Source organism: Spea bombifrons, chromosome 6 (genome assembly GCF_027358695.1).
Source record: "Spea bombifrons isolate aSpeBom1 chromosome 6, aSpeBom1.2.pri, whole genome shotgun sequence".
NCBI classification, from domain to species: domain Eukaryota; kingdom Metazoa; phylum Chordata; class Amphibia; order Anura; family Pelobatidae; genus Spea; species Spea bombifrons.
Window position 1 is genome coordinate 46111572 of NC_071092.1, and position 263498 is coordinate 46375069.

The window sequence follows — 263498 nt, forward strand, 5'->3', positions numbered from 1 at the left end:
ATGTCGGCCTCAATAGATTTCCGTAAATACCACAAGATCATCATTCAGATGACCAACCTGGGCAAGAAACCAACCCAACAACCTAGGTCAACCTCCTAGTTAAAAAAAAAAAAACATACCAAAGGCTTTTCACCAAACAAAAGATACGTTTGTGTACAAGGATACCCATGACGCTGGTTAATTTAACTAACATACCCGCCATTTTATTTTTATTCAAAACCCTATGTAATAATTCAAAATAATTAATAAATGATTTAATAAATAAATACACATTTTCTGAAATGTTTTGAGAATGTTCAACACAATTTTTTGCAAGGGCACGGAGGGAAATATCTGCTAAGTAGTGAAGAAGGGTGTGAAATACGAGTGAAGTTGATTAACTAATCTTCTTAACCCCATGTTGTTTTGTCCAATGCATTCATAGGACGCATAAGCCGAAAGCCCTCTGTGATTCTTAGCTCGGGTCTTCAATGAGCTTTAATATGAGGGGTCAGGGTTCCCCAGGGGCTCTTTGAGAGATTACAAGGTATCGGTGAGTTGTTTTTCCTCATCTGAACTGAGATTGTTTGAAATCATCCTGTTTTTTTTTATTTAATTTTCTGTCTTTGGCCTGACAACAACCCAGTACGCAAAGGTCGAAACGTGCGTCGGCTTTCATGGCTTTCATGCCGTAGCTCCTTGGGCAGACTGGATGGGCCTAATGGTTCTAATGGTTCTTATCTGCCCTCGCTTTCTATGTTTCCTTTCGAGTTGATATGGTAACTTTTGCTGTTAGTTCGTTTTTCTATTTTTCCCATCGAAGAGGGGTTTTTTTTAGGCCTCCAACATAGACCTCCGTTGATTTTAACAGCAGGACAGTGAGAGAGTGCCTGAAACATTGGGACTGTTGGTTGGTATAATTCCTTACTTTTGCTTTCATATCAATGTCAAAGAAAAGGATAATTTATATTTTCTCCACTGTGGATGAAGTTGGCTTAAGGAGCTCGAAATAGTCCCAACACGTCACCCACTTAGTACCCCTGGAATCCACTACAAGTAATAGTTGTACCAATTTTTAAGGTCAGTAGCATACCTGGGACTTTCTAAATCAGCTGACCCTGAGACTCTTGAAATATTCACCTATAAAAGCCCATCCTGAAGATCCTATGTAGTGACTCGCCAAATGGCTCCAATACCGGTCGTCATGGAAACCTTGACTTGTCATTATTTAAAGACACATTTAATTGAGTCACCTGCATTCAAGCAGGGGTATCAACCATAACCTAGCGGGGGAGACTAGGAAGGAGTCAGATCCAGACTCAGTGACCCCAAGAATCTGCCCCCCTTCACCCTGAGATTGGGGCAAAAACCCTGAGATTCAGAGTCAATCCCTAAGAGTTTCCAGTAATGCTCCGCAGCCATCATAAAGAAGACGCGTTAGATCACAGCCGTTATCAACAATGGCAACAAATGCATAATTGAATTTTAATTAAATATTAATAACAATAACACTTCATCAGGATGATCATTGTGTCCAAGCTGTTTCCATCGTAGCGTAACTGTGCGATTCATCCATTTTTTTGTTATTTTAACTTGTTTCTAAATAATAATTCCTGAAACAGCGAAGCATTTTTTTTTTATTTGTTTGCTTAAAACTGATTTGTGATTAAAAAAAAATGAGCATAAAAACCCCATCTTGAGAGATTTACCGTGCTTAATAAAACATACTTTATCTCCCCCTTGAAGACTGTAATTAAATTCACAAGCAGGGCTCTTTTCTGTAACTTTAACAAAGGATCTATGATTTTTTTTATTTATTTTTTAATTATTTTTTTATTTTTTTTAGGTCTTGTTCCGTAAGGATTATAGCACCCCCACTGCCTCGGAAAGATAATTTCACTTGTAACGCTAATAAATTGTGCAGTAGCCGGGTTGCAGACCGAACGGCGTGCACTCCACTGCACATCTTGGCTCGGCTAGAAATCAGAAAACAGATGGTCCTTGCGGCTGGCTTCCCACTTGGGTACATTCTGTGCCAGCCTGCGGTGGTCGGCTGGTTACTGCTGGCACTAAGTGACTTGAACATAGTAGGACAGTGGCAGAATAAATCAAATCTTCCTCATTGAGCACCCGGCTGTAATCCGATTTGACAGATATGACATTCTATACCTAACATCTACTTAGAATATATTAACCTTTTGGTTTTCTTACGTTTTTTTGTTTTTTTTCTTTGCTTGTGCCTTATTTTATTTCACGGTAATAGAATTGTAGGAGACGGAACTGTGATAAATATATGGGATTTTTTATTTGTTTTTGGAGATTTGGTAAAAAAAAACACATTTAATTTTTAATTTTTAATTTAATTTTATTTTTTTTGCAGGTGCGTAACGCACACACGTACACAAACACACGTGTATATCAGACAACTGAGAGTATTTCTAGATATATGGAGAAGAGGATGACTGGCACCTTCTGGCCCAGGGGGTAGGTAAAGCTGAGTGGCCTCATCAGCCCCTTGCCGTCCCACATGCACTCACACTTACACAAACTTACACACTCACATTAACACACATGCTGAAACATCCACAAACATACTTATTACACACATACACTCACGCTAACACACTCACTCTCACACTAATACACATAGCCCCTCTAACACACAGTTACACATTAATACTAGCACACACAATTACACCTCCCGATAACATATACAAACACATACATTCATACATACATACACCCTACCTTTCTAACTCCCTCCTTCAACCCCTTTTAACCCTTTGCCCGGAGCTTTCTCAAAGCAGCTTCAGTTTTAATGGGGGGTCACATAACCAAGCAATAAACTTGTTTATATTATTGTATGGTATTAGTGTTACCAGTATTTACTAGTATATAACTGGTAGTCTTGCACATTCAGATTCCTACGAATTGCATATTTACTAAATTTGGCTATTTGTACGAAGCCCCGAAAACAAGCCCCCCGAAGAATTGGCCGAAAACAAAGCAAAAAGCTCAGAATTTTTGTCCCAGATTCACTCTCATTCCTTCTCATGCTCTCGTTCACTCTCACGCTCTCTTAACGTTTTCTTACCTTTATGTCGACCACTTCTGCTTCTTCCAACCACTTCTTCTCCCTTCTCTTCTCTCTTTTATCTTCTCCCTTCTGTCTTCTCTTTTTCTCTTCTATCTTTAATCTGCTATCTTCGTCCGCATCTCAGCGGACATAACCCATAACCCAAAATGGTGGTTTTTGTGGTGATCGGGGAGAGGACGTCACCGCAAGCGCCATCATTTTGCCCTAATTTGGACTCGGGCAATATGGTGTTGCTTGCAGCAACGTCATCAGGGACCTCCATATTTTTTTTTCTTTCTGCATAATACACAGGTTAAAAATTCTTAATTTGGGTCAACTTCTGTATTTTTATTTTTATTTAACAAATAACTGGATTTATTACCCAAATTTCTTATTTAAACATTCAGAAAGACAGAAAAAAATCTCAGAAACTGGCGTTTATCTCAGAGTCAAGCGAATGATGAGCACAACAGATGCAGGCTCCATTTCATATACAAAATCCAAAGCCTTTTTTATCACCTTTGATTTTTTTTTGTGGGGCAAGTGTGAATTATGCTTTTTGCATTTGTGCATTTTTAATGAACACGAACATATTTTATCTGATAGAATCTCATCACTAAAAGCTAGTCCTTAAATTTGTGTAATTTTTTTTTAACGAAACTACAGGATACTTTTAATTTTTCATAAAAAAAATAAAGAAATTCAGGAAAGTACATGAGGGCCATTTATATCAGACGAAAATAAATGTTACAGCAAGAGGCCATAATCTAAAAATAGGGGCTTAGATGGAACGTAAAGGAAGTTTTACTTTACTGAGAGGGCGGTAGATCAGTGGAACAGCCTCCCAGCAGAAGTGGCAGAGGCTAATACAGTGAGGGGATTTAGATGACTTGGTCAGTATGCAGGCTTATTTGCATATGGGGGCGCATGATGACAGTATTACGTATTCTAATACTCCTTTTTTTCTTGTTCTTTATGTTTATTTTTTTTATGCACACCATTTCTATAATTTCCGTTGACCTACATACCATCTCGGAGACGCCATCCCTCTGACCGAGGGACCCGAGACCTCTTTTTATAGGTAACTCTGTTATTTGCGAAGGAATGACCGCATTCTTTCACATTGTCTGTTTCTACCACTTAGATTTGTTATTCAATGCGGAAACACTTCTTGATACATTTGTAACACATTACATAGCATACCTTACATTGCATTTATTTATATAGCGCCAGCAGATTCCATAGCGCTGGACACCCACATTTTTTATTAAATTGGAGCCATGTATGGCCGCTCTGCATGCGCAGCCGCCTACGCTTTAGCTAATGTTTAGTATGTTACTTGGTACTATTCTCCAGAAGGTAGCAACCGGCAAATTCATTCATTTGTTGCTTAAGGCTAAAAACAAATAATTTCTCGTTTCACAAGAAAAATTATCCAAATTTCTGCAGATAATTTGCCTTTTCGTGATTCGTCTTTCCCCAGATGCAGAAATCTTTTTTTTTTTTTAAAGCATGAAGAACAGAGGATTTCCGTTCGGTTTTAATCCATCGAGGTGCAATTCGGCTACAATGAGGCCATTGTCCAGTGGCAAAAGTTTTGTTCATCGTAATGGCGAAGCGGCCTTCAGCATCTACTTCCAAAGTAAAAAAATATATATTTGGTCATATTATTCTCAGTAAAGCAGCTGCCAGATGTACAGCGCTGCGGAATATGATGGTGCCATATAACACAATAAATAATAAATAAATATAATAATAATAATAATCAAAGCAATATTTAGAAGTCCCTTTATTAAAGTGTTTTTCAGCCACGAGTGTTAACAATAGGCATAACAATTCATTATTTTAAAGTAATTCATCTGAGTGTTTGGAAAATGGCAAATGGGGTAAAAAAAAATCTATTCATCTAAAAATTTCCGACTGGAATTGGTAAAAAGGCTTTTTAATTTTGTTCATTGCCTTAGAGCAGAAAAAGCCAACTTACGGCATGGAGTCATTAGTTTATATAACGTTATTACCATAATGAATTTGTAAAGAGACAACATGTTCTAAAGATCTGTACAAACCGTTATACAGTAAGATAGCATTTGTCGGCAGATCGGCCCCGTTCGGCCCCCGTCTAGTCGCCCGTTTCTCCTGCTGTAAAGACTCAAACCTTAATCAGTCGTTGGTCTCGTCTTAGATTCAGGAGCCGTATGCCTCTCCCATATCCCATATGCATGTCTAAACTCCCATCACTAGATTAGCCTCTACCACTTCTGCTGGGAGGCTGTTCCACCTATCTACCACCCTCTCAGGTGAACGTAATATTTATATAATATATAAAAGACAACAGTTCTCTAATCATTCCAACTGCTCGAAAATATGTGCCGCCAATATTAAGTTGGATGGATTTTTATCTTATTAATAATGGAACTCCTGTTCTTCTGTCGTTTTGGAAATTTCGGGTTCTGAACTATTTCTAGTGCCATAGATACCCCTTTAACCCTCTAGGTGCCGGAGGGCATAGGGATACACAAGCAATATTTAGACAAGAATTTTGGCACTCAGAAGGTTAAAGATATGAGAACTAAATTTTTTGATACGGAACGTAGTCAAGAATAATTTAATGGCAAAAAAATCTAACATTTTTAATTTTGTAATTATATATTTGGAGAACTGGAAGCTAGGACCAGGAGGACGTAGGTCTGATTATACCAACGGCGCTAAGGTTCTATTACCAATCGCAAAGTCCAGAAACTGTGTAATTTTACTTTCGAAATGTTAAATATAATAACTTCTGTTAACGTCTCAGAAAAGAACTGTACGATGCGACACCAGAATGAACCGAGGGGTATACTTGAAGCAATAAGTACAACAATCCAATAAAGGGTTAAAAGAATCGAATATTTATCCAAATGCATATTAAAATCTCCCTTAAAAATGTTTTAGAATATTCCGAATTCTTCTGAATTCCAGGTATTTAAACAACGTTTGGACTAAAATTCCCATAAAATGTTACGAAGTCAGGGAAACAATGTTTAATATGAAAAGTGTGCGACTCCTTATGTCATCTCGCCTTTTTTCTACTTTATTCTGCTAGGTAGACCTGATTTAAAGCAAAGCATATATATAAAGCATGACAATTAATGTTTTTGCTGGCCAGCATAGTGGTATTTCTGGCAAAGGTCACTCTTTTCTTGGCTAATCCTTAAAATTTAACCCTCGGCTCACTGGGCAGTAATGAATTTTAAGGGTACCAAAAGCTGGCAATGTAAAACGATCCCATCAAGTGTTCTTTTAACACGTTCTGAAAGGGCCATTTTATTTGCTATTATTTTTATGATTTGGAAATTTGAAGGAAATTTCTACACTGAATTTCAATTTATATTCGGAATATTGAATAGCTAGCCAATAGAAAGAAATAAGGCATAATTACATATTTAAATTTACATTTAAAAATATATATAATACAATAAATATCCATAAATATACATATTTACCAACACTTCCATACATTAATATTTTAAAATATATTTAAAAAGGGAAACTATAAAAAATACTTTCACTGATAAATAAATATTTCCATTCAGTGTCAATTTTTTTTTTTTTTTTTAAAGTGGATAACATTAAGTCATTAGAAAAATTTGCCCGCTGTCGTCAAAAATCACTTTAAAAAATAATTTTTTTATTATTTTTTAATTACATGCCTGAAAAGTGAATGAAAAAAAAACTGCATCAGATTGAAAGTCGGAAAAGAAAAAAAAAAAAATCTAAACATTGCATGATAGTCTCTAAGCAGTTCCATCTGTCAAGCAGAAATTTTAGGCTAATAGCCTGTGGCAATCTCTCTTTTTCTCTCTCTCTCTCTCTCTCTCCCTGCCGTCCACTACCTGCTTCTTTGTCCTATAAAATCTTCTCATTCTAAAAAAAAAAAAAAAAAAAAACCCCAAAAAAACAGAGAAGAAAAAGGAAAGAGAGAACCTTACAGACTAAAATCATCTGAGAGATGAAGTCCTAATTTTAACCGCCTCGCTTTGATGTTGAGCAGTGGGTTCTTATTTAAAAAAAAAAAAAAAGCCGAACGGGTGGTGGTGAGGGGGGGTCGAACAGAAGACATAGCTGTAAAGCAGATGACTTTTCTACACTTCACCTTGCCACTGGGTCTCTGAGAGATTGGTTCATTATCAAGGAGAATTTTTTTTTTTTTTTTTTTACCCATGATTCCATATGGTATGGACCGGGCTACATGTTGCCCAACATGCCAGTGCAAATGTTTTCTCAATTAGGTGTCTTATCTCCCGTGAGTTAGCATCAGATGAAGCTTGCTGACAGCATAATGGCAGGAAAAACTTCTGACGGCTCCATCAAATGGCAGCTTTGCTACGACATCTCGGCCAGAACTTGGTGGATGGTGAGTTGGCAGAAGGACTGTATTTTTTTTTTTTTTTCCCTTTTCTACTTTCCCTCCCTCTTTGACAAAATGTCCCAGACCTCACATTTATCAAATTAACATTTGATTTTTTTTTTCTCACTCTTCAATGAATCCGCCTCGCACTTGCCCTATTTGATTTCCTCTGTGCCACTCAGTAACAAGGGACTATTGAGGGTTTGCTGTTTTTTTTTGCTCTGTCCTGCTGTTTCTATAGAATGAAATTTGTGCGCGAGAACCCAAAAAAAAAATTGTGGATTTATCTGTATTTTTTTTGCAAAAAATTAATTCAGTATGAATTTTTTAAATTTTTTTTATATTTTTTTATCTCCGATTAACCTATTTAAATAGAATTTACATTATTAAAATAATAATAATAATAATGTTTTGGATAATGTCCAAGATTTTCTCACTAAAACTCAAACTGTGAGAAATCTTCTATTTTTTGTAAATTAATTATGCCTCCGGAGTTGCTGTTCTCTTTCATCGTTACTTCACCGCGAGTTTGTTTACATTTTAGCAGGTTATTGTGCTCTAATTTGCCGGATCTGTGCGTTTTTAAAGACCCCTCATAATCTAGCTCTCCGCGGTGTTTGGCTTAATTAAAAGTTTTTACTAAAGTCTCAGCGTTCCGTAGAGCGTTAAGTCACATACTGTGGTCATTCAGGACCGGCAACCTTTGACACGGTAAATTTCTAAGGGGGTACAAGCAATTGAAGGGGATTCACAATGATCCATTGTAACTGGAGATACGACTCTTCTTCTAAAGACGAGAGTCTTCCAATCATTACTGGCCATTTTAGTCGTTAGGTTGTTGTCCGTTAGGGATTAATTCGTTAGCGGTGCTTTTCGAGTTTGCCATAATTATTATTCTTGTGGCAAGCGTGAATTCTTCCAGCGAGAGAGAAAGTTTGCTGCCAAGACAATGAATGTATTATTCACTTCTAAGTCGACCGTGAACTTCAGGCCATTTCACATAGATATGAGTTAGAAATAGGACCGGCGTTTGGAATTGCTAAACAAGACTCGATCGGTTTCATTGTATCGTCCACTTCAACTTTTTTATTCTTCTCTACTGTTTTTATTTTTTTATTATTATTATTATTTTTTTTTTTATCTTCGTTTCAAGTGCTTTTGAATTTCCGAGGATAAAGACGTTTCTAAGGGAGATACGGAGATTGTCTTCTGTTTTTGTTTTTTTTTAACTGTAGTACTAAAGCATGTCGTTGTCTTTTGTGCTCGTCTGATGTGATATATCTTTAAAGATTACTCTGGCATGGCGTTCTTTTATTCATTCATCCGTTTCTCATTCATTCGTCGTTTAAAGGTTTGTCAATCTGTAGATTTTACAAGGGTCTTGCTGTTATGGGACATTGTGAAATTAGATTACCCCATGCGGTACCTGCTAAAAACTGGACTTTTTTTATATCCATAACCATTTACAGGGACAATTTAGTTTAATGGATTTATGTTCATTCATTTAACTCTGACGCTGTGTTTTATATGTTTTAGCTGTTAATTTGGTTAACTCTATAAGTTCCAAAACGCTTGTTCTTTGATACTTGATGGGTTGATGGCGGATTTTGTGTAACGCCAGACAGTTAACCCATCTCAAGGCTGGACTAGAAGAGTTCGATGTCTTGTCAACCTAAATTATATTACAGATGTTTAACTGTCATAATTGCAAATTGTGAATAGAATGGAAATTTTTAGTAAGGCTTTCGTCTAAAAATAAACCGCCTTTTTTAACCACATATGCTGCTGTTTACGTTAAAACCTCCAGAAAAGCTTTCTGTTTTGTGTTTTTTTTTTATAAACTTTCATATCGTACTCCCCCCCCCCATTAAACTAAAACATGGAGAACTTTTATATCTATTTCAATTGAAATTGTTCCAATTGCATAGGACAAGTGGTCATGTCTAAGGGCTATACTGTATTTTACATTTTCATTAATAGTATATTTTTAGCAAGTTTGGGCAAAAAGTGAATACAGGTGAATGTTTACTTTTAGGTGGAAAAAATATTTGGAAATTTCTTGACTTTTGTCCACCTTTCTACACATGCATAAGTGAGTGGTCTACTATCATTTGTATTTCCAATTAATAGTCTAGCTTTTAAAGGTCATGAGTGCATATTATATATAATATAAAAATACATATATTGTGCATTGCTTAGGTATACAACAATCTTATATAAAGCTTTTAGGTTCTAAAAAAACTTTTAGGTGTATGTAGAAAGCACTGTTTTGCTTAACTGCAAGCCCACCGGAATGTAAGAGGTTAAAAAGTTTCATCTCAACCTGCCCTTCAGGGCTTGCAAAGGGTGGTATTTAAAGAGACAGTGATAGGGAACCAGATTTGGAAGTCAGAAAGTTTAAGAAAGCGACTATGATTTCCTTCTTCGGACAGCTAAGGGTTAATAGACCTTAAGTGATTTGTGGTCAAAGCGATTTATTTAGTGCATCCACAGGTATAGTCAAATGTATAGTTCAAATACATGAGTGACCTCTACAAGCTGATTCAATGAGTTGCACACTCTGAAAGACAAGATAATGCCTGGTAGGGTCTGGTGAGAACATACTTTTTTTTTCATTATCATTTTTCTCTCTTTTCTCACTATTTTATGTATCCTGTGATTCGGTTCTTTCTTCCATCATTGTCAAAGTCTTAGCGTTCTCCTTAAAAAAACATTCATGGAATGTAAATATGCAAATTTCACCAATGATGCTAAAACGTCCATAAAATGCTCTGCAAATAACGAGACAACTTATAGCATTGTAAAGATGATAGGTTGAATTCTACGGGTTAAAAAAAAAAGGGAATTTTATTCGTAATCTAGATCGTGGGAACCAAAATACATAAATATTAAGATATTCACAAATCTCCAGTACAAGGTTTCAGTTATGAGTTTTATAAGAAGGAGGGGGGAAAAAAATCCAAGTTGCGGATCTTTCTTTAGTTTAACAATGTTATGACAACCCCCAGTGATGGCTTCCGGAACAAAAGGAGTTTTACATCTGATTCTTGATTCATTCCAATTCAACCATGATGTTAAATATAGAGAGTGCTGAAAAATTCTATAAACATCTTCTCAAATATATATATTTTTTTATCAGTGGAACTTTTTTTCTTTTTTTGGGTGAAATAGAATACCTTCATAAAGCTAGAGTAATCTCAATCAAGCCTCAGACCTGCTGGTCTCCGGTCTTCTATTAAAAACTAAAGATAAGTACAGCTGTGTTTTTCTTCTAAACATTCTGTTATCTGGTTCATATTAGAACTTAGTTTTTTTCCACTGAAATCCTATGAAGACCAATCATGAGAACCCACTTTGTCACAGAGGAGAAGTTCCGTAAATGTATTTATTTATGTGAACGAAGCGTTTCTAGGTGAAAATAAGTTTAACCAAAAGGTTGTGTAAAACTGTTTAGAGAGGGGACATGAAGTATGAGTAATAGGATGGATACCCGTATATCATCTGAAGAAAAGACATCTGAGGTCCCAAAAACCTATATAACTTAGATAACATCTCATCTGTTTCGATGTTGACCCAAGGTATCTTCGACTAAAGACTACAAAAAAGTATCAGGTAGATATGGAGGAAAACCAAAGGAAGAGATGGTGTAGAGTTAACAATATTACTAGTTAAACACTGGTCTGGCTACTTAGAGATCAGTTTTCCACCTGTGGTTAAGTTAGAGATGTCAATAACTAGTTGTCTGGTGATAGCCCTGGAGCTCCCCGTTGCTTTAGGTCTGATGCGGTAAGAACAGGATGATGGTGGCTCAGTTGGCTACTGGGATACCTGTGTAATGGTCCATAAATGAAAGAATGTCCTGTGGCCAAAGGCCCAGTGCACGTCCACATTCAGTGATTCATGTGGAACACACGATATGGTTTCGGGAGAAATGCCCAGTAGGTGGAAAGGTCTCTCTCCAAGTGGCCTCTGTCCAGACCAACCAGGGTCATAATACTGCTGGTGGTAGCCCAACGGTCTCCTCAATTAGCCTTTATTTCTTAGTTCATTTCATCATAACCACCCTGAAAAATACATCTCACCTGGGTCCTTGACTGCCCCGCCGCCTCTTGATCATCTCAACCACTGTTGGCCCATAGTCTTCAGCCATGGACCTTACTGACCCATTAACTCTCATAAACTTTACTGAATGCTAGCATTTAAAAGAACGTTAGAAATATCTGCTGATGGCTTCGCTTGCAAAATTAATGGCAGCCGTTAACATTGCCTACGGTTTTGCAGGTGTTACCCTGGGGTAGATCTGTTTTGAGCCCACCAGTAGGCACGAGATTTGGCGTTCTCCCCTATAAACATTTCATTATGCCTCACATTCATTATTCAAAAAGCTCTGGACAAATGGGAAATCAATTTGGTTCTTTGACACGCAGACGTTGGGCTTTTGGTGGAATAGACAACCACTGGAAAAGGTTGTCTATACCTCCTGGTGGGTCTATGCAAATCCACAGAATGGAAACAATTCAGAGGAAAATTGATTCAATCTTTACTTTTAGAAGCGGCAGCTGCTGGTAGCCAGAAATGTCCTGATGCCGTCGGCGTGTGCTTGTCTTGAGTAATGAAAAACACTAATTTAAAAGCTATGTTCGAGAAAACCTGGAGTTTAAAGGAACCCGGAAACTTGGTAATTCTTTGATAAGATTCGCTCGTCCTATGAATACACGGCCGTGAAAAAAGACCACTTTCTTTTTTTAAAAAAATAATACAAATACATGATCCTTTAACACAGGTGTTCCAACCACCCCCCCTCAAAAAAAACCTATTTCTTGAAACATTATATTGGATAAAAAAGCGTCAATATGGAACCAAGTCAATCGGATCCAGGGCATCAGAACTGAAGCTAGTTTTTTTTATAAGGTAGCAACCTATAAGACACCCAAAGCAGGTCCATTAGGGATTTTTTGGGTAGGAAAGAGATATTAGAGAGAGAGATGGGTAGGTCAACTAAGATTTCATTGCCAGTTGGGCAACAAAGCCAAAAACCACTCAATGACTATTAGCTAAGTTATGCAGTAACTCATTATTGTTGAGTGGGTTTCAGTGCTGGAGGATAGGACATTGTGAGTCTCCTGTTTTTTTTATGAATAAATTAATTCTTAAGTTTTCATATTTTTTTTCTCATTTAAATTGTGATGGAGTTGAATGTTGGGTTTATTTTGTGAATAGAGCGATGGCTCACTTTTAGCAAGTCACGTGACTCATATCCTCTTCAAAACTATGATTAATAATAAAGAGATCGGACTTTGTTCCAGTAAGATTATATTCTAACTGTGTAAGGAAGGGTTTGTACTTTCGACATATGCCTATGTCCTTATCATATGAATCAAATACTGGTAAAACCGTTAAAATATTAGCCCTGTACCCAACACATCTCAAAGCTTTGTGAATAGACGCTAGCGAATTGCTGGAAGACCCATTTGGCCCCCATCTAGTTGTCTCATTTCTCCTGCTGTAAAGACTCAAACCTTAATCAGTCGTTGGTCTCGTCTTAGATTCAGGAGCCGTATGTCTATCCCATGCATGTTTAATACCCTCACTGTATTACCCTCTACCACTTCTGCTGGGAGGCTGTTCCACTTATCTACCACCCTCTCAGGTGAACGTAATATTTATATAATGTATAAAAGACAACAGTTCTCTAATCATTCCAACTGCTCGCAAATATGTGCCGCCAATATTAAGTTGGATGGATTTTTATCTTATTAATAAGTAAAACTTCCTTAAAATCTAATGCTCTGATCCTCTAGTTTTACATTATGGCCTCTAATATTTATCCTCTTTTTTTTATATTTTGTTTTAACGAAACTCCCCTCTTGCACTTTGTTAAATCCTTTTATATATTTAAGTGTCCTCTCTGATAATTTTATACAGTGAACTGTTCACCGTTTTAGTCGTCCTCCTCTTATCTCTCCCCAATGTCTATATCCTTCCGGAGATGAGGGTCTCCAAAACTGTGCCCAGTACAAAAAAAAGATCAAGAAGAACAAAAACCGATGAAAATTTCTCTCGTTTCCAGTTACTGGCTAATGCAAACTTAAAAACAAAAAAGTACAAACACCCCCAAAAATACGGAATTTTATGCAAATCTCAAACTTGGACAAAACCAAATACTTAAACTAATAAAGTAGTTTTTAATCTAGCTGTAAAATTTCGTTTTACAGAACGATTGAAAATAACACTTTTTTCTTTCCTGCTCGTTTTATTTATTTTATTTCTGAAATAAGGCATATGTTTTCCCTTTTCGTTTGATTTAAACTTCCCTTCACCTGTCCCGCGCATGGTAAAGAGTATGTTTCTAATTTAAGGCCTAAGTCACGGCCTGATTAGAGAGCAGGAAATGAGAGGATTTAACTGTCTGGTTGAACTTCCTTGGGTTATCAGTTCACGCTAACGTCTACAGGATTAGTAAATCGACAGTTTTACCATAATTTCTTTTGTAATTCATTTCATTATAAAAAAAAAAAAGTCAGTTTGAGACGAGACAAGGGCAGAGACATATTTGGTCTAAACCATCTCAGTGTCAGAGGGGTGTAAACTTCATTGTAAAAACTTTATTGTTCGTGTCTTTGCACTCAAAGGGTGAACTATTGTAAGAAAATGCCTTCCTTCCACAGTAATCATCCTTTAATTAGAATTTAAACTCACTGGGATTATTATTATTATTATTATTATGTATTATTAGACATAGTTTTAGGATATGAGTCACATGACGCATCATGAAATCTCACGTGACCTTTTGGTTTTCATGTCCATAAATTGGTAAAAATTACACACATTTCTTTATCAAAGCATTTTGGGACAGAAAGGATTATGTATTAATTGGAGGCTCTGTTTCTTTTCGATGCTTTGTTATAACATAGCTGCCAACAGTCCTGAATGTATCTCTATATGTCCTGGTGACCATGTGAGTCCCGGTTCCGTAGGTATGTAGCTTTACATTATGTCCTACATTGACCCAAAATAAAGGTTCAAACTTCGACTAAAGACCGCAGCGTTACTTTATGGGAACTTTGCATTTGTGGTTAATTCAGAGAGAAAAATGACAAAAACAAAAAAATATACTTAAGTTGAATGTTCAAAAATCAGCGACATTGTTTAATTGCATTAAAATGAGAAGTTTTTATATGTAACGTTATTCATGATTGAAGGAGAATCAGATTTTAAAACGGTTACTTGGAGCAGCCATATTGCCTTTTGCCTGTCCGCTCCCGTTAAAAAGTAAAAACCCCCTCAAAAAAATATTCTCACAATTCTGCCTTTTCCTTCTCTAATTTAGAATCCTGTATTTTAAATATATCTTAAATACCTTAAAATTTAATGGCGTAAGTTTCCGAGCTTCTGGAGTACAAACCCACTGTGACGTTTGGAAAATCGCAACAGTAACGCGGCCATGAAATAGAAACATATTTTCTCATTATTCCTGAGAGTCGATCCATCTGGGATTGAGTTAACCCTTTCCGCTGAGAATATCTAGCACCGGTAGTTAGTGGTATAACTAGGTAGTAGACGGTGCCAATGTTGCAGGACTTTTGTCCTCATCGCTGTGGGTTTCATGGTTATAACCACGTTTCATCTGCATCGGGAATCACTAAAATACAGCATTTTCCGTAATGTTATGTTTATGATATATAATAATTATCTCCATACCATATCTTCAGTCAAATAGCTGACAGCTCAAGAGTGCAAATAACTCCTTTTCTGAGTAAAGGCAGGATTTATTCCAAATTATCAAGTTTTAAACATCAACGTATGGTTTCTGTTGTTCTAAACGATACTCTGTATCCCAAATTACTTGAGGATATTTCCTTCTTACGTTATTCTGAATAATCTTCACGATACGTATAGTCTGGGACCCCCCCCCAAAAAGTAAAGAGTGGTACTTTCTTAGAACCCATGGGAGGTAATGTGGGCGTGGCTAAGGATTAACAGCATTGGGTTTATAGCTGGCTCCGCCCAGTTTATGACATATGTGCCCATACTCGTGTACAGTTTAACATCATACCTCGGCCCTCTCCGGGTTTGATCGCCAGTCTCGAGGTTCTGCTTCCTTGGGCCTTGCGGTCAATTTCTTCTTTCTTCAGGCAGGTGGGCGGTGTTTGGTCACTCCCCTCCTACTTAAGGCCCCACCCCTTCACAAAGCCACTCCCCCAGACAAGGGAGAACTCTCCAAGCAAGTTCCCAGTTCCAAAGAGAATATTATTAAGAAAAAAAAAGATTGAGATACTGAATTTTGAATAATCACTCTCCATTATTTTTATTTTATTTTTTTGTAAATCTACCAAGTTTTTCATGTTTTTGGTACATTTACTAAAATTCCACAATTTACCAAACCGATACAAAGTTTTGATAAACACATACACCACAATATTTTTTTCTACGTTGATAACATAAAATATAAATTCATACTAAAATGCTGTCACTGAAATGTACGGCATACACATTTTTTCAAAAAATAGAAGGGTTTTTCTGAAACCAGAAATCTCAGTATTTGGCTGGAATCCTAGATTCAGTGCAGGAATAATTAGCATTCACTTGGGGTCCCGGACAATTAAAATAAGTGATTAGTCTTATTCTAGGGATTTGCAGCTTATACACTAATGCAGGAAATATTAATGTGATGTGTTCGGTTCTTGACCCCATGCCAAATGCATTGCACGTAATCCGTCGAGGTATACACATTGCAGGGTTCCTCTAGTCTAGGACTAAACACAGCTTTCCCTGTCTTTTCATGTATTTTGAGACCTCCGATGACCCCCTTTATCTCTGGGCTAGGGGGTGAGAGAGGCAGTAATGGAAGAACGCGAGCCTAGCCAGGGCTGAACTAGATGTCAGGACTGCGTAGACAAGCCATAGAGAAGCCAAGCTCCATGATCCCACGAGATATGGGGGGTCATGGATAGTAATGTTGGAAAACGACCAACCAGCCAATGGCAGGTCGAAGCCCGTCATCCCCTCCAAAAAACACCCAACAATGGAGGGGATGATAGGTTTTAGCTTGCTTGCCTCCCCTCCTGAAAGCCAAGACTACCTTGGTGCTCAATCCCACCCAAGGTCATCCAGTTCTGCAGACTGCCCCCCCAATGGACCTTTAAAACGCATATGAGAAGCGTCCCTTTAAATACATTTCAAAACCACATTCTCTTTATGGTTCTATTTGTAACTATGTATCTCAATCTATCCACCAAAACATACCCAGGGAATCCGGTGGGTCCACGAGCTCTCCACATGTCTACCCGACGCTAATACAAATCTGTCCATCTTGGCCAAGTATGTTTCCAGTTACCCATTAATAATATACGATGATTTAAAAGCCATAAGAATGCAAATGTCAGATTTTACGGTCCAAGCGTACCATATGGGGAGGACGGCAGTCATAAAACGCTCTCAGCGATGTTTGTGGTTTGCGAAGTGACAAGGAAAACACGCGCACGTGGCCTTTATTTCCAATAAAACGCCTGTATGTAACATATGTTTTAACAAGCGACTTATTATTATGTCACCTACTGTTACGTTAAAGCTGAATCCAAAAGGCAATCGCTTTGGGTTTATTTCAATATTTTCCCGACGTGGTAACTCATTACAGTTCCTAGAATTTATCTCAAGGAGACCGGCCACGTTTCCCCCTTCCCAGCTATAATCACCTTTTTAAACTTTTATTGCATTTTTTCACTTGGTAGGGGTTTTTAAAAAATATATATATTTTGGAATCTTTAAAGACCCAACAGCGATCGGTGGATTAACCCTGTATAGGACCTTCACGTTGTGGTTCCTGGATACTTTAAAGAGAAGAATGATTTTCTGGCTCTTCTAGAATCAATTCTTTTGGTGACTTCTATTAATACCCCTTATTAGTAATTTTATGGGGCAAAAAAAAGGTACAAATTGGAGAACACAGAAATTGTATTATTCAACGTTCAATCAATAATAATAGTGCAACTTTTTTAACGAGGTCCCAAGGATGTCGAATAGACATAGAAACCTAGAATCTGCCGGCAGATCGGCCCCATTCGGCCCTTCTAATCTGCTCGTTTTCCCTGCTATAAAGACTCAAACCTTAATCAGTCATTAAACTCGTCTTAGATTCAGGAGCCATATGCCTATCCCATGCATGTTTTTATTCCCCCCACCCTCTACCACTTCTGCCGGGAGGCTGTGCCATCTAGCCACCTCTCTCTCTCTGTAAATTAAAACTTCCTTACCTAAATGGGTTGCCACATTTTCCAAGCTGCATTTACTTGGTAACTAGGCATGTTATACATCGTAATACAGGGGTGTCCAACCTGCGGCCCTCCAGCTGCTGCAGGACTACATCTCCCATACTCCTCTGCCAAGTCCTTAGCTGAAAGAGCATTATGGGAGATGTAGTGCTGCAGCAGCTGAAGGGCCGCAGGTTGGACACCATAGGCCACTCTACCTCGACAGGAAACAGACGTTGGGGAGGCTTGAAGACCCTCATGCCTACGATTCGATACTATATTGGGTTGCCATATCTGCAGCTTTCTGGGGAAATCTATAGGATTCTAGGTATCTTATCTTTGATAGCAAAGGTAGTCACCAGGTAACTCTCCAGCTCTCCCTGAAAGATGTTGAGTCCCAACCAACCTCTGCACACCTCATTGTTGAAATTTAAATGTACAGGGTTTGATTATGATGTGTCTCATCAGATAAGTGGAACAGCCTCCCAGCAGAAGTGGTAGAGGGTAATACAACGAGGGGATTAAACATGCATGGGATAGACATATGGCTCCTAAATCTAAGACGGACGTCCCCAATATCAAGCAAAACTGGGAGACTCTGGGTCATGCTTTCTATTCTATTAGACCTATTTTAGTTCATCTATAAAAAAAACATATTCTGGGGCACAGTTTTTAAATGTGGATTTATCACCATAGCAATGCTATGGCGATAAGACCGCATTTCACATCTTTAACCAGAATCATTTCTCCTATTATTTGCGCCCATTTTCAGCACATACGATAATTAATACATTCATACATTATAATATAGTAGCCTAAAGTTGAAAGTTTCGTTAAAAAAACATTAACTTGTTCATTTAAAGATGCTGTCCCACCTTCGCCACTGAATTCAACACTTTTATGAGAAAATGCATCATTAGGAAACATCATTCCAAATACTGTTAAATACCCAAACCTTTCCCAAAATAATTCTTTAACCATCTAAAATCTTTGCTGGGAACACTTAATTATCATGCGAAAAAAATAAAACATTGTCAATGGAACAACCGCTTGACTTATATTTTTTAATCGTTGCGAATGTATAAGAAAGAGAATCATCCTTTGCACTGCTTACTGACTTCCAAAGTTAATGACTATTTTTGCCAATGAATACGGCCTTTAAGCCACGGTTTAATCAGCATTATTGTTCTGCATCCCGAACGGATGAAATTCCACGCAGTAAAAAGTATTTTCTGTGAGATCGATGCAATGTCTACTACCTTTTATTAAAGGGGATCACCCACCGTTATTTTCTTCATACTATCAGAATAAAAATACATTTCAAAAATATTTCCCATAATATAAAGTTTTCAGGCAGCTGCATATCAGCCGTTTGTATGATTCTCGCTCTGTTATCTGATCCCCGATCTACCAAACACCCCGACTCCTTATCATACTGCCTGTGGGGGACAATAGAATGGCTCTGTCTTAATCATCCAGCCAGACACTCTGACTAATGAAAGTCTATGGAGGAAGTCTATGTCATAAAGCATCAGCCTAGTAAAGTCACCCCAAATATCACATGACTAATAACAATGGCAGCCTCCATTTATGCAGATAAAGGGGGTTTATTGGAACCCAAATGAGAGGTTTTTGTCAATACTGACAGCGCTGGGGGGTTATATTACTGTATACAGCGCTGGGGGTTATTACTGTATACAGCGCCGGGGGTTATATTACTGTATACAGTGCTGGGGGGGGGTTCCTGGATCTCTGGGTTTATTCTCTGAACCCATAATAACAGGAGGTGGGAGAACCCAATCAACGTCCATTAAGGTCCATCAACGTTTTCTGAAAAACCTTATATAGAAAAATATTAATATGATGATTGCCCCTTTAATAAATCAATGCCATGGATCTTGTCCTCGTAATTTCGAACTTTGTTATTACCTCGTTTAATATTCTGGTATCCATGGTGTTCATTTCTGTTGTGTTTTTTTTTAGCCGTGCTAATTAGCAAATCCATCCCCGGCGCATTCAAAGACCCCTCTAATCATTACATTTTGACGGGCGCGATCATCACAATATGGAACGGAGGGTAAATGTGAATAAAATATTGTCATCCTCCGAAGAAAGGGCGAACTGACCGGTTTCCCTGAGAAATGTAAACTAAGCGACGCGGCCACAGACGTCTCCTTTCTAATCATTGTTTGTGCCGGAATGAAAGATGTGATTGTGTAGTATCGGTGAATATAGAATCCATGCTGGCTTTGGGTTCAGAGGTCTCTCTGTTCAAAGCTCTCTTTTTTTCCCTCTGGCACGGCACCCTTTGTATAGAATAATTTGGCAGCTATCTCCTTCATTTTTCGGCTACCTGCCAGAGCAGCTGGTAATATGGAACCGTCTGGTGTAGACTACAAAGCATCAATCGACGGCCAGCTACTCCGCGAGAGGCCTCTTTTATGGGCTTACAGAAAAGGATGGCCCATACGTTCTGCCGTCCATCCCATTCAGAACTCTAAAGTTGCAATAGAACATGCCTCGTTATTAATAATGTATCGGTCATTCGATCGGTGGGATCTAGGAGAGCTGTCCCTCTTATAATCTGTCTCTCTTATAACCAAGACAGTCCTTGGTTACCATAGAGGAGACTCGTTAGATGCCTTCAAGCTTGTTAGGTTCTAGGTCTCTAAGACGAGACCAACGACTGATTAAGGTTTGAGTCTTCACAGCAGGAGAAACGGGCAGACTAGATGGACCCGAACTGGTTCTATCTTCCGACCAAGGAACTTTGGAGGATATCAGGTTCCAGGAGATGCCGCCATGTTTGGTTGTACCCTTGTTCTGGACCGACACTTGGATTGAACTTGAATAACTTTTATCAACCTTAACATCTATGTAATCATCCAAATAGGAAGCTGGGGGGGGCAGTTTTTCCTTCGTTACAAAAAATTCTGTGCTTAGTGAACATATAGAGAATTAGGACTTAGGTGGACATTCAATCAACAAACCCCCCCCCCCTCACCAGAAAACAGCCAACTGTATCAAGAGCTACAGACTTAATTTAGATAATTACACATCTATCAGCTGCAACCACCAATTGGTATATTTTACCAACATAAAATGACCTAATATTACATTAACAAAAAAACAAAGAAAGCCTTCTTTGGGCTTCTTTTTTTCTTATCCCGTTCCCCAATTTCATCTCTTTGTCTCCCACCTCTATGCAGCCTTCACATTTACCTTGCAGAAGTTGGCATTAACAAAAACTTGCTTTTATCTTATTTTGTTCCAATAAACTCCCTTTATCTGCAGACCTGGAGCCACCGTTGCTGTCAGTCATGTGATGTTTAGGGTGACTTTCCCGGCTCAAACACCACACTGAGCTGATGCTTTATGGCGATGCTAATGAAGTCCTTCCCTCCATAGACTTTCATTAATCAGAGTGTCCAGCTGGGTGATTAAGACTGAGCTATTCTATTGTTCCCCACAGGCAGTATGATAAGAAGTCGGAGTGTTTGGGTTTAGATAACAGAGCGAGAATCATACAAATGGCTGATATGCAGCTGCCTAAAACCATTATATTATGCAGAAAAAAGATGTATTTTAATCTGATACTAATAATAAAATCATTGGTAGGAGATCTACCTTAAGAAACACAGACCGGAAACACTGAGGATTTTTTTTCGGGAGAAATTCTTTTGATTCTGCCTCCGCCAACCTCGTTGTCCTAAATGTACCCATTGCAACTAAAAAAAATGAAGAAACTTAATTTGCCGTTCTTTCATTTCTATAAAAATTGTCCAAAATTTGGACGCAGCAATCGTCGTATCGCCTCTGATTTATAATGATGAAAATCACATGTACTCTGTTGTAACGGCAGAGAGAATATCTCCATAACTCAGAAGTGCTTCTCCATTCCGGCGACTCGCGATTATCCCCCAATTCACATTTTTCATGTAACGGTGGTTTGGGGTAAATCATTTCTGGCTTAACTAGACATCTCAGCCCAACAATATTTAGCATGTTTTCTTCTAATTATCTACAACGTCACATAAATCACTGTGACAAACCGGCTATTCTGAAGCTGCCGAGGGAGACGAGCAACAAGTTAAAAGAAGATTCTGTACAGAGAATATTCTTCCTCCAAGACCTTAAGACTCTGGTTTTAATATACATTTTTGAAACTCTTTTTTTAAGATTTAGCAGCGTTTAGGTAAAAGCTCTGAAGAAGATTTTCACGAAGCTCCGACTTGCACTATGCGATACGTCGGTCATGTCCAGGAGCTATGAGGTTAAAATGTGTGGTTGATTGTATTAATGGACCAAATATTTTTATTCTGAGATGTTGTGGAGTTTATATCTATATATCTCACAAATTAGTATAATAATATTAATAATAAATTATTATTATGATATTTTATTTATTATAAAAATAAAATATAATAAATAAATAAAATATAATACATTATTATTTTTTGTTATTATTATTATTATATTTTATTTATTATAAAAATAAAATATAATAAATAAATAAAAAAATAATACATTATTATTATTATTATATTTTATTTATTATAAATATATATATAATTAAATTATTATTAATAATTATTATATTTTGTTTATTATTATATTTTATTTATATTGCCCCAACAATTCCCACGGGGGTTCTTACAGTCCCTACGTTCAAAGGATCTGAAACTGACAGACTAAAAGGAACTGATACATTAGGTAAAAGAGGGCCCGGCTCACAAGAGCTTACAATCTAGAGGGAATGATATTTTACAATCTATAGGGAATGGGGTGTAAAGAAAAGAAACACCATTGTTTAAAAATGTACTTAACTGTAGTGGATCTTTCGATTAAAGACAATGAAACAACAAAACGCCAGATATAGATAAATACTTAAGGTTAGCATTTCCAGTGTACCTCTGGCACTCACGGGGTTAAATTTCGCGTTCTAGTCCGCAAAGCATGATCTTCCTCCCCGTACCCATACGTGTTATTTTCCATGAGTTTACTCATGTCGCAGCCTATTAAAATGGAAATGTATTATTTACCAATATACGAAAGTATTGTCATATCACACGTCGTGAAATAGATTCCGAAAGCGCCATCTGGCATTTGGGGAGATGGCGGAGCAGGGAACGTGAGAAGAGATATTTTTTACCACTTTGCCTGGGACTTCTCGACTAAGTGAATTCATTGCCAAGAAAAAAGGTGAGAGCCCTCATGCTTGATTGGGGAAATTTTTTATTTATTTATTTATTTTTAACTACGCGTATTCCTGGACGAAGGGAAAGAAATGGAGATTGAGAATCGAGAAGAATTAAAAATGAACCCAAATTAAAAGAAGCCTTGTAAATGACCTCCTTATAAAGTGAAAGTAGGCTTATCGGGTAAAAAAATCAATCAATCAAGATACTTAGGCTTTAAAGAAGTCCCCCTTAAGAGAGGATTTGTTGTGATTATATAAGGACCTGCGTCGCTTTATCCAAAAACTCATTAGTTTCTGTTAATGCGCGTTAAATTCCAAAGCCTCATCGAGACATCTAGCTGACTCTTGTTAAAAGTATTTATTTTAAAAGATCCTTAATCCCAGAACAGGAAAAATATACTTGGGAATTCTTTTAGTTAATTTGGGGGGGGGGGTTGTCGTGTTATCTTTTAACTGTTTGTTGACTTAAACATCGCTGTGTTCGATCCCATCTGGATTGTAAAAGGTTAATTTGTACCATACGCTCGCTATGCCGAAAAGGGAAACGTGATATTTCGCAACAATGGAGATCAAACAATTAAAGGGGATGAAGGGGCTACAATACATATATATGAAAGAGAAAAGGTATCAGATCCCGCCGGGTGGAAGACTCTGCGTTAATTTCCGTGTACGGTACAAAAACCGGAACAGTGAATAGCACTACGTAAGGCTATGCAGGTTATTGCACCCAGAATTACCTTGTTTTACCCCAAAAATTAAATTGTATATATATATATATATATATATATATATATATTGTTGCAAATCTCTTTTATGTGCACTTTAATACATACTATAGCTGCGGGGTCCCTTTCTCAAAGGCATGGGGGGGCTCTGTAGAATCCCCTCCATATACTTTAGCCCCTTTGCAGACCCCCAGCTACTCGGGTTGCAGTAGATGTTTTCGGCAGAACGTGTCTTCTTGCACGTGATACTCTCACCTGCGTCAAATCCAGCGATGGCTCGGGGAAAGCTGAGAGTGGGGGTCTGTTCAGACCCCTGGACACAAGTCTGGAAAGTGCTTCCATTGATTTCAAGGGGTGCAGTTTGCTGCCACTGATTGGCTGTTTCAAGCCCATGGAGGACCATGGAGGATGAGGAGGGCAGCTGCTGCTGCAGGGAAGCATCGTCTGTGTCCAGTATGCCCTTTTTTTTAGTTTTTTCATTTTGGAAGAATGGATATTAAAATACTCACAGAGGATCGGGGTTACTCACAGAAAGTATTTTAATATGCATTCTACTATAGTGAGGGTGCCAGGGACATTAAACTGTCCCTTTAAATGCACACAGCTATGCATGCGCAGTTAAACTGATCAGTAGCATTAAGGCCTGTGAGTTCGTCAAGTGGTCCTTTGGATATTGCAACTGTAACTGTTAATTTTTTTTTTAGTTTTTAATTTTTTTTTAAAGAAATCTGAACAGTCTTGAACCCGACGCCACACAAACAAACAAACAGAAGTTTCATTTGTATTTGATTTGATTTTTGTTTGTATTTTATATCTATTTTCTGCATTTTTTTCCACAAAATTTTTCTAACTTGAGCGTCACAACGTAACAAATGATATAAATAATATACGGACCCGCTACATAAGATAGAAAAGCTGCTGAATTAGTAATAGCAGCTTTGTCTGACTGCTCCGGAGTTAGAGTAAACACGTGTGTCGTACAAAACAGAGGTGTTAGAGCCGCCGACAGCCTGGGAGAGCTGGAGAGGTTAAGCCTTAACTTCAAAGCCCATACGGCTCCCTTAAATAGCGAAGAGGTTTTTGACCTATATGTTGTGCAGGCAGGTTGAATACTAGCGTATAGATCAAATCCTATGCGCTGCGGGACCTCCACTGCTGAATTTAACCCTTTCACAACTAAATGCAGCATTAGAAACATCACTCTTATTATTCTTGAATGTCCCACGCTTTTTCAGAAAACTAGAAAAAGCTCATAGGTTGTTGCCATAGACGCGGAAAAAGTTTCTTAAACCGTTCTACATTATTTCCATGTGATTGAGCCTTGGAGAGGAAATAATAATACCATATAGCATAACCAGAGGAAAGAAATTGCTGACTAGGTCCTATGACCCAGACGAGCAGGTTGTGAGTCTTAACTCCCATCATCCTTAACCGACCGGTGATGAAAGGTGCTTTAACGTCAACCCAGACGGTGTCCTCACACAGCCCAGAGTTGGGTAATTTTCGAAGTAATTCTGCCAGCAAGTTATTTGGGATCCAAGCCACGTTTCCCCGTGACCTGCTGATTTGGGGAGGCCAACTCAACCCTTTTAGAGGCTATCAGGGCAATGAGGCTGAGAGAAACAGGTGGCAGCGCAGTGTGAAGCAAGAGCCGAAACTCCAGGTCTGGAACTGGCGGGATTACTCGCGGTTAAAGCAAATCTAATTAAAACCCAGCATGCCTAAATAAGCTTTATGTAACCGGCACCTCTTAAACGGACTGTATTTAGCAAATAATATTTGACATCTGATATTCCTGCAAACTTCAAGGTCTGCCGGCCGTGGATACGTTACCGGCGCTGACTCCTTGTGATCAGTTGCGCAATACAACCCCCCCCCCCGCCCCCCGCCAAGCTGCATCCAGGGGCCCCTGAATCCTGTTTTGGCTCTAAATATTCCAAATAAATGCAATTTTGGTCAACATGTTAGTGCTCAGTAATAATTGGTTAAGAGGAGATTAGAACCCAGTTTTAGAGTCTTGGGGGGTCCACCTAAAACCTAGGGACCCCTGGCACCGAGGGGGGGGTTGTCTTACGCCCCAGCTGGTGTAATATACTTTGTAATGTCAGACAGTGGAAATACATATTTTTTTTAGAATTGGCTTTACGCCCTCGCCAACTGTGCCGGTTATACGGATCGCCTCCTTTGGGCACAGGTGGCTCATTCGGCAGCACAGGTGGAGCTGTCAAGATCATCGAACCTCCAATGAATCCATCTATGTTTTTTATGAGAATATCCTTAAAAATACCCCCCCCCCGTGGGTGGTCTTGGACTGATCCTGAGAAGCTCTGGGGGTAGATAATGCAAAACAGCTCCGTTACAATTCTGCCTCCCCATTTAACCAAACAATTTAGAATATGATCCAAGCAATTTTGCTATTGTGTAAATAAAAGCACCGGCAAAATAAAATGATCCTCCGAGCACAGAGCAGCCCCTGAAAAACAAAGCTAACGCAGTGCATCCTGGGATCTGTGGCCCCATTGCAGAACGGCCCCATCCGGCCCCCGTCTAGTTTGCCCGTTTCTGCTGCTGTAAAGACTCAAACCTTAATCAATCGTTGGTCTCTTCTTAGATTCAGGAGCCGTATGTCTATCCCATGCATGTTTAATACCCTCACTGTATTACCCTCTACCACTTCTGCTGGGAGGCTGTTCCACTTATCTACCACCCTCCCTGTTAGTAGGAATTGTTCAGTGTTTTAGATCCAACCATAGACCCATCATCGCGCTTTTTAAGGTCTGCTCTTTATTCCACACGATTGATGATTATTAAGGCGTCAGCTCATTTTCTCAATGGATTGGGGTCTATTTTTGGGCCATGTTTCCTTAAATATCCATTTTAATGACGTACAAAACATTTATAATCTAAGACACCGGTGTAATTCTAGTCTAATTTCAGATTACGTATAGGAAACAGAAAACGTTAGTGGTTTTCCTCTTCATATGATATCTTCCACATCCACGGAGCAATCTGTTTCCAATCTATCTTCATGTGTGGTCAGAAGCTGATGTGACAGCAGAGAATACACCGACCGGACCCTATTCCTCTCCCTACTCACAACTTTCAAGATTAAAGACACTTTGAGTCGGTCAAAGATGTATCGAGACAAGCGGCTTTTATTCAAATCGGAAAAAGAATGGATACATTATGGTCAAAAGTATCGGGACGCCTGACCGTTACACCAACAGGGACTTTGATGACATCACATTCTAAATACATAGACATTAATATGAAGTTGGTCCCCCCCTTTGCAGCTATGACGACTTCCGCTCTTCTGGGAAGGATTTCCACGAGATTTGGGGGAGTTTCTGTGGGAATTATTGCTCATTCATCCAGTAGAGCGTTTGTGAGGTCAGGCACTGATGTTGGACGAGACGCCCGGCTCACAATCTCCGTTCCAGTTCTTCCACCCCAAACTCATCCAACCATGTCTTTACGGAGCTTGTTTGTGCGCTGGGGTGCAGTCATGCTGGAATAGAAAAGGTTCTTACCCAAACTGGGGCCACAATGTTGGAAGCAGAGCATTGTCCAAAATGTCTTGGGATGTCCCCTTCAGCACACCGTACAGAGCCCTGACCTCAACCCCATGGAACACGTTTGGGATAGATAAATAGATCAACCTTTAAAACAATTATCACAAAGGTGATAATTGCTAACCTTATTTGCATGCGCCTACCCAGAATCCCTTGTGGTTGTGGCAGCACCATGAGATTTCTGACGGAAAAACAGGTCTTCTGACTTGTCTGGTGTCTGTAGATGAGTGTGTAATAATACTTCTACTACCCCTTAAATTTTATTGGAAGGGTTATCCATCACCTTTACCCACCATAACTTATGTAATGGTATTTCTTAGCTACCCCAAGCCTCAACGATTATTGCAGTGTTGTAGCCTCATGCTGATGAGATCTATTAAGGACAAGCAGAGTGAGGTGGCCTTTTGGTTGAGGTCAGATGAGTCCCTGTGAGTGAGGGAATGCTTGGCTCTCTGGCTTTAGGACTGGGAATGGTGTCAGAGGGCCTTAAAGTCTCTGTCAAGTATTGGTGGGGAGAGTGTTGTGTGTGTGCCTAGAAGGTCTTTATGTATGGGAGGATGTGATGACTTTAGTGGATCTCCTTTTGAGAGATCCTAGAAGATCTGGCCCACCCATGGCTTTTGCCTGGGTGGGAAGGAAGGGGGTTCATATTCTTTTGGGGAGTGATCACCTCAGCACTCATCTTCGCTTATCTTCAAAAGCTGTCCATGAGTGGTGATCTGGCTACTGCACCTCCTACCCGACTTTTGTGTAAAGGCTGTCCTGTACAGCGGGCAATTACTTTCAAAGTGTATATATAGGCAATAGCTGATAATTGTTGACCTTATTTGCATGCGCCTACCCAGAATCCCTTGTGGTTGTAGCAGCACCATGAGATTTCTGAGGGAAAAACAAGCCGTGTGGTGTCTGTAGATGAGTGTTTAATAATACTTCTACTAACCTTTAAAAGAAAAAACAGCAACGTATGAAGGGCTCTGAAGTCATCAGGGAATTGCCCCTGCAGTCCTCATGACCTCTAAAGCCAGTGACATCATATATCAGTCTGTTGACTTAACACACAGAGACCAAGAGGGGGCACAGCCACCATCCTCACTGCGAAGCGATGGGATATGGTGTTGTGTCCTGGAGTTATGTGACTATATAGAGATTGGCCTATTATTGATGGACACCTAGGATGATCTGCCCCACCCCTGCAGTTTTGTGGAACTGCCACCCTATCCCAAAGTATGCCACCGCCTCTCACTCCATTTTAACTTTGTTGGGGTACAAATAGGCAGCTCTTGAGATCTCCCCAACAGGTCCCCTGAGGCTCCCCATGGATCACCCCATCTGCCCCTGTCTGTGACCATCCCCGTCTAGCAATGAAGACAACACTGATGGGAACAATTAAAGCTCTAAAGAGTTTAATTCCAAATTCCAATTGCTTATATTACTTAACGTATACAACTGTGTGATTCGATCCTTTTTAGCTCCGTCTCTGTATTTTAAGAGGAAACAGACTATGTAGGGTTGATTGTCCCCGTTCGGGGTAATGGGGGCAACTGATGGCTGATTAAAAGATATTTGAAACATTCCGTACCTTAGAACGTTCAACGCACTTTCGCTCTCCGTCACATTCTATCTGTACTGAAATCGTTATGGTTGGGCTCTGATCCAGGATATTTTATTTTCTAGTTTCCTGAACCCGTACAGAGACCATACGGGTCATGAAAGATCAGCGGAGCTTCTGGAAATAAAATAATTCGGTTATTTTTCACCAACGTGTCCCCTGGGATTGTGAAATAATATACAGATTCTGCCCAATTCTAAGGGGAAATGATTGTTCAAAAAAAGCGGTAGCCTCAAGGCTGAGGGATGCGCGACGCATACCACTGGGAAAATTAAAATTACTACTGTAGATGTGATGTAAGGAAGTTTTACACGGCTGGGAAGGTAGTAGATAAGTGGAACGGTCTTCCAGCAGAAGTGGTAAGGGTGAAAAAATCCAGAATACGGATTGATGCTCTTTTGAAATACTATAAATATTCTATAAAGCAGACTGATTTATATAACTGGCACGGGGTATTGTGATATCTCTGCCCAAGAGCTTGCAATCAAGAGTACCCCGTCTCCTATTAACCATAATAATTTTATTTACTGGACCGGTCGCAAAGGAATTGATTAACTGTAAATGTAATGAGGGCTTTTTGCAGAGCGATATCAAAATAAAATACCCGTAAATATACTTATGTCAATTAAATTTTATTAGTTTTGTCTGCGTTTATTTACAGAAATAAGAGATAAAATAGAAATTTTTATCTTCTCTTTTGGCACTTTTATAATCTTCTAAAGCCATGGAAAAAAAAAACTTCTTTCATTTATAAACCCTTTTTTTATACTAAGAATAAGAGTAATTTCAGAAAAAAAAAAAAAATATATATTTTCTGTAGAAAGATCAAGATTCCAGCCATGCATTTCTTTCTCTCTCTGTTGCTGAAAGGGTTAATGAAATGGCCAAATTTTTCTGCAATTTATGAAACACTGGGCAGAAATATTTAGTAGAATATATAGTATTTAGCACACATATTTTTACTGATAGAAATATATATATTTTTGTGCTACGTCCTGATGATTTGAAAAACGATCATCGCTCCTCTGGCATTTAACGATATTTTTTCTGCCAATTAATTCTTAGAAACTATTGAAGATGATTGCGGGGTAATTAAATAGAAGGGGGGGTGAGTGTGATTTTTTTTTAAGCAGGAAGCAGCATTCAAGCACTTTCTGAATTGCTTTTTTTATAGGGAACGCCAGCCGTTAGCTGATGGGACATTCTCCAGCCCTTAATCCTTTTCTGCTGATCTATTTATGTAGCAATAGAGACCCGGTGTGGCCTTTTCATATTCGTTTCCGCATCTGGATACACCGTAGCAGGAAACACAAATACCCCTCATTCATTGGCTCCGTCAGCGGCGCTCATACCTGGGAACATCCAGCTACCCGGAGCCCTCCTTTTTTCGGGATGCGGGTAGGGGGTCCCGCTGACGTCTGTGGGTGGTCCCGCTGATTCGCGGTACGGGCTAGTCCCACACAGAGAAAAAAATTGAGCGAGGAGTTGGCCTGTCCCACGACCCAGAGTTTCTCCGTGGTGACCCGAAGAAGTGGCGCTTCACCCACCGACGTAAGATACTTGGTGGCAATAATATGTTATAGTTTAATGGAAAAAATGTGTGGCTGAAACCAATCTCTAGCGCTAGAGGCTCTTGCGCGATCTACTGAAACAATGTAGCAAGAGTCCAGGAAGTGGGTTGCAACTTCCTGTTTGAGTTGAAAACAGGGTTCCAAAGAGAGTCACCATAGACGAGAGGAGGCAGAGCTTCACATCGAGACTCCAGGTCAATCCCAGAGTGTGATTATGGGTAACAAATGAGGATTTACATGTTTATGTCATCAGCGAAGGCAGATGTGATGTCAGAGATGAATAATAAAAAAAAAACTGAAATAAAATGGTGATTATGCAACTGAATTCAATTATGATTTTATGACAGATAAGCGAGTTCTCTTTGAGATATAAAATATGTTGGCTTTCCACCCATGAATGCGTCCGTTAAACGCGGTATCAGTCCGCTGATAACAATAATCACCGATGTCTGCGTTGTTTCAGTCATCCAGAATGATGCGATAACACGCGTATAGAATGTGCGGGTCTTCCAGGACATCGTAATGGCCTATTTCCTAAGATGTCAGAGCCTATTTGGAAATGGCCTTAAACGCAGGCATTCTTCCTTGTCTGATTTTAATAATTTATAAGGTTTGATACAGTCGCTAAAATCAATCACTCGTAGCTAATCCGAGCACTTTTGTTCAATTTAACATGTTGTCTCATCAGATAGAATTAAGCAAATGCAGACAAAAAAAAACAAAAACGTTTAATGCATTATTAACTATAATTGATATACGTTGATACATAACATTAAAACATCAAGAAGTAAACCAGGTTAATTTAATAATTTAATAATAATACAAATATGATTTTTTTTGTTCCCTAAAATTAAGTTATCGCTTATTGTTAAGTTGCTGATTGTTAATGATGACAGCCTTTGTTGGCGAGAGAAGATGAGAGAGAACATCGGGACAGTAACTTGATTAGATTTACAGGATTTGCCACCTCTTGCCATATATCTCGGTTTGTCCAACCCCTACAACCCTTACTAAGTCGGTTCCGAGGTGTGACACCTATTGCTTTACCTTGTGGTTATTTGAAGGAAACGGGTTATACTATCATTCCGGCGTTCTTGTTAGAGTACTCTTTGGAAACATGTCACAAACGCTTCTCTGTTGGTTGTTTTAGACAGCTGCTATATGTTTTGTCAACTGCGCGAGCCGCGTCCATGTGAATAAACAAAGCAAATAGCTGCTGGCACCGTAATAATGCAACGGATAAAAACCGACACTGGTAAAATGGTCCATATTTCCCAGTATAATATGGACACCAGTTGGTGTTCAGGAAATGTTTCATGAAATGCAACGTAATAGACGGACAAACCACAAACCTGTTCGCACAGGGCGGTAACGTATCACGTGGAGAACTGATTCTCAAACCACTAGTAGAACCTCAACCTGTACTGAGGTTTGGGCCAGCCTAGAAGACATTTAGAAATTAAAATAGAGATCTTCTAAACACCTGGAGGCTTAGTCCTTAAAGCCATTCTAGACTATTCACCTGCGGATGATGCACAATGCTGGGGATCTTCCAATAAAATTCAATATTAAAGTTATTATTCCATAAATAAAGGGTTTTGGAGGAGTTAGGACAGACTATGCTTTTCTGCAGCTCGAGTTGAACCAGGCAAGTTTAAGCTTCACGATTCTTTGATTCTTCATGATTGGGGAAAACCAGGAACACAATAGGTCCACCAGGTCTCTGTCACACAAGAGCAGCTTTTAGCTCTCCAAGGCATCTTTCAGCAACAAAAAAAAAAGACGAAACTCCTAAGCAGAAACCGGAGTCGGGTTTCTCCATCCAACTAATCATAACTCGCATGTTTCTCTGTGTAACAAAACATTGCGTCCATTGTGAAACTCAAAGCCCAGCTGGGCTTATCCACAGAACGCTCAACCAAAAAATACGAGGAAGCAAAATAGGCAGGAAATGAAGTCTCCTGGATCAGATTACACAGATTGACCGATACATGTGCGGTAAACAAGCACACGTATAATTCACTTACGGCCGTGATTCAATTATCATAACAGTCATATCGTTATCTACGCACGTGAAGCTAGAAGAAGCTGTACCTACATGTTAGTGTTCCAAATTAGAACACTCGGTAGCCAGTGGAAGAGCCACAGAGAGGTGCCATCTCCTTCTGGCTTTATGCCAATTCCTATGGGTGCCATTGAGTCGGACTTTCTAAGTCTCCCTTCAAGTTGCATTCAACAAATATCGATGATGCGATGAACTTGACAGTTGTTGAGTTGACTGTTGGGTCTGTCTGTTGAGTTGGTCATTTACGTCCACTATGGAGTCTGTCAACAATGCCGTCAAGTTGGACATTAAATCGATCGTCGAGTCAAACTGAGTTCTTGGTCAACTGACCTCCTTCTGAGGAGTTGAGCTGATTTTGCCAAACTCTTTTTTTTAACACAACTGCCATCTTGATTAAGGTCAGATTTCTGCAAGTAGGCGCAAGTTGGCTCTTGAGTAAACTTTGACTTAATCTGTGGTCAATTTTGCATTCAAGGTGACCTTTTCAGACAACTTAGTAGAGTTGATCAGAATAAGTTGAGTTGATGCTTGGTTAATAGACACCAAAAACCATATTTGACATCCATAAAATGTAATTCTCGTATAATGGTTGAAAAGAGGTCTTACAACAATAACCAATAGCGTAGTCCAATCACTGGGGACATTCCATTAGTTGCTATAGCGATAAGATTACTTTATGGACGTTTCTACCAGAATCAGGTCTGAATGGAGTGTTTTAAATCTGTTTTCTTATAGGTAATGGCTTTTTAGTTTGTTGATTATTGCAATCAACAAACTAAAAAGCCATTACCTATAAGAAAACAGATTTAAAACACTCCATTCAGACCTGATTCTGGTAGTAAATTAACCATGGAGTGTCTGGTTGTCCCGCAGTACATTGCGTACTGCGGGACAACCAGACACTCCATGGTTAATCCAGTAATGGCAGGAATCAGCTTCCAGTAATCTTGACCTTAAATCACTTGCTCCAATTTAGCAATTGACTCAAGTCAGGCAACTTAAATTCCCTCTCGTTCAATCATGATATTATTCTGACTGCAGTGCAGCGCCAGCTGACCCTGTCCAAAGAGAGCTACTCAGAAAGAATGCAGAGCGGAGTAATTAAATACAACCCTAGACGGACAATGCGGCACAGTATCCCCATGCGCGGGCTTTGCGACGGGCTGCATCCGCCAGCTGCTACACAGTCCGGGAAACATCTGAAGTCAACGTATTGTTGCCAGTGTAATTTTACAAGTGGCACGCTTCAAATACAAAGAGTTAAATGTCTAAAAGACGTGATATGGTTTAATACAGTAAAGGGGATTTAAACATGCGCGGGATAGACATACGGCTCCTGAATCTAAGACGAGACCAACGACTGATTAAGGTTTGAGGATTTTATCGCAGGAGAATATGGGCACGATCGTCCTTATCCTTATTGAAACAAAGGGTTTGTCGGGGTATCAGACCCATTCGGCCCCCGTTTAGTCGCCCGTTTCTCCTGCTGTAAAGACTCAAACCTTAATCGGTCGTCGGTCTCGTCTTAGATTCAGGAGCAGGATGTCTATCCCATGCATGTTTAAATCCCCTTATTGTATTACCCTCTACCACCTCTGCTGGGAGGCTGTTCCATTTAAAGTCCGTCCCAATCGGGACTTCCTCGATAACCAGTATATGGATATCATCTGCGTGACATTTAACATTAAGCAAGCGGAAATAACAAAGTTTCCGCAGTAACTCCCCCACGGGACATTTCTCCAGGTTCTAATGCCAAGCGTTCCTCACCGTCGTTGACCATAAAGACTGAAGCATAAAGAACCTGGTTCTTGCTGGTCTCCAGTTCTAGACTGCTCTTGTGATTGGATATAATCTAATCTAGCGATGGACTTTTCCCAAATATTTGAGACTCTAGAGAACGGGGACTCCTGCTAGGATCTACATAGCGTCGGACGTTCGCAATGTAGCAGCCCCTACGAAAAAATTACTGCAGTTTTTCTGAAGTAATACTGCAGTTTTTTGGACATGAAAAAACTGCAATACTGCACTTTTACTGGAGTATTACTGCACATTTACTGCATTTGTACTTCACTGTACTGCAGTTTTCCTGCAGTTGTTTTTGTACGGAAGTACAAATGCAATAAAGCTACAGTACTTTGAAGTACAACTGCAGGTTTGCAATATAAAAAAAAAGTGCGGGAAATGTGCAGTAATACTGCAGTACAGTGAAGTACAAATGCAGTAAAAGTGCAGTATTGCAGTTTTTTCATGTCCAAAAAACTGCAGTATTACTTCAGAAAAACTGCAGTAATTTTTCGTAAAGGGAGTTGTTTCCAGCTTCCTGGGTTATGGTAAAATATAAATGTATCGACCTTTGGGCCGAGGATCCAACGCGATACGAAGAGCCCTCGAAACTCGAATTCCTCAGGTTGTAAAATTGAAAGCATTTAGAGCAGCTTTAGGAGCCATGGCTAGCGTGATCGTTGCATGTTTCTCCTACCCTTTGGCCACTCATACACATGAACGCTTTTCCACTTAAACACAGTTGACTAATTAATTTCTACCATCTGTTCTTTTTTTTTTTTTTTTTTTTTAGAACGGCAACCATAGCATAAAAGTTTCCAAACGAGATCTGTTTATTTTTTAATTCTGATAATTCGCTCAAATAAAATACAAATTTAAAAGACTATTATTATTATTATTATTAATTATTGATTTATATATAGCGGTAACATATTCCACAGCGTTGTACAATGGATTATTATTTTTAAATAATGAATTTCACCAACGATATTACATAAAAATACATTTGCTCTGATGTTTAACTATTTAGGCGCTGTGGTAATGTAATACACATTTTTTATTTGTTGTTAATTTACTTTGGAGGATAAGATTAAACTGCCCAAGTGTTTTAGGGGCGACCAAATATGTCAATCATTTAAAGGGTTCCCAGTTACACAGCGGGGATAAGTCAACATCTTTCTTCATAATGAACCATCTCTTTTTTTTTTCGTATTTTTACATAATTCTCATATTTTAATTGTTTTTTGCTTACAATTTTACTCTCTTGTTACACATTTTAACAAGTATTAGGAGATAGCATTTTAAATTTCACAAAGGCACGTAAGGAATTATTGAGCTTAGGCGCTTCAAGCCCATCGGCGGCCATCTTTGGGACGTTGGCAGTAGAATGGGTCGTACCGAATAGCTCAGTGACTTTAAACATGGAGCTGTCATAGGATGCCACCTTTGTCACAAGTCAGGTTCTGAAAGTTCTGCCCTGCTAGATCTGCCCCCGGTCCACTCTGGGTGCTATAATTGTGATTTTTCACTGATCTCGCCAACCGGCCCATTAACACTATAGAGGACTGCGCCAAGTCGCCATAGTCTCCATAGTTCATTTCTGGCCAGCACTGAGGTCCTATCCTGGCGCTTAGCGCTATGGATGGTGGCTCGGAGGTGGGATGTGATGCCTTGGTTAGGCCTATGGCGGCGCCGAAGGTAAATTCACTGACAGCAACACAAGCTTTACCCGTAACACACCAAGCGGATGAAGGAAGCCAACAGCATAGTGGGGCCAACCTCTATGACAAAATGCTTCTTCGGTTGCCAACCAACACTGGACGCCCAACGCATTTTACAAGCTTGTCATCGAGCGTTTCCAAGACCTGGAAACGTATCATCCCATACAGCCATATTTATTTTCTTGGCCGACGTCCCTCATCATCTACCAGACCTTATATTTGTAACCCAGCTAAGCGATAGCGCTGTTCCCCGTAACGAATCCTCCGCACGTGTTCCAGAATGTAACCCATTTAGATAACCTTGACAACTCGCACAATGAACAGCGGGCATCATTTCATCGAAGATGGGTTTTATACGAAAGCGCCCCTGCCAAGCGAAACGCGCGCGTGCCAAACGCTTCCAGGTGTTTCATTGTGGTGTCAGATGCAACTAACGTTTCCCTTTCCATCCTGAGAAGGTTAGCGCCCCCCCCAAAAAAAATGTTCAAACTCCAGTAGTGGAAACATGACATAGCGGGAATCTATTATCTCGGCCCCCGATAGGTCTTAATAAGCTTTCGGCGTTTGTTGAGGTACTTATTCTATTAGGAGCTGTTCTTTCTGGGTCTGCACCTGCATATTAATGATCTCGGTTATTCCCAGAGTCCCGGGGTAGCAGCTGTACGGATAAATCCACGACAAATGTTCACGAAAGCGCCACAAATATAAACACACATCACGGCGGTCTATCTGGGAGTTACGCAGCTCGGGGGGGGCAGAAATAAAACATTTATGTGGAGTGATTTTTTTTTTTTTTTTGAGAGCTGCGATTATGAAGCTTAAATAGCTTATTGACATTTGGGACTACTTCACCGCGATGAGGCTCTCCCCCCACGGGAGAAACGATTTAACGTTCGAACATAATGTATTAAAACCGACGCATGCTTAACACAATCCCGCAATGCTGGATATAACTATAAAACGACAAAATTATCGTTTTTTTTCAACAACAACAAAATTGGGGGCCACACTTTTTGCATGATTGTGATCACGCGAGTGCCGAGCAATGAGGTTGCCATAGATGAAGCTTTCAATACAATAAGCTTTGCGTTGGAAAAAGCGTTTTGCCCCGAAACAGTCTTTGGCCCGGTGGGCTGGAGGCAACGAGAGCCGCAGATTTGTCTTCCAGCAGCAGGTCGGCTCCTGAATTCATCGTCGGTCCAGCCCTCGTTGCCCGGCACTTGTGGCAAAGCAGTTCTTCTGTTTAATAGAGTATTTGGAAGCAGTGGCAGAACTACCGGGGTCGCAGGGGTCGCGACTGGAGTTCTGCCAGTCAGGGGGGCCCAAGGGGTGCCGAGCGGTTGCTGAAAACGACCGCTCGGCAACTCTTGGGCCCCCCTGACTGACAGAAATCCAGGATGCCTCTGCTTCCCGCCACCGCCGTCGTCGTCGCCGCCGCCTGCCTCAGCGCTGCCCAGAGTGCAGTGTTGGGAGCGTGAGGCGTTTGTCTCGGGTGCCGGCGCTTCACACTGAGTTTTTAGCTATTCTTTATTACAGTCCATGAGGAGGGTTTGTATTCGGTTACTGTTTTATTCTAGCAGAAATCGGGGTGAAATCTAATGAGTTTGTCCAAAGCCTGAGATGCCTACACAGGCTTCAGATGCTTCTAATCTCTTGGCCTGGGCAATCGTCAGGCATAGCTGACCCCAAACCTATAAACCGTACTGTTTTGCGTAGGACAGTTAGGGAGAATGGGGATCACGGACTGTTGGGGAGATCAGAGGATCTCCCAAGAAAGGTCCACCAAGCTATACAATGAATCGAGGTTTGTGCTGTTGCAGAGGGTCTCACCCTGACGCTACTTCTATCCATGCCCCCCAATGAAGGTGCCCCGATTTGGACACCTTATACATTGGGGGGGTATATGAAATTAAATCCACTCCTTACCTTACCCCTACCATGATCTGCATTCAGAGGCTCTATCTAAAAGTGAATGGTTGGGGGGAAAAAAGCAGCCTTGTGTTATTCTGTAACCCTGAAGACTCATTTGCTAATCTAAAAGGGAAATTAATCTTAATCACATTATCTGCTTTAGGCACATTTCCAACTCCTACAATTAAAGATATTGCAAATATACTTACCCACTAAATCACCAAAGTCAATATACAATCACATTATCATAAGTTCAGCGAGAACAGAATGTCTCTAAATGCAAAGACTCGTGGCGACCATGAACATAATTGTTACAGAAATATTTTATATATATATATATATATATAATTTATATATTGTATGATTACTTGAATATTTATATATATATATATGTATTTTAAAATAATGAAAAAATAAATTAAAAGACATTGGAACGACACAGACAAGTGACAAGCCCACCACGATAATCAACAATAAAATAATTTATATTTAGTGCAAATATTTAAGGTGGACCAGCCGCACAAATGTATCCCAGCGTGTACAGTGTTTAAATTATTGATTAAAAGGAAAACTATTAGCTGCGATTCCCCATGGGACGGTTGGGACTGCTGCTATCCTGCTTGGTCTTTAGGAAACATTTCTCCCCGTGATCACAAACTTTTTTTTATAGTTTTGAGGTGGTGCATTATTTCTGACCCTAGAAGATTTTTTTATATATAAAATCTGTTACGCAATTTTAACGGCGGAATAGTTTTATGTGCAAAAAAATTATATTTTTTTTATTTTTAAAAAAAAGTATATGTTTACCATCCATAGCTGAGACCGTAAAAAAAAAAAAAAAATCTCTTTCTTTTACGAAGAAACATTAAAACATATGTTCATTTTAACTGCAGAAAAAAAAAGTCTCCTGTCGTCTCCGCATTAAACATATTTTCCAACCCAAGGCTACTATTTTCTTGGATTGGATCCATTGTACATAAAACACCATGTTTTGTCACCGAGTAACTTTCTTCAAACGCCGTTCCCAGCAGATCGCTTTGTAAACGGGCCGCGCATCTGTACTGACAAAAAAAATCATATGGAAATTTTGTATCTCCTCATTGTAGCTGACGTTCTGCGGGGAAACGATGATCCTGCGCGGCAGCCGCGAATTAGGAATAAAAGGGATATTCCGCTTGGTGGAGAAATGCAGATAGGTTCATGGCGAGAATAATGAAGCGCTTGGCCCGGCGTTCAAAGAATTAAAATTAGCTATTGATTTGTCAGTAAATGTTAGCTTCGGACGTTTTTTTTTATTATTATTATTATTATTTATTTGTTTCTGAGACAGAGAAACAGTAGGGGCTAAATCATGAAATTGACAAATGTTGCAGTAAAAAATAATTCATTAGGGATTTAAGTTGTATTTGGGACGAGTCTACTGGAGAGGTCGGGCAGTGACTTACTCTGACTTAACCCGCTTATGGCCGCAGGTCAAGGGGTGGCACTTGTGGCCCCACATCAGATCCAGGGGGCAGATCGGCTCCCCGTGTTGCGCTGCTCAATGGGCCAGTTACAATGGAAGTCTCCCCAACTGGCCCGTTTACGCTATAGCTAACACAGCCTACATAGACTGCTTTAAAAGGCGCTACGTGCCTTTAAAGCACAGTGCCCCACGGTATGACATCATATTCCGCCGCTTTGCTGCTAGAGAAGCAGCCGTGGAAAGGGTATATATGGCTTGGGTCAGGCCCAGGAGACCACCCAAGGTAAATGCGCCTCTAGAGGTGGGAGCCAGGTCCTATAGCTCTCGTACCGTAGGGCATTTGGATGAAGACCTGCCCCAAACTCAGGGCCGGCCCTACAATGGAGCCGAGTGGGGCAATTGCCCCAGGCGGCACTTTTGAAGGGGCGGCACTTTGCCACCCCAAGCGCTTTTTTTTTTAAGTGGAGGAGAGAGAGGGGCGCCGAGTGGTTTTCGCTTACCCGCTCGGCGCCCCTCTCTCCTCTGCAGCGAGTCTCCCTGTTCGGTCTCGGTGCCGGCTTGTAATGCTGACCGCCGGAAGTCGGCGGGGGGGGGGTAGGCTCGTACGTCGGCGCGGGGGGGTGTAATTTTAAACTTCGCCCCAGGCGAATATTATTCCTATTATTAACTACAACATAGAAAATAAAACAAAATGAATTAATCTTCAAAAATGAGATTAATCGGCCTTTTCCCCACTTTATCATATTTCCTTAAAACTAACTATAATGTCCCGTTTTTTGTGACATTTTATATATATATATATATTTTTTTTAAATCTATTATTTTTTTTAGCTATTTTCCATATTTTCATTAACATCTTATTTTAAAAAAAAACCGAGAGCATAAAAAAAATTGTACTTTTAATCAAATTCCCGTGTTATTGCTTAACTCTTTTTTTCTTTGGATATAATTGTTAAATTTGGGCTAGAATGTCGCTTTTTTTTTTCGAGGATGTCATGCAATAAAATATCATTAATAATAAAAAAAATTAAAAAATTCGGCGCTGTAAAAGTTAAAGAAGTTTCCAGTCTTTTCCACAGCGACATAAAATAAGTGATGGGCTATTGATTAAGAAAGTAAATCATCTTATTGATTCTCGCCCCGCAAACGCCGGAGCTTAACAAGGAACGTCGAGCTTAATAAGGAGAAGCCGAGATTTACAAGACTCTTATGCTTTTCATTAAAAAAAGAGGAGAAAGGAAATAAAAATGCCGGCCGGCGGAGTCATGCGCGGCTGTATCTTACACCGCGTCTGTACCGCCAGACAGGAAGGTGAATAAGTTGAAGTTACGGGAAGGAACGTGGTACTCATCAATTCTATTAACCCTTTAAGGGGTCGAAGATGGGAGAAGAACTATCTAAACCCCGATCCTATATTTTTACAGTTTAAATATTGAAATAATATTTTTGTTTGTTTTGTTTCCTGTTCTCAGGATTTTGGTCTTTTTTTCCACCCCATTAGGCTATCTCTCCACTATTTTGTAAGTTGCTGGTTGTTGTTGATTGGTTCAGGCAGCTTTTGGGACACCTTGGCCCCCTCTGAAGTCACAGCCCCATCGTGTCCCATAGTAGGACCTTCAAAGCATGTTCTTCCCAGTAAGAACTCTACAATTTCAAGTTTTCTTTAGTAAAATATGTATTTAGACCGCTGCACAAACCCCCCCCCCCCGTCTGAAACATATGTCACGTGTTTTCAGCCTGGAGACCAAAGTTTGGGGTGGTTTCCCAACAATATCTGTATGTGGCCCCCTACCCGGCCGGAGAGCGAGAATCGACGCGCTTTAATTTGGATTGGAGCCGCATGAAATGACTCCCGACCTTTACGATATTGTGACGCTTATTATGGGGGGATTAGCACCAGGTAACCCCCGTCTCACATTAAATGCTTCCTTGCGGAGGTATTTACCAGGCTTCTGGGTTCAATTAACCAAGAAGATAACAAAATGGTAAATTGCGGTTATGTATGATTCCAAATACCAATTATTTAACAACAGAGGTGGAGAGGTAGAGAGCCCAAAAAAAAACAGGACTGTCTTGCTAAATCCGAGACTGTTGGGAGGTGTGATATATCCTTAGAATAACAGGACAGGAGTATTGGACTGGCTCTCGCTAGAGCCAGTACTGTATTTAACCTCTACTGCTTCTGCTGGAAGGCAGTTACACTTACACACTACCACTTAACTAGCCATTTATATGTTAACTGATATAGTGTTCTGGTAAAGCCGCGTTTGCAAAGTGGAACAACTATTATAGTGTCATAATTTTGGAATGAACGAAGTGTCACATTTGTAGGTTACAGTTAGTTGTTAAGTCTGATTGGGAAAACAGATTTTAAAATTATTGTTTTTTCAGTAAAATGTATGACTTTATAGCTATGTTTTGATGTATGTAGTGGCTCATCAAATGTGTAACCTAATGGCTCCCATGGAAACTTGTCTTGACTTGTCATTATCTAAAGATACACTTAATTGAGTCACCTGCATTCAAGCAGGGATATCAACCATAACATGCAGGTTGCAAAAGCACCTATTGGGAGTCTTATATATGATCACAGCGGGGGAGAATTGGAAGGCATCAGCTCCAGACTGTGTGACCCTGAGACCCTTAGATTGGGGCAAAACTCTGAGAGATTCCAGGTATGGTCATATCTATCAACAGCCCTGGTTTTCCTGAGGCAGTCACTATTTTGCCGCACTGTCCTGGGTAGCTGTCCCACCTTTATGCTTTTGTGGGCAGTGGGGACCACGGACCAGTTGGAGAGATCTTCAATCACCCCTGACCGGCCCTGGGAGCTCAAAAATCAATGGAGATCTGTGCAGCCCCTACACAGCCACGTCACAATGCTCTGAAGCCGCGCTCCGGGAACAGGTTGCCCACTCTAGGGTGGTCACCCCCATTTGGACTCCTGAAAGGTTGTGGGGAAGCTTAGTGACAATCTGGAGTTAAAGCCACCAAGAATGCTGCCATAGAACCTTCTCAACGTTATTTAGATTTTAAATTCTTTAACATGCGTGTAAAATATTAACATGAACCATCAAAGCTGCAAATCCGATTGGAGGGTCGGGGAGAGGACGTCACCGGAGGAGCCGTCATATTGCCCTAAGTTCTCCTTTGGGCAAAATGTTGGTGGTTTTCGGTGACGTCCTCTCCCGTGATTTCGTGAAGTGACTTGTTGATAGTGGCAACAAATGGTTCTAATAACGGTCCTTTGTTCAGTGTTACTATACAATAAGCAGGGGGTACACATTATATATATAATTACCGGTAATTAATGTGCTGTGTGACCCCAGGAATCTACTCCGTTACCCTGAAACTGGGGTAAAAGCCCTGAGATGGATGAGAATCTTAGTTGCTGATGTCAATGCTGCAAGATGCTTGATACTATTTAAAAAAAATAAATTATTAATATTCATAATAATAAATAATTATAATATTAATAAATAATAATAATATAATAAAAAATTTATATTTTTGAATTTTGTGAAATGTAATAAAATAAACACTGAAGTGAATGAAGACAGAATGGCTCATGGGAAATATTATTTTTTAAGGAAAAAAAAGCACAATTTTGAACTGTTTTCGCCCCCTATTACCGCCTTTCTAAGAACCAATAGATTTCTCCGGATTCAGAGTCACCGTTACTTTAACCCCTTAAGGACAATAGGGGTTTTTACTCGTAGTATATTGTGGGACAATGGCTCTTTTAACGTTTTTCAGTGTTACTGTTTAGCTGTGATTTTCTTCTCTCTCATTTCATGCTCCCACACATATTATATATTGTTTTTTTCAGGACAAACAGGGCTTTCTTTAGATACCATTCATTTTATCATATCATCTAATTTACTATAAAAAAAAATGATAAAATATGGGGATTTTTTGTTAAAAAATTACTTTTTCTCACTTTTTAAACAGAAAACTTTTACTCATCTGCAAAAACTAATGAAAAAACCTACTAAATAGATTCTACTATTTGTCCTGAGTTTAGAAATACCCAATGTTTTTATGTTTTTTTGCTTTTTTCTGCACGTTATGGGGCAATAAGTACAGGTAGCGTTTTGCCATTTCAAAAACTTTTTTTCCAAATCTGGTAATTCTTCCCCCCATGTGCCATTTCGGGTATCTTTGAAGCCGGCCAATGCAATTTACCCCATCAAATCATATATTTTTAAAAACTAGACACCCCAAGGTATTTGAAATGCTGGTATTTTAACCCTTTCAATGCACTAATTTTACCACTACCCTTTGTGAAACTTTATGGTAGTAATTCTTTTTGTATTTTTTTCACACATGTTGTACTTCAGGTATAAATTTATCGCTCCTGGTGTATGTCCGTGTCACACAACACCCCAATATGTGTTCAGTAACATCTCCTGAGCGCAGCGATACCCCCCATGCATGGGTTTGTTGGGTTATTTGGGAGGTAAAAGGCCGCCTTTGTGAGGTGTGTATTTTTTTGCCATTTAGACATCTGCCCCATGTCCCATATTTGGGACATCTTTGAACCCGGCCAATTCAATTTACCCCATCAAATCATATATTTTTTAATACTAGACACCCTATGGGCATTTGTAATGCCAATATTTTAACTCTTTCCATAATGGAATTTTTGTAAAGATAAAAAATTTTAGGACTTGCTTATTAAAAACTTTTTTTTTTTTTTTTGGTGACAATGGGTATTTTTACATGTTACCATATTTTTGACATTTTTTTAATTTTTTTTTTTAATTTTTTTTTAATTTTTTTTTTTTTTTTTTTTTTTACTAGTCACTCTCGTTAGTGAGCTGGGCTCCATTGACCTTGCATGGTTGGATGCAGTACCTGCATTCAACCTGCAGGAGGAGCTCGAGAGTTCTCAAGAGGGTCTGGATTGACCCTCTGTGAACTCATATCTATTGTTAATGCCATCCTGTGAATGACGGCAACGTCATTCACAGGATGGCACTTGTGGTTGCTCCTCGGAGCAATCACAAGGCGATCGGGGGTCGGGGGGTTGTGTTGCTGACATGCCTCGATATCGAGGCATGTCAGTAACACAGTTTATGCTTAGGAAGCGATTCCGATCGCTTCCTAAGCAGCTTTAGCCGGGCGCCGCCGCGATCATTGATGATCGGTGCGGCGGCGGCCATTTTTCTTCCGGGGAGGGCTGCCGAGGGCTGCCCTCCCCGGATCCACGGTCAGCCTCACTTGTGAGGCTTCCGTGGATGCTGCAAAGCCGCCGATCGCGGCGAAAACGCCGCGATCGCGGCGATGCAGCTATTTAACGGCAGCCCGTACATGTACGGGCATTGTCGTTAACCCGTTGCACGGCAACCCCGTACATGTACGGGGATTGTCGTTAAGGGGTTAAAATGGTTCCTAGAATCTAAACAAAAACAAAGAAAACCCAAAGTTGATATTATTGCCTCCTCGAAATGACCGCTAATAAAAATACCCCAGCGCTTGTCCGTTTATTTTTCTTTAACATCTTATGTAGATTTGAATCTCTTTGCTTCGATGGCTGGCGGGTTTCCAGGGTGTGAGGTTTGCTGAAGTGTATAAATATACGCAGCTTACAATAACTACACATAAAGTATACAAAATAGGGGAGCGCACAACCTAAAAAAACTTTAAAAAGCATACACATTCAGATTCCAGGGTTGCTGCTAGAGTGATAATATATAATATATATGATGTATTATATATTATATATATTATATATATATATATATATATAATATATTATGTATAATATATAATATATATTATATATATAATACATAATATATATTATATATTATTCTAAAATATATATGATGTATCAGCCTATACCCAGCGAATACCATTCAAAGAACATGAAGGGATTCCGTCACACTATATGGCCATATATTGCTTTGCCCCTCCACTACGTCGAAGTACCCCAAGTTTGGCGAGTCCGATCTAATTTTTCTTGGCTATATTGCTTATCAAGGAGCTGAATCAGTGGGACTGCCCCTTAACCCACTGAGACTCTCAAGCAATTTAAAGCCCTCTCTGGACTCCATTAATGAGACTCCTGTGTGTCAGGAGGGGCCGCTCAACCCTATAGAGTTTGTTTTTAAAAAAAAAATGTATCTGAGATCACCGATGTGGAAAATATATTGGCTTTTACAGGAATAGGCGATATATCATTTAAAGCAAAAGAAGAAACTTTTTGAAAATAAATATTCTTTGTTTTTTAGGATTAACAAAAGTTATCAATAATGCCGTCACCTGAAAAAAATATATATATATTTAATAAAAAAAATGTATATATTTATATATATATATATATATATATATATAGACTCAATAATGCCATCTACTTAACAAAAAAAATGTATTTATATATATATATATATATATATATATTTAAAATATCTAAAAAAAAAAAAATTTCAGGTGACAGCATTATTGAGTCTTCTGCCCCCCCCCCAAATTATTTATTCTCCCTATTTATGCTTCTGGAGAAAAAAAATAAATATATATATATACTTACAGATGCCAGGGTCGTACATGGAGCTGAATTTTTAGGGGAAAAAATTAGTATTTGGTAATTAGAAAAAAAATCACATTTAATGGTCCTTGACAGAGGGACGTATAAAAAGTACATTTTGACTTTAATGCATCTTGAATACTCACTTGCCGATAATTTAAGAGTAAATCCTTCAAAGTGCAGAACAGCCGCTTATACAGTAGGTGGGGATCTTGCCTCGTCTTTATGCATGCGTTGCTAATTAAGAATCCCACAACCGCTGTTATTTTTTTTTCCCCCCTTAAAACATTTTAAAGTTTAATGTTCCACGGCAACAATCCTCATAAAACAATATTTTAAACATTGGCATTACCTAAGCATGCAGAAAAATGAGTTCATAAAACTTAAGAAATATGTTCCAGGCATTAAAAAAAAAGAAATATTTTATTAAAGAAGGAAATGGGGTCTTTTTTTTTTGTTCACGAGGTAATAAATAAACAGAGGGGAACGTTCTCTGCACATCGTTAAAACGTTGAAAGGGAAACGTGTCTGGGGTTTATGGTGATTTTACTTACAACTCCTCTTATATGTTATTCTAGATCTAGGCGGGGAGTAGAAGATATTAACTCTTTGTATGATGAAATATAGAAAAGCAGAAGCTCCCGGCAGATCGGCCCCATTCGGCCCCGGTCTAGTCGCCCGTTTCTCCTGCTGTAAAGACTCGAACCTTAATCAGCCGTTAGTCTCGTCTTAGATTCAGGATGCGTATGTCTATCCCATGCATGTTTAATACCCTCACTGTATTACCCTCTACCACCTCTGCTGGGAGGCTGTTCCACTTATCTCTCTCAGTAAAGAAAAGCTTCCTTCCATTCCATCTAAACCTCTGAGCCTCTAGTGTTAGATTCCGGTCTCTTGTTGTATAATTTCTCCTCATTTGAAATAAACTTTCCTCCTGTACTTTATTAAATCCCTTTATTATCTCTCCCCTGCCCTCTCGCTCTCTCTCTTCTCTCCCCCAAGCCAGACATATTGAGATCCCTTAGGTTTTAATGATTGTTATTGCCCTCCTCTAAATTCTCTCCAGAATGTCAATATCCATCTGAAGATGGGGGTCTCCAAAACTGTCCGCGATACTCTGTGAAGTGACAGAACCACCACTCTCTTTCTGCTACTTAATGCCTCTAACCATACCTGGGAACTCTCCCGGTTTGACCCGGAGTCTCCATGGGGGATCCCTGCTCCCTGGGTCTCCGGGTCGCTATTCTCGATGTTCCATCACGCCCACTGCCCACCCAATTCCCCTCCTACTCCTGAGACTTACTATCTGGGCCTGGCCCCACCCTTCTCAGTCTCGCCCTTATCACAGTTATCCACGCCTCTCACGTGGCTAGCCCCGCCCCCTCGCAGAGCCACTCCATTAGAAGAGGGAGAGCTCTGGTTAGCTCTTCGTGGAGCTTCTTCTGACTCTTTGCCGGCTCCGGTACTCAGAAATAATTAGCGGGAGCTCGCGTGAGGCGGTCCCACTAACGAAATGTCCACGTATCACATACATTGATTTGTATTGCGTGCTTGAAGTCAGATTTCCGGATAAATCATCGAAAGCTGCTTTTTTATGACCCTCACAATATGCCGTTTAGGAAAATAATATAGTGTCGTCCTGTCTTTGCTGAAAGCATTTTTATCCTTCGGTTGTGTTTGATTCGGCTGAGAGGGACACGGTCACAAAACATATTTATTGTCACTTTTACTTGAAAACACCGTTTGTGCCACATAGTCAATTTAGAAAGTGCTTTTTCCGCAGTCGTGTGTATTACGTAGTGGATCGGGTCAATACGATGCCGGCACAAAAACTTTAATGGCTGTTTAATGCTTTAATGCTTTTGGTGCGATGTATGACATTTGCAAATTTTATATTCTTTCAGTATAAATAAAAGTGGTCCCTTCTCCCCAAAATGCTTGCATTTCTTCCAATATTAATCCAACACCCATTATATTTTCCCAAAATCTCAAGCAAATTGGTGCTGGGGGTGTTATATTACTGTATACAGCGCTGGAGGTGTTATATTATTGTATACAGCGCTGGGGGTTATATTACTGTATACAGCGCTGGGGGTTATATAACTGTATACAGCGCTGGGGGGTTATATTACTGTATACAGCGCTGGGGGTTATATTACTGTATACAGCGCTGGGGGTTATATTACTGTATACAGCGCTGGGGGGTTATATTACTGTATACAGCGCTGGGGTTATATTACTGTATACAGTGCTGGGGGTTATATTACTGTATACAGCGCTGGGGTTATATTACTGTATACAGCGCTGGTGGTTATATTACTGTATACAGCGCTGGGGGTTATATTACTGTATACAGCGCTGGGGGTTATATAACTGTATACAGCACTGGGGGGTTATATTACTGTATACAGCGCTGGGGGTTATATTACTGTATACAGCGCTGGGGGTTATATTACTGTATACAGCGCTGGGGGGTTATATTACTGTATACAGCGCTGGGGTTATATTACTGTATACAGTGCTGGGGGTTATATTACTGTATACAGCGCTGGGGTTATATTACTGTATACAGCGCTGGTGGTTATATTACTGTATACAGCGCTGGTGGGTTATATTACTGTATACAGCGCTGGGGGTTATATTACTGTATACAGCACTGGGGGGTTATTACTGTATACAGCGCTGGGGGTTATATTACTGTATACAGCGCTGGGGGGTTATTACTGTATACAGCGCTGGGGGTTATATTACTGTATACAGCACTGGGGGGTTATTACTGTATACAGCGCTGGGGGGTTATATTACTGTATACAGCGCTGGGGGTTATATTACTGTATACAGCGCTGGGGGTTATATTACTGTATACAGCGCTGGGGGTTATAGTACCGTATACAGCGCTGGGGGTTATATTACTGTATACAGCGCTGGTGGGTTATATTACTGTATACAGCACTGGGGGGTTATTACTGTATACAGCGCTGGGGGTTATAGTACCGTATACAGCGCTGGGGGTTATATTACTGTATACAGCGCTGGTGGGTTATATTACTGTATACAGCGCTGGGGGTTATATTACTGTATACAGCACTGGGGGGTTATATTACTGTATACAGCGCTGGGGGTTATATTACTGTATACAGCGCTGGGGGTTATATTACTGTATACAGCGCTGGGGGGGCTTATATTACTGTATACAGCGCTGGGGGGTTATTACTGTATACAGCACTGGGTGTTATATTACTGTATACAGAGCTGGGGGGTTATTACTGTATACAGCACTGGGTGTTATATTACTGTATACAGAGCTGGGGTGGGTTATATTACTGTATGCAGCGCTGGGGGTTATTACTTTGTACAGCACTAGTTTTAAGCTCATGGCGCTTCTCCTTTAGTTTAGAAGCTAACCCGTATATATGGTCCGTTTACCTTCATCCTAATCGGCATACACACCCGCACATTCGATGCATATATGATATCGATACAGACCCTGCATGTTACATGGTATCTGCTTATTGTATGGTAACGTTATGAAGTCCTATCTGTATCAGAGTTTTCCTACCCCCTGGTAAAGTGTAAAGCCAGCCAGCCCCACTGGATGTGTGTATAGTTAAGCCCATTAATGTGATAATTCATTACACATGTGTTACTGCTTGAGTCACAGGAAAGCAAAATGATGAAGTTTTGGCCCAAGGGAACGATGAAAATGCTATAACTTTTATCATTGAGCCTGAAAGGTAAGAGCGCAATGCGAACAACAGATGCCTTTTTTTGGGACGATCTCTGATTTAATGTTGGGAGTTCCTCTGTTCTCACTAATTACTAAAAGGTTACCGTTCCAAAAAGGGCAAAGAATAATCGGAGTGCACATCGAGCTGGATCCAGCGTAATTCCGTAGGAATCTTCCTATAGATTGCAATGGGGAAAGTAAATTAAAAAGCGATACATTTAATCTCAGTTGGTGTATTTGGTGCGATATATCACTGGGTCTTTAAGGAGCTATTTTCTGATACACTTTATATAGCCTTGGTGTTACCCAAACATACACTCACACTCACCAAAGATAATGGACTGGATAAACCGGTATACAAGCTCAGGAAGCAGCCAATCATAGGATACATATGCTAAGCATTGCTTGATGCCCCTTATGTCAACTGCCCCCAGCTTGGATTCAAAGTAGTGGGGGGGTTGGGGCACAAATACCCTCCTGAACCCACCGGTGGCCTTCAAAGCATTGATCTGAAGTGAACAGTCCGGAATCCCAGCAATGGGACATGGGGCCTGGATCCAACCTGCTACACACACAGAGTATCTCTTCTCCTGGGACTGCAGGCTGCTGTCTGAAGGGCTCCGCCGCTAAATGACAGGCAGAAGCCGCACTTCTTCCCGTCCTACTGACCACAACATGCGATTCTAAAAGGAGCTTCTTACTGGATGGTCCTGTCACACGACAAGAAGTGAGAAGCTCCATTTACCATCACTGATTATGCTCCAAAAATGTCCCATCTACAAGAGAGAAGCTTCCAGCACAAAGGGGGTCCATTCCTCGCTCCCCACATCATCCAGCACAACAATCTTTGTGTTCCTGCTGGGCAAGCTAATATTGCCCCATTGATAACCCACCCCTGGATGGGGCTTCTTTTATGTATGGTGGTTATCTCCGCAAATATGCCATTAAGTGGGCTTACCTGTAGCTTTGCCAGTGCTGTCCATGGTGCTAAATGGGAGCAAATGGGGTGTTCCATGGATACAATGTTCCATATGGACCTCAACACAATGGAATGGAATTCACCGTTTTTTTTGTCTTGTTTCATCTAAAGGACGAGGTTGCAGAGAAGGTTAATGTTATGCAAGTTCCACTCTCTGTAATATTTAATTCATGCAATTATCGGGTTGTAAATCTTTCTAACAATGCAATGGTAATGGAAGATGTGATTTCTCAGCAGTCCAACAGCATTTTTAGTCAGCGTCTTACAATAAGTATTCAGTCCTCGAGAAGATGAAGTACTTTTTAAGGCAAACGATCAGAGGAACGCTTAACCTTTTTTTTTTTTTTTTTTTAAGGTATTTGACCAATATTATTTTTGCGCCGGTGGTTCTACTGCTCAATAAAGACCAGCGGGGTCATGTGCTTTCCTCGGCCAACTGAATCACGCCTGGAAATATTCAGAAAATGTAGAAAAAAAATTACGATAAAAAGGTCACGTTGAACGCGATCTATATTTCAGATAAAACATCTTTTTTTTTGCATCTCTCCAAAGCGGAATTCTGCACATTATCGGTTCTCGCTAAGTAGGAGAATCCATATTTCCGAATCGCCCTTTATGTAAGTGAAGTGTCGGCGTTTTTTTAAAATATTTTATCACTGTTGTCCAACTTTTTCATGAGTTGGAACCTAAATATTTAATACTCTGAGACTGGTGGCAAAGGTTGGACCATGATATTGTATAATACAGCATGTGAACTTTTCAGGAGGACCAAGTAAAGCTGTTCTGTGACATATTTACCGCTGGTTACGATGTAATTGTGCTCCGAGCCAATGAGCAGACGGGAGGTCCAGAGGGGGCTCCATAGTTTATCTCCACTTGGCGCTGCACAGGCTTAAAATGCAGAGCTCCAGTATATGACATCATATCCCGGTGCTCAGAAGACGGGGGGGGGGCGATTGGACTGGCCTACTCGCAGAGGGGGTCTCGTAAAGTATTGTTACATGACCCCATGGTAAGAGCATGACTGCTTGCCTAGTGTGTGCAAGCAGCTGGGAAGAAGACTGTAGGCAACATAAATGAGCAAAGGAGTAACTAAAAGTGTGAGAGGGCGAGCTGCTGAAAATGTATGTGTGTGTGTTAGAGTGAGTATGTGTAAGTGTGTGTTAGCATGTGAATGTGTACATGTTAGTGTGTGTTAGAGGGAGTGTATATTTAGCATTAATGTGTAAGTGTCTGTTAGAGGGAGTGTGTGTTTGTGTTAGTGTGTAAGTGTATGTTAGAGGGAGTGTGTGTTAGCATTAGTGTATTAGTGTGTGTGTTAGAGGGAGTGTGTGTTGGTGTTAGTGTGTAAGTGTATGTTAGAGGGAGTGTGTGTTAGCATTAGTGTGTAAGGGTGTGTTAGAGGGAGTGTGTGTTAGCATTAGTGTGTAAGGGTGTGTTAGAGGGAGTGTGTGTTAGCATTAGTGTATTAGTGTGTGTTAGAGGGAGTGTGTGTTAGCATTAGTGTATTAGTGTGTGTGTTAGAGGGAGTGTGTGTTAGAGGGAGTGTGTAAGTTTATGTTAGAGGGAGTGTGTGTTAGCGTTAGTGTGTAAGTGTCTGTTAGAGGGAGTGTGTGTTAGCATTAGTGTGTAAGTGTGTATTAGCATGAATGTGTGTGTTCTTTTGTGTAAGTGTGAGAGTGAGTTAATATGTGTGCCAGTGGGCTTGTTAGTTACTGGGGGTCAAGTGGCCAATGGGACTAGTTTCCCACAAAAAAAATAAAGTTTAGCATTCCACATTCCATGCGAGTTCGGTCGGAGAAATCCTTTCTTTAGGTCTGTAAGCATATGAAACGTGGAGGAGAAAAACAGTCAAGTGGGGTCTCTGTAGCGAGTTTCCTGTCTCCTTTAATTAAAACAACAGAACAATGGGGGATCCTGAGATGGAAGCCCAGCCCAGATAAAGAGAATGAACCAAGCTGGGTTCCTAATTCAGGATATCGCTTCCTTCATGCGTTACTTACAGATTAGCGAGTATCTGATCGCGCTCTCAGCCACGGACAGTCATTCTCACAAATGGCCACCTTAGAGCCCAGCCATTCCTTCCTTTAAATACCAGATGCCAACCTGGCTCATTTATTTATATAGCACCAGCAGACTCAGTAGCGCTGCACCTTACAGCTCATCTTTATTTTTCGGACTTGCATTGCGACGTCTTAGAAGTTGGAAAAGCAAATCCCGCCGATGCAGCCCTTTAAGCAAAAAATAGGATTTTTTTTTTGTTAGGAGGAAAAAAAATGGCAATTTAAAGTCTAGCATCTTATTAGGAAAATGGACTAATTAGAGTAAATGGTTTGATTTCCCTGCCAGTTTCTGCGTGAAAAGGCTCTGCATAATTAATATTAAAATTGGTAACTCCGGAGGGAATGCGGCATAATTGCATACCATCTATAAACCGAAGGAACAAGTTAACTCTTAAAGGGACCCTATCACCTTCTGTGAATTTATCGAATAAAAAAAAAAGAGTATAAAAAGGTGACTACATTTTGTCAGCATAATCAGGGGCAATTCCTGGTTTAGAGGGGCTCTGAGCAAAAACACTTAAGGGGTCCCCAAAGTAGCCGCTTAATCTTCTTCTAAGGCAGCCCCACCAACGGATCCAAAAAAAAAATTGGGTGTATGTTTAACTTTAAGGCTGTCGGCTGTCAAATGGCGAATGCGCAGCCGCCAGCTATAATGTGTTTTTATACTGGTGCAATCAGCCGCTCCAGTATGGGGTGCTGCCGGCCAGTGACCCTCCGACATGCGTAGGAACATCAGACAGTAGGCTACTCACAGCGCTACCTCTTCTAGGGGAGTGGCTTCATAAAGGGGTGGGGCTATACATGCACTGGGGCGGTCCTATCCACTTAAGGGGTGTGGATAGCCATAAGAGGGGATGGGCTTGCCGCAGACTAGGGCAGGGATAGCCAATAGGAGTGGTAGGATAATTATACGAGGAGTGGGGGTCCCTGCCCCGGAGAACGTGGAGAGGGACTCGGAGACCCAGAGAAGCAGCGCTTGACTCTGAGCTTCCGGGTCAAACTCAGACCTCTATAACATACATTTTTAACCTGAAAGTCTCCAAAATAATTACACCGATTGACAGACGAGTGAAACAAAGTTTTAATAAACAAATATAGTTGCCTTAAAAGCTGGGACAGGTGCCGCTGCCCTTTAAATCTTGGCACGCGGGGGTCTGCAACACGTAGGAATAGGAAAAACGCATATATTAGGTTAACGAGACCAGGGATGGCGTTTGTGTATCGTGTACGATTACAACATGCGCGATCATGCAACAATACCCCAGAGAAGAAATAAAGCGTGTAACGTGTCCGATATTGACTATGGCATCGCTCCAAAGAATAGGATTGGAAAAAAAAAACAACAAAGAATGGCAGCCTTGCAACCTCCCGCAGGTTCTTACGCCTTTTTTGTTTTTTAAAGTCGCGCTAAAACGTCACCGAGTGCCAGAAGCCGTGGTGTTTTGTTCGGCTTCCAAAACTTCAATAACTAATATTGACTTTAATTCCGAGTTTTGGATACCGTTTGTTCAGGGATGAAAGCTTCCTACCTTCCCGGCCTTAATCTGGCTTCTGTCTGCAATACGGCAAATACACTTATCTAGACAAACAGGCAAAATTACACTAAATGAACTTCAAATATGTCAACTTCGGATCAGGCAAGCCGTTTCCTTTCAAGGTTAGGGATATGTGAGGCTTGGGCGGGGGGGGGGGGGCAGAAACATTTAAATACATAAAGGGATTTAACAAAGTACAGGAGGAAAGTTTATTTCAAAGGAGGAGAAATGTTACAACAAGAGACCGTAATTTAAAACTAAACGGTTAAGGGGTAAAGAAGTTTTGTTCTAAGAGGGTAGTAGAACTGCCTACCAGCAGAAGCGGTAGAGGGTAATACAGTGAGGGGTATTAAACATGCATGGGATAGACATACGGCTCCTGAATCTAAGACGAGACCAACGACTGATTAAGGTTTGAGTCTTTACAGCAGGAGAAACGGGCGACTAGACGGGGGCCGAATGGGGCCACTATCTCTATTATGAATAACGGTCGTACACTATTTAGTTACCCAGCTGATTAATCACTAATGCTAGGAATACCAGACTACAGTATCGGCCACGACAACACAAACATAAAAATAGTTTCTATTAGGCTGTATATATTATTATTTTTTTCCGTATCATTCAGTGTTTTTTTGAAAAAAATAATAAATTTAAAATATAAAAGACATATTAAAAATTATTTATTGAAATAAAAAAAAGACAAAAAAAAAACCCTACCCTAACGCGCATCCTACCCGCATCCTACAACAGTTATCTCACTTTTAAGATCAAAAATGATCAGAAACTTAAACCGAATACCAGGAAATGTCAACGTTCTAAACACAAGAGATAAGTAAGATTGTGTTATTCATTTGGTTGCTCACGGTGACGGTTCTTAATATAACATATGTGAAACTTTAATGCTGATAAAAGCAGAAATTGGCTTCATCTAATCATTTCGCTTTTTTTAACGCCTGTCAGTGGATGTCAGGGGCTCGGGGGGGGGGGAGGGAATATATTTTAATTTGGATAGACAGGTTTAAGAGAATGAACGTGCGCGGAATTTGGCCTGCTTCTTTGCGTTGGCATTTTCTCCACCTTCTAAGAAGGATTGTCCACCTGGTGCCTCTTAAATTTGGAGGGGCAGGAAGCGGGCTTCGGGGGTATTTAGGACCTTGTGGGAATTGGACAACAGATTTGATCTCTCTCTGTAAGACCAGCTTCCTCATAGAAACATCTGGCATAAAAAAATGGAGTAAAAATGAACATTTTCCGTTTCAGCCGGCCGTATTTAATCTTGAATATCATTCTATGTATTTATGGTGATTGTTAGAGAAATAATCTCCTTTTATGTGTTTTTTACTTTGGATTTTCAAGCCATGAGTAAGCTAGAGAGCAGACCTTTGCCCAGACATCTAATGGAACCTCAGTCCAAGACTCATGGGAAGCTGCCAAATACCCATGACCTGGCCGGACTCATTAGGCAGTGTGGAATGGGGTGCTGGAACAGTGGGCTGGGGTGGTAAGGTGGGCCAGGGTAGTAAGGTGGGCTTGGGGTGGTCTGAAAGTCCGGTCGGGGTTGTTGGACTGGTCTGAAGCTTTGGGTTGGGGAGTTCTTGGGCACGGGACTTGTGCAGAGCTTTTGCCACAGGGGTCAGGGTTGGACATCATTTCCACTTATGGAGGGGACAGGGCATTGCCACCAAAGCTCAAGCGCCCCCCTCACCTTGTACCACCTGAGGTAGCTGCCCCTCTTGCCCCACGAAAGCCACCCAACCGAGCTGCATTATCTCGCCACCAGCTGGATATGCCCAGCCGCACGCCATGTGAGCATAAAAACATGATATCAGGTCGTTTGGTGGCTGCTGGCCTTAAAGTGACAGCGCCACCTCGCCATCCCCTAGTCCAGCCCTGGTCCAGTAGCAGAAATTACCCACCTCGTTGCCACCCTCCCCCCTTCACACCACATATTATTGGTTTAAATTAGAATAGTATAGTGGAATATCGTCTTAAATCCAGCACAATTAGATCTTCTGAGTTAAATGATTGTAAAAAACGCGCCAGTCCTCGGAGAACCGGAATCCGTCCTGATTAAACATGACTTACGATGACTAACGTTCTGCTCTCAAACGCATAACCAACAAACTTTTACAGATCATCTGTCAAAAACAGTCAGATCAAACACTTCCATTTGTTCTGTTACTCAGATTTGGCCGAATTGCATAATAATAATAACAGAAAAAAAAAATCAGAAAGCACAAGAGACCTGAAAATTGGATAATAATGAAGTCTTTTTTAGAGTCAACATTGTGTCAAACTCCGGATCCTGCCAAGATGTTTGAGATTTTCCGTCCAAAATTAATCATTTGTCTCCGGCTAAAAATATATGTGTGTTCTAGAATTATTTTCAAATTACATGATAACAGTGATGACAAATTCCAATTTCTTTTTTTTTTTTGGTTTAAAAAAAGCCAATCGCTCCAACAAAAAAAATCACGTTAACCCTTTGAGTCAATATTGTAATATTAATAACTCAATATTCATTCTTTAAACCTATTAAACTAAAAAAAAAACTTAGCTTTGGGTGAATCTGCAGCTCCAGAGCTCCGTTGCTATGCTGGCTCCTCGCGATCCCGTTTCAGTGCCGCTGATTGGCTACTCAAGGCAGCCAATCTCTGGGAGGAAAGAGCCCCTATCTAAATCAATGGGAGTACTTTCCACCTATCACGTCTCATTCCAGCTGCTCGCATGAATCATCAGCCCACATATAACCTTAACCCCTTAAGGACAATAACCCATTGAAAACAATGCATTTGGTGCCCGTACATGTACAGGCTTTGTCATTAAGGGGTTAATGCATACTATCAACCCCACAACAATGCATAGAGACTATATAGAAGCATGGGACTTGTTTTATATAGCGCCATCCTATTCCACAGCGTTGTTAAATAGTTAAACAGGAAGCAACAAGTAGTGCATCACATTATTCTTATTTATTGTTTTAAATAGCGCCAACAGACTCCGCAGCGCTGTACAAAGTCTAGACATAACAATTAGTATATAACGTAACAAGATGACAGACAGAAACAACAGCTGAGAAGGGCACACAATTTGGGCTTACAGAAGCAAAAGGCGAGGAGCTTGCAATCTAAAATCAATGTACTGCAGAAGTCGGTGGCTCAGGATCCTCAGGATGCTAGTGGTAGATAAGTGGAACAGCCTCCCAGCAGAAATGGTAGAGGGTAATACAGTGAGGGTATTAAACATGCATTGGATAGACATACGGCTCCTGAATCTAAGACGAGACCAACGACTGATTAAGGTTTAAGTCTTTACAGCAGGAGATACGGGCAGACTAGACGGGGGCCGAATGGGGGCCGATCTGACGGCAGATTCTGTGTTTCTATATAATTTTTAATGTACCTTCACACGTTGTGCATGAAGACATACTACCAATAAATGCAATAAATGCTGCAGAACAGCAGAGCTTTATATTAGGGCATTTGCGAGAATATTTTGTGCAATAGCCGGTTTTATTCCCCAATTATCAGTCCTATAAGGTTTTATGCAATTATCCATTTCAAATATCATTGTTTTTTGCCATCTGGATCGCAGGAGTTTATTCGCAGGAACAGTTCTAGATCGCGGAGAGAGTTGGACCTGCGTAAAACCTGCGTTCCATCCAAATTATCCCTATAATCAGTGACAGGTGCATTCTATCAGGGCGCATTTAAATAGAACTCGTCTGGGCTTTTAATGGCTGCATTTACATTGGATAATTAACGTTCCGTATATAATTAAGACAATAATACAAATATTCTACGAGAGGAGGGGCATTAACGCGTGTTATTTGATGTAAAATGCAATTTCTTCTTTAAAGAAAGAATATTTCACTTCTCTAGTTTTAACCCTGTAAGTATCCTTCTAAAACTAAAATATCTGTAAATATAAATAAATAAAATATACATAAAAATAAATTATATATATATCTAAAAATAAAAATAAATATATATATATTTATATATATATACCTAGAGCCACTTTGTAGGTTGATCTGTAGCATCGGCATCATATTAAAAATAGAGTTTATTTTGTTTGTTTGTTTTTTTTGTTTTGTTTTATATATTTAGATATTTATTTGATGCCCCCTGGTGGTCATAATGAGCAAAGGGTGTTTTTTTTTTTTTTTCATACGTCAATCTGGTGGGGCTGAGGATTTACTTGTGACCCCTCCGTGAGTATTATGTCCCATCATATGGTTTATATTTATCTGCAAGCTGGCGTTGGCGAGGAAATGATGCACTTTGTGGTTTATATGCATGCGAGGAATTATTATTATTTATTGATTTATATTGCCCCTCTGTCTCCAACTGGCCCGTTAACACTATGGAGGATGGTGCTGAGTCAACGCACCCTCCGTAGTTTGCTTCTTCCCAGCGACGCATGTCCTTAAAATGCGGAGTGCTGAGATATGACATCATATCCCGGCACCCAGAGGAAGGACACACTGCAGAGCGAGTGTTAGGCGAGGCTTAGGGCCACGCTGAAGATTAACACGTTTTTTAAGTAAGAGAAAGCTGTGCCATTGCATCTGAAGAAGAGACTTCTGAGGTCTCCCTATATTTATATATATATTCACTGTATGGTTCTGTACAGGTCCTCAGTACCATATATTTTTGTATGAGTATAAAATCAAACATGGGGCATTTTTTTTATACATTTACACAAGTGCGCTGCGCGGCGTTGTCGGAACAGAGCCGCTATTGAAATCTGACACTGATGAATGTGTAGGTCTGAGCCGGCTTTCTTGGAAAGGCTCGGTTCCCAGTAGTGTGAAATGTGTCATTTATTTTTTCTGGAAAGATCAATCACGTTCTCGTGTTTGTTGAAGTTTCAGTAAAATATAAGGGGATGTTTCACCCCATCCTAACCCCCCCCCCGCATACATCGGAAGAGCTGGATGTAAATGCTTGTTGTTGACTATAAGATAGAAGCCACTATGCAAAGCCGACAAAATTAGCTATCACTAAGGCCAGGGCTGGCCATCTGGCAAATGCCACGCACCTTCCCGATCGGCCACGTGACCATAAATACATAGCGTGGGGCTGCGCTTATCTTGTCATCGGCTGTGCTTACGTCATCGGGCAGCTGCTGGCCTTAAAGTGCCAGCGTCACCCCGTCATCACCTATCCGGCTCAATCCTTTGTTTTCAACCTTAAAAGGGATCTTTCATTTTAGTTATCTGAATACTCGCCTACCCATGATCCTTTGGCACTCTTTGGCCACGTAGCATACAAACATCATGCATGGAAGCCGAGTATAGCCAAGAAAGCCATATTTTCAGCAATATGCAACTTTATGCACGGGGTCTCTGATGTCATTTGCAGCAAATGGGGTCCAATGTTGCATATCGAAGTCACTTAGGGCGGCCATTTTTCTGTAGTACATGGTGGCACACAAGGGGTCTCTGATGTCATTGGCCGCCAACATTGGGGTCCAATGTTGCATGCGGAAGCTACTTAGGGCAGCCATTTTTCTGTAGTACGTGGTGGCATGACATCATCGGAGAAGGACACAGGCAGCAAGTGATGTCCTAAAAGTCAAAAAGCCAAGGGGAGGAAAAAAGGGTTAGGCGCGGCTAGAGTGTTCTATTAATGTTGATTTTGGTGCTTGGTTGTTGTTTCATGATGGTTCTTCATTTCAGATGGCTGTAATTATTTTGGATTATTCTGTCCCCGGTGCTTGGCAGCCCCGATCTGTCAGCCCCTCTTAAATCCGCACACACTTTCTAGAGTAAGGGACGTTCCCAGGCCTGGAAGATCCGCAGCTGCTCCCTCTCCCCGTGCGTCGCCGGAGTCTGCCAGCGGTAGTCTAGGTTGCCAGGCGGCTAATCCGGTTCTGATAGACATGACCACAATGTAGTATGTTCTGACTTTCCACCCCTGCTCCTTGAATTGAGTCCCCAGGGGTGGCCGGACCCTGTATTTGTGAATGTATTTCCTGCTGAACGAGATTTAGCAAATTATTTAGGTTGGGGTTTTTTTTTGCAAAGTATTCTGCTTGAACGCCTCGGAAGAAGGAATCTTGTAGGAATTTCTTCTTTGCTTTTGAGCTGAGAGAATGTAAACAGAAGGTCTTCCGGAGCACCGCGTTAAAGAAGACTTTTAAAATGAATGTATAGCATTTAGAATTATACAATCTTTCTTCTTTCCTCAATGTATATTTTTATATATATATATATTCATTATTTTGCTGGGATTAGGAACTGGCACAATTCCTCCTATGCTACTCGCAGTTACCTAATGCAATGTTAGGTGACCCCACTACGCTAGTAGGCCAGGTCTGTTTGAAGAATTTGGACCAACCCTGGGGGCAGTTGTCCTCCTGCCAGGGATGTATTTATCCTGTCCCAGGACAGCACCCCGAGCCCCCCCCCGCTCCACGGCCGCCGTCCTCACTGTGGAAAACCAAAGCTCCTTTTGAAATCATGTATGGAGGCCTCCATTGTATGAATGGGCCAGATAGGGAGATCAAAGATCTCCTTTGTAACCGGCCCATTGAGCAGCGGGGCATCATGGGGGCCTGATAACTGCCAACCTGGAACCTTTTTTTTTTTTACCAATGTGGCAAAGGGTGGCAAAACTAGCATATAAATGAATTTCCTTAAGTCTTAAAGACTTCTCCTGTTTCTTCCTCCCCTGAGCCAATCAGCACCCACCAAAGAAGGACAGGTGATGACCATGCAGATCCCGAGAAAAGGAAGTTAAAATTGCTGCTCCTATAGGAAAGGTCAGACTCAACTAATAAGCACTGATTGGTCTGCAATGATCATGTGACAAGTGCAACCACTAAGTATGAAAGGTATTCCGAGACTTGGTACTGAGCCCGCCGGTTGATATATTGAGTTTGGAGGATGGGGAAAGATTCCTAACAGGAAAAAATGAACACCTGTTGGCTCCATAAATTAACTGGGATTAAGTGGTTTTTTTTGAGCAGTACATGCGTTTTCATAACTATGTTTCATATCATGTTCTATCTGTATGTCTAAATGTATTTTTGTTATGTATTTGTTGACCAACCCATATTTAAATAAAAATATGCATGGGATACGGCTCCTGAATCTAAGACGAGACCAACGACTGATTAAGGTTTGAGTCTTTACAGCAGGAGAAACGAGCAGACTAGACGGGGGCCAAATGGGGCCGATCTGCCAGAAAATTCTATGTTTCTATGACCTTTTACATTTTGGAAATGCCAATACCCCATTTTCCCTTAGTTGTGACTGCAGAAAAGACCTTTGTCCGTCACTATCAGGTTCCAGTTTAAAAGCTCATGGCTATCCAACTAACAATATCCCTGCTTCCCTCTGTCTGGCGTAATGTCACTTTTTGCTCACTCATCCAAATCCCTTACAAACAGATGCCCAACCGGACTAATCATCTGTTCTACAAAAAATCTGCAAAATATCTACAAAATCAGAAATTTAAACAGAAAGGGATTTTTTCCAAATTAATCAACTATTTTAAATATTTTGCATTAAACAACCCCTATATTATAAGAAAAATTGACCTTTTTCCCAAAAAGCAATAACATTAAAACTAGCCATAGGGAAGGAGACATGGGCCCTGATTTTGAGAGCTTACACTCTATAAGGGGGTGATAATTAACTCAAAGGGAAATTAAAATATATAGAGGATCTGGGCTTTATAAGGTTTAACTTAAAGATATATTAATTTAAACACATTTCTTGGATAACTGAGCAGCACATTTGATTTGGCACTCAAAGAGTTACTTTAAAGCTACAAAGAAGCCAGTGAAAGTGTTAATGAATATAACATGGTATAAAAGTATAACATTCTAACTAGAATTTGTGTTCTATTCTAAAACCATCTCAAAAATCACCATATCAACAGAAATGTATAGAAAATTGTGGACAAAAGGGGATTTGCACATTATAAAAGTATAAATATATCCTGTCTTTGTTACAATCCATAAATTTGGATTTTATGACTAATTTTGAGTAACTACATTATTAATGTCAAAAACTACATTATTATTAACTACACCTATACATAGTTATGACTACATTTTTGTGAGACTAAAAAATCAAATATATATCTTCACATGCTTAGTTCAGAATAGATCTTTTAAAAAATGTGCTTTAAATAGTAAAATATTATATATTTTCATTAAAGCCCACTTCCCACTCATAAAAGGGACCTCATCTGTCACAGGGCAAGTTGCAAACTGGCATTCATGGGGTTAAATATAAGTGTTATTATTATAGACAAATTGTCCTAGGCAACCAAGCTCATAAAGTGCAAGATTTATCGTTTTGGGTTAATTTTAATACTGCTATGTGTGCTTTGCAAATTAAATATTGTGTTTATTATTATTGTATCACCCTATAATTCGGTTTTTTTATACCTTGGGTGAATATAAAAATACTAGTATAGTATTAAAAAAAAACAATAATATTAAAATAAATTCCTGAAAAATGTGCTTATAGTGAATTTACTTAAAATCTCATTTTAAAACAGCTAATTTCTAAAATTATTTCTAAATTCCTTCTAAAACTGGCTCAAATAATTTTTTTTTACAATAATTATTTTCCACTGAATTTTAAGCACTTGAAATAAAACTGATACAATATTTATGTATTTAGGAATTATTCCCCAGCTATCACAGCACCAAGACTGGATGATTGTTATTTAAATGTCCAAATCGATAGATCCAATAGATGGAATTATAAAAGTGAATATTAAATATTCTGACTGCATGAGAAATTTAAGGAAAATTAACAGTATTTATAAAATAACTGGTATTTGTTTGATAAAATTGAGGCTCTTGGTAAGGATGCTGCTTTGTAAAATATGGCACTATTATTATTGTTCTGTGTCTGAGACTAATTTTTTTTTTAAAAAAAAAAATAGTAAAAAATCATGGCCATTTGCCACTGAAGACATTGCTCCAATATTTTTTAAATAAAATTATTGGTGTTGAATCCACAGGTATTTTTGTTCCTAATAACTGAATGGAAGATTAGGGACTCTCTTCCCGACATCAGGTCCCCTTTCCACCACCACCAAATAAAAACGAAATTGTAAGGGAGACCATGAATATTGTGTAATCTAATTAATATGGCACATTTTTTTTGCTGATTTAACCTTCTTTTATAAATGCATTGGTTGCATAAAAATATTTTTTGAAAAATAAATGTAAAAATTATGAATATTTTTTGCCCATTTTCAAGGGAGAAAAAATCACTATTTTTCCAGTAAATTTGAGTATTGTGCAGAAAGTGTGCCTTGATGTTATTGTCTCTCAATTTCATTATTAAGAACATTTTAATATCACATTAAAATATAAACACTTTACACTTGGGAATGTTGTTTAAATAGTTATTCATTTGAATTTTGAGCTGATTCGTCCTCTACAGCTTGATGTGATTTAGATGTGATACAAACTATATAATGTCAACACTTTTTCACACATCTAAGAAAGGTTTTATTAATTGTATTTTTAAAAAAATGTATTTAAATAAATAATACAATATGTAAAAACAAATACAAATTCTCCTTAGGAAAAAGCTGAATTACAAACAAATAATAAGGAAAATGTAAATGTCTTATTATCTCCTTAATTACTGTTTCCAATAATCATTATATCAATAAAATACAAAATAATACATTAGTTTCCAAATGTATTAGTGTAAAATATATATTTTTTTAAAAAAAAACCATCAATCTGATACACATTATTCTAAGTTACACAACACAAAAAAAAACATACCTCGTGTTAACCATTTCGGTTCCAGAGTTGTGGATAACTCATTGATATCACCTCTTCTGGCACCAAAAGGGTTAACGCGTTAATATCAATAAGTAGTTCTATACAGGACAAGAATCAATCTCTAAAGTTTGCCTGCTTGCCCCCCCCCCCAAAAAAAATACTTGAAACTAAAAAAAAAAAATTCCAATGAATAATCAATTTATATATATATATTTCTAAATCTTCCAAAATCAAAAGTACAAAAATACAAAATGCGTGCGATATTTCATAGATTTTTTTATGATGTCCTTTAAGACAAATATATTTATCCCTTCGAAGCAAATAACTCTGCTCTACCCCCAGCTATGAATTTTTATATATTAAATGAAGTCATCCTGGCATGACACAAAACAGCAGTTAATAAGGGTATTTAAGTGACTTAGGGAAGTGTCACAAAAATATCACCCACAGCTTGACTTTACAGCCTTATTATGTCTGAGTCATCAAGTGTCAACCACAGCACAAGAGAAGCCACGTGTGGCTGTTGTGGGTTGGTTACCTTAACCCTTTCAGTGCTTAGGAGTGAGTGATGCACTGGTTTCTGACAACCTAATATTTGTATTCCTTACCTAATACCCTCCAATAGTTATTTAAGATTATATATATATATGATTTATATTCGGATTATTTATATGTAAATATACATTTCTATGTAAAAATAAATAAAATAAAGAGAAAAATGATCAGTGCTAGAATAAAAAAAACATATGCTACCTGGAAATAAATAATGTTTAATATGTATGTACCGGTATATATAATTTGGATACAAAATGTATTTTGCAATCCTCATTCAGGTCAGTCCTTGTTTTTTTATAGCACAGAGCATTTAAAAATATAACATTATAATATAATTGTGGTTAATAAAAATACTTTTAAAATACTTTTACAAACACAAAATGGAGCCAGTTGTTTAGCTGTATTCATTGCCACTGTTTACACAGAGACATTATTCACTAAAATTCCCAGAATGTTCATGAGACCCACTGTGAACAATTGTCAATATTTTTTTTTATAAACAGACATTTTAGATAGGAATGGCTTCAAATATCTGTTTTTCCTCTGGAAATATACCTAATATATTTTTATTTGATAAGTAGCATTTAATCAAACTGTTCTGCATGTATCTTCCAAACACTGCAAACTATTTTTCTTTTAAAAAAATGCAGTTTGAAATTATTTATTTTGCAGTTTCAAAAAAATAATTATAAATTCAAATGTAAAAAAAAAAACAGGATTTTTTTTTAAAAAAAATGTTGTTTGCTTAAAATCCCAGTGCATGGTTCTCCAAGTGCTGAATTTCCTTGAAGTATTTCCTTCCTGAGAAGGGGATGGAGGGCTCCCAGCCTCCCAGCTCTAGGCGTCCAGCAGGGGGTGGAGGCTCCAGTGCATTCCTGGGGCAGATGACTGCAGTGTGTGGAGATTGCAGTCTTTCTGCCCTTGGAAGCAGTCACTATCTGCTCTTGGATCTGCCTGTCTGCCCCCCCCCTCCTCCCCTGTCCACCAGTGACTCGCTGCAGAACCTTTAGCCTGTCTGATCCAGCTATGGACACGCTGAACTGGGAGCACTGGGAAGCAGGACCTGATTTAAGGTGCAGGCACCAAGCTCTGATATCTTCAGAGGCTCTGGACTCCAGCTGAAGACAGCACCAGCAGGGGTAATCCAGCCTTGGATCAGCCACCAGGGATTCATCCTGCCCCAGGCAGGGGGCATCTACCCCTGGACCTCTGGATTCTGATCTTGAGGGATCCCAATTCTTCTTTTCCTTCATTTTATTTTTGTGCATTTACAGCTTCAGGCCAAGAGACTTTAGCAAGCTGCAATATGTATCTGTTCATTTTCCCTTTGACTTCCAGCAGGGGGAAGAAACATCAGCTTCTCTGTTTTTTTCTTTAGATTTTGTCCAATTTTGGAATGGTTTTAAAAAAAAACCCTGAGAATATAGAATATTTTTTGTAAAAGGTGAGCAATAATATTAAATATTCATAGATCCACAGGGGTGCTGGAAATTGGGCAGGAAGGGGTATGATGCCTATATCAATTTACAAATTTTAGATTGATTTATTTTTTTCTTAACCACTTGACTTAATTGAAGTCGATATGCTAAATTGTTTTAATAGGAAAGATTAATCCAATAATTATGGTGACATATTGATGATTCAAGAAGTCACTTGTGTCTTAAGCTGTTATTGATTGGATGCAGACATACTAGTAGACACATGCATAAAATCAATGAGTCATTTAAAAGTCTTTGGACTTTGAAATATTACAATCCAGATTGATATCCAGAACAAATATAAACATTTTTTAATATTTAATGAAATATAAATATTACCTTTATTTTTTTTTGTTTGTTTTACATTGTGTTACATTTAAGGGCACAATTGCAATTGGATTTTTATTTAAATCGTATTAATATGCCCTAATATCACATATATTAAATATTTCCAATGACCTTGCCTGCAGGGCTAGTTATTGGTGGAAATATTATTATTTTTTTTTTTTTATTTTTTTTACATTTTTGTAAGACTTATATGTGCAGAAGGAAAGTTTATTTTGGAGCATTGGTAAATCAATACTTTCTAGGAATGATCAAAAGTGAGGTTAACTTTATTATATCATATCAAAGTGAGGTTAACTTTATTATAATTATTTATTAAAATAATTACAAATTTACATTGAAAGCTCTAAATGACAAGATGTCTTAAAGAAAAACTAATATATGACATGTTTACAAGCTTTACAAGTACTCTAACCAGGCTTATACATACGTATTTGCTTATGGGTATTTTAGGGGTTAATACTATTTTGAAGCAGTATGTAATTATGAGAATTATGAAAAGCATAAAGTTTTCACCATGATGTGTGGCTGAAAAAAAGTTTTATATAACACCAAAGGGATTTAACCCTTTTTGAGCTATAGTGTGCAAAGGCTGAATAAACGGACACAGTGATGGTATATTGAATGGATTGTAAGCTCTGTAGGTCAGACTAATTAGAAATATGTTTGATTTCTGTACTCAGTGCTCCTAAATCACACCATGATGGGGGGTTATTCTGCAGGGTGTTCAGCATATGAGTGGCTATATAAATTACTATATGGGGGGGTGCATGGTCTAATTCAATATATATATATATATATATATATATATATACAGTAAAAATTAACCATTAAACCAATAAACTATTATTTTCCCATCATTTTCAGCATATTTCCAATAAAATGAGTGCAAGTCAAAGTCACAATGTGTCTTATTTGATCTTTGTGGGATTTGGGGGGGTTAACAGCAGAATTTGCAACATTCAATAATTATACTTGGAAGGACAAAGTGATATTAAGTATCTAACAGTCTAAGTGGGCCTAAAAATTTTTACTTTTTGTAAACATAGTAGTGCATTACAGCCAAAGTGTGATTGAAATGCAAGGAAATCAGATTTAACCCTTTAAGTGTCAAGAGCTGTGAACAGCGGTTCCAATAGTGTGGTTGGTCTCTGGCAATCAAAGGGTTTAGTAAAGCACCTTCAGTAACAAGGACTGTGACAGTAGTACAAAGGAGGCCTATTTTTTGTTGGGGGCGATAGGCATTTACCTAAAATAATATTTTACCTAAACGTGATCAAAAATGGATGAGGACTTTTAACTCTCTAGGTGCCAGCGGTAAGTGACAAGGTGCTTATTTTTTTATATACTTTCTCAGGGAGAAAAAAATAATAAATAGAAATAATTATGTCCAATTAAGTGTTTGGTGTCCAGATAGGCCTCACATGGACCTGGAGAATAACTATATATATATATATATATATATATATATATAGTGTTCCAGTAACTGGTTTGTGTGTAAATAAGGAACTGGTGACATAGACTAACTCCAAGAAATGCTGATCTGACATTATCTGGCCTGTATGTAATTTTTCTTAGGTTTGTGGCACAAAAAGAGAATTAGAAAAAAACCCAGTAAATAAGTTCAGATGAACTTTACCCTGTACGGTGCATTTGAATACATTTACTCTTCAAAACAAAGTTTAATAACAGATAATAATTCTTTAAATTACATGTAAAATCACTATAAGAAGTCAGGATTATAAAACATGCGTGCCAACCCAACCTAAAGCCGGCACATGTAACAACTCACATACAAGAATTCAAAACTCTTCCAACATGAGGACTTCATATATGTCACTAAAATCTTAAATGTTTTTTTAGTAGGATCTTCACAGGCCCTGGCAATGAAATAGTGCTGTATTTAGGAAATTGCACTTAATTCTACAAGGTCTCCATTGCATTGAATAATTCTGACTACTATTATTAATTGATTTATATTGCGCCATCATATTCCGCAGCGCTGTACCACATGTTGCCCTACCAATATAGATAACTGTGATTTTTGTCACCTGTAAAAATGCGTCTGTTGCCCTTTTTGTGGTTATTAGTGGGTTAATAATCGTGTCATTGAAAATAAGAACATGTAAAAAAAATTATAATAAAAGGAATAATAATAAATCATGCTAACATTATTCTCAATGTTATTGTTTTACTTATTTATTATTGTCATTCATTTATTATTATTTATTTTATTATTACTATAATTAATGTTAATAATAGTAGTATTACTGATAAGCGCTGCGTAAATTGTTGGCACTTTATAAATAAAAGATAATAATAATAATACATTTTACTATTATTAAAACACATAACAAAATGAATGATCACCATAATAATAGTAATGATATAAAAAAAATATAAATAAAAAATAAAAATATAATAAAATAAATAATAATAAAATAATAATAGCAAAAAAGAATAATAATAGGGTAACCTAAGTAAAAAGTCAGCAGAGAGGCTCCCCTCCCCCGGCGCCGCCGCAGAGCCCGGTGGCCGTCCTGCCGGTGGCACTGCCTGCCTGCCTGCCTGCCTGCCTGCCCCGGCCGGAGCTGCCATCCCCGGGCTCCCATTGGCCGAGCCGCTGCCCCGTGCCGCCGCCTCGCGCTGCGTGCAAACCATGCAAATCGCGGCGATTGCGGAAATACACCCGGACGAGAAGAGATCGCAACTAATGCAAAGTGTCCTGGAGCTCACGGGACTTGCGAACCGAACCCAGGCCGGATCCCTCTGCCCGGACCTATAGAGCCCACCCTTTATATATACATCTATATATCACCCCAGAGAGGAAGGCACTGCCAGCCCTTCCCAGCCTTATTAACCCCCAGGAAGCTGCGCTCCAGCCTCTCTGCCTCCCCGGGGCGCAGCGATCCCCACTTTCTTTATGGGTGGAAAGCAGTGAAGCGATCCGAGCTGGCAGCCTAAAGCCCCCCATGTTCTGTGCCCCCCATGCATGACTATGGTATGTGTTGGCTCTCAGTCTTATCTTTGCATTAAGTGCGTGTGCAGGCATGGGCTGTGTGTCTGGGGCTGGAGGGGAGGGCGTGTGGGGGGGCTCCTTGTGTCTTTAACACTTTTGCTGTGTTTAGGGGAATAAAATCCTAATGCAATGTGTTTGTCATGGGAAGGGTGGCTCTGCTCTGCTAACCACCCCCTTTGGTGCAGTAAGGGTTAACCTGTGCTGCTGCAAGATAAGGGTGGGTTTCCTTTCTTTCCAGTGAATCTGGAGGAAAAGAGAGAGAGAGAGAGAAAGAAAAAAAAATAATAATGCTGATCTCAGCAGATTTTTGCTGGAACCAAGCCTTGGGGAGGAAAAAAAAAGTAAAAAAATAAATAAGTTGGGTCTCTCTGTACAAAGCTGCACTCCTCCTCCTCCACCTCCTCCTCTCTGCACACAAAGGAAATGTCTAAGCAGAGCAGGGTTCTGGCCAATCAGGACACAGGGAGCCTGTGATGGATGAGGCTCTTGTCCAATCAGATGGTGTGGGGGGTGGATCCTGAGGCATGCCAGGATTGTGTGGCAGTGGGGGTGGGGAGGGGTTATGGGGCAGTGTCCTTGTTCTCGGCATGGGGTAACAGATTTGCCTAAAAAGTTCTAGTTTGAGTGGAATCTGGAGCAGATTTGTGTTCTGTTTGGAGTTTGTGATAAGTTTTTGTTATAGAAAGTGGAGGGGTTTTTTTTTTGGGGGGGGGAGTGCTAAATGGGGAGGAATAAACAGAAACATTCCACAAGTTTCCATGGTGATAGCTTCACATTTAGAACTTTGCCCCAGGATAGTACTAAAGTTGCTGTGTGTGTGTGTGTGTGTGTGTGTGTGTGTGTGTGTGTACATTGTATCCAGTGTTTATTGTTATTGTATAATAATCTTAATTGTTTAGGATTTATGTTACATGCAGGGACAGGCGGCCTGTGGGGTTATTCCCACAGTGTAATAGAATTCTGGAATTCCGGGGCAAAGGGATGCAGTCACCATAGCAACCGGTGGAATGTTCCTGCTGATTGGTTCACTCTGATTACTTTGCACCAGAATCGCTCTGTATAGATACCCAGCTTATGTATGTAATATATTTTATCCATATTATCAGGAGGGAGTGTCAGGGATCTTTACATTAGTTATAGCCCCAAAGAGGGGCAGAAACTACCCCAATTAGGGGGCAGCCCAGGATCTTCATGCCCGATAATCATCATTTTTGCTATAGTGTTTTCTCCAGTTTATATTTACGCAGAAAAACAATAATATAATAATAATAATACATTTTAATATTCTAGTGTGTTATAAATTACTTTGTATCCCTGCAGAGCAAGGCTTTTAATTAACCCTTGCTTGGCAATACTTTATACAAGACCCATATGCAATTTGGGGAAATACCTTTACTTTGCCTTTATATTCGCCCATAAGCGAGTCCGCATTTCACGCGCCATGTGATGCATTTCATGCAGATTCCTGCTTGTATATATATTTTTTTTACCGTTCTTTACTTTTGGTGTATTCTCTTACATTATATTATTACATTTCCATAGTTGTGTTGTTGCTGACATTTTTATTGAATAATTGAATAATAACACACAATAATGAAATGTGATGTAGTCTATCTGTTCCATGGGGGGCCAAGAGACCCCCTTGATGTGGTTTGTTGGGTATAAAGCTAAACCAAACAAATAAGTAAATGATAAATATATAAATATATATATATATATATAGGGGTCAGGAGTGCGATGTGATATACTCGTGCATTCCAGAGGAAGTTTTGTGCATATGGTGGAGAGTAAATGCAGGTCTGGGCAGGGTGCCAGGGGCAGTATGTATAACACAGCCTGGGAAGGAGACATTTCCACCGGGCATTCAAGGCGAAACCTCCACATGACTCCTGGCTGATATAACTTTGTATTTCCACTTTAACAGCTCAATAAAATGCTACTCTTTGTAGATGGGGATTGATCAGTCCTCTCTCTCTCTCTGTTCTTCCTCCATTCCCACCAGGCAATTTGTTTTCTTTTAACTTTTATGTAACCCTACAACCCGGGCCGGGCAACCGAGACCCCTCCACATACAGCGGGACTCGAACGCTCAGGACTCTCAGCCAGCCACAGGTCGCTGTAGGGGCTATCACTTGCTGCACTACCTAGTGCTTACATTGTGATTTGCCCCTGTAGTCCCATCATTGTTACAAGTCACCCCCCCCTTTTCTTTCTTGGCTGAAACTACCCGTCTGGGGGGTAACAAACTACCCCCAAGTCCTTATCTATACCATTCTGCCCTAATTCATAAGGATTGGGGGGTCAGGGGTGCTACTGGTCTGGGCTAAATCCTCAGCAAATCCGTACATTTACACCTATAGGCAATTAGGAGTATACCCGGGAAAGCAAGTCTGGGCTAATAATCACCGCTGGTATATATGGATATATACAGTATATATAGTGTATTTATATATATATATATATATATATATATATATATATATGGAGGGAGGTATATTATCACGCTTATTTTCTTTTATACAAGCCCGAGGGTATATATCAAAAGTAAATAATTGCATATAAATTATTACTGCCCTTAAATTATTGAGATGTAATACAAGTGTATTTATATTTCATTGTACAGCGCTGCAGTATATGATGGTGCCATAAAAATCAATAAATAATAAAAATGTACTTAAAAAAAAAAAAGAATCAAACTGGATCCTCAATCAGTCCTCTAGTTCTATATCCGGACTCCATTAAGCGCATGTGATCTGGAAACCCATGTTCGTGTAATATATTACTGTTATGGATTGATTTATATAGCGCCATCATATTCCGCAGCGCTGTACAATGGTATACATATATTATGGGTATAGTTTGTGCTGTCGGGTGGGTGACGTTGGGCTTTTGTATATTTCAGGCCGTGATTTATGTGATAATTTTTTTTTGTGGTTTGGACAAAAGACAAAATTGAAGCCAAAAACAGTGTCTTGGAAACAAGGGGGGCTAAAGTTAAACAGGGGTTAATATATATATATATAATTTATATAGCGCCATTATATTCCGCAGTGATGTACAAAGTCATATACACATTATTTACAGATACTTCTGTTTTTTTGTGGATGGTTATAGCCATATGTTACGTTTACAAACAAAGCAAAAAACTCTCTTAATCAACTCAAAATGTTCGCACTGAATATTTTATTGCACATTTTAAAAAGACGTAGCTTTATTTCTGACTCTGTGCCTGGTTTGCAGTCCCCCAGCTGGGTGAATGATTTTTTTTTGTATTTTACCTGTTGTAACTAACTTTTTTTTTTTTTAACAAAAATACCGGTATATTTTTTAAATGTGAGAAAAAAAAAAAATATATTTTTTTAATTATTATTGTGAATTACCCAAGGGGCACATCTTAAATATTTATTTTATTATTATTGATAAGGGGGGGTATAACGATGATACTCTGGGCCCTGCTGATACATTATTATTATTATTATTTTTTTTTAGAACCTTACAAATGTAATTTGTTTGGGAACTTTTGAGGTGTTTATCGGGATATTTCATTAAATATTTTGAGAAAGCTAATGGCCTGTGCATGAATCCAATGACGGATGTGATAACAGCTGCTCCTTATCTCTTAGCTCTGACACTCTGGGGTATTTTGGGATACCATTACTAGGTGACAGACACCCTTTGTGAGCCAGAAGCCACTTTGAGCATTACCGCCCTCACCTTGGTGGCGGCGCAATGTTTAATATCAGAGGCAATGCACCAAAAATTCTGCACCCTAGGGACAGGCATTCGTGTCCCAACTAACGCCAGGGTGTTGCAAAATATTACATAGTCAGTGACTGGCGAAGTAATTTCCTTGTTAAAATAATAATAATAATAATAATAATAATAGCATTTCTGTACATTGCAAAAATAAACAAAACTACATATACATTTTGTTAGTTAATAATTACTATTATTATTAATATTACTTTTGCCAGACCTGTGGATAGGAGTGTGTGTCTGAATGTGTATGCGTGGGCTTTGTGTCTATAACAGTTTGCACACTTATGCCTTTTTAACCCTTGCAACCCCAGAGACATTCCCACCCTGGCACTGAGTTGGTTAAAGCTCCCTCTGCTCCATAGATAAAATCCCCCATGTCCCCCACACAGTCCTCTTGCCCCCTGATCCTCCCCTCTCCCCATATATACATACACATATACATACACACATATACATACACACACACATATATATATATACATTTATATATATATATCGTGAGTAATACAGGCTGTATTGATCAGTCCTTTTTGCATGATTAGGCTGGAAGAAGAGGAGGGCAGGGACAGGGTGGGTGAGAGGGAGGAGGAGGAGTGGGGGGGGGCAGTGGGTTGGATGGTGAGAGCCCCTTTGCAGGGATCTGGAAAGTTATTCGTGCCTATAGCCGGGGCAGAGCTCGGGGTGGCTGGCTGGCTGGCTGCGGAGCGCTGTAGGAGAGCCCCCGGAGCGCACACGGGACCCCCCCAGTGCATTGCGCAGTGTGGGGGGGCACTGGGCGGGGCTAAAGTTCAGCTCATGGAGCCGCACAGCGCTGGCTGCACTTTGCAGAGTTGGAAATGTAAAAGCCAGAAGCCAGCTTGACAGTTTTTTTTCCCTCTCTCTCTCCCTCTCTCTTTCTGTCTCTCTCCCTTTTTCCCTTTTTTTCCCCCCAAACACCTCCAAACCACCAAAAAATCCCCCCCTACAATTCTGCCCTCACATCCAGCAGGCATGTACTCTCCGCTCTGTCTGACCCAGGTAAGCAGCTGAGGGGGGGGGGTTGAATGGGGCACAGGAAGGGGGGTCTGTGGCTTTAAGAAGAAGAAGGGGGGAAAAGTAAGTTTGTTTCCTTTGGCTGAATTCTTGTTCTTGCTCTGAGACCCGCGGAAGGCACATGGCTAATGGCGTCTTCCTATTAGATCTTTAAGGCTTTTTCTTAAAGGGATTTTTGTGTCTTCCTGCCCTGTGCAGGGGTTGTTGTTGGTCGTGGTGGTGGTGGGGGGTTCATCTTTCTGCTTTCTCCCTATGCCTTGGGGTAACTGGTTAATGTTTGGGGGGGCAGGGGCTGTGTTTCTGGAGGGTGTCAGGGCTGAGATACAGAGCAGATACTCAACACAACTATACAGCTGTGACTTTACTGGCATGCTAGGCTTGAAGCCACTCAGTGCCTGTCTTCCTCCCTTCTGGCACCCAGGGGGTTAAAGAACGTTGCTGCTTCCTTGGCTGCATTGTTGTTACAAAGTAGATACATTTAGTTCTGTTTGTTGTTATTTGCCAGATCAGATGTTTAACCCCTTCCACGCCCCTAGAGATCTATACTGCACACATATCCAGACACAATGACATTGGCAGTGACACCTCATTGAGTGTCATAACTTGGCTAAGGCCAAGTTGAGTTGTGACAGTGGCTGGCTGTGGTGTGAATGCTTGTGTTGGCTGTATAGTGAGTGTGCATGTGTGTAGTTGTTTGCAGTTCTGTCTGTATAGTGAGTGGGTGCTGAGCAGCGTGTGTTCTGGGTGTTCAGTCGGCTGCGTTTTGTGTGTTGCTGACCGTTGTGTACTTGGGTGTTGTACAGTCAGTTTGTGTGCTTGCTGTCGTTCGTACTTTGTGCATGCTGTGTTACGGGTGTCGCACATAAGTGTGCAGCGTGTGTTGGGTTGTGGACGGTGCCTTTGTGGTGGTTATTGTGCAGTGTGTAGCAGTGCCTTTTAATATATAGCAGTAGTTTGTTGGCGTAGAGTGTGTCTGTGTGTGTGTGTGTGTGTGGAGGGGGGGCTGTCCTTGCTGTCTCTCTGTTCTCAGGGCAGTACAGAGCTGTCTCTCTCCCCCTCTGGTCGCCGACACTCACGCAGGGAATGACTGCTTCGTGCAACTTTTTTTACCAGGCTGATATCACACTTTGTGGCTCCAGATCCGTGGTACTTTGTTTTGTTTTTTTATGTCTTTGCGGCGGGCGCTGTGGGGTGACAACCAGGGTGTTGGAGGGGGAGCGGGGGTGGTAAGTGGCCATAGATCAGGGGCGAGATGGAAGCATTTTTGGCTAGATCACGAGAGTGCTTTCCTTCCCAATCCATGTGTCGGAATACAGTACTTATTGTGCTGCTTGCATTTCAGATTTCGCTGCATTTCCAGGCACCGAATGCATGCAGCGAAGTCACTTTTAAGCCACGTTTAGCCTTTACATGTTGCTTTACGTGGTTATCCGGCAAATTATCGTGTTCCCGTTAGGCAATAATTAATTAAAAAAAAAATATTTGCGGAGGACACGTTTGGGACTTTTATGCGGCTTGTCGGATTATGAAGAATACTGTAGGGGCTTTTATGCTGATCTTAAATATTACGATTATTAGGTGCAGTTTTTGATTTAACCGTTTGTGTTAAAATACGTATTATTGCCCGATGCATCTGCTTAGAATTGTATTTGTCTTAGAATTGCTGAGCCTAAAAACAAAAGGAATTAAAAAAAAAAAAGGTTTATAAACAGAGGGATTTTAGGCCCAAAACTGTAATGTGTGTGTATATGTATATATATATATATATATATATATATACCCCTGTTTTGCCCGGTAAAGTTACATCTGCTACTCGCTGCTTAAGATCATTACACATTTTTACCGTATTATGCGTTAAAAACGATATCCATAGTTTTTTACTTTTTTTCTGTATACTTTCTTTGTTACAAAGTTTTTATTTTCTTTAAATACTATAAGCTACTGCAGGAGGTTGAAAAATTGCTGGGTGTTGTTGAGCTTGGTGTGTATCGATCTCTCTCTCGGATTTCTGTCCAAGGGGGCTCGGGAAAAAAAAAAAAAAAAGTTATACCGACTTTGCTTTGTAATTGAACATGTGCTGGTCTAAAAATCTGTTCGCTCAAAGCCAGCTTTGTGTAAACAGAAAGTCAAAATGAAAATTCGGAGTCAGATGTTAACGTGTAACTTTGATTTTTAAAAAGCTCAGCTGGAATGACCGTAATTATGAAAAAAAAAATTAATAATAATAAAAAAATAATATATATATATATATAATAAATATAATATTCCGGATCTCTTATTTCTTTGTGAATCGGTAATGGAGTCTTGATCTTGCCGACACAGAAGGGGTTAAACTGATACGTCGTTTTCATTCCTGGAACCGCACGTATTGCATAGAAGGATTAATACGGTGTACAAAAGTACAAGAATGAGCCTTGTTCGCGAAGTAGGACTGGCTATTTAAAATATCGCCGGAACGTCCTCTAATGGAGGCCGAAATCAGACCACATTCCGGCCTTTGACATCCTTAAAAATGAGCTTTAGCAAATCCAGCTAAAGGTAACATTTCTGCCGAAAAGTGAGCGTGAGAGAACTATTGCAAAAAAAAAAAATTAAAAAAGAAAGTTTTTTCCCCGAGCGATTTATTTTTAATTTTATCGTTAAGCGCTCGGTATAACGTTATTAACAGTAACTTTCTATCGGGAGCCTGTAGTGGCGCATGTGACGTGTCTGTCTAACATGCTTATCAAACGCTCATGGTTTCGATAGTACAGATATTAAGGCCGCCTGAAAGTGAGCTCTGTGCAGGCGTCTAGCCTCTGCCTCTGAATAATTAATGTGTAAGTTAGAACGTATAGTTTTTTTTTTTAACGTCACTTGTAAGTATAAATATTCAACACGATTCCGTTGCTCAAGAGTTAGTCTCCTAGAGAGAGGCCCAACAATTAGAGTCAATCAGTGGTTAAAATGATAACGGGTACAAATCCTAATTGTTTTTTTTAATAATTTGTCATGTCGGTGTAAAAAAAAAAAAATATTAGTTTCTGGGCTAAGAAAACCCTAAATTCTAAGCTCAATATTTTTTTGTTGTAAAACACGTCAAATAATGTTTATTCCGCTAATACGCTAATAACGTAATCATACATCAATTAAAGGTATGCACCCCTCTACAAAAACAAAAATACCTCATATAATTAATATCGAGCGAACGTCCCCGATTCTACTACAGCCTCCGCCGCACTAACTTTTTTTTAATAGAAAGTTTGTTTTTTTTGCACCCAAATTCAGTACAGCGCATGTACTGCTACATGTGTCTTATGTATACGGCAGCGTACCGGTGCATATTATATTTATATATTTTTTTTATTATTTATTTGGAATTATAGAATTTTAATTGGTTGGGATTTTAAAGTTATAGGGAAAAACTTTTTGGAGTCCTCGGTTGAGGTCTTTTATATTAAAAACTTTTTTGGGGGGAAAGGTCTCCTTTTTATATATATACGACTTTTAAATGTTTGTTTTGGGGGATGGGCTTTAATAATCTTACTTTTTTTTATATTCCCTAAGAATTGAAATGAATCTACACCAGTCTAGGAATCTTAACTTTTTGACACTTCAATAATATTTAAAAAAAATCACAGATAATATTTTTTTTTACATTTTTTTTTTGTGATCACTTGGGTCACTCTGCAAAAGTTTTTTCGCAAATATATTGATTTTTTTTTTTAAAGTCTATAATTAGAGCCTGTATAGGAGAACGATCCTTATACTTTATATGCTTAAAGCATTTTTGTCTTATTTTAATTATTTATTATATTTTTTATAACTATTAAGTTCTATGTTCCCTGTTACCCAGAAAAAAAATATTAATAAATATTAAAATAATATATAAAAAAAGCAGCCCCTCTGATATTGTTGTCAGTGGCCCTCGATAAACTTTGAAAAGTGTCTTTCGCATTTGGGGCTGGGATCGTTTGTGTGCAAGCGATAGAAATATATATATAGGAGACGTTGTAATGATTCCCAGGATCCCCCTGTAATAAAGGTTAGCAGTAGCTTTTATAGCAATCGTGAAAGTTTTACTGCCCTATTGATTTGTGGGGATAAACTCATCTTCTATTGCATTTAGTCTGCTTCTGATTTCCATTTTTTAATATTGATTGTTGTGGAGTTGGCGAAAAACAAACAAAAAAAAACAAAAAAAACAAAACATGTGAATGACCAATAAAAGGGCAGATCAAGTACAAATTGAGATCCCCATTTCCGTTTAAAATCTTTGTTGATATTTTTTTTTTAAAAAAATCTTGAAATATTTCTGTTTTTTTAAGGGATATTTTTTACTTGGATTTTACAGAATTAATAATAAAAAAAATAAATTAAATATCTAATTTTTTTTCTATTTTTTTTTATTTGCTCTAGGATGAGTTCCATCCCTTCATTGAAGCACTTCTGCCGCATGTCCGAGCCTTTGCCTATACGTGGTTCAACCTGCAAGCCAGGAAGCGAAAATACTTCAAAAAACACGAAAAGCGCATGTCGAAGGAGGAAGAAAGGGCAGTGAAGGACGAGCTGCTGAGCGAAAAGCCGGAGGTCAAACAGAAATGGGCGTCCAGGCTCCTGGCGAAGCTGAGGAAAGATATCAGGCCCGAGTACCGAGAGGATTTTGTACTCACCGTTACAGGGAAAAAACCCGCGTGTTGCGTTTTGTCCAACCCCGACCAGAAAGGCAAGATGAGAAGAATCGACTGCCTCCGCCAGGCGGACAAAGTATGGAGGCTGGACCTTGTAATGGTGATTTTATTTAAAGGTATTCCACTCGAAAGTACTGATGGCGAACGACTCGTAAAGTCCCCTCAGTGCTCGAACCCCGGGCTTTGCGTTCAACCGCATCACATAGGAGTTTCCGTCAAGGAACTTGACCTGTATTTGGCATACTACGTGCACTCAGCAGGTAAGTGCACGCTCGCGCATACTTCAGCTTCAAGGCTTTATCTCTAGCGGTTTTCTTTTGTGTATAAGGATTTGTGTTTATATATATATATATATTTTTCCATTTCTTTGAACCAGAAAAAATAGTTTGGTGCCCAAACTTGGCCACTTGCCGCAGATATTTTGTCTACAAAAATTTCCGAAGCTCACTAGGGTTTATAGCGCCTTTTGCCACCATGACGCGTTCCGTGTCCCAGTTGGGTCGAAGCTGTTTGTTGATGGCGGTGACCGTTAGAAAACAAAGCGGATTTCCGAGGAGGCAAACTCTGCTTGTTGATCTTTTTGCAATTAGATGTCACCTTTAACAAAAATACGTCAAGAAGGACAGAGATTGTCGTAGACCGACCACGCGGTACTCGGTTTCCATTGGTGTATCTGTTCAAAGACGAAAGTCAGACCCCATAGGGTATAAATATATAACATATATATAATAGATATATCTTGAATGGTTATGAATGTTCTTAGAAGCTTAGAACCCCTCCAGAACCTTGAACCATAAGGGTTCCCCACCTGTGTAGACAAAGACGGGTCCTGTAAGAGCTTTGTGTTGTGATAAATAAGATGGAACATGGAACCCATACACATGAAGTAGCCGCGGTTTAATATTTACATGCACTTTTGCAAATTACAAGCAAATCTGTGTCCTTATTAGCGTTTTGTCATTGCGTAGAGGCCATATTCCCGCCAATTCACAGATTATGCCGTCCGGCGGAATTTTAAACCTCCTTAAATCCTTCCGTCCATCAATTGATTCCAAAATGTATTTCATTCCTGTTGTCCCCGTCCCCGAGCAGGTTTACGCGGCACTAGGGCCGGTTACAAAGGAATCGCGGGATGGATTTGGGGACGCGAGGGGCTGGGCCGGCTTCACGCGTTCTTTCTTTGGTCTCTCGTACTCTAGATTAAAGGACCGCGTTTTCTCGGCCTATTTATAACTCTGTTTTAACGTAAAATGCGCGCATATTATGTTTTTTTGTCCTCAAATCTCCTTCCGGAATCCCTTGTATACGTTCTAGAGCTGCATTCCATGATTAAGCGGAACGTTGGGTGCACGTGTGTGTGTATGTATGTTTGTATGTATATGTTATGTGTATGCGTTCCATGATCTAAAAAGCGTACAGGCCATCTTTAGTGAAACCTTTTATCTCCCCTGCCTTTGTGCATAATGTGTACTCATGTAGTTGTCAGTCTGGTTTTAAAAACTTTTTCAACGTTTACATTTCATAAGGAAAAAGTAAAATGCAAACTATGCGTCAGAAACCGATTAATCCGTTCTCAGATTTAACCCTTTGAGCCAAACAGGGCCTGGCACGTAGCTTCCTACTAGGCTCCAAAAAAAAAGGAATTTTACATTTTTGGCGTAAAAACCGTTATACGAGAGATTATTATATTCTGCGTTTGTGCGTATATTGTATTAAAAAAAGCTACTTATTTCATGAAATTGCTTTATTAAATATTTACGTGAGTTATAGCGTATATATTGTGATCTCTGTATTTTTGGGGGAGGATTCTAGAATTTTTTAGTGACTTATCTTTCTAGATTGTAAACTCGTTTGACCTGGGCCCGCCTTACCTTTTTTTTTCTTTCTGTAAATCCAATTTTTTTTACGGGACGCGCTTCTTATGTCCTGCGTACCCGTTGTACAGCGCTTTGGAAATGACGGCGCTATATAAGCCAACAGGCAATAATATAAATCAACAAATAATAATAATGTTACGTGGAGGCAGCCCAAAAAATAGTTGGGGAATACCGTTTGTCCACAAAGTCCGATGTGGAATTATCCAATTTTTTTTTTATTAACTTTTGCGTGTTTTTTTAAGAAATTCTTTTCTATCGCACGACACCTGGAAACCTTTTTAGCGTGGAATACTCTCTTTGCTTGTGCGAAGGGTTAAAAACAGGCACGTGGCGGGTCATGTTTAAGCTGTTAAGGTCTTGACTTCTTGACACCAGGCAGTTGACCTTTTAGATAAAGTTTAACCTTTGATCATTAGTAGTCAGTCAACCACAAACTTCTGGATTTTAGCAGCTGTGGTGTAACGTTTGGCTAATGCGGAGAGACTGTCGGGAGGACTCGCCATTAAAGTGGTTTCATTTTGTCTCTGATCAGATTTTGGAAGGCTGCTTGGATTAGCTGGCTGACAGATGGTTATATATTTCACGGAGTTGTGTATTCTGCCATCTAAATTATAAACCGAAAGCCCTGGTACAGCCTCCAATATACCGAAAGGGAATAAATCCACAGAAATCGCCAAATTCTGCACATTTTGGGATTTACAAATAAGTAGATTTTACCATATTGACTATATATATATATATATACCAGTGTATGTGTGTGTGTATATATATATATATATATATATATATATACATACAGTTTGTGCATGGTTTGTCTCTTGATACAATGTAACACATAAGCACAATATTTTTGTTGCTGATAAAACAATTCACTGGTTTTTGCCCCCAAATCAGTTGCAAACTAAAATGTAGCAATCGCAATGATTACAAGGATGACATCATTTTTTATTTTTTTTATTTAAACGGGTTTAAAAAAAAAAGTTTGATTTGCTTTCGAGTCTGCGTGAAGAAGACGCTAACGGTGCCGGAATAGAACACGTTTAAATATTTGCTTGGCGCGAGTAATCGTTGGACGCTCACGATCCCGATGCCCATGTTAACCAAAAAGCGTTTGATTTAAATTTTTTTTTTTACCCCCCCCCAGCAGAATATTCCTTTTGTCCTAATTAGAATTTTAGCCAAACAAATACCCCGTCGGCCGAGTCGTGCCGAATTTCGCGTTCTGTTAGTGCATCGCTTCTGCGTTTTCCTCTATATAATGATATTGCAAACGGCGATCGGGGATCGTCCAGATGGTCGTCCTGGCACAGGGTAGAGAAAATCCTGCTGCCGCCAAAGATCAGGTGGGATTTTAGTAATTTTTTATGAAATATCCTATTGCTATATTGATTGGACGTTGATTGGAATATTTCGATGGTCCGTGCAGCGCGGGCGAGCTAAGAAAATTACATTTTGATTCTAATAAAAAAAAAATAATTAAAAAAAGTATATTTTTCCAAGGCTATAAACAAGTACTCTCAGTTCGTGATTATATATTTTTGTCCTTTTCATTGTTTCTCTGAAATGATCAGAAAATTAGGAATTACCCCCAAAAAAAGAATGAACACGGGTGTGAATTGGTTTATTTGTGTTCTAGAACCAAGCCGTTCTAGCGCACAGAGATGTATTGGATTGTAACAGGTTTGGTGCAAACTTTATATAAACAGTTAGTTATTGGGGGTTTATTCACTAAGCAGTGAGGTGTGATGAAATGACCTGAAAGCAGACACAGAGAGTTTTTTCTTTCAAATAAAACACTCAATCTCAGTTAACGTTGTAGGTAGTTATCCTGTCGCTTCCCAGGGTATCCGCAAACCCTGTAACATGTATGAGCAGTACCGGTCTTATCGAATACGCCGGAGCGCTATACGTCGGGTGCTTTTTAACTCTTTTGAGTTTTCTATATAACGCGCAGCTTAGCAGTTGAACGCTCGGCTCCCCCTGGCACCGAAGGGGTAGAGACCAAATGGCTTAACCCTTTAGTTACTCTGCAGTCGAAGTGTTGGAATGCGTTCTTCTTGTTCCTTCTGGCGCTCTAGGGGTTAATAAATCCCGTGCATTTTACACGGTCCGGTCTCAGACGGACCTGAAACCTTTCCAGTTCTGCATCAAGGCCGCAGTGTCTTCTCTTTTGCTCGCGTGGATACGGCGGCGGTACTGTACGTGCGCGAGATAAACACACAACTTGATGATATTCAATGAAATTTAAAAATTTTGGTTAAAAAAAAATATATATACGGTTAGAACCTCTGTGCCGTCCATGTATTAAGAAACAGACGTTCCTTGTGATTTGGAGCTGACGGAATCTTAGTTTTTTCCTTTTTTATATCATCAGTTCAAGTTACCAAATCTGTTTTGCTCTCAATACCCACGAAATAGGAGGCACGTGCAAAAAAACCCCCACTTTTTGCCGGCGTTTATTCCCAAGCTATTCCGGGTGAATTCGGTAGATTTACCCCCGTTATGCCCCCAAATGTCTTTTCATCAGAGAATGTTTGTTTAACCAACACGGCGGCTTCGTAAATAATCTAAAAGCTGCGATAAAAAGTAACTGTAGCTTTTTGAAACTTAAACATGAACTTTTTTTATGGGATTTTTAGCTATATAGCATTTTTTATATTTCTAAATGATTGTATATGGAGCCGCGGTGTCTGTTAGACATCGATTTTTTTTCTTAAGCAAAGTATATCGCTGCAACTTTTATAAAAGACAAGATCCCTCTGAAATGTTTTTTAAAAAAACCTTTAAAATGTATACTATGCTATAGACAGAATGTCTGACCTATAATCTCCAATTTATTTACTATTATTATTATTGTGATTATTGTTATTCTGTATATATAGCTCCGCAGCGCTTCTTATTGTCCATGCATTAAAAGGGTCTGCCGAAACTAGAACTGACCGACTAAAAAAGATCCCGGCTCAAGAGCTTACAATCTATAGAGAATGGAGTATAGAAATACGTAGGGTATAGAGCTGCCAAGAAAGGCTAAATAGAATAGAATTTTAGTCTCTATCGTCTTACAAAAATACATGGAAACATAAAATTTTATGGTTTAATTTTTACAAAAAAATGAAAATAATTTTTTGTTTTTAAACCATTACCCAGAATAGCGTGCGGGGGGGGGGATATTATGGACAAAAAAATGAGAGATTTGTAGTCAATGAACAGGTGTAAACAGGTATTCCTCTAGTTGAGGGTCTCTTTACTATACATCGTCGATATGCGACACTCTGCTACTTACGACAACTGTTTCCTAAAGTATTTTTGACAATTCAGATTACTAAAATGAAGTTGAATCTCTTAATATATTTAAATTTGATGACCCAGCATAAACCTAAGCACCTCACGGGTTGTGTTGGGTTCGTGCATCTGGTCCCGACTTACGGCATAACGTTAGGACGAGTAGTAGACTGTCGGCCGTATCGTCTTCGATGCGTAATCGATCATCTAAGCGTTATTGTTAAGCTTCGTTTCTGAAACCCCACAGACGCGCTGTTGATGTTCCGAGTACGTCGTTGAATTAATCTCGCTTTCCGAATTTTCATTTTGCGCCTCATCGTTGCCTTTTAACGATCCGTTACATGATTATAGAGCGATTATAAACACAATAAAATCCACAGAGATTACGGACCCAGTGCCGTGGTGTTTGAGGGACACGTGGCGTTATGCGCGAAATGGTTTATAATACTTGGCGATCGATTATATCACATCTGCTGAACAGCTAGAACATGATTTTGTTCCTTGGTCCTTATTCACGTTTATACCTTCTGTTCCAAGATATTGGATACTTTTTGTTCGGACATTTTCTTTGTTTTGTCCTGATGGTCACGCTCAACAAGTATTTATTTAAAAAATGGCAAAATATGTAGCCAGGGGGCACAGTTCTTCCTAAATGTGACCTTCTCAGTTGGGTTGTCCATGGGATTGGAGAGAATTTTGTTTCTCGGTAGAGTTGTCCATAGGATCAGAGATCATTTCTTTTCTCAGTTGGGTTGTCCATAGGATCGAAGAGAATTTTTATTCTTGGTAGAGTTGTCCATAGGATCGAAAAAATTGTTGCCCATAGGGTTGGTGAGGGAATCTTCTTTTGGTGAAGTTACCCACAGACTTGGCCCCTAGCTCATTCTATACATAGATTTGATCATGAGGATTGGAGACATTTTATTTCAGTCAGGTTGACCTCAACAACCCGAGAGAGATCTTTTTGTCCGACTGAGTTGTCTTTGAGGTTCATAATAATGGCGTACATTTTTGTACAGTTCTTGTACAGGTTTTACGAAGCCGTTCTTCTTTCTGTAGAATTCTCCACAAAAAGTAGAATTTATTTTTTTTTCTGAGATTTGACCCTCGTATCTTGACCTTTCAAATACCGCCACACGTAAATTGTACACCTCTTCTCAAGGAAGGCCTAGAAAGCGAATAGCCCAAGAACAACCCCCATCTTGGAGTTCCCTTCCTTCTCCTCTTCCCACCATAATGTCTGCCAGAACCATCAATTAGCAGCGTAACAATAGAGAAGAAATTACATTTTAATGCCATAAATATATTTTAGCAGTTATAATATAAAAATTATTTATAGAATATGTTTTTTTGGCATAATCATTAACCTGTTATATATATCCCTATTAACCCTGCCTTTTATTTTACATTTTGGGGGTTAATTGTCCAAATACCAAACTATTGGACATTCCCTGAACTCAGCTAAGTTTGAAAGAGGACGGAGCTTGCATTTTGTTTCTGTAGATGGTTGCAAATTTTCTGTTGCAGAGAGGAGTTTCAAGTAACTTTTCGAGAAAGAGCCCTTTGTAGTCGGTTGCTTCCAAACAACACCACTATTGTTAGGCTTCTGCCGGTCAAAATGTCGTCACCGCAATGCAGTCATTGTGCAAAAAAAAAAAAAAAAAAAGGAAAATGTCATCCCAGAAAATTTTGTGTGCGTGACACTGTCCTCTTGTCCCGGCTATTTTAAAAAAGCTGGAGAATATATTTCTTGGGTGGTATCAACCTCTTTGAAGGCTTGATGGTCATAGGGTTGGTATCAGTGGGCCACCTCTTAATGGCCCATTTTTGTAATAATTTTTTTGTAATAAATACAAAGGAAAAAAATGGAAACAAATCTTTGAAAACTTGGTTATGCCCAAAAATGAACCTACATCCTAGAGACACCAACTCCAGAATGTTCCCAACTATTCATTCTTCTTACTACTTCCATGGTCGAAACACCAACGACCGATCTGTTTTTATAATAAACAAGATACGAGATCATGAAGTCATAGTAGATAACTTGGTTTTGTGCAGCGTGTTTTATATTTTGTTAGGGTCACAAGTTGTCTGAGGATGGTCGAGGTTGATTGCTAGGTGTTGGATTCCCCTACCTAATGGAGTAAAGGCCACCATAGATGTCTTCTAGGCTCAGTGTCCGGACATGAAATCCAGTATCGATGAAAAGGCTTATGGAGATGAGTAGGGCAGTTGGGTCTATAGGTTAAATACCCACCCCAAAACCTGTTGAAGCCCACCCCTCACCACAGCCGGGGTGGTAGTAATTTGGTTGAATATCCAAGAACCAAATGCTGGTGGAGCTTTTGGAAAATAAACATTTATCTTTTTTTCGGTGATGCACAAGATGAGTGCACCGGGGTTAGAAGAGTCGGTTGACATTATAGGACAAATTGCCAAATAATTGGCTTTTCATTGATTTCGTTTCATATTTGCCCAAGCGGTGGTGTTATCCATAGGTGGACAAGATGCTCAAAAACAACACATTTAGGCTTTTTTCTTTACCATTCAAAAAAAGGATATTGGGCTTTGTGTGAGTCGGGCAGTTTTGCGAGACAGTTGGAAGTCCAGTAAGAGAAGGGTGCGTATGCGTATGTGTGCGTTTGTGAGAGTGAAACAAGACAGCTGTGATGGTCTGTTGGGAATTTGAGTGCAGATGGCGGAACTGGGGGTCGAAGATAGAAATAGCGTTGCCGACTAAGTAAATAAATAAAAACAAATGATTGTAAACGTCTCAAAGTAATAATGCTGCGTGAGGCATGGGCAGGATACATGTGGCTCTTAAGCCGCTGTCCTTTACAACTCCCATTACCCTCAGCAGCCCTATAGGTAGCTGTCCATACCATTCAGTTTAAAAATAATCCTCTAGCTGTTATTTCCTCGGTTCATGGTTCGATATTTTGTAGCCCTTGAACCTTTTAGGAAATTCTACCACCTGCATATAATGATACCGTATACACAGACGCGGAACATATGGCTGAACCAGTAAAATGATATGGGGTGTTTAGAGTGATTTTTCAATATGCTACGTAAGGGCGAGCGATTATGGACATTCCATTGTGGAACTGCACAAAATCACTTCTATTCCTAGTGATGCCCTTTGTACGATAATGCTGTTTATGCTCGGCTAGGCAGCCCCTCATAATATTTTCTAGTAAAAGACAAATTTTGGGGATGAACCTCCTCATATTCAGGTACGTATGGATTCTGTATTAATCTAGAAAATGAATTATTGTATCATACTATCCAGAGCCTAACCTGACCTAGCCGCTGGAGTCCGTGAGCGTTCCTGCCGACGTTGCAGGACACCCCCGATTTAAGAGGGGAATAGGCTGGGAGTGGGGTGGGGTGTGTTGGGACCCCTCTCCCGTGACCCGAAGTCTCTGGGCGAAACCCGGAGTGTTCCCAGGTTCCCGTAAGACAGATGAGTGTACAGATTGAATAGGACGTGGGCAAAGGTTCACGCCAGTCCTGCTGGGTCTCACAAGATGTGTCTGTCTGAGTGGTTTAAGGCATTATATTTTCTTTAACAATGAAAAAAATCATCAGTAAGAAGGAAACATGCATGACAGCCATAGTTTCGCTTCAAGAGTCGGGCACTGGAATGAAACAGCCTGCACTGCATTGATTGTCCCTCTACATTCTTTAAATGAGCAGATACATTTCTCGGAACACAAAACGTTAACTTTTTGAATCCAGATTTGAGGCCTTACTGTTTATTAGGACTACAAAAAAATTGCGTAACATTCCACGCGTGTACCCTATTTAATTGAATACCTCTCGATCGAAAAAAAAAAAAAAAGTAAAAACATACCAAGAATTTCATGTTCCACTTAATTACGTGCAAGATTCCTAACTGACATTTACACCGTAACTGGTAACATTCTATGCAGTCCCGATGTTTTTTAATTTTCTCGATAAATGCGTTATGTCGGTGATCACAGCTATCAAAGAAAGGAAGGTCGGCTTAAATCCATGGGGTTTCATCCCCTCTCTTCTGTGACCTCAAGACAGCCTCAAGGAGGCTACACAAAGACCAAGCTCCGTCTCCTCTTTTAGGAACCTTCTTGGGGATCGTGTTAACTAACTTTATTTTATAATATATTTACGTTTTAAGATTCTTTAGGGAAATTCCAAAAGTTCACTCACACTTTGATTCAGTAACACGTGTCCGGGCGTTGAGAGATGTGTGTGTGGACTACATAGTAGATATTCTGATAACGCAATTAGGGCTGCAACTAACGATTATTTTAATAATCGATTAATCGGCCGATTATTTTTTCGATTAATCGATTAATCGGATAAAAAAAAACAATATGCAAATTTTTCGTTTATTTAAAAGAATTTAATGAACTGGATGTTAAAAAACAACTTAAAATTTACATTAACATTCTTATTTTGTTATGATGTAATAAAAAACAATATTTTCAAAGTACAAGAACCCAAACACAATATTTATGAAACAAAATAACCCCAAACATTCTGAAAAGAGGTGGACTATTACTGTTCAAGAAACTTTGCCCCAGCCCTGGCACTTTGCCCCAGAACTTTGCACCCAGCACTTTGCACCCAGCCCTGGCACTTTGCACCCAGCACTTTGCACCCAGCACTTTGCCCCAGCCCTGGCACTTTGCATCCAGCACTTTGCACCCAGCATTCAGCACTTTGCACCCAGCACTTTGCACCAGCACTTTGCACTTTGCACCCAGCACTTTGTACCCAGCACTCAGCACTTTGCGCCCAGCACTTTGCCCCAGCCCTGGCACTTTGCACCCAGCACTTTGCACCCAGCCCTGGCACTTTACACCCAGCACTTTGCACCCAGCCCTGGCACTTTGCACCCAGCACTGGCACTTTGCACCCAGCACTTTGCACTGTGCCCCTGCACCCAGTCTCCAACTCTGCCCTGCACCCAGCCCTGCCCCCACATTCTGCCCTGCCCCCACACTCACACTCTGCCCTGCACCCACTCTGCCCTGCACCCACACTCACACCCTGCCCTGCATCCCCACCCCCACTCTGCCCTGCACCCAGTCTCCCACTCTGCTCAGCACCCACACTCACACCCTGCATCCCCACCCCCACTCTGCCCTGCACCCAGTCTCCTGCCCTGCACCCCCCACCCCCACTCTGCCCTGCACCCCCACCCCCACTCTGCCCTGCACCCCCACTCTGCCCTGCACCCACACTCACGAACCGCTCTCACTCGCACAGAGCGAACCGCTCTGTGCGAATGGAGCCACTCGCACAGAGCGAACCGCTCTGTGCGAATGGAGCCACTCGCACAGAGCGAACCGCTCTGTGCGAATGGAGCCACTCGCACAGAGCGAACCGCTCTGTGCGAATGGAGCCACTCGCACAGAGCGAACCGCTCTGTGCGAATGGAGCCACTCGCACAGAGCGAACCGCTCTGTGCGAATGGAGCCACTCGCACAGAGCGAACCGCTCTGTGCGAATGGAGCCACTCGCACAGAGCGAACCGCTCTGTGCGAGTGGAGCCACTCGCACAGAGCGAACCGCTCTGTGCGAGTGGAGCCACTCGCACAGAGCGAACCGCTCTGTGCGAGTGGAGCCACTCGCACAGAGCGAACCGCTCTGTGCGAGTGGAGCCACTCGCACAGAGCGAACCGCTCTGTGCGAGTGGCTCCATTCGCACAGAGCGATTCGCTCTGTGCGATCCGTGCACATAGACATGAAGAATACTTACCTCCGGAACGCGTCACATCCGTCACGTAGCTGAAAGAAGGCGGAGACTGCAGAGCGTGTAGCAGAAGCGGGGAACGCTCGCGGAGGTAAGTAAAAGGAGCCGAGTGCTCCAACAACGAATTGATCACTCGATTAATCGATAACGGAAATCGTTATCGATGATTTCCGTTATCGATTATTATCGATTTTATCGATTCGTTGTTTCAGCTCTAAACGCAATCATTCTGAAACACGGTCTACGTCATAAGCATGATAAAACGCTTCATTGTTTGGTATCGTCGATGTGGATATATTTATTTGGCCAAAAGTAATACTGGGAGACGGTTTTGAGAGTAAGATACGATAGATAGTGGGAAGCCTCTGGTTTTCATTGATCTGGCATGGCAAAGAGATTCTGTAACAGCAGGCTGTTGTTGTGTCTGACCTTGAAAATGACCTGGAACAATGGACCCTCTATTCACTAGTGTTCTGTGTCTGATAACAGCATTCCTTTGAACAGCAATCAGCCTCCCTATGCATTGCTGAATGTCTTCATCTAACCGGTATAGTGGGAGGGCGGATAATCTCACTGTTTAATTACTGTTTTGCACCTTAATGTATACCCCTGGGGTATCTCCATAACGCTGGCCCCTTATTTCTGAAACCAGGACACCTGAACTAATCATTTTTTTTATAAGCTAATGAATGTTTTATTAAAATTACACTTTGGTGGGGATCACAGAATTATTATCTAATGGCATATGAGGGTAACAAAAGTTCTCTTTTTATCTGTTATCTAATGCATGTTGGAGTTAATTTTGTATGGACTCCATTGCATTTTACTACATGCAAATCAGTGCAGGCGTTCTTTAGTTATTGGGGTTAGAAAATTAGACTTCTGTCTCATGTAACTCCTCCCCCCGGCTGCCTCTTCTGAAAACAGGAAGTGTTCACAGGTACACTTCCTGCACACTTCCTCCTATTGAAGCCACTGAAGCAACAGCCAATTGAATGAATACTAGCAAAACATTAGTGGTTAAATAGCATACATGCGATTGGCTTCTGCTGCTGCTATTGAAGGGTCCTACTGAACAAGTACAAGAATCATACTGAGGTACACTTCCTGGTTTCCGTGGAGGCGGCTGGGGGAGGAGCTAATTAGCCAAAAGTTTCCTTTTCTAACTCCTGTAACTAAAGAACGCCTGCAGTAAAATGCAAAACTCACCCCACTATGCATTAAACATAATAAATAGGGCTGGGGCGCTCTTTTATTTTTAAGTTTTTTTGCCAGAAATATTTTTCAGTAAATATGAAAAAATATTTTCCAGAAAATAATGCGGATTTTAAATTGACTGAGAAATATGTCAAAAAAATATTTTTTTGCTCCCCCCCCTTATCATTACAGATGGCAAATAGTTCTAGTAAGCAAAAAGTTAAAACATATCTAAAATAATCACAGAAACTTGCCTCACTTTGCCTTTTCTTGCAAACATGAGATGTTTTTTTTGCGTAGATGGGGCATTTCTGTTTCCCATTATGCTGCGAGAAATGATTTACGTCCCAGGCTGCACCAAATCTTATAATTTTATTCTAGAAATGTGTTTTGGATATTCTCATACAATGGAACGGCCTCCATAGTTGTGACTTAAAAGTTGTACACTTTATTGTACTTGGTGCACACGGTCGGCTGAAATGTATTTAGAATGTAGGAGCCAGAATGATGATTTTAGAAGCCGGGTTGATTATTGTGGAATAGTTAGAAAAGGATATATAAAATGTACAGGAGGAGAGGTTTATTTCCAAGGAGGAGAAGTGTTAGAACAAGAGGCCGTAAGCTAAAACTATAGGTCAGTGACTTTGATGGAATGTAAGGATGTTTTACTTTACTGGGGTGGGAGATAAGTGGAACAGCCTCCCAGCAGAGGTGGTAGTGGGTAATACAGTGAGGGTATTAAACATGCATGGGATAGACATACGGCTCCTGAAACCTAAGACAAGACCAACGACTGATTAAGGTTTGAGTCTTTACAGCAGGAGAAACGGGTGACTAGACGGGGGCCGAATGGGGCTTCATGAAGTGAGTCGGCCAAATGATAGAAACAATGGGTGTTTTAGGAACACCTGAAATGAATTATCGCATCTCAAGTCCTGGAAATAAAGTGCCGCTGTAACCAAAAATAAACTTTACATTAATCAACAGAGCCCGAAAAATGTCCCCTGTGTTGCGTTAACGTCGTAATCTTGACATATGACGGTTTTATCAATATTTGCAAAAAAATATTTGCGCAAACATTTCCTGTCTCTCTGTGCTGAGACGATGACGGATCCCAGCATGCATCCGGATGCCAGTCTCCGATTGGCTGCTCACGTAGCAGCTTCTTTGCATACAGCTTTGTAACATACTTACGATAGGTTTAGGAAACAGGAAACAGGAAGTAGGTTAAGAAGAGTTCCAGCAACTGCTGGCCAATGGCTCAAATTATTATTATTATTATTAATAATATTATTATTATTATAATTATAATAATATTATTTTCCGGCAAATTCTGTGTTTCTGTTTATGCAGAAAAAATAATATAATTTTAAGAGGATGAGGTTATTGTTTTATGTACATGAAGAAAATTATTGACTGTCAATAATTACTTTCAAAGATACGAGGAACTGCCAGCACAGACTGTGTATATATATATATATATATATGTATATAAAATGTTCTAACTTCACAAGGAACCAAATTCTTTGCTTTAAGAGGACAATAATTTATAGGCGCTACTTTCTTTTTTTTTTTTTTTCTTCCCACAGCAAAGTATAGAATTATGTTTTAGTATTGATCCGCAGAGACGATTTGCATTTTATTCATACCATAAAAGTGCTTTTAATGGAGACATTCTGGTAATTGAATCTATACAATGTTTAACAATGGAACCATCATTTTTAATCCTCCTTTGGATTGCAGAATATTGAAACAATTTCCGAAACAATTGTAAATTTAGAGGTAACGATACTGTTTGCCTAAACTGCGCTCGATAATTTTCTTTAATATTCCCCGCGTCGGGACGCCGTTAGAGGACGATCTGTATTTATTTGGTTAAAAAAAAAAAAAGCTAGAAGAAGAAATATTTCATTACATTCAGTACAGCAGGAGAAGTCAAAGTAGTTTTGCTAATTAAATTCAATTGCTATCCATTAGACCGGTGGAATGAGATGAATCCACCATACAGCTGACACAGCACAGGTATGCAATTTGGCTAAATGGTCTTTTTAGAGCCGCAGTAGAGATTTGACTTGTGCGTTTTAGTGACTTCGAATTTCCTCGCATAAAACGTCAAATAATAAATATTGCGATCTGAAGGGTAAAAGTGCCTGTACGGAATTCAGTCTATAAAAGACTAAATAATAATTGTGAATCACTATGAAAGTTTACATGGCAAGAAGATGACGGTACATATATATTGCATATTATTTTTTTATTATATTGATATATTTAGAAAATGTATATAATAGCCCAGCCGGGGCATGAATCTAGTTATATCGCCGGCGGATAACACGGAGCGGATACGTTTGTCACCGATTACCCCTTGTATTTTATTCCTATTCTTATTGGCTATGATTCTTTCTTAAACAGCATTAACCCTTAATGACAAAGCCCGTACATCAATGGGTTTAGGGACCGCCCATTGTCCTTAAGGGGTTAAGCTGACATAGGCAATCGATGTCCATAGTAGACATGTTGTACGGGGAATTACACACAAGGGGCCACAAACTTTACGCCAGGATGCCACGACAATACACACATACAGGGAAAGTTTAACCCCAAAATGTTACTCGATTCCGACATTGAGGCCCGTTATCATACTGTGAAATAATAAAAAAAACATTCTTTTAAGTGAAGTTGTGTATAATTTGTGGCAATAAAAAAATATGCTCTTCCATTCTCCCAACGAGCTCCCCATACATTAAAACCGTTATTATGATTTGATTTCTTTAAACTTTTTTTGTGCATGATGATCTCAGACCGCGTTTCTCTCGCTTATTATTATAGCTGTGGGGAGACATTTTGTTTTGGGAGGACACGCCTCTTCCGCCCTCCCCCCCCGGAAATTACCACACTCTGGTGCTGCCTAGCGACGGCCTCAGGCCGCCTAATTATAGAGGAAATTCTAACCCATTAGTCAGTGAAATAACCCATGCTTTAACTAGGCCCAAATATTTGGACAGCCACGACTAATTTCAAATAAGACAAGGCCGTCTAAATATTTGGGCCTAATTAAACCACCGAAGGCCTGAGGTAAAACACCAGGGCCGTAGCGTGTAATCTGTAAAATTTTAGGGGCTTCTAAAAAATTGGATGACTATAGTTTGAAATTCTCCTCAATTAATAATTTTCCAGCTTTATTTTTAAGTGTAAAACACGTAAATGCATTAATAGTAACTTTGTGTTTTCTATTTTGGAGAACCTGTCCCGTTAGAATGTTTTTGTCTAGACTATGGAAAGTTGGGGTTATTTAATTTTAAGACAATTTACCGTTATGTGTGTAAACGAGGGTTGTTTATTCAAACAAGGCCGGCGTGGTTAATGTCAGGGGTTCCGTATTACCGAACTTTGATTTAGGCCCTCTTTGTGGAACCCGCATTCTCCGCTAGTTAGAGTGTGCGTGGAGTGCTTGCCGGCCCTATTCACCTCATTAGCATCTGAATTTCCATTCAGTGTTTAATGTCCGTTACAGCCGGAGCTCTTGGTTCTCGGATTTTTTTTTTTCCTCCCCAATAAGCAGGTTGTAAAATGTCAGACTGTCACTTACGATATAAAAAAGCAAAAATGATGGTATTTGTAAAAATGTTATCACCTCATAAAAAAACAATTGTAAAGGCATGAAAGTGATCCCAGAATGCCGTGCCCGTAGGATTGAGTGAGTGCAGCTGCCGTAAGTAGCAGTCGTCTCGATTCCCACACATTTCACCAAAGGAGGGCCGAACGCAAGCACAATTTAAGTTACAATTACTCTAATTAACATTCGATTTGCATAGATTTGCAAAGTCAAAAAAACAAAAAAATTGCTTAACCCCTTTTGTCTGAAAGCAAACCCCCCCCCCCTCCCCGTCCTAATAACATAGACTCTGCTCTCCATGGGTCTGGTGAAAACACACATATCCTTTTTGCAAGAAAATAACTTTGTTTTTTTAAAAAAAATATATATTATTTTAGTTTAATTATTTTTACAAAAATGGCTTTTGTGGTTCCTTTCATAGAAAAAAGGTTCAAGATTTATTTAAAAGTAAATAAAGGGGTTAAAAAATCCTTCTCGAGCATTAACCCCAGCGCTGCATACATTGACAAAATCCTGCTTTTATCTCATTTTGTCCCAATAAACTCCCTTTATCCGTAGACCTGAAGGCCGCCATTGCTGTCAGTCATGTGATATTTTGGGTGATTTTCCCGGCTCAAACACCACACTGAGCTGATGCTTTATGGCAATGCTAATGAAGTCCCTTCCTCCATAGACTTTCATTAGTCAGAGTGTCTGACTGGGTGATTAAGACCAGGCCGTACTATTGTTTCCCACATTCTGTATGATAACGACTCAAGGTGTTTGCTTAGTAGATTGGGCCCAGATACTAAGTAAAAAATAAATGATGGGACTTCCCCTTTAACCTATAAATAGAAGCCTATGACCATTATGCGGTCCTACACATGTTGCCATGGCAACATCCAGCTATAAGTCTTGTGCAAGAGTTCATCCATCTTTAAAACACCCAATAAATGGCATTTAACACGATTTAATACGCAAATGCAGCAAGACGAAACCAAAAATCTAAAATTAAGATAAGGCTGCCCAAGAAAAGGAACGTCTTTGAACCAACGGAACTTCTTTTTTAGGGGTAGATGGTGCATCACAAATTAGAGAAGTTCCCAAACGCCGAGCGTCCTGCGATGCGCTTCGTTGGGGGTTTTCTTTTAATTTTTGTTATTTCACATGCTGATTTGAATGTGTTTATTGTTTTTGTGCATGCGAGCATTCATAATGGGAATAAACAGTTTGTTACGGGATTTCACCGTCGCCTACTGTGAAAAAACTTCTTGTACACAGCCTTTCATTTTAAATGTCACTTATTTATTATATATATTATAAATAGCTTTTTGGACCCAGATTTGTTTAGCTGGGTCAGATAAGCGCAAACCATAATGCCTCATTACCTAAAAAACGTTATGAATGCAATTTGTCCGAACACTGAATTTCTCTAACACAGTGGCGTAGACGAAACATTCTGAAAATGTCAATCTCTGGTTAAAATTTCCATAAAGTTGCAGACAGTCCCCCTCACTCCATTTTTTCCCCATCAATCTTAAGAGTCGATGATTTGGTCTTTCACATTGGATGGGGCAACTGTAGCAGGCCACATGAGTCCTTTTAATGTAAAGTGGAACCATGCCAGTGGGCCTTCGCCTAGATGTCCTGGATATTACTCTGCCCTTTGGACTGTCTAATGCAGATGTCTTGGAAGATGTCAGTATTTGGAAAAAGTTTAGCATGCATTTGTATGTATCCACTAGACAAACGCCCCGACTCCTTATCATATTGCCAGTGGTAAGCAATAGAATGGCTCAGTCTTAATCACCCAGCTGAACTCTCTGACTAATGAAAGTCTATGGAGGGACGGACTTCATTAGCATCGCCGTAAAGCATCAGCTCAGTGCGGTGTTTGAGCCGGGAAAGTCACTCAAAATATCACATGACTGACAGCAACGGCGGCTCCAGGCCTGCAGATAAAGGGAGTTTATTGGGACAAAATGAGATAAAAGCCGTTTTTTGTTCATGACTGACGCTCAAGGGGAATTTTTCCTTTCCGTAGGACTTTCCTTCATCCTAAAGGTTTACAGTTTATTATACTTTGTGCTCTTTATCCTCATTCTTAAAGCATGCGGCCCATGAAGAACCCTGCCTTTGAGGGTCATTCCACTTGTCTTATTTCGAGGCATTCCATAATTAATGGTGTGTATCACTAAGCAATACATAAAGTCGGTGGCAGGCAGCTGGTAGATCTCCCGATGTGTGTGAGTGCATCTTTGTCATGACTTGATTTGTGTCCAGTATACACGAGAAGAAGCTCAGAGAAACTTTAGACTGGAAAACTGAATTCAGCCAGTGGGAGAGGAGAACGGCGCCCTGCTTACTTCCCATTGGCTGCACAGTGTTCTTATTTGGAACACTAGCAAAATAAACTTTTACCCCAAACCTTTCGTAGATTTGTTTCCTTACCCTCCTTAATGCAGCTAAAGCAAAATTTGGTGCTAAAAACATCTTTCAAGCAATTAGTTTAATTCTTAAGATTTAGCATAAAAGTTAAAGTGCGTATCCTTATAATTATTATAGTGGCGTCGAGCCACTTCTTCATGAACTACCATTTCTCAACTAAAGCCTGTTCTTCCCTTGTTGACATCTTCCTTCATCAGGTTTTATTTTTTTCTAATGATCTTTTTTTTTCTTTAAAGCTCCAAAAGAAGACATATATTCAATATTTAATATTTTCCCTTTTATTTATATAAAAAAAGGCAACTTTAAAACATTTTATGGCCTAATATTAGACGTGTAACATTCGACTGAACTGGAATACACAGCAAATTTGTGACTGATATTAAGGGAATCGGAGCCATGCTACTCTTTGTGGAATAAATCCTGAAATTTGAACTTGTAGTGCCCAAAAAAAAAAAAAAAAAGAAAAGAAAAAAGCATTGAATTTGTGTTTTCCTTAGAAACCTGAGCGAGAAATTAGGCAGCGACTTCACTGGTCAGATGGGAGCAGTAAAACTTTCCGTAGAAAATGCGTACTAAATTCATGGTAAAGGTTTCGTGGGTTTTTTGTTTTTTTCTTCTCTTTTATACTCTTTGTTTTGAGAACTCCAAGGGGGGGGGGAGAAATAAAATATCTTAATTTAGGTTAAATAAAAAGGCTGAGCCATCACGCTGTGCGCTGGTCTCAAGGAAAGCCGTCCTCGGATTTGGGAGCTCTGGTTTCATATATATATATTTTAATCTGGAACCAGATATAAATGCAATTAGTCTGTAGCTACAAGCTGTAATTCCATGCCGGGAAATAGCGTTTTAGATCTCAGAATATTTCGGGGGAGAATGGGTTTTTTTTAAACAAATATTTTTATTGCTTTTCCACAAACAAATGAAAAAAATGAGAGAAGAAGAAGGAAAAAGAAGAACCCCCAACCATGTTGTCAATAAACCCAAACTGGGGAGCCCTTCTCAACCCCCCCATTGTCATTTATCCCCATTCCCAATTATTTTGGTGGCATTTTGGTCGAATAGACGTAACATTTCCAACGAGTACCAGGCGATATATTTTAGGGACGTTTTTTACTTCCTATATTTTTTGTTCATTGTGGTTGTCCACACTTGTGTGTTTTAGTGGTATCTTTTTATGTTTCGGGAAAGGAGAGGTGGTCAACCAGTCTGCGGCTGGACATGGTCTGGGGCCAAAACCGACACCCCAGCCCGGCTTACTGAGGTGCTCACAGTCCCGAGTTCTCGTGAACGTCTTTTCTTGACGCGCCTCCTGTCCTGGCGAGGTGAGCCAAGCCGTAAATGAGCTCACAGGTATAATGAGACGTGGGTGAAAAGTTTCTGCGTCCGGTTACTTCACGAGCGTTGTGACGTTTTTTACGTTATGTGACATTTACACGCACAATGCTAAAGGAAGCAGAGGAAACCATCATGTGTGACGGGACGGCAGCGAGGGGATAGTCAAAGTTTCCACATTCCTCTTGTGGGCACCAACGTTCTTGGAGAAGATAAGCAAAATTTTGCCCATGAGCGGCAAAATTTGACAAATAGCTTCATTATAGGGGGTCTTTTGCCTTCTGTTGGAATAAGAGTAGGAAGAATAGGTGGAAGGGTTGAATAGTGAATATCAGTCAAAATGTTCCACAAACATTATTAGTCTTGCTCATAAGTTTCTTCTTGCGCCGCATGTGGCATTTGAGCTATCGAAGGGTTAAATGACCCCCTACATGTCATTTCAGGGCTGGCTGGAAATTGGTTGATAGAAAGCAAGCTATTTTTTGGGAACTTTAGTCCTGGGAAAGCACTCTTACTGTTCACTGAGTAACTGTATCTCTCACTTGGCCGGGTTCCAAGCAGATGTCGAGTCTTGGAATGCTCCCATTCTACTTGTTCTTCGGGAAAGGTTCCTTTACAAGGAGAGCGGTTTCTCTTTTTTTTTGCCCTGAATGTAGGTTCTGGTCAGAACTTCAAGAGTCAGTAAGCTGATAAATTGGAGAGATTCCTGTTTTTCAGGACTACCATACATTAAAAAAATTAAAACAGTTTTGTTTATACAAAGGGGGTTATATATATGAGGCTGGTATCAGAATAATAATACGGTTCCAAAAATATTGCACTGTTTTCTGTTTTAAAACGATTATAGTTTTTGCCCCATAATATAATGTTTTCAGGCAGCTGCATATCAGCCGTTTGTATGATTCTCGCTCTGTTATCTGATCCCCGATCTACTAAACACCCCGACTCCTTATCATACTGCCTGTGGGGAACAATAGAATGGCTCAGTCTAAATCACCCAGCCAGACACTCTGACTAATAAAAGTCTATGGAGGAACGGACTTCATTAGCGTCGCCATAAAGCATCAGCTCAGTGCGGTGTTTGAGCCGGGAAAGTCACCCAAAATATCACATGACTGACAGCGACAGCGGCTCCAGGTCTGCAGATAAAGGAGGTTTATTGGGACAAAGTGAGATCCCTGTATACAGGGGTATTTGTCAACATCGACCAACATTACTGTATGCAGTCCTGAGGGTTATTACTGTATACAGTGCTGGGGGTTATTAGTGTATACAGTGCTGGGGGTTATTAGTGTATACATCGCTGGGGGTTATTACTGTATACAGCGCTGAGGGTTATTACTGTATACAGGGTTCATTACTGTATACAGTGCTGGGGGGTTATTACTGTATACAGAGTTGGAGTACATGTGTAGACACCTTAATGTGATTCAGGGGGTTGCTCTTCGACCTGGTTTATATCAGACGGGACGCGCTGTGTCCAGGGTTTGCCGCCGAGCACTTTACTCGCAGTATTGGTAAAAATCTGGCGTATTTGTTTCGGTTACGAGGTGCGCTGCATTTTAATAACTCAGTTGCTCCGAGTTCGAATGTCAGCGGCTCTTAGACAATAGAGGGCCTTTTGTTTTTGCGTTTTTCACTTGGCAAGAAGAACGCCGGCACTGCTGTTAATTTCCTGTCGATCTCTCATTCAGCTGCACAGCGAGGGCCAGGGAGCTATTGCTTTAAAAGAAAAAAAAAATTAATAGTAATAAAATTCCCTCCGTCCCAGGCAGGATATCCCGGTATACGTTTCACGTTCCTGTACAATTCAAAGAAAATTGTCCTTAAAGTACGGTTCAAAACGCTGAGTATATACATAGTTTAAATGCCCATTACCTTCGGAGTTCTCCTTCTTAACTACCGTTTATTATGGCTTCTTAATGGAGAAAAAAAAGACTACAAAACCAGATTGCAGATTTACGCGGAGAAGGCAGGAAAAAAGGTTTTTATTGTATTTTAACGTTAAAAAATAAATATTTTTTTTTTCCTTTCTGGGGATTCCTGAGCGGCTTAAGGAATTAAATGATCAGCTCAGTAATAATAATAATTCCTGCCCCCCCATTAATATTCAGTAAGGACATCCTTTGGCTGTGTAGTTATATATATGTTGACCCCCTAGGAACCAAAACCCAATTAAAATAAATAAATTTAAATATATAGTTTAATAACTTGATAGAATTTTTATATTTACCTTTTGCATGTTGTTAGGACCCAGAATCCACCTATCCATCCCATTTAGAATCCTCCAACATTCCAAATGACCAAATATGGACATTTATTTTAGAGGGGTGTGGTCAGAGGCGTGGTAGGAAGGGTGGGGTTTTTACCAAGACTTTTTATATCACTTTGAGGTTGTAGGGATAGCGTAAATGTTTGCTAAATGGTCTTTTCGCCATAGCAACCAATGGAATGCTCCCGTCGCTTGGGATTGAAAGAGTTCCTAAATGCTCTAATGATTAGACATCCCAAGAAATGAGTAGCCTTCTTGAGTATTTAAAAAAAAAAAAAAAAAAAACTTTTTGTAGCGGAAAAGTGAACATTTTCGATCTTTCTCCCATAATCTAGCCCATGTATGGATCAAAAAGGCTTTTACGTATACTAACATACAAGATGGAAATTGGATTTCGAGAATGAAATTGCTTCTGATTTCTCTTTAGAGGAATGATAGGGGAGGAAAGGTGACCTTTTCTGAATATACTATGGATCCCGGTGAGGTTTGGTACTCCCGACTCTGTTTTCTGACTCAAAGTGCATGGGTCAAAATATCAATCCTGTAATATATGATCGGTTAATGTGCTTTGTTTGAAGGGCCCGATATGGCCGAGTGCTTCCCGAATGTTCTGCTCCAGTAACTATCTTCTGAAAACTTTCTAAAATGAAAGGAATGCAGGCTTTTGCTCTGCGGCTACCGTGTGATCCGTAAGAACCGGAGTCAACCGATTTTATTCATTAGCAGCAGGGATAAGCTTACAGTCAAACGTTCTTCTTGTTACTTACATTATTTTATAGAATTATCTATTTACAGGCCCTCGTTGGAACTTTAATTGAGTCTTGGTGGACAGAGGATTTGATTCCCAAAAATATATTATATTGTGGGTATAAAATAGGTAATTGGTATTAGTGTTATTGTCACGTCCCCTCTTCCTTTACAGCAAAGATTTTTGAGCATGGCTACTTGAGCATTAATCCCAGTGCTGTATACAGTAATAACCCCCCAGCGCTGTATACAGTAATAACCCCCCAGCGCTGTATACAGTAATATAACCCCCAGCGCTGTATACAGTAATATAACCCCCAGCGCTGTATACAGTAATATAACCCCCAGCGCTGTATACAGTAATATAACCCCCCAGCGCTGTATACAGTAATATAACCCCCAGCGCTGTATACAGTAATAACCCCAGTGCTGTATACAGTAATATAACCCCCCGCGCTGTATACAGTAATAACCCCCCAGCGCTGTATACAGTAATATAACCCCCAGCGCTGTATACAGTAATATACCCCCAGCGCTGTATACAGTAATATAACCCCCAGCGCTGTATACAGTAATATAACCCCCAGCGCTGTATACAGTAATATAACCCCCAGCGCTGTATACAGTAATATAACCCCCCCAGCGCTGTATACAGTAATATAACCCCCCCAGCACTGTATACAGTAATATAACCCCCAGGGCTGTATACAGTAATATAACCCCCCCTAGTGCTGTATACAGTAATATAACCCCCAGTGCTGTATACAGTAATATAACCCCCAGCGCTGTATACAGTAATATAACCCCCAGCGCTGTATACAGTAACATAACCTCCCAGCGCTGTATACAGTAATATAACTCCCAGCACTGTATACAGTAATATAACCCCCAGCGCTGTATACAGTAATATAACCCCCCAGCGCTGTATACAGTAATACCCCCCCAGCGCTGTATACAGTAATATAACCCCCCAGCGCTGTATACAATAATATAACCCCCCCAGTGCTGTATACAGTAATATAACCCCCAGCACTGTATACAGTAATATAACCCCCCAGCACTGTATACAGTAATAACCCCCAGTGCTGTATACAGTAATATAACCCCCGGCGCTGTATACAGTAATATAACCCCCAGCGCTGTATACAGTAATATAACCCCCAGCGCTGTATACAGTAATAACCCCCCCAGCACTGTATACAGTAATATAACCCCCAGCGCTGTATACAGTAATATAACCCCCCAGCACTGTATACAGTAATATAACCCCCAGGGATGTATACAGTAATATAACCCCAGTGCTGTATACAGTAATATAACCCCCAGCGCTGGATACAGTAATATAACCCCCAGCGCTGTATACAGTAATATAACCCCCAGCGCTGTATACAGTATCATAACCTCCCAGCGCTGTATACAGTAATAACCCCCAGTGCTGTATACAGTAATATAACCCCCGGCGCTGTATACAGTAATATAACCCCCAGCGCTGTATACAGTAATATCCCCCAGCGCTGTATACAGTAATCTAACCCCCCAGTGCTGTATACAGTAATATAACCCCCCAGTGCTGTATACAGTAATATAACCCCCCAGCGCTGTATAAAGTAATCTAACCCCCCAGCGCTGTATAAAGTAATCTAACCCCCCAGTGCTGTATACAGTAATATAACCCCCCAGTGCTGTATACAGTAATATAACCCCCCAGCGCTGTATAAAGTAATATAACCCCCCAGCGCTGTATAAAGTAATATAACCCCCCAGCGCTGTACACAGTAATAACCCCCAGACCTGTATACAGTGATCTCATTTTGTTCCAATAAACTCCCTTTATTTGCAGATCTGGAGCCGCCGTTGCTGTCAGTCATGTGATATTTTGGGTGACTTTCCCGGCTCAAACCCCACACTGAGCTGATGCTTTATGGTGATGCTAATGAAGTCCGTTCCTCCATAGACTTTCATTATTCAGAGTGTCTGGCTGGGTGATTAAGACTGAGCCATGCTATTGTTCCCCACAGGCAGTATGATAAGAAGTCGGGGTGTTTAGTAGATCGGGGGTCAGATAGCAGAGCGAGAATCATACAAATGGCTGATATGGAGCTGCCTGAAAACATTATATTATGGGGCAAAAACTAGTATTTTAAAATAACAATATTTTAGAAAAGATATTTTTAATAAATGTATTATTTTTAGTAGTTTTTAGCAAAACTCGCAGAACGTGAGACTCGCTATAAATTTGTCCCCCCGTAGTATCTGTAGAGACAAGCGGGATTCTAAGCGGAATTACGGATCCACGCTCTTTATTTTCACACCATAAAGCGCTGTCGGCTGTGTTTGCCAAAATATTTTAACTTGCGAATGATGTTTAGTAAACGAATAGAATGAAGTGTGAAAACAAAGCCTTTAACCGATTCAGACAAAATCGTACATTTCTGGCCTAAAAAAAAAACTCGCTGATAAAAGTGCGTCGGGGTTCCGATAATCGCTCTGTTTGCGAATGACGCTGCGCTCGCTGTAAGCCTTCGTGGCGTTGATACGTTGGGCTCTTCCTATTGATTAACTTAACCCCTTGTGTGCCGGACACGTTATCACATACCGTTACTATACCTTGCGAGATCCATCATACGCTGGCACGTATATCATGTCGCAGATGAGAGCCTCGCCGCCTCTGTGTTGTGTCTCGCGTTGGGAAAGTGCGGACGCCGGCGAGTTTCTGAAGATATATTGTGTATTCTGGAGCCGCGAGAGCAGAAAGCGGAACGATGACCGATAAACGTGATTATGCTCCTCGCAAAGTTCAGGGGGAATGGATACAATCAAGCCTGACGCAGGATCCGAGTCCGTGTTGCTAAACGGAGAAAGGCGTCCCTGTGGTTCTTTACTGACTTTGGGTATGCGCGGTGGGAGCAGCCACTTTAACTTCCTGTTCTCATGATCTGCATGATTCCTCCCCACACAGATTTGATCCATTCATGCTAGTACAATTGCGAGTTTATAGAATTTGATATACACGTTTACACTACCATTCAAAAGTTTGGGGTCACTTAGAACTTTCCTTGTTTTTGAAAGAAAAGCAAATTTTGTCCATTAAAATAACATGAAATGGATCAGAAATCCAGCGCAGACGGGGTTAATGTTGTAAATGTCTATTGTACATGGAAAAGGCTGAGTTTTAGTGGAATCTCATTATAGACGTAAAGAGGCCCTTTATCACTCCCATCACTCCTGTGTTTCAGTGGCCCTTTATCACTCCCATCACTCCTGGGTTCCAATGGCCCTTTATCACTCCCATCACTCCTGGGTTCCAATGGCCCTTTATCACTCCCATCACTCCCGGGTTCCAATGGCCCTTTATCACTCCCATCACTCCTGTGTTCCAATGGCACGTTGTGTTCTCTGATCCAAGTTTAAGTTTAAAAGGCTAATTGATGATTAGAAACCCTTTTGTAATTATGTTACAGACAGAAATGTCCTGGTTTTGCATGAAAACAGCTGAGTGACCCCAAACCTTTGAGCAGCAGTTTATATTCCGTGTATCTTTGTGGTTGTTACATTCCATGCTCCACTTCTACCCTCTTTTAACCCTCAAAAGACTCAGTAATGTTTTACTTATGCCAGTGACAGTCAATAGTGACAGCAAATGTCAAGCAATTGTTAACATTTAAACTGTTAAGTTATATATATATATAAAATATATTCTTATGTTTTCTGTTTAAAAAATAAATAATGTGGATTTCAAGTTTAGAATTCTTTTAATGTAACGATGCTGGTGCTTTCGGGAGATTTGCTCTCCTCTTTTTCCGCTGTGTTTTTTTTAAGCAGAGGGGTCTGCGGTCTCTTAAAAAATAAAAAAAATAGATAAATAAATTAAAACAAAAAGTCTGAAATATTTGTGGCTGCGGCTGATTTTGTGCGTTCAGGATGCCGGGGGCCGAGGGCCGGGTGTACCAGGATACAATGTAATGCGGTATTTATCAATAAATCAATGAGTAGAGGAGAAAAAAAGCAGGTCACCGCGAGGTCCGCTCGCCACCGCTGGCTCCGTGGTCTATAGAAGGGGCTGTAGACGCAGATTATAGCCAAAGGGTCAATCTTTAACTCTTGCAGGCCCACCAGGGGTTAACACACAAATAATTTCCTCTTGGATTAGAGATTTACATTATTATTATTATTATACGTTGTAACAGTGTTTAGAGATTAAAGTAAGTAGCCGTATGTCTATCCCATGCATGTTTATATCCCCTCCCTGTATTACCCTCTACCACTTCTGCTGGGAGGCTGTTCTACGTATCTACTACCATCTCCTAGTAACAGTAGCTAGGTGTTAACGCATTGTGATGGGGACAGTCCCCCCTTTGAGTATCCGATTTCCCTGGCATACCCCGGAGCTGCTGTGTCTGTAATGTATGCGAGTCGTCTTTATGTGGAATTTTGCTATAAAAATTATATATAAAAAAGGATTTAAAGCGAGCGAAAGAATGGCGTTTCTACAGAAAATTGATGTTATTGATACAAGTTATCCCAACGTCCTTGACTTTGTAAAGTGGTTTCATTAGCATCGCATTCATGCGCGGCACAGAGTAGTTCATGTAATTAACTATGATGTCAAAGGATATTTGCTTATTGCATATGCAGCGGCGTTCTGCGCAGGGGCCGCGCGTTCTGCTGACACCGGAGGAATGTAAACATTTCTGGCCCGAGTAATACACTCAGTAATCTGATCAGAAAATGCAGATGAGCCCCACGCGCCCCACTTAGCCGACACTCGGATATTGAAGGAGGTAACCCTTGGCCCTGCTTTGAATTTGCCTGTTAGAGACTTACAAGGACCTCCGTCACGAGAGAGCCCCCCCCGGCATCATCACGATCAGAGGTGGAGAAGCCTCTCAATATCACCAAATTGGGACAATTCCATAATTCATTTTTTAAATATTTTCCTTCTAATCCAAAACAAAGGCTTCAAGAATAATGTATGTAATGGGCGTGCGTTTTTTTTTATTCCTCCCCGGCAGCTCACTGAGGAACAAACAGCTATGTGGCCTCGGAATACGTTTCTTGCTATCGTGGTATACTTATAGAAACATAGAATGTGTCGGAAGACGAGAACCATTCGGCCCATCCGGCCGGCCCATCCGGTGTGAATGCTTTCCTTATCGTCTATCTATCCCATGCATGCTTAAACGCCTCCACTGTACTAACCTCTACCACCTCTGCTTGGAGGCTCTTCCATGCACCCACTACCCTCTCAGTAAAGTAATATTTCCTGATATTACTTTTAAACCTTCTCCCATCTGATTTAAGACGATGTCCTCTTGTTGCGGCAGTTTTTCGTCTGTTATATACACTCTCCTCCCTTATCGCGTAGATTCCCTTTATATACTTAAATGTTTCTTTTCCGCCCTCGTCTTTGCGAATTTGCAAATTGCAAAAAAAAAACAGAATATCTCCCAGATTTTTTTTTTATATCCGAGAATTCCGTCTTCTGAACTGCTCTGACTTCTCTAGCTGGTATCTAGAATGACCCATTGTTATTGACGTATGATGTCACGAATATGACATCATATTTCCATGGCTGGTGATATGTGACATGTGACGTTTATTATTTTATATGACATCAGATACGACATCTGCGGAGCTGTGCGGTCATCGCCGTCTTTGTTAGGTTACAGTTGGCCTCCGCATGTGAAAGTAAATATTTTTAATACCATATGGGGGGGGCAGCTTCCAATTTGGTTACGACGTATCTCTAAGTCCTCGCTGACGTTTAGCCGCACTGTGAACAACTTGAACGTAATCTCTAATTGAATCACTTGGATCGAGTCCAAAGAATAGAAAGAGTTTTTCAATAAATATGAATGAAAAATTATACATTTTATAGATATTTTACTTTGTTGAGAGGGTGGTAGATAACTGGAACAGCCACCCAGCAGAAGTGGTAGATGGTATTAAACATGACTGGGATAGGCATACGGCTCCTGAATCTAAGACAAGACCAACGACTGATTAAGGAGGAGAAAGGGGCAGACTAGACGGGGGCCGAATGGGGCCGATCTGCGTCATAAAAGAACATGTAAAAAAAACCTGAATATTTTTGTATTTTGCAATTTGCACATTTTCAAGTATTTGCTCCACTCCAGTAATTCTGGATTACTCTGCACGGTACGAGCCCTCAATCACTTCCAGACTGAAGAAGTGGAGTCAAGGAAAGGCTTAACTCTTTGAGAGCCGTTCCCTGCCTGCCCTCCACCTCTCGGAGTAACAAAAATAAAGTATCGCTGCCCTCTTTCCTCGTCTTTTGTTACATTTTATAGATTTACGGATCTTTGTGATAACATTAAATTGGACAGAATACACATGGAGGTAAAAGAGGACGGAGCGTTCACAGTGTGACGGGAGCCTGATGCCGGGAGCCCCGACCCACGCATTTCTCACATAACTTCTTTACTACTTAAGGGATGCGGGAAGATTCTTTGATCCGCTAGTCAGTTACTAACCGGCCCACAGAGCTGACATTTATATGTATATATATATTTATATATATATATAAAGAAAATGTGTATATACTGTATGCGTATATATATATGTATGTATGTATATATAAATATATATATATATATATATGTGTGCGTGTGTATATATATATATATATATATATATATATATATATAAATGTATGTGTGTGTGTGTATATATATATATATATATATATATATATAAATATATGTATAGGAGTGAAAAACCAAAAACCTCATATTTCTTCATTAACGGAATATTTTTACGGCAGCTGGTAAAAATATGTCTTTAGCAAATTCCCCAAACTCTTGACCGTATACATTTGTGTCACAATGAATATATACATAGGCGAGGCTGCAAATTCCTATAAATCTGGGATTAAAACAAGAATTTGAATGGCCGGGGTGTCTTAAATGTGTTATTTCATTTAAAACCTGGGGTGATCTATTTGGGCGGAATTCTTCCCACTGTACAACGCTACGGAATATGATGGTGCTATACGAAATAATAAATAATGATAGTAATAAAACATGCGCATTGGCTGTTAAATTGAGTGAATTTCTTGGAATTTAGGGATAATTATATTTTAAAAATGTTAGATATTTAAAGTATTGGTAATTGTTGTTATATAACTTTATGTACTTTTTCTTTTTGAGTTACGAGATATTTAGTTTAATCTCCTCAGCGAACCAAAAATTGCTTTTATTCATGTTTTAAGAGTAATGAATTTTGAAACAGTAAGTGCCTGTGAGGCCAAACACTGCAAGGGTTAAGGTCTAAAAACACTTTAAAATTAATAATTTCCGTGCCCCATGGCGCTCACCGGTTGGAGAGGGCTCAGCCTCCGGGTTTTTTTTGGGTGGAATTAATATAATTTCTTCAAAGTTTTGAGTCCAGAAGTTTTCTTGGTCTTCCTAGATGTGTGAGACCACCCAAGAGCGCCAGCTTCCTACAACATCTTGGTTGTTCTTGAGGAGGACAGTAACAATAAACAAATTCTAATTTGGAACGCGTTTTGGGGGTGAAACCTGCTGGTTTTTAGCGAGAATCACCGGAAAACCCCAACAAAAAACTGCCAACAGAAACTTCTGCGGAGCGAGGCATGGAAGATGTCTCCACACGTGTGTCCTTCTCCATATGGGTTTCTTCAGCGCCGTGACCTTATGTGGCCATTCCCCGACCTTTCTTACACATGGTTTGCTGGGTACAAAGCTAATTTATAGCTGTTTACCCCCCCCACCCCATCACCTATTAGAACCCAATCATATGGTCTATTGATCACGTGATTTATCGCTCGCCTAAAGAGCCGGCACCTCTTGTGGAATTCCGCAGTTCACCGCTGAGAACTTTGACCTATTATACAAACCGAAGTAGTGAAACCATCATTCAGGAACCAGTGACTCCAGCGGGTAGGTTTCCCGAAACCACGGGAGGGCAAAATCGGGGGCACTTTTTAAAAACCCACTTGACATCTATGCGCTTGTGTGCCACGCGGCAGATCGCTGCGTATTACGGTAACACAACCCCGTCTTTCCCCCGGCCGCGGCGTCCTGTCAGTGTTACGGTCGCTGTATGGATGGCATTACAGCGTGCTGTTTTGGTGTAAAAATCAGGCTTTTCTGGCAATCATCGCAAGAAAACTGTTTTTTTTTTCTGCATTGGTGGGAATCCAAAGATTGCGTGCGGTGGCCGCGATTCAGAAGGTATATTAGTTGACTTTTGTTATTATTTGTAAATCGCTCAATAAAAACAGCTAGAGGCACGTGAAAAAAAAATAGAAATAGTGTTTCTTGTTTGTACGAGAACCGCCACGAGGTGTGATGGCGAAAGCTTTTGATGTATTTGTTCCGCTGCGATTTTGAAGTTTAGTAAATAGACTTTTAAATAAAGATCGGAAACGATGATTTTGTCAAGGTTTTGCTGAACTGCAATTCATCGGGCCCACGTGGCAAATGCCTGCTGGGCCGGTGGCTGTTAGGGCCACATTGTTGCCTTTGCAGCAACAGTTCGGGTCCAGGAGTGTGCGGCAGGAATGTTGCGGCGGCAGCCGGCCATAAAATGGGAAGGCTGTAATCCAGCCCTGGAAGAAGGATGCTGGGAATTGTAGTTTGACCGCAGCAAATCAAAACACGGTTGCCAACCTTGCTCCATTTATAATTCTTATCAACAGATGTGCATAAAATCAAATAAATGTCTAAAAAAAAAAAACATTTTAAAAAAACAAATTCACAAAAAACAAACCAAATGAAAAAAGATGATGCCGGCTTAAAATGTACCATCAATGTTTTTCATTGTAAAGAGTATTAGAAATTCAGTGCTAGATTGTAAGCTCACAAGCCGAGCCCTATTCACCTAATGTATCGGTTCTTAGACTGTACTGCGTTTGTCAGACCCTTTAGATGTAGGGACTGCAAGAAATATTAATACTTATTAATATTAATAATGCTGTCGAGGGCTTAACTTGCGATACCAAAATAGGCACTGATTGGTTGCTTACGTAAAACTTTAAAGCTTCTTTAAAAGTTTCTGTGTTTTTAGCAATTAAACAAAAGAATAAAACGATTATTTGCATAAAATACTAGATCGCGCAATTAATGTTTTATGTAAGCGGAATATCACGTTTAATATTGACAAAAGTTTTTTTTCATAGTTTAAAAATATTTGATGTGAAAAAAAAATAATCACCGAATGAATTCCGTCTCCTGTATTTTATGGCTGGCATTTGATTAGATATACGGGGAAATGACGAAGCGTGAGAGCCGAGGATTTTTGGGATCAGTTCCAATGGTTTTGACCTCGGTGCGTAAAGAAGGTGTTTTGCTACAAAGTGTCGCACTGCGTGTAAATATTATAGTTTGGCCGTTACAGAGAACACTCCCGACGTTTCCACGAACGCCGCGCACCGACAGATCCATCTTCCCGCTCACAAAGAATTTTGTCGGGTTTTCCCAGCGTTGCAATCTTTCATGGCGTTAGCGTGAGCGGCGGGTAAGACTGACTGCTGGTCATTTTTGGCCGGCTTCGAGGTCCCTTTTTTTTTTGCTATTATAGATACGTTATTAAGCCATTTAATAAGAATTATAATAGTTAATAATTATGGCCGGTTTATGGTGTTTTTCGATGTGTAGTGTTAGCTTTATAAAATGCATGGTTCTAACTTAAAGCAAATGTCTTAACGGCTGCAGGGTATTGTGTACTCTTTGTGAATTATAACGTCTGCAGAGCTGTAGAGCAGCAGAAGTCCTTTATACATAAGATATAATAGTCTGTTACCCTTCAGTCCGTGGCTCTCCCTGCTGTTTGAGGTTACATCTGAGTGTTATCATTGCTTACTAGGGCCGAAGAAATCCAGAATTAATTACAGATATCCGGTACAAACATTGGGCAGTTCACATATTGGCCAATAGGCCATATCATTTTGGGACCTAGATTTTGTATTAATGGATGGTTCCAGCACAGATTTTATTGACAAGGAGCCCAATTATCGAAAGCCTTTTCACAGCAATGATCGCCACAACTAAAATGAAGAAGAAAAATCTGCAATTTCTACACATTTTCTGATTCCTTGCCTTGATAGAATTTCAATTTAAAAAAAAAAAATTTGCTGTATGCTGGAGGCAGCCATTTTTTTCTGTGCGGTCCGTACTTCCTGTTGTGTCTCATAGCAACTTCCTGCTAAGGAGCTGCACAGGGAGCAAACCATTATTGCCAGTTTGAAGGAAACTACTGTATAATTTGATATATTCTGTTACAAAACCCTGCTGCAAAAAAAAAAAATGTAAATGTTACAGTAGAGCTTTAATGAAAATATTATTTGCTTTGATGCCTTTGATATTATAAATAAAATCTTTATTGGAGAAATTATTATAAATAAATAAAAACACTATAAATTAAAATATAACCAGATAAATGAGGGGTAATAATGACGGGTGTGATTAGCTGAATTACATTGTAACAACCGAGGCTCGTTGGGGGGGGGGAATCTTTTTAGAGCAGATGTTTCCAGTAATATATTTAAGATGAAGGAATCGATACACGTCAAGACGCCCGGTTGATTGACGCAAGCTGTAGTTCGCACCTTGCGTATTTACCCCAGCTGAACATCTGGCAGAAGCTCGATCCGTTTGGATGTTAAACGTAGAGAGAGTCGGGGGCTTTTCCGTAGCTTGATCCAGGCCCTCGGTTTGTCTTGGTTTCTATAGAAGCGGAGATTAGTAAGGAATGCGGAGTCTGGAATTGCGGCAACCCTGGGGTAGAACGTGGTATGGTTTAAATTATCCCCAACGCAAGAAAAAGAGCATCGCTCCCGGTAATATTTAGGCCGGCCGGCTGTGGGTTTTTTATTTTTCGTAGCGTACGACCGCCCAACGTTCCCGAGTCTTTACACAGGGAGACGTTCCGGGCTGGTAAAGACCAACCACACAGCTACTCGACTGACCACAAAGAGGAAGTTTGGCGGGGAATCTGCAGGATTAATGGCCGCTGTCTGTTAAACCACCACAATGGCGAAAGTTCCTAGGAGGATCTTTCTCATCGAGTTCCCACAGCCCAATCCTCTCACGCCGTACGACTATTAAGGCAGTTTGTTCGGTTCTAGAGTAGGAAGCGGATTTCTAAGGAGTACGAGTGAGACTTTTTCTTTTTACTTAATTTTCTGAGCCTCATAAAGTCTGGACCAGTTCGGGGGCATTTAATTGAATGGCACATAATTAGTCTATTATTATTCATTTTTTTTTAGTAAAGGGGTCCTTCTGATGATAATTTATTGCTATTTTTTCTAGATTGCCCCCTGAGCCCTTCAGCTTTTTTTTTTTTTCATTTTACTTGCAGTTCCGCATACAGCCAGCTTTAGGAGGAACTCAGTCATTGACTGTATCCTTTCTGTGTTCCTTGGAATAGCCTCCCAGGTTAGATGTTGCCAGCTCACCCCTGGTAAGCAAATTCAGTAATTTAGATTTCAAATGGAAGATATACATTAACTGTATCAAGTCTGCTCTTAGATGATGTCACATGCGAGTGAAGCACGTGATGTCACTGTAAAGTCATAGCAAACTTCCTGGGTAAAAAAAGAGAGAAAACAGAAAGATGTTCATCCCAGCAGAAGGTAAAATAAATCCCTCTCGGGGTTGATGGTTCTAGAAGATCATCCTGGAGAACTTGGCCGGTCATTGAGAATTGAAGAACGTTCTATGTTAGATAAGGTTCTACTTTGTTGTTTATTCTTTTTTAATATTTGTCTAAGGTTCGCTTTGATTTATTCATATCCCCCCCCAAAAAAAGGATTCATAGGAATGTCTCAATTCATAAGCCCTTCTTTTATAATATAGAACCCATCTCAATCCATGCATGGGATCGGCATACGGCTCCTGAATCTAAGACGAGACCAACGACTGATTAAGGTTTGAGTCTTTACAGCAGGAGAGACGGGCGACTAGACGGGGGCCGAATGGGGCCAATCTGCCGGCAGGTTCTGTTCCCCTCCGCGGGGCAGTTCATGTTCTATACTATTAAACGTTCCTATTAACCATTACAATTCGGTAACATCTCGTTATGGGCAGCGATGCTAACCTTCCAGCCGGGGCGCTTAGAACCCGGTCGACTGAAAACCGAAAAAGGCAATGCTGTTTCACGCGAGCGCCGCGGACGCCGTCTGCAGTAATGAAGCTACAAACATTAAATGCAATTACCAGAAGTGCGTTGTAAAAACGTAATTATTTTTACATTTGTTCCGTGGAGCGACATCAGAATTAATTTTTGAATGAATATGCTGGGAGACCTAATTTATTGTCATTACCAAATGAGTCTGTTATTGTAATGTTCCCTCGTTTGAAGCCGTCGGGTTTATCTGCGCCACTTAAAATGGGATTTAAAGATTTGTAATGGCAGGAGCCATTTGCAAAACGGCACGGGGAGGAAAAAAAAATGGGGGAAGCTTCCGAGGATTGCGATGTCTCTCCGAGTCATTAGCGGATTATCACTTCCACTCCGCGGAATCCTCCAGCACTTGGTATTAACGGGTGGTTTGACCTGTAACTAGCGGTCGCCGGATATAATTTAATCAAATTTGCTAATAAATGTATAGATCAAAAGCTAGTTTGAGCTAAAAATACGCCCCGGTCAGAGGAGCTTTGAGCCTTTTCGCTCGTTCTTGTCGTTTTTCGATCCAATAACGAACATTCCAAAGAACGGAACCGCCGGCTCGAAATTTTTTTTCGATCGATACATTTTTACTTTTTTGTGATATTAATGTAACTTTCATCCGGAAACAAAGTATTTTGTAACCGTCGAGAGCCTGCTTTAAATAGGACGGCAGACCTTGCTGGAACGTCGGGTGGGGGGTTGGGGGCCCTCGAAATGTTCCCATTTTTCATTTTCTGGGAAATAGCTCACATTTTTCTGTGGAAGTCATACAGTTTAGTAGCTAAGGGATTAGGGAGGTTCATAGTTCATCGCAGCGAGAAACTAAGCAGAAATACCATTGTTAACATATTGAACCCCGTAGGAGAACGTAAGGGAGAGTGCGTGGATGCTTTAAGTCCTAGTAAACCCACCCAAGTAATTGAATCTATCGATCATTGTCACGGATTTCCAATCTTCGACGCCTTAGCATTAGTTCTCCAGAATGTTCCACGGCACTCCCAGTATTACCCACCCAAGAAGCACCGACGTAATGTCTGTGGATCATCATTAATAAGATGTACAGCGACGTAAGCATGGAAGGCCATGGAGGTCTCTTCTTTAGAAGTAAGTCTTAGATGGTAACGTAAGGATGTTTTACTTTACCGAGAGGCTGGAGGAAAATTAGAGCAGCCTCCCAGCAGAAGTGGTAGAGGGTAATACAGTGAGGGTATTAAACATGCGCGGGATAGACATACGGCTCCTGAATCTAAGACGAGACCAACGACTGAGGTTTGAGTCCTTACAGCAGAATAGGGCCAATCTGCCGGCAGGTTCTAGGTTTCTATCTGAAAGGGACCTCTGAGGTCTTGAAAGCTCTAGTTCTTACTCTATGGTCGATGGCACTTTTAAAGGGGCTCGGTATTTACACCCCTCTAGTGGTTGTCAGGGCAGGTAGCTCTAGAACGTGAATGAGACTCCGCTAGAATGTAAACGGCCAGAAAGCTTTTTCATTCTAGATCGTTGAGTCTACAGTAGAACGGAACGTACCACGGCTTTGTCTCGCTGCTCCGAGTTCTCCAAAGCTTTTGAAGACGCATCACTCCTTCCCGTTGATAACTGATCTGTGGAGCTGGCGCTTTACAAGCTCTCTCTTCTGTAAACAAAAGGTGACCTTCTTTGAGGACGCTGCCTAAAAGCGAAGCGTTTCTATTGGGGAACCTGGTATGGCCTCCAAATAGGAGATACACCTACTAAGTGTCACGGGTAACTACCGGCGCGATGTTTGTCGAGCCTCGCTCTCTGGATGCGGGGGGCTCTGGACAGGCGCACGTGAATCCAAAAACATTCCCCCCACACACACGCATTTGTAAAAAGGACAACATGAAAATTTAAATGGGCCTCGCACATACAGTTAATCTTTTTTTCAGGCATGCGACACTGGTGATGGGGAGGAATAACGTGTTACTTGATTTTCTGAGTGATTCCTGAACGCTTTATAGGACAGAGTTTCCTAACATTGTTTGTAGGTATAAAATTTCATATTCCAGCTCCCCCCCCTCTACAAAAATGCAGAAAATGTGTTACTTAACACCCGCTTTGCCGGAAGGGTCTCTGAAATCCAAGGTGCTTTCCACAAGGCCATGTGGCAACAGCGTGTTTAACCCTTTGTGCGCACCCCGTTGCCGCACTTGCCTCCTATGGCATTTACGGGGCTTACTGAATAAATTAAAACAGAAATGGAATTCTAGCTATCAGGGGGACCGGGGGCAGCGCATGATGAATTTCTTTCGATAAACCCTTTGAGAACCATTCCTTTTTTTTCCTCCCCTCCTCTGGAACGCAAAGGATTAGTATAAATGGACGTTCTAGGCCCGGAATCTCACTATTTGTTGCCTTGCGAACAGTTACCGTGAAACTTTCTGCCTTAACAAGATCCGCAGACGGTCCCTGGAGAAAGAAAGCATCGGGGTCAGCGCCACAGAAAAAAAACACAGATTCTGGAAACCGATCAAGTAGCTGCGGGTTAGAAAGGGCAAAAACACTAATTTTTTTACCCCTCATATTTTGAAATAAAAACAAACATCTATCGCTCCCTCTTCTCCCTCCCTCTCTCCCTCTTCTCTCTCTTTCCCCCTCTCTCCCTCTCTTCTCCCTCCCTCTTCTCTCTCCCTCTTTTCTCTCCCTATTCTTAATCCTTCTTCTCTCTCTCTCTTATTTCTTTCCCCTCTCTTTTCTGTCTCCTTCTCTCTCCCCCTCTCGCTCACTCTCTCTCTCTTCTCTCTGTCCCTTTTTTCTCTCCCCATTCCTACTCCCTCTTCTCTCTCCCTCTTCTCTCTTTCCCCCTCTCTTTTCTTTCTCCTTCTTCTCTCTCCCTCTCTTTTATCTCCCCCTCTCTTTCTCACTCTCTCCCTCTCTTCTCTGTCTCCCTCTTTTCTCTCTCTTTTCTTTCTCCCTCTTCTCTCCTCATCTTCTCTCTCCATATTCTTTCTCCTTCTTCTCTCCCCTCTCTTTTTCTCTCTGTAACTCACATCATGCCCAGCCGACCAGTTGCAGTTCAGCACTGCAATCATGCAGGTAGGTTTTAGGTAACATTAACCCCGACACATGGAGACGGCCAAGCGCCTGCTCCTCAGCCGCTTCTGTAAGAGAAATGCGGACGACTATATAGCGTCGGCAGATTCTGTAGCGCCGTTATAATAGGGAGAATTAAAATGAAACATTTAAACATTCTGAAAGTCCTGCGACTATGTGAATATATTTATTTTTTATTTATTTTCCCCTCCCGTTGGCACGGTGCCCGCAGTTTAAGCTATGCAGGGGGTTAATGTTACAAAGCCATCTGCAATTTTGTTTTAATCTCAGTTCTTTCCTCTATCCAAAAAAACAGAGCCCCTGCAATAATAGAACCAGATCCTTCCTACATATCCCTTAACAGCGGGGATCCAGTGAGAACATTGTGAGAGTCGCGCATGCACCTCCACCGCTCCGCACATAGGACAGAAATGCTTACAGGGGATTAAACTATTCCTACCCCTTTCGCCGGTTTTGTGTTGAGTGAAAGGAGCAATTTCACATGAAAAGAGCTGTCTGTCTGCCCCTCTGTCTCTACATACACATCTATGTATTAACCCATGCGCTCCCAAACCACCGTGAAGTGCCCACGTTTTAACCCCCACCAAAGTTTAAAAAAAAGAAAAAAAAAGCTTATTTCAGATTTAATGAGAAAATTTAGCAATCTTTGGGAAATCCTCCTGTACCGCATTGGAATTGTTTTCTGATTATTATTATTATTTATTTTATGTTTATTATTATTTATTTATTTTTGATTTATAATTTTAATATTTTTTTTTTATATGTTTAATTTTTGTTTAAGCAAATAATTTTTTTCTTTAAATGAATGCAATTGAAATGTTATGGATACGAACTCAGATAATAATAAAATCTCCGGTTTATAGTGTTTTTGTAGTGTTTTTTTTTTTAGTGTTTTTTGGCCCCGGTTTTAACTGGGTTTCTATAGGCTTATGGAATGAGACTGTTTCAGGAAGATCAAACATATTGATAGGGCTGGGTCTAGCCAATAAGGAATGGCATCTCAGTGGTCTTTGGCTCCCATTTGCGGGACACTGCATTCTAAATTAGAATGTTCACTTTTAGACCCCACCCACTTGTAAAGGTTCACGCCTCTTTTGTATCGCAGTATTATTATGGCTTACGTGATGTCATTTTACTCCTCCGATGACTTATAAGGATGAATAATTGTTACTCAGCTGTAAGGCTTGTCTTGCAAAGTTAAAATTTAAGCTAGAAGACGGAGGAGTGCATTACGAGTAAATATAAATAATTTAGCAACCAGAAGAAAGTCCATGAAAGGAAGAGTGATCGACACCAACGAGTGCAGAGGGAAGAGAGATAAAGTATCAATCAAACTGCAGTAGACGTCAGTCATTGAGCATCTGATCAATCATCTATCAGGAATTCACGTTGGACAGACTAATTGTTTTATAAATTATTGATGTTTTATTGAGAGATTTATGTTAAACAAAACACAATTTAAATAGAGCAATCCGTCAGACTGTCAGAAAACTCCTCTCCAAAAACTTCAGCTTAAACAGCTCAGGTTAAGTATTATTGGGGGGGGGGGGCGCTACTACAGTATGACATCGCGAAAGACAAAGGCTGTGATGATATGAAAAGTAGAATTAAAGGGACAGCTCTGCTGCCAATATATATATATATAAATATATACATTAACTGACATGACTTCTTTAAAAATAATAGAATTGCAGAATACACATTATTGGGGCTTTTAGGGCTGTAAAACTTTGCGATACCCTCATTCCCAACAAACTTAATAAGTTCCTAGAAAAGAGGGGCAGCCTGGGAAGGAAAGAGGGGCACATGGATTTTGGCAAACTGAGGGACTTGCCAAACTGAACTGGGACACTTGGGAGGCAGTTTTGCTTTTTGAAAGGAATAAGGACCTTCTCTGGGTCTCCGGGTCAGTGCTGGGAAACTCCCGTTGGACACTCCCCGCCCACTTCCCCTCTAACAACGGTTTCCTGTGATGTCATATCCCAGCACTCCACCTTTTAAAGACATGCGTACATAAGCGCTGGAGGCCGCGCAGAATACGCCACTGTACCCGACAGAAAAGGCCTTTGCCCCGTCATCCCAATTTGTCCTTTTTGGGGATCTTTCAGTGTGCCGATGGCTGAGTGTTGTCGGAGTTGCCTGAAGCAGACGGGCTGCGCCGAGCCAATCGTACAGACCTGAAACTCTACTCTTCATTTTGAAGTCATTAGCCCTTTAAACAGAATTCTCAACCGAGGCTTTACATTTTTCTACGTGCAATTTCATGTTTTATTGATCGACTCTATTTAATGATTTTGAAACATTATCGTCCGCCGACCATCTGTAATGTATTTATTTATATAATCCCAGCGCTGGATAGACAGGGAAGCGAAAGAGGCCATCACTGGTTTACACAAGGTCACCCGGGAAGAATACGTTGCCATAAATTGTTTATACTCTTGGCCTTGATTGTATATTCCACTTAAGACTCGGGGCTTTGCTCTGATTTGATTTGGAGTTCCTGAAAGTTTCACAAAGTTCTTTTATTTTATTTTTTTTCTTATGTAACCGGAATGTTTAGGTCTGAGATCTAGAAGCGAGTGGGAAGGCGTGTAATGAGAATGTGCATTTTAACCCTTTATGGGGCGGCTATGGATATTTTTAAGTGGAAAAACCACGAAGTCCAGCATTCTAGTGAAAGGGGTGTTGTGGGGGCAATTTTTGCGGTGGGAGGCAGCTGCTTAGCAGGGCCATGCAACGCAGCCGTAGAGCGCCAGCGCTCGCCACCTGCGCCAGGCACTGTAAGAGAAAGCGAGTGTGTGTGAATGTCACATACTGAAACATTTTTGTATCAATGCCCCTGTTATTTAGAGCTGCTCTACATTCACGCCCAAAACGTAAAAATCTTAAAAAAAAAATTTATTATTATTATTCAAATTAAATCTTAAATTATATTTTTTTACGAATTAAGCATAGAAAAAAAATAATAATAATAATAAAAAAATAATGTCATTATTCCCGACCCCAATAAAATGTGATATTACCCAGATGAGATGTGTGAACCAAAGTACCCCGAATTAGAGTAATAAACGCATTCCCCACTTAAAAGGCAGCGATCTCGCCATGAGAACGCCGCGTAATTCCCTCACTGCCAGACAATGCACTTTGCTGTTTATAAGCTCTAATTTGCCTTGGCATACAATTAATGCCCTGAACTGTGGCACTTTTCACACATACATATTTAATTACAACAGCTGAACAAATTACATATTTATGATGTAGGAAGGGGGTTTGCCAGACGTATTCATTGGCGATGCTTGCAGGTACAAGGTTCCCATCTGCAGGAGCATCTGGGCTCCAAGAGCTGACAATTATCCATTGTGTCTGGTTAAACCTGGAAGAGAACAGGCTCGGGATTAATCACTTCATCGCCTATAGCTGGGCATGTAAATGACCGGCTATTCTACGGCATGTGGGAAAAAGGCAACCGGCGGCGGTTGGTTTGGGCATATTATTCCCCGGCTGGTACGAAGCCTGAGATTTTCCCAGTAAATTAAGGGAATCCCGGGGGGGGGGTGATAGAAAAAAAAAAAAAAAAAGAATTGTACAGAGCTGTGGATTATGATGGTGCTTTATAAATTTATAACAAAACATAACAAAAAGGGATTGTGTGCCACGTTTGGGGAATAAAAAGGTAATTTTAGCCCCAATTTCGCTGCCTCAATTCTTCGCACATTATCCCCCCCCTACAAAAATTTAGAAAAATAAGTAGTTACCGTTAGAATCAGAATGCTAATATTCATCAACATTTTAAAGCAAAATGATAACTTTCTAGTATATATTTATTATTATTTGTTGATTGATATAGCGCCATCATATCCCCCAGCGATGTACAACGTATAAACTGCACACAGCACGTCTAGATTGTAAGCTTCTTAGACCAAGGTCCTCCTTACCTTTTGTCTCTGTAAGTCCAAGTTGTTATGTGATGTCCTGTTGTACAGCGCTTTGGAATATGATGGCGCTATATAACTCAATAAATAATAATAGCGCATCTTATTACAGTTTGGGCTTCCAGAAACAAAAAGGTGGGCCCTGGTCAAAGAAGCTTGCAATCTATACTCCAATTAAACAGATGCTTCAGCCCCCCTCTTGCATTACCCCTATCCACTAGCTTTAAATTATTACAGTGTTTTTATTATTATTATTACGTGATATAATTATTATATTTTAATGTATTTTAGTCGGTTATTTTTTCTGTAAAAAAGAATAAATTTAGTGACGTTAGAATTCGAGGAGCGAAGGACCATTAAAACGTAAAAAAAAAAAAAGGCATTAATAATATTACTGGTTCCCAAAAGCTTTCTAAATTTGAAAGCAATCAATATTTTTTTACAGCTGTCATTCCGTCTGAAACCCTTTTTTTATGACGGAAGTTGATTTCTATAGATTTCGGATATTTATTACACGCTGAGATGTTTAAGAACAATTAGTGTAAATTACTTTCGAGCAAAATGTGTTATCCTTTTTCGTTTTACGACGGCGTTTATGGTCAAAGCGTTAATACTAGAAACGCTGTTGCCTGTATATGTACATGAAGCCGGCATCCCTTCTCGTCCGAAGCGTAATAATGATCAAATTTACGCAAAATAGAGATTTTTTTTTTGCTTAACATCCGCCGAAATTTCACATTCGGCATCGCAAATAATTTCACGAGGAAGGAGAGAAGCTGCAATTAAGTTTGTTCATAAAAATGTAGGAATGTCATCAGTCATCTTCCTTGTTAACTTGCTGATACGCATTCTGTGGAATGATGACCGGATACGAGATGATTCATTACGGGGTTAATAAGAGTTAGAATCTCGGTAATTTAAAAACACTGTGTTAATTAAGAACGTTTAATCTTGTATTTTTTTAAAGGTCTTCAGCAGATTCTACGATATTTCATTTCTACCTAGCTGCTTTGGAACGCGTTCATTCGTTCACGGCATCCATGATATTAATATTCCCTTCCTCTGTGGAGAGTCCTGCGCCAGTTACAGAGAAAAAGTTAAATAAAAAAAAAAATAATACACAAACAGCCTTTCCTGGAGATGGTATTGGATTAGAAATAACTCTATGATATAGCCCAAAATGTCATAAGGGTGCTTTCCCCCGTGGCATTCAAAGGGTTAAAAGCTTGCAGCACCTAAAGGGGGTCTTTAAATTCTCAGAGCCTCTCGCCTCAAAAAGTGTGCATCGTATTCCCTGATAGGTGTATCGTTTTGAGTGTCTTTAGCAGTAAACCTGTTTCGTGGTATCTTGCATTTTAAGGGTTAAATAAAATGATTAATTGCCGCCCGTAAAGCACGTAGAAATTCACTATATTCTGGGAAACTCGTAAAATGTCTCGATTCGTTTCCCATTCAGTGCGAGAAAGAGATTCGGAGTAGTAACTCTCTCGACTATTTCAATTTAGAGCCTGTCGGGGAAAAAATAGTCCAAAAAGGTCTGTTTTTTGTCCGGATTGGACCATAGATTTTTTGGTAGAAAAGGTGCGGCGAAGTAATGAAGAAAGTAATTACGTCTTCATTCTTTCGCTTTTGATCGTCTTTGGTGGAATGACGGTATTCACCGGAATTCGCTCCCAGAAACAGCCTTTTCTCGAGATCCACATCATCAGAACATAGTCTCGTTTTTAAGAACTTTGCTTCTTCTCTAAAGTTCTGGCTGAGCCAACTCTTTCCGAATAGACTGGGCGTCTCGCGAACTTTCTACAGATGGGAGAATTGGGAGAGAAAGAGCGAATCTCTGACTCTGTAATCACAGTTCAGATGTCTCGCACCAGACGCTGACATTTTTGTCACTTATATCTTGGCTTCTGTCGATGTCAGACTTGTAAAAAAGAAAATAAAAAATCCTAAAATAAGATGTGATTTCCAGAATCATTTCAACAAACGTAATGCCATTTTTTATGTTTAGAATTTTTTGATCGTACGGAATCATAAGAATTTACATAAATACTTTTTGTGAGAAACAAAAAGTCCTTGTTTAATGGAATCAACGTGTATGTCTCAATATTTCGTTTCACTTGGTAAATCCAGGGGATCCTATGACATATTCCGTCATTTTTTTATGTTCAACCCCCCAGGCTTCTATTGGTGGGGTTGTTGCCATGTCTGCCAATGAAATCACACCATCCGAATGACATACCCCCCCAACAGGGGGTCCTTTTCTGGGTAGCTGCCCCTCTGTCCCGCAGATTGTGGACAGGTTAGGCCGTCTGTTGCCTCTCAGATCTCCATCGCAGCTGCCATGTGGTCTCCGCACGACGTTCTTGCGCTGAGCGACTCAAGGTGGCTCTCTGTGTAAGGTTGAAGGGTGACCACTCCTCTAGCCCCACCCACTTCCAGTGCAGAGTGCCTCCTTCTGGCCCTGGGCCCCACCCCCCACAAAAACAGGTGTTCGGATTTTTGGTACGGATTGGGCTCTAGTCAAGAATACGGATCTACTCTAGAATACAGATAATAATTTGGGTCTGAAGTATGTATTATTAGGATTTTCTCATGATCAGAGCAAATCGGTAAATATAAAGTCTCCCCAGGACCCCAACAAACTACCGGACCCTCTAACTGCTAAAACACGGGTCCCCCATAAACTTTGGGCCCTGGGACCCTCGCTGGGTCGATGTTAAGGTAGTACTTGATTAAAACAATATAAATCCCTCAAATAATCACATAGATGATAATATCCATTGTGTCGTAAAAACAGACAAAAATACACCTCACGGGTTGAGTCGCCTTTATATAAAAGGATAAATATCATTTATTTTCAGAGAACAGCCGTTAAAACGCGCAGCGGGATTTATATTTTTCTGTAATTGTCAGATCTGCGGCATCAGAGCTAATCTGTCTGATGGTTCCTGACAATCTCGCCGGCAGAAGGAAACCTCATCGTGGTTAATTCCGTCTTGTTCAGAACAGGAACAGAACATTCCTGGGTGATCCTCTTTCGCATGATTCATGCCTCTCGGAAGCCGGGCTTGATACGATTAGGGTGGACTTCTGAGGTCTAAATCGGGGCTGGCGGACTGGTGACATCACAGTGGTTTATTGTTGTGACAATGTAACAGGCGGCCAGCATGTGATAATCCGCTGGGTTTTCACCGACAATCTGTGCGTTACCGGAAATTTACTAAGATTAGGTGGAGAGGTTTCTTTCAAGCAGTAGGTATCTCCTAAACCAAGCCCGGTGCAGCACCGCCAGTCACCCTCACCCCACCGCCGTCCTTACTGCCGAGTCTTACATGACGCCATAGTGTGGAGCTCCGTCTCCCTGGACCTGCTGTCCCAGACCTGGGCAATAATACACCCCTGGCTGTCTCTACCGCTCTCTCAAGTGTTTACGGGGTCTCTCCACTTGTTTCTTAGATATTTCGGGGATCAGAAGGGAGACTGGGGTCTTATTCCTCAGGCAACGCAGACCACCGAATGCGGATGTTTGCGAGTCCCTGCTGAGAATCCACAGCGCCCGGTAGAAACCTGGTATCAGCCAGTAGGCAGCCGTATGGTCCATCTGGTACGTTCTCGACTTCAGAAGGTGGAGCGGGGGTTTTAGAGAGCGAATGGGGTCCATGTTGTGGCTGGTTACGACCACCGGAGTGATACATATTAGATACATATTAGACAATGGTTCTTATTGTCTTTTTAGTTATAACATCCCGTTCTTGGCCCTCGTGTGTCTCCGTTAGAAGGGATTTTAGGTCGGATTCACCTGAATAAAGGTAATCCGTGATGCTGTCCGTTGACGAAGAGACCGTGGAGCCTTTCGGAATGATGTTTTTCGAACCCTAAATTCAAATTATAAAAAGAAAACGCTCGTTCCTTTAAGAAGAAACAGAGCGTTGGCTTCTGAGCCGCGTTCCGCTGGTTCCTAACTTCCTTCCTGCGTTTGTTCCAAGAGATTGCGACGTGCGGCTAACACCTCGGGCATCGTGGAGGTGAAGCGCCGGCCGGAGTGCGCGCTACAAAATAATCACAATAAAAAAACACGCAACACTGTGTTTGGGGATTGATTTACGTCCGACGGGGACTCAAAGGAACATATTTAGAGTTAATGGTTAGCGGATACCTTCCAGTTCCGCTGTGTTCATATATATATTTTTTTTTTCCTCCCCGTTTTCTGGAGTTCTTTGCCAGAGAAGCCTGCAGCATGTTCCACCTCGGTGCGTTGCAGCGATTTTGGCATTAAGTCTTTTTGCCGGGTTAGGCCGGTTTTTGTGGCCGGTTGCCACGGAGCTAGTAGCTTTTACAAGGTGGGGGCCGGTCGGCTTTGATTATTTGTTGCCATTCGTATATTTGGCCGGAGTCTGGAGTAAACGCTCTAGTTTTTTTGGATGTCGGTTTGCTGTTGTGTCTGGCAGCCACGGAAATATTGAACTTTAGCCAGGGTACAGAACGGACTATTTATACATCAGAGCGCGGCGTTCGACTGGCCAGGGGCCCTTTAAGCGGAAGATCTGTTTGCGCTGGGGCCAAAAAGGACATGCCCCCGTTCAGTCGCTCGCATGACACAGCGGAGCGCGATGCGTCTGGCCGCGACCATGTTAACCGTCCGTCCGGGGTGCATGTGCCTTTAAACGCGCGGTCGGAGAGAGAGAGAGAGGGATTTCCTGTTCTGCACTCCGGCGGCTTTCGTTTCTGTCGGGAGCGCTACGGTTAATGTTTTCCCTGGAACGCAGTCAAGTTTTTGACAGTGCCTGAGTGTATGCCGAGCTGTGAAATCAAGACAGAGAGTTTGTAAGAAATCTGTTTCTACTCAAATCAAGCTAAGGTTTATAAAACTCCAGCAGGGGGAAGAAGAAAAAAAAATTGGGGAGGAAAAAAGGAGAAAAAAAGAAAACGTTAAAAAAAAAAAAAAAAGGTTCTCGGCTTCTTTCCCTCTACGCGCTCCATGTCCGCCATTTTAGGAATTCAACAAAAGGCGAAGCTTTTTAGTTCCTTACATGGCGGCTGTATCTACAGCAGTTCTGGCCAATCGTATAAACAGTGCCAAGTCACGTGACTTGCCACGAACGCACTCCCAGCCCTTTCCTTGTTCCTAAAAACTTTTCCTTACCTTCACAGATGGCTCTTTTTTTATTATTATTATTATTTTTTTTTTTTTTTTTACCTTGTTTCCGACGCCAGATGCTCCTCGCTGAAGTTGTCTGCCTGACTGGCGTTTTATCCACCGAGTTATTTTAGTAGGTAAAAAAAAAGCCAAAAAAAAAAAAAAACCCCACCTCTCCGAGCGCTTGCACTGTGTACGGTCTTTATGTTAAAATGGATTTCCCTTCTTGGCCACGGTCCAGAAGCAAGAAGCAGGACAAGAATAGCGCCTCTTCGCAAAAACACTAGTGGACTGGAACACTCATGGATTTGGATCCTGACCAAACCAGCCGAACGGGTGCCAAAATTCTACAAAATAGCACGTTATTGTGTAATGGGATGATCGCGATAATTATAGCACCCGGCTAGGTGTATCTTTAACCCTGGCGGCCCTAAGGAAGGCGCGCAACGCTTTTTATACGTCCCTCCGGCACTGAAAGAGTTAATAGTAGTGAAAGGCATTATTATTAATAACAAAAAATTGAAGTAAAGCCTTGGAATAGAAATAGAAGTTTTTTTTATATAAATTTCTTTTTTACAGTTTTTTTTTTTTAATTCGTAGGTGTTTATTCTGCAAGAATGTTATTTTACAAAATTCCTACACAGATAGGGTAAAAAAGGGGACAATCCGGTGTCCTCATTGGAGAAGAATGCATACAGATTTTTAGGAGAAGGTCCAGAGCTGCAGCTTACCGTCCCCCAATTATTACGCCACTGTTGGCTGCTTGAAGAAGTCAGGCAGTGGCAGAAAAGCACTTTCTGGGTGTGTGAGTGTGAGTGTGTGTCAGTGTGAGTGTGTTCGCACGCTCATTAGACTCCCTGGAACTCTCACGAGTTTGTGAGTATAGTGCAAAGATGAGTTTGGCCAAACATGTCATTTGCAAGCTGAAGAGCTGAGAGAGAGTGTGTGTATGTATCATATTATATATGTAATTATGTTATATATATATGATATTATATTATATTGTGTATATATATATATATATATTCTAAAAATATTTAATCCTAAAAATATAAAATCAAGAGTTCAGTTAGTCATACTACATGTTTTATACATACATATTTTGGGTGACTTTCCACACTGGGCTGATGCTTTATGGCGATGCTAATGAAGCCCTTTCTTCCATAGATATTCATTAGTCAGAGAGTCTAGCTGGGTGATTGAGACTGAGCCATTCTATTGTTCCCCACAGGCAGTATGATAAGGAGTCGGGGTGTTTAGTAGATCGGGGATCAGATAACAGAGCGAGAATCATACAAACGGCTGATATGCAGCTGCCTGAAAACTTTATATTATGGGAGCAAAAACTACAACCTGGTATAAAAAAGGAAACAGTGCAGCTTACAATTAATCAGAACTGATAGAGTTAAAACAATAACCCGAGCATAAAATCTATGTGTTCCTTTTACATATTCCACGTACTTTCGAATGTCTCAAGGAGTTTCAAACAATTAAAAACCTGCACTGCTGGAGTAAATGCTTTTCAATGAATTACAAACTTATCTTACTTAAAAAAATTATCTAAAAATCTTTATTTCTTTTTTTTTTAAAGTATTTCTTTTTCCTGGTTATTAAAATTTATTGTCATGTCAGAAGTCTGGCCTGGCCTCGAGCAGTCAACACGAGCGGTATTAGAGTTTCAAAACCCCAATTAAAGATCTGCCACGGGACATTTTATGTTTTAGACCCAGAAAGATATACAGTTACGCATGTAATGGGATTTTTTTTTTTTTTGGCGGTTTGGAGGGGGGGGCTGATATAGACTACTCGCAAAAAGTTAAAGTAAGCGAATAGGATCAAGCATGTCAAGATGTTTTTTTTCTGTAAAGGAAATGAATTTGTCCCCCCCCCCCCGCTTTTGATTTCAATAACGCACCTTCGAGCAGTAAATGTCTCATAAAGCGCGCCGCCTCGTGTGAACTTGGCAGGGGTCTGGCATCGCAAAAACCCGCTATGTGCTTTCCGTATGGGTTTGAGCGCCGGGCGAGTGTTTTAATGTCGAAGTTATTTTTTTATTTTTATCATATCACCCAAGTTCCCCTGTTCAATAGAGACAGTCCCTGTTTGGAATCCAAATTCAAAATAAATCAGTTCAGTTGAAGTAATGGTGACCGGTGGCAAAACGTTTCCTCCAATCCCCTCCATGACCTTCCAAAGGTGCCAGAATCCATCTTACATCAAAGGGGAGGAGTAATGTAATGGGGAGGGATCATAAAAATTATTAATTATTATTATCTTTATTATTAAAGATTCTGATAAAAGGATGCTAGGGTGGCTGCTTCTATGGTAAACACATAAGAGAGGTAACACTCTGAAAAGGAGTACCTTTTCGCACCTGCATCCTTCTGACGTTGTGTTGATGTCACTGCTTCATTGTGATGATGTCACCTCTTCTTTGGCAAAGTGCCAGTGACCCCGTGGAGGGCGCAGAGGCTCATATCTCTTAGACGCCCCTTTCAGCTTTTGATTGAGCAAGCATGAGAGAAAAAGCAGTAGAAAAATAAAAACTTTTTAGAAAGTTTTCAACCAAAAACCCTCAAAACACGAGCGCTGCGTTTCTTGGTTTAGACACAAGATGCAGTGTTTATAGAAAAACACCCAAGAAACCGTCTACAGCCATGAATGATGCTCGGAATTTCCTACACAGATGTATCAAGTTTATTTTACTTAGTAAAAGCTAAGGGCGGCGTTCCTCGGTGACTCAGGGAAGAGCACCTGGTCACTCTGCGCCGTGTATATTTTTAGAGTCCCGGGTTTATTTAACATATATTGGTGGCAGCAGCTGCTCTTACGGCATTTTCCACTTGGCCGGCGATTGTTTTCGTTGACCGAGAAGGGGCTGAACCTGTTTGGAAGATAATGCCGGGGGGGGGGGGCAGACAAGCCCCCGGGGGTCCGCAGCGATTGTGTGTATGGCCGGTGGCCTCCCTGTCAGGGAACTCGCGTTTTCGACAGAAACCACAAGCATAGTTTCCTGTAACCGCAGGAAGCCAAATCCGCTCCTCTCTCCCAGCTGGCAGCGAGCACCGCTCTCCGTCTGCAACTGCAAAGTCATTCCACTGAAAAGCGGGGAGAGCGGTGATTTACTCAGCATTACGCGATTAAAAAGTTAGATTTCTTTGTGGAGCTAATGATTCCAACAAGTTATTTACTTCTAGATATCCAACAAGGAGCTCTAACTGTTTTTGTCTATTTCTGTCTTTCCTTATCTCTTTTTTCTCCCCTTATTTTTACTTTCTCCTTTTTCCCATTGTTCTCTCGTTCAGCGTTTTTCCTTTCCTGATTTCCCTCTCTCTCCATCTTACTCTCTCCCTCCTTCCTCTCTATCTCTATAGTTTGTTCTCTGTTTTTTTTCTTTGCTCTCTCTTTAATTTTCGGTCTCTCTTTCATTTTTGTTTAATTCCTCTTTTTTAGACACTTCTAAACTTTCAGTTTCTAACATTCTTTCGGTTTTCTTCCTCTCTCTCTGTTCCTCTCTCACTGTCTCTTTCATTTTCACTCTGTCTTTCAGTTTATTTTTCTCTCTTTTTCAGTCTCTCCTTCCCTCACCTTTTCACCCAACACTTTCAGTCTGTAACATTGTTTCTCTCTCTCTTTCTCTCCCTGTCTCGCTTTCTTTTTCTCTCTCGCTTTTTTTTTTACACTCTCCCTCCCTCTGTACGTCGTTTTCAGTCTTTCTTTCCGTTTTCTCTCTCTCTCTCCTACCCTCACCTTTTCACCCAACACTTTCCGTCTGTAATATGAGAAGGAGTGTGAGACATAGTACCAATTACGCAGCTACGTCTGACCCACAAACTGTGCTTTTGGAGACTTGCGATCCCGTTATAGGCCTTCCTGGACTCTGGGTCTATAGACTCGTTTTATTGGAGTGTTTTGATTAGCAATTTGTATTTAGCCAAAGTAAGTGATATTCCCAAAAGCAGGGGAGGAAAAAAGTGGATTTCTCAGGGAACAGAAACAACCCCCAAAATAAATTAACCCTCGCCAGTACGATGTTAACAAAAATATTTCATCTGTATTCTCTTATAAATGTTAATTTTGGTCTTGTACTGTACAATGTTCCTAGTGGTTTACTGTAGTCATCTGTATATTTTTATAGAGTTCATTTTTATTGATTTGACAGATTTTTTTTATTTAAATAATAATTACATCACAAGTGGAGTCTTAGGTGAGTTAAGTTCAGCAGAGGCGCTAAATTAAGCGCCTGGATTTAAACAAATAAGTGAGTTTGGCTCTCCATTTCTATATCATATATATATATATATATATATATATATATATATATATATATATATACACATTATCCGCCTCTCCTGATTATGAAGGTACGTCGCAGGTCCTCGGCGCATGCACCGCCTGAGCGATCAGATTTGGGGATTAGACTAAGGATGTGCAGTCAATGACTTTCCATCTGTGTTACAACGACTTTCATCATCCCTACTCTTCCTGGAAACAGAACACTTAACCTTAAGAAATGGGAACATTCTGTATGCTGGCGTACAAAAATACCTAAAAACGTACTGCAAATGAGTTCAAAACGCATATATTTTTTTTGGGGGGGGGTAGCGTTTTCCCTGGAAAATCAGAATGCCGTCCGTGTATCGAGGAACCCCTAGAATCGACGGCTCGCCATTTTTCCATACAGTGTTACGGAATGATTCCGTTTCTCCAGGTGCGTTCTGACGTTCTCGATTCTGCGACCCGGAGGCGCGAGGAACAATTAATTACAAAGTATCTCTTAATTCTTCACCTGCGGCGTTACGCAACAATACCGCCGGACAATAAAAACCTTTACGCGCGGGACAAAGGCCGTTATTATTTCTGCTCCGGCTTTTCGTTAACGCCTGGCGCTGATCTGGAAGGAGTACCGTAAGGGTCCGCTTGTAGGTTCTCGGTCTTAAGGATGGATTAGCGTGTATCACACCATCAACGCCAGGACCTAAATCCCGTTTTACGGTTTCTTCGAGAACATCTGGAGTTTAAAACCAGGAACCTGTGTAAGACCAACAGATCTACTAACACCCCCCCCACCCCAACCTTTTTGTTAAAGCCCTGATGACCATGTGTTTTATATCCCTTCCCCCCACCATCTTTTTTGTCCCATACGGGAATCTTTATTCAGTTCTCGATCACCTGGTGGAAATTATTAACATCTCCGAATAAAACCGAGACAGGAAGCGGTGTATACGGCTGAGCGCATGGAGGGCCTTTTCTTTCCACTACGGGTTCTCATGCCTGTTTAATCTTCCCTAATTATTTCCATATGTTGAAGATGAAAAAATACCCAAAAAAACGCGGCCTATTCTGTCGTCACGATTGGTCACGACGAAGAGAAACGATGTGGAGAGGTAGTGGTGGGGGCTCGGAAAACCCGGGAATAAATCGGGACACCTGTCCGAGTACATAGAAATGGTGCATATTTGCCGTCGCCGTGGTTATACGCTTAACGGACGAGCCCTTTGATTTATGCGAATGAAATATATTCAGTGGTACCGTTCAGGAAAGGCGCGCGATTTTAGTGGCTAACTCTGTTATTTCTCTGGTAGACGTTAAAAATGAGCCGGAGTGATCCCCATTTCCATAATTTTCCACGTGGAAGAGCTATAATTCATTTCAGCAAGTTCATAGGTCTTTGCCAAGAATCTTTTTTTTTTTTTTGTACATTAAAACCCAAACTTTGGATAAGGACCAAGTAGTCTATCGTTTTTTTTCCCCCCTAAGTTCGATCTCCTTCCTTCCCCCATATCTCAGAGTCACTCGGCGATCAGGTCAAGTTTTTATATTAATATTAATTTTTTTTTTAAATTATTCTATAGATCCTTTTTAACATATAGAGTATGTTGAATATGTATCGAAGCTCTTGTCGATTATTTCTAGCCCGTTTTCGCTTGTCCTTGAGGATTCTCATCCATTACTAAACGCACGATGGGTTTATTGACCTTTCCACGTAATAACTAATTTTTTTTTCTTTTCGACTTTACCAAATGGGTTGATGCCATCGTCAAAATAATTTAATATCCGCACAAGACAAACCTGTTATGGAATGCCTTCAATGAGTACTTAATTTCATTTTTACACACCAATCACGCCAAGGTTACGCAACGTTATTGCAATAATAGAGTGTCCTGTATTACCCTACGGCATAAATAACTTATACCCCAAATCTACAACTTTATGCTAAACTCCGTTTCTTAAATTAACTATTTTTAACCGATTCCTACCTCATATCCTATCCGTGTTTATGCGGTTTCGTTGATATATTATGTTTTCTCTTTGTAAGTTCTAACAGAGAACTTCACGGGGGGGGTGGAGAGGAAGAGGTTAAATTGGCAGAAGTGAGCTGGTTTCAATTAGCCGCCATGCGTACGTTGAGAATTTACAATACCTTACATAACTTTTTCCTTCGTTTAAATGTTCCAGAGACAAGCAGAACGTTTACTGTAGCTCAATGAACAGTATGGCTCCTTTGTTGTAAGCGTGTGTACGTATGCGTGTGTGTGTGTATATGTAATAATTTAAGTTATAAACATATTTCTGGAAGGCGTGTGGATTCCGCCATGCCTTGGACTTACATACCTCAAAAATCAGGCTTTCATTCAAGGAGTACATCTGTTATTTGCCTTTGGAAGTCTAAGGTTCATTTAGGACAGGAAGGCGCTCGCCGCGACGTCACATTTTCCACTATATGCTTTTGGCAGACGAGGCCGCTCTGTATGTATTGTAGCCTCACCTCCCTCGAAACGAGTCATGGCTGCTCACGAAAAAAAGACGGGAAAGAAACCGAGGAGGGGGGGTGATGAACGGCAGCGGCCTAGAGTATCGCTTCTAAATTATTGATGTCGTGCGGAACTATGATGTCATCTTGCCTCGCAAACCTGCATACCTTCGGAAGACTTTTTTCTTAGACCCAGGGCTCTTCTGAACGCAGGAGACTGAAGTTTATTAATTTATTAGTCCCGACGTCCCTTTCTGTATGGGGTGACCCGTACTGGGGGGAAATGTGTCACATTGGGGTGCATTCGTTCTACATTGCCCTGGAATATCATTTTTGTTCACGGTGACTTCACCACTTTTATCCCCTCGATTGAGACTGAGAAACTGCCCATTTATCCCAAAACCCTGAGATTGGGGTAAAATCCCTGAGACTGGGGGGCAAAACCCAGCAGTTCCCAGGTATGCAGGTTCGTACGCGGTATATAGACCACCCTTCTTCTTATGTGAGAACCCTGAGTGCTTTATACAGCCCCGAACACAGCATTATAAAATATCATTTTATATAGTTTTATCGATTCCCTAAACCTTTCCTGAAAATAATTATTTAATGATGTAATTTACGGCTCATTCATAATTTATGCAGGGAAGACTTAATGATCATGTGACTAAAAAGCAGGCACTGATAGTTTGCCCCAAAAAAATCTAGAAAGCTTCTTTATTGTTTGGGATTCAAATGACAGATCTGACAATTTTTTGTTTAAGTGGAACAGCACCTTCAAACAGAATTTTTTTTTCTTTTTGTTTTTGAGTCAAAAGATATTCTGTGGGGTTTTTTTTTTAACCCAATTCCTCCACCTCGCCGTTAATAAAATAAATAATAAATAAATAAATTGCGGGTTGATGTTGAACCGTCGTTCCCCGTCTCCGACAGCGTATCCGAGCTCCGTCAGCCTGTTTCTACTTTGCGGCGACGCGTTTCGAGGGCCGCTGCTTAATTGGAACCCTCTTTTAAAAAAAAGTCCCACAAATGAAAACATTGTTACCGCTGGAACGTCTTCCCGTCAGGGCCGGAGCGTGACTCATGCGGCCTCGTTTAATTACAGCGTTACCCGTTATAAGAATGGAAAGGCTGCAAACGGCGGCTTTCATGGAATCAGAGCGATAGTTTGTGTTTATCTTGGTTTGGCGAGTTAAGTCGTTTTTAATAGTTGGCTTCGACGTAACAGACTGTGGTTTGCGGACAATGCCTCCGCACCCACTTATTTGCTGTTGTTCAGTTAGCGAGCAGTAATCGCGTTGCATAAATGATTAATGTGCGCATTGTTACACCGTTACCTTGGATTCCGAAGGGCTTTACGCGTTGGCTGGTACCGAAGAATTTTATTTAAAGGGGCCGTTTAATGCCCCCGTCGCCCCCATTAAAGACAGATGCATTGCAAAGTACTCTGTGAGCACTTACCTGGCCTAGACGTTGCAGCCCTGCTGCTGCAGCTGCCCTCATACTCCGTGGTCTGACATTTTCATCACACTGATTGGCTCCTTGAAGCAGCCTATCAGACGCAGAAAAGTGCTTCCATTGGAATCAAATAGCGGGTCTTGCATTGCATTCTTTCGCCTAAAGGTTTTATCACCTAAAAACAACGCAACATGTTTTAAGAAGCATCTATGGCAACAGCCAATAAGTGCCTGCTTTGTGTGTCACATGACAATTAAGTGTCAATTGTGTATTTTGGTACTAATTCACACATTTTATGTGTGTGTGTATCTCTCTCTCTCTCTCTTTCTCTCTCTATATATATAAATATATATATAGATATATATATATATATATATATATATATATATATATATATATATATTATAATCACTATGGTAACCAGTGAAACATACATATTAATTGCTCTTTAAGCAATTTGCCCCAGATTAGCTCTTCATATCCCTTATAGACGAAGGGATTTAATGTTTTAAATCTTGATATTGTCAATTGTGCATAAAAATAAAATTTGTAATACTTTTTAATAATAAAAGTTATGAGTATTTTTTTTTTTACTAACAAAACAATTTCTGGATTTTTATTTCATTTTTTTTGTGTGCGTACAATCCAGAAAGTCCATTTTCATTATTTCCGTCCTTTCATTGCTCTCTGCACAGCTCTGGGAATTCGTTTCTGTTGAGGACGGACACCTGTCTCGTTAAAGCCGATAATGAATCATAGACACTTGTACCTGGGGTTTGTCCGAGTGGGCCGGTTGTTTGTCTTGTCACATTGTTCTGCAAAAGGACATAAAGAGATCAATTCGGATTTGTTTAAACAAGTGCCTGTTACTGTCTCAAATCAGTATTTTCCCACGTACCCGTTCCTTTGTTGTTGTATTCCATGCCCATATAACTGGGGGTTAATTACACATTAATAACACGATTGTTCAAAAGTTTGGGGTCACTCAGCTGTTTCCATGGAAAACAAGGACATTTCTCACCACAACAAGATTGCCAAAGGGTTTTCTAACCATCAATTAGCCTTTAGACTTAAACTTGGATCATCGAACACAACGTGCCACTGGAACACAGGAGTGATGGGAGTGATAAAGGGCCATTGGAACCCAGGAGTGATGGGAGTGATAAAGGGCCATTGGAACCCAGGAGTGATGGGAGTGATAAAGGGCCATTGGAACCCAGGAGTGATGGGAGTGATAAAGGGCCTCTGTACGCCTATGAAGAGATTCCATTAAAAATCAGCCGTTTCCAGCTACAATAATCATTTACAACATTAACCCCGTCTGCACTGGATTTCTGACATTTCATCTCATGCTTTATATTTGAATTTTTATATATATTGTGGGAATGGCAGCATTACAAAACACACAAATTAATAATATAGATGTGCGTTTAATATTCATATAATGGTGATTTAAAATTACGGGTAAAAGTTTGGGTACAATATTAATATTTTCTGGAAATGCAGGAATCATCTTTTCCACCGTTTGATTTTAAGCGAGCATCAGGAATATTGAATGATTTCTTTGAAAAGTTACAATTTCCCAAACGTCCAATAAACTGTGTTAATATTGCATTCATTAAAAGCAGCGTCTATATAGCACGTTCCAAAATGTCATCCAGGAATTTTACAGCCTATGGAGTTCATTTTTATTAGTTTTTTTTATATATAAATGTATATGTTTATATATTAATTACATTTAATGAAGGAGTTGTAGGCAAAGCCAAAGGTTTGATTTTGATTAATATATAAGGGTGCTTCAGAGTTAATTTTAACTCATCAATTGCAGTGCATTCTGGGAGATTTAGCGTTCACGACGCGGCCAGGAACGCTCCGTCATGAGTGTATTGGGGCGTAGGCTATGCCTATGGGTAGCCATTTGTGGCTCGTAGGAAGAGCTGCTGGGCCTTCGTTGTAATATCCAGACCCCTACGTTTGGGTTAACTCTGTATTAGAATTCTGCATGACAGTGTTTTTTTTTTTTTACAAAGGTGGGTCATTTAAATGCCCTAAATCAGAGCCGTTTCACCCGTCCTTTTTTAAACAGGGATTAACGTGCAATTTCTCCTTTATTTTTTATTTTTTTATAAATTCCCATTTTTTGGCAGAAAAGGTTGAGATTATTATTTTTTTTTTTTTACACTTTTTTCGGTGCCATGAAACTAAATTACAGAAAAAATCAGGAAAAATGACAATAGCCCTGAAAAATACGAGAGTCACGTAAGATTAAATAATAGTTTACTCTGCGAATGTGAGGCTGCGACCTTTCGTCTGCTGATGGATCGCTCGGGGTAAAGGTGTTGGCATTGTCTTGTAATTTTATTATACCCCTCCCTGACGAATAAATAGACCTCAAGGGCCTAAAACGAAACAGACTTGAAAAAATGTTTTGGTGGAATTTTGTTCATTAAAATAACATGAAATGGGTCAGAAATGGCTGATTTTCATAGGCGTACAGAGGCCCTTTATCACTCCCATCACTCCTGGGTTCCAATGGCCCTTTATCACTCCCATCACTCCTGTGTTCCAACGGCCCTTTATCACTCCCATCACTCCTGTGTTCCAATGGCCCTTTATCACTCCCATCACTCCTGTGTTCCAATAGCACATTGTGTTCGTTGATCCAAGTTTAAGTGTAAAAGGCTAATTGATGGTTAGAAAAAACTTTAGTAATTATGTTACAGCCAGAAATATCCTTGTTTTCCATGAAAACAGCCGAGTGACCCCAAACCTTGTAACAGTCGTTGATGTTTGTTCTGTTCCGTTCGGATTGGACGCATGTACATGAGATGAAGGGCTGGGTTTCCTAAATCTGAGTAAATTAAACAAAGACTGTTGCAAGAGAAAAAAAAGAATGCTTTTTTTGTTGGAAAAGTCCTTTTGCTGGATTTATTTTATTTATTTCATGGTTTATACCGAGAATATCATTTCACTGAAACTTTTTAATAATTTCAGCCGTTGGCCAGCAGTTGCTCAGTGCCAAGCTATGCCCACGCTGATAATGAACACCCCTCCCTTGATGAGAGATCGGCCCCATTCGGCCCCCATCTAGTCGCCCGTTTCTCCTGCTGTAAAGTCTCAAACCTTAATCAGTCGTTGGTCTTGTCTTAGATTCAGGAGCCGTATGTCTATCCCATGCATGTTTAATACCCTCACTGTATTACCCTCTACCACTTCTGCTGGGAGGCTGTTCCATCTAGGTAATTTTTTTTATCTGCTTCCATCTATGGGCCGACAAGCTTAATGTTTTCTCTATCAGCGTAACGCGGTCCTTTTCCGGCGCGGAAGGGGTTAGCCATCTAAGAAGGCTTAATGGGAAGCACAAAGCACTGGGAGCCATATGCAGTGGGCATTAAGCCAGCTGGTTACCAATATGCCCGGACCACCTGGCTCAACACGCAGCCAAGTATACCGTTCTCAGCAGCCTGTGCTAACCTTCAGAGGGTTTTTTTTGTGTGTTTCTGTAAAGCCCTAATAATGGCACCGCGTGCCTCCCGTGCCAGCCTTGTGTGCCCAGACAGACAGACGGACTGCGGATCGGCCCCTCTGCAGACATCTCCCCCGGCACCCACTTTGAACGGATTCCCCTTTTGTCTCGGGAGAGTTCGTCTTTGCAGCAGGAGGCTAAACTCTTTATCACAAGCAGCAGCAGAAGAGACCCCCGGCTGGCTGTCTGGGAGTTGGGGGTGAGGGGGGGAGCTGTAACCCTATGATTGCCGGAGGGGTGGGCAGCATTGGCGGAAAGGATTACGTAATAAACATAACATTGTTATTATAAAGATATAATGTTTATCCCCTTTGTTACATTTCCCAAAACGTTTATTGGAATGTTAGGGCAAGAGGTTATAATGTGTAAGTAGAGGCTCAGATGGAATGTAAGGAAGGTTTACTTGACTGAGATGGTGGTAGATAAGGGGATCAGCCTCCCAGCAGAAGTGGTAGAGGGTAATACAGTGAGGGTATTAAACATGCATGGGGTAGACATACGGCTCCTGAATCTAAGACGAGACCAACGACTGATTAAGTTTTGAGTCGTTACAGCAGGAGAAACGGGAGGCTAGATGGGCTGAGTGTGTCTAAATGGAACAGCCACCCAGCAGAAGTGGTAGAGGCTAGTAAGGTGAAACCATGTTTCTATGTTTCTATGTTAATTATGCCTGTGGAGGCCTTTTTTAGAACTGGTCTTTTTGTGATAAAAATCCACATTTTCGCTCATCTAGAATCGCCAGTTTTTGTGCGCCATGAACCAACCATCTTTATTTCTGTTCATGTTATCGTACGTCCCTTGTGAACAGAGTTAAAAATGCCTCTTTTTGTTTTTTTTACTCAATTACTGACATCCATGGAACAGGCTGCGTTTGGGGAGGAATAAAAGGGGTCTCCTTGAGGAATGAAATTCAGATTTCCTGAAATGTTATCTTATCGGATAACCATATTTTTTATCTTAACATCAAAAAAAGGCCGCTTTTGGGACGAAGTCACAGATTGTCTGCCTTCAGCTTAAATTATCCTGGGCAGACATCCTGGCTGGTTGCAGCAGAAGCCTCTTAAGGCTCGAGCCCGAGAAGGCCAGTTTTTTGGCAGCCAATAAGTCAACAGCGAAAAAAAAAAAAAGAGGAGAGAGAAAGAAATTCTAGCTTTTCCCATCTTCTCCTCCAAAGACTCCTTCACGCGGGAAAATCAATAGCGGGATCGATAGCAGGTTTTGTGTTGTTCGGCGTATAACAGGAGAGACCTCTTTACAAACAGCAGCCGGGTGGAGAGGGTACAGGTGGAATTATTTGTATTATTTGCATATATTTTCTTTTAAATTTGAACCCTGCCCAATATTTCAAGAGGTGATTATATTATTGTTATTAATTATTATTATTATTATTGTATTATTATTATTTTTTATTATTATTATTTATTATTATTTTATTATAATTATTATTATATTTTTTTTATATAGCGCCAACAATTCCCGCAGTGCTTCTTACAGTCCCAACATTCAAAGGGTCTGACAAAACTAGAACCGACAGACTGAGACGGCCCGATAGATTAGGTAAAGAGGGCCCGGCTCGCAAGAGCTTACGATCTAGAGGATTACGGTATATATATATATATAGTAATAATGATCTGCATGCAGTGAGAGGAATTAAAAAACTCTTCATGCCCCCAGAGAAATAAACATAAAAATCCGCACCCTAAAATCTACACAAAGTGTTTTCAGGCAGCTGCATATTAGTAATTTGCATGAGTTCTCCATTTGTTATCTGAATAGAATGGCTCAGTCTTAATCACTCAATTGGACACTAAGATTAATGAAAGTCTATGGAGTGACAGACTTTATTAGCATTGCCATAAAGCATCAGCTCTGTTTGTGGTGCTTTTATTTACTCCGGAGCCTTATGAGCCGCGTAACTAGATACATACCGGTGACCTTTAGGGGGTGTGGTTAGAGGCGTCGCCAGGGGTGGGGCATTTGTATATATGAGTGGGGCATTTAGAAGAAGAATAATGGGTTTATTTACCCCGTTTAATTTATAAAGCCGTTTCCTGCTGTTTTTATACACATTATCGGGGCTGTAGAACCCTGCGATATCCTCATACCCAGCAAACATTCCGAGCTCCTAGGAAAGAGGGGCATCGGGGAGGAAGAAGGGGCATCAGGGGGAGGAAAGAAGGGCACACAGGAAGAGTGAAGCCATTTCCCCGGCTGTATATCAGTCTCAAACTGCTAATTTTTAATAGAAGCGCTGCGCTTTTCCATATCAATCATACTCTATTAATTGAAAGGACGGGGTCTAATCTCATAAAGAAACAGGCAAACTCTTGGCTTTTCTCTAAAGTAAAAATATATCACTCATGTCATCCATTACTGTGCTATAATTATGGTAAGTGAAGCCAAGCGGGATCGATACAGCAATACATCAATACATATCGTCCGTTAGAGTACCGCAGTATACGTCACCCGGCCGCATATACCCCCCGTCAAAACATATATATTTATATATCTAGCCGTATAGACGTTCCACCCTGATTTATTTCGCTACAATATTTCTTACTGAGTATTGTCAGTTCAATTACGGTTAAATTCATTTATTTTGCTCACACTCAAAATTAACCACAATCAATCCATTAATTTCATAAATGATTCTCCCGAACGAAAAGAAAAGGAGAAAATTCCAATCATTTGATGCCGCCGTTAATTCCGACCTCAAGGTCAGGAACCCCTTAGTAGTTTAAAGTTTATGATAATGAATGTTCGTCTTTATCAAAGAATGTGACTTATCATATCACATATATTGCTGTAGGCTGCATAACCAAAAATGCTTAATTTTATAGGAAATTAGGAGTTTTTGTAGTTACCAAAATTATTTAATTTTGTACCTTGCATCTAAATAATATATATATATATATATAATATAAATATACCTGTGTATATATATATATATATATATATATATATAATATACATATATTATATATGTATATATATTATAATATATATTATAATATATAAATATACCGGTATACATATATATACATATATTATATATATATATATTATAATATATAAATATACCATATAAAAATGCCACTTATATATATATATATATATATATATATATATGTGGCATTTTCTTGGCGGGTTAAGGAGACTCTTCAAAGCCACCAGTGGCTACAAAAAGAAACCAAAGATCAATGTATTTTTTTTAAATGTTATTTAAACATTATTAACCATATTATTAAACCTTATAAATCATTCATTCATTCATTCATTCATTTTTGTAGAATGAAGGGTTAAATTGTTTAAATTTCACTGTGTTTTGATACTTTGTGACAATTTTTTGCATTTGATTCATTTTTTTTTATCCAGGCCCAAGTCTTAAGGGACCTTTTTTTTTTTTTTTTTTTTAAGATCTAAAACCTAGTTTCAGTACCAAAAAAATCTACCAAAAAAAAAGTTATATTATAATTTTGGTTATATTTTTCACTTTTAATTTTTTTTATTTTATGTCCGATCAAGGGATTCGAGCGCTGTACAGATCCCGGTTGCGAAAAGTAAACCAAAGATTTTTTTATTTATCTAAATTTTTTGTTTACAGAACGGAATCTTCTGCCAGTTTTGTTTCATCAGATTTTTTTTTTTCATCGTGTGATGGATTTAACCAGTTCATTTACTTTGGAGCAGCGACCGCTGCTAACGATGCGTTTTTTTTTTTTGTTTTTTTTTACCTTCCCGCAAATCCCGTGTACTGGCCGTTGGGTGTTTTTAAATGGAAAAGTTATAAAAATATTTTAGATATAAATAAAGAAAGCCACAAATTCAATAAAACGTCGTAGATCTTTAAACAGGCGGAGATTTCATACGAAAATTCCTCATTCAAAGCATGTAACAGAATCAAAAATATGGGGTTTTTGGTAAAAAAAGTGTTTTACGTTTTATAACCTTATATATGATATCATTAAAGGGTTAATTAACCTGTGGTGATCTGGCTTTAAATCTGCATGTTATGGATGCCTATTAAATAATATAAAATACCCTTTAGAACATAGATGTGGAAGGCTTATCCTTAAATTTGCCCAAAGGCTGGGTTTATTTTTGAATTTGCCCTATATTTAACCGGCATCTCGCTTGAACGGAGTCAGACGCTTCCGTGAGGCTGCCAGATGAATTCCCAAAATGGTTGCCAAGCTATAAGATGGCTGCCAAGGTCCGTACACGGCGAGCGCGGCCAGAGCGATGACCAACTTCTCTTCGTTTGTCTGTCAATTATTCCAAACGAGGAAGGTGCAGGACTTGGCATCGGCGAGTTGGCACGAAGACTCGCGGTGTCATCCAGAGACTGAGGCAGTTAGTGAGTTCGATTTGCTTCAAAGTACTTGGCAAAGGAACGTTTGGGGAAATACGGAGCGAGAGGCGAAAATAGTCAGCGTCTCAGAACATGTCGTCTGCCGCCTGCTCCAACCGGTGAACGGCGCGTAAAGTGTAAACCGGTTCTCCCGGTTCCGGAGCATTGAAACAAAATATATATATATAGTTCTGAAGAAGAGCGTTCGCCGGTCCACTGGTTTTTCCGGATCTGTTTAGTGAAGAATTAAACCAAAAATGTAAAAGCAAATTAAGCCGCGGCACTGATTTTATGTTAATGCGATATTATACTTTCATTAGTCAGAGAGTCTGGCTGGGTGGTAAGACTGAGCCATTCTATTGCTCACCACAGGCAGTGTGATAAGTAGTCGGGGTGTATAGTAAATCGGGGCTCAGAAAACGGCGCGAGAATCATACAAATGGCTGAAAACATTATATTATGAAAAAAAACCTAACTATTTGTAATCTGATACTAATAATAATAATAAACAAAAGAGATGATAAGATTCTGTTGTTGAATGTGTTTGGAACCTTTAGGTAAGAAATTCCCACCCAAGTATAAACATACCGGGGAATTGTGATCGGGGAGAATGGAAATTATGTATATTTAGTCTTGAAGGTTTTTATTTTTATATTTTATACTATTTGTAATCGGAAAATATATTGTTGTGGTTATACGATGATACGCTGTAGTTCATCATTTTTTATGGAATTTAGTACATATATTTTTTTTTCTATTTCTAAAAAAAACCACTTAAAATATAGATTGATGATCATGATCAGAATAGTCTGATTACGCATTTTGGCCGATTATTCTCATATTGAATAAAAGGATAATACAGCCATGTGTGCGAATTACGTGCACTCACAATGCTGCCCCCTAGAGGAGAGGTAGAGTAGTGAGCTGAGCACCTCCCAGTCTTTCTATTGGCTGCCTATAAAACTAAAGGGGAGGTGCTTATCGTACATACAAATGATGTCTCTTAAAGCTACTGGGAGGCTTGGTGAGGGATTTTAGTTCTTCTAAAAATATTGGGTAAAATAATAAAACCAAAAAAAGAAATACCGATGGCTCTTCATACACTAATTCTCTGTTCTGCCAGCACCGGCGAGCCTCATATGTGTTGCTACTTTCTGGCAGTTATTAGGTTAACCTTTCGATGTCAGGAAATAATGCTGATGAAGACAATTTGCTTCTGAAAATCCTGTGCAAAAAAAAAAAAAAAAAAAGATAACAGCCGGGGCATTTAGAGGTCATTCCAACAGATGGGCCTCCCATAACTTAAATAACCAATATCCCACTTCATGTGAAAATAACGCTGATCGCTCTGTAACCCTCCAACAGTTATGGAATCGCTGTGGATATAATATGTTATAGGTCTCAAGTGTCCCTATTTATTCTGATCAGTCCCCAAACCCCTGCACCCTCCTCTCTCCCCTGATGCCCCTCTTTTCTAGGAGGTCAGAATGTTTGCTGGGTATGAGGGGATCGCAGGGTTCTACGGCCCTAAAAGCCCCCGATAATGTGTATAGAAACAGCAGGGAACGGCTTTATAAATAAAATAAAACACATTATTCATCTAAAATAGGGGCAAGATAAAAAAAAGTAATAACTCTTTTTTGGATATTTACAATGTTGAGGAATATGTATATTTAATATATATATATATAATGTTTATTATTGTAGATTTTAAGGATTAAAGTGGCCCCTTTTTAATTTAAATTTAAGTTTCAATTAACATTTAAACACAATACCCAGAAACCAGATACATCAATAGAAGAACAGAAAGTTCTAGATATTTTACATGCATGAAATTAGATATTAAGCGATACTTTATGCGACCCCCTTAGTATCTTTACCATTCTTTTTGGTTTTAAATCAGACGCCCTTAACAGCCGTGACATTTTTTTTCCCCTTTAAATAATAGGTTATTTAACAAGAAAAAAAAAGTTCGTTTAATATATCTGTTTTGTTGCTGACTGCTCGGATAATCGTGGCGTTCCGTGGCTTGGCAAAAGTGCGGGGTCTCCTCCGAGGCCGCTTGCCAAAGCCTTTGAAGGGGTTGAGGTGGATTCTCTGCCAAAATGAGTCACCACTTCTTTTTTTTCTTGTATTTAGTGTCCCTCTGCCAAAGCCTAAGACACTTTCTATTTTCATTCTTATGGAGACTTCCCTTCCCACATTGTGGTTTTTCTTTCGCGGCCAGGCCCGTTCTTTTGCCAGGGTAGGTGAGAGAGTGCGGCTTTAAGTCAAACGGCTAAAGCGGAGCCAAGACTCGGGGTTAGCCGTTCCTCCGCAAGCTGTTTCCGTTAATGAACATCTGAGCTCAGACCTGGACGACGCGTACGGGGCTATTTTTCACTTTTACTGGACAAAAGTGACCCGAAATAATAATAGTAATAATAAAAAAAAACAACATAAAGAGCCAACGTGTCAACAGGAAATTCAAGACAAGTCAAACGAACACAAAGTAACATTTTCTTTTTGATGACCGCACAAAAAAAAAATAAAAAAAACTTTATTACCGGATAACTCGGAGTAGAAGCCAGATTTTTTTTAGTTATGTTCTCCAAGAAGTAAGAAAAGGAAATTAAAATAAAAAAAGCAACTCTATTGAAATGATTTTTATTTTTATTTGATTCTATATGAAACTTGCTGATTCCAAAAATGCTGAACGCTCTTTTCTGGGTATGAGGGGTTCTACAGCCCTAAAAGCCCCCCGATAATGAGTATAGAAGCCGCAGGAATGGCTTTATAAATTAAATAATGTAAATAACCCCCCATTCTTCTTCTTCTAAGTTCCTTACTCTGCTATGAATAGGTCACAAAGTCACAAAAAAGTCTTGATAAAGTCCCGCTGTCAGCCCCGCCTCTAACCACACCCCTAAAACAAAAATGTCCTTCTTTGGTCGTTTGAAAGTTTGGGGAGTACACACATATGCCCTACAATTTGGTGTAAACATCTAGTTTCGGATTTTTGTTTATTTCTTTGGTAAGTAAATAACATTTTTACATAAGGATAGGTTTATTTAGTGAATATAAATGGTTCTAGTCAATAAATTAGTTTTTTTTCTCTCTACCACTAACTGGTTAATTTTAAGAAATGCTACTTAAAGAGCGGTCTCCTCCGTATCGTCTGTTTCCTGCGCCGACTCTGCTTCTTTGTTCTTCTGCTGTATTCCTGTCCATCTGTATCCTGTCCGAAGGCTCAGCTGTTGTCATCGTCGGCACAATCTCTCTTTTGATGTTTGGATAAATATCAACAGAATTGGGGTATCTGCGGGAAAGGAAGTGACATCATGTACTTTGATTTTTGTTTTCTCTTTTTTATTTTTTAAGTGTGCCCTGGTCCAACGTTCATTGAGATAGCTGGAGGGACTCATTCCAAAATGGACCTGCGTGGACCCAAAGCTGTAATGGGAGGACTGGTTTTTAACCAACTTGGCTGTTTTTTTGGGGGGGGTGGGTTACAGCTCCCATACCTTTAAGTCCGATCAAGTCAGGCATTGTGGTTGAGCCATCAGTGGTTCATCCAAATCTACCCTTAACCATCGGGCTTAAAGCCAAGCCAGTGCAGCCCACGTGGTATGTCGTACACCGTGCCGCGTCTTCTTCTTAGTTAGACTATGATGTCATATCCCAGTTGGTGGCAGTGGAGGATGGCCGTGGGGCCAGCCAGGGCAATCGTGATGCAACACCCAATCTAAATACACCACTGCCCCCCAAATCGTAAATGTCTCTGACCCAGTGACGTATTCTGGCCTAGGGCAACCGGGCTCCCTGACGCTCCACGGGCCAGTTAGGGAGAGTAGAGATTGCCCCCCCCTGATTACCGGCCCATAAACTCACTCAACGTCGGGATATGACATAATCTGGAGCGGCTGGCGGCCACTACTCTGACGTATAAGATACTTTTAGTCCTTGGTACCTTCGCTGCCTCTCTACAGACCCCGGCAACCGGCCGGCAACCAGTTGGCGCACAAAGCTTAGCGTTTGTAATTAATACGATACTCGGCTAAAGAAATTTTTATGGACTGGAGTATGGATTTAATAAACAGAATAATTACACCATTCTGTTCCCTTAAATCACGGAGGTTTGATGTATAAAAGACAAGCATTAAGGTTTCTCAAGATTATGAAGGTTCTATTTTTAATTAACATTTTCTGGAAACCCGGCCAAATAAAAGCTCCCCGTTTCGCTAGCGGTGCCTTTTGAGCTCTCTGTTATATTCCTTTTTTTTACGAGGTTGTCATAGCCCAAACCGCTATAATCTAATGATTTAAATGCTACGGAGCTCTGGAATCCACGGTCCATCCCAGCGGAACTAAAAAGGGGGTTCGCGGTTCCTTATTTGTTTCCAAACAGCCGTCGTGTTTGTTTTGGGGGGGGATTTATTCGGCGTCGGTAATTGGGAGTGCGGTAAAACCCTGGAGTCGGAACAATCTCCAAATCCTTTTTTGTGTCTTAAAAGCTGCTCATCAAAAAGAGACAAACCCTCAAAAAAAATGTGACTGCTCCCTTTTAAAGAGTCCTCACACATGGTTTGGGGCATAGAGCTGACCCCACAACATCTGACTCTCAAAGAAACTGTGGGAAATGCCAGATTTACGGCCGTATGGGTGGCTGGTGGAAGCTTTTCATATTTTTCTCTTCTTTCGCAGTCCTCTGTCGGGGACGGCGGAGACTTTTGGGGATAGGTGTTAGCCAGATCCCAACAAAGCAGAAGGAATCGGTGTCCCGTCTATCCCTTGGGATCCACTCCAGTAAACAGCCTCCGGGTCTCTCTCTCGGTACTTCAAACGAGTGAAAGGAGACAGCATGTTGTCACAAATATCATTTGTTTGAGGTCACCTGCTGCTCCGGTTTCTCACGCCAGTCGATGAATCCTTCTGTGTTAATTACAATTCACAGCGAGCAGAAAGCGCGGCCTCCTTTTTTTTTTTTTTTTTTTGTTTTCTTCTTTCAAAGAGGATTCCCACAGCCGGGATCCCAATAGAGCGTCACCGGGAACCATTCAATTATTTAACAAGAGGAAAATGAACCGGCCGTCAACAAGTTTTAACCGTAATAAAAATACCAAAAAGTGGCAGAAACGACGCAGAATGTGCCGGCCCCATTCGGCCCTCGTCTAGTCTGCCCGTTTCTCCTGCTGTAAAGACTCAAACCTTAATCAGCCGTTGGTCTCGTCTTAGATTCAGGAGCCGTATGTCTATCCCATGCGTTCTTCCTATCGTGCGGTTCCTTTATAAGTCGCCCCCGCTGTAACTATGTTTCAATTGTTATTATCTTGCGTGTTATATCCTCATACGTGTTATCGAGTCCAACCGCCTAAACATGTCTACGGGTCCCAACGTAACGGTGTATCGTTGCGTCCGGAAACAAGATAGTAGCCAAATAAATGGCATTTTTCTTTAAGGCCCCCGGACCGTCGCTGTTCCGCCGCCCCGACGATGACTTGTGAAGTCTCGTGACACTTTATATTATTATTTCCAAACCGCCATGTGTTTCTGATTGAGTCGGCAGACTTTCTTTATTACGCGGTCGCTCCCATGAGATGAACTTGGCTCGGAGGGGAATTGCGTTCTTAGGACGGCGGATGGAAAGATGGACGATGACACAAGGGATCCGGACCTTGAAAATGATGAATGCTTTGTTAACGTGCGCACTCAATGCTTCACCACGGAGCCGTTCATAATAACGTATAAAACTAGGGCGTAAGGTTGCCCTTTAAGTGGGGTTCGTTAATTACCAATGATTTTTATTCATTTTTTAAATTTAGGTGTTATTTTTTCATTATTTATTAAGTGATTTTCGTTTATGAGCTTTGGCATAAAAAGAACTATTTTAAGGGACACTCCAGGACTCAGCAACAATAAATCCATATTACAGATGCTTCTATATTGAGGACTTCCTGGTTCGGTAGCAGAGACAGGAAGTTTAGAATGTTGGGGGACGTTACTTCCTCCGGCGGTTATGGTTTATTTGATACTTATGTCTTAAAGTGTTGGATTATGTTCCGTCATTACCTTTTCCAAAAAAAAAATGGTCGGTCATAGTTGTGGGTTGGCTGGGGCTGGGCTACAAAGGGGGCGGTACTTCAAAAGGGGGCGGAGTCACTCCAGGAAGCCCGCACTTCCCTCTTTGGACGTTGGCGTCGCGCGAGACACCGGCACACATGCCTGCTCCTTACTCACCCCGACGCAAAACTTATGCCAGCACCGGCAACCCTATCCGTAACGCTCCTTTTGCACAGGTGGGATGTCTCTGAACGGATATATATATATAAAGCTTGAACGTAAAACTATTCGTGACGCTGGTTTTGATATATCTCAGGATCTGAGCGTTTATCGAGGTGCCTCCAATCGATCGATGTCTGTAACGCTCCTTGTTATTGCTTCACGCCGCGCGGCCGTTCATCTCCGAGACCTTTAATTAATGGAAAAGAAAAGGCAGAAATTCTTGACAGTTTTCATTAAAGTCACGGCCAAAACGTCGGTTATAATTAGTGTTTTTACTCTGGGTATATAGTTTAATTCAGTTAATAACGAAACGTCTCATTAGTCTTGATTCATCTTAATAGAAACATAGAACCTGCCGGCAGATCGGCCCCCATTCGGCCCCCGTCTAGTCGCCCGTTTCTCCTGCTGTAAAGACTCGAACCTTAATCAGCCGTTGGTCTCGTCTTAGATTCAGGAGCCGTATGTCTATCCCATGCATGTTTAATACCCTCACTGTATTACCCTCTACCACTTCTGCTGGGAGGCTGTTCCGCTTATCTGCCACTCGCTCAGTACTTTACATACGGAGCCAAACATTGGGAGCCGAGGATTATGGTCCAAAAGGATAAACCTGCAAAAAAAGGTTTTTTTTCCCATTTTTGGGATTATGCATAATTTATTGGTGGATCTAATTGTATTCGGAATGTGAAGTTCTCTTCATATAAACCGGAATCATGCATGTCCGGTCAGGACCCGGCGGATACTGGAGTCGTTTCAGGAGCTGGCTGAGCATGATGGGAGTTTACGTCCCGGGGCAGCTGGTCATAAATTTACCGAATCTATGGTTTCCCGGTTTATATTTTTTATTTATCGGTCTGCGGAGCCCGAACCCCAGCTTTCCAAAAGTCCGAGCTCCGGCGTAATGATGAGCGATGGTTTACGGGCCGCGTCTCTGCGCGCCCCGCCGCGGTAAATCACCCCGTAACCATAACGATACTGTCTGAAAAGTCTCAGCGCCGCGAAATCCCGGCCTTTAGTTCTTTTGTGGTGATTATTATTGCCGGTAAAATGCTTCATATTCCCATAAATCCTCCGGAAGCGCTGAAGAGAAAAAAGATGGGGGCGATTTCTGTGAACCGATGACTCTGCAGAACGAGGGCCGACACTCGGCACGGCAGCCGAATTATTCCACTCCTCGTCTCGGAACACGTCCTTCTCCGAGGGGTCACGTCTCCCGCCGGGCTCCCTCGCTCACGTCTTCTCCTGCAACATGCGCAGAAATATTCTCCCGTTCTCTGTAATACGGCTTCTTCTTGACCGATCGGTCACTTGAGACCAGGACTGTCCCACCAAAATCGAGACAGTTGGGAGAAATGATCCAGTGCCAACATTCAGTCCTGCTCACATCACGCATGCGCAAAGCCCTTTTTATAGCAGAATTGAGTTTGAGCGTTGGCTGGACAGCTCTAGCCTTTGGTCGGTGGACAGCTGGTCCTGCTATCAAGACTGTCCCTACTGGGTCTAGATAGTTGGCAGCTATATATGAACATCACTAAGAGGCCGATCAAATGATCCAGCTTCCGACCAGCTGAGCCGCACCGGTAAAAGGGGTCCGGGCTTGCTCATAGAACCAGCTGTGTGTACAGTTAAGATTGCATCTGAAGAAGAGACCTCTGAGGTCTTAAAAGCTTCCAGGATTTTTACGTCTTTGTGAATATCTGCCCACTAAATATCACAAACTTTACTAAACTCCAATATCAATTCCTGGCTACCATTAAAGAGTTAATATCAGCATATGGCTCCTGCCTCTTTATCTCATTTTTTAATGAAAGGCATTTTTTTAATTGATTTTGTAAAATGAAGCTGAACTTGAGATAATTGTTTTTTTTTTTTTAATTGCTAAATTTTCTTAGCAAAGTAAATTGATTTGGTCATCGAAATATTCCCCGGCCGGGTCACAATATATCTCTCTCTATACATAGATCGTGAAAGTGTTAACGTGCGCTTAGCGGGCCCCGGAAATGATACAAATACTGGAACGTTTGCTCTGAATTACCCGTTTTAAACATTCGAGAGCGTCTTTAAGTGGGAAGCGGTTCACGGCTATCACACTTTCTTTCAATTAATGTGAAATAACGGCACTCCGCGCATGTCCGCAGACCCAAACGCTCGTCTCTGGAAATTGTCCGATGAATTTAAATGGCGGTTTAACGCGCCGAATATCTTTGCATAAATCACCATTGTGATGTTTTTTCCTGTAAGAGGATATCGAGTTATAGTAATAACGTTCAGCTTATGATTTGTAATTTCAGTAATACTCCCGGCAGCGGAGGTTTTAATTCACCTCTTTAGAACGTGCGTAACTCATAGCTGCCAGGTGCCCCGATTTACCAAGGACAAGTCCCTCTTTGGGACCCAGATCCCTTTCTATGTCGAAGGAAGAGTTGAAATGTCCAGAATCCAATCTTTAATATTTTTAAGTTCCTAGCAACTGTATCCATTCTTCCTCGATTCTGTTACCCCGTGTCACATGAGACTGCATACCTCCCAAGTGTCCCTGTTTAGCCTGGCCAGTCCCTCTAAGTTCCTCCTTCCTCCCCTGATGCCCATCTTTTTCTAGGAGGTCAGAATGTTTGCAGGGCAGGAGGATATTACAGGGTTCTACAGCCCTAAAAGCCCCCAAGAAATGAAATTCCGTGGATAAAATGCTTTATTCTGCCCCAAAATGTATAGAATTTCCAGTTCTAGACGCCTGACATTGTGTTGAGTATTTTATAAACAGCGATGTGACGTTTGGTCTTTTCTTGGCCCGAAGCAGCTAAACGGCGCATCAATCTTCCCGGAGATTTATTATTTTACGCGATTTAAGTGAATGGCACTTCACCTTTAATTTTTAAGAATCTAGAAGATTGAAACCAAAAGCTTCTGAGCGGCCGAGGAACACGGAGTGAAACGAGTTGCTTCTCATTTCATTAAACAGTCTTTTTATTCGATGGTATAACCTGCGCGGCCTCCGACGTGCCGTAACCCTTTCAGTGCCAGAATAAACGGACGTTATAGCGTAGGGCACACAAAAACAATGCCTGCTCGCTCCCTTGGCGTTTTTATTTTTGTGATAAAATAAATGAATAAATACATTTGTAATGAATACCAATTTACAGAAGTTTGGGGAATTTCCAGGAGAATTAACAGAATTATTTTTTTTTTTTGGAGACCGGGGAACTATTTAACCCCTGTCTGTCCCTTTAAAGGGTTAAACCGCCGTAAAACAAGGAAGTCTATCTTTTTTTTTTTGCTTGGTTGAATCACTAAATCTTCAAGAGGCTTAAACATTCTAAAAGTAATTGATATATCAGCCGGATCTCAGGTGTTCCGAGGAGACAGGCATTCGCAGCCACCATGCACTTTTGAACTCCTTTTTTTTTTCTTTCTTTCTTCTCCTTGATGGACTTTCAAGATTTCCAATTTTTTTTTTTGACAATTTTATTCTTTTCTTACGGCTTCCATGTGTTCGGCGGCGCAGGCGACGGTACCGTTTGGTTATTACATTCAGAATAGAAACATTTTATTATGTTTATAAACATAAGATGAGAAACATTGTAACATTCTAGAATGTCACGTTCTATCTAAAGCACAGAATTCCAGATTTTTTTTTTCCGAGCGCCCCGGCTTGACCCACCTGTGCCGAAGAATCCAGCGGGGGCTCTTCTAGCTTCCTTCCCTTTCCGGCTTTACCCCGGTCTCAGACAGTCGTCGTTATCTTGGTCGGAAAGGTCATGCCCAAATTGAATAAAAGGAATGCAGTGTGTTCCTGCGCGATGCACAAAAGGCAGTATTGACTTTCTTAATCCAGTTTGCGGAGGGGCGAGAGAATTAAATTAGATACCTAAGCAAAAGAAATCATGAGCCCTTCGACTAAAGATAAGAAGACGGCTTGTATTTTTCCTTTGCCGTGAGCTCAGGACTCCGGATTTTGCAGGTGTGTCACCCGATCCGTGGCCTCCATTGATCAAAACCCTTGCCAATGCATATTTAATTAGCAAAGGGGCCGTGGATACATTATTGCTGCATTCAGTCCCATATTGAATGTACTGGCGGATTCTGCCAACCCGGCCGCCACCCCCCCCTTCTGCCCCCCCCCCGGCTCGTTGTTTGGGGAGATTCTGCATTTTGTCTGAGAATCTAAAAGTTTCTTTTTTTTAGGTCACTGATGCATGGCGTTCTACTGAGTGGCATACAAACAAGAGAAAACCGTGTTTATTTAGTCTGGAAAAAGCATCGGAACAAATTAGATTTCGCTCTTTTTTGAGGGGGATTTTTTTTCTCTTGTTGGAAAGAAAGAAAAGGAAAAAAAATAGAAAATTCTGTATTTTAAAAGAAAAAAAACATGTATATGGTCCAATTTTAAATTTAGCCGGATTGCTGAAGGCTGTTTAAATTTTAATATTGAATTTTTAATATAAAACTCAAATCTTCCTGCTGGGGTGTTTATATAATATTTATTGCACCAGTTAATAACAATAATAATAACAATAACAAGTTATTGACATTTTTATAATTGGTAACTGAAGATCATTTCGTCTTCATCAACTTTTATGCGTTAAAACTGTGCTGGGACAGGGAGACAAAATCAGGGGCTACCCGCGTAAACTCGGGATAGGCGGCATGTGTGCTATAGGTGTCATCATGATACCAAGATGATTTTCTAAATATACGGGCGCTGCTATTTGTAGAAAAGATTTTTTAGAACAGGGAAATTAATATTAAGTAAAAATTCTAATGAAGTCCGTTCCACCATAGACTTTCATTGGGCAGAGAGTCCTGGTGGTGATTAAGACTGAGGCATTCTATTGTTTCCCACAGGCAGTATGATAGGGAGTCGGGGGGTGTTGTCTAGTAGATCGGGGCTCAGATAACAGAGCGAGATAATTCTTTTATATTAAAATGTTGGAATAACTGTGAAGATTAAGGCGATAAAGGAGCTTTCGGGGATCCTTACGCGCATACTGGTGGTTTAGCAGAATTTAATGGTTTGGATGAAACACAAAGTATTCCGTGCTAAGTGATTATATTGATTTTATGGAAATGCTTCCAATATCGGTACGCTGTTTACATTAATTATGTATGGGCGGATATTAATTTATTCGCCTGATTACCCCGTGTGATTGGCCGCCTGCGTTGCTTTACACACATAGACCTCCAGAGGATACAAAAATAAAAGTGCGCTCCATATATATATATATTTATTTATTTCTGTGTATAGAACGCATTATGTCACCGAAGCAACCTTTTCATTTACCGCATGGAGTCATTAATTTATTTAAAGGCTGTCGGGGAGAAAAGCAGGAGATTTCACACCGAAAAAACTCTTTTTTTTTTTTTATTTATTATTTTTTTTATTATTATTTTTTCCTTGAACACAAAGTACGGGAGGGAAGTTTGTTTCAAAAGAGGAAAAATGTTAGAATAAAGAGACCAGAATAAAAAACTAGAGGGTCAGAGGATTCGATGGAATGGAAGGAAGCTTTACTGAGATAGGTGGTAGGTAAGCGGAACAGCCTCCCAGCAGAAGTGGTAGTAAGGGAATTTAAACACGCATGACCTTAGTAGGTCATTTTATTTAACCCTTTGTGCTTGCCTTCTCTATTCGTCGTAACAATCACTGGACGGTCCTTTAATACATGACTTTTTTTTTTTTTATATATTTTCAGATTCAAGTCAGTCAGACAGTCCTAGTCAGCCGAGTGAGGCCGATATAAAGGACGAGCCGGCAAACGGTAAGTCAACGCTTCTGTAAATGGAATGTTTGAAATATTCATACAAAAATCTAAGAAAATTAGCGATTAAAAAAAAAAAAAAAAACAACAGAATTTCTTCTTTAAATCAGAAATTCCAGAAAACACTTTAGTTAGATTAAAACAAATTTTATGATTTTTCTTCTTTCATTTTTCTCTCTTTGTTTTTCATATATATATTTCTATATATATATAATATATTTTTTTTATTAATTTATTTTTTACACAAAGAGCCAAACAAGCCGATTTGGTAAATTATTCTATAAAAATTTAGAAAATTTGTAACGCTCAAAATAAATAAATAAATAAATAGATATCTGATCTGAGGAGAAGTCCTTTGATTTAATTTTCGATGTGAGCTCTTCTTGTTAGTCGAATTTGCCTGTCAAGTAATCAGATTTTCCCAGAACTGCCTGCAAAACGTTGTTGGTTTTTTTGCAGATCTTAAATATTATCAGTCGGTACTAATTTTAATCCTTTTAAGTCATTTGTCCTAAACCGCCGTGTGATTTATCGCCTGTCGCATGCGCTGCTGTCATTATTTCTCGACGCGTGGATTAAGATTTGGGCTTTTGGGCAGAAATTTGCACGATATAGGTTTATCCGTGGGGGCAATAATTTCTATACATGTCGGAAAACAGGGAGGGACCCCAATAAAAGTGTCCGAATCGTTTTTGGTCCATTTGTATGTTTTTTCATGCTGTGAAGGGTGTTGAGGGCTCATGGACCCCCTCCAAAAAAAATGAAGTGTTAGAGCCATACTTGGGAATTCTCCGGGTTTTGGTCCGGGTTCGGTGTCGCTACTCCGGGTCGCCATGGAGATGCTCACTTCCCCTCTTACCATAACGATTTCCTGTGTGTGTGGGACCGCCCACCTAGGTCAGCGGGACCGCCCACCAAGGCCAGCAAGCAATATGAAGACTCGCCGCTTGGTTCCGGTTGCCGCCATGTTCCAAAACCAACACAAATGTTTCTTTTTATGAGGAAAATAACAAAACGTCCGACTCCCGCTGGGTCTGGGAGCTCTGTGGGTGTCATTCTTTGTGAACATGCGCAGCTCGGCGCACAGAACCCGGCTGGCCCTTTCTAACGCAGACCCTGAGCTCCCTAATCGAGGAGACTGTAAGGTTTTTCGTCGCATTCCATACCAGGTTATTTATAGCAGGGAATGTCCAGAATTCATAAGCCTTTGGATATCATGAGAGCTTTCCAAGTAAATAGCGAGCCGGGTGTCGCAGAGAACATGCGCGGCATTAACGGCCGGAGCCCTGAATGACCAGACTTACCCCACGATAGAGAGAGCGCCGGGGACGGAGTCCGCTCTGCGGCTGTGGGGTCACTCAAGTGAGAGACGCCTATTGAGGTGGCATCTTATGGCACGGCAGGATTCCGGTTGCTGCGGTGGGCTTCGTTAGGTTGATGATGTGGCTCATATAGGACAGTTTAATGTCACTGGCAGCTGCAGCTCTGATGCTGCAGTTGCCAACCTCCACTATGGTCCAATGATTATTGCCACTGCTCTGTTGCCGGAAACAGCCAATCAGTGGCAGAAAAACACTCTCATTGGGAGTTCGCGGAGCCGGTGCTGGAGCCAACACGGCAAATGGGGGAGGGGGCAGAAGAAGGGGTAAATGCAACGGGGAGGATTCTGCACAATCTGCCCCGTGCATTTGCAAGGAAGATGCCACGAACATTAAAAGGGACCACGCAGCTATGCTTTGTATTAAAGAGCCCGTTTCAGAGTTGAAGGACGCCCCTGTGTCTGACCTCCCCATGCGCGGCATCAGGGAGATCGCAGACGTTTGATTTTAGTTTTTTTGTTATCATTTTTATCATCGCCAGACTCTGACCTCAGACCTTTTTCACTAGTGCAAGACAGTGATACAATGTAACTCGCAGGTCACAACCGTCCATACAATGAAACATCGCGGTTCATGTTTATTATTAGTTACTTTTAACCCATAGTTTGCAGTTTGTGTAATTGCTAGAAATCTCGCCCCCACTGCACATCGTCCCGGCGGAGTATTATAACTTACCGGTGAGCAGTGCCGGGGATCCGACCCCGAAACGCCCGCCGCACGTTTCAAACATTTACAGCACTGAGGCCACACCCAGGAAAAATAGACTCACAGCGCCCACTATAGGCCACAGATGGTAAACGCAGCTTATATTTTCCTGTTCAGATGGTCTGCTGAGCTTAAAACGCTGCTATTAACTTAAAAACATAGAATCTGCCGGCAGATCGGCCCCATTCGGCCCGTCTAGTCCTGCTGTAAAGACTCGAACCTTAATCAGTCGTTGGTCTCGTCTTAGATTCAGGAGCTGTATGTCTATCCCTCACTGTATTACCCTCACTGTATACAGTAATAACCCCCCCAGCACTGTATACAGTAATACCCCCCCAGCACTGTATACAGTAATAACCCCCCCCAGGGCTGCATACAGTAATATAACCCCCCAGCGCTGTATACAGTAATACAACCCCCCAGCGCTGTATACAGTAATATAACCCCCAGCGCTGTATACAGTAATATAACCCTCAGCGCTGTATACAGTAATAACCCCCAGCGCTGTATACAGTAATATAACCCCCCAGCACTGTATACAGTAATATAACCCCCAGCGCTGTATGCAATAATGTCGGTCGGTGACAAAAACCTGGTTTTATCTCATTTTACTCCAATAAACTCCCTTTATCTGCAGACCTGGAGCCGCCGTTGCTGTCAGTCATGTGATATTTTGGGTGACTTTCCTGGCTCAAACACCACACTGAGCTGATGCTTTATGGCGATGCTAATGAAGTCCGTTCCTCTATAGACTTTCATTGGTTAGGATGTCCGACTGGGTGATTTAGACTGAGCCATTCTATTGTTCCCCACAGGCAGTATGATAAGGAGTCGGGGTGTTTAGTAGATCGGGGATCAGATAACAGAGCGAGAATCATACAAATGGCTGATATGCAGCTGGCTGAGAACTTTATATTAATACGGAAGTCAGCGCAGTATTTTTGAAAGCGTATTTTTAATCTGATATCAGGGATAAGAAAGTTTGGTGGGAGATCCGCGTTAAAGAACTCCGCACCCCAAACATAAAGCTCTTTTGTTCTCGTTACCATTACCTCGCCGCTCGCTAAACGGGTTTTACTGCTTTTCATTTAAAAGACTGAACTTGCGCGAATGCGTCTCTGAAATTCCTTTTAGCTTTTTATGATTGCCATAAACTCTCATTCTTAAGAACAACGTTCTAAACAGGGACAGCGCACTTTTAATGTAGAGACCCATCATCCGTGAACGCGCTGCTTCGCTGATATTTGGTTTAGGACAAAAAAAAAAAAACATACGTTTTTAGCAAAAATTTACAGATTGGGAAACTTTAAGAGATTTGTCCATAGAGGTGCATGGCGAGGAGGAATAAAAAGAAGAATAAGTGCTTAGCCAGCTGAGCCTCTTAGAGGGACGCTCCAGCCGGCATATAATAGCTGAGGGGTCCCTTTAAATTTTATGCGGTCCCCATTGTAAATGTAGGGGGTCCATAGAATTGGTTTAGCTAATACGTTAAATACTTACTGCCAAGGAGCTCCGCGTCTGGCTTGGGGAGAACTCAAGGAGCTTCAAGCAGCCAATTAGTGGTGTCAACCGTCGGGCGACATCGTAGGCATTCTGCTGCAGCTTCTCTTTAAAGTAAGTATTTATAATATAAATATAATTATAATATATATATATATATATATTATAAATAAAATAAAATATAAATATAATTATAATATATATATATAAATAACATTCTAAATAATGCATATTAAATAACTCACAAAGTACTTTAATATGCATTCTTCTTTGGCGAGGACATTAAACTGTCCCTTTAAATCAGAACATTTTTTTATACATGTCAGGATCTGCTGAGAAATAACCTGCGGACGAGTCGCTGCTTTTTCGGAACGGATTCCTCCAAATCGACAGCAGAGAAAGACTTTAAACCGTGGAATGTTATATCCGAGCGGGAGAACTCGCATGGTTTCAACAATTATTTGTTTGCGGTCTGCAGTTCGCTCCGATAACCGCTACCTTCGTACAGAGCTTTTCTACGTAAAAACCTCAGTGTTTAAAGGGGGGTCCGACGAAAGAAAATATTTCCGTCCTTAAGCATAACCCCCAGCACTGTATATAGTAATAACCCCCAGCACTGCATACATTAATATAACCCCCCCTAGCGCTGTATACAGTAATATAACCCCCAGCACTGTATACAGTAATATAACCCCCCAGCGCTGTATACAGTAATATAACCCCCAGCACTGTATACAGTAATATAACCCCCAGCACTGTATACATTAATATAACCCCCCCTAGCGCTGTATACAGTAATATAACCCCCAGCGCTGTATACAGTAATATAACCCCCAGCGCTGTATACAGTAATATAACCCCCAGTACTGTATATAGTAATAACCCCCAGCACTGTATACATTAATATAACCCCCCCTAGCGCTGTATACAGTAATATAACCCCCAGCACTGTATACAGTAATATAACCCCCAGTACTGTATATAGTAATTACCCCCAGCACTGTATACATTAATATAACCCCCCCTAGCGCTGTATACAGTAATATAACCCCCAGCGCTGTATACATTAATATAACCCCCCCAGCGCTGTATACAGTAATATAACCCCCCAGTGCTGTATACAGTAATATAATCCCCCAGCACTGTATACAGTAATAACCCCCCAGTGCTGTATATAGTAATAACCCCCAGCACTGTATACATTAATATAACCCCCCCCAGCGCTGTATACAGTAATGTCGGTTGCCATTTATTTGTGACTTTCTTGGCACAAACCCCACACTGAGCTGATGCTTTATGGCGATGCTAATGAAGTCCGTTCCTCCATAGACTTTCGTTAGTCAGAGAGTCCAGCTGGGTGATTGAGACTGATCCATTCTATTGTTCCCCGCAGGCAGTATGATAAGGAGTCGGGGTGTTTAGTAGATTGGGGGTCAGATAACAGAGCGAGAATTATGGGGCAAAAACTAGAACTACAAAGGGAATCTCCATAGGTAGAACTCTCGGCTGTCGTATGCATTAAAGCGAATATTCTGTCCCTTTAAATGGAGGAATCTTATTGGTTGCTAATATCGCTTTAATTCACGTCTAAACTCTGTAAAACCTCTGAAACCGATGGGGGGGGGGAGAAAAGCTTTTTATGGTTTTAAGACCATTTTTTTTTGCCCGTTGCATTAAAAAACAGTTCTTCATGCATTGCAAATTTCACGAGAGGAAATAGCACATCCTATAAATGGATTCAGGGCGTAATTGGATAGTATATTGGAGATGGAGCTCATATATAATTATGAGAATTTATACGCTATGTTAATATTAAGGTCAAGTATGTTGTTAGAAGTAAAATATTGGAACGTGGTTGGCAATAACCTTTAATATCTGTAAATCACGCACAGAAATCTCTTCTATGCGTAGCTCGCCATCATTTTTTTTTTCTTTCGGTAAAGATATTAGACATCGGTCTCGATAGAAGAAGAAAGTACCGATTGAGTTTATTCGGATCATTCGGCCCCTCTGCTGGTTTCAGAATTCAGTAGAAGCTTGATAAATTCTTGCTTTTTATTTATTTATTTTTTTTACTTGATTTATATGTCATTTTATGGGGGAGAAAATCGCGATAGCCTAGAACATGCAAATAAAAAAGTGGCATTATAGCGCAAGCTTAAATGTACTCGAAATGAAAGATATAATATCTTCTGGAATATAATGTTACTTTACTGAGAGGTTGGTAGGTAAGTGGGGCAGCCTCCCAGCAGAGGTGGTAGAGGGTAATACAGTGAGGGGATTAAACATGCATGGGATAGACATACGGCTCCTGAATCTAAGACGAGACCAACGACTGATTAAGGTTTGAGTCTTTACAGCAGGAGAAACGGGCGACTAGACGGGGGCCGGATGGGGGCCGATCTGCCGGCAGGTTCTATGTTTCTAGAAAACGTATATTTCTTGAAGAATTGGTGTGGCCTAAAAATTACTTTTTTTTTTATTCATTCTGGCAAATTTATTATTATTTTTTATTAAATCTTGTAGCCTCAATCTTCCAATCAGGTGGATCTTTTTGTTTTGAAAATAAAAGGGCCGGTGGAATTTTTTCGCGCTTCCATTTTTTTGCCCCGTCTTCCACGGACATCAGTTTTTTGGGGTTTTTTTTATATTCTTTTTGCGTTTAACCCCCTGAGTGCCAGAGGGCGAGCTTCACAGAATGGGCGCGGGATGGACGCGCTTTAGTGTGGCTCCATTTTTCTTCCAGCCGGCATTACCTCCATAAATGCGAGGATGCATTTCCTAAGTAACGGTTTAAGTGGTGAAGCTGTGCGGAGTTTATTATTAAATACTTTGATGTGTGGAGAGGGGAGGAAAAAAAAAAAAAACACGAGACATCTTCAATCTCGTTTAATGATCCTGGCGCCGTCTTCGGTTTAAATGCCTGAAGCCTTCTGGGCCGCAGTGGTCTGAGATTTTGTTCGATGAAAGGGGTTTATTCACTAACCCGGGATCCACAGGGGAAATGTAGCTTTAACACCTGAACGTCACTCTGCGTTATGAACGTCCGACCTCGGCGAGCATCTCCTGGGTCCGACAACCCAGCCAGCCCTGTATAATGTATAGTTAATATGAGGAGATTTCTGTACAGGGCTGCCCTATAATTATTATTTCAATCATGTTATGTCCTTTGCTTCACCTCGACCTGAACAATTCAAGGATTTGTTTCCTAAGATGCCGGTGCGTTATCATATCTCCCATGTGTCCTGGCTTTCATGAGACAGTCCCGTTTTTCAGGCACTGTCCCACTTCTGCAGGCATGGAGGGGTTGAGGAGCTTATCTGATTTTTCCTTGACCTGTCCAAGGAGCTTTAAAATGTACGGAGGTCTCTGCTGCTGCCTGCTCCTTACTCGGATAATGCCTACTTCTGACTCAGGTCCCGCCCCTCCCCACCTAGCCACACCCCCAATGCGGAATCTAAAATATTAAGAGGGGTATGCGTTACCGTGTATTTTGTGTGCTGTCTGTAAATCCAACTCCCAAGAAAGACTTGCGTGATAGTGAAATACTGTCGCCAAATGGAATGTTGGCGTTTCAGAAGGTTACCTTGCTTTTGTCTTTGTTGCAAAAATAAAAAACCCAATCTTCGGTGGTATTCTGAAAAGCACAATCTATCTCCGTTCCTAGTTTTGCTTACGGTTGCACTTCTGGCCAGTTACTAAAATCTGTATCTACGCCGATAAACTCAATAAATGAGGCTTTCTTCCATTGAGCGATTCCACTCCAGATGAACGGGTCTTCCGAGGTCCGCTCAATAGATGCGTCGGCGTTGGCGCAGAGTAATGGAGAGGGGAAGCCTAATGTTCAAAGGAAAAAAAAAAGGAAAGTAAGAAAGAAAGGGTGCCGGACACCTTGTGAGAAGTAGATGAGGAGATAAAACACTTGCCTTTCACTGCTGGATACATAATTCAGGGGCAATTTAATGCTGAAAGCGAAATGCGCTTGTGGTTGGAGTCGGGTTGTTAATGCACGTTTCCACTCTTAATGGAGGATTGCGTACAGAGTTTGTTCGTCAGCAGAGCTTTACATAAATATCAGCTCCGTGTCGGGAATTATTAAGGATTGGAGATTTCAGAAACATTAACCGGCAAGCACAGGAATTCTGTCGAGTCCCTCACGTCAGCGCAAAAATAGGAAATGTCCCAATCGCAGAATTCGGCATTAGTAAATTTAACAACGTATACCATGGGGTGTTTTTTGCCCGTCCGTCTAGCTGTTTTGGAGATATTTAGTTTAAATATTGATCTTATGGGATCTGTGGCAAAATGTGGCAAACCCAGCATAATCTGATCAATTTCTTTTGGCGACGTTGTGAACCTTCTTCTTTCCCTGCCCTTACAAAGGCTGCCCGGTCCAATCAGCCGCAATCAGCAACTTAACGATAGAGATAACTTAATTCAGATCCAGAGGACGGGAAGTTGAGCTGACTGCTCACATTTTATACACGTAAGGTGGGTTTCTTACATATTTTAATCACGGGTTTATTTAGTGTATAGACCCGTAAAATGATCCAGAGCCTTATTTGTCCGTAGATGGTATGGTCCATCAGGTTCCCACTGAGTAGAATCCTTCAGGATAACCCTATAAGTTGCTTTGGTTCGATCCACCCACGTTCCTGCGAGGAGATCCAGGAAGACCCGTCTGCCGGCAGGTATTCAAGGTTCTTCGGCCGACACCTGCAGAAGTCTGAATAATGGATTCAATTTAAAACGTAGTTTTGGGTAACATTCCATTTCTGTGAAGAAACCAAATCACGGGTTGAAAGTTTGGACTCCTCTCTCGAGAACAAAGCCGATGACGTGATGGTGATTGGAAATAAAAATATTTATTATCTGTCGTTAATGTCTTCAGAAGAATGTGGGAAGAAAATCAGAGATTATTATGCTGGGAAGAATGTTAGTAGTTCCAAAAAATATATATATATTTTTTTTTTTTCTTGGAACAACAAAGATTTCCCTGAACAATTGCGTAAATATTTCTTTCTGTATAAAACACAATTTCGAGACAGCCAGAAAACATTCTTGCAAAAAAAAATATATATATACAATGGGAGCAGCCGTCATAACTGTTCTCGGGATCGTCAGGATTATCTCTCCCCTATTGTTAAGTTACTGATTGTTTTTGATTGGTCCAGCCTGCCTTTGTAGGAAGGGCGGGGAGGGAGACTCGAAGACAGGAAGTTGATTGGATAATGTTAATTCATCTTCCTGTTGCGGGTCTCAGACTCCGTAGAGTAAATTTTTAAGCTAAATATTGACTGAAAAAAGGGACAATTTACTGGCAGTTTTGAGAATTTAACAATTCCGAAATATTTGATGACAAAATTTCCCTTTTTAATTCCGCTCTATGAATTTGGCGATTTTAAGGGAAGTTTTTTGTGATTTTACTGGAAAATGTTACCACGTTGAAATTTGGAGTCTCTGTACAAACATTCAATGCTTTTTTCCTCCCCGTTCTGTAATGAAGCCAATAATAAAACAATTAAGAGGAGCGTCGTCTTCCATCGTTTTCCATCGTTTTCCATACGTTATTGATGTGTCGTCTCCTTATAGCCGTTTGTTTATGCATGGTCGGGTTATTTTTGTTTAGTCTTCTGAATGGCGAGTTCCCGTCTCAGATGTGGTTTAACATATGACTCAATCCCCCATTAGCCGGGTATCTGGTTTCCCGAGCCGCCCCGGGTGATGTCAGGTCATTCCCGCTACAGGCAACGTAAAGAAGACATTGCTTCGTATTTCTACATCGTTACTGAAACATAAATATTTGGGATGGCAAAGAGTGTGGGGGGGAGGGGGGTTGGGGTTCTCCAGACATGTCAGATATCCCCGCCAGACACATACGCAATCTATATATCTGTTTAAATTCGCCTAGTGTTGCCAGATGTATTGTGTTACATACACAGGCCAGTAACGCGGCCCCCCGGCCCGGCCCGTGAAAGCCGTTATTCACTTCGGAGATTTATCACTCAGCTGTCGAGGGGTATTTTGCGTATTGTTTGGTGTAAATTACACAGATCCGACATATGATGTGTCCATCTGTCCCAAACTCTCTGGATATGTGTTTTTATGAGGCGAGAATCTCTAACAGGTGCCTCTTTTAGTTTTTTGGGTCACATTAGTTATGATAAGGCTAATTATCTTTTACCCCAAGCGAGTGGTGACACGGGAATAACATTCGTATTTTTGTTCATTTTTTTTTCAAGCTAATTGGACTCACGATTAGCATTTCTTGAGCGGGAAGCTGTGTCGAAACACAACAGGAAGTGAAGAGTGTTCACCTTAAATAATTCCCCCGCACCGTGCTGGCCTTTGACAATCTGCTAGGTGCAAAAATCTGATGCCTAATGTTATATTTATAATAAATCAATGAATTCTGGGTTTATTAGTTTTGTATTAGTGGATGCTTTCTCCTGTTTGTGTGTTTAAGTGTGATACAAAGAGGCAACAGGCTCCATTTCTGAACCAAATCGGCTTTTTTTATGATCTTAAACAGTTTACTTGCGCCTCTTCTCAAATGGTAACGATGTGTGAGTAAGTATATATATATATATATATATATATATATATATATATATTTATTTATTTTTTTCCACCCTTTCCTGTCCTTTTGCAATATTATAACGGTGAAACCATAAATGGGTCTCGTATTTCGCAGCACACATTCTTGTTATAGCCGGAATCTACAGAACGGTTCTCGCCGTTATGAGATAAAGTTCAGGGAAAGTTCAGCTCAGCCTGTCCAGATTTTTAATGTCTGCCCGATACACGGCACGTCATCTCCAGAAAATCGACACGTTATGGACATAAAATCAGAATGTGAGTCAACCCAAAAGCTACAGATGACAGAGTGGGGGGGGAGGACTTGATTTATTTTGTTTGACTGAAAGTCAAGAGGTGAACGTGACAAAGTGGGCAGAAGAACATCAACCATGTGTCCAACATAGTCAATGCCACTGGGAAGTCAACCTGGTCCACGTTGGCGACCAGCTCTCCACTGGATGATCTCAGCTCTCAAACCCTTTATTTTATCGTCGTTTCTTATATTGACGTTTATATCAGTTAACGAAGAACCAACAACCCAACAGGGCATTTTATTTCCCCCGTTTAATTTATAAAGCTGTTTCTTTGCACATTATCGGGGCTTTTAGGGCTGTAGAACCCTGCGATCCCCTCATACCCAGCAAACATTCTGACCTCCTAGACAAGAGATACATTTTGGCTTGAGTGTAGGATGCCAATGAGGGGCTGTCACTCCTAATCAGGGGCACTTGGTAGGTATGGCGAGTAACTCGGTATCTCCATTTAAGATCCATATAGTAATGTATGGGTTTCGTTACTGCAGAGTCGTGCGTCTTGTAACAACAGGCAGCCATAGACTATTAAAAGCCAATATTGTGGTGTAACAGTCATCGTGATTTAGTGTCTGACCCCATTCCCTGCTTTAACTAAAACCTCTTAGCGCTTCTATCACTGGGTCGATTTTTCACTCTATTCTTCTTTTTACATTTTTTTCCCCTACTTTTCGTGTCCATAACTTTTGTAATTGTCACTTGTTTGGCAGAGCATCCTTGGCAACAACCAAGGAAAACATCTAAAATTTCTCAGCACCGTCCAGGTCTACACTTTGCCAAATTCACATTCAGCGCAGAGAAGAGATATTGGTCAAAGGGAATCAAAATAAGCCTTTCTGTTCCTGACTTTTAAATTATAACATTTTCTACATTTTTTTTTTGGGGGGGGGGGTTAAGATCTAGTTAGGATCATATGGTATGGAATTCATGATCGAAATTGTAACCCTTATAGATCACATAACAATGATTATTTCTTTAGCTTTTCACTTACTTTTCAAATCCCCCGTCTTTAGCCTAAAGGGTAAGAAGTAGAGAAACATTTCCATTTTTTTCCATTCTGTTTTTATTTTGTTTGAATTCTAAAAATCAATTCTATATATCAAAATCCTGAAATTCACAGCGGAATTTTCTGAATTCCCATACATTGCCTGGGAGTAGATATTTATTTTCCGAAATATATATTTTTCCAAAACTACGTGAAGCGCGTTGATCTCCTCTGTTTTTTTTTGTTCTTTTCATGTTTTTTTGGATTTTTCAAGCAGAATTTGTTTAGAGTCAGTTTTATTTTATTCTTCTCCGAATGTGTGCTCAACACTTATAAATTTGATCGACGATCTTAACTTTGTCGTTTGGGAAATAAAGTTTGAGTGTTTGCCATGTACAACGCTGCCTCTCCCTCCACCGCTAAGGGCCGTGCCGTAGAATGATTTAGAGATCTTGGTGGTGTTTCCAAGCTAACGTCTCGCCTTCGGGTCCCGCTGATATATTAGCGGCCTGGAACGTGAGCGCGGATTCTGTCAGTTTGGAGCATTTGCAAAAAATGTACCGATTTCTATTGAAACTCTTCATTTCAGCCTTGTTAATTAGTCTTGAGTTTTAGGCCTTTTTATTAACTCTTTGGGTGATGAAGGTTGAGAGATACATTGTTGCGGCTGCGTCTCATCATGAGTAACTCTGCTGAGTTGAGGGACCCTAACATGCTACTCGGGTCTTATTCCAGTCTTAATCTAGTTCTGCTTTTGGACCTTTTTTTATTTTAACCCTTTAGAGGCTTTAGTGACCCCAGAATGTCCACATGGACCCCATATAGTAGTGTCGATGGTTTATTACACATAACAAAAGTTGCTATTTTGTGTTTTAGAACTAAATATTTAAATATAAAATGCCGGTACTTCTCCCACTTTACGTTCTTTTTTTTCTGCTTTTGGGAAGATGCTCCATCTCTTCCATTGAAGCTGATTGGTTCAGGTGGCCTTTGTAAGTTAGAAACAATGATGTATTTTGGCCCAGGTTGACTAAGCTTAGGGTGGCCGGACCAAGGAAGCAGCAGCACTTCTGCTGCTGCTGCTCATTGGGGCAGACACAAGAGAGATCTCTAATTAACCCAGTTCACATGCTAGTTTTGCCACATTTTGTCCCCATAAGTCCCCAAGTAAAATAACCCATAGGAATGGGGCGGCTGGTTGAGGGGGTGACTGCTTCTCTGCCAGTCCTCAGTGACCCGGTCACAAGGGAGATTTCTAATTAACCTCATCATAATATGCCATCGATCTCAACATCCCTAAAGTAAAACAGGATTTACTTACAATTTATTACCAAGTATGGTGGATATATTTAATATATATATAATATATATATGTAATACATAAGCAGGCCTATTTTACTGTTCGATATTACCGATATATATATTTGGTGCTTTATGTTAGTTTGAGGACCCTGGATTTGATGGGTGAAAGTGTTTTATCAATGACATGGGCAAACTTTTCTCTGTGACCTTGTGTAGGTTGGCAAAACATCCATTATTTCACCCTATTACCCCGTCAATCGGTGGGTTGGATTGCGAAGCTCTTTGCAGGAGACCACGGATCCGCGTGCCACATTCTGTTAGGCTCGCTTCCACTGCTTGTTCTTCAAATCCTACATAATCTCTCGGGGTCGGTCACAGGGCAGTCATCCGTGTATAAAGGTTATGCTGATTCCTGTTGTCAAATGCTGCCCTCTTCTCTTTTATTTCTTTTTCCGTCATCTACATTTCCCAAAAAAAAGAGAAACACTGATTTAAAGATTTACGGATTTGTAAAGTTCTTAAAGATGTTTCTCTTCTCCATCGCGAAGGGCTTCAAGAAAGGATGACTCAAGGTGTGTTAGGAAGGCAGAGTGTTTAGGGCGGTTGTTTAAGCTCTTGTGTCGGCACGAGCCCAGCGTTACCGGCTGCCGTTGTAGGATTTCCCGAGGACTCCTCTGCCTCGTGTTTTTGGATCCTGGTTTCTGGATAATCCCCGTCAGATGTGAAGAACTTTAAATCTTTCAAAGAACTTCGTGCTCCTTGAGGAGACCTGGACACCGAGTTTGTTTTTTTTTATCCATTAAGTCATCTTAAGGTTATCCAAGGTAACGAGATATTAAAACCCGGGCGCCTGTTCTAGATTTGCCGTTGGGTTGTTTGGGTATTACGGAATCTTCCAGGTGCGGATAACTTTTTTTTAATGTTTCGTTTCTCCAAACCGCACGACGTCTGCGAAGCTTTTCTTCGGTTGCGTTTATAGATCCGATCCATTTATAAAATCGATAACCTTTAGACAGATGAAGTGTAACCGACATGAGCAGTAAAATATTAAAAGGCTTCTTCTTCTTCTTCTCGTTTCAGGACATTCGGGATTCCAAGACAGTTTTGTCACGTCAGGTGTGTTCAGTGTCACGGAGCTTGTCAGAGTATCGCAGAGTAAGTACAAACCCCATCGAAACACGGAGACATCGAGTGTGACCGCTGATAGGAACCATTCATCCCATCTAGTCCGCTGTAAAGATTCAGGAGCCATATGTCTATCCCATTCATGTTTAAACTCCCTCACTGTATTAGCCTCTACCAATTCTGCTGGGAGGCTGTTCCACGTATCCACCACCCTCTCAGGTAGACCTTCCTTACATTGCATCTAAACCTCTGACCCTCTAGTTTTAGATTACAGTCTCCTGCTCTAACATTTCTCTTCCTTTGGAATTAACGTCCCTCCTGTACTTTCTTAAATTCCTTTATGTATTTTAAGGCCTCCCATCCATCCCCTCTCTATCTCCCAAGACGGACATATTGAGATCCCTAAGTCTTTCCTAAACCATTCGCCGTTTTAGTTGCCCTCTTGGGAACTCTCTTCGACATCTCAGTATCCTTCTGGAGATGGGGGGGGTCTCCAGAACGTCCCCCAATCCTCTAGGTAAGCACCGTTAAGCTGCTCTGTGGTGCACAGAACCAAAACGTATTTCGTGTTGATGTCCCTTTAATCCCGGGGAGTTCGTGACCTCTACACACTCGCTTCAGAACGGTAAAATCGGAATTTTCTGTTTCCACAATAAACGCCTTTCTTTGCTTCTGTGGTTTTATAAAATGTTAGTATTTAGCTGAACTCGGCAGAAATGACTCACCGCAGCGTTTAAAACACAGTCTGAGGTTGAAGTGAAAGTAAAGTAGTCGTACAGGGGGTATGCTCATAAAGCACGGGGGGGGCTGGATGCGCCCCCGGTTACAAAATCCAGCCCTTTTGAATCGTCCCCCAACACCATTTTCATCTTTTTTTTTTTAGTGGCTTCTTGAAAATTTTATACTTCTGTTCAAAAGTTTGGGGTCACTAAGAAATTTCCTTCTTTTTGGCAGAAACACACATTTTGTCCATTCAAATACCATGAAATAGATCAGAAATCCAGTGCAGACGGGGTTAATGTTGTAAATGACCATTGTAGCCGGCTGATTTTTAATGGAATCTCTTCATAGGTGAATAGAGGCCCTTTATCACTCCCATCACTCCTGTGTGCCAATGGCCCTTTATCACTCCCATCACTCCTGTGTTCCCATCACTCCTTTATCACTCCCATCACTCCTGTGTTCCAATGGCCCTTTATCACTCCCATCACTCCTGTGTGCCAATGGCCCTTTATCACTCCCATCACTCCTGTGTGCCAATGGCCCTTTATCACTCCCATCACTCCTATGTTCCAATGGCCCTTTATCACTCCCATCACTCCTGTGTTCCAATGGCTCTTTATCACTCCCATCACTCCTGTGTTCCAATGGCACGTTGTGTTCGCTGATCCAAGTTTAAGTTTAAAAAGCCAGATGATTAGAATTAGAAACCCCTTTGTAATTATGTTACAGCCAGAAATGTCATTGTTTTCCATGAAAACAGCCCAGTGACCCCAAACTTTTGAATGGTAATGTACATATCTTAGGTTGAAAAAATACTAAATAGGAACCCAAAAATCTAATAGCCGAACGAAGATTTTTTCTATTTTAATAACATTGGGAAACTTGTCCTTTTCGGTTATGGCTGGCCAAATGCAGGGACTTTTTCGGTTTAGCCCCCCCCCCCGACTTATTTTCTTAGGAAGTCGTGTTCCGAGGCACCTGGCTGCGCAGGCATAATTCTCCGGAACGGAGTATAAATCTTCGCTTGTTCGATTCTGCGTTCCCTTCATCCAAAGCCTTGGTGGGTAAAATAATTCGGGTTTGACCTTTAGAGGATGCTTAATGTCGTCGGCATGAGTGACACAGCGCCGGCCGATCATTACCAACCTGTCAATATTCACTATGAGCAAAGAATTAATAGCACCTTTCCCATCCGGCCCAATTGATCAAACCCCCATTGATCGCTCTTTGCCAGAATATATGACGGACGGCCCAAGCGTTTGAAGGTTCAGAGCAGCTATCAATGTCGTTTGCGCCGTATTTCAGCTGGAGAAACCAAAAACTACCAGCCTTGGATTATTATTAGCACCAAAACTTTGTGTTCTTTGCAACAACAACAATTGGTTAAAAACTTCAAAACTAAGCTTAAATATTTCTGCCTAAAATCGATGTCCATCTTAGACCTCTGTCCATAAGATCCATTTAGTGAAAAAAAGAAAATTTTTCTTGATCTTTGGTAAATATGATAGTTTTCGCATACAATTTAAATACAATTCGTAGATAAAAAGTCTATACGCCTTTAAACATCCATTCTCATCTTTTTATTAGCGGTAAATATGATACATTTATACTTTTAGTACTAGATTAAACGATCTACTAGACAAGGTGGACTCCAATTGGCTAAAATATCCATCTCGCTACTAAGTATTCAAGTAAAAATGTCTTTTGTATCGGTTTGTCTTAGTCTGTCAATTCTAGTCGTGTCAGACCCCTCGAATATAGGTATTGTATGATGTGCAAGTAAATTGTTGGAGCTACATAGAAATAAAAGATGATAAAAATGGTAAAAAAATATATATATTTTATTATCATTATAATGATAATAATAATTGTGGTATCCATGACCCCGTCCTATGGAGTCCACTTTCCGCCATTGTATTCTTTCTTTAAACACCCCTGGTTTCCATGGTAAAGGAACAATTGGATTATCGGTTGACCCGGATATCAGAATTCTACCCGCTTGTCTTGAGTTTCCAAAGGTTTACGATACAGCAAAGCGATGGGAAAAGATAATCCGCTGATACTCCGATGGATGGCAGATCTGTAGAGTTGCAGAGTTAGGAAAGTCAAGAGGAATGTCCATCCTCTGCCCCCCCAGCTGTCGACGGCAGCTTTCACCAACAAGGTGGAAAAACGAAGACTAAACCCCAAGCCACGTTCCGTGCCTTTCGGACGAACGTAAAGAACTAAAAGTGAAGCATGCGCAGCCGGTTCTAGATACTGCTCTGGAGAATGCTCTATTGCAATACTAGGACGGGTGAGGACGTCCGGAGAAGGATTTTCCAGCTGCTTAGCACTTTCAAGCAGCGCCGTAAGGGTTAAACACTTCAGAATCTTAAATCCCTCTCTTGCGCAAGCAGGGTCACGCCAGGATAAACTAGAGGCAGATCACATTTGGTTCCTATTTAATGGGTTTGTGCTATGGATTTGTCTTTTGTTCTTTTACTCAGCAATCCCTGAGACATTATTCAGATGTGCGGCGAAAGGTCAGTAAAGTGCGATCCTTTCCATCACGCGAAGGAGCGGCATCAGCATCACATGACCTTCACTTAAGAGAAGATCCTCGCGATCCTCGGAACTATCAAAGACTGAATCTAGAACCTCTTTAGCCGCCACGTAACGTCTAGTGGCCGTACGTATATCTTAGCTCAGTGCTAGCCGACCCCACGTATGGCCCTTAATGTACTTTTTTTAGGGCCTCCAGCTTGCTTGGGAACTCCTTAAAGGAGAAATCCACCACCGTGCCCAAAGTTTTTTAATAAAGCTTTAAGAATGTAAGTAATACCTACATAATCCTTGAAATCCTCTTAAAACTCTATTTTTACTCATTCTGAGCTTTTACATTAATGCTCGCCTTCCTACAATCCTCTCTCTTTACCATCTTCCATTGTGACCTGGAAGCTTCCCACCTTGACTATTGCAACGCTCTCCCCAGCAGTCTATCCAAAGTAGCCTTACTCGACGCTCTTCTTCTGCTTCCACGCTCTGTGAAGCGACCCCTATTACCTCAATCCTAACATACAAAGCCCTCTATAATACTGCTCCCCAAACGTTTCTGCCCTCGTAACAAGATACTCCCCTCGATCTTTACGCTCTTCCCGCGGGCTAAGCGTTTTCTCCTCTCTTATCACCCCTTCCATTTCCTGCTTATAAGATTTAATTGCCTAAAAAGCCGCAAATATAGTATGTGTGGTCATAAAAAGCACCAATTGGCAGCCTCGGATATGACCAAAGCAGTGTAGGATAGGAAGGAGTCAGCTCCAGACCATGAGAATCTGCCCCTTTACCCTGGGATTGGGGCAAAGACCCCCGAAGTTCAGGATAAAACCCAGAGAGTTCACAGGTATGCCCGTCCCATGCATGTTTAAATACCCTCGCTGTGTTTAAGCGTGAACCCGTAACCTGTAAGAATAATTCCTACAAGTATATAATCCTTAATGAGATACATTGTGTCGGGAAATTACTCTTCGGGCTGATATGTGCCGCTACAAATAGGGGGGGGGGAGCGGGGGGGATTCGTGTCTGGATATTAGCGAGAAAAAAAAGGCATTATAATAAAAAAAAAAAATCCCTTGCAGCCTGGGAATGAGCCATTGCAGTGACCTTGTCTTTTGAATGCCATTACACAATTCACCGGCAGTCCACTCAAACCTTGATCTCGATCAATATTCTATTAAAGCAGCCCAGAAAAAACTCTCTATAAAGTTAGCGGTTTAGCCGTGTTTATAAATGGAACGTGGCATAATTAGACGCTCAATAGAAGCCTGCGCGAGTCATTCTGAAATGAACACCGACGCGTTTCATGTCCGTTGCCTTCCGCACAAAGAACTTCAGAACTAAAACAATAAGTTACCGTCTGCTTTCACGAAATAAACCCTATTTTCACCCGATATTGCTTGATTTCACCAACCTCAGTATTTTTATCTACTTTGGAGACATAAAATAAAGTTTATTAGCAACGGATAAATGTTTCTTCCCAACGCCTCATCTATTACATGTTTGAAAATATTCTAATAATAAAATTTATGCGAGATTTCAAAAAAAATAAAATATATATATATTTTTTTTCACCTGGTTTTACGGCAGAGTTTTATTTTAATCCTCGCTAAATGTGAGTAAATCAAACTACGTAGCGATTCAGAGAAGGGAAAACACCATCTGGCTCTTTTTTTTTTTATTTATTGGATTTTCCCCCCCGTTCTTCATTTAATAAATTTGCAAAATTGCGCACGAAAATTAGATTAGAGTTATTTTCGGTATCTTTTTTTTTTTCCGGAATGGATTAATTACAGACGGACGAGCTGCGCGGTTTGCAAATAATATTGGGATCTTTAAATAATAACTAAAAAAAAATATATATAAAGAAATATAATTAAAAAAAAGATAATCCTGGTTATCCATTAATTGAAGTCAGCAGCAAAGCCGAGTGGTTAATGGAAAGCTATAATAATCAGATGTCTTCTTTTACTATATTAACTGTTAACTCTTTGTATGCCGGGGGGGGGTGAGAAAAACCTGTTGATATGCAATGTTATTAAATTAATTCTATTTAATTCATTAATTTATATTTAATAAATGAATTTATATTATCATTAAATATATATACATAGGAACTCCCCTGGTTTGACCTGGAGTCTCCGGGTCACTTTCTGCTTTCTCCGAGGAGGGGAGCCGCGTTTGGCCCCCGTCCACTTCCCTTCCTTCTCCTGGCTGATATTAAGGCTATGTCGCCAACCCCGGCTCCCATGTGTGGCTACCCCAGGTCCAGGATCCTCCATGCGTTTAATAAGAGGACGCCACGGAAATTTAAAGGGACCGCACAGCTGTCGTATGCATTGGAGTGCGTATGGCCGATGGAGTGTCCCTTTAATCCTTTGTTGTATGTCGCATGGTTATTACTGCCAAAATGAGTTTGTAAGACCCTCTATGATACTGATACCCCAGACTGGGGGGTTTCCCACTGTAAACTTGGGAATTAAGACCCCCCTAATAACACTTCTGCCGCTCGACTAATTATAGAGCCCTGCATTGTGACGCGTCCGTCCCTTGTTTGATGTTTGAGTGAACTTTTGAGATCTCTGTATCAAATGACCACTTAACGTGGTATCAGAACGATGCCTTCATTCCACGGAGGTGCCGGGAAACTATTAACCATGTAAAGGAGGACGCGACTGCCCCCGCAGCTCCGTCTCCCGCAGCTCCGTCTCCCGCAGCTCCGTCTCCCGCAGCTCCGTCTCCCGCAGCTCCGTCTCCCGCGTGTCTACCCGGCGAGCGGTACCTGGCACCGATCGCTTGCAGAAGAACAAACACCTCTGGTTATTTTGACTTCGCTCTGTCAGACTTTTTCCGCAGTAGCTAAGCTTATAGTTGAAATTGAGGGGCTTTGTATGTTCCTGCTAAAAGTAAGGGTTAATTTTGTCCTCTCGTTCTGGAGGCTAAAAGAGTGCAAAATGCCCTCCCGTTACCTGGACCAAGGCTAGTAGACCCCCGTAGACCCCCATTCTACAAGACCTAAGATAAACAATAAAACTCTGGTTCGTTCCGCCCAAAAACCTTCCGAGTTTTAAATGAATGAATTAAAAATTATGCTGCAAATCTTCCAAAAATGTATTTAATATTGTTCACCCCCCCCTTGAGATAAGTATTCAGGGGATCACAGGAGGAAGCGGGGGCACAAAGCGAGTATTCTATAGTCTGTACATAAATCCATCTATTACCTGTGTTAAATAATAGAATTGCTCTGTCTCAGTCACTAAGCAGGACCAGGGTTTTGTCACAATCAACCAACATTACTGTATACAGTGCTGGGGGGTAATATTACTGTATACAGCGCTGGGGGGGTTATATTACCGTATACAGTGCTGGGGTTATATTACTGTATACAGCGCTGGGGGTTATATTACTGTATACAGCGCTGGGGGTTATATTACTGTATACAGTGCTGGGGGTTATATTATTGTATACAGTGCTGGGGGTTATATTACTGTATACAGCGCTGGGGGGTTATATTACTGTATACAGTGCTGGGGGGTTATATTACTGCATACAGCGCTGGGGGGTTATATTATTGTATACAGTGCTGGGGGTTATATTACTGTATACAGTGCTGGGGGTATATTACTGTATACAGCGCTGGGGGTTATATTACTGTATACAGCACTGGGGGGTATATTACTGTATACAGCGCTGGGGAAGGGTATATTACTGTATACAGCGCTGGGGGTTATATTACTGTATACAGCGCTGGGGGTTATATTACTGTATACAGCGCTGGGGGGGTTATATTACCGTATACAGTGCTGGGGTTATATTACTGTATACAGCGCTGGGGGGTTATATTATTGTATACAGTGCTGGGGGTTATATTACTGTATACAGCGCTGGGGGGTTATATTACTGTATACAGTGCTGGGGGGTTATATTACTGCATACAGCGCTGGGGGGTTATATTATTGTATACAGTGCTGGGGGTTATATTACTGTATACAGTGCTGGGGGTATATTACTGTATACAGCGCTGGGGGTTATATTACTGTATACAGCACTGGGGGGTATATTACTGTATACAGCGCTGGGGAAGGGTATATTACTGTATACAGCGCTGGGGGTTATATTACTGTATACAGCGCTGGGGGTTATATTACTGTATACAGCGCGGGGGGGTTATATTACTGTATACAGAGCTGGGGGTATATTACTGTATACAGCGCTGGGGGGTTATATTACTGTATACAGCGCTGGGGGTTATATTATTGTATACAGCGCTGGGGGTTATATTACCGTATACAGCGCTGGGGGTTATATTACTGTATACAGCGCTGGGGGGTTATATTACTGTATACAGCGCTGGGGGTTATATTACTGTATACAGATTTGGGGTTTTACGTAAGAACGTCTCATTGTTGTAGAAACGTCGCTCTGTTGGGTTTCCTGCGGGAAGTGCCGGCGGCGTGAAGAAGCTGCCATAAGCTGGAAGCAGATCTCGTGATCCATTAGTAATTCTTTTGGTGCTTTTCATATTTAAGCCGTCGGGTTCCTCATCAGATTTATTTATCTCCAGCTTGGGCTTCATGCGATGAAGAAATCCGGTTTATTTGGTTGCGGGAATGTTTCATTTCTTGGTACGAGTTTAAAAATATCAGTTCAACGTCTCTATCGATTCCTGTCTGAACCTGGAATGAGATGTTCTCTTTGCCGCTTGCTACAGCTGCTGACTTTCCCATAGTCATAAATCTTACGGATTATGGAAATTTACATAATTTAATTAAATGTCACCTTCTTAGTGCGTGTCAGGAGAGAAAAGCCGGAAGAATTAGTCTGTGGTGCCTACTGCGTGGATGGACCTCCAAAAGCCCCAACATTTTCCGAGGGGTTACAACCAATTTACTGTGGTCAATGAAATGGTTAACGAACCACCGTGCAAGTTACTATCCCATGATCAAATTTGGTTTGATACCTAAGATTGATACCAAAGTATCTTTATTATCGACCCTATTGTTGGCCAAGGTGAGAAGAGGATTTTCGGAGGTTCCAAGTTCCATATGGGGGCCAAGAATTAATCTCTACCACTTCTCCTGGGAGGCTCTTCCACTTATCTCCCACCCTCTCAGTAAAGTAAAACTTCCTTCCATTTCATCTAAGCCCCGGACCTTCTAGTTTTAGATGATGTCCTCTTGTTCTGACATTTCTCCTACTTTCTAATAAACTTCCCACCGTCTCCAAAATGTCGAAAATCCTTCTGGAGATGAGGTCTCCGGATCTGGAAAGAACCCAGGACCGAGAGCCACACTACCTGAGTGCCGGGATCCACAGGGATCGCGGTGGATTATGGGAATTGTAGTTCAGGAGCAAGCGTGGTTCTACAGGTGGATTAAAACTCTATAAACCCGGAATGGCGACGCGGCTTACTCTAGAGCTTCTTACGGTTCTAATGTAGCTATAGCGTTGCCCGTCCTCGTTACACAGTCTACAAGGAGATACTAAGTAGCCATAGTCTAAAGAAGGGTAATGATTAATGTAGCGGAGGAAGGATCCGTTCTTACTCATTTAGTAGGGGTTCCTCTGTAATCGGGGGGTTCACTTTGTACTTTTTAACCCTTCATTTCTGGAATAATGCAAGTATTGGATATGTGTTTTATTTTGGAGGTAATCAGTTTTTTGGGAGTTAGAATTAGAAGTTTCTGTATGTTACCCGTGTTTCCAACGATTGCATTCAAATATGATTAAGAAAAGACGGGATCCTCTCAACAAACAAATAATTTGTAGGTAACGGGCAGGTATAGTAAAATAATCAATCAGTTACATTGTTGCACGAAGCGTCATAAAACATCAATCAAGAAAAAAAGCATAGTGTTTTCAGTGCTGGGACAATTAACCCCTTTGCCGCCCTGGTTGTTAGAGGGTTAATTGCGATTTGCTGAGGAAGCATTGTAGTAGACACTGCAGAAACCCAGCGTGATTGATTTCCATTCAAGTCAGACTGACTGCAACGTGGTCATTTTTCTCAGCCATAACTGCCGGTACTGCAGCAGTCTGCTCTGCGCAGGGTGTCTGAATTATAGCGACTCGCTGCCCGGATTACCTTTTACACAAATTACAACATCGCTTTCTTTCTTTTTTTTTTCCATGCAAATTCATCAGTTTTACTACCTTTTTGAATCATCTGTCAAAAAAAATGGGGGAAAAATGTATTAATTTTAATTTATATATTTTTGTGTTTTTTATTTATTTTTTCATAGAAAACCACACAAAGGCTAAACATATCTTTACAAAAGTAGCGGATTCGCGTGGAAAAGTCGCCTATTCATTTAGTAGGGGTTCCTCTGTAATCGGGGGGGGGTCACTTTGTACTTTTTAACCCTTCATTTCTGGAATAATGCAAGTATTGGATATGTGTTTTATTTTGGAGGTAATCAGTTTTTTGGGGAGTTAGAATTAGAAGTTTCTGTATGTTACCCGTGTTTCCAACGATTGCATTAAAATATGACTAAGAAAAGACGGGATCCTCTCTTACAACACCCCTGACCAATAAATAGCAGAAATAAAAACGCCCTATATCTTTATATCTATATACTTAATATTGTGCTGTTTCCTATTTTAAACCAGTTGTAGTTTTTGCCCCATAATATAATGTTTTCAGGCAGCTGCATATCAGCCGTTTGTATGATTCTCGCTCTGTTATCTGAGCCCCGATCTACTAAACCCCCCGACTCCTTATCATTCTACCTGTGGGGAACAATAGAAAGGCTCGGTCTTAATCACTCGTCGGACTCTCTGACTAATGAAAGTCTATGGCAGGGCGGACTTTATTAGCATTGCCATGTTTTTTTTCTCTACATGCTTGTATGAAATAGTAAATAACCGTCCCCTCTGCAGCTGGGGAAACACGATTACGGTATTGGATTAAATATAAAACTAATTTTATCCCCATAAAACTTTACAGCACTGATTACCAGTCTGATTGTAACCGGTTTAGAATGCTCTGCTTTATTGATGTAACCTGTTTTACAATTTTTATTTATTTTTCTGTTTTATTTTTTCCCCCCCTAGCACCCATAGCCGCTGGGACGGGTCCCAATTTCCCCATTTCGGAGTTGGATAGTTCTACATATTACAGTATGAGCCCAGGAGCGATGAGACGGTCGCTCCCCAGCACCTCATCTACCAGGTAACCAGCAGAGTCTGTACCGGTCTAGACCACCCTAAATAATACTGAACGGCCATCCGGTAAAATGACCTTGTGTGACCTCAAATGTCCCCTAACATGCTTTGTTCCTTTAATGTTTCCAATAATACAAAATATTTTATTATTATATTATTACAATAATTTTTTTTACAACAATTTTTATTATATTTTTAATTTATATTATTACAATTTTAGATTTTTTTTTTAAATATTTCTGTGTATAACAGTTCTTTGTTAACATATGCAGAGCTTTACGGTGGGTTCCTTGATGTGAAGAAGAGACCTCTGAGGTCCTGAAAGCTTATGTAACTTCAAATGTTTTTTTATGTTGGCCCAATAAAATTTTCAGCTAAAAACTCAATTTTCTCTGGGGCTAATAATAGCTATTTTTGGTGGGGGTTTTTTTAAATAAATTTTTGCCTACAATTAAATTGGGGCAGCCCCTGTAAGTATTTAATTGGCTTCAGGGGTGAGCAGGGACTGGGCGAAGTGGAAGCTCGCAAACCTTTTTTCCTTCTGCAGTAAGCCTAACAACGCCATATGCATATACTTATTTTGCTTAATGTGAAATTCTTCTCCATTTCTGCAGTACACGCTTGCCCTTACAATTTAGGGCCGAGCATATAAACGTATCCCTAAGAAAAAAATAGTTACTTCCAGAAAATTAGAGACCCGGGTATACTTAGTTCTTGAGACGGCCGTAACGAAGGCTGAATATCCCCCCCTCCTCCGAAAATATTCACAAAGAGACGATAATGGGAATGAGCGGGAGATCCTCCCACTGGGAAGCTGTATAATGCAAAAGAATATCGATGAAACACGGAAAAGTCGATACCATTCAACACTTTAAGTGCTCTGACCCTCTCGTTGCTGTCTCCTCTGTCTCTGTATGTTGGTCATGATATCAGAGCTGTCCTCCTTTGCATTGTTTGGAATGTTGTTTTGGAGGCTCGGGCATCTCTGTCATTAATGGTCAGAAAAAAAAGGGTCTATTTCTGCTTTTTTTTCTCCCTTTCTTTAAGTTCCACAAAGCGACTGAAGTCCGTGGAAGACGAGATGGACAGCCCCGGGGAAGAGCCGTTCTACACGAACCAGGGCCGCTCCCCGGGCAGCGGCAGTCAGACCGGCGGATGGCACGATGTGGAACCAGGTAATGATCGGCACGGCCGGTGCTCACCATCCCTGTCCGTTAAAAATCAGAGAGTCCTTAAGGTCCTAAAAACCCCGAAACGATGCTATTCACAGTCAGAGAACATTGCTGAACGTTCTCTTAACAGGCGACCCCCCATTTTTTGGCAGCTCTCTGAATAACATGTGTGCTCAAGAGTCTTTTTTGATTCCCACTCTAATCAGTCTGCTTTCCCAGCCTTTGTGTGCGTTAAACACTGATAGTTAGGAGCCGGTTTTAGGTAGGCTTGGGTACTAAGCCGACGAGCGCCCTCTGCCCATGGGCATTTGGTCTTCCATGCTAGACATTCATAACTGGTATTAATATTTTTGGAATGCGTTGCGTATCAATCCCGATAGTCCGACAGTTTATTGTCTTCTTCTACTTTACTCAAAAGATACAAGAACCCAAGACTTGGCCCCCTCTTGCCTAAAACCGGCCCTACCGTAGCATACCTAGTATCCTTGTTGTGTTTCTATGCTATTTATATATTTGCTGTTGTAAAAGAATGACATTTCTCACTCATCTTGTTGTGACATTTGTTGTGCGTTTGTTGAAACATCACCTGTTATCTATAAGTGGTGGATGCTTTGTGTCTCGACACCTCCGGTGAGATAACCCCGATGCCGAGAATAATTAAAACCGGGAGACGTTCTCCGAGCGGACAAAGCTTAAGTAGGAACATTTACAGAGGTCTTCCAAAGTAACCTCGTTCAATGGAAACACCACAAAACTTAGCGGAAGATCCTCATGGCGGCTTCACTACTCCATAGTGGCCCTCACAATATGGATTGTCCTCTCAGGTGCCATAGAATGTACTCATAGGTCTGCGCATGTTTAGTGTCTTCCCGCTATGTTGTAAATGACCTCCAATGAGTCCAAGTGGAAAACTAGAACTTGGTTCCCTGTACGGCACCTTCTGGAATCTTAATTTCTCTTTCGAAAGAGAATCGGCCAACGGGTCCAATGAGCGAGTCCCGAGGCTATCCCAGCTCCAAGGTTCTAAATCATTCTGCTCCTTAATTTAAACCTGGCCCGATGTCTACATTGTATCGTGTTCCTTGTGAATATAGAATTAGTTTCTGGGGTCTTGTTCCGCACGAGGCGAGACCAGGAACAGATGTTTCTGTCCCGATTAACGTTTGGATTCATGGCACGGATTAGGAATCCATGGGATAAACACAAATCCATGTTCCCAAGATTGTAATAGAGGCCCTGCCGCCAAATGCAAATAGGCAAGTTGCCTTCGTTACGTCCGTGTTTAAGAATCTAGAACGAGTAAGAATTGTGTGAATTGTGTATTTAGCAAAAAAAATCTACACTTGGTACAAAAAAACATTAAATATGAACATTTATCAGACATAAATTGCATAATCCACCCTGCGTAATATTACTGTGGAAGTACCTTCTCTGGTCTGAGCCTCACCCGTATTTTATCTCGGCGTCCTTCCCCAACGCATTTCATTTTCAACATGGAAGACGTCCATAAGCGGATAAGGAAAATGACAGGTAAGAGCAAATCAATGCAAAAAAAACTTCCAAAAATCTAGCATTTGTTACATTTTTTTTTTGGCCTTTAATTTGGAATTAGCATAAAACCATTATTCCCATATGAATTCTGTTTGGTTGCTTTTTTATTTTATTATTTTTTACATTTTATTTCTGGAGAAAATGTTTCGGCACGCTCGTCTCAATGCTTCTGCAAATGTCTCCGTGTAATAAATATTCATATATCCCCAGCATGGGTGCGGTTGGTGACTTTGAGTAATAAGAAGGATTGTGCTTTGTTGTCATATTTTGCGTTAAATATTAAAAAAATATATATTTTAAAAAGAAATCTGAAAATTCATCCTGTTAACACGCACTTTGTGATCAGCTGAATTGTTTTCCCAAGGACGAGTGGGGATGGGGGCAGACGAGGGACATAATATATTGGTTTATTTTATTATGTAATTTATTATGTTATGTTTTTCATACGGGGTAGCAACAAAAACCTTTTTTTTTTAATCTTTAGGTTAATAATAAAAAAAAATAAAAAAAAACACCAGCTCTTTCCAGACAGAGTTGGACCAAATTGGATTTATTATTATTTATTATTTTTTTTTACATTAAAGCAGCACTGTGACCTGTTACAAGGATAAAAATGAATTTAAATAATTATTTAATTAAAATATTAAAATCATGGGGAAAAGTGGGGGAAGCTTTAGCCGTAAGGGGAGGGGTTAATCCGTTTTAATGCCATGGTTTTGGAATGAGACGTCCGTCAAGCTCATATAGGTGTGATGGTCAGGTGCCGACGTACTTTTGGTCATATAATGCATTTTCAAAGGGACAATCATGGTCGCTTTTGGCTTTCAAGTTTATCGCCGAAGTCCATAGACAGGGGATTCCGGAGAAAAGGACTGGGTGACTGTGTGAATGCACTAATAATGCTTGTGCATGCGCCAGTTACCCGTTACTGAACCGTTTCATTTACCGGCTACCGCCGTAAAGTGACTGTAGAAACACCCGGTAAAAAAAAGGAGGTCTTGAATACTTCTTTAAAGTGAATGTATGTAAAGGTTTTCTTTTAATGTCCACCTCTAGCGGAGGATTATAGGAATTGTAGTCTACATGTTGCTTGCACCTTGATTGATGGGGGGAATTATTTATACAGGGTACAGGGAACAGGGTAAGGAAATATGCGAGTCCGTGCGTGTTATGTCACATATTCCAGATGTCGGATGACTCACGGAGTCGGGGTGTACGAGGGGTGTTATGAGGTCATCGCGCTGCAGGATAAACAGTCCTCCCCAAACACAATGACCTGCCCTAAGTCTCAGACGCTTCTATATGAACTACCAGTTTTTCTGTGTTAACCATTGAATGCCCGTGGGGACGGCATTGCCACCCCGTGTACCGATCGAAAGAGAATACAGCGCTGGGGGTTATATTACTGTATACAGCGCTGGGGGGTTATATTACTGTATACAGCGCTGGGGGTTATATTACTGTATACAGTGCTGGGGGTTATTACTGTATACAGTGCTGGGGGGTTACATTACTGTATACAGTGCTGGGGGTTATATTACTGTATACAGTGCTGGGGGGTTATATTACTGTATACAGCGCTGGGGGTTATATTACTGTATACAGCGCTGGGGGTTATATTACTGTATACAGCGCTGGGGGATATATTACTGTATACAGCTCTGGGGGGTTATATTACTGTATACAGTGCTGGGGGTTATATTACTGTATACAGCGCTGGGGTTATATTACTGTATACAGCGCTGGGGGTTATATTACTGTATACAGCGCTGGGGGTTATATTACTGTATACAGCGCTGGGGGTATATTACTGTATACAGTGCTGGGGGTTATTACTGTATACAGTGCTGGGGGGTTACATTACTGTATACAGTGCTGGGGGGTTATATTACTGTATACAGCGCTGGGGGTTATATTACTGTATACAGCGCTGGGGGTTATATTACTGTATACAGCGCTGGGGGATATATTACTGTATACAGCTCTGGGGGGTTATATTACTGTATACAGTGCTGGGGGTTATATTACTGTATACAGCGCTGGGGTTATATTACTGTATACAGCGCTGGGGGTTATATTACTGTATACAGCGCTGGGGGTTATATTACTGTATACAGCGCTGGGGGTTATATTACTGTATACAGCGCTGGGGGATATATTACTGTATACAGCGCTGGGGGTTATATTACTGTATACAGTGCTGGGGGATATATTACTGTATACAGCGCTGGGGGGTTATATTACTGTATACAGCGCTGGGGGTTATATTACTGTATACAGCGCTGGGGGTTATTACTGTATACAGCGCTGGGGGGTTATAATACTGTATACAGCGCTGGGGGGTTATATTACTGTATACAGCGCGGGGGGGTTATATTGCTGTATACAGCGCTGGGGGGTTATATTACTGTATACAGCGCTGGGGGTTATATTACTGTATACAGTGCTGGGGGGTTATATTACTGTATACAGCGCTGGGGGGGTTATATTGCTGTATACAGCGTTGGGGGTTATATTGCTGTATACAGCGCTGGGGGGGTTATATTACTGTATACAGCACTGGGGGTTATATTACTGTATACAGCGCTGGGGGTTATATTACTGTATACAGCGCTGGGGGTTATATTACTGTATACAGCGCTGTGGGTTATATTACTGTATACAGTGCTGGGGGTTATATTACTGTATACAGCGCTGGGGGTTATATTACTGTATACAGCGCTGTGGGTTATATTACTGTATACAGCGCTGGGGGTTATATTACTGTATACAGCGCTGGGGGGTTATATTACTGTATACAGCGTTGGGGGTTATATTACTGTATACAGTGCTGGGGGTTATATTACTGTATACCGCGCTGGGGGTTATATTACTGTATACCGCGCTGGGGGTTATATTACTGTATACAGCGCTGGGGGTTATATTACTGTATACAGCGCTGGGGGTTATATTACTGTATACAGCGCTGGGGGTTATATTACTGTATACAGTGCTGGGGGTTATATTACTGTATACAGTGCTGGGGGGTTATATTACTGTATACAGCGCTGGGGGTTATATTACTGTATACAGCGCTGGGGGTTATATTACTGTATACAGCGCTGGGGGTTATTACTGTATACAGCGCTGGGGGTTATATTACTGTATACAGCGCTGGGGGATTATATTACTGTATACAGCGCTGGGGGTTATATTGCTGTATACAGTGCTAGGGGGGTTATATTACTGTATACAGCGCTGGGGGTAATATTACTATATACAGCGCTGGGGGTAATATTACTATATACAGCGCTGGGGGTTATATTACTGTATACAGCGCTGGGGGTAATATTACTATATACAGCGCTGGGGGTAATATTACTATATACAGCGCTGGGGGTTATATTACTGTATACAGCGCGGGGGTTATATTACTGTATACAGTGCTGGGGGTTATATTACTGTATACAGCGCTGGGGGTTATATTACTGTATACAGCGCTGGGGGGTTATATTACTGTATACAGCGCTGGGGGTTATATTACTGTATACAGCGCTGGGGGTAATATTACTATATACAGCGCTGGGGGTAATATTACTATATACAGCGCTGGGGGTTATATTACTGTATACAGCGCTGGGGGTAATATTACTATATACAGCGCTGGGGGTAATATTACTATATACAGCGCTGGGGGTATATTCCATGGCACTTTAAATCCCTCTTTAAATTTCTACCTTCTGCCCATAATCTGAAAACAGAACCCCAGCCCGTGGCGCTGATATAATTTTCGTCGGGGGGGGGGGGTATATAGGGAGGAGGTCGGCCGTGTAACCGAATCTCGGAATGACCTCATTGCTAACAGATGCAGCTCGTGTGGTTTGGACACAAAGCAGAGCGAGTGAGAATTCCAAACGTGTAAATGAAGGAAGGGAGGCTTCGGGTTTACCTGGAGAATTTACCTTCTCGCGTGTTGCCCCCCGGACCTGCGCGGCACATGTCCTCCGGACACACAAAGTGACAGCTTGCAGCCCTACGGGGCGACAGAACAAAAGCTCTCGCTTTCACGAGACGTCCTAGAAAAGGAAACCAGATGCCGCCTGTTTATGAAAAACGTATTTGTTCTGAGGTTCTAAACACAAGAGCGTCTGAATTTCAGCGTCCGTCACAATCCGTCTCCCAGTTAATAACGCTCTGCATTTTCTCCGCAAGCGCTAGGGTTAGGGAGGCAGCTTTAGGCTTGGAGTCAACATCTGCAAAGTTTTCTTATTGTTTGGTAGTTTAAGCTTACTTTTAGTAAACATGGGTTTGTTTAACTTTGTAATGTAAGGAAGTTTTACTTTACTGAGTGGGTGGTAGATAAGTGGAAGAGCCTCCCAGCAGAAGTGGTAGAGGGTAATACAGTGAGGGTATTAAACATGCATGGGATAGACATACGGCTCCTGAATCTAAGACGAGACCAACGACTGATTGAGGTTTGAGTCTTACCCGTAAGCCCTATGTGACTTGAGATTAACATGACCTCATATGCAAATGAGTGGGTATATCTGTATTTGCATATGAGGACAGCGTCATTTGAAATAGCTGAGGGAATGTTTAAGATTACGTGATGTTTATTCTCAATACAAATAAGCTGCATATAGTAGTAATAGTCAGATATAAAAAGGAGCATAGATACTAAAATTAAACGTCGCGGATACATTTGGAGCGTAATTATACTCCACACGTCTCGTAAGTGTTGACATGAAGGCCTCACACATTTTCACTGAGTCTTCACTAATTGCAACATGATCTAACGTGTTCTCCTCGAGGCGTTTGGCAGAGATTTTTTTTTTCCTGAAAAATACAGACAGAAAAATCCAAGAGAGGTCGGATTGAAGCCGGAGTTATAACGTGGATTTTCGCCCCGCGTTATCCGGTCCTTATTTCCTCCGTTCTCCTGGAGGGAACTTCCTAGGGAAGGCTACCCGGGGCTCTCCGTCTTCTGTGGGAGTGGCCTCTTGAAGGGGTGGGGCTAGCCCTAGACATCCTTAAGCGGATGAGAGTAGACAGGAAGTGGGCGGGGAACAAGTGTGGCCAAACACCACTTCCCTCCCTGTAGAAAGCCTTACCTGGGACCCCCAATACCTGGGGAGGAAGGAGGCTTCACCAGGAGACTCCGAGTCTCACCAGTATAGTGCCAGGCGGAAGAACGCCATGGAGGCTGTGCCGGTTCCACAAAGTCCTCCATCGTGTGAACGGACCGTATGGGGTGATCAGGGATTTTCCTTTTAACTGGTCCATTGAACAATGGCACTGCAGGGAACCTGAGATCCTAAATAGGTGATTGGCTGCCCTGCTTAGTTGGCCTCGGCCAGAATACGCCACCAGGTCCAGGTGGTGGTCATAGGCGTCCTCGCAATGATACGCATCACATTGATGGAATATATATATCTTTTAGTTAACAGGGATGTCGATTGGACCTTCCGGGAGCTTGGGATTTGGTGGAACATCTTCATATGTATCCATTGACTCTGAGAACCTTTAGAACGTATCCGGTCAAGACAAGAGAACACTAGAAGACTAAAGAAACACAAAACCACCGTTATTTTTTCTTCTACTCTTCTTCTCCAAGAGGTTCTGTAGCGACTCCAAGGTGGACCTCCGTTCCCATCTCTTACATTTAACCTACAATGGGGGAAAAAAAGCATCTAAACGTCCAATTAAACCGACCCTGGCCGCAAGAAAGCGTTTTGAGCCAAGTCTGAACGTTATCGGCTTTAAAACAACCCCCCCCCCCATTTCACTTCAGTCTTTTGCTTGTCTCCGCTTTTGTGTGTTTAACCCAAACTTTCGGATATTCCGCAGAGCATGCCGGTCATACCAGCCGATACGATATCTCATGAAGAAATATTTTTTTTTGGTGATAGGGGCGAGAGTTAAGAAAACACCGAGGGTTTTACTAATTGAACAGCTAAATTGGGTCTGCCTGTCATAGAGCTGTCAGCCTGCGTGAGGGAAAGCAGAGAGACGGGGCCTAATCTGGGGCCCGATAAGTATTTAGCGTAATTAGGCATACACTGTGCCTTTTGTTGGCCGCGTTATTAATCACGGAGCATAATAGAACATCTCTCCCTTTTCCTCGCTATCATTCATGTAGGATCCATTTTGCAGAAAGCACTTTACCTAGTAATGCGCGCCGTGAAGTAAACATGACCTCGTCGATCAGTCCCCTGAGGCTGGTTGATTTAAATTTATTTCGTAGGTAATACGAGTTTATGGACGCCGTAAGGGTTGGATACGGTAAACGACGAGAATGCCATCGAAAGACGGAAGGGAGTTTCATTCAATGGGCTTCTAACCTGAAATTATAATATATATTTATATATATATTTTTAGTATATGAAAAGAATCAGTTTGTCCCTCACAGGCATCCTGAGAATTTAAATTTAATTATTTCCCCCTATTTTTGTTCTGGTGAACCTCCAGATTCTGGGTAGGCTTCCCGGAACTCTCCTTTTTCTGGGGGGATTGGCTTCATGTAGGGACAGGGCTGGCCATATATAGGGGCTATCCCTAGACAGCTTCCAGTGGGCGGGAACAGGGCGGGGAATATGGCAAAGTGGGCGTGGAATAGGCAAAACGTGAGGGCGGTGGGCGTAGTAACACACCAGGCCGCTGCACGGGACCCAGGGAAGTAGGGCTTCGCCGGTTACTCCGGGTCTAACCCAGGGAGCAGCACCCCTTTTTCCTCCCCATGTAGCTTTAAGGGTATACATTTTAAGATATATATATTTTTATGTCTCTTTTTTGGGAGTCGAGACTACTAATAAACCCACTTATTGCGAAACGCGTCAGGCCTTGTTGGCTTTTCTCGTAGGCTCGTTTATTAAGGCCTTTCATGTTTTATGGATTAACGAAATGTAAAATAATTTGGCACGTTGCTGCTTTTTAAATAATTTGATTTGCTTCTGCTGGATTCTTATTTTTTTACTTTTTTGAGAGGAGGATACAATTAGCGTAAAACCCAGTTCTTTTTGCTCAATTCCATGCTACACAGAACACGTAGGGGGAAAAAACGTTCTTCCCGTGCATTATTCAGAACTCCTAAATTCCAAATATTTAATCCTAAAAACAAAGGCGAAAATCTCCGTTTCATGTACAGGGATTTCCCAGGAATATTTTTCCCTGAACTCTTTCATCTCTTGGAAAGCCACATTTGTGTCCAACAGCACTTAATATTTTTACTTAATAATAAAAAATGCTACCCGTGGCTGTAATACCTTCCCCCCAATGTTCAGACGAATGAACATGCGGAACGCGTAACATTTTAGGTCTTTTAGGGGGGAAAAAAATTGGTGAAAAATATTGCCCTCTTTCAGTGTATCTCAGCACCTTGTTGTCCGAAGATGAAGAACGTCCAAAACAAAAAACCATGAATAATATGAGAATTTGTTCTTTTATCTCCAAATCGGAGCCCGAGCGCGCCTTCGCGTACCTTCTCGATGTCTAAAAGGCCTTTCAAGGAGAGGAATGGGGGCTTTGGTGACAGATGACAGGCAACTTAAGTAACAGGCCGAGGTTAAATCGGTTTATTTGTGGAGCGGAGAAGAGAAAACGCGGACAAAAGAAAGAGAAATTCTTTGTCATAATAAGGTTTTCAGAGAAATTGCTGACTGTGCCGAGCGCCGAATCCCGCTGACAGGACCTTTTGTAGTGTTCTTACATGATTTCACAGTTCAGGCAGTTTTAGGTATTGAAAATATACCTTTTCTATTTTATTATTTTTTTTTTTATATTTTTTTGGAAGTGCCCCCTCTCTCGCACCCCCCGGCCCATAACATCTCCCGTGCTTTACTCTGGACTTTCTCGTCACGCTTTCCCCATCTGCGTTCTGTAAAATACCTGTCACATGAAATTATTGTTTACACGGAGCAGTCTAAACGCCGGTCGGGTTATGGTTAGTTAATGGCGGGGGGGGGGGTTTGTGGTTAAGCGAGATGGCAGATTTTGAGAACGGCTTTAGTGTACCGAATGTCAAAACACATCAAAACGCTCCGTTCCGCTAACATGCCGCGGCGTTACGGAGTTAAATAAAGAAATCTTTATTCTTTGGCACCAATAATAGGCTTCCTTGACAGCTGATTGTAATGGGACACATGTCCTGTCTGTAATCGTAATGTAAACATGACGTCTGCACACAAAACACGGTACGTGTGGATTGGCCAAGGGTTACCAGATGGCTTCTTTAACGAGAGAGAGGGAAAAAAAACTATGGAGAACCACAAGAATTTTAACCCAGTCCCGCCATATTTCGGTTTATTCTGGCCGTCAAGAAAGGTTGGAACCGGAAATCATCAAGAGCTGAGAAGATGTCGTTTAATTCCACGTAGGTTCCGAATCAAACCCCGGGAATTCCAAGGTGTTTCTGGATCTACGAACGTCATCTCAAGCTGGGATCCTCTAGAACTTGGGTTCCCAACCAGGACCTACTATAGTAAATTTTAGTTGGCCGACATCGAGTATCTCTACTTCCACTCCAACCAGGAGACACGAGTGTTCCTCAACTTTCGGAAATAAATGTATAAAATGAAGAAATGATATCCGTAATGCCTAATTATTACATTTTTCAATAGTTTTTTTTGTAGTAGTTCTTGATACTTTTCATTAATCATCAGAAGTTTTGGAGAACCACATGGGTAGAAGCTTTATTTCGGCCCGCGGTTCCTCTCTGCCTTTTTTACCGACGCCGAGAGTCCCGCTACAAAATCAGGGTCCCCTTCTATTTCAACGCGCAATAAACCCGAAACAAAGACGTTTCCCCTTAAAATGTGATATGAGACTTTCCGGGGGGGGGGGCGGTTTGGGGCGTAATTAGCTATTTCGAATCTAATTTTTTCTGTTCACCGGGTAAACGGACGACTCTTACAGATCTGACAAATCGCACGGCTCCTCATAAAACCCAAAATGAAGAATTAGGATGAAGCAATTAGTGTTTCTGCATTTTAAAAGGTAAACGGCAGCTGCTGAAAAAAAAAAAAGCGGTATTGAATATTTGTCACTCTTAATTAATTCTTTTTTTGTTCCCTGTTTGCATTACTTAGTATTAGTCCTGCGTTGTCATCAATTTTCATTAAATTGATTGGTGTGTAGGGCAGGCAGTCTGCAGATAAGATGCGGCTCAATCGCTCTCGCTGTTACGTCTCAACATATTGTCCTGCAATCAATCTATCCGCTTTTTCTGTTTAACCCTTAACATTTCAAAGTCCGCCAGCTTCCATATCCAAACAAATGGGGAGGAATAACTTAGTGGGGAGGAATAACCTTTCATATCTGTAGTACAGGACATTAAGATTGTTGCTCTCATGGGAAACTACATACTTACACTTTTTAGACTGAGATAATTTATACTAGGATATTAGAAATGGGGGAAGAAAAACAAGTGTTATCCAATAAGAAACGTGCAGAGATTATCCGCAAGCGGCAGGTGTTTTTTTTTTGCGTTTTTCTTGGGGTTTTTTTTTGTATAATTTATCATTTATTGATGATTCTTGTCTTCTGAGGCTCGGGTCATGGCTTTACATAGTCCACACCTTTAAGGTTAGTGGTCGAGGTGGGGAAAATACATTGATGATTTCCTTTCCGTATTGATGACGTTATCCCCTTGGCTTTCTCCCCCAACCTGGCCTTGTGCAGATATAAAACGTTTATAACCTGATGGATCCGCAGCTGGGTTTTTTTCACAGTACGATCTATACTTGATTCTGTGATGGTGGGAAATTCATGTCCCATCAACATATGATGTTCCTTGGAACCAACATAGTCGTGTCCCGTTGTGTGAGATAACTTTTTGGGGCTTATTGAACTGTTTTCTGTGTCTGTTACTTGGCCAAATACCAGAGGAGATTTGGATTCTTCAGTTGTTGCCTTCCGTCAGTCCTAATATCAGCTTTCTAGAGGTTTATTTATTACCAGAGTATTTAATGTGGTAGGACATTTGATGAGGGGTCAGTTAGACGGTACAGAACCCTGGAGAGGAGACACAGTAGGGGTTGAATGTTGCTGTGTGGGGTAATTGGAAAGATGATGGCGGAGTACTTGGGGCAATGCACCGCGAGGCATTTAGCCAGCGGATAACCATGAAAGGGATGTTAGGAAAGTGCAGGTTTAAACTTTGGTACCTTTAAGAAAAATGAAGAAGAGTTGGAGCAGACATGGCGCGGGGCGGATACTTGGGTGCTTGGGTTAGATAGACCTTTCGCCACTTTGACCTACAGAGCAGTCATTCATCATTAAAACTCTAGAGTACCCTCTAGAGGGGCATAAGAGTCACTTATCGCCCAAAATACTAAACCAAACCACAAGAAGACTGCAGTTTCGCACTAAAATTCTGTTTTTCAAGAAATTTCCCTACAGTTGGCTGAGCTTAATGGGAGTTGCTTTCCGAAAACAGCCAGGAAAAAACTGTTTTCCACCCCGTCCTACAAATGACTTAGATGTGTTTTTAATCCAAAGTTTTAATTTAATTGGAGTACATTCATATTTCACCCCCCCCTGGTTTTTTTTTTTTAATTTTATTTCAAATTTAAGCAATTACATTGTGTATCCGAACAAATCCGCTGACTCTCGGGAACGTTCCGCGCATACGTTATCCTGCTCATAACATAATGGACTCATCTGCTAGAGAGGGTGTCTGAGAAGCGTTTGTGTAACAATGTATCACACGGATAGGAGGTTGGAGGTTGGCGAAGTGCATACGCGGCAGGATTACCCGCAGTTGGTCCCCACCGTGCAATCCATTGATTTCTCCACCGCCATCCAGCTCTCTGACGCAATCCTGGCGCTCGCAGTCTGCCTTCAACACGGAACGTGCATGCCCTGGAATGTCAAGCCGCATTACATTGTTTCACGCAGCACCCCCACTCTGATGTCCACTTAATGTTTTAAATAATATTTTTTTTTTAAAATGGCAAATCCAAAGCAATGTATTTTTAATTTTTTTTAAAGATTTTTTAATTTTCTTGCCACGTCCAGAAGAAAAAAAAAAAACAATGGCTTTTTAACTCGTTAGACATTTTCATCAACTAAAATAATAGGCTGTTTCTTTAGATGGTCTATTGCAGATCGATACGGACCCAAAAAGAGTAGATTTTAGCGCTAATTTGCCCTTTAAGCTGAAAATCCTATCTTTTTCTATCGTAGATTTTGTGCTGTTGAGTAAACCTCGGGCTTTATTTAGAATTGTATATAATATGTTAAATATGTTATATACGCTTCTGGTTCTGCAGATAAAGACGACCCAAGGAACCAAAAAATAAATAAATAAATGCTTAATTTCGTCTCCCACCATCAGATGAAATGCAGACAAAGGGTCATGGGAGTTGTAGTTCATCAACTTCTGGAGCAAGTTGGCTTTCTTTTGATCTATATGTAATTATACATTTTTTGATACAATTATAAAATACTTTTAAACCACAGATGAAGCAAAATACATAACTTTTTAAGTTTTATTTTTAAATTAATAATAAAAATAAAAAAAAACATTATATGTGGCATCAGCGATCACGTTTCATTCCATGACTGTTCTCAAATCATCGAATGTGTCTCTGTTTCTTTGTTTTGCATGCAAACTGGATTTCTTACCGTACTAACTCTTTTTGTGTTAATTTGGTTTTACTATCTGGGGGCCACGGAACTTTGGGGGCCACATTCAACATGCACTGTGATTACTGAATGATATTAATTGCTTTTGCTCTGACTAACGCTATCTGTTCTTCCTCTCCCTCTTAACTCGCAATGATAACGCCGAGCGGTAATGGGTGTCTGTTTATTGTCAGTTTTTAAGCCTTGACTAGCGCTCTACTAAATATAACCAAGAGAGAGAGAGGGAGAGAGAGAGAGAGAGAGAGAGAGGGAGAGAGAGAGAGAGACCAAAGTCCAGCAAAGTTTTGGTGTAGAAGTGGCTAAAAAGAAAAAAAAACATTTAAAATAAATTAATTTATTATAGGTCTGACCAAACGAGTCTCTGTCACTAGCCTGGAAAGGGTTAACAGAAAAGTGAGGTCACGTTTGACTGAGGAGTTAACCCTTTTCTTTGTTTGAAAATAACGGGGAGATGGAGAGAAACCAATGGATTTTTTTTCAAACCCTCGTTTTTTGACTTAATTATAACACGGAAAGTGAATTTAGTGTCGTTTTTTAATTTTGCATTAAGTTCTGAATAATGGCCCCGTGTGAGACTAGAGCCGTCTTCTTCTGTTCCGGCATTGGATGTCCTCGCTTTACGGCAGTAGTCACCGAGTGATAGAAGTAGTCACCGGGAGAGCAAGTCGTGCATGGATTGGCATGACATTAGGGTTCTTTCTTTCCTTCGTTATTTTTCTTTAATAAAATGGACCTAGTTTAATGTAATGTAGTTAATTTATTGTATTTCTTTCATTCAAAAATAAATTAGAACCATAGTACTAATAATAATAATAATACATTTTGTGGGGTAGTATCCTAATATTATTACCCCTTTTGAGAATATACAAATAATAGCTTTTTAGAGCCTTCATAATAATAATTACTATTTTTAACCTAGTTAGATGGGATCTGCCACCAAAAGTGTCATTTCCCTGCGTGATACAGTGTAGCGAGCAAGAAGAGATTCACACAAGGCTTGTCATCCCAACTGACCATTAAACCGTGCGATACCTAAAAACTGACAATAAACCATCAGCTTACTAAATCTTTGTGCCCAATAATTATTCCTCTTGAGTTCTGGCTCTGTGATACTCAACCTTTTTTTTAAAAATATATACGTAAAAAATATTATTAATTATAGTCATTTGGAGCTTTCAGCCTCCCCCCAGGTTAAAAGTTATAAGCGGGGGGGGGGGGGGGAGTTATAACCGTCATACGTGGCGGTGATTCTGCAATAAGCGAACAAGTTCATTAAAATGTGATAATAGCCTAAAAAAAAACATCCTTTTTCATCAAATATATGTATCAGACCTTGGCGCTGATCCAGCATTTAGTACCGAGTCGGGGCTTTAATCGTTGGCCCCGTTAGTGAATCCCGGCTCGGTCAGGGCAGAGGACGCTGGTGGCCGGGCCACCCAGAGGTTGAGTATCATGGAATGAACCTGCTTTTGCACCCTCGTTCACAATGCTTAGGCTTTGGTTCCATGACTGAGCATTATTAAATTGCACTTATCAATCATTCTTACCAGGAATGCCATCGCCTACCACATTAAAGAAGGCAGAGAAGTCTGGTTTCAGCAGCCCCTCTCCTTCGCAGACCTCTTCCCTTGGAACAGCATTTACACAGCACCATCGAGCTGTCATTACGGGACCCAGAGGTGAGGCCTTACCCGAGGAGCCCCTCTCCCTTACCCCCAGCCTTAAACTTAAAGCTTCATACCGCCAAACCACCCGAGTCCCTCCTACTAGTCTCGTCATCGGCGGAGAACGTAGAACGCAGGGCTCTGCCTCCCTCCTCGTTCATGGCTAGAACGGCTGTATCGATGTCTGGATACCCTAAACACTCAACGGCTCGATTCTCGGTGATTCTCCACCAAAATTCTGGATTCTCCTGCAAATGTCCCCTGAAATGTGTGTTGCATGAAATGTAGTTATTTTCAGCTGTTTGAGTGAATTCTGGAATCTTGTATTTTTGTCTATCAGTTTGGCTAAAGTTTTTTTAATTCTATGTTTTATTTTCATTTTTTTTTTTTTGCTTTTTTTGTTATTTTTTTAACTATATATATATATTTTATTTTTTTATTTATTCTGGCAGTACTTTGCCTCTTCATTATAGCAGACCCGGGCATAATATCTTCCATAATTTACCATACTAAAAAAATAAAAAATAAAAAAGTACTTTCGCCATTCACTTAATTAATGGCGTGTATCATATCCATGAATATTTTATTCGATGGGTTTCTGAAGTACCCCAAGACAGCACAACGGAGGGTAATAATGGACGGATGTAGCGTCGGTCAAACTTGTGGGCTTTTACTTTTATTTTAATGAGCGAGATTGTGTGGATAAAATGATCAATGCGCTTAATATTAAATGGAATGCTTCAGTACTTTTATTATTACCCAACACTCGGTCCTGGAGGGATCCAACTGCGTTATAAGTTTAACCACAGAAGAAATTGGTAGTCGCTCGGTAGTACTTGGGGTTTGTATATATTTGTTTTTTATTATTTTTATTTTTTTTCTCATTAACACTGGGCCGGGCAACCAAAGTCTCCCCGCAAATTCCCTAATTAAATAATAAATTAATTTAATCTAAATAAAATATCTAAATAAATTATATTAGCTTATTAAAACCATTTTTTTTCGGTAAGATCGTAGCCAAGGTTTTGAAAAATGCTTTTTTTTTTTTACGGGAGAATCTGCCTGGGGTCGAGCAAAATTCAAAGAATTATAGCAGAAAGGCTCTAGGGGGTCTTTACTGACGTTATAACTGTATATACCACTAATTTAGGTGTCGCTAACTAAATAGCGACCCGTTCTCCAGGAGCATTAAAGCTTTCAAGCAGAGCCCTCGTTACCTAATGTATCGATTAGTCTGTTCTAGTTTTCTCCGAATTTTATTATATATATTTTTTTTATTTTTTTTTTAATTCTTATTTATATATTTTTATTTTTATTGGATTTATTTATTATTTAGCATCATTCATTTGGTTTACAAGTTTTTAGCATTTTTTTTTTTTTTTTAAACATACATCTCTGCTACTTCCGCCATTTATTTTCCTTTCAGTTTTTTTAAACCTTTTCTTTTCATCCTCTGTCTTGCTTTACGGCAATGTTTTAACATTCCGAGACGTAGCGATCTATAATAGGCGGCTCGCCGCGGTTTATGTTTTCGGCAGCAGTAAAGTGATGCAGCGCTCTGGCGACCTTATTAAAGTGGTTAAAGTTGGCTTTCGCAAGCCAACAAATGCAAACAGGAGTAGAAATGACGTTAAAACGGGGCGTTTTTCGGAAATCTAATTAGATTTGGCGCGTGGTTACACATATTTTTTAACGCCGTCTTTCCAAAGATCTGAAAAGCGAGCAGCATTCTCCGCACGATGCACGTAGTCTCTCTCTCCTTAAGACGGCATCGCTTTTACTGAGACCTGGTTGTTAGCCGTGAGCGGAGACTTTGTACAGATGCCCTGTGAGGCCGAGGAAATGAAGTCACTCGGCCCGAGAGGGGAGTCTGATTAGCAGGTGTGAGCGTGACTGCGTGTAAACAATGGGCCAGGAAGCCCCGCTAGACTCCTCTATGGTGGTCTGGCCGCGTGTAATCAGCGGGTGCCGCGCATGAATAAGACACTCGCTAATCTGAAGAATCCAACCTGGGAAAACATTGTTCCTTTAGCAGCTGGAGCTTCTGCTGATCGAATGTCAAATATTATTTTTTTCCCTGTTTTTGGACTCTTTTCACCGTGTTTTCACCATAAAAATTTCAGATGCCCGGCCGCGGCGGGCCAGATGAGATAAACGAAGGTGTGACCGGTAACGGAACCCTTACCGGCGGCGCTCTGCGTTCTATGAGAATCGTGGGAAATAATGATAAGCAACTTAAAAGAGTTGCTTAAAAGAACAAAAACAGTTAACTTATTATTTACCTAGTTTTTTTTTTTAACTAAATATGAGCCAAGGGGCACATTTGTAGAAATACATCATTTATATATATAAAAAAAACTTACATTTTTGTTCCACTCCTTTTTTTATTTTTGCAATTACTTCCTATTTCTTCATTGCTTCAAATTCGATTGGTGCTTTTTTCCTGCTAGATCACAGCTGAAAGAAACCCCTGCATGAACACAGGTGACTGCATTTAGAATATTGTGGCAATAATCGAGTGTTATTAGATCCTTTTGGCTGCCGCCATTAGCAAGTCACTGCAACATAAGCTTTGTAATGGGCTGTGAAAGGGTTAATATTTAAAGCGTCTCAGGGTCTGATTATCAATTATTTCAATGTAAATTTTTACTCATTTTACTTAAATGACGTAAATGAACTATAACCCCCCCCCCCCCGATTGCTGGATTTCTATTAAAATTATAAAACAAGATAAGAAAAAAGTAGAAAGTAAGCAGCCAATCAGGAAGAAGGAGAATGCTGCAATCTGGGAAATATCATGTTCTGAAAAGTAGCTGACCTATCTAATCAGATGTTACTTTTTACTTATTTATCTAAAATAACTTTAAATTGGGGGGGCATTTAAGTTCAGCAGATGGGGTGGTTTTTATTTTTTACCCTTTTATTATAGCGCCAATGATTCCCACAGCATTTCTTACAGTCCCTACATTCAAAAGGTTTCAGAAAACTAGAGCTGACCGACTAAGACGAGCGGATACAACAGTTAAAGAGGGCTCGGCTCACAAGCTAACAATCCAGAGGGAATGGGGAGTAGAAAAACATTACTTATTATTTATCGTTTTATATAGCGCCATCCTATTCCACCAGGCTGTACAGTGGGTGAACAGGACATGACAGGTAGTATGTAACATGTAACAATTACACCTTTAGAAACCACATACGGTATAAGGAGGGAAGGAGAGACCCTCGTCTCATAGAAGCGTTTGGGTCATCAGGAATGGGGCGCTATGAGACCCTTCCGTGTTTTGAGTGGCATTTATTTTTGTGGACATCGGTTTTTTTTTCAGATGACCACAAACAGTGAAAAAGAATAAAAAAAAAAAATATATATATATATATATATATATACAATAAAAAATAATAATAAATAAATATATTTTCGCATGGATCTGTTTCCATGCTAAGTATCAGTTTCAGATCTCTTGGAGTGGAACGGGCCATTCGCAGAGCTGGAAAGGGTTAAAGAGCCTGCGTCTCCTATGCTGTTCCGCAAGCCGTCTGTGGGCCTCTGGCGCCTAAAATCTTTATCTGCGTGTGCAGTGGGATGATCTATCTGACAGCTTCTCCGATAAAGCCGCCATCTACTTAGCCGCCCCGCTCGCTCGGCTTTCTCGGTAAAGGGTGTATGCGATTTCCCCAGAGTTCCAACCGGCAACCGGATTCCCGGATGAGTTTATTTTGTTACCCCCTTTTTTTTATATATTTAAAAAAAAAAAAAATAATAACCATTTCTGGTTTTGGAAGCCGAGAATTAAAATAAGTTAAAAGTGGCTTTTTAGATATTTATTTAGAGGACGGAGAGCTTGCCTCCCAGTCCGTGCCACCAACCGGACCTTTCGTCTCTAACATTAGCGAGGCTTCTGGTTGTCTTTGTTATCGAACGTTCTTTAATATTTTCTAGGAGTCTTCTACGCTCCGGACGATAAACCCTTTGAGGGTCCGAGTGACGGGATAATCATTTCAGTTCTTACAGGGATGAGCAGCACATCCGAGAACTTTACTCAACGAGTCGGGTGAAATTTAGTACGAAACGAGATATCAGGGAAAAGTGCCAATATTCTAAGTTACATTATTACCAAAGTCTGTGGAAACTGGAGGATACCTTGAGTGGGTATTAATTGGCGCTCCCTAATTATCTAGATTGTAAGCTCTTTGAGCCGGGCCCTCCTCACCTGTTTCTGTTACTCAAATTGTTATGCTATATACTACTTATATCCTGTCCACCCATTGTACAGCGCTACGGAATCTGATGGCGCTATAAAGAACAATAAAAAGAAATTAAGAACTAGGGTTTACAGAAAACACTTTCTTTCTTACTCCACCTGGGTTGTGGATCCAAATTATTTTCTATCGAGTCCTTACAGCAGGAAAAGGGGGCCGACCAGAAGGGCCGAATGGGGGCCGATCTACCCTCAAATCCTATGGGGGATCAATCCCTATAGACGGAGATTCTGGTATCTATATACAAAAGCGGGGGTGCCTCCCATGCATTTATTCCGTTCCATGGAGTCGCAGGGTTAATGAAGCCTCGCTATGCCATCTTTAAGAGGCAGAATGCTGCTTTCCTATTCGTTACTTCCTTGGGATTGCCTTAAAGTCGCCGTTTTGCCTGCAAGTCCTGCGTGTTCTTGCTGAGACATCACTTTTCCAACGCGGCGGGATCGCATGCGCTTTATAAAGCCCCCTCTTTTAATCAATACGTATTACGCTTTCCCGCGGAAGCCGATTACACGTCCCTCGGATTAGCCCTTTTTGGTAAATGAGTAACTGATGAATTATGTTCTAATGATGTTTCCCCTAATGCGGCGTACGAGGCGGACGCGTACATACTTCCATCACCAGAGCAATTTGGATTCCCGCGAGCGCGCATGGACGCAGGAGCAAATATCTCCCCGGGGCATGTTTGCTTTCAGAAGCAAATGTTATTTACCATTTATGATCTAAAAAAAAAAAAAATATCTCCCGGCTCCTATATGCTTTATTTATCAACAAGTGTCCGCTTTAGAAGAAGCGGAGGTGCCAGACTCTGCTCCAGGCGTCTCCCATCGCCTCCGCGGACCGTGTAAGCAGGTCCCTCGGTCCCTCTTTTGCCGCATTCGCTAACTCCAGGAACAAGAATTTTTTTATATAAAAATATATATATATATAAAAAATATAATCCAACTTTAGTTACCTTTTTCATTACGAGCCCAGGACAAGGATCATTAGTCTTTGCCGTTTTCATCTATTTAGAGAATGTCACCTTGATAACTAACTCACCAAAGCGCATCGCTGGTCTTTTAAAAATGTAAATTTATGAAGTTCCGAGCTTTGTCTGAATCCGGATAACGAAATGCGTGGAAGCTGTAGGAATATTAAAAGGGATAGGATCCATCTCTCCGCGCCGTATCCCGTTCTACGCGTGCCCGGGGCATTTAGAAGAAAAATAATGGCTTTTATTTACATTACTTATTTTATAAACCCATTCCTGCTGCTTCTATACACATTATCGGGGCTTTTAGGGCCGTAGAACCCTGCGATCCCCTCATACCCAGCAAACATTCTGAGCTCGGAGAAAGGAGGGGAGGAACGATGGACCGGTCCTCGGGGCAAGCTGACTGGACAGGCGTTTGGCTTCTTAATTACGTAAGCGTGGCAGCCCCTCAAATCCATAGACACATAGTACCTGCCGGCAAATCGGCCCCTTTCGGCCCCCGTCTCGTCGCCCGTTGCTCCTGCTGAAAAGACTCAAACCTTAATCAGTCGTTGGTCTCGTCTTAGATTCAGGAGCCGTATGCCTATCCCATGCATGTTTAATCCCCTCACTGTATTACCCTCTACCACTTCTGCTGGGAGGCTGTTCCACTTTACCTTTCACAGGCTTCTAATAAAGAACACTGTATTTTTTTTAATTAACTGTCGAGGTGCTGCACTGGTAATTGTTAGAGTGAGAGATTGCCTGGGAAAAAAGTAAATGCCGGAGATTTTCAGCGGAAACGAGGAAATATTTTTGCCTGTAAACAGGAGGATTTGGGTTCGCGGAGTCTCTAAATGAACTGGATGCGCTCGTGCTGGGAATACGTTCCAAAGGCCAACGATCACCCCGCTTCGCCTTGCGTAAGAGTTCAATAATTACCGGGAGAGAATATAACTAAACACTCCATTACAATAATAATTTGCGCGCGGATAGATGGAAGGGACGCCCCGCTGGGTTAATTTCGCATTCCTGCTGCATGCGCATCCAAAGGCAGCTTAATTGAGCAATCTCGTTAACGCGGTCGGTGAATGAAGATCGTTCCGTGCAGAATGTTTCTTCACCTGACCCGCTAAATACCTTTCATAGGAGATGCGTCAATAAAACCTCACCGGGGTTCCCTATCATATAAAGGCGGATCGGCCCCCTTCGGCCCCCGTCTAGTCCGCCCGTTTCTCCTGCTGTAAAGACTCAAACCTTAATCAGTCGTTGGTCTCGTCTTAGATTCAGGAGCCGTATGTCTATCCCATGCATGTTTAATCCCCTCACTGTATTATCCTCTACCACCTCTGCTGGGAGGCTGTTCCACTTATCTACCACACAATCAGTAAAGTAATTCAGAGCAGGGGGTCCCTGGGCATGCCCCTTTAAGAAATATTCTTGAAATGAAATTTGACGAACCCAGCTGGATTAATTAGTTACTTTTCCTAATGGCTTTCTGTTAATTGTGCTTTTTTTTTCCGCGTCTCCGTACCGCACAGAGTCGGCGGATCCCGTATTACGAGCTGCTAACTAATGGCTGCCATTACGGAATTCCCAGCAGGTGCGGAAACAGAGAATGTTTGAGTAGCTGCTTGGATCGTAGAGTCCAACGAAGTAGAAAAATTATTGTTCAGCGTCCGCCGCTTACATTTTACATCACGCACCGGGGTGCAGATTCGCTTCGGGTCGGTGGAGGATCTCCAGCCTCCCCTTATAAATTCTCCATTTCCCCCCCCAATAAACACAGCGTTTAAAACGCTCCCCCCATCAGCGGGATCAGTGACGCCGCCAATTAGCACTTTAATACGGTCAGTGTCAATGATAAATACGCTTAACGGGGTGGGGGGGTTAGCGTGTGATCCCAGGTTATGCGACCCATCCAACACTGGATAAAACTCACGCACCTGTGCTAATAATAAAATAAATTAATAATAATAATGGGTTAATACGGCTGAAATGTGACGTTTTTGGTATTAGGTTCTCATGTAATTGAACGCTGCCGTTCCTTCTGACGGAGAAGCGAAAAGAAGGATGAATATTCCGTCCGGATTACAGGGTTTTAGTGCGAAGAGATCGGTTTGTCAAAGGAGGGATTTATTAATTAACGGAAGTGCCCCCCCGATCCAACGAGAGGCATGGAGCTGCTGTTGGTATATACTGTGTATATATACGGTATATATAATATATATATATGTGTGTGTGTATATATACGGTATATATAATATATATATATATGTGTGTGTGTATATATACGGTATATATAATATATATATATATGTGTGTGTGTATATATATATGGTATATATAATATATATATATGTGTTTGTGTGTGTATATATACGGTATATATAATATATATATATGTGTGTGTGTGTGTGTGTGTATATGTATACGGTATATATAATATATATGTGTGTGTGTATATATACGGTATATATAATATATATATATATATGTATGTGTGTGTGTATATATACGGTATATATAATATATATGTGTGTGTGTGTATTTACGGTATATATAATAGATATATATTTGTGTGTATATATACGGTATATATAATATACATGTGTGTGTGTATATACGGTATATATAATATACATGTGTGTGTGTATATATATATACATAGTGCAATAGTATTATTTATTTATTAAGCCCTAACATATTTAAGTATTAATTATTATAATTAAGTATTAATACAGAATAAATACACAGTTACACAAACAGCCTGCCGGTGAGCCGCCATCTAGCCTTATGACACTTAATACAAAGTTCCTGGCTAGAATATTTGGGCTCCTGAGCTGACGATCTATTTCCAGGTGTTATTAGTGGGATTTCTCATACGTCTGTAGCGGCCGCATTGATGTCCATTTTACCAGGAGCTGCAGAAATCCGAAAAATATTTATTCTTCTTTTCTTTTTCCTGCCAAAATTGATATTATGGCAAGAACATTGTAGCAACATAAAACTGGACAAAATCGGCCTTTTTTGACACTTGTTCAGGTTTCTGATTATTTCGGGGTTTTGGTCCCCAGCTGTTTCCCAGAGAATGTTGTTAAAGTAAAACAAATAATTCTCATGGCCGGGGCTGTTCGTCCAGACGAAGTCCTGCGTTATGTATCGTCTCCCCCACCGCCTTTTTACCTCCGCTTGTGAACCTCATCGCTCCAAAGCTTACATCTCGCTGAGTCGGCACAGAGAGAGACGACATCAAAGAACCCGTCCACCGGGGGACCCGTTCATCATTAAAAAGAAATGAGCTGAGGACGCGGCTTTGCAGGGAAGAGGTTAAAAGGAAGCCCTATTGACAGTTTGGTTGCTTTTCTGAGACATCTCGAAAATCATGAAACTGCATACGTAAGGAAGATTTACTTTACTGAGAGGGTGGTAGATACTGGGAACTGCCTCCCAGCAGAAGTGGTAGAGGGTAATACAGTGAGGGTATTAAACATGCATGGGATAGACATACGGCTCCTGAATCTAAGACGAGACCAACGACATTAAGCAGGAAAAACGGGCCGACTAGACGGGGGCCGAATGGGGGCCGATCTGCTGACAAATTCTATGTACCTTCTGCATTCCGTTAAAAATGTATAACGTCTGCTGGAAAATTGTAGCAAATTCTGTTAACGCCGTATAAAAAATCACTATAGTTATATTAGAGCGGAGTATGAAGGGTTTGTGTTATCGCTTTTGATGTCGTTACTTACTTTTTACAAGAATTCTCTCTTTTGTGGGGACGACAAATAATTGTGTTTTTTTTATGCCAGCGTTAGAGAGTAAAGTAACTTTTCATCGTAAAAAGCATGTGTTGATTTAAAAAAACAAACAACAGAAAAGTTCCCTTTTTGATAACTTCAAATATTGTCACCAAAAATTTGTTTTTTAAAAAAAATATTTATATTTCTTCAGGGTTCTTTTTTACTTTATACAAGAAAATATTATATTATTAAGTCAGAAAATGTATTTCAAATATCCAAATAGAAGACTTACAAACACGTAAAAATGGTACATTCCAAAGCAATAAATATTGTGTATTGAATATGACAGTTTTTCCCAGATAATCGCTTTTTAATAAGTTTTGTAAAAAATGTACAGATTAAAAGTGCTGAAGAAACGATATCGTGATTTCTCACATTCATAGACCGTAGGAGTGCAAACTTTCATCCACATTTTGGGTCTTAAAATTGGAACTTTGTCAAAATGTTTCCAGCTGAATGGAACCTCATCCCTCACACACTGATCAGAATTGTATCGTTTTGGGTTTAATTTGCATTTTTTTCCTGTATTTCTAGCTTTTTAAGCAGGATTTTGATGGTCATCTTTTTCATTTGTTGACATCGTGTTGTCCACGATGAGATAGAAGCCACAAAAAGTATACTTGGGGTGTCTTTGTTTAAAGGGATTGCGGCCGGAGATGGACGAATGACCGGGATGTGGTGTCTGTTTGAGTTTTTTGAGACCTTGAAGGTTCCATAACTTCTTTTTTCTTCTTTGTTCTTTTTGTCTCTTACAGCGAGTCCACACGCTCCTCCATCCACCCTTCACTTTCCGACGTCGCCCATTATCCAGCAGCCCGGGCCGTACTTCTCTCACCCAGCCATCCGCTATCACCCGCAGGAGACTCTGAAAGAGTTTGTCCAACTTGTGTGCCCTGACGCTGGTCAGCAGGCTGGACAGGTGGGGTTCCTAAACGTAAGGAAACCGTTTTTACTACTAAAAGTATGGTTTATTTTAGTGCTGTGGTTAAATAATGCATGATTCTGGGGTTTTGTTTGGTATTTGTGGCTTGAAAAATTAATCAATCTCCTTTAGAATAGACAGGGATGATCTGCCTGCGTTCTGATAATGTCCTCCAGAATGTCCCCTCCGGTTCATAAGAACTCCTGGTCTACTGGGAATCGTAGGAATTCTGTTTCTGTACATGTTGGGTCGAGATGCAAATGTCTGTGTTTTTCTCTGCCTTGGGAGTGGGAGATGAAGGGGTTTTGTGTCTCCATCATGGTGGGCTTTTCAAACCCCCCGTAGCACTACTATCGGGATAGCTGATGGTGGAGAGGGACCCCTTTGGAAATCATTAGATAGACTTCTGATTTCCAGATTTCCCCTGAAAGCAGGCGAGTTGATTGGTGACGTTCATCGTTTGGTCTTGCAGTTTTTACTCATTTTTTCCCACAAATTGTCCATCTATTTGTGGGCACGGCCACTAAACGCATTTTCTAAACATTTTAAAATGAATAGATCTTTAGTGAAACCTGTAAAACTCAATGTTTTCTTCCCGGTTAAACATTTTTTAAATGAGTAAATATGGATTCTATTAAATTAATCGGTTAAATAAATAAATAATGCTCTGTTATCTGAGCCCAATCTACTATAAAACACCCCGACTCATTATCAAACCGCCTGTGGGAAACAATGATGGCTCAGTCTTAATCATCCGGTTGGACTCTCTGACTAATGAAAGTCCATGGAGGAATGGACTTCATTAGCATTGCCATAAAGCATCAGCTCAGTGTGGTGTTTGACCCGGGAAAGTCCCCAAAAATATCACATGACAAAAATGGCAGCCGCCAGGTCCCAGATGAAGGGAGTTTATTGGCGCAAAATGAGATAAAACCCGGTCAGACTTTGATTAGTCAGAGTGTCCGGCTGGGTGATTAAGACTGAGCCATTCTATTGTTCCCCACAGGCAGTATGATAAGGAGTCGGGGTGTTTAGTAGATCGGGGCTCAGATAACAGAGCGAGAATCATACAAATGGCTGATATGCAGCTGCCTGAAAACATTATATTATGGGGCAAAAAACGACAACTGGGTTAAAAAAGAAAACAGTATGTTTTGGAGAAGTCTGATTCTAGTACAAAACGGGGGTTGTTACATTTAATTTTAAAGTTCCTAAAGAAAGTGGAAAAGGCTTTGTTGAATCAGCACTGTCATAACCAACTGATTATTAACAACGCAGTAAAGTAAAACTGCAGTAAAACAAGTATCATAGAGCGGACTGACGGCCGAACACAACGTTGCCGTGGAATTTTATTCTGCGGGTAAAATACCTTCTAAAATATTTGGTTCCCTTTGAAACGATGCAGAGAGTTTAGTGTCCGCGAGCTTGGTACACGCGGTACCAGAACACACGTGTCAGAGCTGATAAAGTGAAAGAGATTTCCACCTCCATAAATGAACGAACCGCTTTATCTCATAAAAAGTTAAACAGTCGGATAAGCGGAACGGAGCTGGGGCCGGGATGTTTATTCTACGCCGCAGGATACCAAACAAAAACAACCATTTAATGGGCACATTCGGATCCTGCTTTCCTCTGCTTTTTATATTTATGTAAGCTGCGATTTAATTAGAATAACGGGCTTTTGTTACGGTATAAATGGAACTAAACCCTTCGCTGTGGATACAATACTTATCTCTTATTCATACATTTACGTTACACTCCTTTCTTCCAAATCATGTCTGCCAGAAATCGACTTAGAATTACGCTTTCAGTATAGCCTGATAAGCCACTAAGTGGCCCACTGTCTGAGTGAGAGGAGTGGGCGGGGTTTACAAAGACAAGATGGCTGCGCACATGCAGTGATTTTAAATTATTAGTTGTTTTTTTTTGTTTAATAAATTTGGCATTTATGTTTGTACATCACGGCTGCGTTATTAAAACTAAGAAACAGGCAGGGGAAACATACCTTTCCTTATAAAAGTGATGAACTAAATATCCTGCTTAACATTTCTTTGATTTATTCTATGGCACCGAATTCTTAAAACAAGACAGTGGTATTATGAGCGTATCTGGGAACTATCTTTAGTTTGCCCCCAGTTTGTACCCAGTTTCAGGGTGAATGTGCAGATTCTCAGGGTCATGCTGTCTAGTGCCGACTCCTTCATATTCTCCTCTGCATTAATTATATCTGGACATTCCGATTGGTGCTTTTCTCACTGCGCTATCGCAGCTGGCATCCCTGCTTGAATTCAGGTGACTTAATTCAGAATATCTTTACCTGCTGACAAGTCTTGGTTTCCATAAGGAAAGTTATTAGCGCCATTGGCTGCTCCAGTTAGCGAGATCATCCAATGGAATCTCTGGGATAGACTATTAAAGGCTACATGCACATATATACAGTATATATATACATTGTTACAAGATGATATTCAGAGCTATAGGTTGTCTGTAAATTGCCGTGTTTTCTGCTTTCCGTGTTACATGTTTTTGTCATGTTCCGCACACGCGTCTCAGATGATTAACCAGGGCCTTTTGCTTCTTATTTCGATAGCCCAACGGTAGCAGCCAAGGCAAAGTGCACAATCCATTCCTCCCTGCTCCCATGTTGCCACCGCCGCCTCCGCCTCCGATGGCAAGGCCTGTACCGCTGCCAGTGCAGGACACAAAGCCTCCGACGTCTACGTCCACCGATGGAGGATCCGCCTCTCCCACGTCACCGAGTGAGTAACGATCCCACCGCGAGATGCCGCCGCCGATTGGTGGTCTGTCACGGGGCCAGCAAGATAATGGCGTCTGAACTATGCATTGAAAACATTGGGCGCGTTAATGTGGATGAATGACAATTTAATTCAATGTAGAGGAATTAAATTCTCATTCATCCACATTGATGCGCCCAATGTTTTCAATGCATAATGTTATTTTAGGGCGTATAATCCGGAGTGAAGGCTCTTACATATTATAAAAGAACTCAAGCTTTTGAGACCTCAGAGGTCTCATCTTCAGCCATCTTAACGTCACATTCTAAGGATCTGCAAGATTATTCCTCCCCAATATGCTCTGCCCTATTGTTGCTATTACTGCTGGTTGGTGGTGGTCCGTGCGACCCTTAATAAAGAGTGAGGAGAGGCGAAAGAAAGAGAACGTCAGGATAGGAAATCAAATGGAAATGGCTAGTTTTGCCACATTTTGCCACGGATCTCAGCTTCCACATCTAAAATTAGACATTCAGAGTCCTAGATGAAATGTAAGAACGTTTACTTTACTGAGAGGGTGGTAGATAAGCGGAACAGCCTCCCAGCAGAAGTGGTAGAGGGTAATACTGCGAGGGGATTTAAACATGCATGGGATAGGGATACGGCTCCTGAATCGTGCCCATCCCCCGTGATGGTGAAACTCTTTGGATCTTCTGTTCTATGAAGTTTCTTGGTCAGGTTTAAACTTAATGTCCTTTGGCTCGGTTCGCATCATTTATTTAGTAGCCTCCAAACCCCCCAAAGCTTTCATATTCCCTCCATCCGCGTAACGCGGCCGGAATTTATTAGCAGAAATACGTTGGGTTAAACCTGCAGAGAAGATCTTTTTTTTTTTTCCCCAAAGTAGAAATGAAAATAATACAAAAAAAAAACTGACTTCAAAGACGAAGAAAGAAGCCTTTGTTGGGGAGAAAAAAATCTTTTGTGATCCGTCCTGCGGGGAAACCGAACAAAAGTCATGATTGTTTCTACGGAAAAACAGAAAGGGTCCTGTTCACGATCCTCGGGGGGTTCGGGGTGCAAAGTATTAGTAACATTGTAACGCTGCTCCCCAAAACAACTAAATTGGACCCCCCTGGTGTCATTTTGCTACATTCTTATAAAAAAGTTGATTATTTCATAGAAACAAAGATCGGCCCCATTCGGCCCCCGTCTAGTCTCCCGTTTCTCCTGCTGTAAAGACTCAAACCTTAATCAGTCGTTGGTCTCGTCTTAGATTCAGGAGCCGTATGTCTATCCCATGCATGTTTAATCCCCTCACTGTATTACCCTCTACCACTTCTGCTGGGAGGCTGTTCCACGTTGCATGAAAAGTTGTTTGAATGCTAGATGTTTCAATCACTGGCTGCCCAAAGTCCATCGAAACATAGCAGATTCTGTGTTTCTATGTAAGGACTTCATTGTAAAATTGTGAGAGGTAAGAGGGTAACCCGGGCGTCTGTCACCAAGTATCCATTCCTTTTCTTGCTATGAACCGTTGCACGTTTCTCCCATCCGTGTCGAGGTCGCGCATGTTCAGCTCTTTGGGTCTCTGTTTTGGGGAAAGAACGCACGTTGTGATGATGTATTAAGTAGTGTTTTGGTTTGATGTAATAAAAAGCCCCCCGTATGCAGCCTCTTTAATATAACATATTATCGAGGAATATTATTATTGGAATAATGTAACGAGGGTCAACGACACAATTCATTAATTTCTGTTACTCTAATGAGGCACAAACTAAAAAATATATCACAACAAAAACCTTCACATAATTTCTTATCTTTATTTTAATTCTATTAACAGGTTAGGCCTTGGTTTGTAAATTTGCATAATTGCAAATAAAAATAGCCATTTAAAATATATATATATATATATTATTGCTTTTTTTTAATTAAAATTTTATAATATTTTATAAAATATTTGCACATGGCTTTAGTTTGCACACCAAAAAATTAAATATATTTGGACAACGGGACTTTTGCAGAAATGGGCAAAAACAAAAAAAAAAAAAGTTTTATTTTACGGATATAATTAAAAATTCCAAAACTGAAACCATTCTGCTCGAAAATTACAACATTTGAAGAAATTTTCCATTTTTATTACAATTTCTCTTAATGTTAACCAGTTAGTCACCGGGCTCGAACGACGTGGCATTAGCAGGAAAGCAGTTATTTTTTATGTATGTAATTGTAGATATGGAATGTGAGTTTCGAATGTTCTTTTCAACCATGTGTCCCATTGGCATGTGTTGATCTTTGCGATTCTTTGAGGCCGAAAGGGTTAAACCACTCCTTATTATTATTGTTTTTTTATTTTTAATTTCCAAAGAATATTTTCTCACCCTTAAAGCAAAGTTTTCTTTTACCCCATGAGCTTCCTCTCTATCCCAGACCCTCTTTATCGGTACATTCCGTGAAACTTTTTTTTTTTTTTTTGGTTTTTCCCCGTGCCTTCTCAGTAGCCGCGTCTTATTTTTCCGCCGCGTCTCTTGTAATTCCCATCTTGTTCAGCGATACCGAAGTAGACGGCTGCGATCGGTGTCAGGCACATTAGAGCCTTTTATTACTCCGTTGCTGAGACACCAGATCCGACAGAACAACTATGGAGCCAAACCGGTGCGTTCCGCGCCAAACGAGGCAGTAAAAAGTTTGTGGAGTTATGAATAAGTTATAGTAATTAATGTAAAGCTTGTGTTGCCTGATTACAGGAAGCTCTCAGAATAAAAGCTATGCGAGAGCCGATAAAAGACGGCTCGGGATTTTTTCTATGCGCGCTCTGTGTTTTTTGTACCCAGAGGACCTTCCATCCTGGCGCTGAGAGTGATATTCTGATACATTCTTAAACATGTTTCTGCCGGTGTCAGAGGCGTGTTGGTGTTTTCCGGAAGGAGCCGCCTTCCTGTTAGATTCAGAAAAGACCCTGCGCTATCTGCGTTTACAAATCTTTAGTGTTTTTGTTTATTGTAGAATTTTTTTTACAGGACTTTTTCCGCAGGGAGTTTATTTTTTGGAATCTTCCTTTTTTCTTCTCGACGTGTTTTCTCGTTAATGTTTAGAGTGGCATAGCTGTTTTTTTCCCTGTAACTTCATATTTCAGTCTTGGAATGCTAGGGTCACCCTCACCCCATCGTGATACAGGCGCTAATAGGCGTTAATTTGCTTTCCGCCCCACGTGTCACTGTCCTTCTAGAACCACGCCATTGGCATCAGACCCCATGAGCGTATGCTGCCCTAAAACCCTCCCATACGTTGGCGTCAGACATTCCTCCACAAAAGTTTTATTCCCCACCAAAATCTTCCCAAAATCTTAGGATAATAAGCCATAGTTCATGGGTAACAGTAAAGCTCATACTTGGTTTTCGTGAGTCGTCCCAAGCTTGATGGAAAATAAAAAATGGAGACAAAATTCGAACAAAAGGCAAAAAAACCCACAAGAGTCAAAAAAAGATGTTCAGTGATGTTCATCGCCATCTGAGGGAGTGAAGGACCCTGGTGGGGCTTCCCTGTTCAATGTTGTCAAGGTGGAGGCCAACTCACCCCTTAGTGAGTAGACCCCTATATAAGCCCCTGTATGTGTAAGGAGAAGAGCCCGCTCGGACGCATAAACCAGCTGGCTGTGTTTCTCTCGATTTACTTTTCTTGTCCGTGTAGTGAATGGTTCTGGGGTCAATAAGAACTCTCTGTCACCTTTGTCTATCGTACCCACATAAGATAAAGTCAGTTGTCCTATCGGTGGGGAAACGTAGTTAAAGGTCCACCTGCTAGATATCCATACGTTCTTCTTGCTGAATATCCATACATCCTCTCGATTTATCCAACTCCTTCTTCTAAAACCCCCGGGGGAGCGTGCCATCTCCCTCACAACGAGTCTTTGTTAGAACATTCCATTGGGCCGTGAAGCAGAACTTCCTTCTAATGTTGCCCGGTCCTTCCCGAAGAGATTGGAAGCCGCAGAGCTGCTTCATCAACAAACCGTCTTTAAGGAAATTGTTTTGTAGAGTCACAGATCCAAACTCCCTCCCGGCTCCAATAATCAGGGGACAATTTCCTTTGGCAATTATCTGCAGTCTCTCTTCTGACCTAGAGAGAGCTTAGATCACAATATTCTTTTTCTTCTGCCTTGAGAGCTTCGTTTCTGTAAATTTTATGAATTTTATGAATCTGGTAAATAAGCCGTCGACGATATTATGCTTGAAAAAGCGATATGTGGTCTGCTGCCCTGTTTTAAGTATAAAAACCCCGGGTTGAGGGTTTATCCCCGTAAAGTAAAAGGCATAGAGTTACATTGTAGCCAGTGTTATATCAGCCGTATGCAATGATTAGCCTACTGAGTACTAAATGGTACCCCGGGCAAAATAGATGGCTTTGTTGAGAAGATAACATTTCCCAAAATTAATCTGGTGATTTCCTTACTGGCTACTAAATTTCCATTTAAAAAAAAAAAAAAATTGGGAGCAAATCACAATTTCTTGAGTGCCCAAAATGCCCAAAGCATAATGAGTTTCACTACAGGCAGACGGAAATGCATTGCCCTCTTTACGTTGAAGGTTCCGCCACCACATGTAACGACCAAAATAAAAAATAGGTCATCAGTGAACAGCCAGAAGCTTCTAATCTGGAGACCTTTGACCTCCTCTGTGTCTCGAAACATCGAAATACATTTTTGGCCTTCAAAAAGTTTTTAAATTTTAAGGTCCGGTATACCTTTAATAGACCAAACCTGAAACGAAATCATTAATTTTTCATTTGTAGCCATATTATGCCTTGGCAGAGGACAAGAGTAACATTCATTGCCAATCTAGGGAGTCGAATTGGAAGATCTTGGAACCACCAAGCCCTAATTAGCATCCATGGCCTCTGGCATAGTATGCAAATCAAGCCGTGGCCTCCTGAGCTGAATTTGTTTGCCAGAAAAGTTACTAAAAAAAAACTTGCCGGTACAATGTATCGGGGCTCACATTATGTTTCAAAAGGTTTTTTTTTATATCATTTTGGTTTCCACGTTCCCTCAATAAAGATTTGGCCAACATGTCATGGGAAGAACTCCGCTGGCGTCTGCTCAGTTGCCTTATGGGAAATCCAACCCTGCCCTTGTATGTAAATCAGCGCCCCGGTACAACTTACAAAATGTAAATCGCTTGCCACGGGAAGGTCCTCTGATCCTGCGAGCCGCAGAAATATGCAGCAATAACGCGGTTATTAGTACACTTTAGTCGGCGCGCGTCCATGCCGGTTCGGAGAGGTTCTCGGCGCCTTGGACTCTTTCCAAGTTTGCAATAAAGGTTTGAACTTTAAATTGATTGTCGTGTCCTCCGCATCATTCTGAAAGCGCAGCCTTCTCAGAGACTCACGAGGCTTCTCTTTTATGTAATTTCAGTCCCTTTTTATAGCGAGACTGCGGCGTGCGGTTAAAGACAGTTTCAGCGGCTTTAGGGACTTAACTTATCGGGATAAGCGGACTAAAAAACATAAAATACAAACCGCCGCATTGTATGTTAGGCTGAAACCAGCAACGGATCAAGTCAAGTCTCCTTTTTACATTTTTGTAGTTAAATATGGTTGATATTTTCGGCAGAAATGCCCCGAACTATTTATGAACAAAAGGATTTGGAATCTTCTGTAATAATTCGATTCCCAAAGCAGTTTTTTTGTATATTTGAGCTTTTTCCCTTTTTTTTTTTAATAGAGATGATATTCTATAGTGTAAAATCTTGAATTCTTCCCAAATATTATCAAATTATTCGCTGTCTATAAAAAAAAAAATATTTTTACTGTCGGTTTTACTGTAAATTTTTGTGTTGCTCGATTTAAAATAAATACATAATAATAAAAAAAAAATGTTGAATCCGTTATAGAACACATTCCGTTTCTTGATACGTCGTAGAATGTTCGTTATGATCGTACGTTAGACGTGGGGTAGGAAAGACATCGTGGGCAAAATGCGAGTAGGAAAACTGTAGCAAATTTGTGGGGGTTTTTTCTTCCCTAATTTATTTATTTATTTTTTAATAAAATTGGCATAATACTCTATTATAATCCCTTTTTTTTTTTTTTGCACGCAGCCTACTCAACGCCCAGCACTTCCCCTGCAAACAGATTCGTCAGCGTTGGACCGCGGGATCCAAGCTTTGTAAATATCCCACAACAGACACAGGTGGGTGATCCGGAACGTTTCTTTATTCCTTTGCTGCCGTGGCGTACAATCCAGAACCATTTATTCTGTGTAGATAGGAAGAATGTTATATAAAAAAATAATGTATCAACCATATTAAAAAACCCAATTTTTCCAGTTCTTTCCATAGATTCTTTTATTTCTTTTTTTTTGTATTTTGTGGGGGAGTTTTTTTTTTTTTTTTTTTTTTTTACAAAAAACGTATTTTTTAACTGGATAGTTCACGCTCACACATCACTGCTTCATGACACACAGTCACCATCCCCCATGACAGCGTCTTAATTGTACTTAAAAGGAAAATGACAGGAGAACGTGCCCAATTGCTGTTATTCCACCCGATATATCGTTGAGTAATGTTTTTACTTGCGTCTCTCCCTCCGTGGTTCTATTTAAAGCTAGGAGAATATTTTAGCTATCCCAAGTATTGCAATGCTTGGCAAGGACCTGGACCTTTTGACATAAAACCACAGGTGGGGGACTCGGCTCCTCATAAATCACTTGATTTGGGTCCCAGAGATAACCTCTCAGTGTTCCTTTTATTTGTTTTGTGCGGTTAAATTAGTTCTTTATCTTCAATATACACAGTAGTAGGATATTTCTAGCCTTCCTGTTGCTTCCACTCCTGTCTGATACAGCGTTGGGGAGGTTCACAAAGTCTCATAAAGTGACACCTCTTCTATATTAATATTTATCATATCATACAAAATTAATCACCTCATCCAAAATGGCGGAACGCATGCCCTACTGAAGCGTCTATAAAAGCCGTTCATTCCAATTATACCTAGCATTATGCCACCAGCTCCATTTCAGCCGACGCACCTGTCATACTCTTGTAGGACCTTTACAAATCACTCCGGGTGTCTTCCTGTGACATCGTAAATAAAAAAAAAACCTGGTTTTTTATATGATTATACGGTCCAAACCAAGTTCTCAAGGTCAGCGTAAACTCGAGGGGCAGATTACTAAGTGATACTAGTTGGGTGCCAAAATCTCGTAACGCTTCTTGGTTGGCGGCTCTCGGAAACTACTTCAGACCTCCACGTTTTAATTTACATTTTGAGAAACTCCCCATGCTGTAACATGGATAAATATCTGATTTCTCTCAATAATGTATTAATTCAGTTTACTGGAGTCCACTCTTTTCACCCCAAACGTAATCCCATCACGGTCTCTCAGACCATGCAGAGGTTGGTGCCAAATGGATTTCCAAGCGCCCTCCCAACCCAAGTTTAGCTACCCCAAGGGGAACATTGGGGGCCAAACTCTGGCAATAGGGAATAGCTCCATGACTTATGATTGTTCTAAGTACCAAAGTAGATATACAAAGTATAGTGTTGAGGCAGCAGCCACCAGCGCAAAACTCTCCAAGAACGCCAACCTCCTCGACACTGAAAATGCCTCGTATTATATAAAAAATATTTTCCAAAACCTTGATTCTTCCATCATTCCGTCGTTGTATTTTTAGGGATTCCATCCTTCGGTTAGAGAGGTGGAAGAGAGTCTTGAGCAGGTTATAACTTTGCTGAAAGCGTCCATTAAGTGTCTCTTGTTATGATGGTGATTTAAGAATCTGGCATTGATATAGAGCCCTTTTTTTTAATGTAAGTTCCGAGAGCCGCTGTACGAGGATCCCGGTCAGGGGGTATAATTTAGTGAAGTACCACAGGGGCGTTTAGTATTCCTAAAGCCTTTTATCCCACTCTAAAACAAGATATGCCCGTTGCCTTGATATATGATCTCTACTTGTGTTGCTTCTTATCATCCACAAATCCGCCTCGATGAGAGCGCGCGAGGGAACGCGGGGAACTCTCCATTAACGATGATCTTATCCATTCATCAGTCAAGGACATGGCTGCTCGTTTTATTTGCTGTGTCTTGAATAAAGGTGGTTAGTTTTTTTTTTCTTCAAGGTGTAAGCGCTACGGCCCCAAAAACCACACTTTTCCACTATTTTTGCTTTTATTTATTTATTTTTTAAATTTAACGTTTATTATTACAATTTTATTTGTTATTTACAATTATCTCTTGGGAATTAGGTATAGGGCACATAGAGGGTATATATATATATATATATATATATATACGCACAAAGAATATGATTTTTTTTAATACATAGCATTTTTTTTTTTGATCCACATTGACTTGGGCTGAACATTTTCTTCCTTATTGTATAGAATTTCTAAAAATAAAATATATAAGAGAGCGTCCATTGGTCTAATCACTTCCTGTGCGTGAGAGAGCGATGTAACTCCCAACAGGAAGTGAAGAGAACAAAATGGCACCTTGTGTGTTTTGTTCTATCAATACAGGGAAACCTAAACATTTTTATTAACACCATTTATAAACCCATTCCTGCTGTTTCTATACACATTATCGGGGCTTTTAGGGCTGCAGAACCCTGCAATACCCTCATACCCAGCAAACACTCTGACCTCCTAGAAAAGAGGGGGCATCAGGGGAGGAGAGAGGGGCATCAGGGGAGGAAAGAGAGGTAACAAGGGAGGAAAGAGGCGCGTAATGGATTTGGGGCCCTGAAAGATACCGGCCCTCATATATAGGCAGAGAGCGTGAGGTTGTGCGTCATTACCCTATACTACGAAAGATTAGGATTATTACACCATACCAACAGGCTCCAAATAAATGTCCGTTGCTGTAAAGGGTTAAACGTCCCTCATTTTTTGGCGTTTGTTTTACCTTATATTCTCCTTCCCCATTTAGCGGCCGGTCACATCCATAACAGATAATGGTGTATCAAATTAGTCCTCCATGCTACTGCATCAGTCTGCCAATCGATATATTGACCCCGTCTGTCAGGGAGCTCGGCGCGGTAACTGTTTCATCCGAGAGAGAAAAAAAAAAGCCTGAACGTGTCCAAATAATGCAAAAAGAATAAATAAAATATGATGCATATCTCCTGGTCTGTTTTAGTTCTGCGTGTTTATGCGTTTACGCCGCAGAGGGCTCGGCGCTCTTAAGTTAATCAGCTGAGTGTTCATTATTTATCGCGGGCGCGTTAAAAAAAGCCGGCAACACTGAAAACATTGATCGGAGGCGATTCGGTCCAAAGCGCCATCTGTATTCCTCCCCTTACCCCCGAAGTGCTTCAGGGTACCATCAAATAATATTTGCTTGATTGACAGTAGAGAACCCACCCCGTCGATACAATTGATTTCTTTTTTTATAACGAGACGTGCGTTGGAACATTAATCACCGGCGCGCACCTTTTGTACAAATTTAATTCCACGATCCCGACCCGCTAATTATATTGTATAACTGGCGTAGGTCCATGTGGACATCTGCCCTAGCCAGAAGTTGAACAATTAATTGCATTTTTTTAAGCTTAATTAAGGGCTTCTCCATTTATATATATTTATTTTTTTTTTTAGGAAAAAAAGCTATAAAACTATATAAAGCTATAAAGAGGATTCTGTAGGAATCTATTACAAAAAAAAATAAAAAATACAGAAATTTATTGAACTCATTTATTAACTTTATTTAATTTAAAATACTTTCTATGTATCTTAGGTATACACGTTCTTCAACCTTAAATGGAATGTTAATGGAATAAATAGAATGCTGCCGATAAATAACGGCGTTTTCTCTCCATTAAAAATTAATTATTAATTTTTTTATTTTTTATTTTGTATATTTTGGTAGCAAAGACATTTTGTAGCGAAAGAAGATTGGTTCAGCGGGTGGAACGGACTGATCCTTGTAAATACTACTTCAGTATGACCGGCCCTAAGCCGTCTGCGTCATTATAATGATGATAACGTAACTTCTATACGTTTCTGTACAGTTTGGCTTCTATAATGTATGGATCAAAAAATTGCTGGAGCCAAGAATAAAAGACGGGCTTTGAGAAAGATCTGCAGGTTCTGGGAATGTTTGAGAAAGTTCTGCGGGTTCTGGGGATGTTTGAGAAAGCTCTGCAGGTTCTGGGAATGTTTGAGAAAGTTCTGCCGGTTCTGGGGATGTTTGAGAACGTTCTGCGGGTTCTGGGAATGTTTGAGAAAGCTCTGCAGGTTCTGGGAATGTTTGAGAAAGTTCTGCGGGTTCTGGGGATGTTTGAGAAAGCTCTGCAGGTTCTGGGAATGTTTGAGAAAGTTCTGCCGGTTCTGGGAATGTTTGAGAAAGCTCTGCAGGTTCTGGGAATGTTTGAGAAAGCTCTGCAGGTTCTGAGAATGTTTGAGAAAGCTCTGCGGGTTCTGGGAATGTTTGAGAAAGCTCTGCGGGTTCTGGGGATGTTTGAGAAAGCTCTGCGGGTTCTGGGAATGTTTAGGGAAAGTTCTGCCGGTTCTGGGAATGTTTGAGAAAGCTCTGCAGGTTTTGGGAATGTTTGAGAAAGCTCTGCGGGTTCTGGGGATGTTTGAGAAAGTTCTGCAGGTTCTGGGAATGTTTGAGAAAGCTCTGCAGGTTCTGGGAATGTTTGAGAAAGATCTGCAGGTTCTGGGAATGTTTGAGAAAGCTCTACGGGTTCTGGGGATGTTTGAGAAAGTTCTGAGGGTTCTGGGAATGTTTAGGGAAAGCTCTGCAGGTTCTGGGGATGTTTAGGGAAAGCTCTGCCGGTTCTGGGAATGTTTGAGAAAGCTCTGCAGGTTCTGGGAATGTTTGAGAAAGCTCTGCGGGTTCTGGGAATGTTTGAGAAAGTTCTGCGGGTTCTGTGAATGTTTGAGAAAGCTCTGCGGGTTCTGGGGATGTTTAGGGAAAGTTCTGCGGGTTCTGGGAATGTTGGAGAAAGTTCTGCAGGTTCTGGGAATGTTTGAGAAAGTTCTGCAGGTTCTGCGAATGTTTGAGAAAGCTCTGCAGGTTCTGGGAATGTTGGAGAAAGTTCTGCGGGTTCTGGGAATGTTTGAGAAAGTTCTGCAGGTTCTGCGAATGTTTGAGAAAGCTCTGCAGGTTCTGGGAATGTTGGAGAAAGTTCTGCAGGTTCTGGGAATGTTGGAGAAAGCTCTGCGGGTTCTGGGGATGTTTGCGAAAGCGCTGCAGGTTCTGGGGATGTTTGAGAAAGCTCTGCGGGTTCTGTGAATGTTTGAGAAAGTTCTGCAGGTTCTGGGGATGTTTGAGAAAGCTCTGCGGGTTCTGTGAATGTTTGAGAAAGCTCTGCAGGTTCTGGGAATGTTTGAGAAAGCTCTGCGGGTTCTGGGGATGTTTGCGAAAGCTCTGCAGGTTCTGGGGATGTTTGAGAAAGCTCTGCAGGTTCTGGGAATGTTTGAGAAAGTTCTGCGGGTTCTGGGGATGTTTGAGAAAGTTCTGTGGGTTCTGTGAATGTTTGAGAAAGCTCTGCGGGTTCTGTAAATGTTTGAGAAAGCTCTGCAGGTTCTGGGAATGTTTGAGAAAGTTCTGCAGGTTCTGGGAATGTTTGAGAAAGAAACGATATCTGGAAACATTAAAATTAAAAATACATGTTTTTAAGAAAACGTGCGAACGTCATTGTCGGTAAATCTCTATCGCGGTGCAAACTTTTTCTATTTCGAATTAGCAGAAAAATGAAATAAAAGAAAAGCCTTTTTTAAAAAATTTTTATAAATCTTTTCTGTGTTCTAACGTAGAACGTCTGAAGAATGCCCCCCCCCCTCCGCCCCGGCCTGTGTGTAACGGCTGCCGTCTCTCTCTTTTTTTTTTCCATGAAAAAGCAGGAAACTAGCTGTCCTCGCTAAAAAGATTTACAAAATGTAATCATTGTTGAAATATTCCCTTTGAACTGCCGTGACCACGGGGGTCTCTGCCTCCCCAAAGCCTGTTTTCTTTAGAACACCCTTACACCCTCCTGAGGAAGTTCAGGTACTCTTGTAGCGCCTCGGCTTTGAAGTCTTCGATGAATGAAAGAAAAAGGAGGAATGAAAAGGCAACTGGTGATCAAGCAGAAAAAATACTCTTTAAGCCGACGGAATAGCCGGGTTAACATATCCTAAGCTGCTTTTAGAGAGGTTTTTTTTTATTTTATTATTTCCCCCCTCGCGTTTTCCTGTGCTTTGTGTACAGTGGCGTTGTATAACATAAAAAGTCTCTGATCTATGTTGTATGCCCCCAAAAAAGGGGGGGATTTTTTTTGCCCACTTTCTATTTGGGCTTTTTTTTTTTTCTACTCCTCCGTCTACCCAAAAAGCTTCCAGAATCCAGAGTCGTGTAGATAACATTATTATTTTTATTATTATTTTTTATGAAGCGCTAACGTATTCCGCAGCGCGGTACAATTTAAATACAGGGGGTGCTTAACACATACAAATATACATTTAAACAAATAGATGGAATAGGAGTTGTGGGCCATCTCCATGAGCTGCCATTGAGGCTTATGGCACAAAAATCTAATGTTCCTGGCAAAAAAGGGGGTTTCTGAGGACCCCGACTCGTGAGCTTACAATCTAAAAGGAATTATGTGGGTGAGAGGCAAAATATATACAATAACATACATAATATATACAATAATCCAAAAAAAGGGGGAATTTATCCTTTGAATCCCAGACGCATTAGGACACGTTAAGTGAAGATGAGAATTAAATGAAGAGAATGAGCTGAGAAAGTAAACTTTTTTTATATAGATAGTATAAAAAAATAAAATAAACAACGTTCTACTTTATCAAGCTAATGGGACCATGCATAATTAATATATAAATGTTAAGAGCAGCAGACAGGCACTTTGCCGAGGATTACATTTCAAATATTCGGCTCTGATAAAACGTCTGGTCTCGATACTCTGGCTGGAAAAAGGAATTCAGCCTTGAATCTTTCCCAGTCTCCTAAACCTTTAATCCGCTTGTCCTGGGAATCCCAAGGCACGAAGCCCACGCTTCAGGACACTGCTTTGTGTGGCGGGGAACATCTGGGTCCAGCTGTGGCAGCGGCCGGCCGTTTGTGTGGAAGCAGCGAATGGTTACAGTGTGGGAATCTTCAGGAGAAGACCCCGGAGAGGACCCCAGACATCGGGCCGGGGAGGACCCCAGACATCGGGCCGGGGAGGACCCCAGACATCGGGCAGGAGAGGACCCCAGACATCGGGCAGGAGAGGACCCCAGACATCGGGCCGAGGAGGACCCCAGACATCGGGCCGGGGAGGACCCCAGACATCGGGCAGGAGAGGACCCCAGACATCGGGCCGGGGAGGACCCCAGACATCGGGCCGGGGAGGACCCCAGACATCGGGCCGGGGAGGACCCCAGACATCGGGCAGGAGAGGACCCCAGACATCGGGCAGGAGAGGACCCCAGACATCGGGCAGGAGAGGACCCCAGACATCGGGCCGGGGAGGACCCCAGACATCGGGCAGGAGAGGACCCCAGACATCGGGCCGGAGAGGACCGTCGGGTGAAACGTCTGGCTCGCTTGGACAGCTTGTACAAATAAGACTCCAAAAAGTTTTGTGTCCATTTGTTTATTTTGAACGTTCGAACGTAGGGAGGTCTCCTGAGTTTTCAATGTCAGGGAACAAACGTTGACCAATTTTGGGAATATCCTATTGAAAGGTCACGTTCCCTTGTCCTGTGACCAGCCGAGCTCTCCGTGGCTGGTATTCCTGGCACGGCTGAGTATATGGGTCATTTTTGGAAGAATGAAGATTAGCAAAATAAATAAAAGCAGTTTTATATTAAAAAAAAAAGTTATATAGAGGACCAGATACCATCCAAAGGAATAATAATCAAACAATTTATTATAAGGAGGGAGTGCAGAGAACTTCACAAAACTACACAGCTTTAATAGAAGCCAAACCTTGCCCAGCTTGTATATGAATGCAAGCTATTGTGCACTCTCTCTCTCTTCCTCTCTATTCCTATTCCTCTCCCTCTATCTCTCTCTGCCTCTCATCCCCTCTCTCTCTATTTCTCTCCCTCTCTATTCCTATTCCTCTTCTTCTCTTTCTTCCTCTCTCTTTCTCTCTCTCTCTCACTCTCTCTCTCTCCTACTCACTTTCTCTTCCTCTCTCTCCTTCTCTCTTTCTCTATCTCTCTCTCTTCCTTCCCCTCTCTCGCTCTCTTCCGCTCTCTCTCTCTCTCTCTGAACCTTGGCTCATCTCTCCACTTTGCTTTATGCCCAAAGACTCTTCACCCGTGTAACCCTCTGACATCTGTCATGTAGAATTTCAGTGTCTGCCGTCGCAAGATCGCATTTAGGGTTCTTTGTATATTTTTTATTTCTTTAGCAGCAGGTGTACATAGAACTCTTGGCCGATAATCATGGGATAGAGGAAGGCGCTTTGGACGTCCTCAAGGGGTAGAAAAAAAAATGTAAGAAAAAAAAATTGGACAGAATATTAAGCAATATGAACTGCGGCTTTGTGGGAGTAAAGTTTCCCCACAGATCGTAAACTGATTTAACAGCAGAAACATCGGCTTTAAGAGTGTTAGAATTTACATGTCCTCGAATAACTTCCCCACTCAAGCCAAGTGTCTCACGCTGTCCGAAATTCCACTTTAATAATCTGCTTCGCAATGTTAAACTCTCCATTTTTTTTTTACTTTGTAATTTGAAAAACAGGGACTGTGAGTTTATAGAACCCTCACCCTTACAAGATTTTGTTTTGAGAAGCACTCTGGGCTATCGTGGTGTGATACATTGTAACAATGTGACAAGTTAGTGTTCCGGTGTTGGATTGTTACAATGTATCAACTCATCAATCCACTCTGCGTTATAAAGGACCAATCACTGTCGGCTTCTCCTGCGGTAAATGCTCGGTTGACCCCATATAACGTGGTTAAGTCGGTGAGAAGCCACACAGTCACCCCACCGGTTGAACGATGCATTATGCAGGGCCAGCTCAGCTCTTCTTGCAGGTTAAGCTCATCGGGACTGACCCTTCCTAATGCATAAAATATATTAAATAAACCCCTGAGTGTCACTGTATCTCATACAGAAGTGCGGTTATGGCTGAGACAGAATTGCTTTTTTGATGGACGGTGAAGATACAGACAAACTATGTTGGTGGGATACGATCCGTTACAGTCAGGGGTGTAATTGTTGAGATCTGGTCTGACTCCCTAGCCGTCCCAGGACTTACTTTCATGGCTGCCGTCCTTTATTACTTACTCAGTGGGTTAAGGAGCCTTTGCCGGCATCGACGGATCGGGAAGCTCAGAAATGTCTTTTTTAACTGGCCTATTGAGCAACAGCAACCGGGAGGACATGATCGCTCAATGAGCCAGAGGGGCTACGAGTCTAGGCCAAGGCTAGAGTTTCAAATATTCTATGCTGATCAGAGCTTGGTATATAAAGTCTTGCTTTAGCGCCTCATCTGGGCTTTGGTGCAGAGATCCTATAGAGTGTGAGCTCTTATGAGCAAGTACCTTATCTCCTTCTATCGGCATGTTCCCCACCTGTGTAGTTCCTGGTGATTAGCAAAATGTATAGCGATGCAGAGTATGGGGGACCCTTACAAATACTGACGCCAAGACCACCGTTTCATCCCGAATCCACGATTCCCGGTACAAATGATGAAATTGTCAGCGCTGGCTCTACATTAGCGCGTACGAGCGAGCAGCCTCCATCAGACAGCTGTGTCGGTTTTGTGAAGTTCCCGTTTAGGATTCAGCTGACTATATATTGTTTATGGTTCATAAACTCTTACTACTGTCCTCCGACACCGGCAGATCAGAGCTTTCGGCTTTCACGGCGCAGTAAATTAGGAGGAGGGCTGGGATGCTACTCCTCTGAGGACAGTAAAAAAAAAAATAAAATAAGAGCGTTCGGCTTGCAATGGTTAATGGTATTTTATAACAGCATTGTGAGCGGAGCTGTTTTGCATTACATGAGGCCAATACCTTAGAGATGACACACATCTGCACGCACTTTGTGAAGCCCTTAGTCAGCACTTTCCGTCCTGATGAGATTACTTCTTCATTTGACTGGAGAAGGAGTAGGGGAGATGCCGCACAATCCTTCTTGATGTTTCACCTTGAGAACGAAATGAGGACAACGTAACAATCTTCGAGATGAAAAGGGCGTGTGACAGACACTTTGCGTTTATCCGTGATGCAGTCAAGAAATGCATCCACGTGTCCTACAGACTGTAAGCTCTTGGGGCCACCAAAGTTCCTGGGGGCCTTTTCATCTGAAAAATATATAAGGGTATGTGCACTAGGAACCAAGAATAGTGAGTTAAGCTTAAGTGGCCATGATGGGTTCACCGTGGAAGAGTGGCATGGAATGGGGACTCGTCACCAACAGACGAGGTCCGGCGGTGGTCCCCGTCCACCGCCCTCCAGCCCCCCGGAGACAGCATTAAGCTAGAAGATAATGGCGGGTGCTGCTGAGATGTACTGAATGTGTTCTTTAGATTCTGATTTAGACATCAACACAAATTGACTGCGGTGTTTAGATGTTCCAAGCTGAATCGGCAAAATAATGGCAAAACCATAAGAAATAAAATAAATATGCCCTCCCAATTATATTATAATAAATAGAATTGCTCTACTGATAATGTATCGGGATATACGGTATATAAGAGAAGTATAGTTCCTGTGTTCTAGAGCATTTTGTTTCTGAGTTTCTCCTTTTAGGGGTTTTTTTTGTTTTTTTCCTTTTTTTTTTATTTATAAAGACCAAATAAAAACATATTCTTTAACAAACGTCACTATCCCGAAAATAAGTTAGAAGAACAGCGACTTTTTTTGCATCAGAATCCGCACAAAATAGCCTCCGTGCCGCTCGGGAACCCGCATGCGCAGACGGGGTTCACGCAGTTCAAATCAAAGGATATTGTTTAAAGTTTCGCCGTTTTAAATAAGCAAACAGAACGGGGTCGGAGTGAGGTAATGTTGTAGGATTGTTTGGACAGATTTCAGCTTAAACCAAACATCAGCTCATTACTCACCTGGAATAGCCCTCTGCCGGGCGGCCGTTACATTTTCGGTCCTTTTTAATCATCTTTCACCAAAATGTATTAAGTGAGCGAGTTTCGCTAAAGAATAAAATAACCCCCCACGCCGGCAAAGAGTACGGAAGTCAGAGAACGAGCAACGATCGATAGAATTCTAGCGCAGGCAAAAGATCTTTAAGGGTAACAGCTATATAGAGAGATTTTAGTTATTTGTATAGATTTTTCTTACTTTGGGGCTTTTTGGGAACAAAAAGAAGGTTCTGGAGAAAAAGAACTTCCTATACTATCGTATAAGAAAATGTACTGGCTAGTATGATAAAAATATAAAAATTTACACGAAGAATAATTTCTTCCTCCTTTTATCAAAATGTTGTTTTTTCACCATTTTTAGCCATTTTTTTCAGATTTTTTGCTGTTTTACTGAATAATACGCCCCTGACACCCTCGTCGTCATTTTTTTCTTTCCTTGTGTGTTTGCATGTATATTGCGCGCGATTCCCAAATTAGCCTGTTTGCTGCGCATGTGCAGACCCTTTAATGTGGTCGGAGACCCCACTATATAGCAGGAAATGGCATCGCTCAGGTCTTTGATACATAATCAGATTTACACGTATAAAAAATCTAATATTCTGTAATCTAGAAAAATAAATGAAAAATAAACGTTTCCTCTTTCAGCCATAAAGTACAAAAAAATGGCAGCTTTGATTTTTTTTCTTGATGTCCGTGTAAAGCGGCAGTTAAAACCTGCGTGGCGTGACTTCTCCAGAACCGTTACATTTCTTCTTTTCATTCTTTAAATTAGTCAAAGTGTATATATCTCTCTCTCAAAAAAATAAATAAAAAAAAATGAAACATTTATTGAAATTTAAACATCCCTAAAAATCTAAAAAAAAATTGGCGTTTAATAGTTTTCACGCTTATTTCAAGCGTGTCGTGATTCTGGAGCTTGGAATGTTAAAACCAGGAGTAGAATTCACCGTTTCTAATGGATACGTTGTTACGATACAGTAACCAGAATCCAGATTGCTATGAAATGCATGCGAAACCACATGGATTGCCCAGATTCCAAACCGTAACATTCTAACGAAAATATCCATTAAAAAAAAAATGATCCATTTAAAAAAACAAAATGTTTTTTTTTTTTTTTAACGTTTAACCAGTTTGTGGCGTGCATTTGTTTCCCTTGATATCCTAACCGCAAAAGGATTAGGAGGTTGAGGGTTAAAGCGATTGCGGACAGATTACATATTAAAGTACACGCTAACGGTAATACCGTATTGCGTGTCGGTGGAGGAGGGGGCGACCCCGTGCCTGCAGACCCTCGCAAGGACTCTCTTAAGGAGCAGAAAGAAAGTTTGAGAGCCTTATCCCTAGACAAAGACGCAGAGCGCAGCTAAAACAAAAACCCCAGACTCAGCACATTCTATTGATTAAAAACTAACCTTTAAAGTAACTCTCGGAGTGTGCGGTTAGCATTTAAATTTAAACATGTCATGAAGTTGATTTGTGTTACTCAATAGCAACTCCAGACCCGTAAAATTCACATCATTTTTTTTCTGTAAGTCATTCCCTTTTAGCAGCTAAAGTATTTAAAAAAAAAAAAAAAAATCAATGGTGTAAAAAAAAAAAAAAAAAAGGCGATTCTAGATTTCTTCCTGCACTTTCCCATGCAAAAAAATAAAAAAAAACCTTTTTAAAAGAAAAAAAAAGTGGGGAAAAGTAAAACACAATAATTAGTCCTTTGTCTACGTTTCTCGAGTGCCCGGGGAAAGACAGATTAATTAAACGTACTTTTTTTTTTTTTTTGGAGTGTGGGGGTCCAACTCCCAGGGTCGGCCGTAAATTAGGCAGGGTAAATACTTCAATGTGTTTGCAGTGGGCTTGCTACGTCAGAACCGAGGGGACGATTGGAAGGAGGAGAGGGGGGGGCTTTCTTTATGATGACGGTCACGTCTGAGGCTGTCTGGTTGCTTGTAGCAACCAGACATGATGTAACACCAGGATGAACTTGAACTTGGGGGAGATGAGAAGGGAACAATAGACCGGAGTGATCAATAAAGCCTATTTCAGTGAAGGATTACTGAACTGCTCTGGGGTAACCTTGTCTGCACGGCTCAGACGGAATAGTAAGATGTGCAAAGAAACTTTGTGTTCTGTGAAGGAGCGTAAAGGAAAGCGCTTGCTGCAGATGGCTGCTTACGCGGTGCCTGCTCTGGGAACGTGTCGGGATGGGCTGTACCCACCGCCATGTGCAAACAGTACAGCCGGACCCCTCATTATTATCCGACTCCTCTTTAAATCCACTGCTTCCCCTAAGGGGTTAAGTTTAAGACTTCCAGGTGCTCCTTCACCTGCTCTGCTTAGTTGTAACTTTTATAACCAAATGGCGCGTTAGAACCCCCATTCCTAGTTATATACAAAGCCCCAACCCCTTTCTACAAACAATTCTTTGTTGCCTTGTTTATATTCTTTCGGGGACTGCTTAATTGCCGCGTGACACAATAGCAGGCATTGATTGGCTGTTGATGTTCGAAACTGAAAATAAACTTTTGGAAAGTTTCTGGGTTTTTTGGGGGGAAATTAAACCTTCGGTGGGAAGAAGAAAATGACAGATCTGCTAAAGGTTTATTTGCTTAATACCCTGGAGCGTGGAAATAATGTTTTCTGTAAATGGAAGGGCACTTTTAAAAGACTTTAAAAATGGCGGCAGACCTTGGAATAAGCCCCAGCAGTTTCACCCTGGAACGCTTTGCTTTGACCGGTGCAAATGTCTACCCCCTACTATCTTTATCACTTGCTTTGCATATGTACTGGGGAAGGCAGGCACCTTCTGGCCAAAGGGGCAACCTAAAGCCCTCCATCCACTTCTGTCCACCCTCAGTAACTAGCACATGCATTATCACGGATATATTTACCCACTCACACACACTTACACATACACACTCTTATCACACCTCCACTCACACACAACTACACTCCATTGCACCATCACACCTCCACGTCATCACACCTGCACAGGCTTGTCTGATGCCTTCTTTTTTTATTTCTTAACAGACATTCACATCGCAGGATTTTTCTTCCTCTTTTTTTTTATTTTATTTTTTTTTTCCTTTTTGATGAGTTTCCAACTTTATGTAAAGAAGATACATCTTACTAGTGTTCCTTATTTCATCACTTCATTTATTTGGTCATAAATACAGATTCGATTCGTCTCCCGATAACTTATACTGTACATTAGAAATAATTAGTTGGGTTTTTTTTTTTTCCCAGGCCAAAATGAAAATGTTTTATGTAAATGTTAATTACCCGTTTCTGGATTAGGACGGGTTTCTATATTTAAGAATCCTGCCGTAATAATGAACTTTTTTAATATGTTCCTCTATATTTAATGGCAAATATATTTTAGATAAAAGCGGAGCGTTTAGCCTCGCTGCAGTCACAGAATTTTAATGCATACTATTCCATACGGAGAAGCGACAATATAGTTATTATTTTTTATTGCTTTGTATCTATGACCTCCTTCTGTCTCACCCTCCCAACCTCCTAATAGATTGTAAGCTCCTCTGTCCTAGTCTATCTTAACGTGTGTTGTAATAGCGACACTCTATTAATAAACATAACGCAGTGTAATATGCATGCGCTGGCAAAGAGTTTCCCAGGGGTAGGATGATGGCATCTGTGCGGAATGGATGTAACACCAGGGGTATCGCTGGAAAATTGGTATCTGCCCAACAAGTGTCTGTCAAGAAGGATTTCTGTGTATCCCTGGATGCTGACAGTATGCTTAGGCATTAAGCTGCATGCTGGAACAGTAGCTCGCAGATTTTAAATCAAAATCCCAAAAGTTAAAGGAACAGCCCCACTGAAGACGAATGTATATTAACAATTCTTGCTACTGATTGGCTGCTTGGAGCAGCCAATCAGTGTCAGGAAAGCTCTCCCACTGGAATCAATGGAAGTCATTTTGAAACATGAGGTCCGAATAGACCCCGTGCCCACAGGGACCCCCAAGCCAGCACTGGAGCCCATGGGTAGTAAGTCTACTACATACGTGGCATTCCGGCATGGAATATAGCTGGGGAGAGCGGGCAAAAGGGGCAAATACATATGGGGAGGTTCCGCAGCAACCCCCCACGTATTTGCAAGGGGGGTACCAGCAAAATTTAAAGGGACCATGCAACTATTAAATGCATTATCTATTATAAAGGGCCAGTGCCAGTTAAGCCAGGATTTCAAATTACTGAAAACAGGAATAGGGTTTATTTTTTTTGGTTTTTTTTAAATATTCCGACTATTAATGTTTGTGTATTTTTTATTTTTTTTTACAGTCCTGGTACCTGGGATAAAAAAAAAAAATCGCAGTTTCCCATCAACCACCTGACAGACCACCGGCGCCTTCCCGTCTCTGTAACAAAGTAGCAAAGTCGCTTCAACACGGCGCGTTTACTTCAAGACATCGGAAGGGGAAAACAAAGTCAGCAAACAGCAAACCTTCAGAAAAAAAACAAACAAAATTCTTACGAGGTCGCATGGCAATGACCATAAATATTTAGCCTTATTTTATTTGATTTTTTTTTTCTAATTATTATTTTTTTTCTCAACTTGGGGACAGAGGAAAATTCTCCTTCTTGGACGGAAAAAGTTGGGCTTGCATCATTTGACTTGTTTCATTGGTAGAAAATGCATTAGGTGATGCTGTGTAGCCTTAGTCTGAGGTTATATACCGACGTGCTCTAAGACACTTTCCTAATGAAGCCCACATTTTTTCTCGAGATGCTTCAAAAAACGTTGTTGAAGGGGAGGCCCCTTATGGAAAAAAAAAAACAATAGCGAGAAAATTTTTTACAAAATTTCAAGCACTCTTAAACTTGCAAATTTACGTATTTTACGTAAACCGGGAGCCGATATTTTCACATGAGCCTCAATTTTTTTTTTCTGGCGGCGACATATTTTTTTCATCTATTTTTTTTTTCATTTTTTTGGTAAAAGAGGAATTTAATTCCTGCAAGTTCTTCCCAGAAAAAGAATCTCAAAACTATAGAGATATCAGTTGAACGATTAAGAGGCAGAGATACATCGCCGACATCCTCCATGTTTTCTCGTATATATGCAGAATACTGATTGACAAGAAATGGTTAAAAAAAAAAAACACACACACAAGAATGTGTTACAACAACTAGGACAAACAGCACTTTTAAAAAAAAAAAAAAAAAATTAATTTTTTTTTCCCCCAAAGTGTTTTTTTTATATTTCACGCCCCCCTTTGGAAGTGATTTTTTTTTGTTGACAAGATGACACTAGGAAGTTTTGTGATGCTTGACATATCGAATTCAAAATGGACGCCCTTCCTCTCTGACACGGAGTAGCCATATTCATGATCGGGAAACGGTTAACAATCGAGTCACAGAGCAAAAAAAAACTGCTACTGTTAAAAATGTTAAAAAAAAAAAATGCTGCACTTATAAATAAGCTTTTTTTTTGTCTGAAACAAATTTTCAACAATTCAGCAGAAACACAGCGATGATGGGAGGATGGTCTGTTTTGACAGAAACTGACGGAAACAATCGTACTTGGATTGAGTAAAGTGCAATTTCATTGGATAGGTAAATATCTTTGTAAGATAGAGATTGTTGAAAATTCTATTTTTTTTTTTTCTTTTCAAGTCCTGTCACCCCAGGACTCTAAATTACGGGGTTAAAAAAAAAAAAACAGCCTTGCAAAAGAAAGGGGAGCTATTTTTGCTTTTTATGTTTTTTATTGTTAAACGTGTATCCCTTAAAAACAAGGAAAATGTAAAAAAAAAAAAAAAAAAAAAATTATATATATATATAAAACATTATGGTGCTTTTACCACAATATGTTAACTACATTAAATGCTAAGTAATCATTTTTTTTTTCTGTTATCAAAGCACATAACTAAAATTGAAATCATATTATCGATTAATTTTATAAGCTAAAGTCACTATTAGTGGAATATGCCAATTCAGACAATTGCTACTTTTCCAGACGCATAGGATTTCGCCAGGCTTGCCGTCACCTTTAGGACTGTCCGGCTGACACCCACGAAATGTTCAAATATTTTTTAAATTTAAAATTTAAAATACGTGCGTCTTGGACGAAAGACACGCGGTGATCTGGGGTTTAAGCACTTGCTGAACAAAATACAATTGGATCGTAACCTTTGTGTATTTTACGTACCTATAAAAAAAAAAATGTTAAAAAATAACAAAAAAATAACAAAAGGTTAAAAAAACAAACCCACAGGAAATAAACTAAAATACGAGTGATTTTTTTTTTTTCTTCCAGACGGCGGAGCGTTTCTTTGCTTCGCATGCAACTTCAAGAAAGGTTCCTATACTATATATATATATATTATATACTTTCTGTTTGGATGGTCTGCCAATCAGGAGAAAATGTTTCTGCATGTTCTAGCTGTAGTTACTGATTTTTATATACTTAAAGTAGAATAAGTAAAGTGCATTAAGACAAAACATTTTAATCCCTATTCCAGGCACCTGCCTTTTTACCCCACTATGCTACCAGTATAGCATCAGCTTGCCCTTAAGGTAGCCAAAAAGTTATACTATGTTCGGCCCCCTAAAAGGGCTTTTGCTACTGTCCTATACAATCAAATAAATGATATTGTTGGGAAGACAATTTGTTCCTCATCTTTTATTTTCGGATTTTTTTTAAATTTTTTTCTTTTTTATTGCTTTTAATATTTTTTTTTCTGTTCTTCTTAACACTTTTTGGGCGCTGGGGGTAGGAGGGCATATATAACGTCATAGCGCCACCCCACCCTCCCCCAATTCCCAAATGTTTTAATTTGCACGCAAATGAATAAAATTCCATATTAATGTGCCTTGCCCTGGATAGCGATTATTTGTGGAATTATTGCACATGTTCCTATATTATATAGATAGCAGGGGATAGGGTTCTTCCCCGTTCACTCATTATAAAAAAAACAAACACTTATTTTGTTTTTCTCGTAAAATTTTTACCTATCGTCCGACATTGCAGGCTTCACCGTGTAGGTAAATATTTTAGTTGTATCCCACCAATAGCCGTAGCGTGTTAAGTCTTGTAGTGTCTGTGCTGTTATGCGTAGGAGATCAGTATTTTGGGGAAATTTTTTGCTGCATCGTGAAATTTGATTTTCAGTCTTCCTTTAATATTTTTTTTATTTTTTTTTTCCCTGATCAATGAAAATATGCAATACCTGCTTTTATTGTGTAGCTAAAGCTTAGCGAATTATTAGATTTATTTTATTGTTTTTTTTTTTTTATTATTATTTTTTTTTTTTATTTTGACCAAAGTTGGTGCTGCACTTGACGCAGTGTTGTTAGGTATTAAGTCATGTGACTTTGTGACTACGAATGCACATGCAGGACGAGGCCTCTTAGAAATGCAGTTAGACTGTGAAAACACTAAGCTTGAGCCTGCTTTGAGCAAATTTTTTTTTTTTTTTGTGTTACAACTGTTCCTATCACAAACAAGCCTTAAAAACAAAAAAAAACAAAAAAACATTTCCTTCGAATTCCCACACCCCATTTTTTATTAGCAAGAGCGCAATCAACTCACATTCAACAGAAAGAGGTTACCATGCCCATTTTTATATGCACGTTTTTAAACTTCCAAGTTCTGGAGAAAAAGAAAAAAAAAGAAAAACGTAAATTGTTTACTGGTTCTATTTAAGAAGAAAAAAAATAATGTTTTTGGATTTTTTCATATGTGTCTAATACGTGGTGGAGTAGCTGTAACGTGTGATTGTTTGTGAATGTTGTCCAACTCCAGTTGTAGCTATAGCGCCCCCTACCTTATTTTTTTTTTTTTAGCACTTAGCTGGGCATTACCTTTTTGACATATGTGCACTAACAGCTGCTTGCAGTGCTTCACAGTGAAGGGAAACGAAAGACAGCCATGTTGTCAGGGCCTTGCCTTAACTCAAGGCGATACCAGTAAATTGGTTGTATATACAATACACATGCACCCTTTTATAAACCATACAAAACAAGCAATAGTTTGGGCAGTTTTTTTTTTTTATTTATTTTTTTATTTTTATTTTTTTTTATTTTTTTTTTATTTTTTTTAAATTTTAGCGAGTGTGTTTTCAACACGGCTGCAATCAGAAAGAACACACTGCCCACTCAGACATATAATTTGTACGTTGTATAGTTTTAATGATTACACTGATTTAACCTACCCAATTTTATAATGCAAGACTTTTGTAATGTTGTTGAAATGCGGAAAAAAATATTGCTGTTGATTTAGCTTAGCGGAAGTTCAGGTTGTTAACCTAAAATTTTATCTTTTTTTTTTTAAACATTTTTTATTAATAATTTTCGAACCTGTCTTTGGGAACTGGATTAAAGTTAAAACTCTCCCGTTTCCTTGTTGTGTGTATTTACCCACGGTCATTTTTTTATCTTTTTTTTTCTGTTAGGGGTTTAGCAGTTCCTGTACTTGTAAAGTATAGCTCACTGAATATCTGTTGTAAATGGATATTACTGGTGATTTCGCACTAAGTTTTATGGGTTCCGAACGAACTTACAGATAAAAAAAAAAAGGGCAATTATTTTAACTAGGAAGGCCTGTTAAACATAAAACACGTATTCAATGACATTTACCCCAGGAGAACATGTATATCGCTAATATTTTGGTTTAAAGAACAAACATAGATTTCATTGAAAAAAATTTGAAATTATTTGACAAACCTTCAGTGCATGCTGGGTGTGCAGCTTCAGATCAGCTCCAGCACTCACAATAAATTTATTTATGAATTTATTCACAATAAAACGAAGAATAGATTTCCAATATGACTACATTTTTTTAAAAAAAATATATTATTTTACAATGATTTGTAGGCTTATTTTTATTCCCAGGGACAGGTAACCTCGGTCACTTCAGCTGCTGTTTGCTCCAATTACCTTCAGGGCAAAATTTACCCAAACCGAGTTTATTCTTTAGTATTTTTTTTTTAGCGGTATTCAACCCAGAGGGAAAAAAAAGGTACAATTAAAAAAAGAAAATGGTGCCTTAATGGCGTCTAATCTCCCCTTTCTCACTTAATGATATAATAATAATATAGGGAGCAGCCATGTTTTTGTATTAGAAAAATGATCAGATGATGGAATAAAAAAATAGGATCTCTGAGAACACAAGAGCTCTGTCTTTTGGCTTTAAGGAGAAAACCTAAAAATGTATTTTTTAATGATTGATTTGCCCCGTAGGTTGCTATAAATGTTGCAGTTGTTTGAGTTCCACGTTGTTAATAAACAGGAGAGTTTGAAGTCATCCTGGATTAAATCATTGATGATGGGAAGACGGGGTACTAAAGCTGCATATCCATCGCCTGTTAACTTAGTTACAGTTAACAAAAATCCAAGTTACATTGAGACGCATCCTTTCCTGACATTTTATAGACACAAAAAAAAACAACCTTTATTACCCAATCCTTATAAATATGGAGGTCCCGGGATAACGTAAGTTTAAAAAAAAAAATTCAGCTCAAATTTCCCCTCCCCCAAAAAATCTATTGCTAAAACCGATAGCTTTTATATTTTTCTTTAAAAATTCAATTAACATTTTATTTAGCAGCGTGCCTCTGGAAAAAAAAATGATCTTGCTTTGTATTGCGTTTGATTTTCTGATACGATAGAAGGGCCTCTATGGAACAAAAAAATAAAATTGTATCCTGCGTGGGGGTGCATTGAGAGATCAGTGGCGCCCAACCAGACGCATTCAGGTTCCGGGAGGGTATTTCGATGTCGGCATTCGCCCCCTCCGGCAGGGCTTCCTCCGGCACAGCGGCCAACCTGTGTTTCTCACCCATTTATTTTAGGCGACCCCCACTAATTACCCCGCAAGCAGCTCGTGGCTTCGTTTGTTACGACCCGTAGTCAAACCAGATAGCCGCACAAAGAGATCGGCCAAACCAAGTTTACAAATTGCTGATATTGCCGACTGTCCTCGAGGTTCTGATGACCTGGCGAAGCGACATTACCGAGGCCATTTCAGCATGAATACTTCAAATTTATTTATTTACATTTTTTTTTAAATTTGCTTATCAATAAACCGGTGGGATGAACATTGCTTTTAATGCATAGCAAGGTAACATTGAGGCTGATCCATTACCTGTGTGTCATTTATTCTGAAATATCTGATGCTAATACATGACATGGTGCTAAAAATAAATAAAGCCTGGCTGTATGATATAAATGTGACATTTTGGGCTACATTCATTCTGCTTTTTTTTTTCTCCAATATAAATGTGTAGCAGTGTTTATCTGCATGAGAACTATGCACTAAGTATCCAGAAAAAAAAGATCAATTATGGCAACTTTTTTGGGTATTCTTTTATTTTTTTATTATTATTATTTTTTTTTATTCAATCCTTGCCTTTTTTTTTTTTTTTTTTTCAATCGTTGTTACAAATGCCAGCTTTAGGACAGAAAGAATTATATGAAAACCAGCATAATACCTGATATATAATAATAATAAAAAAAAAAGTAGTGCCTGTGAATTCTGTATTATATTTGCTCTTCTGAAATAAGTTTTTTTTTACACCAGTAGCCTTCGCAGTCTGTCAGGATCCTCTGATGTAAAATAAGAATACATATATTGCATGCTGTTCCATAACGCTTAGCGAGGTGTATGAAATATTACTCAAATTATGTTAGTCTTTTTTTTTTTTTAATTTTTTTTCTGACTTGGTTCTTGCCGGATAGGTTTTTTTTCGAGGTTTATCTTCATCAAGAACGCAAAATCTGTCTTTCTAGTTTTTTTTTGATTTTTTTTTTTTTTTTTTTTTTTTTTAGGAGGGTGGGTTTCAGTATTTTGGAGCTACTCATTTACATAAACTCAGTATTACTTGTGTATTTTTTTTACATTTTTTTTAAGGGTAAGCATAAACTTTCTGCTGGAAAAAAAAATGGCAGAAAAAAAGTTATCTGTTTATTTCAATATTATTATTATTTTTGTGATTTGTTAAATTTTAAAGATCCCGGATAAATTGTGTCTAATCCAACCTGACTAGTGTTTGTTGTTCACATCCATGAAATAAACAGTTAGCGAATGCTTACCCTTCCTTCACACCAGACCTCCGTGTATTAAATATACAAAAAATGTGGCTGTTTGATTTCACGCACAGTTTCCTTATAAATATTTTCTTTTATTTCTTTGAATGAATTGTGTACATCCTTGGGCCTGATTCATGAAATATCTGAACATATCTATTTTTACGCAATGCATTATTATTTTTAGTGCATACACACACACGCAGTTTATTATTACACCCAACTATGCAAAAAAAAACCTGTAAATACAACAGCACTAACCATTCGGTTAATTCGGGTGTAGGGAAAATAGAATTCTAGCAGAGCCATTAATCAAAAATCGAAGCAGGTGATTGGATGGGGTGTGATGACATCGTTTAATGACTATATGAGGTTTTTGTTCATCTGAACCTAGTGTATTTTTTTTGTACCAGTTCTTTGTTGCCTTCCGGAGGTCTACAAAAAAAATCAGAAAAAAGGATACATTTTATGAAAAATGTAATTTTGTGAATGAAATTTTGGGCTATCAAACAATAAGGACACAGCTCAGTATTCAGGGAGCATAATGTCAATTAAAAGAAATAATAACGGCTAATTTTTAATTAAATACAAAGCTATCCGAGTGCATTTGGAAATTTTCAATTATTTTTTTTTTTTTTTCCAAAACTATTAACTTTGCCGTTTGCCCCACAGATTTAGACGTTCTCCAAGGTGGTTTCTGAGATCCAAATTCTTATTTGTGGGAATCGTAACCAGTTTTACAAGTAGATTTTTTTTTTTTTTTTAGAAATGACTTGGTGTGGGGCTTTTTAGCAAATCGTGGGAAAAAACGCATCCACTGTTTTATTGCTTTTTTTTTTTCTTTTTGTTTCTCGCAATCCTGAGCACTTCACGAGACAAAGTGCAGCACCCAAAGGGGTACTTGACCACATAAACCCTTGTTATTTGTGTTTAAATAATGAATTGTCCCATAATGGATGTTTTTTAAGCGCTTGTGCCCGTGTTAATACAGTCATTTCATGAATCAGGCTGGTTGTGACTAGAACCTTGTGTTGATTTTCATGGCGATATCATTTTTACCGTGTTCTGTGAAAATTTGTAATTGGTTGAACATCACTGTGGGAATCCATTCTTATACTAAACTAAATCTCTGCAGGTTTATTTTTTTTTTCTTGAGCTGGTGTGGATTAGTTTAACTCTTGTATTCAGCCGTTATTGCTGCCACCTCTCACGTTACAAATCAGTTACTGGAAGCAAATACTGCATTTCCTATGCAACAAAAAAGGAAAATAAAATAAAATGCTAATGCTACAATTGTCTTTGGTGTTTATTTCTGAGTGCCTGGGTATAAATCACTGGTAAGACTTCGTTATCCTGAGCAAGTCTTGGTACCTCAAAAAAATGACATTATGGAGCTGGAGGCGGCTACAAAATGAATAAGAGCGATGGAACGTCTTAGAAAGGCTAAAAAGGTTAGTTTACACTAGAACAAATGTCGTATTAAAAGATATATGATGTCATTATAGAAATTCAGAAGGGACAATACCAGCTGCTCTCTGATGACCTGTTCATTATTAGGACTGTCCCAAGAACAAGAGGCCGTCCTTTCAAGGAAGGATTTTCACCTAAGCAGTAAGAGCAGTGAAGATATGGATTCCGCTACCTACAGACACTGTGCTATCAGATCCATTAGATATTAAATATGGACTGGGGAGTATATAATATACAATATGAGGAATATACCGGATATAACGGGTTATAAGGACGGGATTAGTTATACGGCCCGAGAGTATATAATATATAATATGAGGAATATACCGGATATAACGGGTTATAAGGACGGGATTAGTTATACGGCCCGAGAGTATATAATATATAATATGAGGAATATACAGGATATATCGGGTTATAAGGACGGGATTAGTTATACGGCCGGAGAGTATATAATATATAATATGTGGGATATACAGGATATAACGGGATATAAGGACGGGATTAGTTATACGGCCGGAGAGTATATAATATATAATATGTGGGATATATAGGGATATAATGGGTTATAAGGACGGGATTAGTTATCCGGAGAGTATATAATATATAATATGAGGAATATACAGGATATAACGGGTTATAAGGACGGGATTAGTTATACGGCCGGAGAGTATATAATATATAATATGAGGAAAATACAGGATATAACGGGTTATAAGGACGGGATTAGTTATACGGCCGGAGAGTATATAATATATAATATGAGGAATATACAGGATATAACGGGTTATAAGGATGGGATTAGTTATACGGCCGGAGAGTATATAATATATAATATGAGGAATATACAGGGATATAATGGGTTATAAGGACAGGGTTGGTTATAGTTTGTTGATCCAGTGAGAAATCAGAGGCCATTTTGGAGTCAAGAAGGATTTTTTCTTCTGGATCACCACTATTTCAACACAATTTTATCATCAGTAATAAAAACATTGAAGATCAAAATTTACTTTTTAGGTCCATCAAAATATTTAATCACTCTGACTTTGCTCTGCATTATGAAGGGCCAACCCCTGAGAGCTTTTCCTGCAGAAGGGCTGAGCTGCCCTGTATAATGCACAATAAAATATATCATTTAACAGATTTAACTACATTATACAGGCCACCTTTGGACTTGTAGCCAGGTTGCTAAAATTTGTCATGATTAACGTGCATCCCCAACGCTTGGTGAATAAACAGATGGGTGGCTGAACTCCCAGGGCTAATGTGAGGAGGACCTGAACTGAGACACCTGGCCTTTAAGTGTCACCTTTTCAGGGGCTTGGTGGCATACGAGGTGGGTTCACCAGAGTCTCATCCTCAATGGGCCATAGCGAGATCAGGTCATGGTGTTTGATACATGTAATACATTTCATTAGGCACATCACTGGGGCAAATGGTCTCTGTAGTGGGGTAGTTATAACTTTGGTCATCTTTCTTCTTCCTTTTCTGTATGAGCCACAAAGATCACCATGAAAAGAAAAGTAAAATCATTTATTTATAAAGGTAGAGACTCACTTTTTCCACCACCCCCCCTGAGAATTTCATGCTGTAATCCTGATCTATTTTTCACTTGTAAAGCTCTCAACATTCTGCTCTTTATGCGGAAACATTTTTTCAGGATACTTTCCATAATATTTGGAGTTCCGTTTTGAGCTGTATGCGCTTCCTTCTTTCTTCTGTCTGTGTTTTCAGTTAATGTTTTGTACTCGTTATGCTCACCGTGATTTTTTTTTAGGAACAGGGATACGCACGGACATCGTTCATGGCGGACATTTTTAAAGTTACTGGACTTTCCTTTTATTTTCTTATTTCAAATATTACTAAATAGCTTCTCTAGGCTAAAAATGTTTACAAAGGGCCAAAACACAAATAGATTGTCAAGCTATACACACTTTAACACGCTTGCCCATGCAGGGATACATAAACACACATATTCACGCTTGCCTTTACACACAAACATCACAGCATACACTTAACAATTCAAACACACACTTATTCACCCTTACACAGACACACCAAGAAGGGAAAGAACTACAGCGAACTGATTAGATGATGCCGTCTCTGCCACAAGCTGGCATAGATCTAGTGAACCAGTCCCTTTTAAAACAAATATTTGAAAGAGTAGTGTTAATAAATGACGTTAGTTATGCTAAAAGCTGTGACGGCGACACTTCCCCTTTAAACGTCGCTTCCTCGTGGATCTCTTGCTACAATGTAAGTGTATCTGGCAATATGGGAATAATAAGATTGTATAAACATTATTAAGGTAATAGGACGGTCTAACGTATTTTAACTGCCAAAGACAAGCCAAGATTAGGATATTTATTGTTGAAGGCCCTCCGTGGCACGGTATTAATTGTTGAGTGTTTTGATGGGTAGTTAGCACCCAGGTATTAATGAAAATAGCAGCACTTCATTTTGAAATTAACTACACGGCCGTTCAGCAGCAAGGACTGATAAATTGCGGCAATAAATTTGTGACGGAGATTTATACAATCGTAAGTCATACCGCGGTCTGTAGGCGCTCGCAGACATGGCAACGAACCGTAACTCACGAAACGCATTGTCTGCTAGGGGACAAAAAAAAAAAGCTTTATTAAAATTCTCCGGTGTATTCTTTAGAATGTGGTTCACCTTTACGAAATGGCATTCAATATGCTTTTCATACTTAGTCCGCTATAGCTCCGTCTTCCACGCGCAGTCTTTATAGGCACTAACGGCCATACGGCCCCAAACCAATCATTCTTAAAGATCGTCGGTAACTGACAGACAGCTCCAGTAGGGTTGGAGCCGAGCCAGACCTGGGAGCCGGCACAGGGGCTGAAACGATGCCCCCCACAACATGGGTACCTGTGAGTGACTGCAAGAATGGACCGAGAGAATCGACAGAGAGGGAAGGGCACATTAACTGCTCTCCTCAAGGGCACGCTCCTACCTATCGCTGAATGTATACATTATAAAATCGTATATATAGACTTGAGTCCTTTGTTTCAAACAGATGCCTAGAAACACATTCTGCATCTGGGGGTACCACAAGGGTCTCGCTCACCTCCTCGGATCTTGTACTTCTTGAGGCTCCCAACTGTCCTCCCCAGTGGTAACATTGCCGGCAGATCGGCCCCATTCGGCCCACGTCTAGTCACCCGTTTCTCCTGCTGTAAAGACTCAAACCTTAATCAGTCGTTGGTCTCGTCTTAGATTCAGGAGCCGTATGTCTATCCCGCGCATGTTTAACTCCCCTCGCTGTATTTGGTGTGAGAGAATGCTCCATTCATTTAAATAATACCACTCCTAGGGGGTTCTTTTTTGCGAACCAAGGAATTATTTATTCCCTTGTTTTTAGCTTTCAGTCCATCTGGAATAATTTACACTCCATTCCTGTTAATGGCAAACAGGTAACAGTGTAAGTTATGTATAGAAAGTGACTCTGGAGCATAGTTGGAAAAGTCCATTTTGTTGTCGACTGGTTTATGGAATGGGTTACTATGGTGATAACACCACTTTTGTATAAATAACCTCCAACACGGGCCTGTTTTTAAGAATGGTGTAAAAACTACAAACTTCTACACCCAGTTTTCTAAGTATCAGCTCCTTTAATTATTAATTTATAATGCTTCGTTACACACACACACATACTAACATCGTTCCATATATATTGGTTTGTTTTATTTAAGAATAATAAAAAAAATGTCAGTTTTTGGGAAGGTTTCGTGGCGAGGATTAACCTTTCTCTGACAGCGTTCGGTTCAGACGGACCAAGTTGATTCCGGGTTAATTTTGGTTAATAATCAGATTACTTTGCCGCATGTCACGATGCAGCGAGATCGACATTAACGTTATTTATAGAGGCCGTTACGCGTGGGCTTTCAAGATCGTAAAAGTTACATTTTAGGATGAGAATTCCCTTTTTATAATCCCATGAAAGGTATTTTGTTGTGGTGACAATTCAAGTACAGAAAAGCCGGTAATAAATTAGCGGGATGGAAATTATTATTATAGCCACAGCCGTAGTGAGCTGAGGCCAGAGTTAAGAGAACTGATACTTTATGCTTGAAAAATATGTTAATTACCAGAATTGAAAGGAACAAGGAATGCATTCTTAGTCAGCTTCTAATCCTCACGAGAGCATTAATGCCGTAAGTAGAGTTTATTGAGTGTGTCTATCAAAGTATTAGTCTAGACATGGAGCGGGCACCAGAACAAGTTTGCCTGGGCGAATGTATGGCCATTTCTTATTTTACGTTAAGCTGCAGAGATGGCGAGTTTGGGTGAACCATGGAGTTTATTCACTAACCTGAGAATTTCAGCATTTTAGCTCCTTGACTTTACAGAGCATTATAGACCCCAGGGACTGGCCATGCCCTGTATAATGTAAAGTTAAATCAGTGAGATGCCCTGCATAATGTATAGTTAAAATCAGTGACCGGCCCCTGTATAACGTATAGTTAAATCAGCGAGGAGACCCTGTATAATGTATAGTTAGATCAGTGAGGAGGCCCTGTATAATGTATAGTTAAATCATCGAGATGCCCTGTATAATGTATAGTTAATCGGTGAGATGCCCTGTATAATGTAAAGTTAAATCAGTGAGCCGGCCCTGTATAATGTAAAGTTACATCAGTGAGATGTCCTGTATAATGTATAGTTAAATGGGCAAGATTCTCTGTATAATGTAAAGTTAAATCAGTGAGCCGGCCCTGTATCATGTCTAATTAAATCTGAGAAACCAATTTAAAGAAATCTCCCTGCATTAGCTATACATTATACAGGGCTGGTCCTTCATAACACACACTAATACCAGGCTTTTCTATGACCTGCCTTTGATCTGATTTCATGCTGCTAACGGGCTGTTCCTACATTAAACTGGTTTTCCCTCTGTTTTGATCCTTTTTGTGGCTCCTCCAGGGTTAATGGATACGGGAATATCCATGGGAATAGACATGGCTTAGGGGTTCAACCCGTAATGGAGCGTGTTTGCCCTTCGCTTAACCTTGGACACCACTCAGCTCCAGCTAGTTGACCCTGATTCGAGGGGGGGGCGGCGTTTTAAACTTCGCCCCAGGCGGCGTTAAGTCTTCGGCCGGCCCTGCTGATAGAATACGTCACTCATTAACACAACCAGATGAAACCTAGCGTATGATAACTCTTTAGACCCATTTTGGTTGGATCTGGTTATTTTGTGGTGGATCACGACAAGCGTCCTGACATGAATTCCATTTCCAAACTTCATCAACCATTTGCTGGAATTCTTTACCCACCCAAAGCTCCGATTTAGCAACAAAGACGAGCTCTTTGGTTCCGTTTAAGAATCGGCCTCTGCAGCTTTTATTTTAAGAATACATCCATCGGTCTCCGTTTGCCCTTCTAATAATCTTCGGTGAGCAGAAGTCATTTCAATCAGAAGACTTTTTCCCGCATCGCTAACGAACTTCCCAGCTTTTTTATTTCCGCGCAGTATTAAGCTACTCGTTGACGAGGGGACCCCCCCCCCCCGCAGGGACTCCGGATAGAAGAAAAAAAAAAGAAGTTTTCAGATCTGTAACGAAATACAACACGGTCCATTTTCCAGCCTCGGGGCTGTGACCGTCTTCCACGCGATGAACTTCGATTCTCTCAAGAGGCACAGAAGAAAAGGTCTTGGGTTTCGCCGAGAGAGGCGATACAGGCCGGTATCACAAAGCGTCTCGGATACTCTATGTAAATAATTCACACCGTGATTCAATACCGCAAGATTTCATCTGCGCAAATTCCCTGTCTGTCTCCGATAAGAAAGCTCGTCTTTGCTTTGACCGGCGTACAGCGAACCCCGCTTCGCGATAACTCACGGCGAGTCTACCCGAGATAGGGTCTTAACGCCCCAAAAGGGGGAAACGATCCGGTTCCTCGCGTATATTTCACCAGGGGCTTCTAGAATGTGAAAGAAGTTTCCTTTACATCTGCCCCAAGCGCACCAAAGTCCCCTTATTTATAAACATGACAAATTTAATCGAAGCAGACAGGTACTTGAATTATTGATCGCGAGATATTTAAGCTAAAGTACACATCCATCAGTATATGCGAGGAGACAGCCGACAGATTTATGATGCCCCGGTCCTGGTGACTAGCCTGTAGCCGACGTTTATATTAATTACAGCCCACACATTAGTTGCTGTAGAATTTGTTGCGCGTGTTTATATTACACATTTCAAATATTGTTTGAGCAGCTAGAACATGTTTTTCGATGGCGCATTAATACACCGCTAGATTTAGTGGAAAAAATGTGCATTAGGATACAATACACAGGGGAGAAATACATCCCCCGCTTGTTAGTCCTCGTTTGGAAGCGACAGAGCCGCGGAAATGTTTCCATCGTAACTACGGCGGTCAAATCAGGCCGGGTGACGACTGTTACTACGTATGAAAGAATGAGATTAGCGTTATACGGAATACAAAACAAAATATATATATGTATGGAATCATTATCATGGGACCCAGAGGTTTCATTGCACCATCTTGGCGTCTCCCATGTTGGAAATCAGTAATGGTCCAAGTTATGGTGAATCCAATCACAGAGTTGTTTCCACCGTGAAATGATCTTCCGAACCAAGATGCTGACTTACTGGATACCCATTTTTAGGTCACAGGGTTCCCGGTTTCACTTTTTGCTTCTGAGACAAAAGGGGTAAAATATGTCCCAGAAGGTTCCAATTTTTTTAAGTATTAAAAATAGGTTTTCTTTTTAACCCAGTGGTAGTTTTTGCCCCGTAATATAATGTTTTCAGGCAGCCACATATCAGCCATTTGTATGATTCTCGCTCTGTTATCTGAGCCCCGATCTACTAAACACCCCGACTCCTTATCATACTGCCTGTGGGGAACAAAAGAATGGCTCAGTCTTAATTACCAAGCCAGACACTCTAATGAAAGTCTATGGAGGAACAGACTTAATTGGTATTGCCATAAAGCATCAGCTCAGTGTGGTGATTGACAGCTAAAACGTGAGATACTCCCGAGCAGTCAACACTGACTGACATTACTGTATACAGCACTGGGGGTTATTACTGTATACAGCGCTGGGGGTTATATTACTGTATACAGCGCTGGGGGTTATATTACTGTATACAGCGCTGGGGGGTTATATTACTGTATACAGCGCTGGGGGGTTATATTACTGTATACAGCGCTGGGGGGTTATTACTGTATACAGCACTGGGGGTTATATTACTGTATACAGCGCTGGGGGTTATATTACTGTATACAGCGCTGGGGGTTATATTACTGTATACAGCACTGGGGGGTTATATTACTGTATACAGCGATGGGGTTATATTACTGTATACAGCGCTGGGGGGTATATTACTGTATACAGCGCTGGGTGGGTATATTACTGTATACAGTGCTGGGGGTTATATTACTGTATACAGCGCTGGGGTTATATTACTGTATACAGCGCTGGGGGTTATATTACTGGATACAGCGCTGGGGTTATATTACTGTATACAGCGCTGGGGGTTATATTACTGTAGACAACGCTGGGGTTATATTACTGTATACAGTGCTGGGGGTTATATTACTGTATACAGCGCTGGGGGGTTATATTACTGTATACAGCGCTGGGGTTAAATTACTGTATACAGCGCTGGGGGTTATATTACTGTATACAGCGCTGGGGTTATATTACTGTATACAGTGCTGGGGGTTATATTACTGTATACAGCACTGGGGGGTTATATTACTGTATACAGTGCTGGGGGTTATATTACTGTATACAGCGCTGGGGGTTATATTACTGTATACAGCGCTGGGGTTATATTACTGTATACAGTGCTGGGGGTTATATTACTGTATACAGCGCTGGGGGGTTATATTACTGTATACAGCGCTGGGGTTATATTACTGTATACAGCGCTGGGGGATTATTACTGTATACAGTGCTGGAGGTTATATTACTGTATACAGCGCTGGGGTTATATTACTGTATACAGTGCTGGGGGTTATATTACTGTATACAGCGCTGGGGGTTATATTACTGTATACAGCGCTGGGGGTTATATTACTGTATACAGCGCTGGGGGTTATATTACTGTATACAGCGCTGGGGTTATATTACTGTATACAGCGCTGGGATTTATGCTCTAGGAGAAAAGTTTTTTTTTCCCATGACATTTTCCCTTTAAAAGTCCCAAACGGGTTGCTTCTTCGGTTTGCAGGATGATGAATGAGACAACATACTAATTCCAGTATTTCACCCAGTATTATCAAGAGCACCAACCCTGTAAATGGACAATTCATAAAGAAATGTAATTCTCCCCTCCGTTGCGAAAGCCTGAATCAGACAAAATAATCTTCCATGGAAAGGTTTCCCAGGCGTGAAATAAAAACTGCTTTACTTTTCATATTTTACTTCATTTTTTTGCTAATCCACCAAATCACAACGGATGTTGGAAAATCCGTGAAGTGAATGTTCATGCAACCCAAGCCGCCATGGACCGAGAAATGGGGAAATTCCTTTTTTTTTTTTAATGCCGCTTCCAGTATGCAAAAACAATATCCATGTCCCAAAGGCGTAGATGAAATTTTATATTCCATAAAATAACTCTGAAAATATTAGTTTTCAGAGATTTACCCTCTATCGGGGTATCAGGTTACCTCTCTCTGAACCTTAACACATAGGAGCAAATATAAATAACGGATTTTGAGTATTAAATAAATTGCGCCATCTTTACGGAACACCTGGGTTTCCTCTCATCTTAAACTTCAGCAAAGAGTTTGTTGAAACCGGTTTGTTCTTATATTGTTTGTAATGTGATGGGGGTCCTGCCAAACGCTGAAATATAGAGGGTTTAGAAAGAAATATTTTAAAGGAAATGGCCCTCCTGATAATATATTCTATGGTATCCCTGCCATCTCTGTTCTGACACCCGCCATGGTAGTTCCCTGAATGACCGGCTTCTCTTGGACCACAGAGATCTAAGCCATCTGCTCATTGGCAGGAGGAGCTTTATAAATGGCTTGGTGAATGCATTGCTCATTGGACGGCATGGTTGTATGATGGCATGGTTGTAGGTCATTGGCTGTCATGCCCCGACCCAATGCCGTTCCTCCCATACCCCGGATCAAGAGTCTCAAAAGTGAAATGTATGATGTATGTCATTTTGTTTTCCAAATCGTGATGATTGGGAAGAATGATATAATTATATTTCATGGAACAAGAACATAAATTAACACAACATCTTGGCACAAATGCAGTGTTAAAAAAATTGTGTTTGTACAAATCAGAAACAAAATTGCAAATGGTTTCATGCAGAGATACATTTTCTTTTTATGTTTTGGGGATTTGTTCCCTGGTCGTTGAAGCTTCTTATAGTAGGTAACATGGTACAGTGGAGCTGGAACCAACAGTTTTTGGGGTGCCTACATTCCCCATCGGCATTATGGGGGTTCTCCAGCAGCCTATCTTGGGTGGTTTGTGTGACTGAGCTGGAGATCTGTGTTCCTGATAGTGGCTATCACGTTCCGGGTTCCCTTAGTTTGGAAACCCAACTGCTCATGATGTCACATGCAGCTTAACCCACATTACATGAGCAATGTCATAAGGTGTGATGTGCCATTACATTCTTTGTGACATTGTGTTATGTCCCCCACATCATGCCTTAGCAATGACGTTTTTGCGCATGTACTTTGCACAGCAGTTACAAGACACAAGTCCTTCTGTTGAGGCTGTGGACAACTATGCTATTCCATCCAAGCCCTGACTGGCCACGGGATACACTGGTGTGCTATAGATCCCCCCTTCTGTATCCAATCCCGTTCCTGAGTGTTCTCCAGCCTGCTGGATACATCCATATGTCACAAAGGTCTAAGTCCCTGATGTAAGAGTGTAACGTGTGGCTGGGTCAACACCAAGAATGGGAATTGCATTGGTTTTGCCAAAACACCAAGCTTGTAGGCCATTTATGGCTCCCACAGTTTATATATTTTATTTCAAGTTGCAATCATGAACACAGAGGAGTATGAAGATCGCTACCTATATGAAACTGAATATTATAACACAATGAGCTGTGATATAAAACTGGATCATAAATTCCCGACAAATCAACTTTATGACCTACAGAGATGATGTCTCTTTCATATATGACGATAATTTATATGAGACGTTGTCATGTGAGCGTCTCTCCATGGGTATATTATACGAAGCTGTCTTACTGTAAAGTTATTTATCACATGTGAAAGGCTCGTGGTTTCTGGGATTTAAAAGCATTGCCTATTGTGTTTTAATAGAAAGAAACCATTGTTAGGAGGACGGGAAAAAGTGGGACAGAGAGCGGAGCTGTTCCCATCTCGAGTGACCTGTGTTTTGTTACAGAACGTTCCATGTAATTTATTTTATCAGCTATCAGAAAGCAAAAAAAAAAAAGTACAGCCCTGGAATAAAGATACATTAAGGGTATATATTATTGGATAACAGATGGGGAGGCTAGAGCGGAAAAAAGGTAAGGATTTTATAGGATGATACTTGTCTTTCCACAAGATTATTCCAAATATACATTGAAATCTGCTGAAGAAACCAGATGGCTGAACATACCCCTGTGTCTCGGGGTTTTTGTCTCAGTCATGTTTGATTCCATTGTTAGAAGCATCTGATCAGTGAGTCACTCAAATAGAATCTTTGCAATACTGTCTTCTACTGTAACCATGTGTGTATGGGGTATACCTCCCAACCCACCCATAAAAGCAAGACAGAGGCAGAGCTTGGCGGCAGGGTCCGGGGCAAGAAGGGTTTGCAGGGCACCTTTGGCCTTTGGCGTATATTTCTCTACTCTCTGATTCACCCAACAATGAGGGAACATGAATGTGAGGGAGAACACGGTAAGCAGGGGAGCTTTGGGGCTGTCCGTGGGGAGGGCTCTGGGGGGGACTGACATTTTACCTTTGTTTATTTTACAAAATCATCCCAAGGAAACTCAATGTTACCTCTCACCCTGCTTACACTCAGGACCTGATGGTTTGTGGACATTGTATTAGTCCTATCAGCCACCAGGGATTTTGCCACGCTGATAGGTATTTCTATGCTCTGTAGCCCATTTACTGGTGTTCTCCACCTGTCTGTTACTCATTGGGGGCAATTATCAGGCCAATAAATATCTGGCTGTCTCAGACTCCAGTGCCCTTGTGTAGTTCCTGTATGCTCCTTTGACCTGGATTAGCCTGTCTACCCTGCCTTTGTCCTGTGTATGACCTCGTTCCTGACCATGACTCCTGCCTGTTCCAGTTTATGATTAATATTTTTGTGTATGACCTCGGGTTACCCTTTTTATTGCCTCCTTCACCTTGGGGCACACAACTCATTGCTTTGGGTCTTGAGGCCTGGTGTTCCTTGGTGGATCATCGAGGTCCAGGAGCTATGGTTTTGGTGAAGAATTCCATTGAGGATCTACTACCCTCCGACCCTTGGTGTGCATACCCGATTCATAACACTTAAGAGGACAAAGTAGGGCTAAGATTGCCCTACCCATTGTACAGCGCTACAGAATTTGATGGCGCTATATAAAACAATAAATAATAATAACAATAACTCTAAACATTCTACTGCCCAAAGTGAAGAGAGAACTCTTTCCCCAGCGCACAAGCTTCTTCAGTTGTAAAGAGGTCTTGGAACCGTATGCAACACCACTTCTTAACCAAGGCATGGCAAACCCCCTTGGACTATTTCCTTTTTGGGATAAAAATCATCTAACGTCACTTTAATTATAGCCTGGATTATTATTTGTCTGGAGTGGGACTGCAAATATCAGACTTCCAAATATAATGTAAAAAATGGACATTATCCCCCCCTTTTAAATTGCGGCTGTAAGTGCTTTGAATAATTTATTTTAAATTCATTCCATAAGGATACGGTAAGTGTGCTGGAACACAGGTCTCCCATTCAAATATGTTTTGGGATTTCTCATGAAGATCATTAAACTAAGAATGATGGCGATAAACAGGTTTCAGCAAAACTTATTTACGGACAAAAGCTATTCACGGTTTATGGATCGGAACGGGAAGACATCCATACGTGAAACAGACACTACTTAGGATTAAATATGTGATACCAACATAGTACTTAAGCGTATTACTAATGTCTGCTTAACAGCGCCATGTATATTTAATGTTAAAACACTCTTTGGGTGTGTGTATCAATTAACATTTAGATAGACAACCATGTTTTGTAATTACAACTTATTGATTTCTTTTTTTTTTTTACTACATGTATTTAAGAAAAAGCTGACGGTCCAAAAATGTATGCGGCTTTACAGAAAGTGGTCACGCAGCAGACCTGGTGGACGGGTAAATTCTGGACAAGCCGGGTGTTTTTTGATAAAAGCCAGTTGGCCTTTCTAGTCTGCCTATTTATTTTTCTTCCTTATGATAGCTTACCCTGTGTAAATGCCCCTCTTTCCTCCCCTGATACCCCTCTTTCCTTCCCTGATGCCCCTCTTTCCTCCCTTGATGCCCCTCTTTTCTAGGAGGTCGGAATGTTTGCTGGGTATGAGGGGATCACAGGATTCTACAGCCCTAAAATCCCCAATAATGTGTATAGAATCAACAAGAACTGGGTTTATACATTACATTAAGTGAATAAAAGGCATTATTCTTCTTCTAAATACCTTTTTTACTTGCCTAAAAAAGGTAAAACCCCGCCCTGACCCCGCCTCAAACCACACCCTCTAAGACAAGTGATCTAAATTTGTTTATCATACCTCCTCCACCCTCTTGACTTCCAGATGGACATCCGAGACATAAACGGACACGTACTTTCTCAGTGCCGTCTCAGCACATAGCTTTTAATATTTTAAAATAATTACTGGAATTTCTCGCCTTAGACTCTTTCTAAATATTATTTTCTGCCCTCAAAACTTTAATGCAAAGACCTGAAGCCAACGTCTCAAAGACTACGCCAAGGACCGATTAAGGTTTGAGTCTTTACAGCAAGGAAAATGAGAGACTAGACGAGGGCCGAATGGGGCCGATGTGCCGGCAAATTCTATGTTAACTTGATTGACCCTCTATTTTTTGCTATTCTTGGCCTGCAAGCCAAAGGGTTTAGTAAGATCTGTACCTCCGACATCACATTTTAACCCATATTGTGGTTTAGTGAATAAGACCCTAATTGTACCAAAGTATGAAAAAAAAGGCAAATCTTGCTCTGCTGTCTCTGGCTGATTAGATGACTATATCATCCCAAAAACAAATGTTAAATGAAGTCGTTAGCAGTATTAGGACTGTAATTGGCAGTATCAGCTTCTGGGAACTTGGCACAAACACCCTGCTTCTTCTCTGTTTAGAAGTGACAGCAAAATTACACATTCATTTTAATTGGGGGGAAATGTGGAATATTTCATCGTACAGCTCATTCAGCAAACTTTAGAAAGGAAAGCAGAAGGCCGTGTAAGAGGGCGAACGGATGTATCATTTAGGATTTACCTCCTTTTTATCTTCTCGGTATTCCTGCTGACGAAGCGAAATCAGACAATCTGCGATAGTAAATGTGCGATTTCTTTAACCTATGTTTCCTGCTAGTAAAATTTCCGGTGATATATGACTGTTTATCGTCGCACATACACATAATCATTTTTTATGGAGGGGTCCCTGGGATCTGCGCACAACGAGGCCAACTTCACGTCAGATTCTCGACATATTTTCCCACGGAGGTTTGTGGCACACGCGAGAATATTTTAACTGCGGACGACTATGAGAATTTAGACTATAGCCAAGGTGCTAACCTCAAAAAAAGCTAGAAAGTCGTCTTTATAGGTCAAATGAAGTTAATCAGATTGCTACTTTCCATCTGCTATTACATTCGCCTTTCCAAAAGCCCTTTAACCACGTATCTTTAGGAGAAGCTGAAGCTCCAGAGTTTTTTTTATGCACAACAGATTGTTTACTTAAATCAACAACAAAACAATATGAGGGTTTTGTTAAACCCCCCAGGAACCCTTGCCGAGCCCACGCTGGAGTTGACCGGTGGTGAACACATCACATAGGCAACCCAAATAGCTGACGGGCAGGGAAAGGGGCAGAATCTGTCCGCGCACGTTTAAGGGACCATACACTTATCGTATGCATTAATGAACATACGATGGCTGGAGCGTCCCTTTACGATGGCTGGAGCGTCCCTTTACGATGGCTGGAGCGTCCCTTTTGAAAGGGTTTACTTTCTCCCCAAAGGGCTATAAAATAATTTTTTTAACCTTGGACATTCTCTAAATACTTAGAACGGGCAAATTTAGTCGAGGAGACTCATCTGGGTCCCCCATCGCCTCTCATCTATGAAAGAGTCGTAATGCGCCTTTCAGTAAGTTGTATACGAAATTCATGGGGAATTGGGTTCCACAAATTGTCTGGAGCCGCCCTTGCAAATTAAACCCCCTTTAAAATCAATCAGGGATTTTAGAGCTCCGTACCCAACACCTTTGGAACCAGAATTCTTTACCTTGACCACAATGACCTCCTTGTCCATGAACAGTGGATGGTGCACAAACCATCGTCCCCATTGGGCCAACCCTTCCTACTTTGAATGACAAAACAGAAAACTCAATAAATCTTGATTTTTCCCTCATTGGGTCAACCAGGGCTGTATACCGATATATATTTTTATATATTTCTAAAAAGGCTGGGTCCTTGATTGGCAAAACTTTTTCATGTTTATTTGAATGGCCACCATAGAACTGGATCCCCCGAAGATTCTTTTTTTTTTTTTTTGCCTTATGGCAATCAGACATTGATACCAGTGGTCCTTCCTTTTGCGGGGGAGGGAAGAATAATATAAATTAGGGGAGTGTAGCCCCTAAAGACGAAGACTGGGGGATCTGGTGGCTGCCGTGGCCCCTACAGGCTCTAGCACCCTTTTCACTGGTTTTGGTTCTCACTTCGAAGCAAGAAAAAAAATTTATTTTTTTTCTTTAACAAGTTAAATCAAAGTCTTTGTAAAATAGTATTTTTTTTTTGTTTAAAAATGAGTCCAATAATTATAGATTTTAGTTCCATACGAATTAATATATTTCTGCTATAAGAAAATGTAGTAAGAAAATTAGTTAGGAGAAGGACGAGTTTTGACACCAGAATTGAGGGCATTCTGCGTCTTTTGGTTAAAAGTAAATGAATGGGACTTAAATATAGAATTCCTATTGGATAAGAGGCCGTTTAGCGTTCTAGAACGCAGGTGACTGGCAGGTCTGCATTATAAATGCTTGAGGTAACTAAAAGAAACGTAAATGTTATACAGTTATTGATTTTTTTTGTTCCCTGAGCCTGCAAATTAGAAAAAAAAGTAAAACTAAAACTCACCAGTCCAGCTACATATTTTAATTAAAACCCAAATAAATCATTTTAGTTGCTGCACTTGCATATATACAGAAAAAAAAATAAGAAAAAAATGGCACGTTTTCAAACACTTGTCAGCGCTTAGCGAGTAATAAATCATGGGGGGGGACATTTTAAAAAAAGACTTGGAAAAAGAATTGGAAACAGATTCTCGGGACAACATTATCCAATTATATGGGATTGTGGGGGTATTTCAGGATCGTAGGGAATGGAGGCGAGGAAACTCTGCAAACGCAGCTATCGGCCTGATAATCCTTAATGTTGAGTTCCAAATCCAGAGGAGACGTCTCATTAAAAAAATTCCCCTGAGCATAACCCCCCCAGCGCTGTATACATAACCCCCAACACTGTATACATTAATTTAACCCCCAGCGCTGCATACAGTGATAACCCCCCCAGCGCTGTATACAGTAATAACCCATCAGCACTGTATACATTAATATAACCCCCAACACTGTATACATTAATTTAACCCCCAGCGCTGCATACAGTGATAACCCCCCCAGCGCTGTATACAGTAATAACCCATCAGCACTGTATACATTAATATAACCCCCAACACTGTATACATTAATATAACCCCCAGCGCTGCATACAGTAATATAACCCCCAGCTCTGTATACACTAATACCCTGCCCCTCTCCCCAGCCCTGTGTTGACTAAAAACCTGGTTTTATATCATTTTTACCCAGTAAATTACCTTTATATGCAGACCTGGTGCCGCCATTGTTATCAGTCATGTGATATTTTGGGTGACTTTCCCGCTTCACACATCACACTGAGTTGATGCTTTATGGTGACACTAATGAAGTCTGTGATAAGTGAAAACACCTCCCAGCAGAGGTGGTAGAGGGTAATACCGCGAGAGGGATTAAACATGCATGGGATAGGCGTATGGCTTCTGAATCTAAGACGAGACCAACGACTGATTAAGGTTTGAGTCTTTACGGCAGGAGAAACGGGCAGACTAGACGAGGGCCGAATGGCAAATCCTAGCTTAGTATGCCGCTTGTTGATCGTCTTTGGGATCCCTATGCCTCTGTTGGTTGGGAAGTTTTTCTACGTGGATTAACGTGGCACCAACTCTTGAAACTACCGATTTTTTTTCCGAGGACAATTTCTGTTTACAAAAAAACCGTAGGGCAACACGTATAAAATGAATCACGCTATATGAACCCAGTTTGGACAAGCAGCTGTGTTATATGCCTAAGTAGTAAAACGTTCCAAACATGTCTGCTATTCTATAACTGCTATAGTGCTGGCTGACTCTTCGCTGGATGCTTCATGGAGGTGTGAGCAATATAACACGTTAGGATGGGACATCGGGGTGGAAGCCAAGATCCTTCAGTGTCTGCATTTGTGCCAAGGCATGAATGAGAAGTGAAGTGTCAGGGAAAAGTCAGCAGGAATCCCCTGAGTCTGCTATGTTTATATAACAGATGGATGGGTTATTGGATATGTTTACTGGGATTGTTTATCTATGGAATCGGGGAAGAAGAGGGAAGTATCAAGGGCAACCGCGACCGATATAACTTGGGCGTTTAATGGACGCTGTCAAAAACCTTTTCGTCGTTGCTGAGAAAAGTTTTGACAACGTTCTTAATGACACGGGTTGGTCCAACAGCTGAATACCAACGTTTGCTACAATTCTACATGTAAATAATTCTAAATGATTGCACCATGGCTATTGCAACATCCTTGAATTAATGCATTTTATTACTTTCGGTGCCAAAGAGGAGTCCAACACATTACGCAGTCTTGGTTTTCTGAGTTTAGACCCAATTAACTTCTTCTTCTGTCCAGAGGAACTTCACCTTCCCTTAGCTTTCATGCACTGAGGGGCAAAAATATTTGCCCATATGCTACCATATTGATTATCATGACGACAAAAAAGGTCATAGGTCATTAGCAAAGGAAAACCTGTTAGGGAAATTCAGTTGCACCTAAATGAGGTTCTACTTGCCTATGAAGATCCTGGTGACCATGATGTTATTATAATGTTGCCCTCAACCCATATGATTCACATTATTCTTGTGTTTTTTGGGGTTTTTTTTGGCTGAGCTACTTTGTAACAAGGTGTACAAAGTATACAAAAATCCTGATTTGCTTTCCTTGTCTGTATGAAGCCTCTATGTGCCCTTCCAAGGAGGTTACCTTCTCTTTTGACCATCATTCTTGGTTGCTGAATACTTAGTTTTAACAATACTGTTCCCAATGTTTTAATAACAAGACTGCTGAAGCAGGCAACAGGCTCGGTGAAGAGATGATTGGGCAAATTCCCCATATGCACCAAGGATTTTTGCAAGCCCTGCACAAAAAAAAATGGTGTCCGTAGATAGATGCCTTTTCTACCCCAGCTTTAAGGTCTTTGTGATAGCTCTGGCCAAGTCAATGGTGGACTAAGCCCAATCACTGCATTGGCCAAGCTCTTCAGGAGGACCATGGACTAAAGCCAGACCCGAGATGTCTAAAAAAAAAAATCCCTCCTCTTCTCCCATTTGTTGAGACCTTTCTTTAGAACAGCCAGTGGATGACACCATTTTAAGTCCACTTCAATGACCCTAAACCAAAGCCAACGCAAATCTACCTTGGCTTCTGTCAATATGCTGATAGGGGCTGTTTTTCTGCTGAGAAGACCCAGGCCATGGAAACCTCCGCGTTGAAGGTTTGGTCTGTGTACGATCCGTAGTCAGGATGTAGCACGTAGCAGCAATAATGGAACGGACCCAGCTAGGATATGAACCTCATCCAATAAATCAAAAGTGGCAGCAGGGGGTGCAGCTGCTTCCACCATTCAGATCATAAATAGACTCCCTGCCACGTCTCTGCCACGTTCATCTTGCGTTACACATACTTCCTCCCTGTTTATAACATGCTAAGTTTATTAGCATAATTCCATTTCAGAATGATCTAACTTCAATAATATTTCGAAACGTTGTTTACCCTGCGAATCCTAATTAATTGCACATACCCAAACACCATTAACTCTACCAGTGCCAATGGGGAGGAACGGGGGGGGGGCAACACATAGTAAATCTTATACATTGACAAATATTTTTTTCATTTGATTCTGTCCTCTGAATGTCTAATTATATAAAAAGAGAAGCTTTTATAAAGCTTGTTTTCAGTTTCTATGGGAACAACTTGTCACTCGCTATCACATGACCACTAGGCATTCCCTGAGAAATTTTCACTGAAGCTAAAAGGTACATGATGTGAATAAGGCCAGATTAAGGTGTTTGGGCCCTTGCTGCAGAAACAGGCCCCTTCTTTATTCTCGTCAATAGAAATAAAATCTAATTAATGAAACATAAAATATATGAATATAATTAAATAATGAATGTGAAATAAAACACAAAATGGACTCCACGTTCTTTTATGATTCTTTCGCAATCTGTTGATATTAAGCGTTGGCACCTGTGCAAATAGGCACTGCGCATGTGCAGCCAATAAAGTGCCAATATGTTGCCACATTGGGCATGACTGTTGGCAGGTGGCATATAACTCCTGGTCAAGACTGTCCCATCCATATCAGGATAATTGGGAAAAAAATATAATGTGGGGCACAACAAAATATTACATATACCACACAACACAAGGGGTATCAAAAAAACCCTGCCATCATCACTTCAAGTAACTTCTTGGGGCCCGCAGTCCCCTCACCAGCAGGGCATAAGCTCCTGCGCAGCCTGTGACTCGGCACAAAATGGAGGGAAAGAAGTGCAGAGAAGGAAGAGAAGATGGAACAGCCAATCAGAGCACAATATGTTCCGTAAAGCCCTCCCCCCTGTCTGGGTGCCGACGGACGCTGCTCCGCTTTGGTGGCGTCTGATGGCTCCTCACATTACCTCACAGGCAGCACAGGTTATGGCAGCACAGGGGCAGCTCAGGCCTACTATAGCATATGGGGCTCAGGGCCCCTTACCATACTAGGGCCCTGGAGCGATTGCAGCCTGCGCCCCTTGGTAAATCTGGTCCTGTTTTTGGAACGGTCTGAGCCTTCAGATGCACTGGGAAACCATAACAACCAGAGATCTCTAATATAGCAATTGCCCCATAGGATGGGGCTGGGTTACTTATAAGGCCTGTGATGAAAGTACTGCTGGTTTAGAGAGAACGTAGGGGTAAAATGGAGCGGCATAACCACAGAGTACTTCACTTGCACTGCTTTTTTCTGGACTACTTTTTGATGTCACAGGTTCATCGAATGACCTCATTCTGTTAGTCTCAGGGCTGATGCCCCAAAATGGGTTAACAGACCTCCACGGTGACTCACGCTTAGAGTAGGGGAGACTTCTATTGCTTTTCAGTAAATAACCAAAAAGTTTGGGTGGACTGTTCCTTTAAGTGCAGTTACTTTGGTTACTAGGATGGGGGCCCCGTAGCCGGTTCCTGGGCTCCGGCCGGTTGTTACTAAGCCCGAATCCTGTATCCAAGTACACGTCCCATGGCCAAGAGTCGCTCTTGTAACTAAGTTTAGATCCTGTAGTTAAGCACAGGCCCTGCACTGAAATATTTCTTTATGATGAACACAAGACCTTACAAATCCATCTTTGACAAGACGCCAGTAACATAAGAAATGACTGACATGGACTTTACTGGCATTCAAATAGTTAACATACTGCCATCTAGTGGAAAAATGGCAGAACAAGATGGTCGGCCAAAGGAGCCTCTGCTATTTTACATAACCCAATAACCAAACTGGTGACTTAATCAGTCCTCGGCCTCGTCCTCATGGTTCAGGAGCCATATGCCTGCCCCATGCATGTTTAAATTCCCTCACTGTATTAGTCTCTGCCACATCTGCCAGGAGGCTGTTCCACTTATCTACCACCATCTCAATAAAGTAAAACTTTGGTGCTGATACAATATAGGACGAAATAGCCTTATTAAGTCAGTTTATTTGGAATAAAAAGGTGTGGGAATGCTTATTTGTCTTAAGTCTCATCTTTGCCAATAATGGCATCAGTCTAAGTGCCAGGGTGCCCGGCTACACTGCTCCCCTGGTGACCACTGCCCCTGGCAGGCATTGAGATTCGCGCCTTGTGGATCCCAGATCCCCCCCTATGTACCCCACAAGTGGCATGGGGAACACCAGGCCCTGGCTTTACTACAGGGGTGGCAGCGGACGGGGCCTGTGCCTCTAGGGGGCCCCCGATGCGACCTTCTTCCTGTCTCCTCGTATCGGTTCAAAATTGTTTAGAAACAAGGTGTGTGTGAGCATGGATGTGTAAGTGGGGTGAGATGGAGTGTGTGTATTAGTGAGTATGAGTAAGTGTGAGTAATTTATGTGTTTACATATGTTTTTATGTTGAAAGGAGGTGGGGCAAAGAAGGCACAGACTACCTGTTGAAGTTGGGGGGCTTGGGGGGGAATTTTCGCATCAGGGGCTGGTGGTTTCTGGTTAGGCCCCTGACATCCAGGTCATGTTTGCCCCATATATCTACTCAGAGTGAACAAGCAATAGAGGAGGACGCCGGGGACTTTACCTTTATTTTTAATTTGCTCTCAGTTTATTCATATCTTTTTATTATTTGTGTTAGAGACGAGATCCCGACAAACCTTCTCACTTAACGTCCCCAGAAGCCTTCAGCGAGACCTTCCTCTTCTCCCTTCTGCCCACCGCTCAGCAGGACCACGACATGACTCTTATAAACATTGTATCATTGTGCCCCCAGAACATAGTAACTAGAATGTTCTACAGATCCTACCAAAGCTTTCTCTTTCCACGATGTCTTCTGCCTTGCAGCCTGGAGCGGTATTTAAGTGAACGTAGATACATTACCATCTGTAACATTCATCTACCTTTCTCATATTACGGTGATCCCTACATGACCCTGTTACCTCTCGGCGGTTTCCTCTATTTTTTTTATTTTTTTTTTAAGTATAATAACGCTAGCGATTTCTGCGGATTTTCCCCGTACGAGGCGACCTGCCGTTATAGGATTTCACTTCCATTACAAATGCATTTATTTATCTGGAGAACGCTGGGATTTAGCTTTAGCGAGAATATCTCTTTGGTCCCGCCGGAGTTCTGCCGTAATAACGGAATCCATTGCTTTGTTTATCTCCAAACCACAACTATGAATAGAGGGGATATTTCAACTTTCACCGCAAAACTCTCTCGATATATTCTCCCCGCTGCATGGCGGTGGAGAAAAACGTGTGACATGACCTCGCTGAGTCTGCAAACATTAAAAGGGAAATAATGGCCAATTTTTTGTTTGTTTTTTTGTGTGTTTGTTATACCCAACAGCTGTGGAGGAAGGGGAGAGCAAGGGATAGCGGAATGGAGGGGCGTTCTGTTATAAGGGAGGAGGGAGGCCAGGTGGGGTCCACAGGAGAAAGTCAAACTTCAAATCCAATACCAGGCTCGCTCGACTCAGCTTGTTATTTGGGGAGGTAAACTGAAAATATAAAACTTAACTTTTAATATATATATATAAAATACCGGTAATATATATTTAACGAAAAAACACCACATTGTATGTATAAATAAACAATAGGTAAAGGGTGTCCTCCCAAATAATCCTCCTTCTACAGCAATCAGCTGGTGCTTGTTGAGTAAACCTATGGCGGCAACGATTCCTCAAAAATAATAACCATACAACAATCGAAATGTCCAAAATTCCAGTGCCCCCCCTCCCGTAAGGTATGGATCCGTTATTACATCGCTGACCAAGGAGCCGAATCGGTGGGACTACCCACTACTCAAGCAATTTAAAGCCCTCTCTGGACGCCATTAATGAGGCACCCGCGGCAGGAGCGGTGCTCAACCCTAAAGTCTGGTCAGAACCTGACAATATGCACAAAAAATATAAGAAAGAGAATCCTAAAAAGCATAAAAGGAATGTACATATTAGTGTTTTTTCATGGCATTCGCTGAATTCTATGTGTTATGTATTTATTGGTCATTATTATTCTACCCGAAACCCAGGAATCTGAATATGTATGACTTTCAGGCTGTGCGCTCCCCTTTTTTGTGTGTTTTTCCTCAAGGCGATTCCTTTAGCATTCTGTCGGGGACTGTAGTGTCTCATTTGGGTCCCTTTGGCAGATAAAGACGTAAATGTATCGACCTCACAAACAACTTTGGACAAAACCAACAGTCCTAAAAGAAGGGAACAACTTATTTTTTTTTCACCCAAAGTTGACCTCATTCAATTCTTAACTTTCAAAGGTCAAACGGGGTCTTGTCACATTGTTATCCGAAGCATTTATTAATAAAACATTCTGCTTTATTTTTTTTTATTTTTTTTTCTATGCACAAGAAGGATCCTAGCAAGGTTGGAGTAAAAATTTAATGGACCACCACAGAGACTGCATCAGCTCGGAGTGAAAATTAATAATTAATTCCAAAGTTAAATTTTTATTATGAAATCAATGGACTCAGGTCTGCCTGAAAATATCTGGCATTCAGATGAGGAGTCCGACGGTTCTGTTTGATGTGCTCCCGCTTTGATCGCAAATGTATCTTTTTTTTAATGTGGGGAACACAGAGGCTGTAGGGGCGTACAACATTAACTTATAGGGTATATGAGACTGGCTATTAACCCCTTAAGGACAATGGGCGGTCCCTAAACCCATTGAAAACAATGCATTTTGAGCCCGTACATGTACGGGTTTTGTCATTAAGGGGTTAATGGTTCTGTTCTACTTACTATGAGGAATTTCAATGAGTTAAAAGCTAATTGAAGCTTTATAAACATTGTTCCAAGTACCGCCAAATGCCTAAACCCTTCTCAAAAATAATATATATTTAATTACGTGTGATTTTGCGTCTTTCGTTCGCTTTTTCAGGGAACGCTTAATTGTCATGTGACGTGATAGCAGGGCTTTAAGTTGTTGCTACATAAATCCGATTAAACCTTCAGAGGGAAAAAATAAAAAAAGACAGATTTTGAGATTTCTTTTTTCTTAGCATTTTTAATGGAATGAGGTTGACCCATACATGGTGACTATAGAGGTCCACGAGCCACCTCCTGGACAACAACGATCTAGAGAATAAATAAAGGTTTATAGGCGATGTAATTGTACTCGGAATTTTAAATTTGAACGCGCAATAAGCTTTAAGGAAGGGAATCTATGACTACGGCTGGAATAATTATTCCAAGCACTTCTTCATTTAATGTCAGAAGCCACCACGCTTCAGCAGACGCCCTTTATTCAAAAATTCCTTTATCATTTAACGTTATTACAATAGACGTAGCCTATACACTTAGAGTGACAAGGACTATTTCCTTAATTACTGTACTTAGATAATAGCATTCGTTGTGGCAGTTCCAGTGAAATTCAATCAAGCAAGATTCGATACAAAAAAAAGCTGATTTGCCAAAAAAGAGCTTTAGCATAAGTGCCTGGAGTCACATTCTATTTTCTTTAGAAGGTAAAGGTATCTGCAACGCTTAGCACTTTTCGGAACTTTCTGTGCGGAGGATTCATTTCTTTTTTTTAATACGGGAATGGAGTCTGGGCAGAAACAAAAATGATATTTAAGTCATCTGTAACGTAAAGTGGACCTGTCGCTTTCCATATCCTACGTGGGGCGGGTAAACAAGGTCAAAGAAACGCTGTATCCGTGTTCACAGGGTTAAAATAACCTGTTGTGTATAAAATCCACCTTCCCAACGTCCATGATAGCCGCCATCTTAACTTATTAATACAAGAGTTGTATGATGAGTCCCCTCCATGAAGTAGCTCTTCCCTTATGGTGGAAGCCAAGTCCTTGTCATTTAATGATTACACTTGCATTTTTATTTCTTTTCCCCAAATGCATAACATTACATTTGTCAATATTACATCTCATCTGCCACATGGCTGCCCAGTCCTCCAATTTGACCGAATCTCCTTGCCGGGAAGTAACATCCAGTTCAGGTTACGTGGCTTTCCATACTCACTGCAAGATCATTAACAAAGACATTTAAAAGGCGGCGGGCCTAGGACAGAACCCTGAGGTCCTTCACTTACCACTTTTAATGTACTTACTACTTTTAATGAACTGATGGTTCCTTTAAATTTCTGTGCGGCCCCCCGTTGTAAAGGAATCGGGGGGGTTCTGCAAAATCCTTCCACCTTTGGTGCTGGAGACCCAGCGATCAACAGAGGTTACTAAAGGTGCCATGGAATACATCATGAGACAAAGCTACCGCTGGGTCTAATGAGCGAGCAAGGAGGAAGAGACAATGCCCCGTCCTACTAAACCACATTTTTTTGGACACGTCACCATTACGTAGTATGGAAAACAAGAAGAAACCAGACTAATGGACATTGAAAGCAGTCTTCCATCCAGTTCATGTCGTGAAGTTTGGTTTAATCCACCCTCTTATAGATTGTAAGCTTTTTAGAACAGGGCCCTCCTAACCATTTATTTCCGTCAGTCCAAATCGTTAGGGTTATGCTCTACTCGGTATGTCCTATGGACCCATTGTACAGCGCTATGGAATATAATGGCGCTAAATAAATAAATAATACACCAAGAAATACATGCAAACACAGAGTTTTTCCCATTTAATGTATTTTTTGTTTTTGGTGGCGGGTCCGTATTAAACCGTATTTATGAAAGAGATGGCTGTTTTAACACAAATGAAGAGATAAACAGAGGAAGAAAAAGTTATTTTTTTGGGGGGGGGGAGTCAATTAAACAAAAACTTGTTCATCCGCCAAAAAAGAATCCAAACCGCTCGCTGTTGTGAGATAATTACGGAGCTGTAAGCCCGTGAATGAAAACGCGAAGGACAGTGAGGTAACTCTTTCCAGGGACCGGTATTTATTCTTCATACCGAGAGGTGAGCCAGATCACGGACAACCTTTACCGCTGGAAGCCACTTATCATCACACGTTTGCCTGATTCCTCACCCACACTGAACCAATTAGATGAGCGCGTTTCGTCATTCTCCATGAGTGGAGATAAGTTTCCGAGCGCGGTCTGCTGCGGTAATTAGATTTTGATCAAACACACATGGCTCATAACTCCGCTCGGGTATTTAAAAGCTGCGAACTTTTCCGAGGGTTTTTCATATTAAACGTCTTGCCAAAAGGACAGGATGTACTTGCATCCAACGAGGAGGAGCGCGGCTGTTAATATACAATATGTTATACTCGTGTTTGCGAAACGCGTCGAGGGGTGCGCGGTTCCAGATGTCAAACAAATACATTCCTAACGCGTTTCACATATTTTGCGCTGTGCGTGTCAGCGATATAGTTCTCTGCGTATCAGCCCATGGAAACATTTAACGGGGGGAAAAAAAACAAATAAAACCGCACAGGAAGAAAACGTTCAATCGAGAAAGAACTGTGGGGCTTATCTATGTATATATGTGAGCTATGGCCCCCACACACGCACATGCGCAGATACTCGACACTTATGCGTGATACAGTTCCTTTACCAAAGTCACATGTAAGTAACTTAGCAGCATTTTGCAAGACAAAGAAAGTGAACCCTTTGGAATTAGATGGGATTCTGGGATTCTGAATTGTTCAAAAGTACAAACACAATGTGCTTCGGCTACTAATAAATCTCTGATAATCTATGGTGCCTTTAATGAACGCACCCATTAAACATTCTCAGTGGGGGAGGAAAAAGTAAGTAAAGCCTTGGATTTAATAACCGGTCGGACCTCCTTTGGCAGAAATAACCTCAAACAAGCGTTTCCGGTAGCTGCGGATCCGACCCGCACAGCGTTCAGGAGGAACGTTAGGACGTTATGCCTCACAGAGCTGCTTAAGGTCGGCCGTATTCCTTACATGTCGGTGAGAACGGCTCTCTTGAGGCCATTCCACAAGATCTCTGATGGGTTAAGGTCTGGGCTCTAACTGGGCTGCTCCAAAAGACGAATTTTCTGTTCTTTAACCCCTTAAGGACAATGGGAGGTCCCGAAACCCATTGAAAACAATGCATTTTGCGCCCGTACATGTACAGGCTTTGTCATTAAGGGGTTAAAACCATGTAGTAGATTTAGTTTCATCAGTTCATAAAATGTGTTTGGAGAGTCAAGGTGCTCTTTAGCGAATACCAATGGCGAGCAGCGGCTTCCTCCATGGCTCCATGCCGCCATGTTTTGAGCATGGTAGACTCATGAAAAGAGATGCTAACCGGCTCCAATGATTCCTTCAAGCTTTTAGCTGTTACTCTGGGGTTCTTTTACCTCTGACGCAGACAAACTCTTTCTTTTTTTTTTTTTATGTATCTCTAAAACAAACTTCCAATCCCGTTTCATTGATCAGAAGGGTACACAAACACCAATGCGTGAAATCCGAGAAAAATCAAGGATTTATCAAATAGACAAAAGTAAAAAAACCACAAACCTCGTGTCGCTAGCCTGACGCCATGGCAACTTGCTTCATTTGATGCCCCAGGTAAGAAAAAAATAAAAAAAATAATAAAGTAAATGTTTAGGAAAATAATGGAAAACTTACTTGTTAGGATGACTGTGTGACCTACTGAAACTTTTGTAGAAAATACAGTAGTTTCTATAGAACTAGTTAATTTAGGACATGGCTTATACCAGAGCAAAGGGGGGGGGATTCCTATGAAGTCCTCACTTGAAAAATCTTAGGGATATTTTGACACTCTACTTAATTCAATTTATACTCCGACATAAAAGGTTTTCCCAACCACAACTAGCTTGCTACTCTCTCCAAACCGATGCAGCGATCAATACTTTCTATTATTATGACCGATTAAAATGCACTTTTGATGCTTCGAGTGCTGACTGCACAGGATTATCCAGACACATCTGAGCGTGCGGTTCAGCGCTTTACCTCCATACCCCCCGACGCGCATTCGTTACATATTCATCAAGGATAAAAGACGTAGAGAATTGATAATCGCTTGCGACGTTTCCTTAAGGTGCAGAAACGCTGCTTGTTAAACCAAGACACAGCAAAAAATACAG

General features: G+C 40.7%; 1 protein-coding gene across 5 annotated transcripts; it reads left to right on the forward strand.

Moving 5' to 3' along the window:
• The first annotated feature begins 7217 nt into the window (after positions 1-7217).
• NFIA (nuclear factor I A) lies at positions 7218-232426 on the forward strand. 5 transcript variants are annotated; one of them, XM_053469542.1, is made up of 11 exons: positions 7218-7448; positions 78507-79038; positions 153600-153665; positions 167507-167581; positions 177863-177980; positions 179021-179148; positions 193869-193997; positions 203753-203931; positions 206510-206678; positions 212753-212844; positions 228001-232426. In XM_053469542.1, the coding sequence occupies exons 1-11, from the start codon at positions 7353-7355 to the stop codon at positions 228016-228018; spliced, it is 1602 nt and encodes a 533-aa protein (XP_053325517.1). In that variant the 5' UTR covers positions 7218-7352; the 3' UTR covers positions 228019-232426. The 5 variants fall into 5 exon arrangements, with proteins under 5 accessions (XP_053325517.1, XP_053325519.1, XP_053325520.1 ...); XM_053469544.1 differs by lacking the exon at positions 7218-7448 and adding an exon at positions 73701-74093; XM_053469543.1 differs by lacking the exon at positions 7218-7448 and adding an exon at positions 75079-75254.
• The last annotated feature ends 31072 nt before the right edge of the window (positions 232427-263498 follow it).

What these genes read in the sequence shown, in the direction of transcription:
- NFIA (XM_053469542.1), top strand. Translation starts at nt 7,353, where the DNA reads ATGAAGCTTGCTGACAGCATAATGGCAGGAAAAACTTCTGACGGCTCC. An exon ending in CGGCCAGAACTTGGTGGATG is followed by an intron (nt 7,449 to 78,506) that starts GTGAGTTGGCAG and finishes TATTTGCTCTAG; the next exon opens with GATGAGTTCCATCCCTTCAT. An exon ending in ATGGCACGATGTGGAACCAG is followed by an intron (nt 179,149 to 193,868) that starts GTAATGATCGGC and finishes CATTCTTACCAG; the next exon opens with GAATGCCATCGCCTACCACA.